General features: G+C 43.9%; 44 protein-coding genes and 1 long non-coding RNA gene across 74 annotated transcripts; 26 read left to right on the top strand and 19 right to left on the bottom strand.

Moving 5' to 3' along the window:
* Positions 1 to 21,571: 21,571 nt before the first annotated feature.
* On the bottom strand, positions 21,572 to 22,452 carry LOC117143654. The gene has a single exon (XM_033308433.1). The coding sequence runs from the start codon at positions 22,396 to 22,398 to the stop codon at positions 21,697 to 21,699; it is 702 nt and encodes a 233-aa protein (XP_033164324.1). The 5' UTR covers positions 22,399 to 22,452; the 3' UTR covers positions 21,572 to 21,696.
* A 22-nt stretch (positions 22,453 to 22,474) lies between these two features.
* LOC117143655 lies at positions 22,475 to 23,229 on the bottom strand. Its single transcript, XM_033308435.1, has one exon. It carries the CDS (start codon positions 23,146 to 23,148, stop codon positions 22,507 to 22,509), a length of 642 nt encoding a protein of 213 aa, XP_033164326.1. The 5' UTR covers positions 23,149 to 23,229; the 3' UTR covers positions 22,475 to 22,506.
* Positions 23,230 to 23,768: 539 nt separating this feature from the next.
* LOC117143758 (prolyl 4-hydroxylase subunit alpha-2) lies at positions 23,769 to 26,131 on the top strand. Its single transcript, XM_033308574.1, has 8 exons — positions 23,769 to 24,015; positions 24,097 to 24,399; positions 24,461 to 24,648; positions 24,722 to 24,855; positions 24,939 to 25,397; positions 25,456 to 25,509; positions 25,576 to 25,741; positions 25,804 to 26,131. The coding sequence occupies exons 1-8, from the start codon at positions 23,810 to 23,812 to the stop codon at positions 25,869 to 25,871; spliced, it is 1,578 nt and encodes a 525-aa protein (XP_033164465.1). The 5' UTR covers positions 23,769 to 23,809; the 3' UTR covers positions 25,872 to 26,131.
* Positions 26,132 to 26,371: 240 nt separating this feature from the next.
* On the top strand, positions 26,372 to 28,488 carry LOC117143627 (prolyl 4-hydroxylase subunit alpha-2). 2 transcript variants are annotated; one of them, XM_033308401.1, is made up of 7 exons: positions 26,372 to 26,629; positions 26,682 to 26,984; positions 27,046 to 27,239; positions 27,290 to 27,816; positions 27,875 to 28,009; positions 28,065 to 28,230; positions 28,289 to 28,488. In XM_033308401.1, the coding sequence occupies exons 1-7, from the start codon at positions 26,436 to 26,438 to the stop codon at positions 28,372 to 28,374; spliced, it is 1,605 nt and encodes a 534-aa protein (XP_033164292.1). In that variant the 5' UTR covers positions 26,372 to 26,435; the 3' UTR covers positions 28,375 to 28,488. The 2 variants fall into 2 exon arrangements, with proteins under 2 accessions (XP_033164292.1, XP_033164293.1); XM_033308402.1 differs by having other exon boundaries at positions 26,550 to 26,629; positions 26,693 to 26,984.
* A 31,540-nt stretch (positions 28,489 to 60,028) lies between these two features.
* Positions 60,029 to 61,735, top strand: LOC117145691. Its single transcript, XM_033311432.1, has 2 exons — positions 60,029 to 60,283; positions 60,340 to 61,735. The coding sequence occupies exons 1-2, from the start codon at positions 60,173 to 60,175 to the stop codon at positions 61,372 to 61,374; spliced, it is 1,146 nt and encodes a 381-aa protein (XP_033167323.1). The 5' UTR covers positions 60,029 to 60,172; the 3' UTR covers positions 61,375 to 61,735.
* A 5,359-nt stretch (positions 61,736 to 67,094) lies between these two features.
* On the top strand, positions 67,095 to 70,447 carry LOC117145685. The gene is given in 5 exon segments (XM_033311427.1): positions 67,095 to 69,551; positions 69,617 to 70,055; positions 70,057 to 70,070; positions 70,124 to 70,286; positions 70,430 to 70,447. Coding segments are annotated over 3 exon segments (255 nt in total). The 5' UTR covers positions 67,095 to 69,551; positions 69,617 to 69,942; the 3' UTR covers positions 70,252 to 70,286; positions 70,430 to 70,447.
* Positions 70,448 to 80,759: 10,312 nt separating this feature from the next.
* On the bottom strand, positions 80,760 to 82,760 carry LOC117143625 (prolyl 4-hydroxylase subunit alpha-2). 2 transcript variants are annotated; one of them, XM_033308397.1, is made up of 7 exons: positions 82,567 to 82,760; positions 82,367 to 82,518; positions 82,167 to 82,317; positions 81,913 to 82,106; positions 81,211 to 81,857; positions 80,983 to 81,151; positions 80,760 to 80,916 (listed from the first exon to the last, which is right to left on the bottom strand). In XM_033308397.1, exons 1-7 carry the CDS (start codon positions 82,758 to 82,760, stop codon positions 80,813 to 80,815), a joined length of 1,611 nt encoding a protein of 536 aa, XP_033164288.1. In that variant the 3' UTR covers positions 80,760 to 80,812. The 2 variants fall into 2 exon arrangements, with proteins under 2 accessions (XP_033164288.1, XP_033164289.1); XM_033308398.1 differs by having other exon boundaries at positions 82,367 to 82,513; positions 82,567 to 82,641.
* Positions 82,761 to 82,846: 86 nt separating this feature from the next.
* LOC117145740 (prolyl 4-hydroxylase subunit alpha-1) lies at positions 82,847 to 84,721 on the bottom strand. The gene is made up of 7 exons (XM_033311501.1): positions 84,525 to 84,721; positions 84,311 to 84,462; positions 84,102 to 84,252; positions 83,849 to 84,042; positions 83,242 to 83,792; positions 83,027 to 83,189; positions 82,847 to 82,972 (listed from the first exon to the last, which is right to left on the bottom strand). Exons 1-7 carry the CDS (start codon positions 84,719 to 84,721, stop codon positions 82,935 to 82,937), a joined length of 1,446 nt encoding a protein of 481 aa, XP_033167392.1. The 3' UTR covers positions 82,847 to 82,934.
* A 103-nt stretch (positions 84,722 to 84,824) lies between these two features.
* Positions 84,825 to 86,812, bottom strand: LOC117145314 (prolyl 4-hydroxylase subunit alpha-1). Its single transcript, XM_033310909.1, has 7 exons — positions 86,489 to 86,812; positions 86,137 to 86,430; positions 85,888 to 86,087; positions 85,284 to 85,831; positions 85,173 to 85,229; positions 84,971 to 85,115; positions 84,825 to 84,912 (listed from the first exon to the last, which is right to left on the bottom strand). The coding sequence occupies exons 1-7, from the start codon at positions 86,656 to 86,658 to the stop codon at positions 84,878 to 84,880; spliced, it is 1,449 nt and encodes a 482-aa protein (XP_033166800.1). The 5' UTR covers positions 86,659 to 86,812; the 3' UTR covers positions 84,825 to 84,877.
* Positions 86,813 to 87,697: 885 nt separating this feature from the next.
* LOC117143347 (phosphoribosyl pyrophosphate synthase-associated protein 2) lies at positions 87,698 to 96,144 on the top strand. Of its 5 annotated transcripts, none has more exons than XM_033308016.1 (7): positions 87,698 to 87,802; positions 93,484 to 93,720; positions 93,781 to 94,069; positions 94,125 to 94,291; positions 95,268 to 95,412; positions 95,482 to 95,628; positions 95,693 to 96,144. In XM_033308016.1, exons 2-7 carry the CDS (start codon positions 93,524 to 93,526, stop codon positions 95,849 to 95,851), a joined length of 1,104 nt encoding a protein of 367 aa, XP_033163907.1. In that variant the 5' UTR covers positions 87,698 to 87,802; positions 93,484 to 93,523; the 3' UTR covers positions 95,852 to 96,144. The 5 variants fall into 5 exon arrangements, with proteins under 5 accessions (XP_033163907.1, XP_033163909.1, XP_033163905.1 ...); XM_033308014.1 differs by lacking the exon at positions 87,698 to 87,802 and adding an exon at positions 87,833 to 88,017; XM_033308017.1 differs by lacking the exon at positions 87,698 to 87,802 and adding an exon at positions 88,818 to 88,986.
* Positions 89,809 to 92,106, bottom strand: LOC117143348 (cytosolic carboxypeptidase 6). Its single transcript, XM_033308019.1, has 5 exons — positions 92,011 to 92,106; positions 91,277 to 91,842; positions 90,849 to 91,223; positions 90,463 to 90,778; positions 89,809 to 90,401 (listed from the first exon to the last, which is right to left on the bottom strand). Exons 1-5 carry the CDS (start codon positions 92,069 to 92,071, stop codon positions 89,809 to 89,811), a joined length of 1,911 nt encoding a protein of 636 aa, XP_033163910.1. The 5' UTR covers positions 92,072 to 92,106.
* A 5,666-nt stretch (positions 96,145 to 101,810) lies between the features above and the next one.
* LOC117144455 (sodium-independent sulfate anion transporter) lies at positions 101,811 to 104,977 on the top strand. Its single transcript, XM_033309611.1, has 4 exons — positions 101,811 to 103,170; positions 103,534 to 103,836; positions 103,905 to 104,050; positions 104,242 to 104,977. The coding sequence occupies exons 1-4, from the start codon at positions 102,039 to 102,041 to the stop codon at positions 104,575 to 104,577; spliced, it is 1,917 nt and encodes a 638-aa protein (XP_033165502.1). The 5' UTR covers positions 101,811 to 102,038; the 3' UTR covers positions 104,578 to 104,977.
* A 499-nt stretch (positions 104,978 to 105,476) lies between these two features.
* Positions 105,477 to 107,089, top strand: LOC117144456 (26S proteasome regulatory subunit 8). The gene is made up of 2 exons (XM_033309612.1): positions 105,477 to 105,806; positions 105,862 to 107,089. The coding sequence occupies exons 1-2, from the start codon at positions 105,656 to 105,658 to the stop codon at positions 106,911 to 106,913; spliced, it is 1,203 nt and encodes a 400-aa protein (XP_033165503.1). The 5' UTR covers positions 105,477 to 105,655; the 3' UTR covers positions 106,914 to 107,089.
* Positions 106,984 to 109,753, bottom strand: LOC117144454 (sodium-independent sulfate anion transporter). Its single transcript, XM_033309610.1, has 3 exons — positions 109,154 to 109,753; positions 107,739 to 108,828; positions 106,984 to 107,680 (listed from the first exon to the last, which is right to left on the bottom strand). The coding sequence occupies exons 1-3, from the start codon at positions 109,517 to 109,519 to the stop codon at positions 107,106 to 107,108; spliced, it is 2,031 nt and encodes a 676-aa protein (XP_033165501.1). The 5' UTR covers positions 109,520 to 109,753; the 3' UTR covers positions 106,984 to 107,105.
* An 869-nt stretch (positions 109,754 to 110,622) lies between these two features.
* LOC117145798 (tropomodulin) lies at positions 110,623 to 155,852 on the bottom strand. 12 transcript variants are annotated; one of them, XM_033311585.1, is made up of 10 exons: positions 155,746 to 155,852; positions 155,222 to 155,609; positions 117,237 to 117,389; positions 116,666 to 117,178; positions 116,351 to 116,602; positions 116,129 to 116,276; positions 114,675 to 114,960; positions 112,380 to 112,600; positions 111,636 to 112,015; positions 110,623 to 111,070 (listed from the first exon to the last, which is right to left on the bottom strand). In XM_033311585.1, exons 2-8 carry the CDS (start codon positions 155,441 to 155,443, stop codon positions 112,594 to 112,596), a joined length of 1,581 nt encoding a protein of 526 aa, XP_033167476.1. In that variant the 5' UTR covers positions 155,444 to 155,609; positions 155,746 to 155,852; the 3' UTR covers positions 110,623 to 111,070; positions 111,636 to 112,015; positions 112,380 to 112,593. The 12 variants fall into 12 exon arrangements, with proteins under 12 accessions (XP_033167476.1, XP_033167482.1, XP_033167481.1 ...); XM_033311591.1 differs by lacking the exon at positions 114,675 to 114,960 and adding an exon at positions 113,268 to 113,782 and having other exon boundaries at positions 155,746 to 155,851; XM_033311590.1 differs by lacking the exons at positions 112,380 to 112,600; positions 114,675 to 114,960 and adding an exon at positions 113,268 to 113,782 and having other exon boundaries at positions 155,746 to 155,851.
* On the top strand, positions 119,528 to 132,886 carry LOC117145800. 2 transcript variants are annotated; one of them, XM_033311599.1, is made up of 2 exons: positions 119,528 to 119,579; positions 132,131 to 132,886. In XM_033311599.1, the coding sequence occupies exon 2, from the start codon at positions 132,319 to 132,321 to the stop codon at positions 132,460 to 132,462; it is 144 nt and encodes a 47-aa protein (XP_033167490.1). In that variant the 5' UTR covers positions 119,528 to 119,579; positions 132,131 to 132,318; the 3' UTR covers positions 132,463 to 132,886. The 2 variants fall into 2 exon arrangements, with proteins under 2 accessions (XP_033167490.1, XP_033167489.1); XM_033311598.1 differs by lacking the exon at positions 119,528 to 119,579 and adding an exon at positions 128,692 to 129,140.
* Positions 155,853 to 156,049: 197 nt separating the features above from the next.
* Positions 156,050 to 160,368, top strand: LOC117145801. 2 transcript variants are annotated; one of them, XR_004459732.1, is made up of 3 exons: positions 156,050 to 156,642; positions 156,771 to 157,058; positions 157,768 to 158,516. It is a non-coding gene; the product is annotated as an uncharacterized LOC117145801 (long non-coding RNA). The 2 variants fall into 2 exon arrangements; XR_004459733.1 differs by lacking the exon at positions 156,050 to 156,642 and adding an exon at positions 160,195 to 160,368 and having other exon boundaries at positions 156,740 to 157,058; positions 157,768 to 158,572.
* A 1,243-nt stretch (positions 160,369 to 161,611) lies between these two features.
* On the top strand, positions 161,612 to 171,752 carry LOC117144494 (J domain-containing protein). 2 transcript variants are annotated; one of them, XM_033309680.1, is made up of 5 exons: positions 161,612 to 161,708; positions 162,407 to 162,539; positions 165,462 to 165,563; positions 169,066 to 169,221; positions 170,263 to 171,752. In XM_033309680.1, the coding sequence occupies exons 2-5, from the start codon at positions 162,453 to 162,455 to the stop codon at positions 170,503 to 170,505; spliced, it is 588 nt and encodes a 195-aa protein (XP_033165571.1). In that variant the 5' UTR covers positions 161,612 to 161,708; positions 162,407 to 162,452; the 3' UTR covers positions 170,506 to 171,752. The 2 variants fall into 2 exon arrangements, with proteins under 2 accessions (XP_033165571.1, XP_033165572.1); XM_033309681.1 differs by having other exon boundaries at positions 161,613 to 161,708; positions 169,066 to 169,182.
* A 9-nt stretch (positions 171,753 to 171,761) lies between these two features.
* Positions 171,762 to 174,170, bottom strand: LOC117144493 (prolyl 4-hydroxylase subunit alpha-2). The gene is made up of 9 exons (XM_033309679.1): positions 173,819 to 174,170; positions 173,606 to 173,757; positions 173,395 to 173,551; positions 173,009 to 173,336; positions 172,474 to 172,950; positions 172,353 to 172,415; positions 172,225 to 172,300; positions 172,081 to 172,170; positions 171,762 to 172,027 (listed from the first exon to the last, which is right to left on the bottom strand). The coding sequence occupies exons 1-9, from the start codon at positions 174,001 to 174,003 to the stop codon at positions 171,894 to 171,896; spliced, it is 1,662 nt and encodes a 553-aa protein (XP_033165570.1). The 5' UTR covers positions 174,004 to 174,170; the 3' UTR covers positions 171,762 to 171,893.
* A 237-nt stretch (positions 174,171 to 174,407) lies between these two features.
* On the top strand, positions 174,408 to 176,412 carry LOC117144996 (prolyl 4-hydroxylase subunit alpha-2). 2 transcript variants are annotated; one of them, XM_033310475.1, is made up of 7 exons: positions 174,408 to 174,610; positions 174,664 to 174,806; positions 174,859 to 175,009; positions 175,072 to 175,271; positions 175,333 to 175,982; positions 176,044 to 176,209; positions 176,269 to 176,412. In XM_033310475.1, the coding sequence occupies exons 1-7, from the start codon at positions 174,417 to 174,419 to the stop codon at positions 176,373 to 176,375; spliced, it is 1,611 nt and encodes a 536-aa protein (XP_033166366.1). In that variant the 5' UTR covers positions 174,408 to 174,416; the 3' UTR covers positions 176,376 to 176,412. The 2 variants fall into 2 exon arrangements, with proteins under 2 accessions (XP_033166366.1, XP_033166367.1); XM_033310476.1 differs by having other exon boundaries at positions 174,521 to 174,610; positions 174,652 to 174,806.
* Positions 176,413 to 176,433: 21 nt separating this feature from the next.
* LOC117144995 (prolyl 4-hydroxylase subunit alpha-2) lies at positions 176,434 to 178,517 on the top strand. 3 transcript variants are annotated; one of them, XM_033310472.1, is made up of 7 exons: positions 176,434 to 176,713; positions 176,773 to 176,921; positions 176,978 to 177,125; positions 177,185 to 177,384; positions 177,447 to 178,102; positions 178,159 to 178,324; positions 178,383 to 178,517. In XM_033310472.1, exons 1-7 carry the CDS (start codon positions 176,514 to 176,516, stop codon positions 178,487 to 178,489), a joined length of 1,626 nt encoding a protein of 541 aa, XP_033166363.1. In that variant the 5' UTR covers positions 176,434 to 176,513; the 3' UTR covers positions 178,490 to 178,517. The 3 variants fall into 3 exon arrangements, with proteins under 3 accessions (XP_033166363.1, XP_033166362.1, XP_033166364.1); XM_033310471.1 differs by having other exon boundaries at positions 176,975 to 177,125; positions 178,383 to 178,516; XM_033310473.1 differs by having other exon boundaries at positions 176,633 to 176,713; positions 176,765 to 176,921; positions 176,975 to 177,125; positions 178,383 to 178,515.
* Positions 178,501 to 180,749, bottom strand: LOC117145739 (prolyl 4-hydroxylase subunit alpha-1). The gene is given in 11 exon segments (XM_033311500.1): positions 178,501 to 178,836; positions 178,887 to 179,086; positions 179,144 to 179,294; positions 179,345 to 179,496; positions 179,543 to 179,735; positions 179,738 to 179,815; positions 179,920 to 180,065; positions 180,119 to 180,239; positions 180,297 to 180,448; positions 180,499 to 180,701; positions 180,741 to 180,749. Coding segments are annotated over 11 exon segments (1,686 nt in total). The 3' UTR covers positions 178,501 to 178,555.
* On the bottom strand, positions 180,644 to 182,735 carry LOC117144997 (prolyl 4-hydroxylase subunit alpha-1). 2 transcript variants are annotated; one of them, XM_033310477.1, is made up of 9 exons: positions 182,536 to 182,735; positions 182,350 to 182,483; positions 182,149 to 182,299; positions 181,896 to 182,095; positions 181,715 to 181,842; positions 181,224 to 181,667; positions 181,131 to 181,172; positions 180,909 to 181,074; positions 180,644 to 180,854 (listed from the first exon to the last, which is right to left on the bottom strand). In XM_033310477.1, exons 1-9 carry the CDS (start codon positions 182,733 to 182,735, stop codon positions 180,790 to 180,792), a joined length of 1,530 nt encoding a protein of 509 aa, XP_033166368.1. In that variant the 3' UTR covers positions 180,644 to 180,789. The 2 variants fall into 2 exon arrangements, with proteins under 2 accessions (XP_033166368.1, XP_033166369.1); XM_033310478.1 differs by lacking the exon at positions 182,536 to 182,735 and having other exon boundaries at positions 182,149 to 182,249; positions 182,346 to 182,373.
* A 212-nt stretch (positions 182,736 to 182,947) lies between these two features.
* On the top strand, positions 182,948 to 184,988 carry LOC117145738 (prolyl 4-hydroxylase subunit alpha-1). The gene is made up of 6 exons (XM_033311499.1): positions 182,948 to 183,257; positions 183,315 to 183,984; positions 184,038 to 184,487; positions 184,547 to 184,606; positions 184,665 to 184,830; positions 184,891 to 184,988. Exons 1-6 carry the CDS (start codon positions 183,088 to 183,090, stop codon positions 184,986 to 184,988), a joined length of 1,614 nt encoding a protein of 537 aa, XP_033167390.1. The 5' UTR covers positions 182,948 to 183,087.
* Positions 184,989 to 185,333: 345 nt separating this feature from the next.
* LOC117145613 (prolyl 4-hydroxylase subunit alpha-1) lies at positions 185,334 to 187,565 on the top strand. 2 transcript variants are annotated; one of them, XM_033311330.1, is made up of 6 exons: positions 185,334 to 185,824; positions 185,891 to 186,081; positions 186,151 to 186,305; positions 186,443 to 186,868; positions 186,947 to 187,121; positions 187,476 to 187,565. In XM_033311330.1, the coding sequence occupies exons 1-6, from the start codon at positions 185,334 to 185,336 to the stop codon at positions 187,496 to 187,498; spliced, it is 1,461 nt and encodes a 486-aa protein (XP_033167221.1). In that variant the 3' UTR covers positions 187,499 to 187,565. The 2 variants fall into 2 exon arrangements, with proteins under 2 accessions (XP_033167221.1, XP_033167219.1); XM_033311328.1 differs by lacking the exon at positions 187,476 to 187,565 and having other exon boundaries at positions 185,340 to 185,824; positions 186,947 to 187,342.
* Positions 187,566 to 188,189: 624 nt separating this feature from the next.
* Positions 188,190 to 191,859, top strand: LOC117145612 (prolyl 4-hydroxylase subunit alpha-1). Its single transcript, XM_033311327.1, has 8 exons — positions 188,190 to 188,695; positions 189,571 to 189,725; positions 189,784 to 189,931; positions 190,312 to 190,523; positions 190,598 to 190,746; positions 190,806 to 191,309; positions 191,375 to 191,540; positions 191,738 to 191,859. The coding sequence occupies exons 1-8, from the start codon at positions 188,517 to 188,519 to the stop codon at positions 191,836 to 191,838; spliced, it is 1,614 nt and encodes a 537-aa protein (XP_033167218.1). The 5' UTR covers positions 188,190 to 188,516; the 3' UTR covers positions 191,839 to 191,859.
* A 206-nt stretch (positions 191,860 to 192,065) lies between these two features.
* LOC117144954 (prolyl 4-hydroxylase subunit alpha-2) lies at positions 192,066 to 196,813 on the top strand. The gene is made up of 6 exons (XM_033310409.1): positions 192,066 to 192,685; positions 194,619 to 194,773; positions 194,839 to 194,995; positions 195,372 to 196,227; positions 196,283 to 196,448; positions 196,508 to 196,813. The coding sequence occupies exons 1-6, from the start codon at positions 192,513 to 192,515 to the stop codon at positions 196,606 to 196,608; spliced, it is 1,608 nt and encodes a 535-aa protein (XP_033166300.1). The 5' UTR covers positions 192,066 to 192,512; the 3' UTR covers positions 196,609 to 196,813.
* Positions 196,668 to 198,490, bottom strand: LOC117144955 (prolyl 4-hydroxylase subunit alpha-1). Its single transcript, XM_033310410.1, has 5 exons — positions 198,306 to 198,490; positions 198,090 to 198,253; positions 197,061 to 198,034; positions 196,843 to 197,008; positions 196,668 to 196,762 (listed from the first exon to the last, which is right to left on the bottom strand). Exons 1-5 carry the CDS (start codon positions 198,488 to 198,490, stop codon positions 196,668 to 196,670), a joined length of 1,584 nt encoding a protein of 527 aa, XP_033166301.1.
* A 243-nt stretch (positions 198,491 to 198,733) lies between these two features.
* LOC117144956 (serine protease 1-like) lies at positions 198,734 to 199,668 on the bottom strand. Its single transcript, XM_033310411.1, has one exon. The coding sequence runs from the start codon at positions 199,645 to 199,647 to the stop codon at positions 198,844 to 198,846; it is 804 nt and encodes a 267-aa protein (XP_033166302.1). The 5' UTR covers positions 199,648 to 199,668; the 3' UTR covers positions 198,734 to 198,843.
* Positions 199,669 to 200,723: 1,055 nt separating this feature from the next.
* On the top strand, positions 200,724 to 201,597 carry LOC117143375 (serine protease 1-like). Its single transcript, XM_033308051.1, has one exon. It carries the CDS (start codon positions 200,730 to 200,732, stop codon positions 201,537 to 201,539), a length of 810 nt encoding a protein of 269 aa, XP_033163942.1. The 5' UTR covers positions 200,724 to 200,729; the 3' UTR covers positions 201,540 to 201,597.
* Positions 201,598 to 202,843: 1,246 nt separating this feature from the next.
* LOC117143640 (prolyl 4-hydroxylase subunit alpha-1) lies at positions 202,844 to 220,255 on the bottom strand. The gene is made up of 9 exons (XM_033308419.1): positions 219,928 to 220,255; positions 212,157 to 212,349; positions 206,773 to 207,081; positions 206,419 to 206,606; positions 204,545 to 204,714; positions 204,005 to 204,487; positions 203,863 to 203,928; positions 203,246 to 203,411; positions 202,844 to 203,184 (listed from the first exon to the last, which is right to left on the bottom strand). Exons 2-9 carry the CDS (start codon positions 212,339 to 212,341, stop codon positions 203,099 to 203,101), a joined length of 1,653 nt encoding a protein of 550 aa, XP_033164310.1. The 5' UTR covers positions 212,342 to 212,349; positions 219,928 to 220,255; the 3' UTR covers positions 202,844 to 203,098.
* LOC117143639 (putative uncharacterized protein DDB_G0271606) lies at positions 207,517 to 209,782 on the bottom strand. Its single transcript, XM_033308418.1, has 2 exons — positions 208,195 to 209,782; positions 207,517 to 208,115 (listed from the first exon to the last, which is right to left on the bottom strand). The coding sequence occupies exons 1-2, from the start codon at positions 209,554 to 209,556 to the stop codon at positions 207,780 to 207,782; spliced, it is 1,698 nt and encodes a 565-aa protein (XP_033164309.1). The 5' UTR covers positions 209,557 to 209,782; the 3' UTR covers positions 207,517 to 207,779.
* A 301-nt stretch (positions 220,256 to 220,556) lies between the features above and the next one.
* LOC117144636 (neutral ceramidase) lies at positions 220,557 to 225,819 on the bottom strand. Its single transcript, XM_033309931.1, has 6 exons — positions 225,498 to 225,819; positions 223,316 to 223,470; positions 222,934 to 223,257; positions 222,009 to 222,875; positions 220,979 to 221,589; positions 220,557 to 220,918 (listed from the first exon to the last, which is right to left on the bottom strand). The coding sequence occupies exons 2-6, from the start codon at positions 223,442 to 223,444 to the stop codon at positions 220,735 to 220,737; spliced, it is 2,115 nt and encodes a 704-aa protein (XP_033165822.1). The 5' UTR covers positions 223,445 to 223,470; positions 225,498 to 225,819; the 3' UTR covers positions 220,557 to 220,734.
* Positions 225,820 to 227,241: 1,422 nt separating this feature from the next.
* Positions 227,242 to 229,723, top strand: LOC117144706 (STAM-binding protein-like A). The gene is made up of 5 exons (XM_033310045.1): positions 227,242 to 227,357; positions 227,461 to 228,012; positions 228,461 to 228,776; positions 228,835 to 228,947; positions 229,015 to 229,723. Exons 1-5 carry the CDS (start codon positions 227,242 to 227,244, stop codon positions 229,178 to 229,180), a joined length of 1,263 nt encoding a protein of 420 aa, XP_033165936.1. The 3' UTR covers positions 229,181 to 229,723.
* Positions 229,724 to 230,491: 768 nt separating this feature from the next.
* LOC117144301 (calcium-binding mitochondrial carrier protein Aralar1) lies at positions 230,492 to 240,561 on the top strand. 3 transcript variants are annotated; one of them, XM_033309407.1, is made up of 10 exons: positions 230,492 to 230,572; positions 236,311 to 236,463; positions 237,038 to 237,200; positions 237,257 to 237,348; positions 237,413 to 237,607; positions 237,671 to 237,894; positions 238,633 to 238,799; positions 238,863 to 238,981; positions 239,038 to 239,647; positions 239,708 to 240,561. In XM_033309407.1, the coding sequence occupies exons 1-10, from the start codon at positions 230,507 to 230,509 to the stop codon at positions 240,004 to 240,006; spliced, it is 2,088 nt and encodes a 695-aa protein (XP_033165298.1). In that variant the 5' UTR covers positions 230,492 to 230,506; the 3' UTR covers positions 240,007 to 240,561. The 3 variants fall into 3 exon arrangements, with proteins under 3 accessions (XP_033165298.1, XP_033165301.1, XP_033165300.1); XM_033309410.1 differs by lacking the exon at positions 230,492 to 230,572 and adding an exon at positions 232,510 to 232,803 and having other exon boundaries at positions 239,708 to 240,560; XM_033309409.1 differs by lacking the exon at positions 230,492 to 230,572 and adding an exon at positions 235,878 to 236,049 and having other exon boundaries at positions 239,708 to 240,559.
* A 599-nt stretch (positions 240,562 to 241,160) lies between these two features.
* On the top strand, positions 241,161 to 242,073 carry LOC117145641. Its single transcript, XM_033311361.1, has 3 exons — positions 241,161 to 241,578; positions 241,641 to 241,843; positions 241,907 to 242,073. Exons 1-3 carry the CDS (start codon positions 241,161 to 241,163, stop codon positions 242,051 to 242,053), a joined length of 768 nt encoding a protein of 255 aa, XP_033167252.1. The 3' UTR covers positions 242,054 to 242,073.
* Positions 242,074 to 242,607: 534 nt separating this feature from the next.
* Positions 242,608 to 251,001, top strand: LOC117145282 (corticotropin-releasing factor-binding protein). 3 transcript variants are annotated; one of them, XM_033310872.1, is made up of 8 exons: positions 242,608 to 242,735; positions 242,939 to 243,011; positions 247,773 to 247,848; positions 249,627 to 249,928; positions 249,987 to 250,093; positions 250,145 to 250,263; positions 250,325 to 250,488; positions 250,546 to 251,001. In XM_033310872.1, the coding sequence occupies exons 2-8, from the start codon at positions 242,961 to 242,963 to the stop codon at positions 250,786 to 250,788; spliced, it is 1,062 nt and encodes a 353-aa protein (XP_033166763.1). In that variant the 5' UTR covers positions 242,608 to 242,735; positions 242,939 to 242,960; the 3' UTR covers positions 250,789 to 251,001. The 3 variants fall into 3 exon arrangements, with proteins under 3 accessions (XP_033166763.1, XP_033166762.1, XP_033166761.1); XM_033310871.1 differs by having other exon boundaries at positions 242,608 to 242,787; XM_033310870.1 differs by having other exon boundaries at positions 242,608 to 243,011.
* On the bottom strand, positions 250,994 to 254,154 carry LOC117145281 (sphingomyelin phosphodiesterase). The gene is made up of 4 exons (XM_033310869.1): positions 254,028 to 254,154; positions 252,907 to 253,798; positions 251,330 to 252,197; positions 250,994 to 251,271 (listed from the first exon to the last, which is right to left on the bottom strand). The coding sequence occupies exons 1-4, from the start codon at positions 254,152 to 254,154 to the stop codon at positions 251,158 to 251,160; spliced, it is 2,001 nt and encodes a 666-aa protein (XP_033166760.1). The 3' UTR covers positions 250,994 to 251,157.
* Positions 254,155 to 254,907: 753 nt separating this feature from the next.
* LOC117143457 (sphingomyelin phosphodiesterase) lies at positions 254,908 to 257,417 on the bottom strand. The gene is made up of 4 exons (XM_033308169.1): positions 256,372 to 257,417; positions 255,443 to 256,163; positions 255,230 to 255,379; positions 254,908 to 255,168 (listed from the first exon to the last, which is right to left on the bottom strand). The coding sequence occupies exons 1-4, from the start codon at positions 257,406 to 257,408 to the stop codon at positions 255,004 to 255,006; spliced, it is 2,073 nt and encodes a 690-aa protein (XP_033164060.1). The 5' UTR covers positions 257,409 to 257,417; the 3' UTR covers positions 254,908 to 255,003.
* A 659-nt stretch (positions 257,418 to 258,076) lies between these two features.
* On the top strand, positions 258,077 to 260,693 carry LOC117144309 (RING finger protein 37). The gene is made up of 2 exons (XM_033309421.1): positions 258,077 to 259,130; positions 259,538 to 260,693. Exons 1-2 carry the CDS (start codon positions 258,426 to 258,428, stop codon positions 260,291 to 260,293), a joined length of 1,461 nt encoding a protein of 486 aa, XP_033165312.1. The 5' UTR covers positions 258,077 to 258,425; the 3' UTR covers positions 260,294 to 260,693.
* A 414-nt stretch (positions 260,694 to 261,107) lies between these two features.
* On the top strand, positions 261,108 to 261,824 carry LOC117143823. Its single transcript, XM_033308669.1, has one exon. It carries the CDS (start codon positions 261,191 to 261,193, stop codon positions 261,746 to 261,748), a length of 558 nt encoding a protein of 185 aa, XP_033164560.1. The 5' UTR covers positions 261,108 to 261,190; the 3' UTR covers positions 261,749 to 261,824.
* Positions 261,767 to 262,381, bottom strand: LOC117143824 (28S ribosomal protein S18c, mitochondrial). Its single transcript, XM_033308670.1, has 2 exons — positions 262,274 to 262,381; positions 261,767 to 262,218 (listed from the first exon to the last, which is right to left on the bottom strand). Exons 1-2 carry the CDS (start codon positions 262,305 to 262,307, stop codon positions 261,830 to 261,832), a joined length of 423 nt encoding a protein of 140 aa, XP_033164561.1. The 5' UTR covers positions 262,308 to 262,381; the 3' UTR covers positions 261,767 to 261,829.
* Positions 262,382 to 262,437: 56 nt separating this feature from the next.
* On the top strand, positions 262,438 to 263,089 carry LOC117143825 (thyroid transcription factor 1-associated protein 26). The gene is made up of 2 exons (XM_033308671.1): positions 262,438 to 262,605; positions 262,676 to 263,089. Exons 1-2 carry the CDS (start codon positions 262,483 to 262,485, stop codon positions 262,907 to 262,909), a joined length of 357 nt encoding a protein of 118 aa, XP_033164562.1. The 5' UTR covers positions 262,438 to 262,482; the 3' UTR covers positions 262,910 to 263,089.
* A 305-nt stretch (positions 263,090 to 263,394) lies between these two features.
* Positions 263,395 to 265,071, top strand: LOC117143821. Its single transcript, XM_033308667.1, has 2 exons — positions 263,395 to 264,889; positions 264,996 to 265,071. The coding sequence occupies exon 1, from the start codon at positions 263,767 to 263,769 to the stop codon at positions 264,859 to 264,861; it is 1,095 nt and encodes a 364-aa protein (XP_033164558.1). The 5' UTR covers positions 263,395 to 263,766; the 3' UTR covers positions 264,862 to 264,889; positions 264,996 to 265,071.
* A 2,046-nt stretch (positions 265,072 to 267,117) lies between these two features.
* On the top strand, positions 267,118 to 267,569 carry LOC117143822. Its single transcript, XM_033308668.1, has 2 exons — positions 267,118 to 267,282; positions 267,349 to 267,569. The coding sequence occupies exons 1-2, from the start codon at positions 267,144 to 267,146 to the stop codon at positions 267,363 to 267,365; spliced, it is 156 nt and encodes a 51-aa protein (XP_033164559.1). The 5' UTR covers positions 267,118 to 267,143; the 3' UTR covers positions 267,366 to 267,569.
* The last annotated feature ends 950 nt before the right edge of the window (positions 267,570 to 268,519 follow it).

The raw sequence follows: 268,519 nt of genomic DNA, 5'->3' as shown, positions 1-268,519 counted from the left end.
TTTCCCAGTTTCGAGGTGTAAACATGCTGGCGAAGGAGCCGGCAAGTGGAGAATAAATAAAAAGGCTGAGACCGGACGAATAATTCACCGAGCATTTTAGCTGCAAAATCATAAATAACAACATGTAAATAGCTTTTATCTAACAGCTCTCGTCACAGCGGAAGCGGCCAAAAAACCTCACGGAAAAGCGCTCGAAAAAGTTGCACAAAAGCCAAAACATCATGGGCGGGGAGTCCCCGGGGGTCAAAAAGAGTTCGAGTTCGAGTCCGGCACTTCAACTTGCTGCTGCAGCTCGCATCAATTAAACCTAAATTGTTGCAGTTGTTAACACGCAACAAAATTGTCTGCTGCACTGCAGCTAAAAAACTCTGACGAAAAACGATCAGGACCAGCAACAAAAAACGAAAAGTGTCAGCAAAAAAAAATCGAACTGCAAGTAATGGTGATTATTACCAAAAAGATACCCTAGATTTGGTATTAAAAATAAAAATAGAGCTTGCATTATCTAAACTCAAATTTAATAAGTACTTCCTCCTAAAAAAATGCTTTTATTATTGTGGCACAGAAATTTCAGAGGGACTACTGAAAGTAGATATGAAAAGAAAAATCTATCACTTGAAAATTCATATTTTGGTTCGATCTATATCCCATTTTCCCCAACTACAGGGTGCTCACAATAAAAAGAACTTCGAAATTGGTAAAACGTCAAGTGTAAAATGGCATAGAACTGCATAAAGCCGCAGCTGGAAAAGTGGAATGGAAAAGCGTGGGGAAAGGCAGAAAATGTTCGAGTGTACTTCTGCAATGGGATTTATTCTATGCTGTCTCTTTTTTCGCTGCATCTCTCCGCAGGAGTGACCGAGTCCAGAGCAATTACACCGCTTGAAATATTGACAATTACTTAAATTTATCTTTTCTAAACGCGCCGGATGCACCTTTCGCAAGGCCGGGGGAAAATGGCGGGGAAAACGTTTGTCAATCAAGCGGCAGACAGGAGACTTCACGCGTGATATATTTGAAGTGGCCAGCACCACCAGACTGCACCACTCCACAGCAGCAGCACCATAGAGCGACCCACCCCACCACCTGATGCACTCGACTGTGTAATTTTTGCATATTCCAAGCGCCAAAATTCACGGCGTGGGGCATTCCACGTGGCTGCTCTCACCTGCGGATCGCCACGAATGAATGAACGAGCAAATGGATGAATGAATGTCTGAATGCTGCATGAGTATGCACGGAGAAAAATTATAGCAAAAAAAGTACTTAACACCACTTAATTTCATACAAAGTATGTCATATTAAAGTATTTGGCGCCCACCGTGGGATTCCTAATAAGCCCATCGCAAAAGTTTTAAGATACTTATTACTGCTTTGAGTGCAGTTGCATTTTTTTTCGGTGCAATTTGCTTGTTCCCGGTGGTTGGGCGCCATTTCATTGCGGTGGCAACGGCGGCTGTGAAATGGCCTGGAAATGATTTAATGCGGAAAGTGCGGTTGGGCCAGAATTTAAAATTTATTCCCGCCCGCCAGGTGAGAGCGGCCACTGAGAGGCGGAAAGTGCAGAAGTAAATCACGCATCTGGCGAATCGAAACTATTTGGAATACAAAGTGCGTTATTTCTGGACATGGCAACTAATTAACTTTAAAGTTGCTTCTGCTGAATTTTCGCCTGACTATTTTTGGCATTTTGTTGTGTAATTAATCACTGTCTGCCCCGAGTGCAGCGTGCTAACAAATTAACACCAGGGGCGAAAAAGGGGCCAGCAGGATGCAACAAGACACGGCAACAATGTACTTGCAGCAAGCAAGCGGTTCTAGACTTCAAAAACTCATTTGGCCAGGAAAATTGCAAAATGCTAACTTTTTTCGGTCGTGTGTTTTGTTCGGCGTTCATCGTTCGGCTTTGGACATTTTTTGGCATTTCGAAAATGCATTTCTCATTTCATTTTCATTCGAGCCGCGTGCGAGTTACAAAAAGTCATTTGCCCGGCCAGCTCATTAGGAGAATCGCACTAAAACGTACCCGTTTTGACAGTCTATCTCCAAAAACAGCCAGGGGAACTCCAATGGGAGCAGGCAGCCAGCCAAAAGTATCTTTGCCTTCCTTCAGCAGCTGCCGTTTTCGGGGACTACTTAAAATAGACATCAGGTTTCTTGGCCCTGGAATAGAGGTATACGTTGTGGAGGAGGGGACTTGCCCAGAAATAAGTGTGTGCTGGCCATTGTCCACTGAAGAGCCAAACCACAGGTTAGCCCCCGCCCTAATCGTAATCCCAGGACCATCAGCCGCATCATCGTTTTCATTGTGTGGGCATTTTTATGAGCGTTTTCAATGCCTCAATGCGAAAAAAGCACAATAAAATCAATGAGGTGTGTCTGCGTCTGACTGCTGCACCTCAGTGTTCCTCCTCCGGGGGCCACATCCACATCCATAGCCACATTCGAATCCTCGTGCATGGGGCTGGCAAACAATCGGGTATCTGATGGATACACAGACACAACAGCTAAACAATCAAGCGCAGGCTCAGGAGCCAAAGGGGCAGGAGTTGGACTGGGAATCCGGGATGGAGGTGGAAAAGAAGATGGAGCCACCTACAGTGCAATCAACGACGAGGGCCATGCCATGATGAACCGCCCCCTTCATAAGGGGCAGTCTCAAACAGGAATACCCTCTATTAAAGATGAGGATGTATGCACATATACCCATAAAAGTCTGAAGTTTATTTGAGCAGTCTTAAACCGTTTTTGTATATAAATTTCAAATGTATTGAAAGTTAATTATGCAATGGATACAGAGCCTCTGAGAAGAAAATCCTAAAATATCTTTAGAAACACTTTTTTTATATGTACATTAGAAAGTACTAGTTTTTGATTATCATTAAAGGGCATCAATGGCTCCAACTTTCGTCGTAGCTCTCCCACAGTTGTTACCTATTCATGGGTTATTATTATTATCCTTGCACACTCAGCCACACACGCTTATGCACACACACACACCCACACAGACGCGGTCTAAGCTTGCGTAACACGTTATCCTCCTGCCCGCTTTGTTGAGCACTTTGCGAGCCGAACAAAGAATGTGCTTTATTGGCACTTTTTGCACAATTGCCGTGCCGCCCCCTCCACTTTCATTTTCCCCCTCTCGACCCCCTCCCCAGGAGCAGTAAATGAGCGTGGAAAAGTCGGGGCGGGGCATACAGGATATAGGGGAGCCGCTGGTTAGGCCAACAAGGTAGTCGCAAGGAGAATTGGTACACAAAGAAACAAGTATTAGGATATCATGCTATCCTCTAAATCAGTTTATTATATTTTTCATATACTGTATCAATAACTTTTTAGTTTTGGTTATATATCTGGAAAGTTTTAGTTTTATCTGAATAACAAATATTTAGGTTAATTTATTAATAATATAAGAATGTAACTCTACCGAAATTTTTGTTCAGTACACCCAGAACTTGGCATCATCGTCTCCGCTTGTTGGCAACAGCCGGTTTTGATGTGTGCCACGCCCCCGCTCTAACTTCCCCCACCGCCCACAATTCCAGGACCTCAAAGGAGGCGGGGAGTTCGAACAGGAGAAGCGAGAGCTGAGCAAAGGATAAACACATTCATGGTGTGCAATCGATTGGCATAATGCGAGGCATTTTATTAAGGTTATCAATCGGCTATGAATATAGGTATACGAGTATATCCCGGAGGTGGCAGAGGTGTCTGCGCGCTGGCGGTGTTTGTATTTGTGAGGAGCAAACAGCGACAGGATCTGCGGCGACGACGACAAAAGGACGAGCTTATCGCAAGTGACGCATAAAACGTTCCACGTTCGCCGTTATGAATTATGCGGAAATTATTAGAGAGCATTTAAGCGGAATTATTAATGAGGGGAGTTGGATGTGGAAGGGATGTGCCCCGCACTAGAAGGTGTCATGTGCGTGACTTCTTGAAGGGATATTGATATGATATTCATACTAGCTTTGGCGACATAGACTTCATCACTTGGCCACACAATGGGAGAGGTTCTAAATTTAAGCCAACTAAAGCATTTGGTATACGTTTTCAACTCTACTCATCCTTTGAAAGGGTTAAGCTTCTGGTGATTATGTAGTTCACATTGCCGAAAATCGAGCAGAAAGTGTGTGCTGCTGTTTTACAGGGTATTTTATAGAGTTGGAGGGAGTATTAGGTCACTAAAATGATATATAAAGGGTTTAGCAGTTTTTATCTATAATTGTGCTGAGATAAATGAAGTCAAGTTCGTTATTCGAAACATGATACTTTTATATTTAATACCAAACACTGAGTATTCCTTGTTCGTCTGTCCTGTGCCACACTCATTTGTTTTACCTTTGAGCGGCCGGAAAACCGAAAAACAAATTGCAGTTGGCCAATGCAATGAACAGCGTCATGTAGTCACGGGGAGGGGGCGTGGCCTGAGGTGGGCGGAGCGGCGCAGTGAAAAATACAATCAAGTGCATTGGGCCGGAAAAGCTGCTAGGAAAAATAAATACATATGCACACGGGGCGAGTGTGTGTGTGTGTGTGCGAAAGCTTGGCAGCACACAATTGGATTAAAATTTACACGCTCCGACCAGGCGCAATTATCCCGGAAAATCGGTGGGAAAACAGGGTAACTTTGCGTGACTGCGTTAATGTGCTTAACAATAAAATGCAGTGCATTAATTGATAACGTGGAGCATTCGATTCCATTCGATGCGATGCGATTGGAAAACACAGTCGGTTCAATCAATTAAAAATGCCATCAGGGTGGCCACAACCTGAATTCGGTTAAGCATTCTGGCTAAGCAGGGGCGACCCATGGTGGGCGGGGATTCCCCCTAGACCGTTTCATGAGTTCCATAAATTGCAGTCAGCCAGCGACACTTGCCGCGAATTAAAAACACTTTTGCATATCATTTTGGAACCCGGCCAAATCGGCGGCGAGACGCAAAAAGCAGCGCAGAGAAATGCTCATTTAATTTGCCTTAATTTCGCTTTCGTTTTAGCCAAATGCACCAGCGTCATTATCAATCCCTCAGCCCTCGTTCTCGGTAGCCAACTCATTTCGCATTCGATCCATTAAAAAGTCATAAAGTTGCCCTCTTCATATTGGAAAATCTCATGTGAAAAGCTCAAGGGTCGCAGGTTCGCGGCAAACAACAATTTATGTTGCCCATAAACCAGGTTTTCTTGATTCCCTTATGCGTGCCTCAAGGTAAAATATCATGGAATTTATGCGCAGGATATTGGCATAACCAACAATTTAGCCTCAGGCTTGTTACAAATTTTTGATTGGATTGTAAAAAATGGGAGAAAAGCTTTCATTAAACAAAGGTGAATTGATGTGTGCAATATATGCAAAATATTTACGATAGAAACATGATGAAATCAGGAAGCATCTGTGTTTTTTGGCTAGCCGCAATATCCTTGAATTGCTAATAGATAGATAGATGAAACCTTGTTTAAATTTCTATAATCCCTTTTATATTAAACTTAAAAAATAACACCAAGCGTATCAATTTTATGCATATCTACTAAAATTATTCAAAAGTTGGTTTTTTGTCATCTTTCATCCAATTAATGTTCTATGTCTAAAATTTTTAGTTAACTTTCTTTTCTGCTTTAAAGGTTAAATTATGTAGTATATGGATATTTATAGCCATTTTTCCAAGCCGCAAAGTATGCAGCGGGATTAAGTGGAACCGCCGCTTAGCGGTCGATTTCGGGCAATTGAAAAGTGGCAAGGCAGCGATGGGAAAGCGGCTAATAGAGCACACTGGCAATAGATAATAATAAATTATAATCATGGCGACATAATGCGAACAAATCTGGCCACGAGCGAGAGTCGTAAAAACTGCTTAAACCGATCGAATTGGCCTCCGATGGCGATTTGTGCCAGCGCCTGGAATTTTATTTATTTATTCGCATGCAAACAAATTGATTCGCCCGCCGAAACTAAATCAAAGCCCGGGAAAACATAAAAGTCAGCACCCATTTTTCCACCCAAGACTCCGATTCGAAGGGAAATCCAACTTGCAGCACGCGATAAGTTGCAAAAAAAGAGTTTGTACATCGTAAACAACAACAACCCTTCTGGGAGTTTTCCCGAAGGACGGGGAAATTGCACGTAGTATTTCAGCATCAGGAAAGCGAGAGAAAAGCGGACGAACTGTGCGCTCAGAGCGGCTTATCCGGGGCAATGAAAATTTATACAAATTCGAAAAAAGTGACAACATTTTGCTTTTATTGGCCATTAAAACGACTTAGCGACTTGGCGGACTCCTCTGCTCCTTTCCGCATCGCAAGGAGATCGCGTGTGATTTGTACCTTGTCCTCCTTCGCCTTCTTCTCCTTCTCCATTGCACACGATTATCCTTTCCCACTTTGCATATGAGAATCCTGGCAGCGGGGAGTGCTGGGTGGTAGGTAGGTGATGACCAGACATAAGCGCAGTTTACGATGCCAGGAATTGAAGGCATCGCCCTGGCAAATTGAAAGCCCCACATGTGTTTGATTCTGATAAAGTTCGGAAATCAATTCAATTTCCTGCGTGCCAAATATATAATGAGACTATCAGTATGCACGAGAAAAAAGTATAAAATATATAGCCCTTTATGTCTTTAGGCTTTAAGATTTCAAATGAATCTCAGATTAAAATATAATTGAAACTCTTTCGCCTTCTCCGATAAACACTCTTAAATAGGGAAGTTTTAAATTTTGTGATTTTTTTCATTTTCCCTATTTATCTTCTGAAGACCCCATAACTAATATCGATGTCCTCCTCCATCTGCTGCCTCAGAACAATTTCTCCTGGCACATTAAGCAATTTTGAGCGTTTAAGACAATGCCGTCGAAGGTGTTTTCCGGCTGTGCCAAGCAGAAACAAATGAAGCAAGCTGCTGGGAAATTGCTTATCGGCAGGAAAATGTTGCCGCAGCCGCCGAGCGAATTTATTGAGTGGAAAATGCTGCAAGAGAAAAGCAGCAGGAGCAGCGGGCACAGTGAAAGTGAAACTCGAACTGCGGCGTCAAATCCATTAACCTGATATTTACTTTTCCACACGCACACACACACTGCCGCAGTGAAAGTGTTTTTCCCTTCGCCCCGCACTTTTCCAAAAGGCCCATTTCCTGTTGTTGTTTTTCTGGCTTGTTTTTGGGGCTGGTGTGGGCGAAACACGATATTTTTACGTTTAGTTTGCAAAATTGAATAACACGTAAATGTGTTTAGCACGGAGGGGGAAAATCGGGGGCGAAAAGGGCAGTAAATTAAGCCCACGCACAGGCACAGAATCAGAGATTGTAGTTGAGGTAAATTACTTACATAACATTAACACGGAGCCACTAAAAGGAGCGCAAGGACGCAGGACCTTAGGGAAAGGAGCCTATGAAACGCAGCTGTTGGGCATTTTGGAAGCTTTATTATGTGGGAAAAAGTTGGTTACTATATCCTACCCTTAGATATTTAAGAACTAACGATCGAGTATATTCTTAACGCGAAAGAAACATTTTATTTGTATTAACATTATTCTTGCCTCAAGTAATTAGTTTAAAATTACAGACATGACAGATTCTAAAGAATACCCTGTGAATAAAAAAATGTTTAATTTGTTTACCATTTCTGTAGGTCTGTTTTTGACCCTTTAAGTGAGTAAAGGTGCTCTTTTCCTCAATTTATTATTTATGTTCATAAAACTGACAATTTTTCCGGAAAAACGAAAAATGTTCCGTCAGCTGAGTTTGCAAAGTATCCTTAACCCTTTAAAGCTGCCCCCTGCAAATGCCTTCCCCAAACAAATCAAATTAGATACCCGTTCAAATTTCGAAAAATGTACAAAATAGGACAGCCCGCCAAATGGCAGGCCAAAAAAATTACCTTTGCCCAGAAATGTAACCCCGTTTTTTCGCCTTTTTCCGTGTTTTTTTTTTGTTGGAGCGGGAAAAGCAATTAGACGCACTTTTGATGGACACGCGTTCAATCATTCGGCCGGCTGTCAAGTCGATGGATGCAGCAACGTGCCGGGAATGGGAAAATCGGGTGACGAGCAGGGAAAAAGGAGTAAAACTCATTACGGGAAAAGAGCGAAAAGGTGCGCGAAATGTGGCTATTTTTCAAGTATTACCCAACGCAATGAGCACATAAATAATGGACAGGAAAAGCGAAAGACTCTCAGGCATCAAGAAGGCACTTGTCTCCACAGAAGAAGGGTGGCTAATTGTATCAAATGGCTCATCAATAGTTCAAAGACATCGCCATTAACGAAAGGCAGCAGCTGAGACACAGGTCGAGTTGTACTTTTTATGGCCGAGAAAGTTGCTCAAGTGTCTTCCGTTTGTCATAAAAACTTGCCAGCTCCCCTGGCAGCATATGAATCACAGCAATTGGCAGCATTTAATAGCGAAACTTTTCCCATCGAAGTGGCGACAAATGACAAGATACTTTGTGTCATTCCATTTTGGAATCGGGTGTGCACTCTATGTATATATCGAAACCTGTGGTTGCTCCGACGGCCGCCTGGCGACTAAAAGGCCAGAGAAAATTGGCATCATCCGGCGAGTCGGCCAAGAGAATTTGTAACAGAGCCCAGACAGAATCTGTTAGTGGAGCAGCATTTCCCCTTACGATATTGGGGAAAATCACAACGTAAGAAGGCATTTTCATGGGTTTATTTTACGCAGTCATCTCGCCATTTTGCACTATCTATTTACTTTTGCAAATATGTTCCAACTATAAGTCGGCTCCACTTTTTATAGTCAACTGCGCCATGAGTTATTGGCCCTAAATCACTTATTTATTTATGGCCAGCCCATTTAATGTTGTTAACCTTTGGCTCGCGCGGCTTCGGTTTTCCATTCGATATTAGATATTTATGCGGCCCAAAAACAACATTAACATTCGCTCGGTAATTGCATGAATCATTTTCGCTCGGCGTAAACATTTTCCACACATTTACGAGGCGCAATGTGCAAAATATAATAATAATAATAATATGTTTCGTTCGATATTAGCCGCAAATGATAAATAACCGCATAAATTGCCCCCACCCCCTGGAATATACCATATACCATATAGCATACGTTCTGGCTGGGCCATTGTATTAATTTGTCATAAAATTATACAACCCCTACAGCTGAAGATGGTGGCTCGTAAAAATGTTTTCGTTTTTTGCGCACCCAAAAAATATATAAAAGTGTTTATCAATATGGGTTCAAACAATTCTGCTCCCTGGATCCTTGGGTGGAGTGCCACCTGATTTGAAATTCGAAATCAATCGACTGGTTCAATGTGTTTCAATCAGATGCACAAGCAACGTCTATAATGAATTGATTGATTGGACCTTTTTAGTGTATGCGGAGTATATTGTAGATCTGCAGAGTTTTTTAAAGTTTTTGTGATCTCACTAGTGAGTGAGCATAATGGCTATATTTAGAGGCCAGGCGGATGCTGCCCCGAGCTACAAAGTTTCAGCTAACCTATATTCCAAGTGCGAAGTGCGCTTCTCGCATTTGTCAGCAGCTAATTAAAAGCGAATTTCCAATGCATAACTTCCACGGCAGCGGATCTGCATGTGAAGCCATAAACCAGGGCTAATTTGGTTGCGGTTGCCGCCGCTTTCCCCATTTCCACATCGTTTTTTATGGCCAGAACACAACAAAGTTGTCTTAGAGAAGGGGGTTGCATTAGGGACGGGGCCTCGTAAAGTCGGATGACATTAATCCGCGCATAAAACTGAGCAGCAATAGGATTCGTTCATTTGCCAACAATGTTGTGTCCTATTACCTTGATTCGCTCACTCACTCGCCTGTCGGCATGTCAAATTAGAATCAGACGATTTGTCAAGTATCAAATATTATTCAATTATTTTGGGAGGGCGGGAGCATAGTACACAATACCGGATGTAAACCAAGCACAATGGCATGCAAATAACTTTGTCAGGACAAACGCTCACTGGGGAGCCATTCGTTACTGTGCCCCCAAAAACTCGAAACACACCTATATTAAAAAAAAAAACCTCCCTGCGGCATGTTATAAAATTCAAAACCAGTCTGCAAAAGTAGTGGAAAAATGTATGAAATGGCAAACTCACTTGTTTATAACTCCAGCCGAGCAAATCTGACAAGTCCAAAGGGAGGTTGGTGGTTAAAAAAAAATTGAGAGCAGAAGGAAAGGAGCTCTACTTTCAAATTGGCGCAGCAGCGCAAATAAAGCAATTTGTATTCAAAATATGAAAGCAAAGGAAGCGACAAACTGACACAGTATACACTCCACCCCCGTTTTCCACCCCTCGCACAAATAATTTGTACTTTAAAGAAAATTCTTGACTGCGACTGGCGCCAGTGCAAAAATTGCGTTTGATACGATTTGGCGATTGGAGCGAGCAAAAGTCCGGAAAAATTGCACGCACTAAAACTTGATGGCCGCCAAATTACGCATACGCAGCGTTGTCGCAGTGCAAGCGATGAGAAGATCCATATGTAATTAATTTGCTTGGTTGACTATATATAACCAAAATTAAAGTTAGAAAACTTAGATCGGCACTCAGGAGTGGTACTTAAATCACTAGTTGGTAGAAATCCACCTATAAAGACTCTACTATGTGTACTTGATGTCAGCCGTACTGATTCCTCCACCAGTCTCAATTTCTTTCAGTGCTCCGCTGACAGCTCGGGGTAAATTAACATAATTAAGCCTGTTGGCTGCGCTTGTTTTTGCGGCTTATTAGCAGGCAAATTAACGCCGCCATTGTCGTCCTGGAGTCGATGTCTTGTGCAGGTGCTGGAAAGTATGCTACACTGTGCGCCATAAATTAGCGACTGGCTCCGCTCCCCACCCCCTTACATCACCCCCTCGGCGGGAACGTGTGTATGTGTGTGCGTGTAATTACCGCACAATTTGCGGTGCATAATATATTTTGGTTGATTTGTGACTCAATTAGAGGCGCACGGTTTGGAGCTCTCAACAGGACTTCCACTGCAAAGCCTGGTGGCTCTCAAGTGGCTTTGTTGGTCAGCCGGCGGACAGGACAATGCATCCTGCAGCCCGTGTGCAAGTGCAAGTGCCAGTGTGTGTGAGCCACTATCTGTGTGCGTGGCCCGGGCTAATTAAAGCGGTTAGCCCAAATGCCACATAATGAGGCGCACAAGTGCTGCCAAACACCGTTGAACATTGCCAGTCATTTGTCAACAGATGTGAGCACACAGACGCCCAGTCTGTGTGTCCGTGAGAGGCTGTTGAAAGCCTCTAATTTGCTGTGAAGTGGCTTAAAACTCGGCCTTGAATCGGCCAAGTGTGTGTGCTGCTCAGTCTTGGCTGTGTGCAGTTGATAGCAAGTACTTGAGATTAAAGCCAGTATCTTTAAGTTTGTGCCAATGTATGCGAAATTTACATAGAAGATTGATTACTAGGTCCTATAGCATAGCATAGCATAAGCCCTTATAATTATTTACTAGTATCTTTTAAATAATACCCTTGGCATTTACACCTCTTTTCTGCTATGGAAATCCCTTCAACAATAGTCTTCCCAGCCGCACATTTGCCGCACACGGGATGCCCAACCAATTGCAGCTTAACTCGATTGGTTTCGCCCCCGGATTCCTCCGCTCCTGCGGAAACTTTAAGCCAACTGACAAATGTGTCAAACGACATGTTCACATATGTTCCGCATCGATATTATCGACAGCAGCAGCAGGCGAAAAAACGGAGCCAAACTCAGGCAAAGTTTGGCAAAAGTTTTGCTCCTGCTGCAGCGGCAACGTCACCTTTTCAATAAACTGGCCAGGACCTGGGAAAAAAGGAGCGGGCGAGGCATTAATCCCAAAACCGATGCCGGGATGCGCTGGCAGACAAAACGATTGGGCAACAGCTGCCGTCCTCGACCTTTGTCTTTGTCCGGGGACTCCCACTCCGCCAGTTTTGCTCCTGGAACTCCTGTGCCCTGGCAAAAACGAAAGCTGCAAAATGCCAATGGTCAGCAGAAATGCGCATAACTTTGAAAAGTTCACATGCTGGGCAGACAGGCGCAAGGACACATACCTTCCCTCCACAAAAAGGATACGTGGAGGTGGTCGTCCTCCTGGTCATAGATAAACTTCGATGTGCCGTGCTAATGTTCGCACATTTGAGACCAGTAGGAAGCGAACTTGACCAAGTTCAGTTACTCTTCGCTGAATCAGGACAAATGGATTTTTGAAAGAGCTCTTTTCATTATCAGTGACCTGAGCGGGAAAAAATATTTACAAGTAATAGTTTTTAATAATAGTTTTTCAATGTCTCACTTTGTATCAAAGTAGCTTAAGTAAAGAGTATTGAGCTGAGCACTTCGCCAACCTCATGATGGGTTATCCCACCATCGGCTGGCCCATGAATTGGAGTTCAAATTGGAGCCAGTCCAGGGCCAGCTGCTTATCTCCCCGGTAACCGCAGAGGGGATGCGGAATTACCTGCTTACAACAATATTAAATGCCAGACAAGGTTCTTCCGTCACCTCATCGCCACCCCCGGCCCCAAAGCACTCCCTTTCAATTTTCCCTATCTGGGGGGAATTTTCTTGGCAAACTTTTTAATGTCGGCCACTAAAACGACGCATTAAATTATTATCTGCGAGATTATGAAATTTTTAACAGCAGGTAATAATCGTAGAGAATTTGTTAAGCAGACACCACCAGCCGAGGCAGCCCGGAGGATGAGCCAAATGAAAGACAAACATTTTCCTACCCCGGGAAAACTCTCGGATGCTTCGCTGAGCAACTTGAAACGGCATAAATGAAAACGGCGTCGAGGCTCGAGTGTTGTAACCGTAGCAATTCCCATTCCGACTCCCCATCCTTGGAGCCATTTCGAAACTCCTGGGTAACTGAGGTAATTCAAAAGTTTCTGCCAAGGCGGCCCACATTAAGTGCCACTCCCCCTCCGCTTTTCCGCCCCCTATGGTTGGCAAATGACAGCGAGAAGTATTCACTTCAGACGCCAGCAATTAACTCTCTTTCGGGTGAATTGGGTGGGGATTTTTCCAGCGAAGGGAGGAGAAATTCCGTAGCCTAAAAAAAGTGCAAGATACATTTGGCGACATTTCCTTTGCGGCAATTGGCAAATTGCTTTTGCCTACGTGTGCAATTGTTTTTTGCAACAGTTTTTTTAGCCCCTTGGCCCTCAATTACGGCGTACACCTCCCTGACAGTCCAACCGCCCGACATTTCTTATCACGTGTCATTGGGCAAGGACCCGATGGAGCACGAAAAGCCAAACATTAAACCCAAGAACCGACTTCAAAATACCCTGTATAATCTAATCGCAAGCAGCTTAAAATTATTTCTAAAACATTCAACATAGAATTTACCAACTTACTACTATTTCTTTATTTGATTTGTAGGGCATCTGATTAGACCTAGCCGACTTGTGCTATCCCTTAACCCCCCTTAATCCCCCACAGCAAAACGCTGACATGTTGCAGGGGCCACAGTTGAGTTTCGATCCTGAGTCCCGGCAATTTGCACCGAACGAGGCGGCCTGCAACGCCCCCAAGTGAAAAGCGCCTCCCCCTGGAAAATACCGCAAATGAACGCTTGTCCGGCAGGAATCGCAATCGGAATCGGGCTCGGAATCGAGGGGATATACTATATGGGGGCTGGGTGTTTGGTGTGCGTATGCAACATTGACATGAAGTTAATGGATGTTTTATGACCGACTAACTTCGCCAACGATAAATCGGTTTTCCATGAGCCAGTAAATTGCGATTTGATTGTTTCTGTAGGACATGCAAACAATTTATCCTTTTGCCTTAGCTTCGCCACTCTCACTGCCGGAAATGAATGTGAAAAGTGAGCGATTTTTGGGGAAACTTTGATTAAAGTTCTTTGGAAAAAAACTGAGCCAAAGATCAATGCTTAGGTCCACCACAGAAGACCGAAAAAATCCATATATGAAATAAATCAAAGCCTGAAATTTATGAAAATTTATGCGAGCATTGCTTTCTGCTCCTCGGTCAAGACTTGCATTGTCCAGCATTGGTCACCCCCAAGTTTTTTGGTCCACCCTCAGGGTCTCATCCCTCATTTTGGCTCACCTTTTGTTGTAATACACACATCAAGTGCCAGCCGAATTTATGCAACATTTGGCTTTTGTTGTTTATGTTTTTTGTGGGGGATGTGACCGAGGAAAGAAATTCATATGATAATGTCTGAATGGGAATTCGTTTTGTGCATATACTTTTTTCAGCTTTCCTGTCTTGCTGACATTTTCCCTTTCATAGGTAAATTTTGGTCGTGATTTATGGGGCAGTAGCGAAATGAAATGTTCATCCTTCGTCGTCCTTCTTCGGTAATCGCCATTTCAACATCAATTTATTTGCTATTAATCCTTCACCTCTTTATCGCTCCCAAGAATGGTCCTAAGTAGTCCCCAGAGCCTTGTTCTATTTGCTCTGTCCAGGCAATTAGATGTTTGCCCTCGTTTCCCAGCTTAGTTGGCCTTTCGGAGGTGAAATGAGCTCACGGCTATTGGCCATCGATTCGCCTCCTGAGTATCGAGTCCTTTATTTTCCCTCCTGTCCTTTTCGATACGCCCACAATCGAAACGTGTTCGCCATGGTTAGTTGCATGTTAGCAGAGGAAAATGGAAGGATGGCGGGGAAAATTGGGAGCCCGGGAATTCGACTTTCCTTTAATCTGGCTGCTTGTTTGACAAGCTCGTAACACTAATTGAAGACACAATCGAAGCACACTCCAGAATCAGCCAGTTCGCCCCTCAACTCTTTTGTCTTTCGGCGGCCAAAAATCCTCGCAGTCTTCTGGAGACTTCAAAAGGCTCAAAGGCGCGTGATTTATGCTGCATTGCTTTGAGCCAGATCACAAAAAAGAAATCCTCTTGCGTGCTTTTCGATAAATCAGTTCAATATGCTAGAATCGAGTTAAGTGCGCCTTTAAAAGCAGACTGTAAACATAAGGACATCATACTCTTTAATAGCTGGATAAAGATTGGAGAGAAAAACGAACTGAAAACTTTTCTTTACCTCGGTTGGCTTTTTTAAAGGTACAACTTTCGGCTGGCCCAAAGAACTTTTGGTGCCTGGCACATAAATTGCCTTGTGAACTTTATGAACTCACGCGGGATTAACTTGTACCTTTGATTGAATTTCCTGCGAAGTTTCACCGCAGTAGAAAGAACACCGCACGTCTCAATCCGATAAAAGGCATTTCCAAGTCACGGCAGCCCGCCGAATATTTTTGTGCTCCGTTCTGTGGAACAGATGCCAGACACCAGGACCAGTCCCAAGTCTCAAAGGATCTGGTCAGACTGGAGTGGGGCGCTCCACCTCAATCTGGGCAACGGGAATTAGTCGTTTCCGTTCAAGTGGCCCTGGCTAACAATTCCAAAATTTATGCCACCCAAAAGGAGGCTGATTCTTGATTGTGCAATTGGGAGTGCAGAAAGCAGTGCACTGAGAAGAAATAAGTTGAGTTGAGCTTGGACTTATTGTGATTGCCCAGGTGTCTAAGTATGCATTAAAGAAGTAAGCTTATGCATTTAAATGTTTAAAGGATGTTAGCTGTACTATATTTCTCTCTGTGCAAGTACCACCTTGTCTTCGACGAGCTTAAGTGGCTGCGCGTCTAACAATTGGTTGGGGACTTATTTCAATTAAGGCGCATTACGATCTTGGCTCTTTGGCTTTGGGCCTGGTCCACCGATTGGCCCTCCAGTTCCGCATGCCGGCGAATGGGGAGTGGAAAGTTTTTCTGGTCTTCTGGCCAGGAATTCCATTAAAAAGTTTACGTTTAGGTGAGTTCGGTTTGGCTCAGCTCGGCGGGGATATCAAATAGTTCTTGCCAGCGCGGCGAAAAGTAATTAAAATTCAAATAGCAGACAAACATTTACATTAGCGATTGTTGGCTGCTTTCGGAATGGGATCGAAGTTGGGGGTGGGACATATCCCGCTTTTGTTGATGGCTCTTTGTTTTGGCCTGGCGCCAGTCTGCGGCCCAAAGTCTAGAAGTATTTATTCCCCAGTAAGGTAAAAATCGCGTGTGTGTGTGGCTGAGTGGATGACTGATGGCTCTTGGCGGCTGCTGTCGACACACCCACCCGAAAAGCCACCCAAAGTCACCACCCACCCACACGCACATGTGAGATTATTAATATTGTGTTTAATATCTGAGCAGCGGGGACGGGCATTGTGTCCTTTGTCTACGAACCGAAATGAAGAGCGTCTGCATCTGTATGTGAGTTTGTATCTGCGACTCTGTATGTGGTTAAGTGTATCTGTGAGTGCGTGTGCTCAGGTTTAACGTCTACGTGGGCACGGAAAACAGATGGAATCTGAAAGGATTTGCACTCAAGTCGCGACTTTATCAAGTGTCAAACGTTGGAAACGTGTAAAGTATCTTCTGGAAAACGTGTCTGCTCTTTAAACCCGAGAAATTCCTTTAATTTACATCTGCTTACATATAATTCGGGTTTTAATATCAGTGTTTTGTTAAGATAAATTGTGAGGAACCGATTTCGAATGCAAACTAAGTTCCTCCTCCTTCGACCATTTGGTGTGTGTGCTATATGCCCCTGTTCTGTAAATCACACTGAATCGGCGATCCGCCCATTTCTGGACTATAACATCCGTACTGCCCGTGGTCAGTGTCCGTATTTCATTTCGCGGAAATTCAATATCACTGCCAACCGCCCACTAAGCTGCAAAGTTCACCCAAATGAATGGCAGCGAAAAGCATGCAATGTCCTCATCCTGGTCCTGGGCGCGGTGCCTTCCCTCGTCCTTTTCATCCATATCCACCTCGTATGCGGAGCACGCGCTGATAACGTAAAGTGGAAGCGGTCCGGTCGGGTCCGTTTCAAAAATCCGGATTGGAACCCGGGACAGGGAACCCCGGAGCACAGCACGGACATAATTAATTTGAATCCTTTTTTCCTGCTGCTTTTTGCGGTTCTGTCTCTGTTTTGCTTTGCATTTTTTCGCTTTACTTTTGCGTGCAACCAAAAATTAATCAAGTGCTAGTTACGCGAAGCGCGCAGTTTTTAATTAAAGCAGCATCAAAGCGAACTTTTTCCGCAGTAAATACCCATATAGGAAAATATTTTATGGATCCTTTTGGCATCTGGGAGTGTGGTTAAAGCTTTAAGAGCGCTGACACTCGCTGAGGTGTTTGTGCAGAAGCGCCCAGGGCGCGAGCGACTGCAAAATCATAATACAAACCAATTTCATGCTGAATTAAACAGGAGTCGGGCGTCCTGCAAACAATAGTTGAAGTATCCTGTCAACAGACGGCGGCTAGCAATTACAGCAACAACAGCAGGATTCGCACAAAGGCAGCACGTGCATTTTGCGCTTTTTAACAAGGGAAATGCCACACACTTGGCCTTGGGCGAAATGAGCCGCCACCGCAGCGGCTGCGCTTCCATTACACGGTATCAAAAGTGGTTCGAAAAAGGTATATGCCCTATATTTGAAAATTCTAGAGTAACACTGAAATCTATTCTCGGTCTGTCTAAAACTAAGCAACACAAAGAGTAAATTATTATAAGTGACTCGAATACTTTATCCAAAAGGGTATTTAAAAGTGGTATAAGCTGATTTCTTGAGTTGAGAAAACTTGAGCGGTGCTTGTATTATCACACGTAGACTGGCCATGCCAGTTGGCCTGGGGGATAAGTCCGACTTCCCTTCCTTATTCCTGGTCTCTGCTCCTCCTCCATCTTCTCCACGGAGAAATGCACCTCGGGCACACCTCCAGACCTTCGGAGTCCTGGCCTTTTTCGATCTGTTCAGCAGCGAGTAATGCGGCTGGGGCGACGTGTCTCGCATAATTTGCAGCAAAGTGCACAACAATGGCAGAGCCCTCTGTCAGGACATTAGCATTGCGGGGTGGCAAGGACTTCCCGTTTGTGGGAGTGTGACGCGTGAAATATTAGAAATTAAAAAACACATGACAAGCAATGTTGGCACTTTGATTTGTCTGCCAGCCGCAGACATTGTTTTCAGCCCCATCCCAGTTGTAATAATCATTTCGCAGGAGGTACAAGTAAATGCCGCAGTGGTGGAATGGCAACTACCAGGGGATGGGAAATGAATGTCTGCAGGCCAGGCCAATAAATTAGGAAACACCTGTTTTTAGCCGGCCAAAGGCAAACGTGGCGACAGATGTCTGCGAGGGGGAATCGAAACTGTTTTCCTGGCCGTAATGAAAATATTATTCCGACTACATAATTTGTGGGACCCCCGAACACGCACCGCCCCCTCCCCGCCTTCCTTAACCCCACTATGGGCTTTGGGGTTTGCGAGTAATTTATGTTACTTTTTTCTGCCGCTACTTGGCCGCATTTCGCGGTTTTTTATTGCTACGTGCGGAGAGAGCGACAGAGAACAAGATACAGTACAATGCACTGGAAAATCAGTTAGCAGGATTCCCTCCACAGAAATATACATCACTATATAGTGGGTCAGTTTGATTCGTTACAAAACACATAGTTCCCCTTGTTATCATACTTTGAAACTCATTAGCAGGTCGTGATTAATCTCATATTCAATTGAAGGTTCTATGTGATTTCTTTCACTGTAGGGGGTGATGGGATAAGCCAGAGGATGGGGACCAGGAGCAGACCACGCCATAATGTCGTCATGACAGACGCGGCCATAAAAGATAATTATGATTCCGGTAATAGGTTTTATTTTTCGCATGTACCTCTTTTGTTCATGGGCCCAGCTCCCAGTTGAAAAGGCCCCCATTGCCACTTTCCACCTCTTTCGGAAAACCAGTGCCAAAAGCCTTCGCTGTTGTTGTTGGCGTAGTTGTGTTAGTGGTGGGGTAGTCGGGGTGCTGGCACAAAGGTCGACCTCGGTGGCTGCCCATCTCCGAAGGACGTGGCTGTGTCTACATTTACTTTTCGGGTGACCAACGTGGCATAGAAATTATGCGCATTATACGCGTCGCGCTCCAGCGCCTCGCTAAAAAATTATATCCGCGGAATTATGCAAGCCACGGTGGAAATAGGCGGGTTTTAGTGGGCGGGATAAAGGGATACGGGATTATTTTTACTCACTCTTTATGCTTATGCTTAACAACATAAATAAAAGTCGTGACCGTAAGGGATAAGGTAACACTTTGTGCGATTGCAATTAAATCGTTATGCTCTCATTCCAAAAAAGAGCAAGGGCTACCTTAAAATGTGTAGATATTTCCCTAAATAGAACCATCCATTTTCTCGTTCATTATAAGCAACCTATTGAACTGGATGTGCCCAGCATGAGCTTAACTTACATTCTCAATTAGCGGCCCATCAAGGGGTAAAATTTCGCGGGGATGGGGCACAGTGAGTAGGAAATGAATGCCGTGTTTGCTATTCTAATGAACTTGTCACGCTTATGAAGATTAATGCCACCTTGGCGCAGTTTTCAGTCAGCCGATTCGCAGTTTGAAGTTTCGCAGCTTGAAGTTTCAGTTCCATTCTAACAAAGAGTAATTGTCCCAACATGATAATTGCTTTAATGACGAATGCAAAGCGAGGCGGGCTTCTGAATTTGATTAATGTGCTACCCGGCAATTGACCCAGTTTTCAATTAGCGGGAGCGGGAGTGACAGGTCTCAAGTCTCGAGCTTGTCCAAAATCCAGTCCCACGCCCTGCGACTTTCACCCATGCTGAGCCCGGGGGCTCAGACGTGGAAAACGCTGAGGAAAATAGGGAAATGACAGTCCTGTTGATGTCTAATGGAAAACGTGTGCGGGCATAAAAATGGCCGCTAAGAAAATGCATAAAAATGTGTGTGCTTCTCGCCAAGGAAGGACATGCAAGGACAAACGGAAGTCACACACATGCTCGCTTATCGGGCAAAGTAACTTTTCCCCAGCCAAATGCCAAAGTCCATAAAATATTTTTACACACCAGATCTGGATCTGGAGATATTCCTTCGGTCTTTCCTAACTGGAACTGGGGCAGGAGCAGGAGCAGCAGAAGCAGCAAAGTCCTGCGAATGGGGTCGGGCATACCTACACGTAAAAGGATATGCGAGGAGCAAGGACTGCGTGGCCAAATTGTTTACACAAGTCATAAGCATTTTTTAGCGAGCCATCGCTGTCTGTTTGCCAGTGTATAAAAGCCCTGCCGGCATTTGCATAAACCTTTCCTCTCTGTTTGCCCAGCCCATTATCATCGAGCAGCACCAATCCTCTGAAAACTTTTGACAACTGCAATAATCATAACTGCAACCGCCCGACATTGATTTCGAATTGGAAGAGATTGGAGAAGAAGATTGGCGGGCGGCATCCTCGACCATTGGGCGCCATTAATGGAGCATTGTTTCACAAGTCGTTCCGAGCACCAAGTGTTTGAGTTTCCGCCTGATTTGAGCTCAAACCCATAAAGCAAGGCTACAACTTTTCAAAGTTTGGCGGTTTACAGTTTTATAGCCGCGATGGATTTCAGTGGGTCACCAATTGAAATTGATATGCCTTTGAAGGTGCCACTGCAGACCTTCCCCCGAAAATGCATTAGCTCTGTGTGTTTAGGTGTTCGAAATGGTTAAGTACAATGAGGGATGGCGGATGGGGGATGAGGTTCTGATTTTCCGATTTTCCGAGACGGCAACTTCACATTACCGAAGTAAATAGGTTTTGTGGTGCTGGCATTCTAGGTTAAACGATATTTTGTACCGTGACATGTTTGCCCGTCGCCGTAGTCGCTGATTTTGATCCATTCGCCAATGATTGATGACACTTAATTGATGAACATCCTTCTGCCTTCGGGGGCCGCAATGCTTTGAGCAAATATTTGCCATGTCTGGCTTAAAGTGGCCCAAAAGCAGCTTAAAGGCCCGTCCAGCTGTTGACAGCGCACCCGTAGAGCCAGCCGAAGCCAGGAGTCTACGGTCACGGACATAAACTCGGTGCGGCCGGCAGGACATTTTCCAGGTCACAGGTGCTTTTGTTGTCCGCATTAGATTTGCCTTTCCGTTCTACTACACGCACACAAATCTCTGGGCCTCCGTGCATTGGACTTTTTGTTTGGCTGCCCTGTCCATTTGGCTGTAAAATTTATTTCATTTGTCCAGCAACCCGACCCCGCAAAAGGCAGGACGCTGACAGTTTTATGGCAAAGTTAAGCCGATATCAACGGCAGGACATATGACCCGACCCCGTCCGTATGCGGCCATAGCCATATCACCCGCTGGCCGCTCCATAAAAGTGTAAAATTTAAAGCCTTTTTTGTGCCATACCTTGGCACACACACACACTCACACAACAAGTGGGTCCTATACAAAGCGGCATTTAGGTTTCCACAAAAACCCTTTCAATGGATTCACTCATGGCGGAAGCAGATAGCAATTGTTCAGTAATGCGAGCATTAACCAGTAAGAATTGCACGGTCGAGTGACCCAACCGTGAGATATCCGATTTTGATTTACATTGTTGCCCACGGAAGATTTAAATTAATTACGAGTGCCAAGTAGTCGACACTTTCCTTATCCTTCATATGTGTAAATTAATCACTACGAAACGAATTCGAAAAGCTCTGCTGATTACAGATTGAAGTATTATATATATAAAAATACATTTCATATTCATTATGAATACATCAAGCTAAGTACATACATTAGCTAAGTATAAGTACTTACAAAATTTGGAAAGTGCGATATTACAAAATGTGAAACTGCAATTTGAATAAATTTGAATAATTGAATAAAAGTTTCGAGAGTCAGGCTACAAGTAAATGATCTCATTCTCGCAAAATTCCCGAAACCAATCGTAGGCGCTTAGTTTCCTGTGAATGAATCGCCCCAGGACGAAAAGTGGTATGGGCATGTAGGTACCCTTGCTCTCTCCTTGGTTCCGGTCATTGGTCAGCTTGACATCGATCATGATAGTGGCGTGGAGCAGGTAGAGTATTCCACAGGTCAGCGAGGAGATGGACATTCCACGAAGGTAGTAGAAGATCGGGTGCATCGGGCGGTCTTCCACAAATTCATGTGATTGCTTATCGCCAATCTCGCTCGCGAAGAAAAACACGTAAAACTGCCGCTCCGCGTCCCACATCGTGCTCAAGGATATCAGGATGAAGACGATGGCGGCCCCCGAGGACTTCCAGATCTCCGTGACCACGGCGGGTGTGTTACCTGTGCATATATTGACGCTCTGCAAGAGGGTCACCACCATAAAGAAGTAGAAGGTCACGAGGTAGAAGTAGTGAATAGCAACCGTATCCCATTCGATCAAATGCAATTCGATGGCCTGAAAGCCCGAGATGTGATAGCCCATGCAGAACATGTTGAAGATGGTTTCCAGGGTATAGAACAGAAAGAGCACGGGTCGCAGGGCCTCGGGCTGGTGATGCCCCACCACACTGCCCCCGCGCGTGACACCCGGTCCATACACCCAAGTAAAAAGGGACTCCGCTCCAGACATTATAAAACTAAACAAAATAATTTATAAAACTGACAGTATTTGACATTTGATGCATGTCTGTACATATATTTTAGCCGAAAAAAGGAGTCAGTTAAGGAAGCTTGACTACTAGACTTCAATGGTATTGTTCCCGCAAAACTCCTTGAACCATTCGTAGGCATACATCTTTCTATGAAAGGCGCGACCCAGGACAAAGAGGGGAATGGGCAAGTGCCGTGATCCACTGAGAATAAGCTTGGAGGTCAGCCTGACGTCGAACATTATTACGGCGTGGAGCATGTAGATCAGTCCACAAAACAGCGAGGAAATGGACTGACCCGTCTTGTAGCGGATGATCGGGTGAACGGGAGGCAGTTCTTTGTGCTCGCCCTGGACCTGCTCGCTAGATCTCACGAAGAACACAGAGAACTGCTGCTCCACGTCCCACATGGTGAGAAAGGATATCAGGATGAAGGCGAAGGCTGCCACAGAGGCTTTCCATATCTCCATCAAGACATTGGGAACGCGTCCCGTGCAAATCGCGATGCTCTGGAAGAAGTTCGTCACCATGAAGACGTTAAAGGTGAGCAGGCACAGGTAGTGGGCCTCCTGCCCTCTCCACTCGAGCGGCTGGAATCCGATGATGTGATATCCAATGCAGATCATGTTTAAAATCGTCTCCAAGGTGTAGAATAGGAAGAGCGCTGGGCGTACCGCTCCAGGTTGGATGAGCAGTAAATCGGCGGTGGAATACAAATATAGTTTATTCATGTTGATTGAGGACCTGAATTTTGTGTGAACTCCTTTCGAAAGAAAGTATTTTAGGGCAAAAGTTAAATTTAAGACCTTGAAGTATATGTCCCAAGGGTCTTTGGGAAAAGAAAAATCCTGTTTAGGTAAGTAAACTTCTTTAGAGTACGCAGATTTAAAATTTAAAAACAAAAGCTTCGATTTAATGTCATATCTTATCTTATAAGTGTGCGAACAACATCTATATAAATGTTATTTTTAATCGATGTAGATAAATATATGTCTATCTAAAAGATAGCGGTGTTAAACGATTCACCTGAGATAGCTTTTCAAACCATCGTCTTTGGGTGACTCTCCATACCCAGTTGCTCATTGCACACATAGTATTGGCGGTGGTCAGTGATCTGGGCGAGCACGTTCTTTGATGACGCAGCTCTTTTCCAAGTGGTGAGCACGTAGTGCCAACTCAATATTTTTGTTCCGGTGCTCTCGGGTTAATTAAATCGCTGCGTGCCGCTATCAATGCGCCGCTTATCAGCAGCCGAACAAAACGCTATAAACGGAATACGGTTATTATTTATCTCGGCCCGATGTTAACTTGCCAACTCCGACTATTTTGGCTCTGGCAGTTGGCTCCGGCACGTAGACCCCCATAGAACTACGACCAGAAAGGTAACCCACGATGCGCTCTTCGAAGTGGCTGCTCCCGGTGAGGGTGCTGCTCACCTACCAGGTGCTGCTCCTACTCCTCCGCCAGGCGAAAGGCGAGGAGAGCCACTGCACCTCGGTGGCAGGAATGGTCAAGCTGCTCGACTTGGAGGCGCAGCTGATCGACAATCTAGAGGATTACGCAGTCGAGCTGGAGAAGAAACTGCAGACCGTAAGAAGGTACTAGGCTACTAGCTTTTTTCACTACTGACTTAACAAAAATTGATTCCCAAACCAATTTTCTATTTAATTTTTCTTTAGGAGCATAACAAGTCTGCGTTTGGAAAATGACAAAGCCCGCGGTTCCACGGAGGACTACCTATCCAATCCCCTAAACTCCTTTTCCCTCATTAGGCGCATGAATCGCGACTGGATTATTTGGCAACTCTACCTGGACGATCCCGTGGGTCTTTCCCAGGTGGAGCGAATTCAGGAGTTGAGGGAACACATGCCCACCCACACGGATGTGGAGGAGGCTGTGACCGCCTTGGATCGCATTCAAAGCACCTATGGCCTTAAAGTGCCGGAAATCGCCCATGGACTCCTCAATGGCAAACAGTACAAGTAGGATTGAGTTAGTCAAACATTCATTTATTAATAACCCACTAACCCATAATGTTTGCAGTGTGAGTCTCACTGTATTGGATACATATGCCATGGGCCAAATCCTATTTGACCAGAAAAACTATATGGCTGCTGCTAGCTGGATCTATCAGTCCGTTGTATTGATGGAGGCGTTTTCCCTGGCTGCTCCGCTTGAGATTTCCAAAAATGAAGTGCGGATGGTCTATGCTGAAACCCTGTTAAAGCTGAGTAAGTAGTTACGGATTTCAAGATAAGGTGCCTTACTACCACTATTGTGTCACTACTATTAAAATCCAAACAGACCAGCTCGCCGATGCCCTGAAAGTTGTCAACATTGCTCTGACTGATAACCCACAAGATATTAAACTGTTGCTGAAGAAGTCGGAAATCGAAACGATGATAAGGACGGGCACCAACAATGCGCCTCCGGTGAAGGTACGTAGGTGTTGTGTTGGCTGGTTGATAAGGTCAACCAGATAGGGCTAAAATTAACCTAACTGGGAATAAAAACATTGCAGGCTCAGGCAACAGTCGGGCCAACTGCCTACCAGATGGGCTGTCGAGGTCAGTTCCCGCCGTCCGCGGATAGCAAGCTTTACTGTCTGTACAACAGAACCACTTCGCCCTTTTTGATCCTCGCTCCTCTTAAGATGGAACTGGTGGGCCTGGACCCTTACATGGTGCTCTACCACGATGTGCTCTCACCCAAGGAAATCACAGTGCTCCAAGGTATGGCCACTCCAGGTCTCAAAAGGGCCACCGTCTATCAGGCCTCCTCCGGTCGGAACGAGGTGGTGAAGACCAGGACCTCCAAAGTGGCCTGGTTCCCCGATGGCTATAACCCCCTCACTGTTCGACTTAATGCCCGCATCTCCGACATGACCGGGTTCAATCTCTATGGCTCCGAGATGCTGCAGCTGATGAACTACGGCTTGGGAGGCCACTACGACCAGCACTACGACTTCTTCAACAAGACTGTAAGTAACTGATCTCAACGAGAAGTGCTATCATCATCGACTTTAATTTTTCCTAAAGAACTCCAACTTGACTGCCATGAGTGGCGATCGCATTGCGACAGTACTCTTCTACGTAAGTAACTGAAATATTCCTGGTGGCAAATAAGATACATGTATTTCTACTTTCAATTATCTCCAGCTGACGGATGTAGAACAAGGCGGAGCCACCGTGTTTCCAAACATTAGAAAGGCCGTCTTCCCACAACGCGGATCTGTGGTAATGTGGTACAATCTCAGGGACAACGGTCAAATTGATACTCAAACTCTTCATGCCGCTTGCCCCGTTATAGTGGGTTCCAAGTGGGGTATGTTCACCATCTTACCAACTATCACCTGCGATCTGTATTTCTTATTCACTCCTTTGTAGTGTGCAACAAGTGGATTCGAGAGCGCGAACAGATATTCAGCAGACCTTGCCTCAAAAAGCGAATGTGATTCTCAAGTGATACTATACGACCACAATGAAACTCAATAAAGTCAAATTAAAATCGATAATGCTGTCAATTAAACTTTCACGGCGATAAGAACAATTGTAAATCGAGTCGCGACATTCCGAAGGGGAATAATTAGAGGTGTTTTCCCCAAAGTCGTTCATCAAAATCAATAAATGGAAATTCCTCCCAAATCTCGTTTGATGGTCGTAACGTTGATGGCCATTAATTGACAGTTGGCATTAAAATCACAAGATAAGAAAGTGGGTTTCTATTTTTAAAAACATGAAAATAAATACACATGTGCATGTGTACTTGGCATCTGAGTAGATCAAGATACAATAAAAATTGATATGATCTCAAACTTTCACACAATTTCTGCGTTTTTCACCTCTTCAAATGGAGAAAGTTGGATTAATAAAAATAATACAGCTTAATGACTGTATGATAAATACGAAATCATAAAGCTAATATGCTTTTTCAAAAATAAGATCTATTTAGTAGGCCTGAATAAACGTCAAAGTAAATACTCATAATTACGGCATTACATGGCATCAAAGAACAAACAATGGATTACTTTAGCAGGTGTCTTCTGGTGATGCTGTTTCACAGCACCCTGGTCCTGGGACACCGTCCGCTTGAAAGGAGTCACTCCTTGTCACTGGTGACAATGGTGCCACTCCTGGAACTGGAAAGGAAACTGATCGATAACCTCGAAAACTATACAAATGCCCTGGAGCAGAAGCTAGAGATAATTCACAGGTAAAATTGGCAAGTCACCAATCTAAACGTTTCGGGTAAAGTTTATCCTTAGTCAACTTCTAGTCATGCGTGCAGAAAACGAGAAAGGAAGGAGGAATGCTGTATCCTATCTGTCCAATCCCCTGAATAGCTTTTCACTCATCCGACGATTGCATCAGGATTGGATCCAGTGGCAAAAGTACATGGAGCAGCCAGTGGGGATCTCGCAATTGAAAGCATTTTACAGCTGGAAGGATGAGCTTCCCACTGAACGTGACTTATGGGATGCATGCGAGGGCATAGGAAGAATTCCAAGTACATATGATCTGAAAGTTGGCGATTTTATTAATGGGAACATTAAAGGAAAACATTACAAGTGGGTGCCATTTAAAGGGTTCAATAATAAATATTTTCTAGTTCCTTATCTCACTCTTAAGTGCCAGCATGAGTTCTGCAGACATTCTTTCGGTAGGTGCTATCCTTGCCAAGAAAAATAGGCCATCGGATGCTATTCAATGGCTGCAGGAAGTGCCTCAGCGCCTTCAAGAGGAAGTTCTCATTCAGCCAAGGCACCTGTCAATCAAAGAAGTGGATGCTCTAAGAACACTCGCCGAGGCCCAAATAAAAGAAAGTTGGTTGTCACACCTTTGCTGTACTAAACTTAACTGTAGTTATTTCTAGAAAACTATTCAGAAGCCTTGCCACTGCTGCACAATTGCTTGAAGCTACAGCCCCACGATGCGCGTCTTCTCCGACTGTGGAAAAAAACAACGGACCTCATTGAGAATCAACCAGACCAATCCCCTACAGAAGATAAAGAGCGGAAAGTTACAATCGCAAATGCGTTCAAATTAGGCTGCAACAAACCCCTCGAGAGTTTCACTAGGCTGCACTGTTTCTATAACTTTACCACGACTCCATTCCTTCGCTTAGCTCCTCTCAAAATTGAGCAAATCGGATTGGATCCATATGTGGTGCTTTATCACGAAGTGCTCTCTGCTCGAGAAATATCAATGTTGATAGGCAAGGCTGCTCAAAATATGAAAAACACCAGAGTTCATAAGGAACAAGGAGTTCCAAAAAAGAACAGGGGAAGAACTGCCAAGGGCTTTTGGTTCAAAAAAGAGAGTAACGAGCTAACGAAGGGAATTACTAGGCGCATTATGGACATGACTGGCTTTGACCTGGCCGATTCTGAAGGATTTCAGGTAGGTACCCAGGATACCCAGGTTTATATGTACATATTTAAGACTTATTAAATTGCAGGTGATTAACTACGGCATAGGTGGACACTATCTTTTGCACATGGATTACTTTGATTTTGCGTCTAGTAATCACACTGACACACGAAGTAGCTACTCCATGGATTTGGGCGATCGTATTGCTACAGTGCTTTTCTATGTGAGTAATTATAAGGATTAATAACAAGGTACTAAAATAATGACCCACCTTCCAGCTGACTGATGTCGAACAAGGTGGAGCCACCGTCTTTGCAGACGTGGGGTATTCTGTGTATCCCCAGGCTGGAACCGCCATCTTCTGGTACAATTTGGATACGAATGGAAAGGGTGATCCCCGCACAAGGCACGCCGCCTGTCCAGTGATTGTGGGTTCCAAATGGGGTGAGTTGATGATAGTTGACCCAACTTCAAACCCCTCTAAATCCAACTCCTCCGACAGTGATGACCGAGTGGATACGCGAAAAGCGGCAGATCTTCATCAGACCCTGCCTGCCCCCAGCGAAGGGAACCTCTACGAAATCATAGACAAACAAATTTCCGCCGTAATCACTCTGCACACTTAACAAAAACCCACGGAGCTCAGCTTAAATGCCTTTTTAAAATGCCAACACGGAAAAATAAAGTGCTGAGTGGTTGATAGTCCCTGAAAGTCGGGGGGATACGGAAGGGCATCTGCTCCAGCACCAAGGTAAAACCAAAGGCCACCGCAGCCGCATTTTAGCATACTCCTAGGTGACCCCCATTCCCTGGTTCCCTGACTCCCATCCCGATTCCCGGCTGTTGGTGGCGTCTAGTGTCTGACACCGCGTACGTGATGTGCAACTTAATGTTTCAATTAGAGGTGAAGTGGCGCCCGAGCAGGGGCTATCGTTATCGTTTCACTGCACTGCAAAAAATTAGAATTCCAATTATTATTATTGAATTACAATATATTAAATTTAGCATTTTCGGTAATTAGTTAAAACTGAGATAGGGAATACCTGAAACTGATAGTCTTAAATGGAACAAGGAAAATTTCGCGCAGTGCAACTTCTGTTTTGCGTGTGGATGCGGGAGTGTTTGCCAAGCTGGGATATTCGTATCTCTATCAGTCTGTGCACTTATCTGCTTTTAAAAACTTTTAATAATGAACTCTCGCCCACCGCCAAGCGACGTGTTGGTGTCAGACCTTTGGCCCCAACCCCTGACCCCTGTGAACCATCTGACTCGGCAGTTTCGTTAGTTGGAAGCCACTTCAAAATTACCTTTTGTTTGAGTTATTTGCATGTAGAAAAGATAGTGGGTATTAATATGGATTTTACCCCTGGGGTAAACATACTTTTCGCTATAAATATTTGTGAGTAAAACCTAAAGGAAATCAGTTGAAGTTGCCCATTCCACCCGTCCAACACCTTTTAATAAAACGCAATGTCGATAAATAAAAAATTGCCGACATATGCGTAAAAGTCCGGCTGACTATCAAGTGGCCAAATGCAGACCCATCCAGCCTGCTGGAACTGCCAGTGTCCTACGCAGGAAATCCAGGATGACAAGGGAATGAACCCCGAACCATGAAGCGAACCCAAGACAGTCGCATACACCCTCATGCATACAGCCTCAAAGGAGTTGTACCTAAAACGAATTTCGATCTGATTGTGTGCACTTTATGGTGTGTCCTCGGCCCAACAAACCTCTACTTTTCCACAGAGATGATTACATATGCGCAGACCAATAATTTTGCCCCCAGCCAAGGAGAAAAAACGTATCTAACAAGGTTAAGAAATGTTCCGAGGCGGAGAGCATTGATTGTATAAATCTAGTAAAATGTTTTATATGCGCACCGAAGATGAATGTGTGTGTGGGTCGCACGGGGGAAAATGGGAAAAGGGTTGGCCGCCCACATTTTGTGGTCAATGAAGGAAATATGATTTGGATTTTGCTACTTTGATTACACACATTACATGCGAAAAATGAAAAAGTAGCAGCGCAGCGCAGACCAGACAGACCAAAGGGGTCAAAACCGACTGAGTGTGTACAACGTGTGTTAAATTTCAAGTTGCGGTCTGCCGTCGTAAAGCATTTGATGGTTTTTGGTTGCCCAGTCCTCGCGCAGGAAATTGAGTTTTTCGAGCAGCTGGCCGGCCGAGAACACATATAAATCGTGAATGAAGAAAGGAATTCATGTCTCTGCCGCACTCAGGGTCAGCTCGGGAAAATCGATGGGCTGCGTCGGGCTAATTTAAATCTAAATCTAAATCTAAATCTAAATCTAAATCTAAATCTAAATCTAGATGTGCCAGCGATCGGCCGATCAATCGATGGACCTGCCTTTCAACACCTTCGTCCGCAAGGTGAGTTGGCTATTTATACCTGAGCAGATTTAAAGACATTGCACCCAGCTATTCACAGTGGGAAAAGGTTTACTTGGGATTGCATTATCGAATAAAAACATTAAACCATTCACTAAAGTAGTAATATAAACATAGAGATATTGGTTGTTGAATATTTTTTTGGCATACTTGTAAACATCTCTGCAAGGTGTGTCAAGATACCTGATATAAGGGCTCCAAGCCCATTGCATTTGTTCTTTTGTCAATCGGCATTTTTCGAGGTGGACAGCTTGATCGTTCGATGGGAGGTGGCGACAGGTGCCAAGGCGCAGCACCGGGTGCAGTGCACCGGCATCGATCGTCAAGTACTCTATGCTCGACGCACTCAGTCAGCACTCTCGACTGGCGAATGACAATTCGGGCACCGGGCATAAATTGATTAAATGCCAGTGGACGGGCGACGGCTCACAATCAATTACGGCAGGACGACGGGCATTTGAATTTGACATGGGGAGTGGACTGATTGCATAATCTGCCGGACAGTTGCATACAAATCGCAATCAGCCGGGGACATCCAGTCCGGCCGGCCAGTGGAAATCAATGCCAAAGTTGATTTACGTGTGCGGACGTTCGTCAATTGTCCTCCGCCGTAGTGAAGCGCCCAAATATGGCCATATCGAAATGATTTGGCCTGGCCAGGGCACGCAGCAAATGGCAAATAGCAGAGGGCTCACAGAGCTCGGCCAATGACAAATGCAGCTAAACGAATTATGTCTAATGGCATTTCAGGTTGAAATGCGATTAAAATGCAATTTGAAATGCAAAACATTTCCCTCTCCCAGCGGTTTGGTTACACTTTAAGAGTTTTCCTGTCTGCTGGCTGCTGGCCAAAAGTTCTGTTTCTGTTTTTGCACACACAAATTGTGTTTTCTGTGTTTTCTGTGCTTTGCGGTCTTGTCTGGGGGATGGCCCTTCTCTTGGCACCTGGCTGACCATTAAGAGGCTGCGATAGATTGACTTCAAATGTTTTAGAAAATCTTAAATCGCGCAGCTTAAATTTATGTGGCCCCGTTGGACAATTAAAACTCCATTGCGCCTCGGACAATGAAGCCAACCAGCCAGGCAGGCAGGCAGTCAGTTAGTCGGCGAAATCTATTTTCTGCCTGCCAAGAAATTTCCCGCAGCAACTCTTCCATTTCTTCAGTGCTCAGTACTTCAGTGTTCGGTACCTTTTGTCACCTCAGACGATCCGACTGCTACTTTTTCCCCAAACGACAACGAAGCATAATTTATGCGTTGGCATTGGCCGGAGACTGGTGGACTTTGCAGGGAGTAGTGCAGTGGGAATGGGTTTGGGCATGGGCATGGACATGGACATGGGATCGGGATGGTGAGATGCTTATGGAGTTGGTGTTGGATGCAAACCTGGCCAGCGGACACATTTCTAGACACGCGAACATGACGGCGGCTATGTCGTCTGGGTCTCCTCTTTGTTCTGCGGTGGAATTTCACGTGGAAAAGCGCAGCCAGCAAACGTAAAAATTATTTTAATTAAAGCAGCAGCAGTGGAAGGGTTAGTACCAGAAGAAAGTCGAATGATGAATGCTCTCTTAAAATTACAATCTTAATTTTAATTTAAATACGATTTTTCACCAGGCATTGAATGCAGGATACCCACTTTAAATAGGGTATCCAAATGGAAGAGTTTTGGCGGCGGACAATGGACGAGGTGTCTCTTCGGCGAAGAAGAAAAGGAGTTGTGATCGAGGGGCGGGAAAGCAAGAGTAGCTGCTCGATTTGCGCTCTGCATTTGTCATGATCTGTTTGTTTTGATGTATGGCCACGTGATTAATTTAGCCAGATCGCGAGTTTTGTGGCTCCGTGTCGCATGGGCCGTGATTTATTTCGCTCGATTTGCACTTTGTTAGCGAATCCCAGTCTGCCCGGGCTTATTTAAATTCATTTGCAGTGCTTTGCCCACTTCGGCGTAAATAGCGAACGTAATGGCACAGGTCCCCTGTTCTTCGCGTTCCGGCTGCGTATTGATTACGGTTTTTATGGAGCCATCACCTGCCATGCCGCCGACAAGTAATTTGCATATCTATGGACTGCGGAGTCCCCCAAATAGGTAAAATCAAATCAAGGCAAATGTTCGCCGGCAGATGCGACACCTCACAAGTATCTTTGTATCCGAAGCGGCGTCTGTATTCGGTCCTCGTATCTTTGTATCCGTATCTGTGGCGCAACAGCTGCACACACCTACACACAATTTGATTTTATGTTTGCACACGCAGCAACAATTTCATTGTTTGCAAAATAATTGCAAGCCTTCGCAGCAGCTGTGCCCGCAAATCCATCCACCTTCCGTCCCCCTGAAGCCAAAAAAAAGAAAGAAAATTGGGGCGGACTGGGAGTGGAAAAACGTGGATTTCCACTGGCAAATTGCTGGCAAAAGTAGTCCCAAACAATTAGCACGGAAACAATGGATGAGCCAATATTTCGGTTTGGTCGATGGCCCTAAAAATGGATTATTGGCCAGTGGGCATAAATTCGGCAGTTGATTCCATCCATCCCCCCGCCGGCTCGTCCTGCCAAAATATCCTCGCTGGAGGATTCCGCCACTTGATGCCGCAGCTTTCACCAACCGGAAGTCCACTCCATTTAATGCACGAATTTCGCGCCATTCCCGCTGGTCAACATTGTGAGCCAGTGTGTGTTTCTGGGCTGCATTTGGGAATACCCTGTGTTTGTGAAATGGTATATGCATCATATGTGGTTTCTGATTGTATCATGTCCTGACAAAAAGTGATCTTAATATGATTTCTTTGGCACAATTTCTTTGGGTATTTTTATTTCTCCTTGGTGCTACTATAACTAACATTCCCAGAATGTATTATTGGTAGAATGTAGGGTATCCTTTCGCCTAAGCACATTCCCAAAACAATCCTTTTTTGTGCGCTCATTTGAGAGTGGTCGCCGGAAGGGGGAGTGTCACAAAAAGGTACACCGCAAAATGCTGGAAGCAAGAGCAAAAAATATTTGGCACTGAAAACGTTTCCGCTCTCTGAGGCTTCCAACTGCAAACAGCAGCGAGTGGAGTTCAAACTTAGTTTCTGCGTCCATTCACCAACGAAAACTAAACCAAAGTGCTGCCCCAATAAGCCCGATACTTTTATGGCCCATCGGCCTGCACTGAAACCCGGGCCACCTTAACAATTAAGCTTAATTTGAATAATCAAAAGCCAGCAAACAAGTGGCAAACTCCGCGCGCGTGCAATAAAAACTTTGCCAGCCATCGAACCTGACAATAAATTTTCGGGGCGAAACAAAAACAAGCGCAACTAATGAAAGAAAGTCCTTGCGCAAGGTTTCCATGGGGCTTCTCCGGGGGAGTTTCAAGGGGAGGGAGTGGTTGGTTTGTAAGAAACTTAATTGAAATAATTTCAACAGGCGTTCCCCGGGAATCAAAGCCAAAGTGGGGTTGAAGTGGAAGAAGAGCCCAAAGTTTTACGACAAGCTGAGCAATCAAAGGGAATCGCCAAAGGGGTGAAGACTTTTGGTGTATGAGTACGACGGGCATTACCTTTGTAAAATCCCAAATAAGAAGACTTTACTCGTTGAGTTTTTGTAAGAAACTGCTTTTATTTGGAAATATCTTCGGTTTAAATAGGTGACATGAGAATCGCATCTTAAAGTAAATGGCCTACGCAGAGGCCTAAGTAAATAGTCCCCGCCTTATCGAGGTCCCACGCTCGGGCACATCTGCCTATCTTGAGCGGCGAGGACCTTATCTGTGGTTTCCCACTAAGGGACTATTTTAGGAGGCGGGGAACGATCTCAAGTGACTGACTCATGTGGTGTGCACATGTTTTTGAGCAATGCACCCATGTCGCCTTAGATAACAAAATCCTAAATATAATTTATCGCTCTCGATTCATTTACATAAGATATGAACGGAGCCCAAAATTGTAAGTCTTTAAATATATTCGTGTTCATGTGTGAACATTCTGCCAAAGGGCCAGCAAAGCTGAGATGTACATTAGTATATTAGTTGCATTTATAACAGTAGTGGACTGTATTTATTTGATATATGTTCATTTATTTTGCAACTAAGATTTCAATGGGCCTAGTTTTTCTGGCTTTTAATTTTATTGGATTACAATTATGGTTTATATTATTTTTAATTCAACAATTTGTACTCAATTAACTTATTTTAAACATTTTGCTTTTTCTATGTAGAAGTACATTTTCTATTAAACAACGATATAGTGGACTGTATATTTTTATTTGTTATATTATTTTATTGTTTATTTACTATTGATATTTATAGTACTGGCAACGGACCTGCAAAGGTTATTGCTTGCATTCTTTGTTGCACAGCACATTTCCGTATGAAATATATTATTAATACTATCATTAGTATTAAAGCAATAATTAAACCAGCATGTCCGGAAATATGATGGAAATGTAAATCTTTCAATTTTTGATGGTTCTCTTTCATAAATTTAATTTCATTATTCAATCGTTCAAATTCCTCAGTATGATTTAATATTGATAGTTTCAGCGGATCCCAAATAATCTTCGGCACTTCACTAACTTCTCCTATATAAGGTGTTGATAATAATTCTTCACTTTCGGACTGAATGTTATGGTGGGCAACTAGAATTTTATCGTCGGTTCTTGCCGTACAATATGGCGCAATGCTTAAAACTCCTTGCTGAGGCAAATCAAACAATTCAATTTGAGAGCCAGTACATTGCAGACGGACTTTTGAATTCGCAGGAACCTTACCTGAGAATATTTGTATTTAGCCTACCGTGATTAATATCAATCAACAGGCTTATAATGCCTGCTTGAATTTTTTCGCCTTCTTCAATCAATGGGTGTAGTTGTTTCGTAATCATAAAGAATTTTATTGATTCCTTATAAACATAATAATTTTCTTTAAGAACTTCTGTCATGTTCTCAATTCTTATTTGCATACTTCTAAAATTGGAGTTAACATCTTCTGTTGTTCTCTTTAATAGATTAGAAGTTGAATCAACCACAGATGTTTGTTTTTGAATTAGTTTATCAAGGTTGTTCTGGTTATCTAACAAATTCTTCATATTTTCTTCTAATTGCTCTCTATCATCTTCATCCATTATACCAAATAAAATATGATACAAGGAACCCATAAATTCGAAAGGAGCACGCTTGCTTCTAGATCTAGACTGCATCATAAACAATTTATTGTTTTCTTCAAGTTCCGATAACTGACTTTGCATATTATCTAAGACTAGACTACATTGCTCTTCAAAGCTATGAAGTCTTTCGCAAACTTTCCTCATACTTTGTATAAGCGCATTACCCTTTGTTAACATTTTAAAATATGGATCCATTTTATAATAGATAACCAAATTCCAAGAAGTACTCACAATCTCAACATCTCCTAGCGGGTCTAGATATATTGCTGAGGTTTTATTTATTTTGTCTATAGAATATCTTGGTGCTATATCTTTAGGTAATGCGCTAGAAACTTGACAACTTAACACAAACAACAACATTGCCATAATGATTCCGATCTTGGACATTCCCGATGTCGCTCTAGTTCGTCTTTTTGGCTCTTGGTCAGCCTCATTTTTGTCAACAGACTTTATTCCTTCCAAGGGACAAATTTTAGTAATGGGTCTAGTGATATATCCTTCCTGCATCTTTACTTTAGCCACTCGGACCTTATCATCATTCCCCTTATGCACCTTTTCCACCTTTCCTAAAGGCCATCTTGCAGGATGACAATTCTCATCCTTCAATAAAACTATTTGCCCTTCTTCTATATTAGGAATTTCCTTTTTCCATTTATTCCTTTGCTGGAGCGTATGCAAATATTCACTTTTCCACTTAACCCAGAAATCTTTCTTCATTTTTTGGATAAGTCTCCACCTATCCAAATTTCCGATTTTTTCATCTTCCATTGGTTCGACTATTTCTAAAGGTGGTCTTCCAATTAAAAAATGACCTGGTGTTAAAACTTCTTGTTGGTCCTTCTCACTAACTATAGTGTATAATGGCCTTGAATTTAAGCATGCTTCTATTTGACATAAAAGAGTTGACATTTCTTCGTAAGTCAAAATAGTGTCGCCGATTATACGCTTTAAATGGTATTTCATTGACTTAACTCCAGCTTCCCAAATACCTCCGAAGTGAGGTCCTGCCGGGGGAATAAAATGCCAATCAATCCTGTCCTTTTCAAGCTGCGCTGCAATCGTTATATTTTCTTGTATTGCATTAAATAACTCTTGATCTAATTTTCTTGCAGCTCCTACAAAATTTGTTCCGTTGTCTGAATAGATATTGGAACATTTTCCCCGTCTAGCAATAAATCTTCTGAGTGCTGCTAAAAATGCGTCTGAAGTTAGATCGCTTACCATTTCTAAGTGTATGGCTTTGGTGGCCATGCAAACGAATACAGCAACGTATCCTTTAAATGTTTTTTGGCCACGATTTTTTGAACATTTAACATAATAAGGACCTGCGTAATCTATTCCAGTATTAAGAAACGGGAATGTCATCGTCACTCTATATTTTGGCAAGTTACCCATTATTTGCTGAGCTGTATTTTGTTTATACCTTGCACACGTTACACATTCTCTTAAATACTTTTTCAACGAATTTTTCAACCCGAAAATCCAATACTTTCTTTGGATATAGTTTCGCATTAGGTTTATCCCTCCATGCAATGTTTCCTTATGAGCATTTTTTATTAATAAGCTTGTTAGGTGGCATTTTTCTAAAATGATTGGATGTTTAACATTAAATTCTGCATTGGAATTTTGCAATCTTCCTCCAACTCTTAGAACCCCATCCTTGTCCAAAAATGGATTCAATGACAATATTTTATTATTTGTCTTGATTTCCTTTTTGATTTTAAGGCACTTTATCTCTTGCCTAAACTGGTATTCTTGTTGTTTCTTAATAACAATTGTTTCCGCTATTCTTATCTCCTTTACTGAAATAATTGATGAATAGGCTTTATTTCTTGTTTTCATCTGCACGAATCTATTTATGTATGCTATTATACGTATAAGTTTTTCTATACTGGAATACCTTTCTATTAATTCGTAAATAGGATCATCTATTTTGTCATTTAATACCGTATTTATTAAGACAGGTTCTTCTACAGACTGCTGCCGAGGCCAAAGTTCTTTTGGGTCTGCTAGCCATTTCGGACCTTTCCACCAAAAATCACAGTTGATCAACTGGTTAGAATCCACTCCCCTGGATGCTAAATCTGCTGGATTATCCTCTGACTTAACATGATTCCATTCAGTATTTTTTAATTTCCGAATGTCATCCGTTCTTCTTTTTATAAATTTGATCTTACTTTGACCACTGTTAATCCATGCTAAGGTAATCGTGGAATCACTCCAAGCATAGATCTCCATTATATTGTCAATTGATCCTTTTAGTCTTTGGATTAATTCACTAAGCAGGTGAGCTGCACACAGCTCGAGTTTGGGAATTGTCTTCCTATTTTTTATAGGGTTGACTCTACTTTTGCTAGCTATTATATTAACATGAGGTCCTACTTTAGCATAGACTACTGCAGCATATGCTTTTTCGGAGGCGTCCGCAAATCCGTGAATCTGAATGACTGAAGAACTGTTTGAATTAATCCACCTTGGGATTCGAATATTCTCTAACAATAATAAATTTTCTTTATATTTTTCCCAATAATTTTTATCTTCTATGGATAATTCCTGATCCCATTCACTTTTATTTATCCAAAGTTTTTGAATAAAAAGTTTTCCTGAAACCGTGACTGGTGCCAACCATCCTAACGGATCAAATATTTTTGCTAGCGTTGATAACACAACGCGCTTATTTATATTTTTTGATTCATCATTACAATTTACGCTGAACTTAAATAAATCATTTTGAGGTTCCCATTTTAGTCCTAAAGTTTTAACACATTCATTTTCGATAATATTGAGAACCTTATTGTCCCCTGTGTCCTCCACAGTGGTTAATATTTTGGAATTGTTGGAAATCCATTTCCTTAAGTTGAATCCAACTTTCTGCAATTCATGGTGAATTAATGTTATTAATTTATTAGCTTCTTCTACCGAATCAGCTCCAGTCATTAGGTCATCCATATAGAAATCATTCCTAATTATTGCACTAATAACTTGGTTTTTACATTTATCTGCAATATCTACCAGAACCCTGGTAGCCAAATATGGTGCAGATGCAGTTCCGTAAGTGACTGTGGTTAATTTATATGTTTTAATTTTTTCTTTTGGAGAATTTCTCCATAAAATATATTGATATTTTTGATCATTATTATCTATTTTAATTTGTCGGTACATCTTTTCAATGTCTGCCGAAACAACAAATTCCCATTTTCTCCATTTAATAATAATGTCAAAAATATCTTTTTGAACTCGTGGCCCAACCCACATTATGTCGTTCAAACTTTTGTTATTCGTAGTTTTTGCTGAAGCATCAAAAACTACTCTCAATTTGGTCGTAAGGCTTGAATCTCTAATCACTGCCTGGTGCGGTAAAAAATATTTGCCTTCATCACTCACTTCAATCATGTGTCCTAAATCCATGTATTCATTCATGAATTTAGTGTAGTCAACCTTAAGTTTTTCATTTCTTTTTAGTTTTTTCTCCAGATTCATGTAACGAGCTATCGCTTGTTTCTTTGAATCTCCTAAGGTGACATCCTCCTTGAATGGAATTGACACAATGTATCGCCCATCTGAATCTTTTTTTGTCGTTTTGATAAATTTATTTTCACAGATTTCAGACTCGATATCATCTTTTTCTTCTTCTTCCACTTCCCAGTAGCGATCTAACTCTTTTATTTCTATTGTTGTGGCTACAATGGTTTCTTTTCCTTTGGATTTTTTACATCCAGAAACTATCCACCCGAAATCAGTTTTTTGCCCAAGGAGACCGTCTATTTTTATAACTCCATTTTGCAGAATGTGAGTATATACGTCTGCTCCAATGATTAGATCAATGCGACCCGGTTTATTAAAATCGGGGTCGGCTAATCTAAAGTTCTTCCATTTTTTCTGATCAACATTAATCGTGTTGACTGGAAGTGCCTTCATAAGTTTTGGGAGAATAATTGCTTCAATTTCTAAATTTTTCGGAGAATTTCTTATCGAAATAACCGCTTTGTGCTTGGAGATGCACGTTCCTGTGGAAGATACTCCACTTATTTCAGTATGAGACCGAAATTTTTTCAATTTTAGAATCTGTGCAGACTCTTCTGAAATAATTGTGCTTTGAGAGCCACTATCAATCAATGCTCTTAATTGTTCAAAGCCTCCATACCTCGACTTTACTTGAATCAAGGCCGTGGCCAACAAGGCTTGACCTGTTGTTCTACACGTATTCACTTTTTCTGGATTATGACCTGCAAAGTGAAGTAACGTGTGGTGAGGTTTACGACAAGTCGAACAAAGCTGCTCGCTTATACATTTTTTACCAAACGGATGCCTCAGACATCTTAGGCAAATCCCATTTTTTCTTACCCAGTCAGACCGTTCTGCTGGATTCATTATTTTAAATTTATGGCATTGAATTAAATAATGCCCTGGTAGTTTGCAATATGCACAATTGTCACTATAATTTTTATTCTTGTTATTATTAATCATTTTCTTTACAGGTTTTACTTCCTGTGAGAATGATGATATAGAATTGAGCCTTTGCTCTAAAAAGTCCATGACATCAGAAAGTGCCTGTATTTCTTTTGTCTTTTTAACATGGCTTTCATATAAATTGAGTGATTCTTTATTGAATTTCCGAAGAATTATGTGAGCGAAAATTGCATCCACATCTTCTGGTAATTGTGCCTTTAATTTTATAATATAAATTGACTCGTTAATCGTGTCAATAAATGTCTTTATTTGCTTATTGGATTCTAAATTTAAATTTGGCATATCCATCAGCCTATTCATATGATCTGAGAATATGTTTCTTTTATTCTCATATCGCTTGGTCAAAAACTCCCAAGTGGCTTCATAATTTTCTCCAGAGCCGAGCAGTAAATGAGTAACCACATTTCTGGCTTCTCCTTTTAATGCTGACTTTAGATAATTAAATTTGAGAGAAGGACTGAGATCCTCTCTCACATGTATGAGCTCTGTAAAGAGTTCATTAAAAAGATCCCATTCTTTGGAATCACCAAAGAAAGTGGGAATCTGTATTTTAGGCAGGGTTGGTAACTCCTCCGCCTTAACAACCGTCGACATTTCAGCTTTATTTATTGTGCCACTGAGTCGACTATTAATGGCTGTAATAATATTTTGTTTGTCAAATTCAAGTTCGCTAATTTCTTCTTCGAATAGCGAGCTCTCAAAATGACTATTCACCTGTTCAATCAGGTTATCTATTTTATGCCATAAAAATTCAATTTTATTTTTCCTTATTTTAAGGAAATCTGGACTACTGTCTATTAGTTTAGACGTATCTTCTAGATATACTCGAAATTGGCCAACATTATTTCGAAATGCCTGCTCTACTTTTAAAGCGTTGTTTTGTGTTATACCCTCTTTTTCAGGGTGACCACACATTTCAAGGTTTAATGTAGGGGGAGGGTTTGATTTAGGGACAGTGTTTGATTTAGGGAAAGTGTTTTCTACCGACTCGCCCTTAATTTTTTCATTTTTATTTTTAATTTTTTCTAACACCATCATTATTAAATCATACTGCTTCGCGTTAAAATATTCATGATCGACAACGCCGATCTTTAACAAATTGCTATGATTAGCAATGAAACATTTTTGAAGCTCATTTAATTTTAGAATTTCTACATCTGTTAATGTTGGTTTTACTTCCAACTTTCTAATTTCCAAAATAATTTCGGACTGCTTCTTAAGGAATTGAATAGTCTTTTCTGACATCATTTTGAAAATTTTTTGTAATTTCTTAATATATATAGTACGTGTATATGTATTTTATATGTATTTATATATATATGTGTGTTTGGATAAACAGAAAATTCTTGTTTTGACTTAGCTGATGTCGTTGTTGTTGCTGCTGCTGTTGCTGCTGTTGTTGCTGCTGTTGCTACTGCTGTTGCTGCTGTTGCTACTGCTGTTGCTGCTTCTGCTGCTGCTGTTGTTGCTGCTTCTGCTGCTGGTAGAGGCTCCTTTGAATTTGACTTCCTTCTCTTCTTTAAGGCTCCGTCGATGTTTAAAGATGATTTTTTTTTTTTTTTTTTTTTTGGCACGTTTTATTATTTTTGTAGTCCAGTCAAATTTTTTGTTTTTTAGCCATTTATTTCGGCATTTATGCTCTTTTGGCATATACACTGCACTCTATTTATGAGCTGATTTAATGCTATTAGAGCATTTATAAGGCACTGTTTTCAGGCACTTTTTATTTAATTTATGCTCTTATGGCATATACACTGCACTCTATTTATGAGCTGATTTAATGCTATTAGAGCATTTATAAGGCACTTTTGTTATGCACTTTTTAATTTCACAATTGCTGATGTATGGCCTCAAGCACGCCTTACCACAATTTATAATGGTACACAAAGCAACCTTTAGCTATAGACTATAAGGTGCTTGTTTTAAAACATAAAAGATTCTTTTGTATCTTTTTGCTTTTTATATTTATACTCTGTTCCTTACCTTTGGTAGGGGGAAACAAGAGTCACTTATTTTTGCTACCTTTAGCTGTAAGATGCTTAAAGGAGCTGGCCTTTCTCTGAGTTCCTTACCTTTGGTAGGGGGAAACTGCAGAGTCGATTAAAGGCTCGATTGACCAAATGTAAAATCCCAAATAAGAAGACTTTACTCGTTGAGTTTTTGTAAGAAACTGCTTTTATTTGGAAATATCTTCGGTTTAAATAGGTGACATGAGAATCGCATCTTAAAGTAAATGGCCTACGCAGAGGCCTAAGTAAATAGTCCCCGCCTTATCGAGGTCCCACGCTCGGGCACATCTGCCTATCTTGAGCGGCGAGGACCTTATCTGTGGTTTCCCACTAAGGGACTATTTTAGGAGGCGGGGAACGATCTCAAGTGACTGACTCATGTGGTGTGCACATGTTTTTGAGCAATGCACCCATGTCGCCTTAGATAACAAAATCCTAAATATAATTTATCGCTCTCGATTCATTTACATAAGATATGAACGGAGCCCAAAATTGTAAGTCTTTAAATATATTCGTGTTCATGTGTGAACAACCTTTAATATTCGATAAGCATCAATGAATGCCATACACATGTAAATTCCTCTTTTGGCTCTGTTTAAACCCTGTTCCAAACAGCAAACTTTGGCAGACAACTGCTTGGAGCCTCTGGCTATTTGTGAGCCAAACTTTGTCCGCTTTAAAGACCCATTCCCCCTTCAGTTACAATTACATACCTCCAATCCAGCCAAGAAGAACGCGTAGAAGCGCATCTCGTGAGCTAACGAATCGCCTCGAGGTTCCTGGTATAAAAGTGCGATACTCGTATCTTCTGCAGCTCATTAGAATTCATCAGGAAAGGATAACCCAACAAAGGGCGGAGTATGCAGACAGAAAAATAGCAAACACCTGCTCGCGAGTTGCATTTCTATAATTTCTATAATTTTATCGTTAATGCGAAAAAAAGCAAGTAAAAAATCGTATATTGAGGTAACAATGCACGAACAAATCAAACAAGTGAAGGAATCTTTGTCCCGAATCAGTTTAAATTCCGGCTTAAATTAGTCGAAGAGGAAAAAGGACTCGCATGGCTTATTTAACTTAAACGTAACTCAAACAGGAAAGACATATAGAACAGACGCCGTCAAAAGGGAGGAAGGGGGAGGCACTGCCGAAAAAGTCTGTGGCAAAGTAAACGATTAAAATATGCACAACACGAGTAAACATATTTTCAAGAAGTAAATATCCTCGAGCAGGAAGGCAGCAGCTTCGGCAGCAGAAGAAAACCGAGCTCAGGAGCGCATGAAATGTATTTAAAATATGCCAAGTGGCAGACAGCCCCGCCCACTAGCTCGTGCGCCCTCAAGGACTCAGGACACGTAGCTGCAAAGCGACGACAGCGAAATTGGGAAAGGAAGTCGAGGTCTCGGGCAATATAGATGAAGGAAAACGAAGACGGGACCCAGAAACTGCACGTGGGCACAAAAGGCGCAAGGTAAATAAATATTGTAGCCAAAGATGCCAGGGGCAGCAGGGGAATGGGAGGGGGGAGGGTGTCCTGAAAGGAGCTCTTCTTTGCCGCTGAGATACTTACAAGGATTAAAGAGTCACTCAAGTTAAATGCATTGAAAATGAACCAAAAGAAGCGTAAAAATGTGGCGCACTCTGTCGGAACTTGTTCAAAATGTTCGAGTGGGAGGATGTCCTGTAGGTGTACGAATTTGCTCCAGCTGGCTTCGTCCTTCGGATGAAGTTGCCCCGCCTCCTGCCGCTTCTTGTGGCACTTTTAATTTTACTCACAGTTTATTCAATCTTCGAGCTGGAGCTCGGAGAGGGTTTTCTCGGTGCTTTCCTCGCATTTTCCCCGACTTTCCTCCTGAGTGGCAGTTGTTGATTTAGCGGTGTTTAAATTGAGTCGTATTAGTTGGATTAAGGACGGGAGCTGCTTGAGGTTTGGGTTTTCCTTAGTTAAATCTTAAACATGAGAGTCGTAAAGCTTGCTAAGTGACGGAGCAATTTAAAGGGCATCTCCTGGAATCTTACATGAAATGAATTGGTGTTCGGAAATGTTAGTATGTCCATACTGAATGTGTTTAATATCACTTATAGTTTGTTTTCTGAACCCTTTCGTGTCCCATGGGGAAATCTGGTTCGCTCCTCTCTTCGCGCGCCACAATTAATGGATTTTTATTGCCGTACATCATTCAAAATTTGTCAATAGATGGCCAGACCGCAGCCCATTTAATATATATAAAGGGAGCCCCCGAGTTGGTGATCCCCAACTCCCAGGGGATACTCCCTATAGGTATTTTATTATTTATCAGCCGGGCACGATCGGGCGGAGTGCCTGGCCGCTGTTTTATATTATAAAGGCAATATTTCTGTGAGCGAAACAATAAAGTCGCGCTGTCATTGATTTATTTGTCTGCCTCCGCGTGGCAACAATAAACTGTGACTGTGCAACGCGAAATGCACTCGCACAATGCTGCACAATGGCACAATATAGCGCCACCTCAGCGGTGGTTCAAAAATGCAGAATCGGTGGAGAGGTGGAGGGGGGCTGGACCAAAAATTCGCAGGGAGAGGTGAGGTGTTGGGACTCAAACATAATTCATTTCCGCTCATTGTCAGCGCGCGATTTTTGCATTGCATTTAAAATAAACGAACGGGTAGCCATGAAAAAGATTCTCAAGTGCGAAAATCCGCCAATAAAATCGGGGAACAAAGCCAGTGCAGCCAGGACAATGCAGGTAAATTGAGTGTGGATTCTGGGCTTTGTCCTGCAGCCAGATCAAATTTGCTGGCAGTTAAAACACCGGACGACTCATTGGACAATTTGCCAGATTCTGGCCATCTTCGTGCATTTTTAATTCCATTCCCCGGACATGTGGCACTAAGCTCCGTTGGGGATGACATAATTAAATCCTTGCAGTAATTAAATTCCCCAAAAAATCATTCACCCATTGTAAAATCCCAAATAAGAAGACTTTACTCGTTGAGTTTTTGTAAGAAACTGCTTTTATTTGGAAATATCTTCGGTTTAAATAGGTGACATGAGAATCGCATCTTAAAGTAAATGGCCTACGCAGAGGCCTAAGTAAATAGTCCCCGCCTTATCGAGGTCCCACGCTCGGGCACATCTGCCTATCTTGAGCGGCGAGGACCTTATCTGTGGTTTCCCACTAAGGGACTATTTTAGGAGGCGGGGAACGATCTCAAGTGACTGACTCATGTGGTGTGCACATGTTTTTGAGCAATGCACCCATGTCGCCTTAGATAACAAAATCCTAAATATAATTTATCGCTCTCGATTCATTTACATAAGATATGAACGGAGCCCAAAATTGTAAGTCTTTAAATATATTCGTGTTCATGTGTGAACATTCTGCCAAAGGGCCAGCAAAGCTGAGATGTACATTAGTATATTAGTTGCATTTATAACAGTAGTGGACTGTATTTATTTGATATATGTTCATTTATTTTGCAACTAAGATTTCAATGGGCCTAGTTTTTCTGGCTTTTAATTTTATTGGATTACAATTATGGTTTATATTATTTTTAATTCAACAATTTGTACTCAATTAACTTATTTTAAACATTTTGCTTTTTCTATGTAGAAGTACATTTTCTATTAAACAACGATATAGTGGACTGTATATTTTTATTTGTTATATTATTTTATTGTTTATTTACTATTGATATTTATAGTACTGGCAACGGACCTGCAAAGGTTATTGCTTGCATTCTTTGTTGCACAGCACATTTCCGTATGAAATATATTATTAATACTATCATTAGTATTAAAGCAATAATTAAACCAGCATGTCCGGAAATATGATGGAAATGTAAATCTTTCAATTTTTGATGGTTCTCTTTCATAAATTTAATTTCATTATTCAATCGTTCAAATTCCTCAGTATGATTTAATATTGATAGTTTCAGCGGATCCCAAATAATCTTCGGCACTTCACTAACTTCTCCTATATAAGGTGTTGATAATAATTCTTCACTTTCGGACTGAATGTTATGGTGGGCAACTAGAATTTTATCGTCGGTTCTTGCCGTACAATATGGCGCAATGCTTAAAACTCCTTGCTGAGGCAAATCAAACAATTCAATTTGAGAGCCAGTACATTGCAGACGGACTTTTGAATTCGCAGGAACCTTACCTGAGAATATTTGTATTTAGCCTACCGTGATTAATATCAATCAACAGGCTTATAATGCCTGCTTGAATTTTTTCGCCTTCTTCAATCAATGGGTGTAGTTGTTTCGTAATCATAAAGAATTTTATTGATTCCTTATAAACATAATAATTTTCTTTAAGAACTTCTGTCATGTTCTCAATTCTTATTTGCATACTTCTAAAATTGGAGTTAACATCTTCTGTTGTTCTCTTTAATAGATTAGAAGTTGAATCAACCACAGATGTTTGTTTTTGAATTAGTTTATCAAGGTTGTTCTGGTTATCTAACAAATTCTTCATATTTTCTTCTAATTGCTCTCTATCATCTTCATCCATTATACCAAATAAAATATGATACAAGGAACCCATAAATTCGAAAGGAGCACGCTTGCTTCTAGATCTAGACTGCATCATAAACAATTTATTGTTTTCTTCAAGTTCCGATCTTGGACATTCCCGATGTCGCTCTAGTTCGTCTTTTTGGCTCTTGGTCAGCCTCATTTTTGTCAACAGACTTTATTCCTTCCAAGGGACAAATTTTAGTAATGGGTCTAGTGATATATCCTTCCTGCATCTTTACTTTAGCCACTCGGACCTTATCATCATTCCCCTTATGCACCTTTTCCACCTTTCCTAAAGGCCATCTTGCAGGATGACAATTCTCATCCTTCAATAAAACTATTTGCCCTTCTTCTATATTAGGAATTTCCTTTTTCCATTTATTCCTTTGCTGGAGCGTATGCAAATATTCACTTTTCCACTTAACCCAGAAATCTTTCTTCATTTTTTGGATAAGTCTCCACCTATCCAAATTTCCGATTTTTTCATCTTCCATTGGTTCGACTATTTCTAAAGGTGGTCTTCCAATTAAAAAATGACCTGGTGTTAAAACTTCTTGTTGGTCCTTCTCACTAACTATAGTGTATAATGGCCTTGAATTTAAGCATGCTTCTATTTGACATAAAAGAGTTGACATTTCTTCGTAAGTCAAAATAGTGTCGCCGATTATACGCTTTAAATGGTATTTCATTGACTTAACTCCAGCTTCCCAAATACCTCCGAAGTGAGGTCCTGCCGGGGGAATAAAATGCCAATCAATCCTGTCCTTTTCAAGCTGCGCTGCAATCGTTATATTTTCTTGTATTGCATTAAATAACTCTTGATCTAATTTTCTTGCAGCTCCTACAAAATTTGTTCCGTTGTCTGAATAGATATTGGAACATTTTCCCCGTCTAGCAATAAATCTTCTGAGTGCTGCTAAAAATGCGTCTGAAGTTAGATCGCTTACCATTTCTAAGTGTATGGCTTTGGTGGCCATGCAAACGAATACAGCAACGTATCCTTTAAATGTTTTTTGGCCACGATTTTTTGAACATTTAACATAATAAGGACCTGCGTAATCTATTCCAGTATTAAGAAACGGGAATGTCATCGTCACTCTATATTTTGGCAAGTTACCCATTATTTGCTGAGCTGTATTTTGTTTATACCTTGCACACGTTACACATTCTCTTAAATACTTTTTCAACGAATTTTTCAACCCGAAAATCCAATACTTTCTTTGGATATAGTTTCGCATTAGGTTTATCCCTCCATGCAATGTTTCCTTATGAGCATTTTTTATTAATAAGCTTGTTAGGTGGCATTTTTCTAAAATGATTGGATGTTTAACATTAAATTCTGCATTGGAATTTTGCAATCTTCCTCCAACTCTTAGAACCCCATCCTTGTCCAAAAATGGATTCAATGACAATATTTTATTATTTGTCTTGATTTCCTTTTTGATTTTAAGGCACTTTATCTCTTGCCTAAACTGGTATTCTTGTTGTTTCTTAATAACAACTGTTTCCGCTATTCTTATCTCCTTTACTGAAATAATTGATGAATAGGCTTTATTTCTTGTTTTCATCTGCACGAATCTATTTATGTATGCTATTATACGTATAAGTTTTTCTATACTGGAATACCTTTCTATTAATTCGTAAATAGGATCATCTATTTTGTCATTTAATACCGTATTTATTAAGACAGGTTCTTCTACAGACTGCTGCCGAGGCCAAAGTTCTTTTGGGTCTGCTAGCCATTTCGGACCTTTCCACCAAAAATCACAGTTGATCAACTGGTTAGAATCCACTCCCCTGGATGCTAAATCTGCTGGATTATCCTCTGACTTAACATGATTCCATTCAGTATTTTTTAATTTCCGAATGTCATCCGTTCTTCTTTTTATAAATTTGATCTTACTTTGACCACTGTTAATCCATGCTAAGGTAATCGTGGAATCACTCCAAGCATAGATCTCCATTATATTGTCAATTGATCCTTTTAGTCTTTGGATTAATTCACTAAGCAGGTGAGCTGCACACAGCTCGAGTTTGGGAATTGTCTTCCTATTTTTTATAGGGTTGACTCTACTTTTGCTAGCTATTATATTAACATGAGGTCCTACTTTAGCATAGACTACTGCAGCATATGCTTTTTCGGAGGCGTCCGCAAATCCGTGAATCTGAATGACTGAAGAACTGTTTGAATTAATCCACCTTGGGATTCGAATATTCTCTAACAATAATAAATTTTCTTTATATTTTTCCCAATAATTTTTATCTTCTATGGATAATTCCTGATCCCATTCACTTTTATTTATCCAAAGTTTTTGAATAAAAAGTTTTCCTGAAACCGTGACTGGTGCCAACCATCCTAACGGATCAAATATTTTTGCTAGCGTTGATAACACAACGCGCTTATTTATATTTTTTGATTCATCATTACAATTTACGCTGAACTTAAATAAATCATTTTGAGGTTCCCATTTTAGTCCTAAAGTTTTAACACATTCATTTTCGATAATATTGAGAACCTTATTGTCCCCTGTGTCCTCCACAGTGGTTAATATTTTGGAATTGTTGGAAATCCATTTCCTTAAGTTGAATCCAACTTTCTGCAATTCATGGAGAATTAATGTTATTAATTTATTAGCTTCCTCTACCGAATCAGCTCCAGTCATTAGGTCATCCATATAGAAATCATTCCTAATTATTGCACTAATAACTTGGTTTTTACATTTATCTGCAATATCTACCAGAACCCTGGTAGCCAAATATGGTGCAGATGCAGTTCCGTAAGTGACTGTGGTTAATTTATATGTTTTAATTTTTTCTTTTGGAGAATTTCTCCATAAAATATATTGATATTTTTGATCATTATTATCTATTTTAATTTGTCGGTACATCTTTTCAATGTCTGCCGAAACAACAAATTCCCATTTTCTCCATTTAATAATAATGTCAAAAATATCTTTTTGAACTCGTGGCCCAACCCACATTATGTCGTTCAAACTTTTGTTATTCGTAGTTTTTGCTGAAGCATCAAAAACTACTCTCAATTTGGTCGTAAGGCTTGAATCTCTAATCACTGCCTGGTGCGGTAAAAAATATTTGCCTTCATCACTCACTTCAATCATGTGTCCTAAATCCATGTATTCATTCATGAATTTAGTGTAGTCAACCTTAAGTTTTTCATTTCTTTTTAGTTTTTTCTCCAGATTCATGTAACGAGCTATCGCTTGTTTCTTTGAATCTCCTAAGGTGACATCCTCCTTGAATGGAATTGACACAATGTATCGCCCATCTGAATCTTTTTTTGTCGTTTTGATAAATTTATTTTCACAGATTTCAGACTCGATATCATCTTTTTCTTCTTCTTCCACTTCCCAGTAGCGATCTAACTCTTTTATTTCTATTGTTGTGGCTACAATGGTTTCTTTTCCTTTGGATTTTTTACATCCAGAAACTATCCACCCGAAATCAGTTTTTTGCCCAAGGAGACCGTCTATTTTTATAACTCCATTTTGCAGAATGTGAGTATATACGTCTGCTCCAATGATTAGATCAATGCGACCCGGTTTATTAAAATCGGGGTCGGCTAATCTAAAGTTCTTCCATTTTTTCTGATCAACATTAATCGTGTTGACTGGAAGTGCCTTCATAAGTTTTGGGAGAATAATTGCTTCAATTTCTAAATTTTTCGGAGAATTTCTTATCGAAATAACCGCTTTGTGCTTGGAGATGCACGTTCCTGTGGAAGATACTCCACTTATTTCAGTATGAGACCGAAATTTTTTCAATTTTAGAATCTGTGCAGACTCTTCTGAAATAATTGTGCTTTGAGAGCCACTATCAATCAATGCTCTTAATTGTTCAAAGCCTCCATACCTCGACTTTACTTGAATCAAGGCCGTGGCCAACAAGGCTTGACCTGTTGTTCTACGCGTATTCACTTTTTCTGGATTATGACCTGCAAAGTGAAGTAACGTGTGGTGAGGTTTACGACAAGTCGAACAAAGCTGCTCGCTTATACATTTTTTACCAAACGGATGCCTCAGACATCTTAGGCAAATCCCATTTTTTCTTACCCAGTCAGACCGTTCTGCTGGATTCATTATTTTAAATTTATGGCATTGAATTAAATAATGCCCTGGTAGTTTGCAATATGCACAATTGTCACTATAATTTTTATTCTTGTTATTATTAATCATTTTCTTTACAGGTTTTACTTCCTGTGAGAATGATGATATAGAATTGAGCCTTTGCTCTAAAAAGTCCATGACATCAGAAAGTGCCTGTATTTCTTTTGTCTTTTTAACATGGCTTTCATATAAATTGAGTGATTCTTTATTGAATTTCCGAAGAATTATGTGAGCGAAAATTGCATCCACATCTTCTGGTAATTGTGCCTTTAATTTTATAATATAAATTGACTCGTTAATCGTGTCAATAAATGTCTTTATTTGCTTATTGGATTCTAAATTTAAATTTGGCATATCCATAAGCCTATTCATATGATCTGAGAATATGTTTCTTTTATTCTCATATCGCTTGGTCAAAAACTCCCAAGTGGCTTCATAATTTTCTCCAGAGCCGAGCAGTAAATGAGTAACCACATTTCTGGCTTCTCCTTTTAATGCTGACTTTAGATAATTAAATTTGAGAGAAGGACTGAGATCCTCTCTCACATGTATGAGCTCTGTAAAGAGTTCATTAAAAAGATCCCATTCTTTGGAATCACCAAAGAAAGTGGGAATCTGTATTTTAGGCAGGGTTGGTAACTCCTCCGCCTTAACAACCGTCGACATTTCAGCTTTATTTATTGTGCCACTGAGTCGACTATTAATGGCTGTAATAATATTTTGTTTGTCAAATTCAAGTTCGCTAATTTCTTCTTCGAATAGCGAGCTCTCAAAATGACTATTCACCTGTTCAATCAGGTTATCTATTTTATGCCATAAAAATTCAATTTTATTTTTCCTTATTTTAAGGAAATCTGGACTACTGTCTATTAGTTTAGACGTATCTTCTAGATATACTCGAAATTGGCCAACATTATTTCGAAATGCCTGCTCTACTTTTAAAGCGTTGTTTTGTGCTATACCCTCTTTTTCAGGGTGACCACACATTTCAAGGTTTAATGTAGGGGGAGGGTTTGATTTAGGGACAGTGTTTGATTTAGGGAAAGTGTTTTCTACCGACTCGCCCTTAATTTTTTCATTTTTATTTTTAATTTTTTCTAACACCATCATTATTAAATCATACTGCTTCGCGTTAAAATATTCATGATCGACAACGCCGATCTTTAACAAATTGCTATGATTAGCAATGAAACATTTTTGAAGCTCATTTAATTTTAGAATTTCTACATCTGTTAATGTTGGTTTTACTTCCAACTTTCTAATTTCCAAAATAATTTCGGACTGCTTCTTAAGGAATTGAATAGTCTTTTCTGACATCATTTTGAAAATTTTTTGTAATTTCTTAATATATATAGTACGTGTATATGTATTTTATATGTATTTATATATATATGTGTGTTTGGATAAACAGAAAATTCTTGTTTTGACTTAGCTGATGTCGTTGTTGTTGCTGCTGCTGTTGCTGCTGTTGTTGCTGCTGTTGCTACTGCTGTTGCTGCTTCTGCTGCTGCTGTTGTTGCTGCTTCTGCTGCTGGTAGAGGCTCCTTTGAATTCGACTTCCTTCTCTTCTTTAAGGCTCCGTCGATGTTTAAAGATGATTTTTTTTTTTATTTGGCACGTTTTATTATTTTTGTAGTCCAGTCAGATTTTTTGTTTTTTAGCCATTTATTTCGGCATTTATGCTCTTTTGGCATATACACTGCACTCTATTTATGAGCTGATTTAATGCTATTAGAGCATTTATAAGGCACTGTTTTCAGGCACTTTTTATTTAATTTATGCTCTTATGGCATATACACTGCACTCTATTTATGAGCTGATTTAATGCTATTAGAGCATTTATAAGGCACTTTTGTTATGCACTTTTTAATTTCACAATTGCTGATGTATGGCCTCAAGCACGCCTTACCACAATTTATAATGGTACACAAAGCAACCTTTAGCTATAGACTATAAGGTGCTTGTTTTAAAACATAAAAGATTCTTTTGTATCTTTTTGCTTTTTATATTTATACTCTGTTCCTTACCTTTGGTAGGGGGAAACAAGAGTCACTTATTTTTGCTACCTTTAGCTGTAAGATGCTTAAAGGAGCTGGCCTTTCTCTGAGTTCCTTACCTTTGGTAGGGGGAAACTGCAGAGTCGATTAAAGGCTCGATTGACCAAATGTAAAATCCCAAATAAGAAGACTTTACTCGTTGAGTTTTTGTAAGAAACTGCTTTTATTTGGAAATATCTTCGGTTTAAATAGGTGACATGAGAATCGCATCTTAAAGTAAATGGCCTACGCAGAGGCCTAAGTAAATAGTCCCCGCCTTATCGAGGTCCCACGCTCGGGCACATCTGCCTATCTTGAGCGGCGAGGACCTTATCTGTGGTTTCCCACTAAGGGACTATTTTAGGAGGCGGGGAACGATCTCAAGTGACTGACTCATGTGGTGTGCACATGTTTTTGAGCAATGCACCCATGTCGCCTTAGATAACAAAATCCTAAATATAATTTATCGCTCTCGATTCATTTACATAAGATATGAACGGAGCCCAAAATTGTAAGTCTTTAAATATATTCGTGTTCATGTGTGAACACCCATCCTGCGGAGCAAACAGAACCCTTCCAGAAACTACCTTAATTGCAGAGGCGATAAGCCAGGGACGTAATGCAAATTATTTTCAACATTTTCACATTTAATTGCAAAGCGGAGAGGACAGGACAGGACAGCAAAATGTGGAAAGGACGACTCGGCACATTCATTAAGCCAAACCCGCCGAGGGGGTGGCAGTGGCCGAATGGTCAAGTGTCCCGTGTCCCGTGTTCTGTGCCCCGTATCCCATGTCCTTTATCCGGGGCAGTGGAATGCGGATGCCTCATACATGGCGTGCCAGATGGAAATTAAGTTTTCGCATTTCCCACCTTTCTCGCCATATGGGACGCGCTCTATTTCCACTCCGGACTTGAGTTGATAATCCAGCATAATGCGCTTTTATTTGGAATAATAATGTTGCTGTCGACATCGGTCCGGGCTCATTAAACCCAAAAAATAAAAAACATAAAAAAAGCAACTGAAAACCCCGAATGGGATTCGCATGGAAGTTGCAAAGTCCCAAAAAGGTTTGTCCACCGCAAAATTGCTGCACGAGGTGTCAAAGTTCATTCCGTGGCTGGGAATTAATTCCTATGCCGCCCCCGCTTTTCATTGTTTAAATTTTCCAGCAAATTAAATCGGACATGTGGTCGGGGGCTTTGGAGAATTTCCCAGCCATATGCATATTTTTCGGAGGTGTGAATCCTTCGAATTCCTTTCGCCGGCAAGATGACAAACGCAGTCACATAAATTCCAGCGAACCTCGGTTAACCGTACAGTCCCCAATAAATCTCATGGAAAACGATTCCCACATTTTATACATACACTTTTTGGCTTCTTAACTTTTCCTTGGCAAGCACAAAATTCCTGCGGCATTTGCTCAAAATAATTTATTATTTCCCGGGGCGACAACTACCTTTTTGTGGCATCAAGTTTTCGCCAAACTATGTTATGGTCATTTAAAGCAGTTCTGTTCCTTGTAGTTTCCTAGAAATGCCTGAAATTACAGGCGACCCTTACCCACTAGCCTTTAACCCTTACCTGGGTGTGGGGGTAGCACAGCACAGACCCATTGGAATACCTCAACATTAAAATGCCATTAATGCATTTGCCATTTTCCCGGGGCACACCTCATTGAAAGCCCATTAAAGTGACTTATGGACCGGTTCCTGGCCAGCGCCTCTTTTGCGCGGGCGAAATGTAAAAATTGCATTAAAAGCGAGTGCAATGGGGGCGTTGGACCGTTGGACCGCGTGGGCGTGGCAGGTGGATGCTGCATTTGTCTTATCAGTCGGGTTCGGGTTCCATATTCCCAGCCAGCTTCCCAGCCAACTGGCAAATGGCGATGGCCACATTTGCCTGACCATAATGAGCGGCAATTACCGCATCGGCCGCAAATTTGCATTGCCCATTGCGAAAAATGCTGCCATGCAGTGGGCGAAAGGGGGCGGGGCGCAGTGGGCGGTGGGCGGTGGTCTGTGGGTGGTGCGAGTAAACATTGTGCAATCTTTTATCAACAGCAATAATAACAGGCATTGCACATGCAAATGGAAATGCGAAAATGGAAAGTGCAGCAGGGAAAGGAGTTTTTTTAATTGCGCCTACTTGAGCGTAAAGTGAAACTGAAAATGTGAAAGGTGGCTGTATAAAGGTTAATACAGGAAAAGAAAGGGTGTATAATGTGGTGAACAAGGAATATCCAACTATTCCCCTTTATAAATTAAACAAAGTACAGTTCTTCAATACAAGCCCTTCTTCCTAATGTAATTTCAACCCATTCTAATGGCAACAGCATTTCGCTTAAGTTTCTCTAGCCACTCCACAGCTTTCTCTGGCCTTCCGGACACTTTCACTTTGTTGCCAGCCCGAAGCGGAAACGGAAACATCTGCCAGAGTCCACTTCCAGATGCAGACCAGCCGTAGCTCCATCCCCATCCGCAAAGTCCAAGTAGTGCGGCACAAGTTTAGCTCTAAACAAACTCGAAACCCCGAAACTGAAACTCAATTTTTCGCACAACAATGCGCTCATAATTACTACAGCCAGCCGGTCGATTGGAGAAGGGGTCTTAGGATTGCGAATTGAGGATTGAGGGTACACGATAGAGCTCGTCCTCAAATCAAATCAGAAACTTTAAATCTCCACCGGACTGGCTTCCATCTGCCATCTCCATCTCGGTCTGCATCTCCTCCTAATACACGGGCTCATTCAATCGTCAGTTCCAGCAATTACACGCATTTTGCGCAATTTAAACCAAATGCTAACGACAGCCAACAACCGACAACCAACAACCAGCAAACGACAGGCGGGCGACTTGTGACAACCTTTGCTGCACCTTGGACAGGACGAGTGCTCCGGATCGGGATAGGGATTCGGGGCTTGGGCGCGGGGACAGGAAGCTGCTCCAGGGTCAGAGGTCAGGCGGGGCAGCCAGGCGTTTGATGAACAAGTTAGAAATGTGCAGAACCCTTCGAGGCAATTTATATTCCCAGTACTTCACTACTCAGATTCGTGGCTAAATAATCCAAACGGTTTTCCACTAAATAAAACAATTAAACAAATTAAAAGAAAGTACTTTAAATATTGTTAAACGACTCTTTTAGTTTTAAAATTACCATATCATATTTATTCCTGATTCTCCCTTTAATCCATATACCCCGTTCCGTAAGGGGTATAGAAAGTAGCATACTGTAAATCAAAAAGTAACTTGCCTGCCATACGGATGTCATCCGTTGCAGATCGTTCGAGCGCAAAATTTAACAATGACACAAACGCACACAAAGTTTGCTGTGGGCGGTGGATGGTGCGCAGTGGGTGGGGCCACATGCCACATGCTCACCACCAGCAATACCCCTTCACACCCAGCACAAGATAATACCTAAACACACCTAAAAACCTACAGACTACGGGCCTTGGCTTTCGGCCTTTTGGCAGCAACATGTTTGCCATAGGGGCAGTTTTAGAGAGCGAGTTGCTCATGCAGAAGCTGTCATGTCCAGCACTCGGGGATCCCGGGATGGGGAAAATTTCCAGGGGCTTTGCGGGGGTGTGCGTGTGCCGTATAAGGCAACACTTAAAAGTCACACGGGCGTGGCAAGTTAAATGAAATGCACAATTGATGTGGCCATTGTGCGTCTCCGCTCGCATTGTGTAGGTGATGTGAATGGTCCTTTGGTCCTGGAAGGTCCTGCTGCTGACAGGATGTGCGTGTAAGCCAGAACCGAGCCATATGGACTCATAAGGGAAATGGTCTTGGCATACCTGCCCCAGATGATAACTGCTCCTTGGGCTTTTCACTCTTCTCCTATATCGAAACAAAAACCGAAACTGGAAACCAGAGCACCAGCTGTCGCTTTCTCTTAACCCTTGGCCGCCGTTGCCAAATGTCACCGTTCCTGGGGTGACAAAGGGTTAAGGGGAAGGAATCGTGGCACAGTGCAAAAAATGTCAATCAATAAGCGTAACGATAACATTGTCAGCAGGAGCAGAATTCCAAACTGAAGACCACGAATGTAGGATGCACTTTCATAAGAATGGTGCGTTTAAATGTGAACTTCATATCAATACAGTATTGAAATGGCAATTGGGTTCTAATATGTGGGACTTAAGGTAGCTTTCTTTGTATTTCATTTGTAGCCAACAATATACAAGGCCTTCGCTATAGGGAAACTACCCGTTTAGACACACCACAGTCGTCTCTGGCTTCGTGCAACTCTTTTGGCGTACATTTGCAATAAATTTTGCCGCCTGTTGACAAGCCGCAAAGTATGCTTTAAAACGGCTAACCCCATGTCTGCTGCAGCACAAGGACGAAAAGGACGCGGGCTGGGGCGGTTCAATGGGTGCTCGCTGGCAAACGCGATTTTTATCGCAATTCAATAGGGTTTCCGTTACATTACGCTGCTGTCCTTTGTCTCCGGCGAAAGTGCGGAACTAACAGCGCCACATTTTGTATCCGTGCGACGTGTCAACGTGTATTGCTTCCGCTAGGATCCTGTTTACCAACTCCTTCCGCCCAAAAAAGCGTATCCTTATTGCCTCTGGATGTGCGACTCTGTGGCTGCTCCATGTGCACCTTGTGCCAAAGGACAAGACACGCCGGGAATGTTATTGAAATTTTATATTGTCTGCGATTTCTTTTTTGCCGGTGGATTTACATTTTGTGACAGCTGATTTATGGTCTTGGCCTGACGTGGAATCCTGTGAAAGGATTCTTAAAGGAAGCACAGGGAATAATTAGCTAAGAATGTTTGTGAATTTAAGAATGCCTTTTAAAGATTTTGAAGGCACTTGTAACAGTTGAAAAAATATTTTTTATCCCATAGCGTGTTTCTTAGAAGCTCTTCAAAGGATGCGTATGGCACAATTAGCCAGCCGCAAATGGGGTTCGTTAGTGCCCCTTCCCCTGAATGTCCTTCGCCAGGAATCAAAAAAGGGGTTGCGTGGATAAACTTTGTGAACTCTTCTTTTATTTTTGTTTCAGCTTGCGGAAATTGAATTAACTGGCTCAGTCTTCGCTGAAATGTCAATCCAAAGTAGAAGAAGTCACCTTGAGCAGAGGCTCATTAGGATTCCGTTTCTGGCGGCGAAGTTATCTGCGCTTGTTTACCTTGAAATTAAAAATGCAAAGATTCCTTCCAAGGATATTTCCCTGCGGCATCTGCAGCAGCGGGCCAGCTGAATTATTTATGGCACTTGCCGGGAGTCGAACAGAAACAGATTACAAGATTAAATTATTGTAACAAGAGCATTACGCAACTACTTTGCATAATTTACCGCAGAAACGAAGGACGAACGGCGAAAGGCGCAGAAATAAAAACATTCATCTTGGCCCTAAGTCGGCACTTCTTGGCTGTGTTAAAATATGTATACAATAGGTGGAGCTCCCTCTACTCGCCCCTTTGAACCCGCTTCTCGTAGGTGACTGTCCCACGAGGTCCCACGAGGCGTATACGTAACTTGCAGTGTTTACAACAATTTGTCACTTTTGCCCAAGACGCCAGGACGAAAAGCGAGGACCGCAAAAGGGGATCGCAGACTGCAGGCCAGACTCCGCGGCAGGAATGCCTAATTTGCATTTTAATTTAATTTTTTCCATACCGCGAAATGTCAACAGACAGGAGACTCGACTTGAGTCACTCGCAGACATTTTCCACCCCTCCAAGGAGTTTTCCTCCGCCAGTGTTTGTCTTTCTCGCTTTTTCTTGGCGCACTTTTAATTGCGCCCTGCATATGCATGAACCCAGTGGCAACTCAATTAAAGCCAAGCCTTTGAACTTCAGCCAGCGACTCTTGAACTTTCCTTCCAAATCAGCGAAAATCAATGCTCAACTAACATCGATTGCTCGACCACAAAAGGGATTATAACGTAAGAAGCTTGCAATCCGATATCGCCTCCTTCCACTAGGGTTGTAAATCCAGCAGAAATTGTCAGGGCCAGCCAATCGTGCAACCGTTATTACCTGTTGACCTCCTTCCTCCAGGACTCACTGCGTCCTGGCCACTTCGCTGAATTGCATTCCGCTTCCGTCTGGGTCACGGCTCATAATTCTTTAAATTTATGAAGTGTAACCGGATCGGAGTCTGGCTCTCTTTCAACAAAGCGAGGAGTGGGATTGGGGCACAGGTTTCCAATGGGGTTAAGCTTTGCATAATAAACTTCGGACGGTCACCCCGATTTAGCGAAATAAAATAATCAGTATTTCTGCAAAAACAAAAAAAGTAGTACCCTCAATACGGAATGGCATACCTTGCTGAAATCGTTACAAAATTTCCAATCGAATGGCATTCCAGCCTAGAAAAGTCCGAATTTTGCCATTTTTCCAAATTTTGATGATGGTACCCCTTATAAAAAATGCGAAAAATTGGAAAATATGAATTTTCCTATACCGACTAAAAGTTGATATGGCTAATAAGTGGAGATAATTGGCTGCACAAAACAGTAGTCATTTTAGCTGTGCGACCAATTTAAGCCATATTTAGAGCAAGCATTTAACATTGGTATCCCTCTCCCAGCCCAGCCTTGAACCCCCTTCATCGAACCACCCATCCACCTTTCCTTTATTTCCAACCTCATCGCCATCTAGATCTCATCTTGTGTCACGTGACGACACTCACCTAATTTGAGAGCAGCTCTTAATCTACACAATGAGATAAATACCTTTTGTGGCGCAGGCGGTTAGCCGCAGAGTGCCCCGCCTTAACCCACTTGTGCCCACGCCGTGTTCTCGTAATCCGTGGGCTGTTACCGTTACCGAGGCACTTGGCACGCTCCCGAATTGCCACTTGAGGCAAATTGCCTTGGAGCAAAACTTTCGAGACTTTGGCACGAACGACTCGGCGTTTATTACCTGTCGGTGGGAGCCAAGCATTTACTTTCCTCCCCGAAGGTCGCTTATCCGGAGCTGTTAATGTATTAATTTGAATTCTTTAAGGGGAGAGGAGCTGCAGGCCGGTCCGAAATATGTTTGACATGGCAAATTTAGTGGAAAATTGACGCATGTCGCAAGTATGCAAGTGAAAATGCTACGTGACTCCGTTGCAAATAAAAAGTCAACCAGCCACCGGGGGAGACAAATTGGCAAGCTTCTGCAGCTCCGGTCTGAAATTTAAAAAACAAATCACACCTACAAGCGCCCAAGACAAATTTCCAGACGGTCCGCACACACGTATGTATGTACAGTGAGAGGACGAATGTCCTGCCGGTAATGGAGTGGACTTTATTTGGGCTCCTTGTTTGCCAGCTCCACGCTCGACTGCCCGTACCTTTTGTGGCACGCTCCGGCGACGAGCGGCGCATTTGTCAGACTCTCCGTCCGGATTTAGAGGCAAAAGTGCGGATGGCCAGTGCATGTGGTATGCACTAGGAAAAAAGCGCCCTAGCGGACTTAGAACATAAACCTATCGATTCTGTGTGCGTGTAGAGTATTTTTCCCAGTGTAGTCTAGTGGTGTGTATGCTAGTTCTCCTAGCAAACACACTCATTCTACAAATGTCAGCCGTTGTTGGTTCAACTCACATGCCTTTCCAATTCCATTCCATTCCTTTAACCTACACATCACACAACAAATAAATTCCTGAACATAAAGATATTTTTTGATACCTGCAATTTCCACACGAAATTTCTACGCGAAATTTTCAGAAAATGGCCGGAGAAACAGAGCAGCTGACGTTGCTTAGTGATCTGAATAATATTGGAGGTGGCGAGTTCGAGTCGGGATACTGCCTGAATGAAAAACCTATTCTGCCTCCAGTGGTTGGTGATTATCTTCTGAGATAGATAGCATATGAACTGTATTATATCCCTAATAGATGACTGACTGGAAGAGACTGGAAATGATGCGGCTGCGCTTGTGCGCCTTGACCAAGGAGGTGGTCCAGAAGAGAAACCAGTTTACAAGTCCTGAACGGAGGGATGCATCTACCAATACAAAATCGCAACCAGGATTTGGTCCTCCGGTCATAATGGGACGCTTCCGCCAAAGATTACAGCAATCGGAGACGATGATCTATGATCACACAGCCGACATGGCCATGCAGATGTCTGCTCCGCCATGCAAGCCAATTGGGATGACTACTCAGCTGGTACTGGAGGATGCTTCTCTGACTCCACCGCAAAGAGTGGTTGTCACGCTGAGACCCGTGAAGTTGGCCACAGCAAAGAGTGGTTGGGTGACCAAGTTGGATCCCCCGAAGGCGGAGAACACCAAGCCAACGGAGAATGTCCTGGAGCCACTTCATCGGAGCTCCACAAGTCCTGATCTTTCGAAGCTTCATCATCAACTGTGGCGAAGAGATCTGGTGCAAATTCCCAAGTCACAGTTTACTTTGCCTGTAAAATGTGAGCAGCAACCCAATAAGCCTACAACAAGCAGGAGTCCCAGTCGAATCCCGAAACTGATTACCAGCCAAGTGGCCAACAGTGGCAATGTCACCAAAACCCAGAGTGCCTACCAAGCCCGACGCTCCTATGACGCCAAAGTGGCTGCCAAACGAAAAATTCTGGTGAGCAGAGGCCAGATTTCCGCAGTCAAACAGAAACCTCCGCTTGATACCAGCCTCTTGAATGTGCCAAAAAGCATCAGGACTCCGGTGCCGGTCAATAAAAGACCTGGATATAAGCAGGACGAACTGCAAATTCAGAAGAACCTCTTCAAGTCCTTGGTTCTTCGCCAGGCTGAGGAAAACAGGCTGATCCAAGCCAAAATGCAACAGGAGCACCAGGGTCTCATCGCTACCATGATGAACGATCTCAACAACGCCGTCGAGATCTCGAACGATTATAAGTCAATGGAGAGGGCATTGCACCTGGACTCTAGCACCTCCAGTGATCCCAGCCAGAACTGATCAGACAATATGGAGATGCGCTTTCAAAATTCTTAAACGTTCACCCGGGAACGGAATAGGACGATAGCAGAGAACAAGAGGAACGGACGGGAAAACATATTACCCAATCCTCCGCCAGGAATTTTCCATTCGGTGGCCTCTTTAATTTGAATTGGAAATTCTTGATTGGAGCATTTTGAATTGAAGCAGCAATCGAATCGACTTTTCAGCTCACGCAAGAACTGTATTTTTCCGTGGGGGTTCTACAAATCAGTTTGTATTGCCGTGTATATTATTCAGAGGATTATTCGAAGTCCATGATGTTCTCCTCCTTTTCAATTTCACCATGGTGTTGCAATAATTATCTAGTCCATACATCTGTATAGTTTCGTGTGTTATTTAATGGTCATCATTTTATATAAGCTATTTAAATCGCATGTTCCAGTTTGGCATTGGCGAATTTTCCGAACATGAGACAACCCGACTTGTGGCATAATCCGCGAGTCGGTCGGGCACCAAAAATATATAGCGGGCATCGGGCGTCTCTAATTGCGCCCAACGTCTGCGGTTGATGCCACACAAGTTGCACCGCAGTTTGTCCCACTCCCGGAGGTTTGGCCACCTGCCCGCTCGTCTCACATTGATGTCTCTATAGGAAAGTTCCCCTGAGCCATATCCCATCCCCCCATTCTCACTTTGGCCGCTTTTCCTGGCGAATTCGCTTGGCCCGTTTCACTTGGCGCGCCCATAACTCGGCGTGTTATTAAGTGTAAAAATTAAAATTTCATAAATTGTTATGCTTTATTTAGAGTGCGCTGAGCAGTTCCTCCGGCTCCCCAACTACCAAGTAAGTTTCCTGTTCCACTGCGACGGCAATGTGTGTGGTTCTGTGTGATTTGCGCGCTTCGGAAGCTGGCGATATTGAGACTTAAGTGGACATAATTAAAAGCACTTAAGAGTCGCCACAGATACAGATCGCACCGACTGAGATTAGACGTGGTCCATAGGATGAGTGAGGGCAGAATGGCGCAAATCGCATTGGATGACGGCCAAATTTGTCAGATAGTGGAAAGATCCCAGACGGTGTCTAGATTAGTGGCCATATTAAAGAGCTTTGTCTTTGATTTCGTACCCTTCAAATCCCAAGCGAATCAATTAAAGATAATCGAAGTAGAGGTGGGTATAGGGTGTAGTACGTTCTACGTGTGCTAATAAGTCTAAGAAGTAAATTCAGTCCCACCTCATTAAACTCGAAAATGATGAATAAGTAATGAGGTACGATGTTTGCCATACCCCAGCGCATTATCCATAGGCAAATGAAGTTGGAAATAGTTGCCTAATCTCTTGTTTTTTCACTTGGCTAATCACACGAAGTGAGGAAAACTTGCACGAGCACACAAAAATGCCATGGAAATCATTTCGCGCTTTCACTTGGCGGCATGGGTTTATTAAATGAAGTGCACATGAAACGGGCATTTGGATTTCATGACTAGAATAAACATAATCAAAGTAATAACTCGAGCAGCTATTCTCCGCCTCTGGAAAAGCCCTCGCCACCCCTGGAAAACATGTGAAATTAATCTTGTTTATGTTTGTGGAAGAGGAGAGAACCAAGAAAGTTTTCTCTAAAAGTTTTCGGTTGCCTTTTTGCGCAAGTTTTCTTTTCAAAACGGGCGGGTTGGGGAGAAGCTGGGAAAAGTTTTCAGTTTCGAGTGAAAATAAATAAAATCGAATGATTTCACTTTTGTTCAAGGCACGTAAATAGTTTTGCCTGCCACAGAGATAGCCATTCAAGTGCAAATGCGAAATTTAATTAAAATATTTCCAAATCGTTTAAATCGCTATGATTCCTTTGGATGAATCACTAGTTGAAGGTGTTTAAATTTCACTTTCTTCAAAGAAAAGATGTAAAACCCTATATGTTTCAGTTACAACATCCATTTAAAGGACTTATTTACCCCGTGTGGGCTTGAGGTGTGCGATAGATCCAATAGACAACCCCTGTCGGCATAATCTGGTTATTCAGCAGCATAAGTGAAAAGTTCTGTCAACAAAATCGAAATCAGTAAAAATTTGTTTGCCATTTAAATTCGATTTTGATCCTATTTATCCAGTAAATTGCAGCAATTGAAAGGATTTGCGAGGGAGTCGCTGGCTGCTTGTTTGGAGGAGGCTGACTGATGTAAGGATGTAAGGATGTGATGATGTGACGAAGTGATGTGTGTGGTGCAAACACTTGTTAAAGCTGATCCACGGCTTTAAGCGATGCCCATGCCCCGCCTGGGGTTTCCCACCACCCTCCTCGGTGGGTAAGATATTGAATTTCAATTGCTGCAGCTGCAGGAAATCACTTCCTGGCGACAAAGTAGACGAAATGGAAATCAGCCAGGAAAAGGACGAGAACGCAAGTCAAAGAAATCCCCAAGTGCGGGTCAAAGAAAATAAAACTTTATGCAAATGCGCCACTTTGGCCGTAAAATGAAATAGTCCCAGGCCAAATTATACCTTGATGCCTGATGAGCTTCGGTTGTGCCCGTCCTGGTTTTCCTGTCTGGATCCCGGCCAATTGTCCTGGACGTGAATTGAAACAAAAGGGACTTTGTTTCGATTCCTCCCGCCCTTCCTTCGCTAGTTTGGGAACCCGAGCAGGTGACTCCGACTTGGGAAACTTTTGCACTTTACAATTCACAATTTACCTACATTCGGCATCGCTTTATTTTGCTGCCCCCGGGGGAACTTTTCCTGCGACAATAAAACGGCCAACTTCATTCCGGAAGTTGTTACGGACACGCTGGCCGCCGTCTGCTTTTTTGGCCACTCATTATTAATATTATTATTATAATGCCAGTGCGAGTGGCCGGCATTTTTCGCCCGGAAACGGATGCTGTTATTAATTCACATGTCCGGCGAGTGATGTGGGCTATCATCAGGTATTCCCCGACTCGAAGTGCGGATCCAGTGCTTTCTCTGCTGATTCCTAATTAAATTTGCCACTTTATTTGCTCGCCTTTCTTTCTTCGGCTCCCCCGTTCCCTGCTGTCTTAATTGTGTTTGTGCTACTCTATTTCATCCACTCGCTCTGAAAAGAGAACTCATTTATGCCGCACAGCTTCCTTCGTCTTGGTCCTGCAGGATTCTCGCATTCAAGGATTCTCGCTCCTAGTCTGAGGTGGCTGTTTGCGCTAAAATAATTGAATTAATAATTGCTGCGTGTGGTTTTCATGCTTTTCCAGCTAAGACAAGTGAGAATGCGAGGCATTTCTCAGAGGATTTATGGACTAGGGAATACCTAGTAAATAGTACCTCAAATATAGGAAATGACCTAATTTCGACAATACGAACTTTTAATTTAGAACTTATGTTTCTGTTTGAATATAAGCCATACATACATTTCTGAATGGCTTGAAATCTTTTCTTCTGTATCATTGAAATGTTAACTGTACTTTATTAATAGGTATATGATTAAATACATCCTTAAACTGATATCCTTTATCCTTTATATACTTAGAACCTAATATGCCTACCAACTCCTTAACTGCTGGGTATTGAAAAAACCCAAAGTGCTTAAGCCTGAGCTTCAGAACCAAGCTGAGTCGTGTGCAACTTTTATCTCTGGCAGCTCTTGGCGCTGTCTTTGCCCCATCCCAAGCTTGTTATTCTGCAGGAAAGTTGCTCGGATGCCTTTACTTGCTCACTGATTTAATAAATTAACGTTAATTAGCTGTTGTGGTCGACGGGGAAGGGAGAACGTGGGGAAGTGGGTTAGCTTAAAAGACAATAATGCCAAGGATCCGGCAACTTTCGCCTGGCTGTACGTGATTTCCGCGGCTGCTCCAAGATTTAGTCCGTAACCCCGAGTTCGATGTGTGAATTATGGGCTGTCAGATGGGGCGGTTTTCCCACCGTGGGGCATGACGGTGTGCTATATTCGAGCCGATAATTCATAAATGTTAATGGATGAGCTTCTGTTTGCTCATGCCATTTTAATTAGCCAAATGAGTGGCGAAAGATCAGCAATGGGATTATTTCCAGGAAGCCAAATTGAGTCAACACACAAAATGAATTCATTTCAACTTGGAGCAGTTGATTACTGTCTCTCCTCACAAAGAATCCAATTAAAGTTCACAAGCCAAGGCCGCAGGCCCTCCAACTTTTGGTCAATGCAATTGCAGGGAGGTCAGAAGTGGCAGTCAAAAGTGAGCCAAGGAAGTTGACCCAAGCTGGACAAAGTTGCTTGAGACGCTCGCCTGCGGCCCAAAGGACATTGTGAGCTCTCAAGGAGCTGGACGGCATTTAAATTGAAATTAACATCCTGTCGGAGGATCCTCACATGTGGACTCTCCTCCGAGATGTGTGCTCATTATACCAAAGCCAGGCGAAGTCAAAGTCAAAGGCCGACGAGGAAAGGAAAGGAAACGGCAGCCGACGACAAAAAAGGCCAAAAGAAAACTTGCCAACAAGTGCTGGCCATAACCAAATGCCGCCAAGCAAAGCCAGGCCAAAGGAAAGTGTCGAGCAAACATCTGACTAAACAAACACCAGCACATGGCTGCATTTTACACTGAAAGATGTGCGTAGTGCCAAATGACAGTCAGAGGCTTAGATCAATTGCATATACCCCTATCACTAATCACTTGATTAAGCTTAATATACCAAGAATGACATTAGGATGGTTTTAATTTGGGAAAAACAGCTGATTCTCCGCAGTGTTTAATATCATATACTCATACTCACGAAAAAATACACACACACATCCGAGGAGAGAGGCACACACACTGGTGTAATTAAGAGGCCATTGTTATTTCGCTGACAAAAGTGAAAGATCCCATGATGGATAACGTCTATGTTGTTGTTTTTGTCGCCTCCTTTTCGGCTTCGTCCTTTGCCTGTTGACACTTCAAAGTGCGGCTGTCTGGGTGAGTATCTATCTGTGTGTGGTGCTGCTCTTTGATGTAATCAGCCACCGCCTCACATCACACAACTTGGCACATTATTCCCAATCTTGCAATTATTCTTACCTCAGCCTTTGACGACAGCAATTAAAAGTCTCACAGACACACACACGCGAGCCGTAAAGGACTAATTTCACATACGCGTACATGTGTGAGTTTGCTGATGTCTGCATAAATATTTAATGTGTTTGCCTTGTTAGTGGCGGTATCACTTTATTCTGCGGAAGGATTAAATTAATGCCAAACGTGTGCGATACCCACCCATCGCGTTTAACCCCAGAAAGCCCACCAAAAACACAGGCAGCTTGTTGTTTTAGGTATCGCAAAACACACAGGATATGCGGCTAAGGGGTAAAATGAGAGGCGGTTCGGGCTTTAGTGGCTGGCGTAGGCAAACAGACAAGTGGAAACCGCTACTTACACTAGTTAGCTAATCAAATTAGTTTTATTAACACGTACGACAACAAGTGCGTATGCAAACTTACACAAACACATATGTGCGACCGTGTTAATTGCATGTTAAACCGTTTAATGCGTGAGCAAACCTAGAGCACTAAAAGCATTGCCTACTTTTCAGCGCAACACTGGGATTGAGATGAAGGATCTGTTGTGTCTCGTATTATAGAATTTATAATATGGTTATAGGGTCTAAAAACATTTAAGAGATCTATGCTATCTACAAGCTTACTCCATTTTGCGATGTGGTAACAGAAAATTATTCCAAATAAAAATGGACTCAGCAAGCTGAGATATAAATCAGGCTTAGCTACAATAAAATAATCAGAACATGCAGAAAATAAATCAAGACTCGTATTTTGCCATGTAGGAAGCATTCAAATGAAGTTTCAGTTATGCCAGGCATATCAAAAGGCCTACTCCCAATTTGAACTGGTAAATAGTACTCTCTAATCCTAGCCTTTCAAAATTTGCAGAGTGTGTAGCACACAAATGGTCAGTTAATTAGGCCGCTGACATCAGCACAAGAAACCCGATGACACGCTCAATGGCCGACTAGAGGAAAAAGGCTTCTTCAATTACTCGACTGACCACCATAATTAATGTTAATAAATAATAAATTTACATATAAAAACGTCCCCAAAAGCATGTGAGACGTAAGCTGAGACATGTACAGAAGTGAAAGTCCGCAGCCGCATACAAATCTCCGTAATTAAAGGACCCAGTGATGCCAGGACATTGATAACATGCAAAAAGCGAGAGCAAAACGGAAGCGTTTAATTAACTTGTTTTGTTCCGTCTGCCCCGTTGGCTCGGTTCATATGGTATGCCATGCGTATAGGGCAATTAGAGAGTGGCCAGAAAAATCGAAAGGGAAATTGAAAGTGTGCGTATCATAAATTGCTGACCCACCACCGACCGAAATCAGATACGTCCAAACCCAAAATTGCATTATACAAGGCCTACGAGCCACAAGAAACTTTGGCTCGTAAGAAAAGTTCAAGCTACAGATTGAACCGCATGCTCAAAAGTGGAAATGCAACAGAGACTTGCATTTATCGAATTGTTTCAAACCTTCTTGACAACTATTTCTGGGCTTCAAACTTTTTCAATTACACGACAAACTGTTCAGTTCAAGACTTTAAGTATTCATTGCAATAGATTTTGAAAGTCTCCTCAGCCGTGAAGAAAAGAAAGCCTGGCAGCCGATTAATTAGCTTTCATTGCCCGCCCAATTGAGCTTGTAAATATTTCATTAATCGCCGGAAAAGCCTGCAAAAGCGAGGCATTATTAAGAGTTCTTCTCTTGATGGATGGCTTGACCTTTTCGATGGAGAAGTGCCGAGAAAGGCTGGACAGCCACTCATAGTGCTCACCTACTCCCTAGTTGGCCAACTTTTAATTTGCTCACATTCTCATTTGCGAGAACAAAGTCACTACACAACAAAAGATGCCAATTTAATCTAGTCCCTGCTGGCCACATGGGACACTTGCTCGTAAAACCACTCTGGACAGGACTCGGGACGCAGGATGGGAACAAGGAGGGCGTCCTGTGCGCAGGAAATGACTTCAGTGCCGGACTTGCTGAGTGTGTGGGTAAGATGTTGGCACCAGCAGGTAACTTCCGGCATAGTCAAATTGAAAATGGCTGTGCCAGACCACAATCCCCATTTTCTCCCTCCCGGGGGACCCTGCCAGCTGCTCCACTTTGCTGTGGCCATAGTGTAAAGTTGTCTGCACTCGCAAAGTGTGACAAATTAAATTAAAGCCAAAAGTCCACTCGAGGTAGCTCGCAGTAATTGCTTAATGCCCTCTCCCAATTAAACTCCAGAAAGAGTTTGTGCTCTCAGCCGAGGAGAGGGAAGCATTGGAAACGCACTGGGATATGGGGTCACGGAGGTGGCTCTACTCCTTCGAACACGTGAGTTCTTGAACTGCGACCAGCACTTGACTTATGACATTAGAGCGCAGACACAAATCTTTATGAGCCGCGCTCTCCTGCCAGGACGTAAGTAAGAAAAACTACAGTTTCCACTTAGCGACGGTCCAAGTCCAGCCACACACTCTCACATATCCTGCGAGGATACACTGTGAATGGCAGTTGCGAGTGGACAGTGACAAAAACGGCAAACACTTTGCACTGAGAAAATGCGAAAGAAAGCCATACATCAGTATTTACAGATGTAGTTGCCTATATGTCTTACATTTATAATGACAAATATTAGGAAAATAACCCTTTGACTTGGGTGTCTTATAGAGGGATTACTGCAAAAAGAGCCCTTTCGTTTTTAGCAGTGCACACTTCAGGCCAGTTAAGCAGCCAGACTGACGCATTGTTGTGGTCATAAGTCAGAGTGTGGACAAAAAACCTGTGCACTGAGTTGAAAATCTTAAAGATAAATAAAGACCAGAGGACTTCTCAGAGTGGAAGCCTGAACTTTGACCCCAAAACCGGCAACCGCAAAAGGCGGCAAACAAACCAAAGACGACGAGAGAAAGTCGGCGAAAAGATGAGCAGAACAGAACGATTATGACGCTGCCGGCGCCCAGCGAAGCGCGACTGATGAAGCCCACTTAGAGGTGTCCCTGCTCCTTGTTCCTCCACCGCCCCGCCAGCTTCCCTTTGGCTTTTCCTGCTCATTTTCCATTTGCCTGCTCCTCTTCGCATGGACAGTGGTCAGCAGTCCTTGGCAACATTTGCCGTTGACAGAGTGCTGGAACACGAAGATGGAAAGCGGAGAGTGAAAAAAGGAAAAATATGATTGATGTATTCGACTACGGGAATACCTGGTACTAGCCTTCTACTAATTCCCTTGAACGTTTATCCATAGAACTTTCCACTTGCACACTTTTAGCTTTCCCTCAGAAACATTCAAGCCTTAAGAGGTCCCAATATACCCTCTTAGTTATCGGATACCACGTATAAAAATCAAGGAGCAGCAGCTGTGTGAGTCAGTGGCCGTGGAGACGTGTGTTGGGCTACTTGGGGTCGTCTGGACAAACATTACCCATCGTCGGACACCACCGGACATGACCAAATGAAAATGTGTAAGGCTGCCCCTGGCGAAGTCGTCGTCGTCGCCTCCGCCGCACAATTATTACTTCAACTTTTCATTTGGGTCTCTCCACTCTGCGGGTTTTTCTGGAGTCTGGAGGTGCTGCAGGAAACCAGGATGACCGGATGGAAGGATACTCCTGGCCACGGCTTGTAATTTCGCTTCCTGCGTCTCATTTTTCATATTTCAGCGCTTTGAGTGCCATTTGGCAAACTGCAAAACTGGAAACGGCAAAAGGCGACTGGCCAACAAGGTAAACAGACAATTTCTCAAGCGACTAATGCCCTGACTTATTGTTGAACCCAGGGAGAAGGACTGGAATGGGGGAGTGTGGGACATGTTCTTGTGCCAACAGACAAACCTCAAAGTGGAATCTGGAAGGGCGCTGCCATCCAAAGACTGGGACCACCATAACCAGGGTCACTTCTCTGTAGGAAGGTATTTGTCAATCGAATCACTTTTTGCTAAGGTATTTGATACTCCCATTCTTAATAGTTCGTTATTTTAGTTGAAATACTTAACATTCCGCTTTAAACATCAGTTTTAAATACTTGGGTATAGTTATACAAATGAAGCTTGACTTAATCCGCAAAAGCACTTTTCCATCTCCAGGTCGTTGTAATATTCCAGCTCAGATAGTGAGAGTATATAGTATCTATATACATTCGATAAAAGATGCAATCTGGAAAATGTGTTGGAAAATATTTGTGTTTTAAGAGATCTTAAAGAAATGCGAAATCCTTTATCCGTGATGCGACCCAATACATTGATAATAGCTTGAGATATCTGTTTATGATGGTCGCGTCGAATTCAGGCCACAAAGAAAGAGTTCAATAGCTGCCGAAGTTCAATGTCAATTCGCTGACCTCTGGCAAAGTGAGGCCGAGAAATGGGTGGCAACAGATTGCGCATACGACCTGTTGAAACAGTCGAAAGTCGCAGTTGCAAAAAGCCCCAGAGAACGCCGAATAAAAACGCAGCATTATAAACAAAAACAGCCTACAAGGATGGGGAGGCCATAAAGAGGCTAGCAAAAGTACGGAATTTATGTGTATAAGTAAGCCACGAAGGTCATATTAAATTGCCATAAAGAGCTATCGATTTTATCTGCAACAATGAGAGAAGGAAAATCGCTGCGCACAAGAAAATGCTCCAGCATCCTAACGAGGACACTGACACCGCCAAGAAAATGGGGGAAAATGTGAAAAGCTGTAGGGAGGAAGAGCAAAAAAGAAACAAGGGAAAATAAAGCAGCGGGCAGTCGAAAAATCCATAAAGAGGCGCGCCAGCGGAGGGCCGAAAAGAAAAGTTCCCCTCGCTCCTATATTATGATTTGCCTCCTAGTTTTCACCCGCCCCGCCCGCTATCCCTTGGCCACTAGCTAATTAGAAAAGTTTTCCCCATTCCAGTGGCCCGAGCAGCTGAACGCTCATAGGTGCGAGTAGCCGAGTCGCCATTTTTTAGCCCACGTGGCGTATGAGCGACGGAGACGGAGCGACACTGGTGTCACACCTACTTACCTACCACACGTAGCCAGGAGCTCAACCATTGGCTGGCATAAATCACAGTTGCCCCCGCTGTTCCGTCTTCCCCCATCATTTTCCTCCTGACGAAACGGAGCACCTAACGCACTCGGAGAGACACACCTTCATTTCTGGAGAGGAGCAGGAGCAGGAGAAGGGCAGGAGCAGGGGCTGGGTTTTAGTTAGCTCGAGTTTCCCGGCGCACCTGCTCCTCTCTCTCGTCTCGTCTCTCTTTCTCGCTCTCTCTCGCTTTCTCATTTGTATTTACCTAAGACAGCAGTGGAAAAGTGGAAATAAAAAAGGAAAAGCTGGCAAAAAACCGAGTACCTAACGAGCGAAAGCTGCGCACCTAAACCTGCGCTACACAAAAACTCCAGACGAGCTGAGAGCACCTCACAAACACTCACGCACACTGGGAAATGCGAAGGAGGGAAGGCGGTGGAAAAGCGGTCGGGGAAAGCGGCGGAGGAAAAGGTGAAAGCCGAACCAACAGATGAGAACAGACGACGTTGACGAGCACACGACGAGGGAAAATGACGATGACGTTGATGGGAAACATAAAGCTTGGGAGGGGGAGGGAGGTAACAGGAAAAATATTGGAAAATAACTACGTAATAGAGAAAAGTTAAAGGAAACATAAGAATAAATTCCGTAATAAATCATGAAAAACAATACAATTAGGCCAGCAAAAATCAAATAAAAAGCTTCTACCTTTGCGATAAAATCGAAATAAGAATATGCTTTCCACTAGCTTGCGATTTTGCTGTGGCCGTCGGAAAAACACATGGAGCCCCACCCCCTTTCGTGGAAAACCCCTCGAAGGTGCTCAACTTTGGTTGGCTGCCAACATTTTCGTGCTCACCTTAAAAAGCGTAGGTAGCACACCCATATGAGCCAATAAGAGCGAGTGCGACAGCAGCACAGGCAACAACCTGGCTGTGATTGTGTGCGTGTGTTGGCCATAGCATCTGGTTGTGTATGTGTGAATGGATCTGTGAGAGCAAAGCCAACGAACGAAAAACGCACGACGAATAACAACTGTTACTTGCGGTTGAGGTTGCAGCTGGGTAACTGAAAGGGGGTGGCGCCGGGTGGAAATCGTGGGCAGGGGGTTCCCACAGGTAAGAGAGAGAGGTGGCAGCGCAGCTGGCACCTATATCTCGACATGCCGCACTCTTCTAGCCAAACGACGACGAAACGAAGACGATGGGCCAACACCTAAAGCAGGTATACATATACAGATATGTACATATATAAGCACGGGGGAGGGGGGCTACTGACGCAGGTAGATTGGTGGATGCGTAAGGTATATTATATATCTCAGCCAGACTTCAAGCACGTGTCTAGGTATTTGCTCTGAGGTGTGAGCGAAGGACATGCGCAGTGCGGCAGGCTCTCTCCACTTTCGCTGTTAACTAACAGCAGGGGAAATTGAGGGGCAGCAGCCTAACATAACATGGAGCATATCGTGTGCGAAGCCGAGAAGAAAATTCATAAATAATGTTAATTTATTTTAGCCACTGCAGCTGTCTTCGCCTGACAGTTGGCCCAAGATATAGCCGTAAAATACAACCCGCACACAGATGCACATGCACACACACAGCGAGACATTGACCCACAAAGAAAATTAACATAATTGTTGATTCTTGCGCTTTATTGTCGAGTGCGTTCTGGCCTTGTCCTCGGGACCGAATCGATTTTGTGTAAAATACAAGGACCGAAACCCATGATGAAGCACATGTCCAGGGGTCGCAGTAAATTCGGGGGCGGAGCGACTGCAATTCCCACTTTCATGGAGCACTCATAAGTATGAAAATGTTCAGATAGATATCATATGCCTCCCCATTGCTGTGACTTGAATTTCCATTGGAATCACTTTTAAAGATTTAGTGGAATACAAAAACAAGTACTTTCTCTTGTATAGGAGACATCAAAAGTCTCGCGATTGCAGCATGTTTAGTTTAGAATGCTCTTAAGTAATTTTCCACATTTCCAATATTAACTACTCCTTGAAGCCCCTCTAATTGAATTTTAATTTCCATTGACTGCACTTGCTGACCTTTTCCCGCTCTGTAAACAGAAAGTTGCGCATACGCCATGTTGCCCTGCAACAAGCCAACAAAATTTGCATTGTTTGCCTTTTTGGAAGGAGACCAAATGAACAGTTCCGTTGTCGGAAAACTTTGCTCGCACTTTTCACGCTTCCATTTAGGACAACAGGAGATGGCACAGGGAGCAACAGGATGCGATGAGGACCATCCTTGTTGCGCTCTTGGCTGCTACAAATAACCGGCATCAACTTTAATCACCTGCTTAATTAAATCAGTTTCGCCAGCTCCCCTTCCCCCTCCTCCAACAGGATGGCCATTGTTTTGTTGTCCTGAGTCCTGGTTGCCTGCATAAATTATGTGCTGCATAATCACCTACAAGCGTTCTATTTAAGCTCCTGGCAAGTGTCCTTTGCACTCCATCCTCCGAGCGCCGTGTTTTTTGTTTTTTGACCACTTTTTTCCTGCTGGTCGCTGATGTCCGATAAAGTTCTTAAATCATTTACGTTTTCCTTGCCTTTTCCTTTGTTTTTCCCCCAATGCGGTTTTCATTTGCTTAATGCCCGCGCTGAGTTTTTATTTTATCGCGAGATACAGATGCGGATTTATGTTTTTCAATTCCATTAGACCGTATTTTTCAGGCGGAGGGCTAAGATATTCATCTGCGGACAAGAAGGTAAGCAAAATACATGATATATAAGAAAGCTTAACGATCTGTAAAAGGATTTAAACGAATGGCTTTAGTCAGCCTATTCTTTGTATGAAAAGAATTGAATATGGGGATCACTAGACCAGAAATCAAAACAGCGTGGTAAAACATCCTATACTTCTATTAGGTATAACTTTTCTCGATTCCTTGTTTTCCCATAAATAAAACATCGATGCTTGTTCAATTGTAAGCGAAACTACAAAAGCAATTAACAGAGACACGAGGTTAATTGGCAGCCCCAACCTTCGGTCCCCAATTCCAGAGTCCCTTCTTCTGGTTAATGTAATGGACCGCAATTTACGTCAACTTAATACTCATTTCTGAGCAGCCGTTGCTCGACTGCTGCAAGGATATGTGTGCGAATGGGTGGTCCTGTGCGGTTATTTCCCGCTCCATTTCTCGCACGCCTAGGTAAGATTTATGGGGGCGTGGGGAAGCAGTCGTTTCTGAACTCCAAGGACCTCAAGTGTGCAACGCAATTTGGCGAAAGTATCAAATTTCTCCCACAAAACACTTTCACTACAGCATCGCTCCTTTTGATTTTTTCCCTGCTGCGGCTACTGGACGTAGAAAAGTAAACAGAAGGTTAATGGATTTGACACACGGTTCCAAGGAAGCCACGGCACTTGGGCGTGAAATGGATATGCTTTCAGGCTAGGCACACACGACGAGTTCTGAGGGGGTGGAGCGAAATTGGGGGCAGGACATTGTTTTGTTTACTCCCTGCACAAGTGAACTATGGCAGGACCTTAAAGAAGTGGGCCTTGTAGAGAGATTTTAGTGTACAATCTTTGTAGGTACCTAACTCCTTTTTCATACTTTAATATCACAAAAACTGTTCTTATCAACTATATTTTCCTCAGCATCCTGTCGAGTTCAAGCAATCGCCTGTCATTTCGCGCAACTTTAATTTGTTTTCCCACTCCGTTTGGAAAATGCCCCCCGATTCGCACTGCTGGTCGTGTTTATTTAAACTTTCGCTGCACGTCCGCCCAGCCAGAAGCTGCAGGCTCAAAGTTCCAATCAGTCCTGCCTTTTGCCGTCTGGCTGACAATTGGCCAGGACAACCGGGACGCAGGAGGCAGGTCGCAGGACCTCGCCCACTCTGCGGAGGCACGTGCTCGCTGGGGGGATCGAAATAAGGCGAAGAAAACTGCAACTGTTTACGGGAAATTTGCGCATTTTTTTGCGCCATTTCACTTTCCAGCGCACACACCACACGCACACATTTTCCAAATCGAAATGCAGCTGCAAATAAATCATGTGCGAAGGTGTCCTTAGCCACCGCAGGCAATCTGCGCCACTGACAGTTTTAATGCCGAATGAAGTCCTTTTCCACCCAGCACTCCCCCTTTCTTCTCGCACTTGTGGCATATGTGTGACGTTTCAATATCCTGTTGCGTGATTTTTATTTTCATATTTTTTATGGAGATTTTCCCGGTGCGTGTGTGTGGGCCTGAGGTCGCTACGTGAAAAGTCGCAAGTCACAAATCAAAATGCTCGCCATTGTTTGGCCTCGCTTTTGGTGCCACTCTGTATGTTTTTGTTTTCGCATGTTCTTCTCGTTGGTCTCGCTTCGTTTAGGCCTTTGAGCTGTCTACTTAGGGGGTTTGGTAGGACTCCACTCTCTGCCCCACCTATTTGGCATGTGGATGTGGCATGGTTGTTCAGATAGAGAGTCACGCCAGCAGCCAATAAATCAAAATCTGTATTGCTGGCCCCCATAACTTGATTTTTATACCGTTTTGCGCTAGTTGTTGATTTCGTGATTTATGTCACGGTGCTTTTGGTCTGTGTTTTGGATTTCTGATAAGGCAAGTTAATCGAGGCAATGGGGGAGTTTGCTGTGCAAATGACACCCATTTTAAAACCGAAGGGAAGGAGTAGACAGAAAAGAGTATACAAAAAGTGGACCCAATAAACATGAACTCCATAATTACTAATTTATTTACTAAATTTCATAATTTACATCATAGATGAAACTTTCCTCCTTACAAGTACGTTGTTTATGCAATTTTCATACACATATTGCACTACCTTCGTCCACAGCTTCCGCCCTTTTCTTCCCTCAGTCGAACTGAATTGTAATATCCATTTACGACGAGAGCTGGCAAAGTTTTCCAATACCATTTGCCATAATTCCGCTTCGCACATTGACACCTAACCGAAAGGCGTTCAATAAGAGCCAGAAGACAAGGCATGGCCACAAAAGTGGAAGGAGCTCTAAAAAATTGTGAAAAGCACTCGAAATCTTGGACAACACTTTTTCGAATTGGACATGGACACTTAACTGACAATGTCTGACCTTTTCAGCAGCAGAAGTCGACGAAAAGTAAAAGCAAAATTTAAGCAAAATTCGTACAAAGACATAACAAAATTTTTGATGTATGTACAAATGGGGGGGACAGTCGTAAAGGGGAGGGAGAACTCCTTCTGGGGGGTTGAAAATGCTTACGTGCTGCTCAAGTTTTGTGTGAAGGTCGCCGAGAGGTTGGGTAGGAAAAAAGAGGAAACAGAGGAGTTGGACAAGTCAAGTCAGCGCATAGTTGCATACGTAAGGAAAAGCCAGGAAAAGAGGGAAAACTCAGGGGGTGAAAAGGCATTGAAGTTGAAGATGTAGATGGAGAAGGCGCCTTTGTGTCACAAGTTGCCAACACATATATTCCGGCTCCAGCAGAAGAGTTCCCCAGTCAAACTTAAAACTGTCAGAAGTTTCACTATCTCTTTCCCGCGTTCTACACCCATCTCTCTCTCCAATGCTCTGCCCGTCTCTGTCTCAACGTGGGGCATCCACATTTGGCCGCCTCTCAACAGCTGCTCCTCAAACGCAGGACGCGGTTAAATATTGATTCTACTTTCTGGCCAAACACTCGGCGATTAAAAGTGCATTTAAAGCTGGAATTGGGGGGTTAAGGACTGGGGTTAACCTATTTGTTTTTCGAGTTAAAAAATAATAAATACCCTGCAAATAATCCCTTAATTTTCACTGAAATTCATGTGATACACACTGTGTTTTGTAATCTTTTTCAAATATTTTTGGGCATGATGAGAACAGGACCAACAGGGTTAAGCTGGTCCTAATCACCTCCACCTGCCACCAACATTTCCATCGAAAAGCCCGAGGACAAGCAAACAACAGCTGCCTGCAAGTATGCTACAATAAAGTGCACTGCAGGGCGTACAGTAAAGCCTACTGCAGAGGAACGAACCAAGCGGTCTTCCCATAAAATGTCCTTGAGCCACGTTGCACTGTTTGCAGCAAGGATATTTCAAGGGAAGATGTGGGGGCCGTGTGTGCCGGTTGTTGCGTGTTTACGCAACGTAACCAAAGTCAAAACCTCGATTAGGATTCAATCTGCTGCTGCGGGCGGCACTGCCTACGTTGTATGTCCTTGTTGTTGTTACCCCCTGACCCCGTATCCAACCGTATACCCATGCACTCCTGCTGCCCCTTTCCCAGCTGACCCCACGCAGGTCAGGCAACAAAGTCAAACCGATTAAAACACACGCACGGGTTTAGACGCAGACCAGTCTGGTTACAAAAGGTGGGGTTCGGACCAAGGGATACCTTTTGTCAAATAACAAACAGAGCAAGGTGGTCCGGAGTAAACAGCAATCGCCAGTACGCATCATCATGCCCCAAAGTACTGGGTACAACCACAGCATGGACAGGACCCAGCCCAGCTGTCCGTCCGTGTCCTTCGGTGTCCGCATAGGTAGTCCTATTGTAGTCCACTCCGGCATGAAACAGTGGGGCTCCGAAGCTCCGGAGCGGTATTCTTCAAGGGGCAATTAACTGTTAAGCTGCCAAACAGCGCCAGCAAAAAAGTGCAAAATCAAGCGAAAAAATAGTTGTCTCGCTGGATGGAGAGCGGTATCCGAGGGATGCATGAGGGACTTGCATAGATTAGATTTCAGCTGGAACAAGCTGCCACCGTGCCACGCCCCTGCCCTCCAATCCGGGCATCCCCGCTCCGATGGCCGTGCAGTGGCAAAATATTTGCAGCTGCCACAGAAGCGGGCACCGCACAGTGGCGGCCATAAAAGAGCCATTAACGCCAGGAGTTTGGACCAGCCACCCAGCCACTCCCCCCGCCCACCGCGCACATCCTTGGGGATAATTTAAAGCGCTTAAATTTGGGGCGGTGGAAATGCTTGAGTGGAAACTGTCAGCAGCACCAGCGCATCCAATTGCCAATTAGCCAAGGTGCAAGAAATTAAATTAAGAACCGCGGAAAACATCAACATCATTAAACGCAAGGAGAGCCATTGGTAAAAAAAGTCTATTCTGAGGGCGTGTCTCAGCTTTTAGATAAAATATATCTGTGGAAAAGCACTTTCTTAAAAAAAAAGGATACGAAAGAAAAGGAAAAGACACCAGCGAACACGAGACCAATTTTAAGTACACATAACCAAAAAGGCATTTCAAATTAGACTTAGAGATTAAATACACTCAACTCAATAAAATATATAATTTATCTCGCATTTCTACTACATACATTCATGAATAATTTGAAATTCTGGTATACCAACTTTTAGAAACCGTTTCTTCATTAATATTTATACTTTTACTGCTCTCAAAAAGAGTATTCAATTGTTAGAGCGAGATCCTTAGCGAGGACGAAGGACACTCATCAAGGAGCAAGGACAGGACCACGCCCAACTGTCTCCGCAGTCTAGAGTAAATTAATTTGTCGAGCGTCCTTTGCAGCCAGAGATCCTTGAAGCGAAGGCCACGTTGAAGGTGCATCAATGAGTTGGCAATGTGGGAAACGTTTTCCCATTTCCCCCCCCCCTCCGCCAATCCACCTCCTCTTTTTGCACAAACAAATCTTTCAGCGGAAATCTCTATCCGCGCTCGACAAATTGTTGTTTAAATAAAAATTTAAAGCAAATTGCCACGCGGAAGTAAATCGTTTTGTGGTAATGGTGGATAAAAAATGTAAGCCACAGCATATCAAATTACCCCTCGGATGGAAGAGGAGATGTTCCCAGATGACAAAGTGCGCGGTTTCCCGAGCAGGGGTGTAACAAGGTGTAGCTGGAAGTAAGTCAGCTCCTTGATAAGTGGCACTTGGATTGGGATTCCGAGGACTCCCGGACTCCAAGGGGGTGGATTCATGCCGGGATGCGGTTGACAGTCGGGCGCGTTTTGATGCGATGCTGAAAAATTGTTGCTAATTTTTTAACAGTCAACGGAGACGAAGTTCCGGAGATTTGACTTCAGAGTATCGCATTTCAGGAAAGTTGCCGTTGAGTGCAAATGGCTGGCATTTTAATTTTATTAGAACAAGAGCAACAAGCGGAGGATGAAAGCAAATCCCTTTAAGGATTTTGGTTTGTAGATCTATCGCAGAGATAAGATACCAAAAATCCCTTAGAAGTTTTGGAGATGCCTATAAAATATACATATTATCGAACATTTGAACTACAATGAGTTACATAACTCGTGATACCCAAAATCATATGCACAAATTCCCCGGATGTAACAAATGCACCTTTCACCACAGAAACATTGTCTTTTGTAGAGCTCCCCAACCTATTTCCCAATGCAATTTAAGCAGCCGCAGAAAAATGTTGCCAACATATTTTGCACAATGTTTTCCTACGCGCACAGGACCAAAAAGGGCAGACGAACGACTTGAGGGATTTTGCTGAAATGACATTTGGCTCCGCATGTGACAGGATGTGCAGGAGCAGGACCTGGTGGAGCAGATGGGAGGTCCTTACAGGAGCAGCCGTCGGCATTGAAAAAAGCAATTTATGCCAAGTACAGATTGCGAGAGATTGCCGTACCACCACCATGGCTAGATAGGTAGGTACAAGTCAGTATACTACCTCACTAACTATACAAGTACAAGTACTAACCCATTTAATGTATAATTACTAGTTCTACCTTTGACTATTTAACAAAGGTACTTTTTAAGTGAGACACATCACCCGACTGGTACCTAAACTTAATAATGTTCCTTTGCCATCGCTCTTGGCGAGAAAACGAACAAATAAATGAAAGCAGGAAACTACGCATGCCAATTGTAGTCACTTTCCTGCCCCTCGAACACATCACTCATCCGCAGGGTGTGCGCAAATTTTGATAAATTGCCGATGTTACCTTTTGGGTGGGAGAAACCTGCATACATGTGTTGTCTGGCAGATGAAAGGACTCCATTCGGGAAGGTGAAATCAAGACAAATGCATTGCGCTCCGCAAGGAGAAAAGTGCACGCCATCAATCTTAATTGAAATCCAAGTCGGCAAGGCAATGGAATTGGAAAACTTTCCTTTTGAGTGCCAAGCAAACAGGATGCGAGCAAACAATAAATCTGGAAAATTATTAGCAGCGCCAATCGAAATCGAAGTGCAAACTTGCACAGAACTCTTGAGGGGAATGGTTGGGTGACTTACGTCCAAAAAGGAGGAGGACCTTCAGCCAGGCGTGATAAATGGCAGCCAGAACCACAGGGAAGTTTCACTGGAAGAGGTGGAGAGCTGCGGCTAATTGAATTTAATTGCCCACTTAATGGTGCAGTGAGCTGATGACCAATGCCGGCCAAGAAAGCGAATCGAGTGCGGATTGATGTTCAAGGTATGGGGGGAAAATTGAGTGGAAAACTACTCTGATATAGTGGGAAAATAACTAATAAATACGGCCTTGATACAAACTAAAATTGGTAATTAAGTTTATACTATGAAATGCTTTGGGGTACAACTATAAGTTAGAATGGATTAAGAAGTGATTTGCTAAAGTTTCGACGGCGAGGAGGAAGTACTGCGGGAATAAGGAACATTTGATCCAGTTCGTAAATCCAGCGTGTCATAACTGCAGAATTTAAATTTAAATTAATAAAGAATTGGTAGTTAGTAATCATATTGCTTCCAAACTTACCCAACTTTGTGCCAGATATCAGAGGACAGGCGCCATGAAAAGTGCGTGTATCGTAGTCGTAGGACTTTCTATCCAGATTGTGCCAGAACAATGCCGATCCTTTTTGAGTTGGCACAACCAGATTTAACTTGGGAAAAGCGGTGGCTCCGCCATGATCCACATTGTTAAGCTGGTAAATAGCGGATAAAAGGGCTTTTCAACTAACTATTAACTATCTTTTATACTTACATAAAAGAGCACCGTGGCAATTCGATCGCCTACCCTCTCTAAATAGGAAGTCTTTGAGTTGAAATAGTCGTAATGTGGCACAAAATGACCCCCGAAACCGTACTTTAGAAACTGCATTTGGCTTCCACTGCGAGTATTTAGACCCGTAAGGTCTTCGATTCTTCGTCCAATGCGGTTTAAAACCTCCAGATCACTAGGATCGGTGTCTTGGTGAGGAAGCCAAGCGCCATCTGCTGATCTACTGGGAGCTATTTCATCAGAGCCCTTTTCCACTCGAAATACTTTCGCACGCTCCAGGAATGGCTTGCTCATGGGCTTCAGCTTTTCGATCTCAGGATCACTTAGAACATTGTGATAAAAAACCACATACGGATCCAGAGAAAGTTCTTCCATTCGAAAGGGGGCAAGTCTCAAGAAGGGCGTAGTAGTGGTATTATAGCGACAGTGAAGCCTCGAGGGCTTGGATTCACCCATCTGCCTTTTGCTCGAGGATCGACAGAGTTGGTTGAAGGATTCATCGGATTCCCAGGACTCCAAGTTAATACTTGGCTTTGGTGTGTTCCTCAAAAAGTGTAGAGTAAGTGCACTACCAGCTTCACCAAACATGGAATCCCGCATTAGAATGTCGGTTGCATTGGATACATTGCCTGCAAAAGATTCATCTTTAGATTGGAGTTCATAAAGGATGCATCGTGTACCAACCACTGGCTATTAGGGAGCGAGCAAGTAGCAATGTAACATCCGCCTTGGTGACCCCCATCACCTCATGGTATTTACGTGGCTGATCCACCAACAAATCCTTGGCTACACTCAGCCACTTTGATGCTAATTGGTAGCTTCCCGCCTTGAAGGAGAATGTTCCCATGGTAAAGCAATCACTGGCAGACATCTTACCCCTATTATATATGGAAGATACTATGTTACTGGTCTTAAAGGGATTTACTAATCGGACTAACCTGTATTGAACTCCATCAATTAATCCTGCAGACACATCCTTCGGTTCCAAATCGTATGTATGTAGTATACGATACATGGCTTGATTGGCCTCCATCAGATCGTATTCCACTGGGAGATCCTCTCGCATTTTCTCGATTAATGCAATTTTCTCTGATATTATTTTCAGATATTGAATATACAACACGAACATAGATCTTACCTTGTCCCACTGGCTGCTTTAAGAGCTTCTCCACCGGTTCCCAATCCTCGTGCATCTGCCGCAGGAGGGATAAGCTATTTATGGGATTGGACAAGTACTCCTCATCCCTGTTTTTAGCCTTTTCCAAAGGCTGTTTAAACTCTTTAACTATTCTAAAAAAGAAAATGAATAAGCTGTAAAATAATTATATCTTAAATCACCTTTTCAACATGATGATTTTGTCATTCAGCTCAGTTGCATAACTATCGAGTACGAGAATGAGTTCTCTATCTTTGTCCAGCAGGTTCATCTTCTCCTCCACTGAGGTTACATAGTTTTTGCGATCTCTGTAGCCTTCAGCTATCCAGCTTAGACCGAGAATAAAAGAAACTACAAACAATACCACAGAGCTCATAATTACCAGCAAATATTTCATGAATATCTAAAGACTGTCTAGTCGGCATAAAAAAGGTATTGAGCGCAACACATTCAATTCGTTACGTTTATTGGTTAGTTAGTAATGGTGAGTTAGTTACTTCCCAATAAAATAAGAAGTCTGTGGGTTTTATCTTAAGTTTTAAATATAATATTATATATATTTCCCTCGCTGTATATGGGTTGCCATTACTGGAACCGAAGAATGTTATTACTGAACGAAGTGGTCAAAATGCACTATCTCACCATATTTGGAGCCATGAAAGACGGGACATGCGGCGTGCACAGTGGTCACATCCTTGGTGTCGCCACTCAGATTGTACCAGAACAGAACTTTTCCCCGTTCGGCAGGTACTTTTACATTTAAGTGCGGGAAGACAGTGGCACCTCCATAAGGAGCATCATTTAGCTGAAACAGAAAAGGATGAATTTCCAAGGACTTGTTCTATACAAAAACGCACATAAAACATAACGGAGGCCATACTATCACCATATCCTTCAGTTTCCGAGTGAGCTCCAGAGGCGTATTTGATAATATTAATGGGATTTCCCTGGCGGATTTGTAGGCCAGTGATATCCCGCATCCTCTCATTCAAGCGATCCAAAAGTAGTCCACCGAGGGCTGGGCGGTCACTGCTCTTTGCCTCATTCTTATTTTCATCAATCATTTCTGTGGGTTTCAGTAGTGGCTCCGCCAAGGTTATAAACTGCTGGATATCCTTATCCGGCAGGATGTCATGGTACATCACTATATATGGCTCCAGAGAGATCTCCTCCATTTTGAGGGGAGCCAAGATCAGGAAGCGGGAGGTGGTGCTGTTGTAGCGACAGTGGAGTTTTGAAGGGGTCGGAGAGAACGAGGAACGGCACAGTCTCTTGTAGTCTTCACCCAACTTGGGCGATCTATCTACTGCCTCGTAAGGATTGGCCTTGAATTGGTCTAGCAAGCTAATCGAATTCTCTGCGAGATCAGGCTGATCCAGAAGTACATCGTGGGCTTCATCCCTCAGGTCTGAAAAGGAATATGTAATCACGGTGTAATACATTCGATTAGAAATCTTATCCAACCCAATTCCACTAAACAGCGAGCCTGCAGCAGGGCCACATCCTGGCTAGTCATTCCCAGCACCTCATAAACCCCGGAGTACTCCTCTTTCATCCGAGCTTTGCTGATGCTCATCCACTGTAATGCTTGCTTAAAGTAGCCCCACTTGAAGTACAACTTTGCGACTTCATAACAATCCAGAGCTGACAGTGTGGAGCTAATAATTGATACGACAGATTATATAGTGGGATCCAAGTAAGATCTTTGGTAACTCACTTGAACCGAACATTGTCGATGAGACCGTTGGCCATTTCCCAGGGCATCATTCCATAGGTTTCGGCTATTCGGAAGATTGAGACGGTGGCTTCCTCGGTGTCCGCCAGCCAGGGCAATTCGGGTAACTTTCTTCTTAGAAATTTGATTTCCTCTGCCATTAAGGGAATAAAATGGAAGATTAATGCTCATATAGAGGTTTCATGCCCCACCTTCTCCCACTGGTTTCTTCATAAACTCTTCCAGGTACAGCCAATCCTGGTACATGTGTCGAATGAGTGGAAAACTGTGGAGAGGATTGCCCAAGTACTCCTCTTCTCTACCTTTCGCAGCCTGCAAAGGTTGTCTTAGTTCCTGAGCAAGTCTGTTATAGAAAATACAGTGTTATTAAAATTGTGGTAAGTAATATCTATATCCCTTACTAACCTCTTTAGTTGGGAAGCCTTCTCATCCATTTTGTCGGCGTAATTCATTAGACTATCAATTAATTCGCCGTCCAATTGCATTAAATTCATTTTTGCTGATACCGTATCTAGAAATTCTTTACGGCTCTCCAACAATGTGCTTTCAACTTTCCAAAAAATAAGCCATATTACAAGAATGTGCACCTTTTCCAACAGCATAGTTAAATACTGATCTGTTTGATTGGAAAAAGAGTGTATTATGCAGTTAGAAAAGATTCTACCAATTAACCATGGATAACTAAATTAAACCATAACAATTCTTATTAAAAAAGTAGTACACTTTATTTAACGTTCTTGTTTGTCCACCAGGTGGACTTAGTCCTCTGTTTTCATAATAAACTTGATCATGACTGAAAAGAGAGATAGGGAGTTTGAACTTATAATGGGATATGATGCTATCGCACACACCTAATCCAGTGCCCTCGATGATGGGGCAAATCGTAGTGGAGTGCTCCTCATTTTCAAAGGTTATCAACACATTGCCCCTCTTGGGTTGAACAAGAATATTTTCTTTTGGCATGGTAAAGGCACCGCCCAAGGTCACATCTTTTAGCTGGAATATTGGGAAAAGTGCAGGATTGGGAAAAACGTAGATTTGTATACCACTCACGAATACTATCACTTTGGCCTCAACATCCGCGAAATTCATAAGGTTCAGCTTTGGGAACTGAAATCAGAGAGGAATGTATTAAGTGAAGATTTATATTTTCCATATCCTCACCTTTGTGGAGTTTCTAAACAGCTTGAACGGCACAAAAGGGGTCACCCGAGCGTACTCGACTATGTAGAAGGTCTCCCAAGCCTTTTCCACTCCTGCCATATCCAAAATCCGCCCGTGGATGCGTTTCAGCACAGGACTATATCCGTCGGAGATGGAACACCCTGTAATTCCCTGCTCAAGCTCAAAGCGATCGTTGGGTGGACACCGCTCGTAGGCGTTCTCCACATGCCTAATTTCCTGTTTGTAAATGATTCCTGGATAGAGTATGATGAAAGGGTCCTGTTGCAGCTCCTCAAACTTGATGGGTGCGTAGGCAAGGAACGAATGCACCCAGTCATTAAGCTCGCACGTCAGTCGACCCTGATGTCGCGGAACATCGCCTCGACAATATTTTTCCAGAACGGTGGGTAACGGCTTAAGATCCATTATGGGTTCCATGGGATCCCTTAGGCTGAATAGCTCCAACTGGCCAGCCTCCTTCATGAGATGCACGTTTTGGGAATTCAATCGCAGTGCTGATTCGTAAGCATCATATGCAGATTGTCGATCTAGGAGATAAATTGATGTTAATACCCATTATTGTCCGGGAGTATGCGAACCGCACTCAGTTTAAATAGGGTCCTGCCCAGATCTCGATAGACCTGCCAGCGTGGTGCGCCCAGTGGATCGAACAAATCTCTGTGCCTCGAGAGGGTGTAGTTATGGGCAGCCACTTGTAGCCACTTGGCTGCACCCAGATAGTCCTGCTCCTCGTAGAGCTCCAGTCCCAAGTGATAGCAGTCCAAAGGAGAAAGATGCAAGGAACTAGTGGAATTAAGTTTTCAAAATTGTTAACACTTATGCAGACTCCCACCTGCTTCGTTCATCTTTGGCAACCAGATCAGCGGGCTCGTAGTCGTAGAACTGGGTCAAGCTGTGCACATTCCTGGCCGCTTTCCTGAAGGCTTCCTTCTGAGGAATCTGCGGCAGTAGGCGCTCCACCTTCTCCACCGCATCGGGTGCCACCAGATCCTCCATGTACACCTGCCAGCCGACCCAATCCTGGTGCATATGTCTGATCAATCGGAAGGAATTCAGCGGATTGGAGAGGTACTTCTCCGGATCCTCATTGGCATCTTCTATGTCGTCGTTATAATCTTCCAAATAACTATATTAAATAGGTGTTAACCTCAATTGGTACGAATAGGAAAGGATTTCAGACGCACTTGTTTATGAGATGGATCTTCTCCTCCAGCTTTTCGGCATAGTCACGGAAATTCTTGAGAAGATTGCGCTCTAGATTCAGCATTTCTCGCACTTGATTCTCACCTAGAGCCTTCAGACTGGAACTGCTAAGGATCAAAAGCAGAATCACAAACCAAAATGACGCAGTCATGTTTGGTTGGGTGTCGGAGTGAACTGATCTTCGGGAAGAGGAGCACCAAGTCCGAAATGTAATGCATTCGAATCAGCTAAACATCTGTGACTAAATAATTCGACAAGGAAAATTCATAAAGTTGGTTTAACAAAATTAATACAAATTAAATCAATAATTTTTGGACTCTTTTGCAAGCTTATACCGAAAACAAAACAGTACGAAAATTTTTGCCACTGTGTACTTAGCAAATACACCCACCCACCCAGAATTGGAGTAAGCGGACCAACCAACCAGTGCTGCCAAAAGGTTGGCTACTATCGGCACAGTATCAGACTCTACACATCTCTGACTTCCAGGAAGTAAACAAAATATCTGAAATTGTTTTTGTTTATCTATTGTAACATATTAGAAAGATTTAAGTTTTACATCAGCTCTATTACTCTTTTTCACGATGATGTCGTCTTTGTGTCGAGTCTGCATGACTCGTTTCGAAAATGAAAGCCTCAGAAACATTTTTGAAGTAGTGCCTGAACAGGGACTTTCCATTGCCTCCGTGATCGCCGAGTGCACAGGCTTCAAAGTTGAGAAAGCGGACAGGTTTTCCGAATACGTTTGCATGGTCTGTCTGGAAGATGCCAAAAATGCCTTCGAGATAAAGGAAACGTACGAGCAGAGCCATAACTTCTACAGTTGGTTGAAAAGCAATTCTCAAAAAAAGAATCAAAGAGGAACGAAGAAAAAACGCCTGAAAGTATGCGACGATATCGGGAATATCCGGAAGGTTGAAAACGAAATGGGAGATGGTGAAGACTTGTCAGTAGATACCGAGATTAAAGATAAAACCACGGAGAAGCAGTCCCTTACTCTGAGGTCAAATTTGAAGTCCTACTTGAATCAGCTCGAGGAGGCAAAGCCCTTGAAGTGCCCGAAAACATACGTTATAAAATAATATAATATTATTTAAGTTATTATTTAGACGCATATTGAATAAAATGAGTACTTACTATCGAAATGGTCATGATACCATCACTAATCTCAGTCGAGTATCGATATACGAAATCATCGATTCATCAGCTGTTCGAATAAGTGCGAGGATTTTGTGCAAGTTTTGTCTGAGTTTTCGGAAGTTCGAATTAAGTAAAGCAGTGTCGTGAAGAAAAGAGTAATTATTGATAAACGTTTATTAATACTTAAAATAATTGGCGAATGTGCGATTGTGCCTCTATATAAAACTTATTTTATTCGGCCTGTTAACACTTCTAAAAACAGGATCTAGATCTAGGAAAGATAGAAGAGATAACTTGAATATAAATCAATAAGCGTCGATATAAAACAGTTAATTCTTCGAAAAGTCAACATGCTGCTGCAGCGGAACAAGTAAAACTTTATAGCGGCTATTTTCTCGCTTTTTTCTATGATTTCTGTGTGTTTCATGTATAATTTAATTAGTGTCCCGCTGTTTGCGTGTGTTCCTCCCACCCTTCATCACATTTTCCCTGTATTAATCCGTTTTCCCTGTTCTATTCCAGTGCCCGCGAAGATTATAGCCAGGTTTTCAATTACACCTTCTGTTTGTCTAACCAAATTTTATCAATTGCGTGCTGGTGCTAACAAGAGCAAAACCCCACCTCCTTTTGCTTTTTACTTCTTTTGTACTGGAATTTGTGTTTGCATTTTATTTTTAGCCCGCTTTCGATGTTGTTATTGCCGTTCTCATTTTGTTACTTCATCGCCGTTTGCCTCTCCGTCTTTGTTTTGCTCTCCTCTTTCCGTGACAACGCTCTCTCTTGTGTACACTGAACAAAATACATTGGTTTGGCTTGAATAGTAATGATAGTTTATGTTCCTTTGTGATTCCCACTCTCAAAAAAGCTGAGAGAGTGAGATAAACTCTCATTTGCGCTTTGTTGTGCTCCACATGTTCCAATGACTACTGTTTAACGGCCCCGCTGAAACAAAACACAATGATTTGGGAAAAGATTCAACTATTAAAAAGATAAATGAATAAGTTATTTGAACAACATATGGTTAAAACTTAAATGTGGTTGCAATTTGTACAGTTCCTGGCTGGATTACACTCAAAACGGCAACAGCTGTTTGCCACCACCATTACCTCACTCCAGCGATCTGGCAACGCCGCACAGCCTTCGCTTTTGCGCTCCACTGTATCCACAGTCATTCGCTTTTATTTATACAAAAAAGAAGTGTAAGACAGCACCGTCTGGCTGCCTATTTTTTTTATTGATTTCATTCCTATTCCGGATCCGATTCCGTGTTAATTGAAAACGTTAATCAGTCGCCCGCTAGTTGTGCTCTTATCAACACTTTTCGCGCGTGTTTTCCTGCGTGAGTGAGAGTAGTCTGTACATATACTGCATTTCCATATCCCTAGGAGGTTATAGCAATATCGCGTTTGATAAAAGATAAGATAAAAGTGGCAGCTAATCCATCTAATTACTGATGAGCGATTGTCTAGGATCACTTTACACACACTCACGTGCGCTGCGAGTGAAATTGATGCCCACTCAGTTTACTTATGTTCTTTGTTCGCCGTGAATTACTGTAAATAACCGCATCTAAATGGTGTGATAAAAGCTCACATGTCGCCAATTGAGTGAAATGTGTTTTATTTTGTACTTTCTGGTTGCGAGCCAAATTAAGAGCACAAAACAACAACAATACATGCTGGGGAGATAAGCCAACCCACTCGAAATGCCACTCAATCGCGCGACTTGTTGCCCTTCGGTCTTCCGAGTGAAAAGTGGTCGCATAACTGTTTGTTTAGAAGAAGGACGAAGAGGAGGGGATTTACAATCTGATATGATACTACTGATATGAAGCTAATTCGTTATGTATATGGAAATTCTAGTGCCTACCCCCAACTATCTATTGATTAGATTCGGTAATAATTACTTGATTGTATCAGAAGCAATCTAATGACTTGTCTCATCATACAATTTCTATACAATCAATTTGCTGTTATTAAAACATAGACTACAATAAAAGTAAAAGTTCAATACTTTTGAATTAATAGTTTCAACCTTTTATTTAGAAAAACAAGCAAGAAGCGTAGAAAAGACTTTATCTTGGTTAAACCTAAAACAACTCATCACTCTCCTCGAATCCCTAACGTCCGAGGTCATCCTGTTCCACATCACATCACTGATCCTATCTCCTGTCTGCGGCGTCGAAGCTATTGGACTTCAGCTTAAGGCTTCCCCTGGTCAGTTGATTCAAGTCGATGATGGACAGATATGGTTTGGGAGGCACATTCACCGGCAGGGGAACTTCGATGGTGACCGCTGCTGATCGCTTGCCCTTGGAGCCACCAACTCCTCCGCCGTGGTCGCTGCCCGTTTTCAGGGCTCCCAGTGCGAAGGGGGAGTACTGATCGTGACCGGGATGAGCGGAGCAACTTGCTGTGGCAGCCCTCCGGTAGTTGCGGTACCCGCTGAAGCAACTGCTTCCAGGAGCCAAGGGACGGGCGGGCGAGAATCCTCCCTCGTCCGAGGATCCGCCTCCTCCACCAGAGTCGTAGCATATACTTAGGTTGGTGTAGGCAATGGGTGCGTGGCATCGGGGCGTCTTGGGACGGGGCTTCACCTCGTAGCGGGTTTTCGACCGGGATCGGGAGTGGTGGGCATGGCGGTTTCGCCCCCGCCTTTTGCTCCTGACCTCTGTCACAATCGGCATTGGCAGGATGTTGATGAAGCGGTAGTACTGGAGCAAAGTTCTGGCCAGATTCCTGCCAACGCGGTAATCTGAAGTAAAAAACCACCTTTTTAGAAACCCGATCAACTTAGTTTCCAGGCATATACTTACACCCATCTTCGTTGTACAGGGAGATGGTTTTGCCATCCTTGAGGTAGTGACCGGCCATGGAGACCTCCAATGTGTAGGCATTAACCGTGTCACTGAGTCTCTCGCAGCTGAATCTCCGCATGCTGCCCGCCTTCCGTTCGTCAGCATTGAACATCGTGTGATCCGCCACATAGTCCGGTGCGTTGCTGGCGAAGAGTCGCGGAAATACCAGGTGCCTCTCATACCTGTAGACATCCTCGTAGGTGTTCCCGTAGATAAAGCAGCCGTGCATGCTGCTATTCGCATGCAGATCGATCACAAAGTCAATCTGATAGGTCTGAAACGATATATTGTACGAACATTAATGTAATGATTAAAGCGATCAAACCAGTTTCAATCCAACTCACATCTGAATTATCCAACTCCTTCAGCATGCCCTTCACCGCGTGCAATTCTGGCTGCGTGAACTCGGATCCTATGTGCCAGTTGCGATTCATATCCTGTCCCATCAGATTGCAGCGATTGTTGCCCAGAAAGACCCCATCCGGATTCACCATGGGCACAATTTTGAATACAAAGTTATCCCTTAAAACTGCTGCAATGGGATGATTCCCAACGAGAAACTCGATGAGGCCCTGGCACACATGGGAAGCTGGAGCCTCGCTGGAATGCGTCCGGCAGAGGACTACAATCACCCGGATAAAACTACGATCCAAGCGATTTGTAGAGCGCTGTTTGGCAGTCACGTGGTCGATGGTCAGCAGGTCCACGTTGCGATTTTGCTATAAAAGAAAGTTTCAGACAAAGCTTTAATCAGGACATTGTGATGACTCACCAACGATTTGACAAGCACACATCGGGTGAATCGTTTGTCCGATCCTTGCCGGGCATCAATCACATTCAAATAGGACTGCAGACGCGAATAGCTATAAGGCCAGGCCAAGGCAAACTGGTAGACATCCTCCTCCTTGTCGAAGATAAATGCGAAGCTGAGGACATAGTGACCCTGGTGCATGGCCGATCGGTAGAAGAACACCTGCCGCTTGGACAGCCTCTGCCACTTGGGTCGACTGGAGCTCTTCACCAAGGGAGTCAGTCCCGAGGAGAAGAGATTCCTGCTTTTGCTGATGTTCACAATGTGGAAGAGCACTCGCTGATCCTGCTTCACGTTGTCCACGGTGAAATTAAACCAGAAGCGGAAGCGCGGATTACATGTATCCGGTCTAAGGAACAAATCGTACTCGAATTCGCCCACCAGCTCCGCTTTTCCTAGGTTTCCCGTTTCGAAGGCCGCATCAAAGCAGAGATGACCTCTCTTTGCCTTGCCACTTTGACCCGGCGGACGGATGATAACCCGGGAAACGTTGCCCAGACCGCCTTCTCCGTCACTGTCTTCGCTATCTGCAAAGGAATATCCATTAGAAGTCTACAAACTACGAATTGTGCCAACAAGATCTTGAGAGTCATGCCTTAATCCTAAATTTCGAATATTCTTTCTTGATCTGCTAGTATACTTATTACTTAGTTTCTAATCTCTTCAAAATTCGTGCGTCATATCAATTTCACTACCATCTGATCCGCGTTCGTACATGCTCGTATGCTGAAGTGGATCGCAGGCTATTCCCAACATGATGACTCTTTTCCGCTGATGCGTCTTTCTCTGGCGAAAATCTAGGTTCTTCTAATGCAACCAAGCCAATCCGAGTGTAGTGGCCCTAATCCTTCGAGGCTTTGGCCTCTGCCCGGCCTGTCATAACTTTCTTGGCCGGGGCGCCTAGTCCTCCTAATGCCACCCGGCTGCTATCTTAAATCAAGGCATCCCATCCCGCCGGTCCTTTCCTTGTGCCACATATGCGTGCCGCAAGTTTCCATTGCACTCACTGCACCTGCCAACGCCTTTTGGCTGAGCCTCGAGCAGCTCAAGTCGTCAAATGTCTAAAATTGAATAGTCGCCTCGCGGTTGCGTCGGCCCCCAAAACCCGAACCCATGCCAAACCAATCCAGAGTTGAAAGCCGTAGGTGAATGTCTCGAAGCTTGAAAGGTCTTTAAATAGCTTCATTTATACCCTAACCGTGGGTGTTGCGATTTTTGGTCGGATTGGGGAATGGATTTAGAAATTAAAAACACTATTACGTATGAAAAGTACTACAATAATGTGGACTACTTGCTATTGTTCATGGTTAACTATTTTTCAGTCACATCCTCATGAACTTTAGTGTATTTTTACATTGATTTGCTGATTTCCCCCTAAGTACATATCGCGGGCATTTATAACCATTTCGCTTACCTGAGTCGCCCATTCCGCCGCCTCAACCCATCAACACCTCTTTTCTTCGGGGCTCCGCTCCTTGGGCAGGATCAAAAATAGAAATTCAATTAGCTAACGCCTCCTGGCCTTTCACTTTTCTCGAGTGGGTCTCCCAAGACGGTGAAGTCGCGTGCGAAGTCTGGGCGCTGGAGGTAGATCTCTATCTGCTAATCCCGGGCAGCTCCTGGTCGCTCCTCGCCGCTTCCTCCGCACCGCACAGATGACTGCCTTGGAATCCGGAATTCGGGCTGCGGATTCCGGAACCGTGATTCGCATGTTGGCACTTTGACGTTGCCACGCCACTCACGTGTGTCGCCTTTCTGTTTGATCGATAATTCGCAGTAGTTTCCGGCTAGGGGCTTCGGTTCGCCTGTGGTTTTGGGTTCCTTCGCATCCAGAGAGCAGTTTCCACAACTGGGCAACCGAGAGGAGCGGCAGGACTAATTGCGTTCAAGCAAAAACCGAGGGCTATTCAGTTCACTGGGGCTAATCGATACGGTCGTACATCGCAACGTGGGAACCGTAACGACTGCGTGTGTGTTATTTTAACGATTATGCCACCGAGTGTACCCTGCAACACCCCATTAACATAACCAATAACCCCAAAAGCTAGAGCAAGGGCAGCATGTCCAAACGCAGGTAGCTTTACCCTAATCCAAGCTTATGTTTCTTTGTGGTTTTGATTTGCACTCTCTTGACCTTAACTCGTACTAATCCCTCGAATTCACCACAGATTAGGCAGCGTACGGCCACCAAAGCGTTGCAGGAGCGACATGGACAACACCTCCACCTCGGACATTGTCATCATCAATGGCAACTCGCATCCGGATCTGGCCAACATGGTGGCCGAGCGTATGGGCATCAAGAATGGGGGCTGCTCCGTGTTCCACAAGTCCAATAGGGAGACTATTGTGGAGATCAGTGATTCCGTTAGAGGCAAGGACATCTACATCATCCAAACGGGCACCAAGTAAGTAGTTCACTGGTGACCTTTTTCTGCATATTTATTATATCTATTTTACCCCCAAAGGGATGCCAACAACAATATCATGGAGCTTCTGATTATGGCCTACGCCTGCAAGACTTCCTCGGCTCGTTCGATCGTGGGAGTGATTCCATATTTGCCCTATTCCAAGCAGTGCAAGATGCGCAAGCGCGGCTGCATTGTCTCCAAGCTGCTGGCAAAGATGATGTGCACCTCTGGCCTGACGCACATCATCACTATGGATCTGCACCAGAAGGAAATCCAGGGCTTCTTTGACATACCCGTGGACAATCTGAGGGCGTCGCCCTTTCTGCTCCAATATATTCAGGAGAGCGTGGGTAGTCCGCAATCTAAGCGAAGATTGAAACTAAATGTGATATTGCTTCTAGATTCCCGACTATCGAAACTCGGTGATTGTAGCCCGCAACCCGGGTGTGGCCAAGAAGGCCAACTCCTACGCCGAGCGACTGCGTCTCGGCCTGGCCGTCATCCATGGCGAACAGAAGGAAACGGATGCCGATGAGGTCGACGGTCGGTACTCCCCTCCACCGACCAGGTGAGTTGCATTCCCTCAGCCTTGCCCGTAGCCTCGAACCTTTCTAGCTTAAGTTATTTCGTTGTGAGGTTCCTGTTTGATTTGTTAGCTTTATTTATAGATTTATTATAGTTTGTTGTTAGCTTTTCTTGTTAGTTTCTTGTTTCTGAAGCTTTATACTGCGACTGAAGCTCGACTCACCTCAAATCTAGATCATTTCACTCTGCACTCGTCTCTTTTCGTCGGGTGTTCAGCACTCGAATATCAATCATCCACTCTTTTTTTTTTAATTTTTTAAATGCAATGTAGTTTTTCAGCATTGTAGCTTTGCATTCTGTTTGAATAAAATTAATTTTTAACTCACGTACTCACAAAAGCACCATCGCAATGCTATACATTTTGAGCTTCTGTCAGTGGCTTCTGTACGTACTTCACAGCCAAGGCAGACACTTAATTAGTAGACTTTATAACTACAAGCTAGATCCTATTAAAACGCTTTGAATTGTTTTGTTCCCTTTTTTTGCGTTTTGGAATTGTTTTTGTTTAAATTTAATGCTCCTCTCTGCCACGAAATCCTCGACACTTATTGGCGGGTATACGGAGCAGTTCTCTTGTCCAAATTTAAAATCCAGAAAACAGAAAAACAATCGAAATTTCTCTTTATTTGTGTTATGCAGTGCGTATAGCAATTTATTAGGAAATTCAGTTGAAATGTGCTTACCAGCGACGCCTAGGTTCGTATTTTTACCTATTGTTTAATTTCAGTTATATTATATTCTTTAACCGACTGTCATTTGTATCTTTCCCCGCCCATGCCACTCCACCAACTCCCAACCCACCCTCACGATTCTTTTCTTTTTTGGTTTCGATTACGATTCGACCAAACAATGCAATGCACCACCACCTCGACAAAAACCAAACCACAATGTACCACAATGCACCACACTGCACCACACGAACTGCAAACCACGTGATACTGCCCCACACTAACCACTAGAAACTCTACTCCACAACACGCCCCAACCAGCAGCGCCCGCCAGCGAACCACCTCGGTTTCGGTGGGTGTTCCGGAGCACATTGTCAAGGTCAAGCCACCGCTGACCATTGTGGGAGATGTCAGTGGACGCATCGCCATCATGGTGGTGAGTACTCTGGGTCTGCGTGCCAAGGCTTTCTCCGAAGTTAACTTTGAATGTATTTCCTTTAATCAGGATGACCTGATCGACGATGTGCAGGCCTTCGTGGCCGCCGCTGAGATGCTGAAGGAGAACGGTGCCTGCAAGATATACGTGCTGGCCACGCATGGTCTGCTTAGCTCAGATGCACCACGTCAGCTGGATGAGTCGCCCATCGATGAGGTAGGTCTCGGAGTTACTCGCACTGACTATGCCTAATAATTTGGTTTACTATCTCCCTCGACAGATCGTTGTAACCAATACCATTCCACACGAGATCCAAAAGCTGCAGTGCCATAAGATCAAGACGATCGACATCTCCATTCTGATCGCTGAGGCCATCCGCCGCATCCACAACAAGGAGTCCATGTCCTATCTGTTCCGCAACGTAACGCTGGAGGACTAGGGGACCCACCCACTCATATAACCACTCACAAGTCACAAGAATAGTGTTGCAACCGACCCGTTTTGGGTCGTTTTTTGTTTGTTTACCGCTTTTAGACATCAATTCAACGCGCGCCCAGCGCTCGTTTGCTCAAATAAAATTGATTGATCCCATATAATGTAGCACACTTTTAGGCCTCACACATACTCCACACTGTCCTACATGTTGTGCGTTCATCTAAGGCTAGCCACTTCCTTCTAGTTCGTAAGTCAAAGCTCCCACAACTTTGTCCAAATAAAGCAGATTGTACTGAACTGTGGAAAGTTTAGGGCATCATAAAGGCACCTTTGGGCACTCAAGTGCTTGTTAATTTATGGCACTCATCGAATGGAAACCTCTTAATTGAGTAGCCCGTCCAAGCCGTAAATCATCGTAGACGCACCAGACAGATGTCTTGCAGCGCTGGTATTTAACAAATATTGTTACGGAAACGAGTGCAGCGCCGATAAGATAGTGCATCCCATCTCCGAGCAGTTCGTCGTGACAAAAACCGGAGAATCCCGCCTGGGCGCAGGTGGTTCATGCATAAATCATGGTCCATTAATCAGCCATCAGATATGTCAGACCCCATCCTACGGTCCCTCGATGTCGGTAAATTAGCATTGCTAAATGCCGGACGGATGACTGAAGAATGCGGTCCCAGTTCCAGCAGTGACGAGATCGGATGGAATTGGACTGGATTCACAAACCCAATATTTGGGCCAGCCCAATGGCGCATATTTGCGAGGTCTCTGCCTAGGCCAAGTGCGATAAACCCCGCGCTGTTTGCGCGCCAGAAAACCAAACAGAAGTTGTGCTCCGGTCTTCGGCGTGACACTTGCTGCCTTTTTATCGCTAGTGGAATAAAAACAAAAACAGCGTAAAGCCCGAGCTAATCCCACAAATCTCCGTACTCGGGCACCTGTTGGATTTGAATTGAATAGAGTGGCATAAAAATGCAAATCAAGCCCTAGCGAACATCGAAGGGTATCTCGTTCCCATTTGAATTACCAGACCCCAGCACCGCCGAGTCACGTGAAGCAGCCGCATTGCGCATACGCCATGTTAGCCCTGTTTGCTTTGCTTTGGCGTGCATTGAACCGACTTCCGTGAGGTGCTTACACCTATGCCACCTATTAATGGTCCATCACATCACTTCACATTTAACAGTGCCGTCGGCTAATTTGTTTTATCATTATTTCCATCACAGCATTCCAATTGCAATGCCAATTGTTTGGCCCGAGAACTGTTGACTCTGTCTGTTTGTTGTTTCCGCTTTTGTGTCTCTGCTTGACTTTTTGTTTATCACTTCGAAATTGATTTGTTAATTTGCCCGGCTTGTTGGCAAGACATTAGCACGACACTTTGGGCCCATAAATTGATTGGCCCGCCGGTTAGCACCTGTCAATTATCTAAAATATAATAATGGCCATAATGGCCATAATCTGCTTTTAACGCTCCCGTGCACCGGAGTGATTATTTGCCGCCCGCAGGGAAATGATATCTGCAAAATATTCCGATGATTTGCGTTTTGTCTGGCAGAACGAATTATTTTGAACAAAGCCGAAAACTAGTCACACGACCTGGCCAATCGAAATGACCGCTTTGATGATTTGAATATGCTTTACATTTAAACAGAAGGTGTTGGGGTAACTCTATCCATTAATTTCAAAATTTTGAAAACAGTTTTTATGGGAATTCGTGGGTAGTTATGAAATAAGCATATAGATTTTTTAGTACTTATATAAACGTTGCAGGTTTTATGACTTCAGTTCATAGGGCACAATGATTTTATGTACATATATTATATTAGTATATATTAGTTCTCCATGCCTTTTACTCGAATGCTGTGATGTGCAATAGCCCACAGTCAAATGGTAAATACTATTGGTTTACTGACATTGTTGGAATTTCGACCATTCCCAATTTGATTACTAATTTAGCAGCTTTCCCCAGGGCATTTGAGTACCCTGATGAGTGTGTGTTATGGATAAAAATATACGACTGCCAGATGCTTGCGTTTTTTGTAGGTATATGGTATATATCTACATTTGTTTTCTTCTGGCTCGGTCATGTGACCAAATTAATTCAGTTTCGATGCCGCTGCCAGTAATGCCGTGATAAAAAACAGGCTGCGTCTTTTCTCCCCACTCCCCCAGCTATCTCACCGCATCAAAGCGGTTCTGAGATCACGTGAGCAGATGGAGCAACTCGTTGTGGCGGGGATTCCTGGTGGCGAGGACTGTCCCCCGATCTTTGGCCGCCAATGAACCGGGTCCATGACACGCTTTTCGCCAGCTTCCGTCGGCTGAAACTCTTCAGAAGCTGCACATGCTGACCTCAGACTGCATCGTAAATCCGGGCTGGTCATGAATTTGGATACCCGATCGGCGGGTTTGAGTCACGTGAAGCCTTACATCGGGTACTTTACACGCCTCAGTGCAGTGCGCTGCACGGGGGGAGGGGCGGCGTTTCAAGGGGTTCAGGGGGCGGGGCAGGTGGTGGGCGGGCGGCCTGATCGCCTTGCGTAATGTTTGGGGATCTTATACAATTAACTGAATGCACAATTAACAGTTTTATTTGAGCGGCAATTGTCATTCATTGCAATTGTTTGAGCTTAACTTTAACTTTGTTTACCCGCCTGTCAATGCAGTTTCAGATACAAAGATAGCGATGCACACAGAAAAACACTCTATAAACATGTTTTATTTATCTAAGGCATTTCTATTTAAATGAAGTTTAATATAATGCTTATAGTTGTTATAGCGACTTGTTTTTCGAACCCGTCACCAAAGCCTTACATTGTAGCGTTGGTATTTTAATGCATTAAATGTTCATAGTTCGTTCTTTTTTTCGGTGTACGAATACACGTGTTGTCCATGTCTGATTGTGGGACACGGGCAGTGCATACAAATGGACAAGCCTTTCCGGCATGTGACCCCAAGGAGAGATGATTTCCCCTTATCAAAATACCCGCACACCTTGAGATTTCATTGGCCAGATAACTGTCGAAATCTGGCCATGCTCAAGGGCCGCCAAAACGCATATATATATATATATTTAAATAATCTCACCAAAGTAGGCCGCCCACGCGCACAGAAGATTTATGCGGTCCAAAGACTCAAGAAGAGGCCCCAAGCTTCCAAATCTAGTGGCTTTTCGAAATGATAGAAGAGAAAACAAGGGGTAGACAGCTCAACGATAAACACACAATTATCCGCACGCCAGCTGAATTAAAAGCAAATTAAATATACTCAAAATTATAATTGAATTGCTGGCGGGGTCCAGCTATGTACATTTAATTGCTGTCTAATGTGTGTGCCCACCATTCCCCCTTGGGGGTTCACGCTGCGTATGAGTAATGCAAATTACCCGCCCAAGTGTTACATATCCAACTGCGACACATAATCACCATCCAATCTCCTAAACAAGTCAGCGACCTATAAATATTCATACAAATGCCGCGAAAGTATCCCAGCAATGTCGATCGGCCAGAGATCAATTGTTACGCGGATCGATATTCAATTGTGGTCAACTAGCTGCGCCATCAAGTCTAGTCACTTTCTTTGTTGCTTTAACTAAACTAATATATTATCATTAAGTTCTCAACCTGACAGATAATGTAGACCTTTCAGTCATTTATTACAAATCATCTATCCTTAATAGCCCATTTTTGAATTAATTAATTAATAACTAAAGCCAAACAGCGTGTTAGCTCATTTTTAATGATATCCAAATCATCTTGGCAATGACGAAGCAAACTATTATGTAAAATATATCAAATATTGAATACTTTTGATCGGTTTTCTTCCCAAATAAAGAAAGCATATATATGCGGTACTATTATTTTTCCCTGCATCGTATAAAGGGTATTAAAAGGAGAACGGAATTTGACAGATGTCGCAGTGAAAAAAGAGAAGGTAAAGAAGGTTTTCCCCGTGGAAATCCCAGGAGAAGGGCATTCAATCTTCGACCTTCACCTCCAAGATATTGGATTTTCATCAATCCGCTTGGATCGTAACCCATTCGTATTTGATTCTGCGCCATCGATCACTCGCTAGACGCGTGTTTGCCATTTGTGCTTGGAAGTGACTGAGGTGAGGTGATTAATAGCCAGCCAGGCCTAAAGTCTCAATTTTGGAGGGCTTCCAGACTGACCCAGACCCAGAGCCACACAAAGAGCAGGTGACATGCAGTCAGTGCGTGTCGTCAAGGAAAAGCCCGAGAAAAAATCCCCACCTTTGGAATCCCCAAGTTTCGGATTCTGCAGAAAAACTCTATGCATGCAAATGAATGGGTCCAAACCAGAAGAGCCAGGCTGATGAAACCAGTCCGGACACAAGGTTCTTTTAACTATCCGCATTAAAATTGCATATGTAATTACCAGATGATTTACTCGATCACAGCTGATGGACTGATTGACGGGCTAACCGGTTCGATGCGATGCCAAAAAAGCCAACATCTCAACTACTCGGGGCGGAGTGGAGTGCTTGAGTCCCGGCGGATCCGGGCCATTATCTCGGCCGTATACTTGATTTACGGAGCGCACTCTTCCAACTGATTTATATGCGCAGTGTTTCGACGGCTGATTGATTTCCCGTGTCGACAAACGATGGACGTCAGTAGCACGCGATTGTGGGGGCCATAAAGATTTAGGGGCTTATAATTTGGGCCACCTTTGGGGAAATTATAAAGTAGCGTAGAAATTTCAACCGCTATTGTCGCCTCGACTATAACTCATTCACGTCGAATCGAATGTAGCATTACCATTTTGCATTAATATTCATTTGATTTATTTACTTAACTTGCAAATCCCATGGGAAGATGTGAGCAGAGCAAAAACCTTTTAATCGTGGCCTCCATCGGTTAACCAGAAATCCACGGTGTGAAAATCCGATCAATTAGCATGCAATAAAGCACAACTCTTGATTCCTAATGTTGCATTCGATTGCGTTTCCCATGTTCGGTGTCAGCACGTGCGGAAAATTCACAGCAAAAATAGTTGATTTTCCAAACTTGAAGGTAAGGGGACTGACTGAGTAATACCCTCCACTTGTGAATTATGTACTACAACGCAAATTAAAAATATATATATTTCGATTATTAGGAAATAGCATAACGATTTCATTGATGCTGTGATTTATTATCAAAATATTAATTTCAATATCTCCATCCAAGGATTACCTCTAACTATATATACAGCCACTAAAAATATTGACAAGCTGCCCGATTTAACAAGCCTTAGAAATTCACAAAATCCATGATGCTATCCTAAAGTTACATATTATAAATGGTTAATTGCCTAAGTGATATTGTAGATAATAAGATAACGGAGCAAATTGGGTGTAGATAACTGCAATACTACTGTGTGAAATTTTCCAATTAAATTACGTTTCTTTACGAAAATAATGATTGAAATTAAAAGGTAAGAACGATGCAGATAAAATATAAACATGGATAGATCCCCATAATTGAATGTGTCCCCTCAAAATTGAGAAACACATTATACATTATGAACACCTGAACTCCCAATGGTTGGAGCAACAGTGGTATCTGCCCACTACGTACTGTCTTGCCAGTAAAAACTGGGCCTGTCCCATGGAACATGGAACAGCGCCCACTCGGTGGCCAACCGATGGGCTGCGTCATTTCCATTTCTTCGGGCTGCCACACGACGTGCCCGCGAAGATGAAAAGCCCAGATCCGAGGTGGTGATCACTGGAGACGGAGAGCCGGTTTCGATCGAGAGCGGGAGATGGAGATTGAGATGGAGAATTGGCCGCGAAGATTAGTGGGGTCTCGCGAAGATTTCTCGGGTCTCGAGGGAGAGAGGTGCAGATAGCATATCGAAAGCCGGCGGATAGTCTCGAATGCGCTGCCAGCGATTCGCGAGCGATGCCTATTTACTATATAATCGGGTCCCAGCAGGCGGGCGGTTGTTAGTGCTGCTCTTTCCGCGGCTCCAAATCATTCCCGCAGTGGATGGCCCCGCGATCGGTTCGTTTCGCTTCGGTCTTTGGTATCAGATCAGATCAGGGTATCGGTTTCCCGGAGAGTGTTCGCTGCTCGAGTGAGAGTGCCATGAAGCCCTAGAAAATAAGGAAGCTAAGTCCCACGAGAAAGCACAAATCCCACAAGTTCAGTATACAGTGTAAATAATCCACGCAAAATGAGCCAGAGAGCTGACAGCGGCCACACGAACAGTGGCTTCAATGGCGGATCCGAGGTGTCCTTGGACATACCCACCAACACGCTGTACCACACCTCGCGCGACTGCATTGTGCAGGAGGAGCAGGGTCCCGATGAGAGCTGCCTGGAGGGAACTCAGAGCTGTTGCTCAAACCTCTGGTCCAACATCTTCAGGAAGAAAACGCTGTACAAGCGATTCCCGATCCTGGTGTGGCTGCCCCAGTACAAAAAGGACTATATCTTCGGTGACATAGTGGCGGGCATTTCGGTGGCCCTGACGGTGATTCCCCAGGCCCTGGCCTATGCCGGAATAGCAGGACTGGATCTGCAGTACGGCCTGTACGCCTGCTTCCTGGGCTGCTTCATATACATATTTATTGGGTCCAGTAAGGATGTGCCCATTGGACCTACAGCCATATCAGCGCTGCTGTCCTTTCAAATCGCTGGTGGCAGTTGGCAGATGGCCACCTTGCTGACCTTCCTCACAGGTCTCATTGAGATCCTGATGGGTGTTTTCCGGCTAGGATTTCTCATCGACTTCGTTTCTGGTCCCGTTGGAGCGGGATTCACAAGTGCCGTGTCCTTGATCATATTCAGCTCACAGATGAAGGACTTCTTGGGCATCAAAACCAGCGGCAACACCTTCCTGCAAGTGTGGATTAGCATTGTGAACGATATATACAACATCAGCTGGCCGGACTTCATCTTGGGAATCGTCTGCATTACTCTGCTCCTGAGCCTGAGAGCCCTGGCCAGTTGTACCTTGGGTCCCAAGGAGGGAAAGACCACCGCCCAAAAGCTGCTGACCGGCATTTTCTGGACCATCGGAACTGCCCGCAATGCCCTGCTGGTCTGTGGAACTGCTGGCCTGGGTTACTGGTTGTTTGTCAACGGCAAGGAGAATCTCGTGAAGACAGTTGGCTTTGTGCCCAAGGGGTTGCCCTCCTTCCAGCCACCACCCTTCCACATGGATGCCGTTGTCAACGAAACCACAGGAGATGTCCTTCAGGAGGCCCAGAGCTTCTGGGACATGGTCAGCACCCTGGGATCTGGGCTCATTGTGGTTCCATTGATTGCTCTTCTGGAAACTATGGCCGTTGTTCAGGCTTTCGGTGAGTTATCCGCTTATTTGATATGCTCATTTTCATGAGTTTGATCTCGTTCTTCCCCAACAAGTTCACGAATATTCAAAATTCGAGTAGGAAATGAATCATCAGTAATTGGTTTTTATTTAGCGCTAATTTTAAATCGGATTGACGAAAGCAACGAGTTTGTGTTTATAACCCTTAGAGCCTGTTGTCCAAAATTAGTGTCAACTTTTGAATGGCATGTGCAAATGTGATTTAAACGATTTCCTAATTGATTTTAAAATGGGTCATTCCGTTAGTAGCTTTATTCCTTATTCCATATTGTTTTGCTTTCGTATTTCATTCGACTGGATTGTAATATTAGCCCGCTTGGTTCTTTCCTTTTAGCTGATGGCAAACCCACAGACGCCACGCAGGAGCTGATAGCCTCTGGAGTGTGCAACGTGGCCAACTCCTTTGTCCAGGGTCTACGGAGCAATGGTGGCATCGCCAGGGGAGCCATCCTGAATGCCAGTGGAGTGAGGACCCAGCTGTCTAATCTCTATACCAGCGTGATAGTGATAATCGCCCTGTTGTACCTCACGCCCTGCTTTTACTACATTCCTAAGGCGGCTCTGGCCTCCATTATCATTGCGGCGGTTATTTTCATGGTCCAGTACCGAGTGATCAAGCCCATGTGGCACAGTAAAAGTGAGTTGAAAATAAATTAACCACACACACAAGTTTGTTACCAAACATGTGTATTCTTCCTGCCACAGAAACCGATCTCATTCCCGGCCTGGGCGCCTTTTTCGCCTGTCTGGTTCTGCCCCTGCAACTGGGCATCCTCGTGGGCATCGGCATCAATGTGGTCTTCATCCTCTACCAGGCAGCCCGACCAAAGCTGAGCATCGAAACGCTGGCGGTGAGTCATTCCATCCGAAGTATCTCAATCTATACCTAGAATAGCTTCAGTGGCTAAAAGTATGCTACAGAATCTTACGATTCTGACGGCATTTTCTTCTTATGTTCATCATACTGCAAGAATTAATATACTGCTAGTTCATGTGGCATAGATGTTTCCTATGATATTAATATGCCTCCCGATCTTTATAGACAACTACTGGTCTGAAATACCTGATGCTCACCCCCGATCGCTGCCTGATCTTCCCCTCGATGGAGTTTGTGCGCAAGGTGATCAACAAGCAGGGTCAGAAGTCCACACTGCCGGTGGTCATCGATTGCACCCACATCTATGGAGCGGACTTCACGGCCGCCAAGGTGATATCCACCATGGTGATGGACTTCAAGCTGCGGGAGCAGCCCCTGTTCTTCTACAACCTGCAGCCGCGAGTGGCGCAGGTCTTCGAGGGGCTGAACAAGGATCTGGTGGTCATATACGATATCAGCACCCTGCACGCCAAGCTGGCGGAGAAGTCGCCCCCGATCTGAGGGATCCAAAGAAGTCCGGGGGGAAACAACGCTGCAACCTCGTCATGCGATAGTCTTAGCCTAAGTCTAGTTCGTAGTTTAGTCTCTGTCCTAGACCTAGTACTAGCTTAGTCTTGCCGCCGAGGCCAGCGACTAAATCTAGATGTGGGCTGCCCACGCTCATCGCCTTAGTTGAAGGTACCATTACCATTCCACGGCTAGCCCAGCTCACCTTAATTAGCATTTAAGATGTGGCAATCTTCGCAGATTTCTGCACAATATTATTTATTTGGCCTCTAGCAAAACGCTGTGAATTCCAGAGTCAGGTCTCCTCCCACCCGCGATTTTGCCGCTGAACATAGTATTATTTTGGGGAGCGAACGAAGAGTTTTAGCATAAGTACTTAAATAAATCAAGTAAATATAAAATGGTTAAGTGGCGTTAAGAGTTTTACTTGATTGGCCAAGAAAGTGGTAATAAAACACTCTCATGATGTATTCGTTGTTACCAACTTTTATAGTTTATAGCTTTATTTATAGTGAACGATTATTAAAGATTTATTGATAGAAATTGAGGTACGGGCTATTTTTTAAGTCGTTCATTGATAGGTACTGATGGATTTGATATCTAAAAAACATCATAATTTCTGTGTGTTTTATAATCTTAAAATATGCTGTGATTTTGTTTGGTGCTTCGTGTGGGCAGTACAATTTTTGGTTCGAAAGTGTCAGTAGCAAAGAAATCGCGTTCAATATAAGATTGACTGAATATGACACTTTTGGCACCTATAATAAAATAATATTTTAAATTAGTTGCGATAATAGCGCTTATCTTACAACTTTTAGTCTGTTCAAGAACCCTTAACTTTAAGTGTGAAAACGAGTTTCCATCCCTAACTTGTCAAATATTTCCCAGCACTGTGTAAAAACTGTTGTCTCATCAGCCGCTTCAGTTCGTTCAAAAAATAAGCAAAATTATATCAAAGTCTCGGGTATTTGTTGAGCGCGAAGGAAAGGAATAACAATTGGCAGTTCAACAGGATAAATTACTGGCTAGCCTTTATTGATGTGATTCTTCCTGAAGAAATATAATTTTACACATGAACAAAGACTTAGGAGCGCCCTCAGAGGGCTCAGATGGCTTTCATTCTTATTTTACTCAGAAAATATCAGAGCTGCAGTTCACTGTGAACGAGCGCCAAAAGAACTTGCTCCGTTTGCAGGCTCAGAGAAATGAACTCAACCTCAAGGGTAAGGTCCTCAAAAAAAATATATCCTTTTTAATATGCTCCTGCCTTATCCACAGTTCGCTTGCTGCGCGAGGAGCTGCAGTTGCTCCAGGAGCAGGGGAGCTATATTGCGGAGGTTGTGAAGCCCATGGACAAGAATAAGGTCCTGGTGAAGGTTCATCCCGAGGGCAAGTACGTGGTGGATGTGGACAAGACCATCAATATCAAGGATGTGACTCCCAGCAGCAGAGTGGCCCTGCGAAACGAGAGCTACACGCTGCACAAAATCCTGCCCAATAAGGTGGACCCATTAGTATCCCTTATGTTGGTGGAAAAGGTGCCAGACTCCACCTACGAAATGGTGGGTGGCTTGGACAAGCAGATCCAGGAGATCAAGGAGGTGATTGAGCTGCCTGTAAAGCATCCGGAATTATTTGACGCCTTGGGCATTGCCCAGCCAAAGGGAGTGCTCCTCTATGGACCGCCTGGAACTGGGAAAACCCTCTTAGCCCGAGCTGTAGCCCATCACACGGAGTGCACTTTCATACGGGTTTCGGGGTCGGAACTGGTGCAGAAATTCATCGGCGAGGGCTCGAGAATGGTGAGGGAGCTTTTTGTGATGGCCAGAGAACACGCTCCATCCATAATCTTCATGGACGAGATCGACTCGATTGGTTCCGCTCGACTGGAAACCGGAACAGGGGATTCGGAGGTCCAGCGAACCATGCTGGAGCTTCTGAACCAACTGGACGGCTTCGAGGCAACTAAAAACATCAAGGTGATCATGGCCACCAATCGCATCGATGTCTTGGATCAGGCACTACTGCGTCCTGGTCGCATTGACCGCAAGATCGAGTTTCCGCCACCAAATGAGGAGGCCAGATTGGATATCCTGAAGATACATTCTCGCAAGATGAACCTTACCAGAGGCATCGATCTTCGCAAGATTGCGGAACAAATGCCAGGGGCTTCCGGTGCTGAAGTCAAGGGTGTTTGTACCGAGGCGGGAATGTATGCCTTAAGGGAAAGACGGGTCCATGTCACCCAGGAGGACTTTGAAATGGCCGTGTCCAAGGTAATGATGAAGGACTCCGAGAAGAACATGTCCATCAGAAAGTTCTGGAAATAGCTTCTGGATTATGTAACTAATTTTAAAACATATGAAAGCTCCATTATCAGACTGAATATAATAGTTGATATAAATAATACAAATTTTATTGTATATTCTTGATAGAAAAGTACAGGAGTGTAAGAACAAATCCTTTAGTCAAGAGAAATGGTATAAATATAACTTAGCTAATATTATTTGGGCGTTGTAAGACTAACTTCTAGCCAGTGAAAGAGTGCTGGCCATGCTCACGCATTCACTTGTTCCGTTTCCGGACTCGGCGTGGTCGAGGGAGTCCACGGACCTCGAAAGATCCGGCTCGTCGGGCCGAAGTTCCTGGTTGAGGGCATGGGTGTTGTAGCATAGTACCAGCCTCGTGTTCAATCCCTCGAAGACACTCACTACACTGGGCTTCAAGTTGAAGAATATGATCTTTTGCTGACGCCGGCGGAAGTCGTCCACAATGGAGGATATTACTTTGGCGGCTGTGAAATCCGCAGCATAGATATAGGTGCAATCGATGACCACTGGCAAAGTGGATTTGCTGCCCAGCTTAAGTACCATATTCCGAACAAACTCCACTGAAGGAAAGATCAGACATCTGTCGGGGGTGATCTTCACGAATCTGATACCTTGTTGGGTTTCCAGTTGCTCCAGCGTGACCTTTGGCCTGGCTGCGTAGTACAGGATAAAGAGAAGATTCACACCAATGGCCACCATAATGCCAATTTCCAGGGGCAGTACCAAACAGGTGACGAAGGCTAGGATGCCGGGCACTAGATCGGAACCTGCAACGTTGAGGGTTACTTAGGAATATAAATACTAACTAAGGAAGTCTCAACTCACGTTTGCTGCGCCACATGGGCGTTACGACCTGGTACTGAACCTGGAAGATCACTGCCGATATAATAATCGCTGCCAGCACCGCCTTGGGAATGAAAGCGAAGTATTCGGTGAGGAAGTTTAGAGCGAGCACTACGATAATACCGATGTACAGGTTGGACATATTCGTGCGACAGCCACTGGCATTATTCACCGCCGATCGGGCCAATCCTCCATTGCATCGGTATCCTGAGAACAAGGAGGTAGCAATGTTGCCGACTCCACAGGCGATCATTTCCTGGGTGATGTCTATCTGTTTTCCCTTGGCGAAGGCCTTGGAAACCGACATGGTTTCCAGTAGAGCCATTAGGGGAACGATTACTAGTCCATATCCCAAGCTCTGTACCATTTCAGGAAAAGTCTGTCCCTCAACAGCAGGGATTCCAGCTGTTTCGTTGCCGGGCTGCGGTTCGATGGAAAACGGAGGAAGTGAGGGAGTGGGCATTCCCTTAGGAATATTTCCAGTTAGTCTGAAAGGATTCGTCCCATTTGCATCCAGGTACATGGTAACAGCGGTAAAAAGAATAACCACTGAGGCATTCCTCGAGGTGGACAAGAACTTGATCACCGTGTTCACAACTCGCTGGAATCCGTTTCTTCTCGATTCGTCCTTTGGACCGATGGTGAACTTTCCGAGACTCCTCATGGCCAGAAGCAGGAAAACACATCCAAAGCCCAAGCAAGTGTCGGCTACGCGCACGTTTTCTATGTCCCGGAACATGCTAATCCACGTGGCCAAAAAGGATCCACCATCACTCTTGACACCCAGCATCGATCGCATCTGGGACGTCGACACAATCAAGGCAACGGCACTTGTAAATCCCGCGCTCACCGGTCCAGAAACGAACTCCACCAAACATCCAAGCTTGAAGACGGCCATCAGGAGCTCTATAATGCCGGTCAGAAAGGTCAGGAGTACGGATCTCTGCCAGGATCCTTGGGCGAACTGGAAGGTCATGAGTGAGGCCACCGCCGTGCTGCCAATCGTGCTGTCCTTGCAAGTTCCCAAAAGGACATATACGAAACAGCCCATGAAGGATCCATACAGGCCATACTGTTGAAGAGAAGCAGAGTTACTACTGAATGGTCTAATGATCTACAGGATCAGGGGAATCTGAAGTGCGATTTGAACCGCTGAAACTTGCTTCTACTGAGACGCCCTAACGATCAATGATGAAGCCGTCAGCTGCACCTTAACTCGGTGCTTTTCCGTTGGCGTTAAGTTGCTAACAAGCTCGGAAAACATAATGATAACTTGATTAACCAATCAAGAGGGGAACGAAAAAGAAAATGTAAAAATAAAATTCAGCAAGAAGCAAGGCAACTTTTGGACATATACTCCATTTTGAATACCACTTATTGGGTGCATGGATACTAACCTCCGGTGGGAGACCGACCACCCCAGAATAGGCCAATCCCTGGGGGATTACGGTTAGACCCACTGTGAAGCCGGCTATCAAATCGCCGATACAGTCTTGTCGGTTATAGTGAGGCAACCAGGTGAGAAAGGGCAAACGCTTCAGGAGAGTCTTCTTCCGGAAGATATTCCGGGCATATCGGGAGCAGCAGGACTCGGGGTTTTCCGACTCCTTGGATGCCTCCAACTGCTCCAAACTCTTACTCTTCGAGGTGCGATGGTCGGTGATTAGAATGAAGTCCGTGGAGGAGCTGTCGAACTGCGCCTCCAGGTTCTGATTAACCTCCGCCTGCTTGCGGAAGGTCACCTCGTTCTCCAGCGTGGACATTCTGGGCGAGATCTGTGCGTGCACTGATGGGTTGGACGACACGCCGCCGGAACCTGATGATCCAAGGGGCTGCGTCACGCGCTCTTATCTCCGGAGGCTGTTTGCCCAGATCTCGACGCGTGTCGTGTGTGGAAGCGGGATACAGGTTGTATCTTTCAGTTGGATCCACAGCGGTTCCATAAAGACGACAAATCGGTCTTGACAATGCTCGAAGGCCCCTGCATCCGCCCCTTCTCAGTGTTTATCTTGGAATTGTCGGTCAGCCAACTGGCACAAGTGTCCCCTATTGATAATCGGAATTTTTCCATTAATCTAGCGCGATCTGTGGCGGATCGATAATCAAGTGTGCACTACTTATTCACAGCTTAAATATTGATCTTCACAGTTACCCATCTACACCCAGCTGGTTTGGGATTTTGGGAAGCTCTTCGGGTTGAAAGATCGCCTAATAATCGAAAGTGTTGAGATACAGTGCAGCAAGGTGAGTTTTTGATGGCTGATATAGTCTATTATCTAGTCGCTACTGTATAATCCCTTCCTATCTTATAAAGCTAATAAAGATTGTACGGAGGAAAGGAAGTCTGACTATTTTTAGCCAATATAGCGTATTGCGTATAAACAATTCACCATTCCAGTATTTCAACAGCAGCTCTATACTGTAGTTTAAGCAATAAAAAGGAATAATTATTAAAACTAGTCTTTATTGTCTATGTTAATAAAGGCCCACCCCAATCAATCACACAAATCGATCGTAAAATATTTTTTGTAGTTTTTTTATTTAATTTTAAAGTTTTTACATGATTTTTAAAAATTGTATTTTAAAAGCATTGCATTATGTCATATAAAGTAAGATATCATTACATTATACAATTGTATGTTTTTCATTTGTTTTGTGTGTTTAACCATAAGTTAAATTTATGTTTAAGCATTTCATAATTCAATAGCAGTAAATTGTTTTCAGAGACCATGGCTATATATGTATCATATATATATAGTGTGTAAGTATTATGTATGTTATGTGTATGTGTTTGTATCATGTGTGCATGTGTGGATATAAACACGACTAAAACTAAAAATTGTGAAATATCGCCCCGTCTAGGGGCTACAAATAATCAAGGGACAGAATGGTAGGTAAATAAAATAAAATAAAATAAACGTGTGTATAGCTGCAGCGTAAATGTGAAGATTTGCTTAAGGAAATAACTACTTAGAGCTGCCAGATAGAAAGTTAATCCTGGATCTGCGTGTGTGACAATGAACATTCGCCTAACTCGTAACAAACAAATGATTATGCTTAGGTGGTGATCCAAACACAAACACAACTCGAACCGAAATCATCAATCTGAAGAACGCAACAAACACTGAACAAAACAATATAGAACAATTCTCTGCGTGAGAGCAACAACAAGCATGTGACAACACTATTGATAGGCTATTGATTTCTTTCGGTGTAAAATGTGTAGACTCCAAAGTCCCAGTCGGATGAATCCTACTGCCAGACGCCAACGGTGTAGTTCCTGGTCAGGTGTCCCATGCGACGCTGACGTCCAACTGGAAAATATTCGAAATATCGGATTAGTAATTTTCCTTTACACAGACTATTTTCTCAAAACGAAGCATGACGCACAACAGTTGCATAGTTATAATACAGTGGCCACAGAAAAAAGTTGCCCTTGTTGGCTTAAAGCTAAGCTAATCACATACATAGTTGCTAATCAGATTTCCTCTTCCGTAAATATTGACCAGTCTATTTAGGGTATATTTTCGTTCCAATCTCGGCTTGGAGCGTTAAAATTTACGCTATTTTGCTGACGGGGTCACCAGGCGTTCCAAGGTGCTAACTTATGATGCTTCTCTTGATGTGGTGAAATCATATGTATATGTCAATTTAACAGTAGTATATCTGCTGATACTATACTATAGTTTTCTTAAAATAATATCGAATTAATACTTTCCAAGGCGTAGGGAATAGTTTACAATGATCTCCAATACCAAAATGATTTAAGATCGTTCACAACTTTATATATCAAAATCAAATTTAACAAAAGTAAACATATTACATAACATACTACCCCATCTACAGTTACGTCTATTACCCATAAGATACTTTACGTACTTCATGTCGCACATCATTCTTCGGTGTTAGTTCACAGCTGGTTGGTTGGATTGGTTTTCGGGGAGTAGAGTACAGAGGTCGGTTGGTGGGGGAGTTTTGGACATAGACATAGATCTGTTGTTCTGGTTGCCGTGGTTGCTCATGTTGCTGTTGTTCTGGTTTGCTGGTGGTGTTGTTGGATTGGTTTGATTTTCTTGCTGGGTGTTGCTTGTTAATTGGTAATTATCAAATCAAGAGTCGGACAAAGAAACACGCACACATATAGATGGCTTTCTGCTTGATTGTTGTTCTTGGGTGGTGGCATGTTGTTGTAGGTTGGTTGCTGCTATATATTTCGTATTTGTCTTTTTATTTACGCTGGTTCAGGCGTTTCACACGTACTGGAAACACAGATACAGGATAACGAGAGTGTGTGTGTGCGTGGGCGGGGCGAAAGAGAAGAAACAAATAAATTGGCATTAGTCAAGTGGTGGCAACAAAGAGTGATAAAATATAGAGAAGGATTCAACAACGATTTAGTTTTGGGTTAGTTTCGAACTTCAATCAATGTCAAACAGTCAATCAAGTTGCAGGTACAACATTCAAGTTGGCCCAAGTTTTCTGGGCTTTATTTGGGCAGAGGTCCTTAAGACTAACTTTTAACTTTCAATTAGCTGGAAGCTTTCGGGGTTATTAATCGGGATTAGTTGGTATTTCATTTGGCTGCAGATCAAACAACAATTACTTAGACAGAGGGGTACCAACTTTTCGTCTGTTCGAGATATTCTGCATCGTGTTTTTTATATTTGTAGTTTTTCATGGCTCTTCTTGTCGGTGGTGCTGCTTTATTTTCTGCTGTTAGTTGGCGTTTCTTACTGAATCATAAAAGTGTCTCAAATCTAGGTTTGTTATGGGTTTCTGCTACTATCGCTTTACTTTGACTCGGATCTGGGGACTCACTTAGATCATACATCGCAGTTTAATTCCTATACGAAGAGAACTTCATTAGAGCCGCCGATTTAGCCCACTACAAAAGTTGTTTGAAGTGTGGAAAGTGTGCTGATTCGATTACACATAACATGCAAATGGATTGGCTAGGGGATGACATGCAAGACATGCAGAGGATGGTTAAACTTATACAATTAACAAATAATTTACACAATGAGGCAATAACATAAACGGATGCTGGATGCTAGTGTTTATGACTGATCGATTAGGGGTATTTCGCAATCAAAAGAAAAAGTTTAGCTTCGAAGAAACGAAGCTATAAATACCCTTGCAGATACAATGTAACTCATACTTTTTTTTTTAATTTAGAAATCATAAGTGTGTTTCAAGATCTTACAAGAAATAACAGTGTTTTGAGATAATTTCCTAAGATTTATAAACTTTTCAGATACACGGACATGACTTAATTAGTACCTACTTCTGGAGCTCTCTGATAATTTTCTGCAAGAGTATAAAAAGATCTTCGTTTAGCCAAGTGCACTGTGGTGTCCCACTCTAATTGAAAAACTGCGAAAGCTAGTTATAGACCATATATATCGAGGCAATATATATAGCAGAATGCTGGTTGCTAGTTGGGGCTTGGTTATTTGGCAATTCTTGCGAGTTAGCAGAAGTCGTGGGAGGACAATCCGTGTTCATAGATACCTGTGTTAAGCGTTAGAGAAAATTATACACGTGACGCCTAAACGGTTTCTGCTGGGTTTTAGAAGAGGCCTCGACCTAAAACATGACTCGTGGCACATGGGTATTAGGCTATATCCATGGATCACGAGTCTGCTCGATCTGCGATCTTTATCGATATATGTGGTATATGTTTTTAGTTTGATATTTCACTTCGTTTCTTTGGTTTCAGTTTGCTTTGCTTAGTTAAAGTCTCTAGAGTATATAGATATAGATTTTTTGGCAAGCTCGTGGGCTGCTTTATCTTTAGCTTAAACTTGTGCTCCTGCTTCCTTCTTCTTGTTATATATATATTATATTATACACGTTCTTTCGTTGTTATGTGCTTGTTTTTCTTCGGTTCTTTGGGTTTAGATTACAAAACGCTTTAAAAATGGTTTAGCTGCTTGATTTCTGGTCTGCTTATTGAATTCTTGTCGACTTTCTATGCAGATTATTGAAAAATCTGAACTGCAGTCGCAACTCAAGATCTTTTCTTACTGAAAACGAGAAACAGAAAAAGGGAGAGAGAACAGAACACATAAGCAAAAGGTGATAAAGACGAGTCACAAAAGGGAAGAGAAGTAATAATAATGTTTCTGGACTGTCTCGAGAACTGAATTCTGAATCGTCTTTGGCTGATATCTCTGGGTTCGTCTGTTTTTGGGATATAGAAAGATACATAGATACAAAACAGAGTGTTGCGATGAGAGTGTGTATGTGGGTGTTCGCGGGTGTGGGTTAATAGCACGCATCTGATCTGAATGAGGGAAGATCGTGACGGGATTATTTACACGGATCGACTGCAAATGGATAAAGCGACAACGACGACATGGAAACAGATATAAACAAGTGGGCTGTGCTGGAATCAGTTTCCGGTTTCTGCACAGTACAAAAGTATCACCAAAATGTACCATCGATGGGGTATTTTTCTAAACAAAATAGCTCACATTGTGCTTTACGTTTACATAATTTTACATGTAAGCTGAAGCTAAGACTGATAATAAAGAAAATAAATTTAAGAATACTTTCGATATAGTTCATAAGCTATTTTGTTAAGGAATGATACCGATGGCTATTCGCTGGGCTTTTTATAGCGTGGTTTTCAGTTTGGGGTATGTACAAATTCTTGGTCAGCAAGATCGATGGACTGCATCCAGAGTCCAGGGTGTTTGAGTGCACTTTTCGGGCAACGACAACGACAACATCGAGGATTACATAACCAATGAGTCAGAAAAGGGAAAGGCGCAAGTGGATCGAATGACTGTCTGTACATGGCTCGAACTTGTGGTAGCTGTGGATTCAGTGGATTTCTGTGGTTTTCAGTCGTGTTCTGTGGCATTCAGTGGCTCCGACGGTGCGGCTGCAGTGGCTGCTCGACTTCTCACTCACGTGTGCGCTTGATAGACACCCTCATCGTCGTAGTTCGGTGTCACGGAGCGACTGCCCGGCACCACCATGTTGTCGGGATCGACCTCCGGATCGAAGGCATCGCCGCCACCCCGGATAACCATGTTATCCGGGTCCTCTTCCACTTCATAATCCGCTGGAGGCTGCGGTGATGGCGACGGAGAAGGCGTGGCCGATCGGTTATAGGCGACCAGATCCCGCTCAATCTCCATGTTGCCCGGCAGGATCAACTTGGGTAGATTGGGCTTTAGTTTCTGAACGCGGAAGACTGTCAAAGTGTCGATTTTGGGTGTTTCGAGTTTAAGAGGAGCGTTGCAAATTTACAACAGACAAATGGATAATTGGTTAATGTTCTTCTTGGCGGAAGTCAGTTTTACAATCTATGGTAATTACAAGAGTTTGGAGACGAGAGAGAGAAACAAGGGTTGGCTCGGAATATTACATAGGTGGATCGATCTCAACCTTTCGAGATCCCGGCTCTATTCTATAGGGGTAACACATGGGTTAGCATCGGGTGGATATGGAAGAATGATATACGTACTGAGCCCTCTTACAATAAAATATGTATGTATTTCAAAATAATAGCACTAAATGGAAGAGGTTTTATAGTATGGTAAGCTTTTAAATGAGAAACACATATTCTTCAGTGCTATTACTTTACCTATGACAACCATCTTCATCAGATTTTAAAATATCTTACGAGGTGCCCCTAACCCAGAACGATAACGACAGGTGAAACGAACGATAACTTGATAACGAAACGTGAACGATAACGCAACGAAGGCTGGTGATACGATGTGAGAATGTGAGACGATGGGGTTAAGGCTGGAGAACTGGAATGACGATGAGGCTAATGAAGGCCAAGAACGGATTACCTGGTTACCAGACACAATAGAAAAATAGATAAAAAGATAGACTGAAGTGGGGCTGGGAAGACGCAACAACAGAACGTAGAGCTCGGTTACCAAGTGGGGTCGCTCATCAAATCTTCTTCTCGGCTCCACTTCCGGATGTGGATGCAGATGCCTCCGCCTGTAGATTGCGCACTAGACGCCCTGGAGGTGGCAAGTTATGGGTTACAGTATCTGAAGGATCGGTCCAGGTGCGCGCCTTGATGAACTGCTCGAAGGCAGCCAGGCTCTTCAACCTAGTGGGTGAAATATCCTTGGCCGCCTTTGAGTCTGAATGGTCGTGATGGAGTGACGATTGATTGCTGGATGATGGCAAAGCGATGTTGGTGATTCCGCTGGCTAACATACCTTGTTGCAATTCACCTAAACACGCGAGTGAGGCAACTCAGTCAATAAGAAATATACCTAATCCTATCGAAGGGAGCAATAGTGGAACTATACGCGAAACCAACGCTGATCGCCTGCAGATCGCCGGGAGTGAAAGTAACCGCCCGGGTCATCTGTCAATCCCTTGGGTCAACTTACTTCTGTCGATGTTGCGCTGCAGGTGAGCGGCCACTCGGTGGCGGGCGTCGTTGAACTCCAGGTGCAAACCGAGGCGCAGCAGCGACGAATTCTTCTCTACCAGGTCGGTGATTTCCATCTCGATCTTGTTGCCCAACACCGCAGACCGCTGGAAAAGATAGGTCAAAAAGTAAGATCATGTTGCAACTACTTTACTTTAGATGAATTGAAGGACCCACTCACCTGATTGGAGGCCCTGAACTCCTCGATGGTGTGGCACTTGAGCAGGGCTTGCACCAACTTAACAATCACGGGCGGACTGATGAAGTTGGTCTCGACATTTAATACTCTCAGGGTTTTGCTCTTCTCTATGGCCGCGGCTAACAGGAGGGCTGTCTTGTCGGTGAGGCCCACATTTGTCAGCGAGAGGACTTCCAGATGTTCGTTCTGAGGCAGTGCGGCAAACAGTTGCTCGAGCTTCTCGTCCGAGATGTTCTACAGGCAAGGGAAAATAGGTTAATAAGGATTAAGAAAAATATTAAACATTTAGGGCAAAACCTTAATGTTGTTCAAGTTGAGGTCAATCAGCTTGGAGTCATCGTCCTTGACCCGCTTGATGGACTCCTCCACATCTGTGTTGTTGGGCGGATCCATAGGGAAGAGCTTCTGCTGAGTGGATTTGGTGATGCCATCCCAGCCCAGGCCCACGGGCTGACCCTTGTTGAGCAAAGAGGCGTGGTACTGGTCCTGATTCATCATCGAGTGGAAGCCGAGGATGGCGGCCAGATCGATGATCTCCTCCTGCGTGGCATCGTTAAGGGCATGTTCGTACTCCTCGCCCATGTCGATGGCGATTTGTTCTTCGGCCTCGATGTCGCGGGCATCCCTTGGCGGTGGGACCCACTTCTTTCCACGAACCTTGCCCTGAACGAACGGCTCGAACTCCGGCTGATCCGGGGTCTCGATGGCCTGCTTGTTGATGTGCTCGATCAGCTGCTTGCGATTGAGAGGCCCGGTGGCTTCCTTGGTGCACTCATAGCTGTTGCGCTGGTCTGGCGGCAGGAAGTTGTCCTGCAGGTATAGGCATGTTAAAATTATCAGGATACAACGCCTCCAAAAGGGTACTTACATCGGGATCCACTTCTTTGGCCAGTATGGTTATCTCCTCGGGGGAGAGCTGGGCCAGCAGGCTCTCCACGTCCACATCATCGTACTCACTCAGATCCTTGCCATACAATTTGGCGGGGGTGGTGAGCGTGGTTGTCTTTGTGGTGGCAGAAGTCTGAAATGACAGAAGAGGAAAATATAAATATTTTAAGGGGAAAGCAGGAAAGAAGAATTTCTAGGAAGTTTCTTAATGAAATACTAACAATGGAAAGACAATTTAAAATGGGAACACATAATCTTATAAAATATATACTTAAAATGTAAATAAATGCTTCAGAAGCCCACAGAGTTTCTTTTCCCCACCGAACATCTCAAGTGCGGATCAGATTAGTTTGCTTCCTAATCGCAGGGAAATCTTCCCACGTTTCTGCTCTTCTTTTGCTTCGACTAAAAGCCATTGTTTTCACTTTTGCACAGTTCACTTTTCAGTTTCCCGCTTTTCCGATGAGAGCGAAAGTTCACTAATGCTTTGCAGGTCTGGTAAAATGGGGTTTTGCGACACTTAAAACTACTTTTCGCACATTTTTATGCTTCAGGCGGAGGCTCACTGGCGGCTGAGGGGCTCGGCGTTTGACCTTTGGCACCGGACGCAGCTTTATCTGCTGGAACTCGGCCACCGGCAGGGCACTCTCCATTCTGGACTAATATCTTTGCAGCTCGGAGGAGGTGTCGTCCGATCGATACGGAATACGAAACACGGAATATGAAGCGCGCAATATGGCAAATCCAATTATGAATGCACTGAGGCGACTTGCAGCTTTCGGCCGGAGACTTTGCGACTTGGGACTGGGTCTGCGTTCCACCACCGACTGACTGGCAAGAGAGACCCGCCGAAACACCAGACCACCGCACCACCAGACCACCGAATTAAGGCGAGACAACGGCAACCACATCGAAAGCCAAGCGAGAGTCGTGCAACATTTGCTTCGAACCAACATAAAGACAGGCTGCAATCGCTCAGCCAGTCAGCCATTCAGCCACTCAGTCATTCAGTCAGTTAGTCAGTGAGTCAGGCGCTCAGTTCGGTTCAGGCCAACTTAAGTCGAGTAACTCAGCCAGTTGGCCCAAAGAGTTGCCAATGTAAATTAGGCACACCGCCAGAAATTAAGACCATGAATTGCATTCGCTCTATAAATCTCAATTTAAATGATTATTTTATTCATAATCATATTGATTTGTGGATCAGCAAATGCTTTCTGATATTGAAATATTTTAACATAAGCTCTTGTTTTCCCCGGAACTGTAGTTTAACGTTATTTGTTTCAGTGTAGTGGGCAGGGGAACGGGGGCAGTCAACTGTGGCAAGACTTCTCCGCGGTGGTGTCTGCACTTAAACGACTTCTCGGTGGGAAATTGTTGTGCAACTCCGCCAGATTTCAAATAAATAAGTCAACAAATTGTGGCCCATAAACAAGCCGAGCGGAAGTCGTCGAAAAGCCACGAAATCGACATTAGACATGGAGGAAAAGCAGCCAAACCGAGTGATTTGCATACGACAATTGTAAGATTACTGGAAACATGGGGGGCGGAGTGGATGTTCTGGCTAAGCGTGACCGAGAAGTGGGGGAATATAGTAGTTAGTATTTAGTGCGGGCAAATCAAGAGCCAAGAAAACAAACCGATTGAAAACTGGTTTTCCCTCGAGGGCAAAAGAGTGCCAAGGAACCGCGACGGACAATACAATGGCCATAAAACCGGGGCTTAAACTCCTCTTTGGCCGCCGTTTACTTAGCGCTTTTAACTGGCAACCGGTTTCGACCACAATAGGTACAGCTAAGCTGGTCTCGCGACCAGCAAGTACTAGCAAAACAAACCCACAATTGGCCAAGATGACGCTCCCCGATATTGTGCGACCATCTGATGGCTACGGCTAAATGCTAAATGCCAGCCACTGACCCACTTCCGAGTGGTGCTCCTCGTTTTGGTCTCTTCAGCGGGGGCGATTATGTCAGCTTCTAACGCCTCAACTTGCAGCCAATTGTTGACATTTCAATTGGGGACAGAGAACAAACTCCCCCAGTGACACAGCGGCATAGCAACTCCACTCGTCTCCACTCGATGCCAATCCAATCGAGAAGTGAGGCCTCTGGAGGTGGAGCAACTGTAAACTGTGGAATCATAAAAAGTAATTGCGAAAATAATTGAGTTCACGGCACTCCGGAGACACTCCGAAACGCTAGAGATCCAAGCAAATAAATTCGAGCCAAAACAAGAAACTAAGCACATATTTTAGCTAGTCGAAGTGTGGAGTACTCTTAACTCAAGTGGAAGTTATGATCCAGGCGAGCAATATTCATAGCTCTTGGTGAGTTTATGACTGGGTGGTTATACTTTCAATATTTCAGGGTTACTGTTCAGGCAAGCCTTGAAGTCCCAAATAATGCCTTTCTAAATGACTAAGTATAAACTAACTAAGAGAGGTGACTAAACATATCAAACAGCTGGTATAATGTTCCCCGTTAAAATAGAGTACCTCAAACGCTACCTGTTCTCGATACCGAAATCCAGCCCACCATGCAGATCCGCACGGTAAACTAGACGGGAACCGAATTGTATCTGTCAGATACTCGTCGTCGACACATTAAGCATTAAAAACTGTTAACTGGCGTGCGTCTGTCAGGGTTTTGGGTTCCGAGAGCCAATTAGAAGTTGCGATGCGCATAAACTATGAGTCTCGAGATCCCGGCTAAATGGAGTGGCAGGCTCATTAATTGCAACGGGCCTGTGGAACGTTAGTTCCAAATAAACCAACTTACGTGGAGAGCTGCTCTCCAGGTTCTCCGCCCATCGCCTCAAGCCCTCTGTCATCTCATTTTATGCAATTTCAAAGCTAGTACTTGTCAAGAGATATGGTTGCATGAAAGGCTTAATTTAATGGAAAGCAGCTGCTTAGCCCGTAAAATGGTATTAAGGTTCCGTCAAAAACAGCCTCAATACACTTGAGCTCTGGTAAAGCATAATAACTTGTATATTGTGGAATTTTATGTTTAATTGCTGACCAGTACCTACTTCTAGCTTATTTAAAAATAGATACATCTTCTGCATTGCCAATAAAATACAGCTAGAACCCGAAACCGAATCGAAACAGGAATAAATCCGGCTTAAGGCCACAACAAATCCTCCTGGCCATGTGTGACCCACAAAACTGAGCCCATGAACAGCGGGGCAAAATGGGAAATATGTTTTTCGGTGATTTGCACAAATGTATCTGGTATCTGACGGATGGGCGGTCGTGGTCACCGAATGCGAAATCGGTCAAGGTGCTTAGGCGATTTAATTAAGCGGCAAACAACAGCGAAATACAGTTTTCCAGAAGCGACAAACGGCAGTGGTCACGTTTACATCGAAAATTACACATTGCCCGCGGAGCGGAAAAACTGTGGAAATTCAAACAGAAGTGCATGAAAAGTTGGTCGCGCACACGTCCCACGAAAGCAGGTACAGAAATGAAAATGGACCGGCTAATGACCAACTCGAAATGGTGGAAATTCGCGTAGGAAGCGAGGGAAACGGCCAGGGAAATTGCAGTTCGCGGGGTGGAGGAGCTCGTAGCCGGAAATTTCGAGCAAGAAACGTTAATTACATTTGCGACCAGGCTCGCCTTTATGGCCATCCGAATCCGACAATTAGGCGCGTGGAAAACCAGAAACCGAAGGTGAAAAGATGCGTCCAAACGAAAATGAGCGTCGAGTGTCGAGTGAAAATGCGTATCTGGGGAAAATGCCACTTGCCACTTGCAGCGGAGGAAAACAGTGAAGTCAGATGCATTTTTGTATCTCAAGTCATTTTTTAAGCTATGTACACTTCGATATCATTGGGTATTATTGTGTCTTTGACGGGGACACGATTTCTTGTAAGTAATCCCAGCACAAATACTCCAAACTAAAGGTTGGATTTTTCCACCTTTTTCCCCTGCGCCATCGAACTTCATTGCATTTCCTTAGCCATTGATATATTGTCCGCTTTGTGAACACATAAATGTATTCCCAAACCTTTTTTCTGCGGGGTGAAAATGCTTTATTGCATTTTCCTGCTGCTCCCCAAAGTGCCTGCGCAAAGCTGAAATATGCCCGGGAACTTTGGCAGCTTGGTAAGATGGAAAAGAAGTTTTTGCGTCTAAGCCAATCCCCAGAGTCAGTCAATTGCATATTCAGTGAACACGAATATGCTTTTTATATGGCAATATTTTATGCAATTTGCATGCCAACAGCAGCCAGCTTGTGAGGAGGAAAGAGGTTTGGCCGACACCAGGAGGTCGACCTCCTGAAAGTTGAGACCCAGTTGGTCAGTGCGAAAGGGAATCCGCTTCTGGTCGGGCTATATCTACATACTGATTCTGGTTCTGGCTGCAGTCGGGCGTTTCAACTGCTGAAAACTGAGACGTCGATAGTTCCGTCTCAATGCATTTAAAACAAGTGAACTCAAGACAGTCGAATAGATTCGAATGGGGGTTACTCTACAAGTGCGATTCTATAAAAAGGTTTGAGCTTGTAGTGTCAATTCCATTCTCAAGCCATATAGAAACCTTCTTTTAAGTTGAGTTTTTACTTATATTTCGGGCAGCAGCATCACCGAGCATACCCTTCTTCTGTCTAAGTACAGGGTATAGGTCTCGGTGTCTGCCGCATCGTTGCAACCAGAATCTCCGATATCAAAGCGGTTAAGAGGGGCGTAAAGCAGGGAATCACCGGGGTGCTGGCAGAAACTGACAGTTGGCGCGGCCATGGAAAACATGGAAAACTCGGAAACTTGGCTGCAGTGCAGCCAACTTTCCCGATCCGAATTGAATTGAATCCGCACATAATGCACAGATGTCGCTAAAAGTTGCAGGGGGGGAAAGTGAAATTTGAGCAGCAGACGCATTTGGACAAAATGAGAAACGTGCGTCGCATTCTCAGTTGGAGACTGAGCCCAGTCATCAATAAGATGCCCAAGTAAGCCAGCCAGTCAGCCGAGCCAGCAGAAAATCATAATAAATTATGGTCCTCACTCTTGAGACTTCACAATCCCCCCGAACAGTACGCAAATTTATGTAGTTTACATTTGACTTTGAATTTAAAAGTGCCGTTGCTCTGGGTCACGTTCCGGCAAATGTTTTTGCCCGGGAATGTTGTAAGTAATAGGACCCCCTCCCTCATTATTTCTGGGCAGTTTCTGGGCTGGGTAATGCGACAAACTGTCACGGGTGTCAGCCAGTGAAAGTTAAGTGGCAGTCAAATTAAGATCTATGTAAATTAATTCAAAATTCATGTACATTTTCCCTTTCTCGATCCTTCTGCTCTTCCATGGCCCGTCGGGGTCTTTGACTTTGGGTGTACGAGTATGTGCATCTAAGCACAATCATCTTTTGTTTACACACTCCCTGGGAATTGTTTAAACAATCAGTTGCAAGTGCAGCGGGTTCGCTGACCCCTGAATCAGAATTTCCACCGTGAGGCAATTTTCCGGATCAGAAAAAAAAACGGAAAGCCACAAAGTGTGGAAACAATCGCATGCAACCATCTTTGTCGCCAGAAAGCACGCGATTTCTGTGCGATTAAAACCGCCACCGCTGCAAATCCCGCATTTAAGTGGGCGTGGAATGCAGGCTTTTGTATGCATAGAAATAACCCAGTCAGTTAGTCAGCATGTAATGAAAACTGCCAAATTAAAATTGCTGATGAAATTTATGGCCTTATGTAAGACACGGAGTTCCCACACATGCCAGAGATTAACTATTCATAAATCAGCAGTGAAATTAATCATGGTAAGTAGTGCATGCATCTTAATACAATTTGATTTATTTGTTATGTTGGGACCATCACGCTCCTACTTGTTGTGGATGCAGATAGAACTACGATATCGATATGATATCCCAGATATGATTCAGATACTTCGGTCCATATGCAAATTGTACAATAGATCCTTATTCCCACATACGTTACCACACTTTATATAACATCGAACTCACCTGCAATTAAAAAGCGAGAGAACAAAATGCATTATTAAGTGAAAGGGGAAACTTTGGCCGTAAACAAAAAGGCAGTGTCAGATTTATGTATATTGTGAGCAGATAAAATGGCAGCTGAAAACTTTCCCAGAAGACAAGTAACAATACAGGACAAAATCGAGGAGACAGGCCGGGGTAATTACATGAAAGCCACGCAGACAAAATTATGTGAAGAGATTAAATTTGTAAGATAAATTGGAGTGGTGGGCAGGTCGTTGCCTTGTCAGTCACTTCCCAGGGAATCATAATGTACATATACTTTGATGGCAGATTGGAGAGCTGCTCGCACACAAGGGCGCATAAAATATAAAAAAGCGGTTGCGGTAATAAATGAAAATTATGCAAACTTCCAGCCCGAATGATGAAGTAATGCCCATCCAAGCCAGAAACGGTTAACGGACCGTGTTATAAGGTTGCAGATCCGAGGGACTCCGTACTCCGGACTACAGCCCTTAGACTCTACAAACATCCTGTCTCAGATGAGTAAGTGGAAATTTATGAAAATGCGACTGGTGAATGCGCGGGTAATAAAAGTGGGCCGGCGGTCTCTTGGCGGCCTGGTCCTCTGCCAGCTGCACTTCCACTCCCACTTCCACGGAACTCGCAGAACTTTTAAGCCAGCGGAAAACCCACAAGCTTGTTTTTCCCCTTGTTAACAACCGAAATCTAAGTGGGCAACAACTTTTCCGAAAACTTTGTCTGACACTTCAGGGGCTGGATATTTTTAATAGCTTTAATCGTGTCACGGCATTAGCCGACGATATTATCAACTTTCGCCGAGCACTCAAATAACTCATAAGTATATATATATACATTTATTTATATTGAAACAGTGAGGTGCTAAATGAACAGAGCAGGTCGATTGCGCTTGGTTTGATTCACAGGGTAGCAAATCTGAATATTAGCAAAGCACTTAACTTTTATGCTGTCATGTGCTCAATGTGTCATATTTCAGTTGGCTATTTATAAGCATACAGTAAGTTTCTTGATTGCCAAACCCATTGTAAATATAAATTATTATTTGATAAGAGCCTCATCATAACAACGGATGCATGTAAACAGAGGGGAAACTGATATGTTTTCTTTTATAATGAGTTTGCCACAATTATAGTCAATGAATAAAATAAAAACATCCATTTGGTTTCCCAACTAAAGTGGCCCTTTTTAAAGTACCGAAACGCACTGTAGATAGGCACTTTGTTGTGGATTTCTCGGCGAACAAACGAGTTTAATCTTTTTTGCTCAGCGGCTACTGATGGTTTTGTCTTTCGTCAATTTTCATGTGTTTGGCGTCAATTAAACGACGGAAATGAGCAATTTTATGTTGGCCGACTTTGCTGTTTTGGTTTTTCTGTTTTTTTTTGTACTTGTGCCCCTATTCCGCGGATGGGAAAATAGCTTTTCATGTCTGCTTTGATGGCTGTCCATCCGTCCACGCAGAGGAAAGGCGATTAATTACTCAGCTCAGCGATGTTAAATGTGACTTTGACGCCCCCTCGGATTTTCTTCCGGTTTATATAGTTCCTAAGTGCAGGAAGGGTTCCAAGCGGTTTGCTCGGTTTAATTGGGGGCAGAAAAGAGCAGGGATTATCCCACGCATTTCGAGAGAAAACCAGAATTAGGGAAATCACAAATTCATAAGGCGGCCACAGAAAATTAGCGCTGTGTCCATTACATCCTGTATTATATCGCATTATTATAATAATCATAATATTAGTTAAGATTTGGCAGAATGACAATCTGTCACAGGTTTCGTGAGGGATTTACAATCTCGAATGGTGGATGGTCGATATCTATAGCGTCATTGCTGGGAAGTGAGTAACTCGATACCGGAGAGATAAGGGTCGACATAGCGGTAAACGAATCGAAAACAGCTGTTTCAGCGCGATAAGGGAATTTAGCTCGAAATTATATAAAAATGCTAAATATGCCGAAATCGAGACACAAAACAAAGGTTACAAAAAAGAAAGCGATGACATAATAAGAGCTATTAAATGTATGAATTTATTAATGGTACGGGGAATCAATAAACAGGCGGAGGGCCGAAAGAGCGCGAGAAGAGAGCGCAAACTCCAGAACGAACTCGAAAGAGAGCCAAAACTGACGTAATCGGCAGAAGAGAGAGGCAAACAAAAACTAAATTAATGAAATGAAATCATTCAAGGCAAACGGCCCACAAAAAAAAACACATCAATGAAAAACAATTTAGACACTTGAGCGGCAGCAACAATTGCAACACTACTAACCTCCATGTTGTTGTTGTTGTGCCTTTTTGTTTGAGCGTTTGCTTCACCGTTAGCTGCCCTTTGTTGTTGTTATTGCACTGTATTTGGTTTTTTGACACGCACTAGAATTTTTCGCCGTGGATTTTTGGGCGTGACACACGAAGAACCGTATTAAACCACTTTTGTTGACAGAAACCCGCGTGGTTTTTTGGAACACTCTAATCGCTCGGATAGCACAAACAAATTACAGCCAGCGCAATTGTTTAATCGTAACTAGTATATTAAAATACAAAATTGGAATGGCACTAAGGTGAGAACATCGGAGTGTGACCGCTGGGCTAACACCGAAAATAACTGGTAAATGGGGGAGGTTGGGATTTTACTGTTACTGCTGCACGGTCCTACTCCGCGCACAGTTCGAATTCGAGCTCAGCAGTATGACCGTATTTATTGATAGTCCACTTAACTTCTATTTTATAAAATAAAATAATTAAACTGTGAGTTTTCAACTTCTAGGTAAATTATTTACTCTATCAATTTAGGAACAAATGCTGAACTATGCTGTTTGAAAAGTTGCTTTCTCATATAGTTTTAAAGTAAAAGAGAGAGATGCAGAAGAACAGAGAAATAACCGATCTGGAGTTTACAGTTTGAGAGCAACTCCAACGGAGGAGCCGCAAAGGTGTAGAGCCATTGGAAACTCAAAACTTTAATGGGTATCATTCGAAAAAACGAAAATCATTTAAATAATAAATTTAATATTTCAATAAATGTTACATAATTTACTTTGTCTATTATGTGTAATCATAAAAACGTATATATTTTTAAAGATGAAAAAATTTGATAAGATATTTATATACGCTCATTTTCTTGGCTATTATAATTACAAATTATAAACTGGAAAAGTATCCTTCCCAGCAACAACTTGTTACCTGCGCTCTACGAAAACCCAATTTCGGTTAAATCTAAAATGACAAATTTCCATACGGGTAATTTTTATGGGCAGAACATAAAATTAAAATTAACCAGATGCACGCCATAAATCAAGCGGCTGGTCCCAGGAATCCAGATGCGCCATTTTTCGCCCTGCATATCATTTTCATTCTCGTTTCGTTTTATCAACTTTTCTTGTGTAATTTTTGAGCGAATTGCGTTAAATTAATTAGGGTGATGGGCGAGGGGTGATGGGCGAGGGGTCAAAGGGCGCGGGAAAACTTTCGCGGCATTTCCATGAACAACAATAACAGAAGATGCTGCATATTTGTGAAGGGGGCTTTAGTGGGTTAACTGCACAGTAAAGAATTGTCTACATATTTCACACAAAAAAATGTTGTAAAAATCTTTGGTTTTTAATTATTAAATATAAGAAATAAATATCTATATCTTCTTTAATTTGTATAAATGTGCCAAGCAACTGAATCCCTTGCCCTGAGATACTTATTCAAAACGATTGGGGTATCATTTTTTCGCGCAGTGCAGGGGTCAGGGGGCGTGGCTGTGGGGCAGAACGTGATGCGCAGGCAAATAGAAGACGTCATAAAAATGCCATTGTAAGTAGTTGAGCATTCTTTTTTTGGCTTTCGCTGGCATTGTGACAGGAGGCTTCAGCCGCTAGTTGTTGTTGCTGGTATCCTTGCAGGCTGTTATCCTTATTGCTGCCTTGCTTGTTGTTGTTGCTGCTGGTGTGGCAAATCGACAAAAGGCACGCAAAGGAGGCAGAAACTCATTTCACTTGTGTCGAAAAGATAAATGCGAAGCGCTTAAAAAAGCAATTACCGCATAAATTGCGCTACAACGCGGTGTGGCATATACAGGCGGCCCTCCCTCGGTACAGTGGAACCCCCCTATACTACACCCCTTCCCCCGGCCCCCTTATGTTTGTGCACAGGATGCGGCGCATAAAACTTGCCACAAAAGACAGTCCTTCCTCGGCGGCTTTCTCACAAAACAAACGTTGGCAACACGCGAAAAACATGCAAAATGCATTGGGGAGTTCGGCGGGTTGGGGGGCTTTTTATCGAGGGGGGTCCGGCTTAATTGAAAAATCAATAGTGGAGGGCCCCCTCGCCAGCCGCTCACTAAACTCGCGTAAATCAAGTTAAAAATCGCAGCAATCAAAGCACCTGAAGCGCAATAAAAACTCATTAAAACGGTCCTCAACATGCACTGCACAAAATATACTCATTCAAATTATATGCAAAAATATATAGTTGAAAATATATAGTTTTATATAGATGCTGCATTCTATAAGGACTGACAAAGATTTGTTCAAGCTTATTGTTTTTTTTCAGTGTTCTCGCAGGATGCTGTGACGATTGGGGGCCAGGTGCTTTGTCCGGACTCTGGACTCCGGACTACGGTTACCGCCACGGCCGTACGCCGAAATTGGATTTGAACAAATTACAACACATCGATTTCTCATTAGAGGAGGGGAAATGGAAGGGAAGCCGTGGAGAAATCTGGAAAAACGAGATTGGGGAAGCCGAAGCTGCGACATTTGATGGCGACAGAAATCACTTAAAGGGAAAATTTAATTGACTCGACTGCGGAAGTCAGCTGCCAATTTGTTGGCCATGCCCCACTGGCACAGGAAATTTCGTCGACTTCCTGATTTAAATAATAACAAACTGTGCCGATGTCTGCCCAGGCCCCTCCCCCTCCTCCCTGCGCCCCTCATTCCACGGCATCCTGTAAGTCTAAAGTCTTGCTTGTCACGCCAACTGACGGCAGGGAAGCCCCCTTCCGCCCACGCCCCTCGCCTTCCCTGTGCCGAGAACATGATTGGCGTCATCAGCGAAGGATCTGCAAAAAGATATAGATATAGATATAGGGGTGCCAACGTTGGTTTTGGTCAGCGTTTGCCTGCCGGCTTAGTTGAGTGTCAATATTTGTGCTCCCCTGCGTGGGCGGTGTTTGTTTGCGGGGCGTGGCACTACAGGCCACGGCAAATTAAAATGTTTGCCTTATGATGCGGCTGGAAATATAAACATGACAGGGCGGAAGGCGCTGCAAACGAGATGGAATTTTGGGGTAGTCCTTCTCGTAACTTACGGATCGATTTGAAAAGGGGCTTCATAAATGGTATTTGCTTTTTTATAATCCATCTGAAATTTATGTTGCAAGAAAGGCTTTGTGTTGGGCAGTGCAATTTCGATGGGATCACCACTCGGTGAGTTGCAGCGACAGTCCACAAGGATGTGCCAGGATGTGCAATGCCATCGCCCACTTGTTCCTTGTTTTTCTGCCTGTTGACTGAGAACTCTTTGCATTTGTTGAACAACAATTTCCGGCCGACAGGACGAGATCCGAGCCGAGTGGCCAGCCGAAGCGAGGCTCAACTGGTGAGGTTTTCCGAGGCAGTCCGAAGGATAAAGGACGAAGCCGGAGCCACGAACTGCTATAAGAAGCGGCTTCCATCGCCTGAAAGCCGCAGTCGCGTCAGCAACGTCGAACTGAAAACACCGCGACTTTTGGACGGGAAAAGCGAATGCAAAGCGCAAACGACGAAATATCACGCATACGCCGCGTTGGACCCAAAAGAATTGCAAGTGAAGTGATATAAAAAGAAACTGAGGGAAAAGAGTTTACGCCTTGGCTCGTTAGTGGATTTTTTGCCTTTTTGGGCAGTTTACGAGCGGCTCAGCATAAATTGGTAACGTGTACATCCTTTTTTCGGCGGTTGGAGGGACATAATGTTGCTCATAAAAGTGCGTGAGCTGGGAGTATTTGTCCATGAATGGAATCCCGGCCAGAAGACTCATGAATGAAGCAGCAGAGGCAACTGCTCTAGTGATTTATGCCGCGGGCTTGTCTGGCATTGTTGCTTTAATTATATGACAGCGGGAACTTTTTACTAGGCTGTGGACATTTTTGGACGCCAAGCACGCAGAAATGCAAATGGAACCGCAGAAATTGGACACGTGTGTGTGTGGCAACATAAGGATAACCCCGAAACACCGCAGGACATTTAACACTTCATTGACTTTTGTGGCCCCTTCTTGACTCACCGACCGACCGACCGACCGACTGACTGACTGACTGCCAACATTCGACATTCCTGTGCAAAGTTTCATTTGCATTTCGTGTGCGCCGCCAGTGAAAATTAATGGCCGCAATGGCTCGGCAAGTTTTCCCTTTTTCGCCTTGCCAATTTGTTTGGCTTCGAACTCTTTAATAAGTTTGCCAGGCGCCGCAAAACTTTCGCCAGCGGCGCAAATTCTTGCCTGCGCCCAGCTCCTTTGACAACCTTTGACCCTTTTCACACACACACAGAAGCATAAACTAACACACTCACAGAGACACACGTGTGCGTGCTGCCATGTTGCCATGGGTGTTTGATCCTTCGGCTTTGACATCTAATTTATGAAGCGCTCGAAAATCCAGGAGGAGACACACATTTCCGCTCCACGCAACAGGCTGCAAGTTTCTCCTTCCCCGGGGACTCGTTTATTAGGGGGTATCACGTAGTCGTTTGGTTTTATTTACTACTTTTTTACTGCACAACTGCGACTGAAATAATAGTGCTGTTAAGCAGGCTTAATGGCTTGTGACCAAAGGGCAATAAATAAAGTTTGGCGATGATTCCGTTTGAGAGAGAAATTAAAACGAATTGAAATTAAAATAAGATAGATTGTTTAATCTTAAATAATCTCATTAGTTGTATTTCTGAGGTGGCGAACTAAGTGTGTGCTATTTACTTGGATATTACTCTCATTTCTCGTAGACTGGAGGCTAAAAATAAACAGCTTAAGGAAAGAACAAATCCCAATGGCCATTTGCCGAGATGGTGGCCTCCACTTACTTCCACCGCCCAGGCCCTTTTCTTTTCACTTTTCTCCTGACCTTAAGTTATGCTGGAAAAGGGGGCCGTGGCAGCTGCGTCACATTCCTCAGCTTGTTAGATTTGTTGCCCCGCCGAAACTTTTTTAATGAGTTTCATAATCTTTGATGCGCTTCGCTTTGTTCCAAGTGCCCGCCCCTTCGTCCTTTCGCAAGTCGGCCTAATGATGTGCGAGCCATGGAATGTGGCAGCGTCCTTTTCAAAATTGTTTTTCTTCTTTCGGAGGAACGCAGGACATAGGACATAGAGTTCCAGGGGTCGAGGACCAAAACTTATTCAGCGACTGCCTCGAATGCGATAAGCGTTTAATTGAAAGAGACCCCAGGACTTTTGGGGCGGCAAAAGGGTCCGGATTCCAGCAGCGATGTCCGTTCCAGGTCGCCGGATGCCCGATGATTGCAGTTGGCAGCTTGCAGTCTGCATTTCAATCCACGAATGCAGCTCAAAAACTCATGACCGCATACCCTTTTTTGAATGAATAGGGAGTAAGTGCACTTGGCAAAATGGATCGTGCTTTAAAACTGGTGGATTCATGTTTGCAGTGAGTTGTACTCAGCAATATTTTATAATATTTTATACTAGTTTAGGAGATACGTCTCTCTCAATTAACGAACATTTTTAAAAAAGGCCAATCGGATTAAATTCGTCCCGAATACTTCTATTATTTCAGGTGCAACTTTTAGTTTCACTCGTAGATTTTGATCCTTTTTCGCAACTGAAATGCAATTTGGCTTAAATTATTTCCCCACTAATTGAGAGCGTTTCGAGTGGATTCGAGTGGAAGTTGAGAATGCAGCGGGAAGAGGCTTTCAAAGAGGGGCAGGTCAAAGGGTCGGGTCGAGTGGCATGCATTCCGAGCACATGTTGCTCATGTGGAAACCTCGCCTTTTCCATTTCCCACTTGCCATTTAAATCTGTAAATCTAATTCCCTTTGTGGCGGCTCGGTTTAAATTTAATTTGTTTAATTTCCATGCCACGTACTGCGAGCTACGAGTCCTTCCTCCTTTTTTTGCCAACATATTGGGCAACATGGCGAGTACAAATGTGCAACAAAGGGGGAAAAACATCAGTGGCATCTGGCAACAAGAAATGCAATTGTGCAACGCATCCTTGAATCCATCTTCCATTCTCTCTCGGCCCACGCGGCGTATACGTAATTTGTGTGCTGTTCCTGTGTCGCAAAGTCGCGGGAGGGAATGTGAAGAAAGTGGGGACAGAACTTTTCGTGTTGCCAGCAGGCAGCTGGGGAAAAAGAAAGATTGAGACCAGCATGCAATTCTCCAGGGAGCAGGACGAACGGGACGAACAGGACGGAAACCAGGCAACGGACTGCTCCTTGTCCAGAGATAATCCTTTGTTCGCCGCACTTCTTTATCTTTTCTCAGATTTTTCCGTAACCTTGTGGCCATAATTTTGATAAATCACTCTGCTGAATACGCTACATTAAAACTATATTTCCTGGACAGCCAATCATTAATATAGGGAAGTGCCGCAGAAATCTTTTAGGGGTTTCAAATCTTTCAGTGCGATGTCTTGGAGTATATATTATTTCACAGCACGGATTTGAAAAGGATATAAGTCCATTGATATATCATAAGCAATGAACTTGGGCAAGAGTATCTGTAGCCATCTCATTTGAATCTGTCACTCATTCAAGATATGTTTCTATCTACTGGGGTTTCCTTTGCTGGTTCTATATTTATTTTTTTGCCAGGCGTGCGTGATGGAGGTATATGAATAATCTGGCCGTTATTTCCATCTGCTTTTCGCTCACGATTTCCCCTTCCGCTTTTCATTGCAGCTGGTTCCACATAATCCACCTCCGCCTCCGTTGCCCATTTCCCATTCGCACGAGCGTAATGAGGCAATGAGACGGGGGGCAGCCGGAAAAGCAACAGCGGGAAACTCAGCCGAGGAGCCATGACATCTGGAGTCTGCCGGAGTCTGGAGCTGTGGCCTCTGCCCGAGTGAAGAGCCCCAACCCCAGCGATGCTGCGCGATATCTTTCTGTATTTAGTTCTAATCGTTTTATTTTGCTTCATTTTCATGGCGCAGTTAATCGTCAACGTTTACGCCTTCCAGCGCCAGCCGTCGCCCCACAAAGCGGAGCGCAATGAAATTATATTTGTCTAGAAAGGAGACAAGCTCCCCCAACCCGCAGAGCCCCCAAGAGGCACAGAGAACAATGCTTGCAAAAAATCATTCCAATGAAACATAACTAAGCAAAATATATCCATAAAACATACTTGTCTGGAGACTGTATAAGCCATTAGCTCAATATTCGTTTTTACAACGAAATAATGCGTTCATAATAACTAGGAGTTAACTTGATTAATAGGCATATAGATCACATAACAGGTGCAAGATATCATCTTTTCTTGCGGTGCAGCTTTGAGGAGGAAAAGAAGGCAGGAAAATGAAGACGCTACAAAAGCAAAGGCTACAAGTCAAGTCGCGGTGGTTTCCATTTAATAAGAAAGGGAACTCAACTAGGTTCATCTCTCAGTTGAGTGAGAAAAGTGGGAAAAAGCGCAGGGAATAGGCGGGGAAATCCAGGGAAATGGGAAATGGGTGGCGGAGGGATCAGGGGGATCACCGCGGGCGGAAGATAAACCCTCGAAGAACTGTTAAACTAGGTTGCGCGCTAATTAGTAACGGTAGTCTTGGGAGTGCACAATGCGCGCCACACACCACTACACACGACCGCCACTGAGACACATGGATACACAGAGAGAAAAGTCATTCAAGTGGGTTTCACACAATGTGCTATTTAAGTGTTATCACAACACAAACTTTTAGTTTATCATATTGCAGTTTATTTCGAAAAATAATTATTGAAATCCAGTTTTTGGATTTTGTTTGCCTCTTTTGGAAAGCTTTGAAAATATTTCTGGCGCATTGTTGTATTACTGCGAGTTTTCAATTTAGCCTAGCAACTGATATTGTCGTCATTTTTTTTGCTCTGCATACATAAAGAAAGTTTTCCGCAGCGGCAAGTCGCCACGGGAAAAGGCGAAGAAAAACCACTGAAAAATCCGCAGCAGCAGGAGCTAAAGAATTCAGTAGAGTTGCCACCGCTAGAGGAAGCGAATGAAGAGCAGAAATTAATTTCATAATTTTTTGCATTTTTCATTGAACACTTTGCTGCCACCTCGTTGTTTGTCTTTCATTATAGTCTTTTTTTGCGATTTTCCATCAGCTACAAAATTAATTCACATTCTGTTGTTAAAGTAATGCATTGAAGTGACACCGAGAAATTTTCATTCAGCATTTTCCCTGCGCGCTTTAAATGGGGCGTTTTAATTTTCCGACAATTGAAAAGTGTCGGGCGGACTTTTCTTTCTTTTTTTTCTATCGATTTCTAGCCGCACTCGAGGCGGCTGTGTTTCAGCCTTTTTGGGTTTTTGCTTTTTGTTCAATGGCTGTTTTTCTTTCTATATTTCTCCGCTGGCTTCTGTAGCTTTCATATTTTTCGGTTGTTTTTCCTTTTGCCACGCCGCAGCGCGTTTTATTGTTTTCTTTCGAGCCTGAGCACTTGAGTCCTCGAGGGGCATACACACACTTGACCCCGTTTGAAAGCGGGCATTGAAACTTCACAATGGGCCCGGAAAAGGGGGCGGGTGCCGAGAGGGGGCGTGGTTGGGCATTTAACTCTTGCCGGGGCAGTTTAACTTGATTGCTGTCAGTGTGTCCAAATGGAAATTAAAGTTTCATCAAACGCTCTGAGCTCGCTAAGCGGATGTGGGCCAAGTTTGCCGGGACTTTTTCGAGGGGTTTCGCTGAAAATTTAATTTTAAATTGAAATTTAATCTGAACGCGCCACAGAGAGTCACGCACACACACGCACACCAGCACACACATTCATATCGAAGGAGAATCAAAATGTATTAATCGAAAATTATAGAGTTTTACATCTAAACGAAAATCCAATATAGAGGAACATTTTACGAGTACGGTTATATACTCCACTATACATACTTAGATATATGATATATACATTCGAACAATAATAGTCTTAGTTGTCGATCAATAAGTGCTCAGCAGCCCAAAAACATATTAAGCCCCTTAATTGTATCGAACTTGTAGTTAGATCTGAACAATTAAAACGAAAGTCGAATAAATAAACTAATGCAGATAAATGTTCTTTGGCGAAAAGAAAAGAGCCGTACATTTTATTGGGGCAGAAATATGATATGATTTGATTTGCATGCAAATTCATACTTTTTTCCTTATTTCATCAAGTGAAATTATTCAGAGTGATGACGTGCGGCTACCAAATTTAATTCATTTGGTATTCCCTTGAAATGTTCAAGTAACCACGAGGAGTCTTCCGTCAACAAACCGAGGAATAGCTGCACCTCAGTTGCAATGCAGTCATCCCACAGGATCATCGGGGATTCCTTTTCAGCATCTGTAATCGAGGTTAACCCCACTGTGCCTGCCCAGGCTTGTTTAGCCCCCTAGGCTCGTCCATTTTGGCGAATTGAGTGACCAGTCCATTAACGTTCCCATTTTCATTTTGCAGCCCCTTGAGGAAGTGTTAAATGGCATCGGGCAATTGGCATGAGGAGAAATGAATACATTATTTCAGCCATTTAGCTCTAAGGAGCGGGAAAGGCGGCAGAAACCGCTTGTCATGTCACTGGGTCCTCGGACAAAACTTTTGGCTCTCGTCCAGAATGCAAAAAGCAGAGCCCTGCCTGTTTTCCCATCTGCTTTATTTTCCTTGTATGCAACAAGCTTGGGCCTCCCCCTTTCCCTCCCACAGAATTTTCCGGGGCCACTGCATTTTTGCTGCTTTTCCCTTTTCCTTCTGGGGTTTGTTTTTATTGCATGCCAAGATGTCTGAGCTTTCAAAAGACCAGCGGACATGATGGCCAACAAGAACAAAGAGCAGTGGCTCAGGGGGCGGGTTGGCGGGGGGATGCAGCTGAAATGCCAGGGAAATGGATTTTTGCTATTGTTATTGTCGCTGGTCTCGTTTGCGAATTTTATTGCATTACAATGAACTGCGCCTTGACCAAATTTGGTCAACAAATGGAACGAAACGAATGGGAAATTGATGCGAAAACATGTACACAGAAAGAAACATTTCTAATTGCTGGTGATTTTAGCATATATGTATGCTGTTCGTCATAGGTGTATATTTTGAAAAATAGGGTAAGTAAAAAATAATGCTTTATTCGAGATGCGAGTTGGATTTAGCCGAGATCTGCCATCGAAAATCGCTTAAGACAGCCGACAGTCAATTTTTCACTTGGCATTGGCCGACAGCTGTCGAAGGTCGGGAAAGCACTCGAAAGAGAGGGAAATGCGGGAAAACCAGAACGGCTATATGGGCAAAGCGGACAACTCGCGCCATTTATTTCATATTTATTTAATATTTATTTTGTGTCATTCGCCTGCCCACTTTGATCTGTGCAGCGACAAGTTCTTTGCCAAAGTCAAGTCAGCTGAGGAAAATGATGCGCGGAAGTTGAGGGGGGGCTGGGGGGATCGAGGGCGGAGGAAAATGAGTCCTTGTTCCACCCAATTGACAAACGAAAATCAAAACTAATTAGACGCAAATTAATGAGCCATGCCACAACAGAATCACCAAGAAAATCAGCAGCCACAGTTGAGAGAAAAAACAAATGTGCTGAAAATGCGATGTGAAAATGTGAGAAGCTGACAAACAATTTGGCAGCGTGGACAGCTGCGGGGGAGGGGTCCATCCCACCCCTCTGGCCCACCCACTTCCCTGACCTATCAGCTCTGTGAGGGAAAACTGGTGGACTATCACAATAAGCCACCAAACAAAAGAGAAGTCTTCATTGTGGCTCCCTTAAAATCAAAAATCCAAAGAGACTTTTTTGATTCTCCATAGAAAATATTGGCAGAGACGAACCAACCACACACACATATTATCTAATACACGCATGCCTACACCAACACCAACACGCACACTCTAATGGGAAAATAGGAATGGACCACACGGCGTATGCGCAATTCGCTTTGGCAGCGAGCCAACGCTCTATACTTGGAGATCAACGGAAAAAGTTGCTGATTTTTTGCCAGAAATTATTTATAACTGCTTGTTCATGCACAATCACAAATATATACGCTATATTCAGTGGTATCTGTGTCTTATTTTCGAATCGAATCGCTCTTCTGCTCTTCTCCCAGCTGTGTTAACTTGGCCAGCCGAAATGTGTATAGCTAATTCGAAATATTTCCATCTGATCGCTCCGCGGAATCGAGTTGAAGTAGCAAACAATGGAGCGGGTGTATGAATGGATAGGTCCATTTGGTTAGATGAATGAATACTAAACTTACTCGGAAGTACTAGAATTTGGGCGTGGATATGTTGCTTACCTGCAAAGAGAATGCAAACAAAAGAGGCAAATTAGTTTATTATTCATGTGGCACATATATATAAATATTTCATAGATGAACGATTTCACTAATAAACAAATAATTAAACAGACAAATAGCTATTCGAGTATTTTTAGCCATAATTAAAATGCCTAATCGATCCAATTTGGCCAAATTAACAGAAAAATATGCAAAAAATCAATGGAGACAGAATTAACGTATAATTTAAACTTAGAATTAAATGTTGGTAAAAATATATTTGGTAGAATACATTCAGGTTCGTTTAATTTGTCTAGACAAATTTATGGGGTACGAGATGAATATGTAAAACAAATTAGCGTATTTAATGAATTTACATGGGACCTCAAGACAATAAGTACCTACAATTTTAATATCTGTGATATTTTACCAAAGCTTAATATAATATAATTTGGCCAATGAGTTGGCACATTATAGATACAGATTGTGTGTATGGCACACAAGAATTCCAAGAATCTATATCCACGTTGAACAAAATGCTTTATTATCTGATTACTGCGCCCATTCGAAATTTGCAGCCCGAAAGGCCAAAAGCAGCTCGCAGCCAATTAGCCTCTTGACTGAACCCTAATGGTCCCCAGAAGCCCCTTTGTTCCCTCTTCTGACCAAGTTAATTGCACAAAATGAGTGGAAAGCAGCTGCCGCCATGCGCCGAGCCACTTGAAGAACATATAATTTATTTTATTACATATATAAACATTTATATATTAGGAGTCGGCCAATAAAACAAAATTGCTGATGAGGCTCCACATTATGTCCCTGGCTTGGATTTTCCTTCCCCAGCCCCCTCTTTCTTCCCCTTGCACATGCTTAATTAATGCCCACCTACATACATGCGGAGGTGCAAAAGTGGGCCAAGTCCTGCTCGGGAGTAGGGTTTCCCGGAAAAATGCGGCGTCGCATCACTTTTAATTAAAAGATAAAAATTCCCTGTCCAACGGTTTACGAGATGGTTGGAGTTCGGGTTGGGGGAAATGCGCCTTTGGAGGTGACGCGTCAAAACGCATAAAACGAAGAACGAGAAACTGTTAAAGAAATTAACACACAGGAGACAAGGGAGGAGACTCCAGCTAAAGTGGCAACTGAGTCGCAGGACGAAGGGCGGAAAGTGAAGGGCCAGTGGGGGGCTGAGACGAGGAAAGTGTGGGAAATGTGAGCTTAAAGAGCACTCTTAAATCAATTAAAACGTAACCCAATAAAATATGTAAATCATCATCACATTCAAACTTAAGTGCAGTTAGCTTGATGGATCAAATTCAAACTTTTGGAGTGAAACAAAAATGGCAAGCTTAAATAGCTTTTGTGAGGATAATTATAAATTTATCTCGTCCCCAAACTATTATGATTATGGAACGAAGCAGTTAAATGAATTTAAGAGGCTATTAAAGTCCACTTTCGGACCACAACCCACAATTTAAAAAACCTATAAAAAGCTGTGATACGACTTCCTTAAAGGATATTTGTATCACCACCGTGCTCATCCAGGATTTCACTTCTACAGCTATTTTTTTGTGATTTCCTGTTTACTGCACTTTTTAATGGCTTAAGCTCCAGAATCGATCCGCAGACTGCATTGACTGCTTCACTTCCACTTGCCTGATAAACTCTGCCCGGTGTTTTCCCAAGGAAAGCCCAGAGCTGAAAGTCAGTGAACGGAGTGGGTGGCACGGGGCAAGGAGAAAAGGAAAAGCCTGGAAAAGCGACAGAGCGGAAGTGTGTGTGTGGATTGCTGTAGCTGTTGTTATTGTTGCGCCTTGATTGCTGCCTGCCATGAAAACCTGCGGATAAAAAGTCAACTATTCGGGCGATACACAGAGAACAATTCAAAGGACTTGCACGTTATTTGAAAAAATAACATTTAGACTATTTTGTGCATCTTTTTGTTGTGAGAAAGGATACCCACTATATCTTTTCAGTTGCGGGTCAGGGGATGGAATTTCTTTAGGTGTACTTATAAATGCTAGTCGGAAGGAATGCTCATATATAGGACTGCTCTGCGCCAGCTGGAGTCAGTTGGAGAATGTTATTTTCCTTTCATCCTGCCCTTTTATTTTCCCCAGCTTTTCCTGAACCTTTCCCTATTTTTTGCTGATTTGAGAAAGGCAGTGCCAAAATGCCGTTGGGCCAAGGAAAAACAAGCAAGCCGGCAAACAAAATGCGAGGTGAGTGGGTGGTGGTTATAAAGACGGAGGTGTGCTGGCTGGAACACCCGAGTGTTTGCGAGTGTGTTGGTACATTAAGTGAAATGAAATCCTGTTAAGCGAAACAATGAAGCTATTAAAAAAAATATGTAAGCTGCTCCGTTTTCCACATGCACGTGTGAAGTGGAAAGGTGATTTTCCTCCCTCAATTTCTGCATTTTACCAGCGGCAGGTAAGCCCCATAATATCGTTTAATAAATACTTTACAGCTTGATTGATTGCTCCTTCAACGTTTTGAATTCCGGTAGCGACAGGTGGGCCAGAATCTCTTACACCTAAGTAGCTCTCAAATTACCACCCCCAATACTCGGATTGTACCCCCAAGTAATTTATGCGACCAGGGTTTTCCTCGAAAGCAAAGCAAGCGAAACCACCAGATTGAATCCCATGTGGCTGGCTACAATCAAAACGGCAATTGTGGGCTGGCCATTCTCGGCCCCAAAAAGATTATCCCCCACATCTCCCAGTCCCCCAGAAACGCTCCTCAAACGCAGCGACCTGGAAATGCTTCATCTTCCTGCCTTTTCAAACTGGGAACCCTTTTAGTGGTCGAGCCGTTCCTTCCCAGAATTTCCTGCTCGCCGGGAAAGTATGTGCATACATTAGTCGAGACCTGGGGGAAATTCTCTGGCTCGATGGTGATTAATGTGTCTTGCTTTTTGTTTATTTTCGGGTACTCAGCCAGGCGCAAAAGCGTCACTAAATGCCTTAGTTAATTAGCCATCGATGAATAAGCCAGGGAGAAGAATCGCAACCTTGCTTTAAATAATTATCCTTCTTGCGGTAAAGGATTGTGTGTAAAGGGAAGGATAATATTTTAGCATACCTCGTTGCTTAAAGAGTAATATCTTTCTCTACAACTCAAGTTGATAAAGAAAATGCGCTATGGATTTTTCTAAAATCTCGTGACTATTTCCCCAGTAAATTCACAAACGTCCCAATAACATAGCATTTTCGCCTATGTTTTTCCCAGACAGTTTCCCTTTCCCACGACTAAGAAAATATAAAGAATTTCTTAAAGACACAATGACGCTCTCTCGGAAATATCAACGACGAGTGGAACTTTCAATCCGTCGGGCATTTGTCAGCTTGACAGGCAGCGGGGGCGAATTTCCCACCCATTTTCCGACTTTCCCACTTGCCCACTCTTCCAGTTCGTACCTTGGTGGTGCGGGTCTTGTGCCACTGGGAGGTCTTCTTGGTCGTCGTGGTGGTGGTGGTGGTCTCCTCCTCCTCCACCTCCACGTCCTCCTGGTCGATGACGTCCTTGTCTTTGGCAGTGTCTGCCATGGTGATGCGTGTGTTCTCGAGTGCTGTAATCCTTTCTAGCCCCGAATTCTTTGCATAAATGCTCTTTTCTCACTCTGCTCTGCACAAATATTATCGTATAATTTTTCTTGAATTTTTTCCTACGGCCTGAGTGTGAGTCACTAACATCTTCTCTCGCTCATTTTCACTGGAAACACATTCGAATTTTGTTTTTATATCTGCGCATGCATATGAATAAAATATTATTTATTATTTATTTATCTGCTTCGGGCGCTGATTTTTGTTATTTCTTCGCAGATCTCTCTTTCTCCCGGAGAATTTATCGCTGCAGCTGGCCCGAAAAGTGAAATTCTTGGCTATAATTAATTAAACGCGTTCACCAACAACATCAGCAACACTTTCGAGTGCAAATCGTGCGCCAAACTTGGGCGGCAATTAAATTCTGTAATTATTTGTAAATAAACGGCAATGGACGCAGATTTATGAACTTATAAATCCGCCAGAGGCGTGGGGATTCATCCATAAATTAAATACGGATTTGACATTCATGAATTATGGAATGGCAACCTCTTCCCGCAGTGTACACTTCTATCCTTTTTCTGGGTATAGGCGAAAACTTTTTCTATAATTAAGTAAATTGCTTCTTCAATTTAAGAAAGAAATATTCATAAACCACATCCCAATTAATGGAATTTCGTGTAAAGGATTCATATTCATCCAGAAATTAAAAGCTTTTGAAAAAGGATTTGAGACCGCAGTTACACAATTGAAAAAAATAGGAAATTATTTTTATACCCATGTATATGGATGCGTGTTTTTCATTTTGAATTTAGAACGATAATGTAAACCCATAAAAATAGTTCTGCAGTTGGCTAGGAATTTCTCTACAAATCACGAAGACAAGTTTTTGCATATATATTTGACAAATATTTCATTTTATTAAGTTTAAATATTAGATGAGTTTATTTTATTTCCAAGGAAACAAACTTGTGGTTAAATTTGGACTGTTTTTGTGTGGCCAAATGTCCTTTTTGGGTGTTACAAAATTCTGTGAATCAAATTGTGGCATAAAATGGAGTGACTTAAAATTCACACTTCATGAATGCAAAAAAAAAAAAAAAAATAATGAAAAACTTGTTTGCAAAAATATTTTTGGTTGAGTGAAAAAGTTCATGGTTTAAAGAGTGGCCTTTGTTTATTCGCCCACTGCAGTTTTTCGGTGTTTTAATTGTTTGAATTGTGTTCAGCGGGTCTTAAATTCGTGTCAGTTTTTGTGGGAAAAGTGTTTTGTATCAAAAGCATTTTCATTTAATGCACTTTTATGGACAGCAGGCGAAAACGCCGCTGAAAATCATTTGTTTTCATTGAATTGTTTCTACTATCACTGATGTCGATGTTGTTGTTTTTTGTGGCGTGTGTTGAATTATTATTTGTTTGATTTGGGTTGCATGTTCTGTGGCGTGTTGCACTTTTTTGTTCTGTTTGTATTTGTGTGGTGTTTTGTTGTGCCTGTTTTTGTTTCGGCTTCGATTTGCATTGATAGCGCGTGGGTTCTGCGAGTTTTCAGAGGGGTATTATGGCATTATTGGCTGGATCTTCGCTGGCATGCAAATTTTTAAGTGGAACAACATTTGTCGGGCACAGTTTTTCAGCCTCGCGCGTCGAACGAACTGAGTTGCCCGAATTTTCTTTGCCACTCGCTGCCAGTCGAAATGTGCGGAAAGCCCGGGGAAAAGTGGGGTGCTGCTTTTCACGAAAGGAAAGAGAGCTGGCCAATAGAGCGGCGCACACAATCAACACTTAATGTGGCCGCGGGGAGCTGAAAAATTCCGCAATTCGCTCATCATCTTCAAAATGAAAAGCTCTCTTATGCTATACACTTTATTTTTTATTTTATTGTTTTATGTGCTGCGTGTGTGTGCAAAAATGCTGCCTACTGCCGCATTTTGCCTTCACTTTTTATCATATTCTTCGTATTATTCGCCACCCTTTGCGGCTCTTGTCAACGGGTCGTATGCGTAATGTGACAGTTTGTATGCCGCTTTTCTCTCGCTCGACTTTTCCGCTCAGAAGCGCCGCTGTTCGCGAACTTGCCAAAACAGGTGAACACGATTTTTCGGAACACGAAAAGCAAATTAAGCAAATTGCTGATATATAGACTTTCGAATTTCAATTCTGATTTTGGCTGCCTCGATCTCGATGTGTAGATGCGACTGCCTTTGGTGGCCAACTGAATGGGGCAATCACACTTCCCGATCGAATGTTACTTTGGCTTCTTTGTTGGCCTTTGTCTCACCTTTTGTTTTGATATTTTCCCGGGTGTTAATCAGTCAGCCCCCTTGGCTTTCCCCCTGCTCTGCTCCGATTATTTTCCATCATCCTTGTCGCGTGCTTATTGCGTTTTGCTTATGGGTATTTATAGCTTCTAGTGGACAAATGGCGTTGTGGTGCACCAGGAAAATCTTGTAGTTTTCCCAAGACTTATCTGGCAATCGGTCGGAAAATGAAGGCCTCAATGGCGGAAATCTCGGCTAATGAGTTGTTTGCTTTTAATTAAACCAAAATTTTCATTTAATTTGAATAGCATTGATTGGGTTTTCGCTGCTAAAGGGTGGCTTTATCCCAAATCCCCAGCTGTCCTTTTGGCCGTGTAATTAATTGCTGCGCCTTTACTTTTTTCCCGCTTCAGGGCAAAAGTTTTTCTTTCTTTTCGACCAACAAAGTTGTACTGAAAACCCCCTCCAGCTGGTTCGTATAAATAAACAACAACAAACGATTTGTAGGCACAGCGCCTGCTAAAAATAAAACGCTCGGATATTTCCACCCAAAAAAGCAAGAAAATAAAATATTATTTATAGCCCAAGGCGTCTGTGTGCGTTCGAATGTGTGTGTCCGTGTATATCAATATGCAGTGAAATGATTTTTGAATTTCCAATTCGCAGCTGGATTTGCAGCATGTTGATGTAAAAATCACAGATGCAAATGCAGCGCAAAAAAGGGGGAAAATGGAAAAGTGCGCAGAACTGCGAGGTAAAAATCAGGCTAGAAAAATGGAAAGCATTAATGGGGGAATACGGCTGCATTTTCCTATCGATGTTTACAAACAAAGGTGGAAAATAAATCACCGGAAGTGGAAAGGGCGTGACAGGCGTTAAGGGCTTTAACCCCGCCATGCGGAAAATAGGGAAAAGTGCATTGACAGAAAGAAAAACTCACTATCAGTTTGGGAGGCACTGGCGAGGTGAGTCAAGGTGAGTTTCCCCCAATTTTCCGCCCACTGCCCCGTGTCAAAAGTGATCATTGACATTGTCGCGCTGAAGGTGTTCTATGCACACACACACACAGCCGCAAAGGAAACTCTCACACACACAGCCGCAAAACCCACACACAAACTGTCAAAGAGTTGCAGGTGTGCTAAGAGCACCTTTCTCTTCGATAATTAGCTCTCTCGGCACGCACACACCTGCTGCTCCTGCCGAAAAATGAAAATAAATGCCAAATTGGAGAGCTTGAGGTGAGCAAACTGTAGCTTCTTCTTCTCCGGCGGCCTTTTCCTTTATTTTTCTTATTTTTATTTATTTTTATTCGGCTCTGATGTGTGTGTGTGAGTGTGTTTGTGAGTGTTTGGGTGTGCCGCCTCACTCCCACCTGATTCATAGTTTTAGCCGAGTGACCACACTGCTTTCAAGGTAAATCATTTCCGATTTCGGAGTGGGGAAGGTGAGTTCGCCGCTCGCAAGGTGGGTTTTGAAGTTTGAATGGAAAAGAGACTTCCCAACACCTTACCCTATCCACTTGCAATGATTTTGATAATCTAATTTCTAGGAATTCGCCTTAAGTAATTCAGGTAGATATACATATACTTTCCAAGCCAGAGGAGTCAGGCATTCGAGCAATTCACAAAGGAAATCCAAGTCAGAAAGTTCGTCTGTAATAAAGCCCAAATAATGGTTGCAAGGGATATAAGAGCGAATCCCAGGACTCTCCCCTACCACCGAAATACCCTCGTTATTCGCTTCTGCGGAGGAATGTTTGGCTCGCCTGACCATGTGCCTGTCTACGCCCCATAAATAATGTTTAATTTTATATATGTTTCTTTCCGAGCCATTAAAATTATGTAGGTTATAATTTAAATAATCAAACACAAAGAACGCCACAGAGAGAAACATCAAATGGAAGGCAGAAATGTTGCTAAAGAATTTCACCTCGTCTGGGGTCGCCCTCCCGAAAAACACTGCTACATATAGTTGAGAAAAGCGGAGAGCACCGAGTGTTCTGCGGATTATTTATAGATTTTGTTATTGTCAAAGTGTGTTGGTGGGTCTTTCAACGAGGGGGAGGGCGACCGAAAAACAAGTTCAGGGATTATGGGATGGACCTACGAAGTCCATAAATGAATCAATTTCTGCTGGGGAACACATTTAATGATATTATGGGAAATTATTTTTGGATAAATTGTTTAGTTTACATCTATAGTTCACCATTATAACCTATATATAGCCTACATTTTCAACAATTTCGAGAAAGGTCTCTAAATACAAATATAAAATCAGTTTTTGGCCAAAAAATTGGAAATAATGGACCAAAAATTGAACGGCATATCTCATTTTACTCCTCATTTCATTCCCAATCGATAAGTGTTCAAATTTAGAAATTTTAATTTTTTGCCATTTTTTGCAAAATTTGATGATGTAACCCCTTATAAAAAATGGAAAAATTGACAAAAAAAAATTTTTTTTTAATTTCTCAAAACCTTTTAGGGCTTGAAAGCATTGGTAATTAGCTGCACAAAAAAGTTATCCATTTAGCTTTATGACCATTTTTAGTCAAGGAATGGTAAAAAAACAGCTGTATGCATCCATTTTTTGTTCAAAGTCGTTTACCTTATTTTCACATAAAAATATTCAGTTTTATGTACAATTTTATAAATAAAACCCTTTGTTTAGGCTCCCCCTTACAAATGTATGCATTTGAAAACGCCGCTTCTCTAGAGTCCATTAGAGACATGTCCATAAAATGAGCATCAGGCGTTGACAACCATAAAAATGACAGAAATATATAACCGGAGGCCGAAAGATTCAGCTTTGCCTTTTGATTTTCAATTTGCATTTAACGAGCTGTTCGAGTGGTTTCTCCTGCAGGCTTTTTTCTTGCATGTTGGACTCGTGTAAATTAATAATTTTTCCCAATTTATTTGGTCCCTGCTAATGGCCAGTTGATTTATGGCCTGGGACCCGAAGCCATCTGACGTTTTTATGGATGTTTGTCCCCTGGCTATATGCATTTCTGATTGCGGCTAATAGTTTTCAGACAGTGGGTAGTATTTTAAACAAACGCACTTTTAAATTATCACAAGATTAGAAAAGAACGCAAGCCATATTTGCTTAAATTGACTAAGCCAAAGGAGAAACTGAAACTACACATTATTTGAGTGAATAACAATTTGATTAATTGTTACAAATGTTCCAAGTAGTGAACGCGCTCTTTCAAAGAACGTTTCGAAAGCTGTCGTGTGTCGAATATCAATCATACGCCCCGTTGAGCGCTCCCGGAATCGGAGCTGTGTGTTTTCGAGAAGTGTGGCCCAGAATAGCTGAGGCGAGCCGATTTAGCAATCAAATTGCAGTTGTTCACATGTCGCAGCATTTAAATGTCGTCGCCCACTTCCGGGATCAGTTTTTCCTTCTCTCTGCTGGGCTTTCCACCTCCCCAAGCCGTTTTTTTGGGGGCAGACAACTAATTAGAGAGGCACATGTGGCGATCAACTTCGCTCGGACTTGCAGTTGGTCGCGCATTTCAATTTTATTTCTATTCATCGATTTTCTGTTCACTGGCTCTTTGTGTTTTCTCGGTTCCTATTGCAAAACCATCGACAATATCGCCGAATGCATTCGACCAGCGGCGGGGAAAACGAGCCAGCGGGGAAAATCGTTTTAGTGAAAATAAATTGAAAATCTTTTGGAACATATTTTGTATGTTGTGATAGATTGCGAGCATTTTCAGCTGTCAGCCATCTCTGTTTGTAGAACATGCACATATGTGGGTGTTTGTTTGCCTTCTGCTTTGCTTGCTCGCCATTTCCCTCGATTCCTTTGCATATCCGCAGTATTCGCTGACTTTGCTTTGTTTGTTCTGCTGGTTCTGCTTGGAGTCGCAATCTGGAGAAGATTGGGGTGTCAGGCTGGGTTGGATGGAAAGGGGAACCAAGGAGACGGACAAGAAAATTCCCTGGCATTCATAAAAGTTGCACTCCCTTTGCGTATTAATAACTGAAGAGCCTTTTCATTGCATACTTTCAGGATCGGCGGTGTGATAAGTGACCAGAATAACCGAAACTATCACGGCATCATAAATAATAGAGTTAACAATAAGTTAATTATTCATTGGAAGGAAATTAATTTGCTTCGCGTTGTGAAGAGAAAATTAAATAAAATAAATCAGCGCTCTTGAACCAAAAGTAGCAAGTTATTAACATGCGTAATTAAATCCATTACTGAAACATGGGAATTCAGATTGTGTGTAATATGGAACCAAGCAAAAAGCACACATAAACAAAATGAAAAATTAAATATATAACCACAATTCAGCCAGTACTATTTCAATATTAAATTGTAAAATTATACTACTACTCGTTTTTGTTGGCAACCAGTTTTCGTTTAATGAAAAGCTTTCTTCTGCACTAAACAAGAGCATAAAATCTTCGTATTATTGCTTATAAACAGGTTCATGTGTCTGTTTCCTATTCTTTTCCCCATTTGCATGGCGCGTTTTGATTGATTGCGCGAACGCTGCAAGCTGAACAAGACAATGGGGAAATGGCGCTGGGAAATGATTTTCCGAAATGTTCAAACCATCCAACGGGTGGGACTGGGGATTGCGGGTCGGAAAATATTCATGACAGCTGCAGCTGGGGTGGCCGTGGGCGGGAAGTTGGTCGTTGTGTGTGAAAATCTGGCCAGTGCGTGGGAACTGCAGTGACCGTAGTCTGAATTTAATCAATCTAATGCATTCAGCCCCAAACACCACACTAAACCCCCTAAGTCATTGGGGAGCACTCATCAAATTAACACCTCAAAATCTCAATCGCTCATGGGGCGCTCTGATTAAATAAGAATAAAGCCGGAGCTGAAACTGCAGGTAAAAATATTGATTAAGACAATGTGCATTAGCTCAAGAGTAAATATATATAAATTTCTCGATTAGAGCCGAGAAGCAGGGATAAACAATAAAACAAAAGCTATTCGAAGAAAAGTCGGAAAAGTCGCAGGAACTGCAAGGCTAGATATAAATATTTGCCAGCCACTTCATCAACAAGTACAAAGAAAAAACATTCAAATTAAAATCTGCTCAAATGGAAACAATAAAATAAAAATTTTACTCGAAATAGCAATGAATTTTTTATAATTTTTAATATTAATTCAAAAAGGGATTTTTTCCACCGTTTTTATTTATTTTTGAATATTTTTTCCAGCGTTTTTCCGAGCTGCCTAAGCGATCCACTGCGAAGGAGACCGCAAACTGCTTAGCAAAATTGCTAATAAGCCAACACAAAGCACAAACAACAAGATGAGGGCCAAAGGGCATGGTCAGGGGGCGGGAGAGGCAACAAAGGCCGACGGCAGATAAAGAAGTGTGTCGATAGCAGCTCAGCGTACAAGTAATAAAGGAAAACTCCGAGCGGGTGAGAGATTAAGCGGGAAAGGGGGCGGCAGTCGTCGTTTATTTTTAAACATATTGAAAAGGCAAGAAGAAGCGGTTAAGTTAAGGCATCGGTCGAACCGAATGAAAACAATTTTATTAAGTGAAAAATACGATGGCAGAAAATAACCCGCAGCCAAAATAAACAGACCAAAGCCAAGGCAAGCAAAAGAGGAAAAAGGCAGCCAGAAAAGCGGGCGACCGAAGCGGAGTCCTTGGCAGTGGGAAACCCAACGGGTTGCCCCCCGGGGGCGGGCGGAGCGGAAAAGGGGGCGGGCCAAATCGGAGGATATCTGATTGAAAGATGCGTCGAAGCGTCGTTGTCGATGTCGAATCACCTTGAACCACAACAACGCCACGAACAACACGATACAGCGCCGCACGCACAACGCCTGCCAAACTTACACTGAACAAAAAGTTTGGTAATTGGCTAGAGTAGCATGCTTAAAAGTTAGTACTTGTGCACTTATGAGGTATATCTCTAGCTCTCTCTGGTCCTCTACCTTCCTAGTTTATGAACTGCATTGTAGTAAGACACACACTTTTTCCCATTCAAAAGTGTTTCTTGCAGTGCAGATCAGACACAATTAAGTGCGAAGAAAACGGAAGCAGACGACAAAATTTTACGAGCCAAGCAGCCGAAACGAGAGGCGGCGATGAGCGGCAGGGCGTGGCAGGTGGCGCAGGGCGGTGCAGGTGACAAAAGCACCGACGACGGCGACTTCTTTACATAAAAGATTGACAAGTGATTTTCACACCTAAGTGGCAAGCGCAGGAAAACACACTGCAGCAAGAACAGCAAGGCCAGGGAAAAGTTTTCAGCCGGTCGCTGGGTTGTTTTTGGAAAATGGAAAATTTGTTGGAGGAAATTGTTTGGGGCATTGTTCGTGCGGCACAGTTAGCTAAGTCGATGGATTTTCTCACCCCGGAGCGGTTTTAATTTGTTGAGTGGCAGCGACTGGCCAACTGACCATTGAAAGTGTGTCACAATTTGATCGAATGATTGAGTGGGAAAACTTTAAGGATACGAGCGCAAAACAGGGAAGCTGAGTAACTGAAAAGGTAATTTATGGGATTAACTCATCCTCTAACCAAATCTGGTGGGAGTGATTGAAGAGGTGGCCTTTTAAAAAGTGATTCATAACAGAAACAGCAGTTATAAAGAGAGAGTCTGTTGAGGCTTCATTATAATAGGTTTTCCTAGGAGTTAAGTCTTTAAAACCAACATATCTACATTCATCATTCAAGCTATAATTCTATAGTGTATGTTGTGTCCTTGGTTTTGGTCCTTAATTTCAATTGAACACCGAACGGACATCACAAACAATAGCTTCACCTTTAGAGCCTCAAATTTCTAATGAAAACTGTATGGACGAGCACATTCAAATAAATCCCTGGCAACAATGGACCTCTCGAGTTCCGTTTTTGTGCCCCCCGTGGGGAGCGACTTACCGCATCGTCTGTGATGGCCATGATGACCGCTTGGCTTGCTGGTGGCTTCTATTGGCTGCTTTTCTATTGATGCCCGGTGGGGGAACCGAAGGGGGAGTAACTGGGGGTCTAATCCGCTTTTGCCAAAACAGAAATTATCTTGTGTGGGGCAATCTTGGCTATTGCGCAGAAATTCAATTGAAATATCTCGGTGCTGGGCTGAATGGCAAGCTATATATGGTATATAGATAGATTTTGGATCTCACTGGCACACGCACACACACACACACACGAGGGTATCCAGAAGATCGCACGTCACGAAAATCGGGGGAGGGATCCGAAACTAATCTATTTATTTGGCTGATTGACTGCTGGACTGGTCAATCTAAACCATTCCAATCCATTCCATTCTGGCTGGGCTAGATCTATATAAATCAATAGTTTCGGTCGGTTCGATTGGCTCGCGATGCGCGCTGCTTTGTTTCGTGGCTTTTGCGATGCAACTAACCGAATGCAAGCGCAAATTCAAGTCGGAAACTGCATCGAAATGCAATCAAAGTGCCAATTGACGTCGAGTATCTGCTGTTTCTCTATAGTATAATGCTGCTCTATATATACATATATACAGACCAGAGTGGGGTTTACTTTCGATTTCTCGCCGTTGACAAATTCCTGGCATTCTCGCTAATATTCCTCGCGCGCCTTTCACATTCACGTAAAATCCTCATCATTTTTCCGACGAGCGGAAACGGAAATGGCATCCATTGTCAGGGCCAAGTGGGCGATTCTGCAGGAGGCCTCTTAGCTCGGACTTATGGCCACTTGGCCGCAATTAAAGCCGGTGCCGCTTTCGTTTGAATATTAATTGGCGCATTAACCGCAAATTGCAGCCGGACTGCAGTAATTACATTCGTTAATTTGCAGCACGAAAAATATGGCTCATGATGGAAAAACAAAATAAATAATAAAGTATGCAAACAGGTCGAGCCAAATGTTTAATTAATAGTTAAACTTAATGCCGATAGGTGGGTGAGTTCTAAGAAAATCCTTTGAAGAATTAACAATATGTCTGATGACATAATGCATTTTCCCCATTCGATTCAAGCGCATCGAACAATGCAAATATGTATTAAAATTAGGCAAGTACACCTGATAATCGTGAATTCTAAAACTGTTTCATATTTGTATAAACCACCTGAAATGTGGAAATGGAGCCTTAGGGCGTAATAGTCAAATGGAGAGACCGAATGAATAGATTTTCAGCACTGCACCATCGAAAAACAAGTCAATTGAGAACATGGCCAAATGTCAATTTTCGGCATATGGAATTATGGAGCGGATTTAGGGGTCAGTGGCTCGTTTGGTCATCATCAAATGGAAATAGTAATTTATGGGGATTATTTATCTGCGTGCTTTGAAGGGGGAAAGTGGAAAATGGAAAATGGAAAATAGAAAACGCAAGATGATTCTGTGTAAACAAGCAAATGTCAGTTTGCAGTCGTCGGGCTGTTGGTAATTTATTGTTGAATTGGGTTAGACAAACGTTTGTTCAGCTGAACTAATTTGCAAATTGCGTTCGTAGGTTCTGTGTTACTGTATTAATTTTAGCGAAATGCTAATAACCTGAGGCCGTTGCTTCTGTTTAATCAAACTGATCCCTTAAGTTTGGCCAATTTCCAGCTAATTGCCTTATTTTCATTTGCATTTCGGGCTTTGGAAACTCTAGAAGAGCTCAGGAAAATCTGCACAATTTCCTCATCCAATTGCAAATAGACAGCAATGTTCTAGAACCCCCTTTCGACCCCTTTTCCCTTCTGTCTGGGAGTTCAGAGCCGAGAAAACTACGCAAAACATTTTGTAAATTGAATTTCATTTGTCGAGATTTTTGCGGCGCGCTCCAATGTAATTGAAATAAATTCTCAATAGAATATCCGGCCAAAGTTGGCGGAAGCCTATGGCAGGCAATGAAATTATTTGTTTGTTGTTCTGGCGGCGATGTAACGCTCTGCAAAATCCAAATCCGAAATCCAGGGGATTTCAAGACGCTGAGCAATGGGCGAATTTCCGTTGCGGCAGGTCAAAGAATTGGATTCGAAGGAGCGGTTTTCGATTTGATCTGGATAAATAAATGGAAGGGCAAAGTGTTTGAAAATTGAATGAAATATGTGCCAGTCATAAAGCGGATTTTCACCAGAGGGAGACAGCGCGAGCGGAGCGACAGAGAAGGCAAACCGCTCGGCGAAATAAATGGCACGTTCATCATACGCCCCGTGTACACAATTTGGCAGCTTTATTTATATACCGCAGCATGAATGCTGTAGCATATACGCCGCACATATTCGCCTTATGTTTTCACGCAAAACGTTTGCTTTTCAATTATATAAACATATTCGATTGTATTCAGTGTTCAGTGCTCAGTGGCGGGGCCAGTGTGTGCATTAAAATTATAAATTGTTTGAACAGCCAAGGCACAAATAAATAAAACACAGAACCGCGAACGAGGCGAAGCGAACCGAAAAATGAAAGCGAAGCGCATAAATAACTGACCAAATGTACTCGAAATTTGGAAGGTGTGGGCTTTTCCTCTCTTTTCCGAGCGGTGGAGGTGGTGCCTGGGAAAATCTCCTTGGGAACTGCAACAAGTGAATGGAAGCTAAGCGAGCGTCAAAGGCCAAGAGACGCCTGACATTGAAATGTCGTCTTGTTGTGTCACGCCTTTCAACCAAACCAACACACACTTCGCCATGCACTGCAAGAAATACTAGGCGAGTGGCCCTTTTTAATAAAAGGGGATATTCCCTTCCCTATTCCAAACCTATATCTTGTTTCCACAATTTGGGTAAATAACCTATCCGGTATATGGCTAGTTTAGTTACGAGTATATATATATAATATATTCTGCCAAAATGTTTCCAGTGTACTCACACACACACGCTACTCACACAACACACGTTTCAGTGGCTGCCAGTGAAATATTTGTTTGGACTTCAAGAGGCGCCACCGCGTTGACAGCTGTCAATGAAAAGGGGGTGAAGGGCGCAGGGACCTGCGGGAGTGGCTGGTGGTGCGGTCGGTGGTGCAGGCGGCGGGATAGTGGGTGGTGCAGAGACAGCTGTCCCTGCGCTGATTAGCGCTGTGGCTGGCCGCATTTGCGGACTGCGCTGGCGAAATTCAAAACAATTTAATATGCCAGCAAGCACAATAAAATCATCGGGAAAATCGCTGCGGTCCACGACAGCCAGCGGAATATCTGTGGCCAGGCTAATCGGGCGGAAAACTCTGAATGCTTTTCCCCGAAAATCCGTTCGGAGCTGAGCTGGGCCCTCACGGATTCCAATTAATCTCCGTTCAATATTATGATGTCTAATCAAGAGAATCCTGGACGGGACAGCAGGACAATGGGCTTTGGAGGCCACAGGAAATTCCATTATCCCAGCTTGTCCACCAATCTCCGCATGGGGCTCATGTGTTATGCCCGGTTATGTGAGTTTACGGCTTGTTGCACAAATTAGCATGCCCCATTTGATTGGAACGGCGGAGCTGAGCAAAGATTTGCTTAACTACATTCCAGGCGGCAGGAATAATATGGCCGAGCTTTCCGACCGCAAAGTTGCTCCTTTGGGTGTTTATTAAATAGTGCATTTCCATAATGTTTGCATTTAATGGGGCATAATCAGATAATTTAATAATGGCAAATTTGGCGTATTTGATATTGAATTTTCAGTGACAATAGATTGCGAGTTAGATTTTGTTGAAACTAATCAATCAGAGTTCAATCGCTGGCAGGCTTCTATGAATATTTTATTCAATTTATTCATTCTGTTAATATTTACTGTTTAGTTTATAAGCAAATACCCACGGTTTGAACCATACCCTGCTCCGCACAAATTACCATCGTTTAATGAGCGAATCAAATCAGGAAACAACGGTGAAATCAACTGTGAAATTTATGAAAGTTTTCCGCTTCGGCTCGAATTAAGGATAACGAAAAGCAGTGGGGGAGTGGGGGTGGGGAAAGTGCCGGCGTATCTCCGACTTTATTTAACTAATTTTGCATTTTCAACTCAAACTCGACTTCGGTCACGTACCCCTGCGGCTGGAACTTTGACCTGTTAAGCGCATAAAAATGACAAAAACGGTACGTGACTCATTAGCCGCTTTCGCCCAGTAAAAGCCGTCGGGAGGAAGTGGGCGGGGAAAGCGGGCTTGGGCAGTTCAGCAGTTCATGAGCTTCGGCAAGGAAACCGGACTTTGGCAGCGCAATTAGTTCGGTAAGCTGCTCGGGGCGAGGCACATACGATCCTGGTTGTTGTGTACATGGCAACATATGCCCTGGCAGCGGCACATCCTTATCCCTGCCCCATCCACAGGACTCCGGCTGGCTGAGCTCATGCGTTTTCATTTCCATTTCGGGCCCATAAAAACGGGAAAACGAGAAAAGGCCGAGAGGCCGACCCAAAAAGAAGCAAATTGCAATGCAAATTTAATTTGGCTGCCATAAAACTCGGCGAAAGAAAAACGGGCGGTGTTTTGCTTTTCGCCCGTCGAGAGGGGGGAGGGGGCCAGACAGTCGTAAAACAGCAGCGGGAAAATCGAAGATTTTCCGCCGGGGGGGAGCGGAGTGGAGAAGACGAGTGGAAATGCGTGGCCGCCGCGCCAAGCCGGAAATGCAATTTGTAATTTTGTGCAACGATTTGTGGCAATTAATTGCTGCCCCACCACTTGCACCACCCGCTCCACGTTGCACCACCCAACTTTCGCCCAGTGCGCGCCAGACCGCAAGACACGGAAACCTCAATATTTATTTTTTGTTTCGCGTTTTCCTCGCTGTTTTTTTGTCTGATACTTGTTTTTTTGCCTCTGCATTTGTTGGCGGCACAGAATTTATTGCATTTAATTTTTTTGCCATTTCTCTTCGAGTGTGGGGTTTTTTTGGCATCGCTCGGCATCGAGTATTTAAGTGATTCCTGCTTAATAATAATATAATTCCCAGCTTTTTTATACGCCTTGCTGTTTGAAATCTTTTGTGATAATTTGCGCCGAAATCAAACAGCTGCAAAATTTGTATTTTTTGTCGGCTTTCCCCCGACAACGTCGCCTATAGAAAGTGTGGCCGAACATATATATGTGTATATAATCGCCTATATGTCCGCCTATATCTGTGCCGCGGTGTGTGTGATGTATAATGTAGGGGAAGATTTATAATATTCGTGGGACCGTATAAACAATTTGCTAAGACGCACATAGAGAAATGGCACTTGGTATAAATAATATAGCCAGAGTTCGCCATGTTTTGGCCAATTTCACAAGCGAGGAGACCAGTATGGCCGAAGATCCCTTCAGAAAATGTGAATAATGATTTATTGTCTTTCATAAGTCAAATGATCGGGGGTGGTGGCCAACTATTGAGGAAATCATTCAGTACTGGGAGGATTCTTTGGTTTATACTTTTAGTTCCGTAAGAAATATTTCAGAAATATGCAAAATCAAATGTCATGCAGTATTTTTTACTTTGGCAAAAATATGCGATGTTTTTATATTTTTCAATGCAAAAACAAGATGTTGTTTTGCGGAATATTCCCCCACCAAAAGCTTGGTAAACAATACTTGAATCGAAAATATTTTTATAAAAATTTCCATGCTTAATAAATTTTAACGAACTGTTCTTCAAGATGATTGCGAATATGCACTTAACATTAAAACTTTTGGAAATAGTTTCCATTAAGAATTTCCCAAGTTCCCGAATTTTTATAGCTTCTTGAACGGTTTTCAAATTCAGAATAAATACATATTCATATTCATGGCTATTCGAATTATGTTTGTACTCAGCATTCGCACAATAAGTTAGTTAATGGATAATGGCGCCTATTCAATGGATCCATTGGTCATAGTTCACTCACCTCAGTGATCTTCATGGTGCGCTTCACCGTTTTGCGGGTAACTTCGGTGGTTTCCTCCACGACATCGCCATCCTCATCGATGGTCTCCGTGACCATTTTCTCGGTCTCGCCGGGAATCACCTCCTCGGTGTGCTCGGTGACCACGCTGGTTTTGCTCTGGCCATCGGGTTCGGGCTTGGTCTCCTCGGCGGAGCCACCGAAAACATCCTCAATGTCCGACATTGTCTCTGATTTATATCCTTTTCGATTGGCGTCGAGCTGATTCACTTGGCTTTCTCTCTCGTTCTTGTGTTCACTTTCACTTGATCACTGATCACTGATCACAACGATAACACATAACACGCAGAATTGCTTGGGTTTTCTTCTTTCTTATTTTCTTTCTTTTAGCCTGAAAAATACAAACGACCAGAGCTAGAAAAATGAATATTTTTTGTATATTCCGCTGGGCTCTTGGCAGCCGCTGGTTATTATATAAACAAGAGGAATTTCACGGCGCGCTGGTTTTTTAGTAACTTGTTTTCGACCTAAAGGCTGTATATTTAGGGGTACTGTAGATCCTTCGTGGTTTACGCAGGTCTGGAGCCTTCGATCCTCTCGGGAAGTGCTCGATTATCGAACTGTAAAAACGTAACGTCGACCAGCGGCCACGAAAGGCGCGACAACAACGGAGAACGGAGAATTACGGAACAATGGGACTACGGAAGAACGGAACAATGGGACAACGGAACAACGTAGAGCCGTGATGACAAAAGGCGGAGAAAGCGAAACAAGTTGAAAGATGGAGCTATCGAAATCCCATCACATCACTTCAGCCTGTTTCGAAAACAAATCCGGAATAATTACGGAACAACGGAACGCACACGAGGCGAATTACACGATCACGGGTCTTCTACTTGCTGCCTCCGTCCTAGCTTCTTCTAATTCTTCTAGTTAGAATCTTCTGCCGTCTGCCACCGGAACCGACGCCGGAGAGCAGAGCGAGACGGCCTGAGTTCCGGAGGGTCTAGTGGGGCAGAGTCCCCCAATGGGTAGGCCGCAGGTGCGAGCGGGACGGCCCGAGACCCCCAGCTCTCGGGAGAGCGAGAGCAATTCTCCACGCTCTCTCCTCCACTCTCACTCTCCGTTCTCTGCCGATCTGCTGCCGCTGCTGACGTCTGCTCAATTTTGAACGTTGATCTTCGTCGCGTTTCAAAACTTTTGTTGCTTTCGTTCCGATCTTTTCTACACTGTGTGCCTCTACACTGAGAGAAAATCCTACGAAATTGGAAAGCTTTGTGTGTAATGAGTAAAAACTACCAAGAATGTTTAACTTTGACTATATTTCTTATGTTATAAATAAGTACATGGCTGTGATCCTACATGTATCCTATTCCTTCCGAAATGGAACTCCAGTGTTCTATAACAGATCAACTTGCAATAAAGTAAGTAGTGACGGAATAATTTTTTTCAGTGCAGTGTTTCTGTTCTTTCTTTGAGCAAATGTGAAATGTGAATGCGAATGAGTTCGCTCGCTAATTGTCCGCCTGTTGCAATTTCTTCGTTTGACCAGGCGAATGCAATTAGTGCGGCTGCCGGACGTCTGAGGCCCGTCAAAATGTGAAACTCCGCCGTGAAGTGCCAACACTCCTCGTTCGCCATCTCATATGGTCGGTACTCCCCTTACTCCGCATACCCCCTACTTTCCATACTCCCCGTCAAAGACCCACGCACTCTTCTCGTCAATGTGCGTGGAGCTATTTTGGGTGGATTTAACAATAGCCCGAAAAAAGAGGCAGCCAAGGATGAAGATAGTGATATCTCCAGACTTGGAAATACTTAAAAAGAAAAAATTTTAATGGTAAGGATAAAGTTTTACAATAAAAAGTATGCGGCCTTCTAAAATGTTTATAAATAGTATTACCTAATCTATTGTTTCTTAAATTAAATGGACCCATAACCCCTTGTTTTTCCCCCTTATTCCACTGGGTTTTCCCATAGGCCCAGACATCCCATCGATACCCTCTGTGGGCAAACAACTCTGAATCGGGTGGAATACATTGGGCTGATCCGGCTGGCCATTTGGCCGGGCGGCATTTGACGCCGTCTTTTCCTTTTTCATGCGCTTTTCTTTTTCCTTTATTTTCCGTTCGCTTTTTCCTTTTTCCTTTGGCGTGGTCAGCGTTCGACGTTTGAGTGGAGGCAGTGCATCACAGCCAGCGGGGCCTGTACATGGTGCCTTGCGGCAGGGGCATCTGTCGGAAGATGCCCATCTCAAGTGATTTCACCTTCTGTCTTCTGTCTTCCGTCCGATTTCTGATTTCTGATTTTGTGCTGATTCCGATTTAGATTTTTGATTAGCGAACGTTTTCAATTGCTGGCATTTGGGGGCTTTAGTTTTGACAGCGATGTGCGGACTTCCTGTATCGCATCGCGGACTGCACAAGATATATGAAAGACAAGTGTTTCGAACGGACCCCCGGTTTTTCCCCGCAGCGCTGTGTAAACAAAGCGCCAAGCACACGCAAGACGGAATATTCTAAAATTAATTCTCGAAAATGTCTTTTCAGCTCGGCAAACGCAGCGACATGATGCGGACAAATGCCTGAATATAGATACATCCAATGGATGTGTCTCTGATGAGCAAATGCAATTATGTGGCATGGGATCAGGGGCAGGGTGGAGTTGAGGGCGCTGGGAAATGAATAGAGCCACGAAATAGAGCAGCAACTCCTTCGTATTCCCCTCTCGACGGTCCTGTTCTGCATCTGTGTGTTTGCATGTGGAAAGCCCCACTGATGACAGACAAGCCACGGCAGAGAAAGCCAAAGGATAACATGAGATAACACACATCAAAAGCCACTCAGACCCCACACACGTACAGCGGGGGTTAGGCAAATAGGATGGGTTTTGAATAGTATTATTTACAAGGGAAATAAGGATAATGATAAATATGTCAAATGAAACGATCGTGGTTTATTCAACATTCTCATTTTAGGAACTTGTTCTTGTGATTCCATTTTGAGATACTTATTAAGACACACTTCTAATGAATTTTATTCGAGTATGTTTTAGGACCTATCTTTTTGGAGCACTCTGTGGATGCACGCACATGTGCTCCCCATCACAGCTGCTCGTGATCCTTTGGCGACGAGAAATCAGCGCTCAAATATGATTAATAAGTAATTTCTTTGTCAACAAGTGACTGGGGATGGCCTGCTATGACGACAGCGGCGATAACGACAACGAGAATGAGAACGGAACGACGCCATGGAAATCTTTAATAAAATACATGCATAAATAAATTATAGGGCAAACAGAGGCGAGGAAAAACAAACTGGATGGAGATGAACTGCTCCGAATGGAGGCAAACTGGTAATAAAACAAAGCGGTGACGGCAAAGATACACATTACAAGATACAAAGGGGTGACATGTGCAGCCGAGGCGTGACCGCACTTCCATTTTTTCCGGGCATATATACAGGAACCTCTCCACGTTGCCTTTTCCCAGCCACTTTTCAGAGCTCCTTGGCCTTGGTGTTTCCCTGTTTATTTCACAGTTGTAAATTGCACAAAGTAAATGAAGTGCTTTTTATTATAATCCAACAAGCTAACGTTGCCTGTCTTTAGCACAGTGAGAAAGGAATATCTCAAATGTTATTAGATTATAGAATATATAGGTTATCTGGATAATATAAAGTTCAAATAGCACAGCGCAAAATCCAATTCAACTCAGCAGTTTGCTGTGTTGAATTGATTGCCTATTTTGAATATATTTTTCTTTGTGTACTCCTCCTATCCCGCGCTTTTCCCTCCTTTATCTTGAGTTTTCTTTGAATGCGGCCCGTTTGCCAAGTGTCGTTGACTCTCGCTGACCTAGAGGGAAAATAAAACCAAGGGAAATGCCTTGCCACGATTCATGTGTAGATGATTCTGGGAAATGAAGAAAGTTTCAGTCTCGACATGCAGAAGCGGAAGGCCCGAAAACGATTTCTGTCAACTTCTGGAGAATTTCCATTGCCTGCCGTCCATTAATTGAGCTGTTGGAGGGCTGGCTGGGAAATTGCGGGAAATCGGGGAACAGCAGCTGGCAATCGACCGATGTAAGGTTCAGATCCGCCCGCACTCGACTTGTTTGACTTGCGATTTTCCTTTTAACTGAAGCGAAATGCAGTTAGCAGCAGCAGCCGGAAAGTGTAGAAAAAGACAAACACCCGGATGGCTGGATGTGGATGGGTAATGGGTGGGTTGGGAATGCAATTCGGGGGAAACTAAAACGGAAACTGCAAACAGTAGGGATTCGCACAGCATACTTTTAGGTGCAGCTTGGCTGGAAGCAGTGGAATGTCTCTAATCTGGTAGCCAACTACTGCAACTACTACTACTGGCATGCATAAATCTGCAGTGGCGAAGAATCTCTGGCCGGATTGTCTGCCCCGCACACCCGGCGAATGAGCAATTTCCCAGCAATTCTTTGGCCATTGCCAATGTTTGCCCTCGCAAGCATGCTGCGGAAAATGTTCGCTTATCGGAATCCAAGTGGGTCTCAACACTCCCCGCAAAGGAACACTGCAAAAAACAAGGCATTAGATGGCTTAAGCAATATATCTTGACAGCTCAGTTCAAGTTCTATAACATTTGCTTTGGTTTTAAGCATATAGATCTTACAACTTGTATTTAGTTGGATATAGCCTTAGATGTCCATTTCATTTCTTCCAGTTGAAAAAAAGCTTAGAGTGGCTTCTCCCAAAAGAGGGTAGTGGAGCGTGCTGCAACTGTTCTGGCCAAGAAGGTTTATCATCAACTGCACGCCGCAAGCTAAAAGAGTGGGTTGCACTGCGATATTTGCTATGTATTCCGCATTTGTATCTGTGCCAGTAGTCGTATCTGTATCTGCAGCTTGCTGCGGGCTGTGGACAGTGAACAGTCGAAGCAGAAATGGAAATAAATAGTTGCCTTGCTCTTTTGTCTAATTAAAACGTTTCATTTCGTTCCAGCTCCATTTGTTGACGTCACACGCACAGAACACGTGTGTGTGTGTGTGTGTGAGCACACGTTGGAACTGAAATAGTGGGGTATTCACTGGCAGGAACGAAAGGCATCCATAAACTCAAACTTGTATACTCTTTCTGAAGTAAAGTCGGATCAGAATATTTATTATAGGAATTAGGTGTGTGCTCCAATATTTTTGAAAGGAATAAGCACTTAATATTAAAAAACCTTTAACAATATACTTTAAAGGTAAATGTTCAATATTGCAGTTACTGAATATCTTTCAGTCGGCAACTTTGCCCCAATCGATTTGCTGCTTCCGTTGCCTCTTCTTCTCTGTGTGCGTGACGGACCAACGCACGGGCGCACTTTTCCGCAGTCCAGTCCCCACTCGACCTCCGGGAAAACCCACCGTTGTGGGCTGGTCAAATGGTTTCATCTTCATTTGGTTCTGGACCTGTTTTTCTGGCCAGAAATACATGTGCCGGGTCCTGCTTCGCCATTATGATGATTTATGAACGGAAATCATTTTTCGCCCAGTGCGGCTTTTCTGGGTGCTCCAGGGGGTGGTGCTTGGTCTAGGCCTCCTTTTTGAGGTCCTGCTACGCCCCGAAGTATGCAACAGTTTTCAATTTCGTTTCCGTTTGCTGCAAACTTTCGCTTCACACTCGGCTGGCTCTTTTAATTTGAAAACCAATGCTGCTCTGGTTCGGTTATTTTCAGTTCGGATTCGCATTCGTCCGCAGTTCGATTTGACTTCATTTGGGGAAAAGTTTTGTCGAGCAGCTGGCCGCAGATTGATGAGTTTTCTTTTTTGGGTGGAACATTAATTTCCCTTTAACAAAATCAGCCAACTTTTTTCTGCAGTGGGAAGATGGTCATGTTTTGCTCAGCCCGTTGGAGCAACAAGTGGTCATGGATTGCTGAGTTATGGTACGAATGTTTTTTATAGCAGAAGCTCTATTTTGAAAGCTTTTCAATGGGCTTTTAGCCGGGGTGCATTTGTGAAGACAGCAACCAACAGCCAACACAGCATTAGTGCTTAAAGTGCAATTTTTAATTTTAAGAGAATGTTAACCGAACGAAAGAAAACTATTTATAAATATCACAGCCTAAAAACCATATTTTTAATTTTCATACATTATTCCTATATTCAGTTTAAATAGTTTAGATGCAACATTCTGGATTCTTGATTTTCTCTTACTTGAGGGGATTCCGCAGTACCCAAGACTCGTGAGTCATCGCTGCCAACAGGTAAACCCGAAAGCACCTTGTGGGATTCCCCCGCCGTTCTACGAAACACGTATTTTCAAAACCCCGCTTACAAAGCTCGAAAAGCTCGGCTCGTTCTGGGATTGGGAGGCTGTGGCGCTTTCGAGAGAGAACTTTCTCCCGTCTCCAAGCTCCACCAATCCAATCCGAAGTGGAAAACGAGCGAAGCGGGTTTCGTGATGTGGCGAACCATCAGTTCGACTTTCGACGCGCTGCCAGAAACATCGTGAGCACCGCTTAACCCGAAGTATATATCCAAGAAGTATATATTATACAGAGGTGGTCAAAAGTATTTACACAACGAGCTTTTTTTTCAATTGTCAACTAATTGAAAAAAAAGCTCGTTGTGTAAATACTTTTGACCACCTCTGTATATGCTGATTCCCAGAGAGTGGGAGTCCGAGTAACTTAAAAAAACAACACGAAAACTGAGAGTGTTCTAGTGCCAGTCAAGTTGGTGTTTAGTGCATTTGATTTTGAGCGGGCTGCAATAAATAAACAACGTTTTTCCCACCGCTTACTAAAAGTTGAAGCTCTAGAAAAACAACAAGTGAAAGTGCTTCCACCAACCGAGGCTAAACAAACGAAAAACCCAAACCAAAAACCAAAACAAAACCAGATCTTTCGGCTGATTACTTGGCGATTTCGTTTTTGTGCATTTGTGATTAACTTATTTTTAGCTGCTAATTGTTCCAAATCGAAGGTCACGCAATCGCCTTCGTTTGTTTGATTCAGACTGAATATCTCAGTTACCAGTATTTCTTAGCCTTCCGGAAAATATAACCAATGATATGTGTAAATAGTCTAACCAAAAGTGAATTAATAATCCCGAAACTCTTTGTGAACTGTTAAAGCTAAAGTTTAAGTAACAAATTTTATATCTTCTTTAAAAAATCATTTCATTAATTGCCGTCCCTGAACTTGGGCTACTTCCTTCCGATACAGAAAAACATATATAAATTCCCGACCGATCCCAGGAATAACTGAGGCAATGAGCGCCGTTGATGCTATAATCAATTACAAGCGCAGTCCCAACGAGGATTTCTACGGTCTGCTCCATTGCGATGAGAACTCATCGGTAAGTTGCCACTATCCTATCGTGCCACCACTTTCTATCTATGTATCTGACCACCCAACTTCGGTGAACTGCTATCCTCAAAATGTTTCCACCAACTTTTGCTATTCAGGGCTGCCAAGCTCGCTCGGCTCATCAAACTTTTCCTTCGAATTTAATTAGGGACTAATCGAATTGTGGCTTTCAAAAGTGCGACTAATCGAATTGGGGCCCGTAGTTCGGACCAGTTTTGAGATGCGGTGGCTTAATTTAATAGCTTTTATAAGCCTTAAAGTCAAATTCCCTATTAAATGCTCGTGCAGGCAATAGAAACCTTCGCATGAAATCATCTATGAAATCAAATACAATTCGTGCGGCGACTGAGCACTGAGAGAAAAAGTACATTTGGCAATGAAAACAATACACCATTAAGTATTACCGCATGCCAATGTGAGCTCTGCGAGTATCAAAAGATCGGAAAGTTATCGCAGCATTTTGCCGTCAATTTTCTTGCAGTGTACCCCGAAGGCGAGAGGTTTGCTTTGAGAATTAGTTTCAATTACTCAGTCAGCCATCGTAGATTGGCAGAATTGGCGTTGATCCGCCGCCGCAGCAGATGCAGTTCGAGCATCGAGTGCAGCTTGAGTCACAGGTCCCGAGAACCCAGGGCTCACCATCCTCACCAGACTTAAGAGCCCATCTAAGCCACCCGATTGTGGGCTGTGCCAACTCCTGTCTGAACAGAATTAACGAGCTCGGTTTTGGCAGGCAATCTCGGGCGGCTTAATGGCATTTACCCATCGGCTGACTCGACTCCAGAGCCCTGACATTCATCCTGAGCTGTCACATTTTCTGGATCAGTTGATGTGAAAGGTGCGAAAGGTGCAAGAACGCCAGCTCTAATCAAATTTATTGGCCAAGAAAATACTGAGGCCAGGGAAGCACACACTTTTTGCTAGCTGTCGATTGCATCAAGCTGAGTGGGAATGGAATCTCTTGAATTATGCATGAGCTTCGGGAGCCGAGTTCTGGAATCGATTTGGCTGAGCATGTAAACAAAATCAAATATTTGTAGAGAGCTTGGAGAAAATCCAGGGACCTGGGGCACTAAGCATTATGGCCCGGCCCTTATCACGTAGCCCTAGATTTTGCCACTGACCCCTGACCCTCTGTCATTGTTTGCCAAACCATCTCTATCGGCTACTATCTGTACTGCCCGACAATTATCTCGACTTGGCGCCCATTTCCCACTTAAGAATGCAGCCATTCCATTCTCATGCAGATTAGTCTGTGGGAATTTGCATACGCAAGCCAAACAATCCTCTAACCAGAGCTACACAAACTTGAAATGTTTTCTGGGCTAATTTGCAGAAGAGATCTGCAAGCGATTCTGGCCATTTTAATTGGCCGGGTGCAATCTGATGGGGGAATTAATCAAGTGGAAATTGAAATTGGTTGGGTTGATTGCGGTGACAATTTATTGGCTTGTAAGGCATTAATTGGGGCCATTCGATTGTGTAATACGAGGTGAAGTACGAAGTGTCTGAACCTTCCCCTGGGAATCGCATTCCATTGGAGCAGTCTACAAAGCAGCAGCTCGAGATTCAACGAAAGTCTTTAGACAGACTGCATTTGTCTAATTATAGAAAGCCCAAGGCTGCGGCTGACTCGGCCACGTACTCGCTGGCGTATGAGCAATATTAATTGCGCTGAAATTAATCATACGCACCGTTGCAGAGCATTGGTTGTCACAGCAAATGAGGCTGAGCGCAATGCACGCAAGTAATCCACCTGCTGCTGCTGGAGGAGAAAACATCTATGGCGAATGCAAACCATCAATTCTGTCAACATCATAGGAACACATATATATTCCGAATACCATGGTGACCTAAATATGTTTGCTCTATGGCAGCTGCTTTTTGACGTTTCCCCCGCGAACAATAGACTCGAAACCGAATGGAATAAAAAGGGACCCATGCTGGTCATTCTCATCTCTTTTCTGTGCTGATGCCTTCGTCCTTTGTGCTCCGTCCGATGGTGCGCGAAAAGCCATTTCCATTTACAAGACAATAAACAAGCAGCTTTGTACAGTGAACACTGGGCGAAAGTGTGTATTTTTTGGCCACATCTGCTACGGCTACTATAAATGAAGTGGCAGCACTTGAATTACAGTTTAAGAAAACTCTGTCAGCGTTTGGATGAATGAGTTAGTACACATTTTCAGCACCAGGAATCCCTAGTTTTGCGCACAGTGCACTGTGAGCATCATAATCGTCATCATTTTTACTTCAGGTCCCGAGGAAATTGAGTATCAGATCATCGTTGGTAGCTGTCAACTTGTTGCTTTTGGCCGAAAGACACTTGGGCTTAATTAATAACAATTGTTCGCCAAGTGTCAAAAGCTTTTGCCAAAGTATTTATTTGGCAGCAGCATTTCAAACCCTCAAAGTTTTTCGCCGCCGCCCGCAATCCTTCCGCTTTTCTTGCTGCCAGTACATAGTTTTCCCAACCCGCCGCAGTAATGGCAAAGAGCGACAGCTTTTCTATTACTTTAAGTGGTGCTTAACTGTGCACGAACGTTTTTGCTCGTCAAGTTTTAATGTTTGCTTATTGTTATTTCGCTATTCGGTGGTTGGATGGCTGCGGGTCTGGAAAGGGGCTCTGATCCCCCCTTTTTGCGGGGGATTTGTGTGCCAGTGACAGCTTACCTGAGCTGCGGTCTCCTTGGAAATCTAAATGCCGCAGGAGACGTTCGCATATCACTTGTGTCCTTGTTTGCCCTGCCATTATGTAACGTGTAATATGTACAATTTGTTTGCCGGAAAGGGCATTTTAAAAATGTATGCCGCAAAATACTTAGTTAATTTGGATGGCAGGGAATACATCGTCGCAATTCACTTAGCTTGCCCCACTAATTTTCCCTTTCCTCTCCGTTTTCCTTTGCAGCCCGAGCAGATCCAGGCCGAGTACAAAGTCCTGGCCCTCCAGTACCATCCCGACAAGAACTCCGGCGACAAGGAGGCGGAGGCCAAGTTCCAGCAGTTAAAGGTAAGCGAGAGGCGAAAGAAAACACGGGAAGAGATCCAAGGGAAAGCGGCTGAAATAAAGAAAATGGCAAGCGTTTCGTAATTTTACATATTTAATGAAGTTTCCAGGCGTGTGGCTGCTTTCGGGGGGCGGCGACTGGGGTGGATTGTGAATTTGACAGCCTGTGGGGCAATATGTTCATGTTGAGATGAAAGCTACCGGAGCGAGCTTAAAATTAAAAGATGTTTAAACCTGATACTTACTCTGCTTAAGCATCCTGGCAGCAGGCGAAGTACTTCGAATGTGTTTGGATACCCCGGGCGGAATTTATCCAAAATATATCTCTGATATGAGAGAGAGAGCTCAGGGGACAATTATCGAAATCGAACCAAACGAATTGCTTTTGGTTTTTGAGAATTATGAGGGATTTACATTTTAAATTGAACCATATTTGAAAGGGAAGGTACTTTTCTCACCTCGGAAGTCCGTTGTCTTCCTAAAAGTTTTGGAGTTTAATTTGTCTGAAAATATTTTAACGCATTTTAAAACAATGTTTAAGACAACACCGCTTTAGTGTTTAAAGCATTGGTAGTATTTAATAGACAGGACTAAAAATACGACAGCCACGTTCTTTTTATGTTCGGATTTAAATGGAAATGCACAGCGGAGTGAAAGTTGAACTCCGCGAAAGTTGGCGAACCTTTAGTTGAGTTTAGTTGAGAACTTTCTGTTTCTGATCTTGATAAATTGTTGGGGTCTGTGGGAGGCATTTTCCTGGAAAGCCACTGGTAGTTTTCGCTTGATAGTTTCCTTAATTAGCTTCCAACCGAACGCATCTATTCAAAATCGTGTCTGTCAGTTGGTGAAAGTTTTAAGCTGCATTAAACAATGGCTGCCCTTTGCACTCGCACACTCGCAAACTCACACACATGCACTTAACCCACTTACACACAGGCACACTATTCAGTGGCACAAACACTCGCACACACACGCAGCCCTCACGTCCTCAAATTGAATTTTCCAGGCTACAAAAGAAAAACAAGGCGGCAACGATGAGATAAAATAAATTACCCATAGGAAATATATTTTTTGAAAATGTTTATTGATTTTCCTCATCAAAGGATCAAAAGGGACGGTGGGGGGAGGAAAAGGGCGTGTCGGAACCTGACAACTCATTAACGTGTGGCTAAAAACGAAATTAAATTGATGTCAAGGGGAAAAGAGCGGGATGCCTAAGGTAAAAACAAGGCTTTCTGATGGGGGATGATGAGCTTTTCATAGAGTGGAAAATATGAAAATAAAATTAGATTTTGTCAGATTATGTAACTGAATTTATAATAATTGGGAGTAAGTAAAAAGGTTGCACTTTTTTAAAAGCGGAAAATATTACATTTTTCAAAGTAAATGTTCTTAGGTGTAACGTGAGTTTAATCAGCTTTCTGGCATTAAAGTCAAATAAGCAACTAATTTGACATTTAAATTAGCTATTCGTGGAATTGCATTTCAATGTGCATAGGGTGCTTTCGGTTAACTTTGGAGGTGGGTTGAGTTCCTAATTGAGTTTATTGTAGCTCCCTACAGGTTGCTGATGTATTTTATTTTCCCATTCCCCGGCGAACACGAAGTTTTAACACACAGAAATAACAAAGGACCAAATTAAGGCGAAGCCCGAGCCCCTCGCCCTTCAATATTCATGAGGGTCCTTGGTCCGTTCGCCCTGGACTGGGCAATTTCCCTGCCGAGTCGTAATAACACTTATGGCTGTTCGGAAGCTCCTCTGCCGCTGTCCGGCGGAAAAGGAATGCGCCGTACAATTTACGGCTCGTAATATGGGACGTGCATGTGTGCGGAGCTCGTAAATATGTCAGGATATGCAGGAGGACTTACCTTTATGGCTGGCCATAAAACAGAAACCGTATATGGTGGGCCCATGGAGCGTTTAAAATGAAATGTTGAGATTTTCAGGGACGTGGGTTCCTAGGCGAATTCCACAGCTTTTCGCCGAGCAGTATGCAAATAAGCCGGGACTTCATCAGCTTGTGGCATTCGCCTAACAACTTATCATACAACACAATTTTCACTTGTCAAGCTGTCCCGATAAATGCCTTGGAACGTCAAGCAATACGGTTAGATGCCACAGTAAAAAAAGGATAAACAAGACAGCAAGGATGAAGGCGCAGGATCAGAACTGCGTTCTGATTCTTGTCATGTGCAGATGAGCCGCTTCCGAACTGTTAATTGCCGTTCTCAAAGGGCCCGAATGATTACCATGAAAAACAGCTAAACGATTGCCCTAATTGAAGACAAACAAACCAGTCGCCTCCAGGTTATCCAGCTCCTTTGGATCAGTGGGAGGGGCAGGGGGTAGGATTTAAACCTTGTTTGCTGACCCACATAATCAGTGGGTAGTGAAATAATTGATTATCATGTAAACAGGGCCCTAAAGCCGCCGGAACAATAAAACAGCAGGCCAGCGATGAAATCTCAGAGCCTCAATTGAGCATGTGTGTAAGTGGATGTCTGTCTATCTGGGTATCTGCACAGGATAAAAATATACACGGGTGTTCAAGTCATCTTGAAAACATTGCCTTTCATTGTAAACGTGTCCAAAACTATGCAACAATACCATGAATACCTCAATGCCCGTACAAATTATGAAAATTGATATGTATTGGCATACTTTTCGAGATATTTTTACGTGATTTCATTACGTAAATTCATACAATAACTTTCTCCGTGTACCCTTTTGTGTGTATTCAACACCCTTGGAGCGTGTCGGTGTCTACCGTTGTGGCCATAGGTGTATGTTGGGTCTGGTCGTAAAAGTAGTCAAGATACATATCGAGGCCCAGCCGAGGCTATCAAAATCACTTGAGCGTGCAAATATGTGAAAGCCTCTCTGCAGATGAGAGTGTGTGTGTGTGTGTGAGTGCGGGTATTCCCCACTTTCATGGGTGTGTCCTCTGTGTGTGAGGCGCCAATAAGTGTGCTATAGTGGGGCATATGAAATTGATTAACATGCAGGAGGCCCAATCAAGGCGGAAAATAAGACTTGGGAACTTGGGGGTTGGCACCCGAAACCTGGGCAGCTGTTGATTTTGCACTTGAGCAAATCCGAATCCTGACTTTCAGGGGGCGATCAGATTCGTAGGGGGCGTGGATGTTGTGTGTTGTGCTGGTGCCCCTTTCATGTTCATTTTTGAGGAAAATACGTTAAAGCTGGGCTTTCCGCACACAGTGTCTGCTGCAAAATGAGAAATTTTTGTAAATCTGTGCGGCAGATTATTCATGTAAGGAAATTTCAAACTTTGTGAACAACAAATTCCAATGAAATACCAAAGACAAGGTCATTTGGATTTTGCTTTACAAGATATTGAGAATAATAGTGGTCTTGATGAATTCCTGCGTTGCTGGATTGTTTTACCAATCAAACAAAAAATGTACCCCATTTATGGATTTGATTGCTCAGGGACGTGACTCTGCAATAAAAGTCCGATTAAAATGACTTCTTTTTGTTTCGCAGGAAGCCAAGGAAACCTTGTGCGATCCCGAAAAGAGGGCCATCTACGACAAGTGGCGCAACAGCGGCATCTCGATGAGCTACAAACAGTGGCTGGGCATGAAGGAGCATGTCGGTCAGGTGAGAAGATACACGATTGCCGAGAAAGTGGATAAAGAGGTATGCGATATGGGCCAGGAACTCAGCGATCCAGAGAAGTAGTCGCCCCGTCTCCCCCACTCTGTCTGCCCTCTCACTTCCTCTCTTTGGCACGGCGGCAGCCCCGATCCCTTAGAGCCGTCCTTGTGTCCCGCTGCACTGCGTCAACGCTTGGCCTTGTTTTTAAATTTCTTTTCATTGGTTTGTTTGCCGCGCTCGTAATGAAATTTGTAAGCCAAGCCGGAGTTCATTTTTGCTGTAGCACAATTAACGCGATTATTCATTACCCGCCCGAAAGCCACCCACTTTCCCGCCCACAAGGCTCTATGGTAATTTCCGCTGCCGAGCGAAGCGGAAATTGTCGTCATCCATCAGCGGCTGACATTGTCCGGCTCTGGAAAGGCGGTGGGGCTTTTGGGCCCCAAATCCGCATTTGCAATTCTAATTTTCAGCTCGGACACCTAGCAAAAACGGGAACAGAACAGTCCCTTGGATTCTATAAAATCCAAGGGGGAAAAATAAACAATACAAATTTCATTCAAGGTAGTTCATTACGAAGAAGGAAGGTGTTCCTTTGTTTCGACTTTTGTCTTATAATTAAAATTTGTCATTGTGTCTTCTAATATCCTTAAGGACTTTCATGCCTTGGAACTTTTTTCTTGGGAAACACCATTATTATTATTGTTGTATTTTTCGTTTGGTATTACCAATTCCCAAGCTGCCAGTAGCTCTCCAACTCCGGAACTTTATTCCTCACTTGTCGGTGTTCCATGTGATAAATGTGTACAATAGCCAAATAGAACCCCCTCTTCCATCCCTTTTTCTCTGTGTCCCGCTCTTGAGTGCCCAATGAAATCCACCGAATGCAAACCTATCTTGAATGTGCCTCTTCATCCAACTCTGTGTGTACCCGTGTGTGTGCTTGCATGCGAAGCAACGGAGGACCAATGCACCGAACCAAAGTGCCTTGGTCCTCGACCGGAACCGCGGGAATTTTATCTAATTAAATGCTTTTCCCACCCTCCCACGCTCCGCCAACCAAAACAAACATCCAAACAAAAGTCCATGCACTGGGTCACCCCCAAGACCAAGGATCGCATGCTGCCCGAGACCGGCGGAGCAGCTGCCCAGGGACCTGGATCCGGGGCAGGATGCAGCAGCGGTGGCCTGACCGCAGCCTCCCCCAACCCCGCCCACCGGCGGGCCTCGGAGGGCGGGGCGGCCTTGTACTACGGTAGTCGGAAGGGCGAGTGGGGCGGCGAGAACACCGATGTGGCCAACAAGTTCCGCAACTACGAGATCTAAGAGGAGCGTCGGCCACAGATAGAAGTTTCAATTTAAAAAATATTTCAAGTCAAACCGAAGAGCGAGCAGGAGGAGTTGGGTGTCTAGCCCGAAAGTTATGCAATTATATCAAAATATTCTGAAAGGGAAACAAAGTTTATTATCGATGTGTAACTTAAGCGTTGCGAACCACAGAGCACAGATACTCTTATATAGATGTTTATAGGTGTACAAAAAATATATAGAAAAATGGTAATTAACTAACATATATTTAAGTGAAAGAAACTGTAATTTCAATAAACTCCCCCGATGAAAAATCCCAGGCGGAGCGGCAAGAATTTTAAGTTGAAGTAATTAGTCAAATTTTATCGCAGTCATGCATATGAATATACACACCATATACTATATATATTTATGTAATCAGTGTATTTGTATATCGATGTTTCAAGTACCATGAATGTACCCCCAAGACAATCCCTTGGCAGCAAACAAAACTAAACTAAAGCTAATGCTAACGCTGTAACTGAAACTAAACTATTACTAAACTAGTGACAGTCTAGCGACTCACCCACCACGAGCCAGAAAATGAGAACATATTGAAAGACATGGTAAAGCGAATTTAAACCTTTATACACATGACACATTTGCATAGTCAAAAAAAGTAAATCTCACTCGGTGTCCTTTTTAAATGCAACATTGCGAAAAGCTCCACTGAACTGTTTTCCCTACCTGAAAAATCATTTTCGCAGAAAATCAACAAAAAAATGTGACAAAATATCAAAGAAAAATCAAACAAAAAAAGTGCAGAGAATTTATATAAATGTTTTGATGGATAGAGCGGTGAACTTTTCAACTTATACATATAGCAGAGATTATTGTCATTATTATTGTACTATTATGCGCAGCGCAGAGAAATAATTACTACATAAATGTTGTTGCTGGATTTAAATGCATTACTTATACAACTACATATGAAGATTGTTTTAAGACATACTCTATTGAATTTATTCAAATACACACATATTGCGGATAGAGCAGACCAGACCCAGATCAGATCGGAACAGAAAGGAAGGAACAGCTGCAAGCCAAAGGCGTGACCCCGCGACCCCCGACCCCTTAGAAGGGGCGGTGGGCGGGGCTCCAGCTAGTACTAGCAATTACACATTAATTAGTGTTGGTTCTAACTTAGCTGGCGAATGTTACACGCAGCGAGCGAACAGATCACAAATAAATCCAATTTTTGAAAGGGGTTCCCACTCCTGGCGGAACCTCAGGTATTCAATCTCGTGTCTTTATTGGGCTGACTAAGGAAATGATGGGCGGGAGTGTAAGTATATTAATACTCTTATTTTTATTCTAGAACTCTGTTCCCTTAAAGCTTGACTGGACTTCTTTAGTTAGTGGCTATGTTATCTAGAAGCTGCCTTCGCCTCATTTTGTTTGTTTAACTCCAAAATCTGCGCGTATGTGGCCAACGAATCATCCCAAAGCTCGCACGGTCGACGATCAGATTGATCAATTTCACGGATCCACCGATTTTGAACTTTAAAGATAATTGGTTATAAAATTATGAATTTTATATATCTAAAAACTCACCCCACTTAGAACCAGCTATTATGGGACACGCACCATGCTGAGTTCTCACATCACCCACTCCAGAGGCGTGGAGATTATGCCAAAATGCAGCTGAAATGTTGGGCTTTTATAAAAGTTTAATAATTAAATATTTCAGAAGTACACCTGCATATTTCTTTGGCTTCAGTAGAGTTCTTAGCTGTGGAAACGCAGTGCCTCCACCTTGGGCAACATCCGAGAGCTGTAAATGGTGGAATGTTAATCGAACTTATTTTAAAGTTCAGACTACTTGCATAAAATAGAACTGTGGCAATGCGGTTGCCCATTTCGGGAGAGGAGACCAATCCGGCATCAAACTGTTAGTGGGAAAATAGATAAACCAAATATCTATCTGAAATATATATCCCAACTCACGGTCGTCTGGTAGAACCAGTCCATGTGCTGGCCGTAGTGTCCTCCGATTCCGTAGTTGGCGAACTGGTGATCCTCCGCGTACTTCATGTTTAGGTTCGTCATGTCCGCTACTCTTTGATCGATGGTTGATAGCACCTTGTGAGCCGTGACTGGGATGAAGGTGAACTGGCTGGTCCTCACATTGGACACGACTGACTCATTGTGGCTCGTTATTGTGGCCCTCATCAGCCTGTTCTTGGTCAGCTTCCTTATAACATCGATCTCGCTCTGGTATATGACATCGTGGTAGAGTACGAGCAGGGGATCCTGGAAGAGTTCCTCTGCCTTGAGAGGAGCTATCCACAGGAACGGGTGTGTCTCGGTCACATAGCCACAGCGCAGATGACGTTGTTCCTTGGGAGTGAGTCGCCAGTGGCCACTGCAGGTTAGGCTGTAGGCCTGAAACTCACCCACCTGTTCTCCCTCCTCCGGAATGGGCTAGAATGAAAATAAATAATAAGTACAAACCTGAATCCCTTTAGGACAAACCACTTACAGCATGTTCTAGAATGGGTTTGGATTCGTTCAATAAAGCCTTCTCACCCAGAGCATTCAAAAAGGTTTCGTAATTCTTGGCGTGCTCCTCACTGGCTGATTGAATCCCAATTAGCTCCTGGTAGGTATCTTTCAGGCCACGGAAGTCCTCCAATTCCTTCTTGGCCTGCACAAGAAGAGCCAGAATCTGAGGCTTGAGTTGGTCCACCTTTTCCCCACCCGTCAAACGATCGTTAGCTTCAATTAGCCAGGAATGAGCCAAACGCGGATGCTGATCCCGTAGAGCCAGTCTGGCTATATCCACACAGTGCTCCGAGCTTAATTGGGTGCTAAGTAAAATACAAATCTGTAGTATGTTCAATACATTAAGTTGCTATTTCAGTTTACCTATAATCCACACCATCCAAGATACCTCTTGCCAGGTCCTTGGCCTTCAATCTATAAACATACTGTAACCTTAAAATCCCGTCAATGGCTCCTTCGAGCTCTTTTCTATCGGGCATTGTCTCACGATTTCGGAATTTTCTAAGGCGAGTCAGCGGTTCTAAAAATTATTATTAATTAATATTAATTTTAAATCAAAGTGTTTCAATCTTACTCTCGCCTGTTGAAGCCGCCATGAGATTCTCCACTCGCTGCCAGTCTACTGTCAGTCTCTTGTTCAGCAAATATTTGTTTATAGGACTCTCAAAATAGGATGGACCCCATTCACGAGCCTCGTTCCTTTCATTTTCGAACTCTCGCAGCCGGCTATTAAATAAATCATTATGAATAATCAGAGATTTATACCTTTAATTCAAATTTTTCTTACGCTTTCAGAAAATCCAACTTTCCCTGATTATCGGATAGGAATTTTTGCATATGCAGCAGCATTTTCTGCTCATAGCCAAACACTTTGGTCATCTCATTTATGGAGGAAAAGAACTCGACTCCAGAAACGGAGGAGATGGCTTGGTGAAATATCAGGAAAAGTACTGAAAACACCGGGAATATCATTCTGTCTGAGATCCACTCTCGAGAGCTCTTCGCTTCCAACTGATGGCGGCATTTGACCCCTCGGAATATTACAATAGCAGCGAGAAGTCAAGAATCAGAGGGTCTATCGGAAACCAGTTCTCACACGCACCCAAAGAAAGTGCCGGGTTCGTTGAGCCGGCAACTGGTTTTGGTTAGATAATAACTAATGTGGGTCTAATGTGGTAATGGCATAACACGCAGATGTTAGTGGCTTGATGGTCAGTTAAGACTTATCTATACTTACCTTATATGATAAGGTAGGTAACTACTTCAGATAAAAGCTATTATGCATGGCAAATTGACGATAAAGGCGTACCTAATGGCCGAATAATTGAAGTTTCTGTGAAGTTGTACTATATTTTGTCAGATATAAGATTGTTGTGAGATGCAGAATGCCGGTTCTCAAACATTTATTTGTGGTTATATTTTTCTTAAGTCGAAGCATGAGTCAAATTGAGGATACCCATCCGCGCTTTGCAAGATCTGTGGTGAATATGGATGACCTTCTGAACATGGAAGACCATTTGGTCTCTAAATTGGAAGGCTACACCGAAAAATTGTCCCAGAAAGCAAAAACCATCAGATGGTGAGTCAAATTGGACAGCATTTCTTAAAATGACTTATAAGGTTTACTTAAAGGGGAATTCAACAGATGAGGGAACAGCTCGAAAAGAGAAAAATGGAGGAGTCCTTCGATTTATTTAACAGGTACTCCTTCATTCGTCACATGCAGGCGAATTGGTTGATGTGGAAACGATATTTAGATAAACCCGTGATTCTCGGTTCGTCATTATGTTATAATATGTTCAAGCTGTAATGCTGTCTTTTCTGTAGATGAGTTGAATTATAGAAAGGTGGAAAATTTGAGGATGCCACAGGAACTTGACTTGTTTGACGCATCTGAAGCTATAAGAAGAATGCAAGCTACTTACGGGATGTTATCCAATGACATAGCCAAGGGTTTCCTAGATGGAGTTCAGTACAAGTATGTAGGGGAACATTTTCCTTTCCTTCCTGGAGTTATTATTTAATCTATGTCAATCCAAGTTCAACACTGGCACCCATTGATTGCCTTGCAATGGGCCGACACCTAATGAATCAATCGCGATGGACGATTGCCGAACAATGGATTCTGGCAGGTATTAAAGCACATGATCGGAAAGATCCTCAAACAGAGATGATGTTACTGAGGGGACCGACAAAAGCTGAACTCTTTAGAACACTCGGTAAAGTGCGGTTCGAAATGAGTAAGTTCAAAAAAAGTTCAAAACTATGCTTTAATTAGGAACACCTTTTTGTTGATTGTAGGAAATATAGGAGAAGCCTTGAAAGCTTATCAAGCTGCTCTCAAACATTCGCCCCGTGATCTGGAAATATTCCAAGAGTATCAAAACTTGAAGAGGAGAGTTCTTACATTATCACCAAGTGAACCGATCCGAGAGGAACCCAATGATGACATCGAAGAAATGGAGCTGCCGCCCTGCTGCAGTGGTCGTTGTGAAAGGCCCCAAAAACTCAAGAGACTATATTGTGTGTATAATTGTGTAACTGCTCCTTTTCTGCGACTGGCCCCCATCAAAACGGAGATTCTCTCGGTTGACCCCTTCGTGATTCTTCTACACGACATGGTCTCCCCCACGGAGGGTGCTCTTATAAGATCTTCCAGTAAAAATCAGATCCTTCCTTCCGAAACAGTCAACGCCGCAAACGAGTTTGAAGTCGCCAAGTTCCGCACTTCAAAGTCAGTTTGGTTTGACAGTGATGCCAATGAGGCGACTTTAAAGCTTACTCAACGTTTGGGTGAAGCAACTGGCTTGGATATGAAACATTCCGAGCCTTTTCAGGTCATCAACTATGGAATTGGAGGCGTCTTTGAAAGCCATTTTGACACATCGCTCGCGGACGAGGATCGATTCGTTAACGGATATATTGACAGACTCGCTACAACACTTTTTTATGTCAGTCCTTCGTTTGACGCTAACGGTTTTCTCATAATCCTAGCGATTCTTTCAATTCCAGCTAAATGATGTGCCACAAGGCGGTGCCACACATTTCCCGGGTCTAAATATCACTGTCTTTCCAAAGTTTGGAACTGTTCTCATGTGGTACAATCTGCACACGGAGGGTTTGCTGCATGTCCGAACCATGCACACCGGCTGCCCAGTTATTGTGGGCTCCAAATGGGGTTAGTAGAGTCTCCATTTCTGATCTTCTTGTATTCTATAAGCTTCATTATCCCCACAGTTGTCAGCAAGTGGATAGACGACAAAGGTCAAGAGTTCAGAAGGCCCTGCCTTAGATCGCACTTAGACTCAAAATATTTGTCATCAATAGAGAAGATTATTATCTAGCCTTTGCTATTAAAGTTTCTACACTTTGTTTAACGAACTATAGAATAAGGCGAAACTAATAGGTGCATCAATATGATTATGACATGATTCGGTACAGAACGTTTTAGTTCTCCGGCTTGATGCACAGTGGGTTTCAAAATGCTGTTCTCGAGATTGGTGCTCCTGGGAATGCTCTTTCTGTCCCTAAGTTTTGGCCAGTTGCGGGAGAACGATGCTCAACAGCGCTTTTCACGATCTGTGGTGAATATGGATGATATGTTGAACTTAGAGGACGATCTTGTCACAAATCTGGAAAAGCTGGCGGAAGCGCTCTCCCGAAAAGCCAAAATCATCAAATGGTGAGTAATGCGTAGGTCCAAACAATCAAGGATTTCTTAATGCAATGCAAGCTCTGAAGGGGAGTCTTCAAGATGATGAAAAGGCGACAGGAGTATAAGTCGTTTAGGGAACTTTTTGCCAATCCGATTGACACCTTTTCCCTCATTCGTCACATGCAGTCGGACTGGTTGATGTGGCTAGTGTACTTGAAAATGCCTGTTGGCCAAGGTTAGATAAATAGTTTGAGATATTCCCAACTACTTAAGAGTCTCTTTGCACAGAAGAATTGGCCGTTCTGGACTCAAGGATGCCTTTATTGCCAAAGTACTTTGACTTTATAGATGCCGCTGAAGGAATTCGAAAAATGCAGGCCACATACCAGATGTTTTCCGCAGATATAGCCAATGGCTTACTAGATGGAGTGCAATACAAGTAGGTTATAAAGTCACCCTAATCAAGAGGGAGTTCTTACTTAATTTAATTACTTAAAGCTCTTCCCTAAAACCGATCGATTGCCTCGCAATTGGCCTTCATCTGATGAATAACTCGCGTTGGTTTGCTGCCGAGCAATGGATAGGTGCTAGCATTGAAGCCTATGATCAGAAAAGTTCTCAGACCGAGATGGAGTTATTGAGGGGACCAAAAATGGCTGACCTGTGCAGAATACTGGGTCAAGTTCAAATGAAGCAGAGTGAGTAGGAAGTGTATACCAGAGGTTATTCGTGTTGGGCATGAGACTTATGTTGATTGTAGGAAATCATGAGGGTGCTCTTCAAGCCTATCAGGTTGCCCTTAAGTTCTCGCCTCATGACCCAGAAATATATGAGGAGTATCGGATCCTGGAAAAAAGGGATCTTACGTTGTCAGATATCGAACCTATGGAGCAGGATGAGGACAACTCCCACGAAAGATTGGTTCTTCCGCCCTGTTGCAGTGGACGCTGTGCAGTTCCCCGAAATCTGAGTAGTCTATATTGTGTATATAACCATGTAACCTCCCCATTTCTGCAACTGGCCCCTATCAAAACGGAGATTCTCTCGGTTGATCCCTTCGTAGTGCTCCTCCATGATATGATCTCCCAAAAGGAGAGTACTCTCATCAGAAATTCGAGCAAGGAACACATGTTGCCGTCCGCCACAACTGACCCAGATGCATCCGATACCGAAACTCAAGTCGACACATACCGCACCTCAAAGTCTGTTTGGTATAGCAGTGACTTCAGCGATACGACCAAGAAGATAACCGAGCGCTTGGGAGATGCGACTGGGCTGGACATGAACTTTACGGAGTTCTATCAGGTCATCAACTATGGGCTAGGGGGTTTCTTTGAGACGCATTTGGACATGTTGCTGTCGGAGAAAAACAGGTTCAATGGAACCGGAGATCGTATTGCCACCACTCTGTTCTATGTTGGTATCCTGAGTTTTAAAAAGTGTCTTGTTAAGATACATTTTTTCTCCTCCAGCTTAATGAAGTTCGCCAGGGCGGCGGCACGTACTTCGCTCGACTAAATCTCACGGTATTCCCACAGCCAGGATCGGCCCTCTTCTGGTATAACTTGGACACGAAGGGTAACGATCACATGGGCTCCCTGCACACCGGCTGCCCAGTCATCGTGGGTTCCAAATGGGGTTCGTAGATTTGGAGCTCAGATTGGTTGTGTAACCATGAACATTTTTCCCTCGACAGTTATGAGCAAGTGGATAAATGATATGGGACAGGAGTTTACAAGGCCATGTGTCGATTCAAGTTCAAGCTCAAAAGAGGTTTTATCAGCTGAGCGGCTTATAATTTGATTTATTTCTTCATTTTTATTCCATAATATAATAAAAGGTTGGTAAAACAGAAAGTATATACTATTGTTATTCGTGGTAGAGTGTCACCAATGGATCAATAAAGAGCACTTCTGCTTTGATTGGTGCGAGCAGAGAATAGAAAGTTCTTATTTTGGTATCATAGAAGCAGTAGAGACTTGCGATTTTTTGAAGCCTGTATTCATTACTTTCCATATTTAATTCCGTGCTTCTGGGCGGATCGAGCAGAATATGATAGCTCAAGCGCTTTTGCATCCTGACCAACTGTGCATTGCGTGGATTTGACTTTAGAGCAAACTCAACAGTTTCGAGCGCTAGAGGCCAATTTTCTAGGAAGTGATTGAAAATTAAATTACTCATTGCAAATGAACCCACTTACGCTGTTTCACATAGATTTCAGCTAGTTTCAAGTATAAATCAGCAGCATTAAAGTTCAGAGACAAATCAGTTGGATCCCGATAAGTTGAACTATCTAACATGGTTATAGCCACTTTCAGCCACTCCTTGGACTCGTTATAGTCTTTTATTTCCCTACTGTAATCCGACAACGCAACGCAATCGCGGAGAGACATTAAGTTCCTGTTGCAAATAATTTATATGTATAAATATTCTAATTTTAAAGCATTCGCATTATACTCAGTCTGAATGCCTAAGATTACACCGTTTGCGATATCTTGCGGTGGCATTTGATAGGCGTTTATTATTTTGGAAATGCCTTGGCATACTTCTGAGATATCATTTTTGGTAGGCAAGTACTCCTTGATAGACATTAGAGATGCCAGTTCATCTGCAATAGTGTTCAACTTAAAGGCGTTTAACAGTCGACACTCTTACTACCATTTCCTGGATCTTCCTGTAGGAAGAGCTGCCAGTGTGTCCAGTCCGATTGCATATGATGGATTAATGAGTAACTCGCCACTGGACTAGACGCAATGGCCAACTTGTCTCGTTCAAACTGAATATGATATGTGGCCAAGTCGAAAAGGACTCTGAAGAATATTGATTAGACCTTAACTACCAAACTACTTAACTTACTCGTCGATTATTTTTAACTTCGTTTCCAGCGCGTGTATATAGTTTTCTAAATATTTCACTACATTTTCCTGAATCTTTAAGATATTTATCAATTTGAATTTTGATAAAGAATGCCGATTTTCAGCGTTTGAATAAGACAAGTCCACCATGGTTAGTCCAACTAAAAGTATACAGGCGGACTTCATGACCACAATTTCATCTGATGATTGCTGAAATACATGAAATGTGTTTTTGCAATCATTGCTGCTGCATTCGTTTCCTTATAACCCAAAGCTAAAACATTTAAGCAAGGCGAATCGATTTTATTTGTACACATATTTACGCTCCATTTCTTCTTTTCCTGACTTTGGCAGAAAGATCCTCCACCTGACTCTCACTAACAGGGCTTAGAACTTCATAGAGATCCTTTTCTTGGAGACTCAGGTTTTTATAACCATTTAAGGTGACATTTAGCCAGTTCTCAGCATCCGTATAGTTTTTCTTGTCGTATGCATGCAGAGCGATTTGCAGGGACTCCAAAGGACTATTAAACAAAAGGAAGTAAAGACAACAAATTTGATAAAGATTTGTACCAACCTAAGTTCATAATTTCCCTGAGTTTCGTTCTTATATAAATCCATTGCAGCTTTAATGGAATTCGTATATTCATCTTTCGTTGGCATCTCGCTCCTCATCTCTTGAATCTCGGATATATACTCTAGTGAGCAGGTTATTGTCTTTCTGTTGATTGTAGGATATTCATTAGGATATTTACCTGTGGCTAAGGGCTTTTCCATTAGCTTTCTCCAAGCTGACCAATCAAAGTGCAAGTGGTGTAGTAAAGAGAAGCTATTAAGGGGATTGCCTAGATACACTTCAGGATCTTTTCCCACATTAGCTAGCTCAGATTTTCGATCATCTATATAACTGCACAACGAAAAGTGTTGAAGAATTTTACATATTTTTCAACTATTTACCGATTTAAGGTACTAATGTGATCCTGAAGGTCTTCAGAGTAGCCTTGCAATTGAGTCTTGAATCGGGTATCGATATCTAAATAGGCTTTCATCTTTGTAGCGCAGGCCCATTTGGGTAAAATCAAAACAACCAAAAGAGCAGAAAATCCAAGAGCGCTCCACATGACTGAAGTAGGAAAATAATAAAATACTTCGATCCGAAACTGAAATCAACCGTAGCGTGACAAACTAAATAGTGAAACCTCTCTCATAATATTTCCACCCTTTTTATAGTTTTTATTATTCAATATTCTAAATGCTTGTCAAACATGGCCTCCTAAAAATTTGTTCCCTTTCATTTATCCACTTGGTCATGACTGCAAAAATAGATTTTTTAACTTAAGCATATCGATTTGTCGATACTATATTACCCCATCTAGAACCCACAACTGTGGGACAAGCTGAGTGGGCTGTTCTATTATCACCTTCACCCTTGTGATGAAGATTGTACCACAGAAGTGCTGAGCCCTTCTTGGGAAACACGGAGAGTCCGAGTTTCGGGAATATGGTGGCCCCACCTTGGGGCACGTCACTCAACTTCGGATGATTGGGGAGGATTACAAAACATTCACCCTAAAACATGTATTACTTACATAAAACACGGCTGTGGCGATGCGATCCGAAAAGTTGTCCAACTGGGGAAGATTCAAATTTATCAGGGAAACCAACTGTGGAACATGTCTTACTTCTGCTTCTCCTAAAAAGTCTAAGTGGATGCCGTAGAACCCGCCTATTCCGTAGTTCAAAACCTGAAAAGGGTCCGCGTCGTGGATCTCGAAATTGGTCATGTCCTGTGTCAGTTGCGACAGTCTCTGGATCAGTTTGCTATTCTCAACTAGCCATGTGCCCTTGGTGGTCCGATCGGGGTCCTCTGTATAGTTTCCGTCCTTACTCACGGTAACGGCTCGTGCAAGTCTACCCTTAGCCATATTCCTAATGCTGACAATGTCCTTGTCAGGAACTACATCATGAAAGAGCACCATGTAGGGATCGAGGCACATTAGTTCCATCTTCAGAGGGGCCAATCGAAGGAAATACGAAGCTGTGGTGTTGTACAAGCAATAAAGTTTCGTGGTAGGTCGGCATTCCGAACTGCAGCATTTCTTATAGACTCCTTTGGACTTCTCCTTCTAAATCAGAAAGAGTTGAGTAATAGTTGTGTAATACAATTTCATACCTTTTTCGCTGACTCCTTGCCAATGCGAATATTAATCTTTAGCCGAGAAAGGGCTCTTTGCAGACTGACCTTTTCCGGCCAATTCCTAATAGCGAGTTGCAGCTCACTCATGGCCAAAAATCGAAGGCCTGTAGAACTTTATGGTCACAGCAAAAACTATAGCTAATGCTTAAAATCCTACCTAGGCTATCTTGGATCTCCACGAAAAGCTCGTAGAAATCGACCAAGGGCATTCCGAGTTGGGAATAGATATATTCGATTTCTTCATCTGCCTCGTACATCTTCAAACCCACCATCAACCACTCCTTGGCACGAATGAAGTCCTTATGTTTGACCATGTGCCTGGCAATCGTAATACACTGCATTCCATCCAGCGATGTACTTAGGAATTAATATCACGATTATATGGAAAGCTAAACCTATTTAAGTCATACTTGTGATGGATGTCCTGAAGAACTCCCTTGGCCATTTCGGCAGTTGAGAGTGAATAGGTCCACTGAATGAGACTCAATCCTCTGATGGCCTCCTCAATGTCCTTTAATGTTGGCATTTGCGGTGCAATGGCAATTATATCATTAACAAGAGCTAGAAAATCGGAATAAGTTAAATCACTCCTCTGCACTAATATTACCTACTCTCCCATGGCTGCTCCTCCATAAACCACATCCAGTTTAGGTAATCGGAGTACAAGCGGCGAGTGATCCGAAAATGTTTAATAGGATCTTCGGGAAGTTTCTTCTCTCGATCGTTATCAGTCATTTCCAAGTAGCTTTAGTGATAAGGAATCATAAATAATCTCTTAAGTTACAGTTTCCACTTACTATTCTATTGTGTCCACTCTTTGCTGCAGTGCATTTGCAAACTTCTGTAAGATATTCAGCAGGTAGTGCTCATAGTCGATGAGTTTACCCATGTCGTATATCGATATGGCATAATTATTTTCCAATATTGTCGTTTTGCTATGACTCTTGGCCAAAACTAGTAAGTATAAAATGGCTATTGAAATGAGTAGCTTCGGCATCTCGTGGTCAACTGAGCGAGAAAACCTGGAATATAGTATATTTATCGCTTTTGGTGGGGAAATCCATTTTTGATGCTCTGATTTTACTTAATTTTCCAAGCCACATGAAAGATGAAAACTTTAACAATAATATGTTTTAGTTCATTGTATATTGATAGAGAGGTCGCAAGCGTGTTACTCTCTGTTTTCTTAGCGGATCCTCATCGGGAACCTCTACTTTTTGTATTAGAAATGCCGAAAAATGCCCAACTGTGTCAATGTTTGTTTAGCTGCACTAATGGCAGACAGACAGTCACCGAAATTGTCTATCTGGAATCCAGAACAGTCTTAAATGGGACACTGAACAGTCAACATGTTCCGGCTAAGTATTATTTTACCATTAATCTGCGTATTCTCAGTCAACGGAGATTACTACTCGGCTATAAGTGAGCTGGAAAGACTACTCGACGTGGAGGCTTTTATAGTAGAAAAGTTCGATGAATATCTTGAAAGGGCTCAGCAAGAACAGGAGAACTTGAAAAGGTGCTTCTAATTAGAATATCTTTCAATCAATATAAAAATGTTTATTTTGCATCAAAGATTTTTAGATCAGATAGACGAGCAGCAAAATGATCGTGGCGATCTCGAGGAATACTTCGGCAATCCCATCAATGCCTTCATCACCATTAAACGCCTCGTTCATGACTGGAAGTTTAATGTATTTGATCCTTTGTTCGACTCCAGTAATTTTGAGACCTACAAGAGCAACCTAAGTGATTCGCTCGAGAAGATCAACTTCAAAGGACCCACTCAAGAGGATCTACACGGAGCCACCCGCGCTCTTCTTCGGCTGCAGAATATCTACCAACTAAACACGGACCACCTAGCTTCTGGCGTTCTGCTTCCCGGCGAGAAGAATCCACTGGGCACCTCGTTGAGTGCAAGTGACTGTTTTGAGCTGGGCAAGAATCTCTGCCAGATTAAGGAGTACTCTTACGGATCCGAGTGGCTATTGGAGGCCAGAAAACGATTGCACGGTAAACCATTAAGTTTTATATCACCGAATGTGAGCGATGTCGAGATACTGCAGCACCTTTCAACCGCCTTCAATGGTTTGGGAAATCTAAAATTAGCCCATAAATTAAATAATGAAATATTGGATAAGAAGCCTGATCATGAGGATGCTCTCAAGAACAAGATACTGTACGAAGGCCAATTGGCTAGGGAGCGAAGTTTTGTTCCTAGAGAGCAAGCGGAACTGCCTAAAAAAGTAAGTACATTCCTTACTAAAATTGTATCTTTCACTCTGACCCATTTCATTAGGAGCAAAAGGAGAGCTACAAGCTATATACACAAGTTTGTCGAGGAGAACTCCATCAATCTCCTCGGGAGCAGAGGAATCTGAGGTGCTGGCTCTCCCATCAGGGAGTTCCCTACTATCATCTTTCACCTTTCAAAATCGAACAATTGAATTTCGACCCTTATGTCGCCTACGTTCACGAAGTTCTGTGGGACAGCGAGATAGATACGATCATTGAGCACGGCAAAGGTAATATGGAGCGTTCAAAGGTGGGTCAAATCGAGAACTCCACCACAACTGAGGTCCGGATAAGTCGAAACACCTGGCTATGGTACGATGCGAATCCTTGGCTTTCCAAGATTAAACAGCGCCTGGAGGATGTCACCGGACTAAGCACGGAAAGTGCGGAGCCCCTGCAGCTGGTCAACTACGGAATTGGGGGACAGTATGAGCCGCACTTTGACTTCGTGGAGGTGAGCTCATCCAGTATGTGAGACGACAGAGCTTCCACAATTTTCTGTACATCTTTCAGGACGATGGTCAAAATGTTTTCACCTGGAAGGGCAACCGCCTGCTGACTGCTCTTTTCTACGTAAGCCTTCTGACATCAAATTCAAACACAACTGAAACCCCATCTTCTATTTCTTCAGCTAAATGATGTTGCTCTGGGAGGAGCCACAGCTTTTCCCTTCCTCCGATTGGCTGTTCCGCCGGTGAAGGGAAGTCTTTTAATCTGGTACAATCTGCACAGTTCTACCCACAAGGACTTTCGCACGAAGCATGCTGGTTGTCCAGTCCTCCAAGGATCAAAGTGGAGTAAGTAAAGCATAAACACTTTTAGCTATTGTTTCCGATGTGAGATATTTTATCTTTTAGTTTGCAATGAGTGGTTCCATGTGGCTGCTCAGGAATTCAGGCGACCTTGTGGCTTGAGCAGCGATGAGGGAAAATTCTTGCATTTGAAGGACAAATAATAACCACAGTAAAATTATAATGTAATTCGTTTAAATAAATACTTGTAATAATCCAAAAGAAAGCCATTTTATACTCACCACAAAGGTTAAATATCATTGGGTAGATAAACAAAGTTCAATCGAATGACTAAAAAACTAATCTCACCACTTTCCTAAGATATATGGGAAATGGGGGCCATGGCCTCAGTTTAGCCCCACAATTCAAGCCGGTCAGTCGAGCGTTCTCCAGTCGGTTCGAAATTCGATCTAATACATAATATAGAAAATATCTCTAGTCATTGACCCGAGGGCCAAGAGCAAAGTGAAGAACGAAAAGACTGAAAAAAGGCCCGAAGACATCTAATTATGCAAATGCCGGTGGTTTTTAGTGTTTTGTGGCTGCTTCAGCTGTTTCTGCTCGTGGAATCTGTTGCTGGAGCTAATTTCGCCAGGGGAGAGGAGCAACTGGAGGCTCTGCTGGACACCGAAACGCAGCTCATCGATGGGTTGCGTGATTATATCGAGCGATTGGAGCTTCAGCTGGAGGAGATCCGAAGGGAGACCTCTGCCATCGAGGAGATCCACAGTCAAGTGGATAGTGTGGAGGAGTACATGGGTAATCCACTAAATGTCTTTGGAATTCTCAAGAGGTTCGAGAGTGTGTGGCCCGGATTGGAGCAGAAGGCGAATGCCACTCTGGAGATAGGGTTCGGAGAACGGTTGTCCAACAGGGAGTTAACCCTTCCCAGCGAGGAGGACTACGAGGAGTCCCTGAATCATCTGCTACATCTGCAATCCGTCTACGAATTGGACTCGAACAGCCTCTCCTTGGGCGTGGTGAATGGATTCAAATTGGGGTGAGCAAGCTGAAGCCCAGAAAATGGAAAAACCAAAGCAATCAAAAATTGTTTGCATAATTTCAGCTCCTCCATGTCCTGGGGCGACTGCTTGGAAGTGGCTCGCAAGTCGGACTTTCCTGTGGCCAAGTTCTGGCTAGAATCTGCTTTAGAGAAGCTGCCCTCCGCCTCCGAAAACTCCACGGAATCGCAGAGGGAACGTGAAAGCGGACGTGTGCACATCCTGGAGGCAACTCTCAACATTGAATACCGCGCTGGTAGGTTGGCCTAGGATTAAGTGCAATATCCCGGCCAGAATTCCAAATTTCGTTTCTTTTATTTTCCAGGTGAGCTTTCCCGAGCCCTGGCAACTGCCGAGGAGCTCCTACTGCTGCTACCAATGAACCAAGGCATTCAAAAGGCCAAAAGAAAGATTGAAAAAGCCATGGCCAAGAACGAATTGCCCAAGGGAAGGGGCCAAAAGTCGAAGCCAAAGAAGCAAGTAAGTGGGTGAATCAGAGATGCAAAATCATTTTTAGCCGTAGGTAGTGTCAATTCAAGGAGCCAGGGATTAAGATTTATTATTAAAAAATGATTAATATTAGACTAACAACAAAAATTAATTATTATTTTGCATAGAAATCCAAATCCACGGAGCAGCTGCTCATTGAGGAGATTTGTCGCGGAGCAACACAGGAAGTCTCAACAGGAAGTCGCTTCAACCAATGCCAGTTGGATGGAAGTTCGCCCTGGTTGCTCCTCCAGCCCTCCAGGTTGGAGCCCATCAGTTCAGATCCATATATAGTTTTGCATCACGATGTATTGACGCCGAAGGAATCCGGTGAATTGCTGGAGCTTATAGATGAGGAGGATGCAAAAGGAGTTAGCTATCAATCGCTGAAGCTATCCAAACTGGCACAAAAGAAGCTTGGAAGGATTAGTCGTCTCCTGAGACTTGAGAGTGGGGACCTAGATCCCTGGACCGGACGTCGCCATGGTCACGAGCACATTACCAAGTTGGAGGATAGCTCGGAGTTGCAGCATGTGGCACGTCTCATGTTGAACGTACGTGTTATCCAGCGCGGCCTAATTAAATGACTAATGTGCCACTAATTAATTTCCGATCCATTCCCCGCGGCTTAGTTGCAGGCACCCGGAATGGGAGGAGCCGTGGTGTTTCCGCAGCTAGAACTCGGCGTGAATGTCCCACGTGGCTCGCTGCTCCACTGGCGCACACGATCCGCCGGAGGCTCGTCATCCAAGTGGGACTACCGCAGTGGCCAGGCCATCTGTCCCGTGCTCCTGGGCGTCCAGTTGTGTAAGTTGCGGCGTGGATGGATTTCGCTTGCGTGCCGGGATTCAGTTTGCGGCCCAGTCGCACTTACCACATCCCAAAACAAGCTGTCATCGCTTGTCAGTCGAACGTGCTGCGAGATACCCTGTGGGGGGTATATTAGTTCTCCATAAAATATTCGTACAAAAATATTTTAATCGTCGTTGAAAGTAATATGAATCTTTTCATTGCTCACTCTTTCCAAGAACTACATAATTTGGCTTTATCATACAAAACAGTCATTTCTTTGGAGACAAACTCTGTACAGGGTATCGCGTGGTCGACTCTCACTTTCTCTTTGCTAATTTCCATTTTTATTCATCTCAATTTCGCATGCAGCCGCGTGGACAGGACTCAATTGACGTGGGCAGCGAGGCCTGATGGGTTTCCATGGTTTCCCGATCCGTGCGACATGTGCATTAATTGCCAGCTGGGGAATCAAATAAAGTTGACCTTGGCACTTGATTAAAAATCAGCCTTTTATTGCGTTATTTCCCGTTGGGAGTGCCCATCCGGCGGTGTGAATGGGCTGGGCAAACAAAGGCTGCCATCCATAATTGTTTGTTTGTTTGTTTGTCGTTAAGAGGAAGCCCGCTGCTCAAACACTGGTCCATAAAACAAGTGTGCTGGCCGCCGCCTCTGAAGTCCGTAAATCAGCAAAGATTGCGGATCCCAACAGTGTGAGTTATGATGGTCGACTCATTAACAAATCATTGCTCCAAATTGGCAGCCTGCGGGGGAATCATCCATAACAATCCATAAACAATAGACCGCAAGCCAATATGAACTGTCGCAACAGTCGGATGCGAAATGTTAATCGGCCCTAGCTGCCGGAGCTGCTAAATAGTCGAACTGCAGTCTTAAATATCAAACAGTTAACTGCCAATTAGCCCGTATTAATATGCCTGGCTGGTCTAATCTCTAGCTAAAGACAATGGCCGATTCGAATCCGATCCGAATGCGAATCGAATTCAGAATTAAGAATTCGAAACGAGCTCGCCGGGCCGATAAGCATCAGTAAATCAGCGCAAAACAAGCCATAAAACACGCCGGGCCGAAAAGAAACCCGTACGCTCCTCTTGCCAACTTCTCCGCATCGGAACATGCACAGAACTGGCTAATAAAACAGTTTTCTTCAAATCATAGGCCACCGCAACTAGTTTCGCCATCGCACATGCGAAATTTATTCTCGCCGCCGGTTTGCTCTCCGCATCTCTGGGGATGTCTCAAATTGGATATCTCTCGAAGATGATCTTGGATCAGTTCGCCACGAGCCGCGAACATCGGCGGACTTGCAGATCTTCAAGAACGTACTAATTTTCCGTAGCAAGGATATTTACTAGAACACTAAAGGATATATACGAGGAGTACAACCATACAATGCGTGGACTCACGTTACTGGTGGGACTGTTCTCCTTACTGGCTCAGGGATCACTCGCCTCGGATTACTTTTCATCCATTACGGGTCTGGAGGATCTCTTGCATACGGAGCAGTATCTTACAAGGGAACTGAGGTCAAAGGTTAATGCAATCAAAACTGCACTACAACACCTGGAGAGGTGAGTAGAACCATGAAATTGATCGATATAGTTCATTAAGGGGCCCATTTGAGGAGAGTTCAGGATAGACATATCCATTTGACTATTGATACAACAAATCGTATTCGCTTATGGATTATACAATAGCGTAACCTGATAGCAAAGTTAACCCGTATAAATGTTGTCAAGTCACGTCTTTGGCTGAATAGGATTAACCAGTTAGCAACAACTTTTGAAACTGGATAACACTTGTGTTATTGAAGCCTTTGAATTGACATCAGAATATTTAGGGATACACTCTGAGTGCCAATACGAAGTGGACTTAGTTTTAGCGGGAACTCAATGGTCGATCCGTGGCCCATTAAAGGCCCACAATAGTTTTTGTTAGAACACGATATTTGAAACAATGCTAATTTAATTACAGCCTTTGGTCGTAAGAAAATCCATTAAAATTTTACTACCCTTTGAAAACTAGTTTACGTAGCCGCCAAATCACAAGGTGCCAGACTTAATGTCTGCTATACATTTGCAAAGATTGTCATGCCAGTGATTTTGGCTAAGAGTTATCACAGATGTCCACCTGTCACCAATCTGGAGTAGTTAGCCTAATCTGCTAAGTATAGCCCCAGATATTTGATCATTTCTGACAGTTGGCCGGATCAGCGAATATTGGTTATCAGGTTTTGGCTTTGTGTTTGGCATTTCGCTTTCGTTTTATTTGATTTCGCGCCGTTGTTTCTTATCGCGGCGGTCATTAAAACTATTATGAATATAGAATCACACATAAATTAGAATTAATTAAGCCGAAATACGTGTATGGGCTACTATGACGACACGAGACTCATAAATCGACCAAACTGGTAGGCAACTCTAGTCCGAACTCGTTCAATCCGCAGCGAGCTGTCCTCCATCGAAAAGGAGCACACCATGGCCGCATCGGACACGGAGAACTACCTGACCAACCCGGTGAATGTGTACCGCCTGATGAAGCGCCTCCACACGGACTGGTCTCTGATGGAGGGACGAGTGCAGCTGATGGCTGAGGAGATGAGTGAGTGCACCCACCCCATGCAAGGATTACTGCTATTAAGATTTACCTTCTCACCCAGATTTCAATGCTACCAGAGAGTACGGCCTGAGCTACCCCAGTCAGGAGGACGTGGAGGGTGCTGCTCTGGCCCTCGTCCGCCTGCAGAGCACCTACAAGCTGGACGTGGCCCAAGTGGCCCAGGGCATCCTGAATGGCGTCAAATACGGGTGAGACCTCAAAGTGGGTTGGGTGGCGGAAGCGGATAAGCAATAACCAGCCAGGCTTAAAATACGGACTATCCCATCTAATCCCAGTTCAATCGAGTGGCTCCCCTTATTACTTAACCCCAATCGAAATCACTCTAGCAGGTGTTTTGGGAAGTCTACCGACTATTAGATCGTGGAAAACTTAAATTTCAAGCACGTTTGAAACCGCAACTCTAAAGTTTCAATATTGCATTAAACATATAACATATTTGAAGGCTTGATTTTATTGATACAAATCATAGCTATTTAATTGAAATTAATTGTTTTAAATCCCAAATTGATTTTAAGGGTATATTGTAGTTGAAAGAACCTATCAAAACTCTTCCAGCCTTTATTTTTAGCTCCGATATGAGTTGGCAGGATTGCTTCGAGCTGGGTCAACAACTCTTTGAAATGGAGGACTACAACAACACCAAGGTCTGGCTGCGGGAATCGATGGAACGCTTGCGACGTCAGACCAGCCACGCCTCCAGCCACCTAGCGCCCACCAGCGGACCGGATACGGTTACCCTCAACAAAATGGAGGCGACGGCCAAGAGTTTGTTCCAATTGGGTGAGCAAAAAAATAAAACCAGTGGGGATGGGTGAATAGGCCAGCATTCAGGATACTCATTCGGTTGATTTTAGGCGATTTCGACACGGCTTTCGAGCTGAGCCAGCGAGTCCTTCAGTTCGATCCCAAACGCATAAGGAACTGGCATCTCGGCGACAAGGGAACGGCGCCTCCGGAGGACATCGATGATGTGTATCTACCAAAGCACTCGGACTCCTACAGCGTAAGTCTAAGGTTACTTTGAAATAATGAGGAGCTAAAAGTTTAATTCCATTCCCACAGCTATCGCAGGAGTTCGCCAAATACGAAAAGGTGTGCCGCGGTGAGGTGCATCCAATTTCCCGCCAGGAGTTGCGGTGCCGCTATAGTCGGGGAAACCATCCGTATCGCTTTCTGGCGCCACTGAAGCTGGAGGAGCACAGCCTGGATCCCTATGTGGCAACCTTCCACGACATGCTGAGTCCCCTAAAGATCTCGCAGCTCCGGGAAATGGCTGTTCCCCGCATGCATCGCTCCACAGTGAATCCCCTGCCCGGCGGACAGCTCAAAAAGTCCGCTTTCCGGGTGAGCAAAAATGCGTGGCTGGCGTACGAGTCCCATCCCACTATGGTGGGCATGCTCCGGGACCTGAAGGACGCCACCGGGCTTGATACCACCTTTTGCGAGCAGCTCCAGGTGGCCAACTACGGCGTGGGTGGGCACTACGAGCCGCACTGGGATTTCTTCCGGGACCCCAATCATTATCCGGCGGAGGAGGGCAACCGCATTGCCACTGCCATATTTTATGTGAGTTCTTACATGGCCGTAATCCCCTACATGATTTAGTAAGAGCAATAATCTTATCCGTACAGCTATCCGAGGTGGAGCAGGGCGGGGCCACCGCCTTTCCCTTCCTGGACATCGCCGTGAAGCCGCAGCTGGGCAACGTTCTCTTCTGGTACAACCTGCACCGCTCCCTGGACAAGGACTACCGCACCAAGCACGCCGGTTGTCCAGTGCTCAAGGGCAGCAAGTGGAGTAAGTAACCTGGAGGGAGTTGCTCCATGTCTTAAACTTTAACTATCTAACTAATTAGAACTTCAGTTTTCCGAGCACATACTAAAGCACACTAAATGTTAATCACATCTAATGCACTCATAAGTGAAGTGAGACCACCAGCTACCTCGAGTTGACATACACAATTAATGTGATTCATTTCCGCCCGATCTTTGCAGTTGGCAACGTGTGGATACACGAGGTGACCCAGACCTTCGCCCGACCCTGCGACGTTTTCCGGGATCACGAGGTGTCACTGGAGTACGAGATAATCAAATAAAGCTCGTGATAGTCAGGTTAACCTCAGCGTGTCTCTTTTTTGGCCTGAACAGACTCAGTGGGTTAAGGGGCTTGAGTGCTCGGCAGAATCACTCAAAGCACTGAAAACACTCAAAACAAACGAAGCGAACTGGCTTTGAGATGAGCCAAAAGCCAGTTGCGTATTCATTTGCCGGCTTCATTTGCATAAACAAGTTCACGGACAAAGTTTCATTGGGGGATTTGAATATTTTCGGGCCTGTGAAGTGACAACTGCTGCGAGCAGACAAGTGAAAGTAATTAGCGGGGAAATTCAGACTGGCTGGAAAAGTATGAGATTGAGATGTGATTCCTGGAACAACTGCCATAACTTTTGCCTATGTACACGCACTTACACAATTCAGTTTATTGAACCCACTTCACTTATGGGCCCCATTCAAGCAGAACCTGGCCCCCGCGGGCAGTTCTTTGACCAGAAACGCCGTTCCATTCGATTTGAGCGCTGGAACTGCTCGAACGACACCCGCAGCTCGAAAACGCTTGATCACAAACGCCGCGAGCTTTTTCTCATCAGATCTTTCAAAGATCGTCGCTTTTGCCGCCAACTGAAAACAGTTCCTAACGAATCGCGGCTGGAACAACAAGCAAGCGCGATCCGCGTTCTGAAAGCCGGTGGCGTTTTATCGGTTAAGTGCGATGCTTTTGGCCAAGTGCGTTCTTCTCTTGGTCCTGCAGGTATTATCCTGCCGCGGCGAGTTCTTCAGTTCCACCTCGGGCCTGGAAAAGCTGTTCGAAACGGAGGTCGTCCTCCTGGCAGAGCTGCAAAATTATGTGAATGAAATTAACCAGCACGCTGAGGCGCTACAGAGGTAAAAGGGATAGAATTTTAAGGCATCTTTCAAGGATAATTTTTGAATGAAAAATAATGTTAGAAATGCAAAATACCTAGTTAGTTACCAATGCGACAATATTTTTTTGAGCTAATAAAAATATATGAATTTATCTGCACATCTTACAGAAACTTGTGTTGATGTTCCAATCAAATAATTATGCTAATTTTATGAGAGTGGAATGAACTGAATTAAAATAATTTCGCAGACTAACGACCATTGCTCCTCCAGCGAGAAGCTTTTAAAAGGCCAGATTAAAATGGAAAGTTTTTCAGGTTCTAGCCGAGCCTACCTACCACACTTTGATTCCAGATGGTCAGTTTTAATCAGATGCAAATGAGATACGCATTTCGCACACATGCCACTTTTAATTGGCAGAGCCCATCAATTTTCCAGGCATATATTTTCCAGATGAAAAACTAGAATGAAAAACAATTGGCAGTACATGTCAGTCGGAATGCGATTGTGAATTTTTCATTTCAGCTGTCATCTACACAACCGCCCACGTAAATCAAAAATTCACATCGAACTCGGGTGGGCAGATTTCTAGCTGCTGGTTCGATTTTGGCTAATTAAAGGCGGGTGTGGGAGAGATGGCTCACCGAGATATTAAATTCTAGTTAGCTTCGGTTAGTTTTATTACAATTATGCTGATGTGTGCCTCAACGACCGACCGGTTGTCATAAAAGTGAATGGCAACCCAGCGATTTGTCGCCGATTGCAGATTTTAAACTCCCCAACCGATGGATGCTATTTGTTCGGATGCGCCGGGTGATATTTATTTTATGGACTGCTAATTTCTCCTATTTCTTGGCTTGATTTATTCGCGCCGGTTATTATACTAATTAATGGCTCATATAAAGCACCAATCGACGGCAAACCACTTTCAGTATCTTGTTGAATTTTGCATTTAATTATCGTTCGAATCGATTGCTACCATCCCAGATCGATATCTAAGAAACAATTGCCGCTAGTTTATTTTGTTGTTCAGAAATACTCATAAGTGTCATCGACTTGGCAGATTTCGGATCTTAAAATATGGTGCACTCATCGCCTCGGATATGCATAACATACAGTGTTATTTGTTTATCGTGCGCATTTGCAAACCGGATTCCTGGCCATCTAATAAGAAACCGTTAACAAATTGTAAAGTATAATATTTATACCGACCTGAGTCAGCCGCCGTAAAAAAGTAAAAAACTGGTCTTTCAATGTGGGGCCCTGTAAGAAATTTAATTTATCTGACTTACTCATTGCTTGGCGTCTCCTTTTCAAAGCCCAAATAAAATAGATTTATTGGGAACAAGTGCTGCCACTTAATCATCAGCACAATGAAGTTTCCAACAAAAGAAGTGAGCTCAAATTAGTTTGTGTCTTGCTTTAGATTCACATTATGGTTACGCTCCCAACTTAATGACTTCTAAATTAGCCACAATGCAGGCGACAGGCGTGAAAATAAATGCGTTAATTATTCAAAACAGGTAACCCACCGATAAAACTAAACTTGAATACATTTCGGGGCAGTACTGCTTATTCTTAAGAGATTTATTTATACCTTAATTCTGAAAAATGGTCCCAATCAGAAGGTGCTTAAATTCATTAACACCAGGGAAAGAGTTTTTAAAAGGTTACTAAGCGAGAAGTTTAAAACGATTGAATATTTCTAAAATATGGAAAAAGGCGAAGATAAATCTAGAAATGTATAACAATTTATTTAATCTCGAGGTATCTGTTATCATGTATCTTTGTGTCTTTAAAAAGCCTTATTAATTATACTTAAACTCAGGTTCCGTTTTGCCAGTGTATAAGCCAGGGAACTTTAAGTTTTAGTTTGACCATCCCAAATAAGTTAATTTATGCAAATTCCTTTAGTTATGAGTCTGATTAATGATTACTTTGTTTATGATCTCAGTGAGATTGATGCCATCCGCGTGGAGCACCTGAATGCCGCCGATGGAATCGATGACTACCTCAACAATCCGGTGAACGCGTTCCGGCTGATAAAACGCCTTCACAGCGATTGGGAAACCTTCGAGGGCAGTGTTACGGCGGATTCGAGTCGCTCAAGTGGGTTTCTTTCTATATCCATATTTAAATTGTGTGAGATGTGATATGAACTTATGTTCCTGCAGACTATCTAGATACCATGGCAAGACTTAAGGAGAATCTGAGCTTTCCTTCGCAGGACGATTTTGTGGGATCGGCGATAGCTCTTACGCGACTTCAGCAGACTTATCAATTGGATGTGGCTGAGCTGGCCAGTGGAATCCTGAATGGCGTTAAATATGGGTGAGCAATGGCCATGATATAAAAGCTCTAATACCATAGCTTGGTATTGTGATGAACACACGATGGGAAGTTTAAAAAAGTGTTTGTTGAAATGATGGCCCAACACAATCTGGAAGTTTTTGCGCTTTTAATTTGTTGTCATAAGATGACAAAGCAGCAATTATAAGTTTTTTTATTCCGGAGCCATTTTATGTTGTGAATTTAAGACTGGGATATTTGAGCGAAACCAGTAAGGTGGGAAAGTAAGCTATAAAGTTAACGACTTGGCTTGCTTTTGTCTATCTAACATAATTGCTAATAATTTATGTTTAACATACTACAAGGTTTTGTCAAAATAAACAATTAACACGGTAACTACTATATATTAACCCTTTAGTACGGCCATGTCGTGGCAGGATTGCTTTGTCCTTGGCCAGCACCTGTACGCCTTGCGAGATTACAACCACACGGTGCCATGGCTGCAACAGTCGATGCAGTTACTCGGAGAACAGTCATACGGGTCGGAGTCCGCGTCCCTAGACTTTATGGAGGCAGTGGTGGAATATCATCGTGAGATGGGCGCCCACGAAAGTGCCCTGAGTCTGGTGAACCATGTGCTTTCCATAGAACCGGACCAAAGGAGTCACCTTCTAGAGGCTCGTCAGCAACTGGAGGAGCTAATCACTGATGGGGACAAGAACGGGTTGCTTCACTTGACAGCACGAAGACCTGGAGACTACCATGGATCCCGGGAGTTTCGTATGTACGAGCAGGTGTGTCGAGGCGAGCTGGCACCACTTCCATCCAAGCAAAGAAGTCTTAGGTGTCGCTTAAGGAAGAGTCGCTTGGGCTACGCTCCTTTTAAGTTGGAGGAGCTCCACCTGGACCCTCTAGTGGTGCAACTGCATCAGGTTATTGGCTCCAAAGACTCGGAATCCCTTCAGAAAACAGCTAGGCCTAGGATAAAAAGATCCACTGTGTACTCCTTGGGGGGAAATGGAGGTTCCACGGCAGCCGCCTTCCGCACCAGTCAAGGTGCCTCCTTTAATTACTCCAGGAACGCAGCAACGAAACTTCTTAGCCATCATGTAGGTGACTTCTCCGGCTTGAATATGGATTATGCAGAGGATCTGCAGGTGGCAAACTATGGGATCGGTGGACACTATGAGCCGCATTGGGACAGCTTTCCCGAAAACCACATTTACCAGGAAGGAGATCTTCATGGCAACCGAATTGCAACGGGCATTTACTACGTGAGTTTATTGCAGTTTTCCAATCTTTTAGAATAATTAACTGAATATTTTCCAGCTATCTGACGTAGAAGCCGGTGGAGGAACCGCATTTCCATTTTTGCCACTGCTGGTGACCCCAGAAAAAGGAAGCCTTCTCTTTTGGTACAATCTACATCCCTCTGGGGACCAGGATTTTCGAACCAAGCACGCCGCTTGTCCTGTTCTTCAGGGCAGCAAATGGAGTAAGTGCATCTTTTAGACCTTGCAGCTAATTCAGTTTATAATGAATTCATTCAACTAGTTGCCAATGTATGGATTCGGGAACGCAATCAGGATAATGTAAGGCCCTGCGATCTCGAAAGGGGCCAGGAAATCTCACTGAATTACAGGGACTTCGACTAGAAAATTTACTCAACGCCAATTAAAATAAGATATTAATTTATTAAATGTGTAAATTACACCTAATCTCGATATGCTAGCGACTTGTAGCTATCTGAGGTGAGGTTGCAGGGACGACGGAACTCCTGGTAACCCGAGTGCATCCAGACATTGCCAACTGTAATATGAACATGAAGTGATAAATACAATTTTTAGATACTTATGAAAAGAGGAACTTCTCTTTGAAAGTGTACTTACTCCGCTTGGAACCCACGATTACTGGACAGCCAGCATGCAAAGTGCGAGCATCCACATCCAGGGATCGATGAAGATTGTGCCACATGACCAGAGCTCCTTTGACAGGAGGCAGGAATACATTAAGCTTGGTGAAGACGGTATAACCTCCTTGTTCCACATCAGAGAGCTACAATATAAGAAGCTTGTAAAAGATTCAGAACTAAAGAACTATAACCCACATAAAACATGCTGGTGGAGATGCGATCTCCTTCGAAGTTCTTCGGCAGATTGACCTCAAAGTAATCCGGATGCGGCTCGTACTGCCCTCCAACTCCGTAGTTGGCCACCTGCATATACTCCGCTCCGGCCATATCGAATCCAGATACAAACTGGATGATCCGACTTACGGAATTCATCACCGGGGACTTGTAGTCGAGCCAGGTTTGCTGACTGACCCGCAAGTCCCTCACGGTGCGTTTTCCACCATCTCCGGCCACAGCGGACCGAACCATCTCCTCCTTGTCCGCTTCCTCGAAGATGGATAAAATCTGTTTGGAGCTCAGCATTCCGTGATAAACATTTATGTCCGGATCCAAGTGTACCGGTTCCACTTGCAGTGGAGCCAAGGTGAAGTAAGCATGGCGTTTTCCATCCAGGTAGCAACTTAAGGGATCACCACTTCGCTCTTCGGGCAATCTTCTGCCCTGGCATAACCTAGTATAGTTGGAAAACCAAGAGGGGTTCGTCTCCTTGACATTCTTTCCTGGCACCCTGCTCTCCAGATACTTTTGAGTTTGCTGGGCGGAATGTGTTGGTTGCGATTCAAGGATCTGACTCAGTAGTCTTCCGGCTTTCTTTGGATTGCCCAACTCAAAATTAGCCATGGATGCATACTCACGGATATCCGAATAGTAGTGATCCTCATCTTTTTCCTCTCTTGGACTATTTTGGAGAAGGATAAATGCCACTTGAAGCCATTCCAGAGATCTCTGATATTCTCCGAGATCGAAGAGCTGTACACCTATTTCGTAGCATTCACGCCATTGTAAGTCCGAACCGTAGGTAAAACCACCGATGATGCCATCGGCCAAATCCGAGGTCGCGAGATTATAGACCTTCTGTAGCCTGGCCAAGCCCTTGATGGCTCCCTGGAGCTCAGATTGATCTGGGTAGCCCAAGTCCCTGCTCAGAACCTCCACGAATGCACGGAACTCTTTTGGGTGTTCAGAACTTATTGTATTTGTTAATTATGGGATTACAATACCTACCTTCTCTAGCGTTGTTGGCGAGTATGGGTTCAAAGATCAGTGCATCCCAATCCTGAACCAATCGCTTGATCAATCTGAAGGCATGCAATGGGTGTCCGAGATAGTCATCCAGCTTTAATTGGGATGTCGCCCACTCATGTTCCTGTTTTATTTGCTCAACATACCTGTTAAATACTCAAGTAATTTTCCAGACTACTTTCGATTATGTCGTAGTACCTGCGGTAGAAGTCAAGCTGCTTTTGCTGGGACTCCACATACGAACGCGTGGCATTTAGGAGTTCTTCTTCCACTTGTGCTAAATCCTGCATGCTGTCAACCGATGAGTAAAACTCACCATTCGCTACTCCAGCCAAAATTATAAGCTGGAAAATCCCAACATAGAGACAGTGCCGATCCAACATTATGAACAGAGCACTGTGAACCACGAGTTACTGATGTAGACTGGTTCTTATTCAGGTACGAACTGAGCCAAATAGAACGATATTCCATTTGAAAACTGTCACGTATCCAGACAGAAACGCTGTGCAAACAAAGATGTCAGATACAAACACCCTCACAAGTGATGCTAAGTAAACAACTCGTTCGATTTGACTCTCTAAATCTCTCCATCTCCTGCCCTCAAATTTCATAGCTGAACAGGTGGATATATTCTCAATGCAAGTATTTATTTGGAGTCTACCTTTTCATCCGTAATCTAAATGGCTGCAGACAAAGTGTTCTATAAATTTTGCTAAATTCGTTACTGCTCAATCACTTAGTACGAGATGCCGGTGTTGTCGCGGATCCAGTCCAAGTAGCCGGTGACACGGCTGAAGACAGCGGGAGCACCAGACTGGCAGCCGGCGGCGGAGACGAAAGAGGTCACTCCGACCAGGCGGTTGCCCTCGTGTGTGACCAGGGGACCACCGGAGTCACCTCCGCAAGTGGACTTTCCGCCGTTGGTGTTGATGCAAATCATGTTGTCGTGGAGAGACCAAGTGCGGCTGCAATCACCCTGGGACATGATCTGGACATCGACGGCCTGGAGCCAGTCGGGCAGTGGGCTGCCATCGTAGGTGCCGCCCCATCCGGAGGCCACGGCCCACCATCCAGCGTAGTCCTGGTAGCGGTCGTTGAAGCTGGGCAGCTCCACCTTGTTGACCAGGTGCCAGAAGTCGACGTGCGGGGTGCGGATCAGGGAGATGTCGTTGTGCAGGTTGCCGCTGTTGTAGTGGTGGTGCTGGACGAAGTTTCCGCTTCCAACCCAGTGGGTGTATTGGGGCTGGTTGCGCAGGCTGGCTCCGTAGTTGATGGTCACTCCATTGGCTCCGTTGGTGCAGTGAGCGGCGGTCAGAACCCAGGTGTTGCCGATGATCGAGCCACCGCACCACCAGTTTCCATTGCCGCTGAAAAGGAGACCCACGATGTAGGGCACCTTGCCCTCGTAGGCTGGGTAGCCGTTGGTAATGCGACCCTGGATCTTGACATCCTTCACCGGGGTGGGGACCAACTTTTGCTCCGGGGTAGGAATGGCTGTGGCGGCGGCCACGGCCAGAGCCAGGAATACGAAGAGTTTCATCTTGGCAGGTCTAACAACTTGTGCCGTTTTCAGAAACGGACCGAGCATTTATACCATCGCCTTATCAATATCATGGTTTCTTGTCGCTTTTTAGTAATATTTGGTGTCAATATATTTTGCCCGATTTCTGTCGTGGCAAGTTAAGCTGGCTGATAAGACTTAAATTATTGCCTTTATGGTACTTGGCAATTGATGAGTGGCATTATTAGAGTAAGTCCATAGCCTGTAATAATATGCTCGGTAATCCTCTGATCTTAGATTTATATATAGATATATATTATATAAATTAAAGATTGCCCAGACGATTATCACATTGGCAAATCGAATCAACATACAGAAATCAAATAAAATGGCATTTTCATGATCATATGACGAAATTAATCTTTAGATTTTGTCCTTTAAGGATACAATTAAATTTTTAAGCCAAACAGGAAACTATATATGTGAATAATTAAATCTAAAAGTCGTAGATTGCTAACATCTTCGACGATTTGAAAGGTTTATGTTTAATATTTACTATGTACGCATATCTTCCTCAACAATGACACTTATGTCTCTAATCTAGTTTAGGCCACACGTACGATGAATGAGAATTACTTGAGTAGCGACCATAAATAAATGTCTTTCTCTACTAATAAAAATGTACTTCTAGGAGTTCGCTAAATCAGCTGAAAATTTTGAACTGATTGCGGCTTTCATTCAATATTTTTGCACTCATTCAGCATTGCACTGGAAAGTCCATACTACGACTACTCTAGCATTATATCAAAACCTTAAAGACTAACATAAAAATAAAAACAAAATGTCTTGGGAAATATGGTAAGACAACTACACCTTGCACATTATAGCCTAAGCTCAACTGAGTTTTCACATATTACAGAATAGACGAAACTTATAAATCTTAAGTACACGTCATATATTCACAATAGACTCGTGCCTCCCACTTATCATACGGCAAACTTATCATGCTAAATTCTGGACAAAATATACAGCCGTCGTTTCCTGAGGATGATAAGCCATTGATTCAGTATAAAAGTGCGTTCAGTTTTTGGAAAAACCATGAGTTGTAAGACCTGTCCAAGATGAAACTGTTCGTATTCCTGGCTCTGGCCGTGGCCGCAGCCACTGCCCTGCCTGCCCTTCCTGCCCAGGAGGACCAGAAGTTGACCCCCGTGCCCATCAAGGACATCCAGGGTCGCATTACCAACGGCTACCCAGCCTACGAGGGCAAGGTGCCCTACATCGTGGGTCTCCTTTTCAGCGGCAATGGAAACTGGTGGTGCGGTGGCTCGATCATCGGCAACACCTGGGTGCTGACCGCCGCTCACTGCACCAACGGAGCCAATGGAGTGACCATCAACTACGGAGCCAGTCTGCGCAACCAGCCCCAGTTCTCCCACTGGGTGGGCAGTGGTAACATCGTCCAGCACCACCACTACAACAGCGGCAACCTGCACAACGACATCTCCCTGATCCGCACCCCGCACGTCGACTTCTGGCACCTGGTCAACAAGGTGGAGCTGCCCAGCTTCAACGACCGCTACCAGGACTACGCCGGATGGTGGGCCGTGGCCTCCGGATGGGGCGGCACCTACGATGGCAGCCCACTGCCCGACTGGCTCCAGGCCGTCGATGTCCAGATCATGTCCCAGGGTGATTGCAGCCGCACTTGGTCTCTCCACGACAACATGATTTGCATCAACACCAACGGCGGAAAGTCCACCTGCGGAGGTGACTCCGGTGGTCCCCTGGTCACACACGAGGGCAACCGCCTGGTCGGAGTGACTTCCTTCGGCTCCGCCGCTGGCTGCATGTCTGGTGCTCCCGCTGTCTTCAGCCGTGTCACCGGATACTTGGACTGGATCCGCGACAACACCGGCATTTCCTACTAAGAGCTTAGTGTTTTTCCCGATTTTTTGGGAATTTTTAATAAAATTTATAGAACATATATTTGCGGACTTTTATAGTTTTGTACTATTTTGGATGGCCAAGTTTTGTTTGTTTGTCGTTTGTCAATATGTTAATTTTGTTCGAAATCCATCTCAAAACTAAAGTTAATTTCGGAAATAATTAAGAGCATTTTATTCTATAGACTGAGCAGGCTTGGTAGATGGAATCGTAACTACTAAGGAGGTCAGTCTTTTGCATGTGAAATTTCTTGTTTGCTAGGAACAATTCTTTTAGTATTTCCCCCAAAAATTTATGATATTTATTTAAAATACCTTAAAGAACAACAAAACGCAATATCACATTATATTATCACATGATAAGTGCAGAGGAAGTGTGTCTGTTAAAAATTTATGACGTGTACTCACGAATTGTCAAGTTTGTAACGCTTAGGCACATAAAATACGCTTAAGGAATATTTTTAATACTTGAGTCATTGCCAAAGTGTAAATTTATCAATTTAATCTTTAATCAAGTTATGCGATACAAAAAAATCATATGCGGTATGCCAATGTACCGAAGAAACCTGTTAAGAACTATTATAAATTAAACTGAATTTGTGCCGATAGCCACCAGTTACGGCTTCAAACAATGTTGGTATTTGCCCATGTTGAACTGATAACAGCTTTCACTATATTATATATTTCTATTATAATAGGCTTCCGTTGAAACCATCCCGTGCACTTTTGTGTAATAAAAGATAGCTTAGCCAGTATATTTTACTATCCTAGTTAAAATTCAGTCTAATATATTTTTTTGCCAATGCCAAATGCAAAATGGCGGGCCATTTTTTCGCCACCCAGGGGCTTTTCACATTTCAGGCCAAATTCGATAGTTTCCCGGAGCAAAGTTTGCAACGCAATGCGGCAGATGCCACAGGATAAGCCGATTTGTATTTACTCACCCGCACAATAACCCCTTGTATCGGCTAACAGCTGATGCAGCCGGAGCTCCACTTGGCGCACTTGATGGATGAGTCCTCCGGCTGATAAATCGCCACCCACTAATCGAACATCAGAGCCGGATCGGAGTGCCCCTCTGCCGTTGATGTCCTTTCAATTTCGAAAGGAAATTCCTGCCACTGGTGAGTAGATACTTACAGTATACAGATTTTAACAGCAATTTCATTAGTTTAAGAAGCTAGTGTACGATAATCGCTCGCTCGAAAATGCTATATTTTAGATTACTAAGATTTATAGAATGTTATTCCACTTTAAGTCTGCCAATATATATATGTATAACCACATGCTTGATTTCCAATTCGATTTTATTGCAATTTTTTGTACTACTTAAACTAGGCAAATATACAAAAGTAGATAAATTCCATACGAGTCTAGGATACAGCTAGGTTGAAGTTGGTTCCCATGTACGATGAACCGATAAGTAGAACAGATGCGACCTTCTTCGGCCTGAGTGCTTTATTTACAATAGAAAGTCGATGGCCGATGACGAAGGATGAGATTCCGCACTAGGGATTCGTTGCATGCGCAAACTAGACTCCGGATTAGATGGCGAACTCGCCGTGATCCTCCTCCAAGGCGCAGGGTCTGCGGAACTCCTGGCCCCGCTCGTGGATCCACTTGTTGGACACTGCATCAGTGAATATGGTAAAGGTTAATCTTTGGCGACTACTAAATTGCGCTGAACTCACCCCACTTGGTGCCTGTGAGTACGGGACAGGCGGCATGGCGGGTCCTCACGTCGCCCTGTCCATCTCTATGGAGATTCATCCAAAAAGCAGCCGTTCCCTTCTTGGGAAACAGAGCGGTGTGCAGGGATGTGAAGACAGTGGCTCCTCCCTGCTCCACATCACTCATCTGAGATTAAAGAGGATAAAAGGAAAAGTTAATATCATGCTATAAGATTATATTAAACTCTACACAGCACACATATTTTCGTAAAACCAATTAGTTGTGTTTACCAATTCAAACAGCACAAACCTACAATAGCTTGGTGATCAAAATAAAAGTATCTCTTAGAAATGAAAAGCCACGTTTGTAAGGTTGCCTTGGATTTTGTATATGTTTCTCAGCCACTGTGCGTTCTTTTGCATTCCCGGCTTTGGAATTCCATTCACTGGCACTGCAACCTACGCATATCTCTATATAAATAAGCCTCACTAATGATTCTGTTGGCTTGGGGGCAAATAAAGTGAAAATTCACAGAGTTTTATCATTTGTGTGGGATGTGCGCGTGCATAAAAATACGGAAAAATAACACGCGTACACATCGGATTATTATACTTAAAACGGAGTGAATGCAACTTACATAGAATAGAACGGTGGCAATGCGGTTGCCCAGATTGAGACCCTCAAAGGCGCGCTCCTCCTCTTTCTAGAAAGGATTGAAACATATTTTAATTAGCTTTTTCTACTTTATTTAAGGTGTGTAACTAATGGAGGAAACTCACCCTGGCAAAGTCAAAGTGCGGCTCGTAATGACCTCCAATGCCGTAGTTGACCACCTGCAGCTCCTCGGCGGAGTCCATATCCAAGCCAGTCATGTCCGCAGTGCGCTGCACCACCGTCTCAATCACCCGATCCTCCTGGGTCTTCAGCCAGGCGGACTTGCTGATCCTGTAGTTCGCCGTCTCCAAGGCTCCGGTCACGGAGTTCTGGACCGTCGCCCTGCGGAATCGCGGGCGGGCCATCCGCTTGATCAGATCGATCTCGCTGTCGTACATGGCATCGTGATAGATAACAATGTAGGGATCCGCGTGGACCTCCTCCAATTTCAGGGGACCCAGACGCAGGAAGGGCACTCGATTGGTGACATAGCGGCATCGCAGGGATCGCAGATCCGATGGGGATGGCTTCAGTTCGCCCCTGCACAGCATTTCGTAAGCCCTTCGTTCTGTCATATCGAAGATGGCTGGGTCACTTTTGGCCACGGGCTGCAATTGGGTTATCTAAGTCGTAGGGATGTTTGTGTACGGTTAACTTTTACTTACCAAGTCGGACTTGGGCATTTCATCGGTGCCATCGTCGCCCTTCATCTTCCGCAATTGCAGCTGCTGGGCAATCTCCTTCTCGTAGAACCGCTTGTTTCCATTGGCTCTCTCGTGGTGGGGCAGCAGTTGGAGCAGCTCGTTGGTCATGGTCAGAGCGCTCTCTATGTTGCCTGAAAGAAATAAAGGAGAAATACCGGGCTTTATAACAACTCCCCATTTGAACAGAAAAACTCCTATACAAACTCTTCAACCTTTAACTAAAGAACATCAAAGCGACTGAACCATTAAACGGACCATAACTACTTGAATAAACAAACAGCACATTAGTGAGTCACTTATTTAAAGTCAAGAGTTTTGCACTTGACCGTCCGCACAATTAATTCATCAGGGTCTAAATGGGCCTTAACTGCGATACGATACCCCAGCCCAACGAGCCATCGAGACTCGGCCCCAAAGTATGCCACAGTTTCTTTGAAAGTTTACCGCCTGACCTCGAACTTCCTGAGTTACTGGGACTGCTGGGCCATCAAGTCGATTGGATTGTTTCCAAAGTTTGCAAGCTGCTCACTTATTTATTCATTTGCGTCCAGGTCCAGGCCATCATTTAACCCGGCTACCCACTAATAAGTTCTGCCCGTCAGTTGCCGTAGAATCCGGCTTTAACCTCCGCCTCCACTGCGACCTCAACTTTTGAGGTCCTGTCGGCGACAGGAATTTAAATTTGCATCTCACGACACATGTGTGCCACCGGGAGCAGGAGCAACTGGCAGGGGGAGTGCGAGATGAGTGGTTGGGTGACAGAAAGCCTGTCACTTGCCTCGAGGGCGGACCCATTTGTGTTGTTTTTTCGTGTCGTTCCTCAACACAATATGGCCGCACTTCCGCCACGCCCCCGGGCCCGCCCATCGTTTGTTTGTTGAGCTAACCCAGTGCATAGGAAAAAAAAGCGAACCGATATTCACAATTCAAACTACATTGCTCACATCGTTTTAATGGCATAGAAAGCGCTAGTAATTAAAAAAAAAGTTATCTAAAAGCATGCAACGATGGACCGAAAAGTCTGAACCAAACTTCCTAAAATCTCTGCATACCTTTAAGACACCCTACTTAACAGGCTACGTGTCTTCTGTGAATTTCTTCCTGTGTGGAGCCTCCTAGAGCCAAGGAGCACCCACTGGGTATACAGATGCGTGTGCCAGCCCGTTGATGAACGGATAGGGGACACTAACCGGTGTAATAAGACGTTAATAAAGCATACAACTCCCTAGCCAAAGGACGTGCCGATCCTGTCCTGCTCTACGTGATGACTTCCCTGCTTCCCACAACAAAGTAGCACTGGCGGCAGATGGCCAACACTTTTTCGCACTTAATGGAGAACCCTGAGAGCGGCTCCAGGTGGAAAGTATGGAAAGTGGCAGGACAACAGGAGGCAAGTGGCCGGGGACTGAGTGCAATTTCCTGCAACCAAATGGACCTCGAAAGTGCCATGCAAACGAGCCAGGACAACAACGAGGTGGAGTGGCGAGCACACTCTGAGAATTTAATTACCGAAATTTAAGGACATTTTCAGGTTTAGGGGGCTGTGAGAATTCCTAGATTTTATAAGTTACTGAAGCAGCACTGCCTTGAGCGTATGCTAACATAGTTATGGTTGTATATAAAGTTAACGCATAGCTTTTTGCGAAAATTTTAAATAATTTCACGGGCTGGAGCATGCAACGCTTGAATATTTCTTGTCAAAGGGGCCAGTGAAGTATTTAAATAAATTTCATTAGAAAACGACATTTCAATTTAAGCAGCCGTTTTTGCAAGTGCAACCGGGCACTTTGCGGACGGATGCCGGGGAGTCGCACTGGACTCGGACTTGCACTCACCCTCCTTGTAGGTGGAGAAGGCCAGGTACTCGAGGATGTCGGCCTTGGTGAAGCTCTGGGTGTGGTTGGTCGGCTCCTCCAGCATGCGGGCCATCGCCTCGTTCATCCAGAGCACCGTGTGGTAGTAGTCGTGGTTCACGTACGATTGTCTCCCCAACTCGAAGCAGTCATCCGAGGACATTTCCGTGCTGCGGGATAATAAATTTGGTCAGTGAGTTTCCCAAGGACTTGGCCGCTTCATTTCGAGATGTTTATTTTTTTGGTAACCAGAAAATCCATGATTCTGCTCAGTTTTGTTTTCCTTTTCCTACTTTATAGCTCAAGCTTTATGCATTTAGTTGGACTAAAGCTTACCTGTACTGAATGCCATTCAGCTTGCCCCTCGCCACACTCGAAGTGTCCAGTTGGTAGGTGTCCTGCAGGCGGAGCAAGGCCACCGCCGCGCCATTGAGGTCCTCGTCGGAGGGGAACTTCAGGAGGCTGCGATACTGGGTGATGTTCTGCAGGAAATCCGTGCCCACGTCGTGCTCCATGAGGTTCTCCACCTGGCGCCAATCGGTGGTTAGCCGCTTGGTCAGCAGGTACGCATTAATTGGATTGGATACGTAGGCGGTTATATCATTGGAGGCATCCGAGTGCTCCCTCTGGTACTCGTCCATTTTGCTGCAATTTAAAGAGAGGGCAAAACTTAGTAGACAGTTCACTAAGTGCTTTTCGCGAGCAGGCAAATTGCATTTCAACTGGCGGAAAGCAACGCTGAAGTTTTAACTTGGCCGGGAAAAAATGGCAAGTCCTGCGGCAAAAATAAGGTGCAGCTTAAGGAAAATGTCGTAACTTTCTTGTTTGTCAATAAGTAAATGCACAAACAATCGGTTTAAGCACATTGCTTTAAAATATGCACCGTATTTCAATAGTTAAAAGGTGCTGAAAGCTGAAAAATAATTGTTTACTCAATCAAGTTAATTATCACGACGCTGAATCTATAATTTTAGCACCCGACCTATATTTGAAAGTGTTTATTCACCATATATATATGTTTTTTGTTAAAGAAGTAACCTAATTGAACGCTTTTACCATTTCCTTATTGATAGAAAATGCTGTACTGGTAACTACGTGCCTTTATTTTATTCTTATTCCGTAACATGCTTACATTAAGGTGAACAATAAGTTAAACAAATTAAGAGTTAGCAATAGGTACAACCCACTTGTTATATACAGTCGTTTGGGGGATGATGATCTTCCGCTGATTATAAATCTAGTTCTTGTTTTTGGTCTTTTAGCCGTTCGGTGTGTCAAGTTCTTGAAGTCGAAGTGGATGGTGTACAACTAATTAAAGTCTAGGATTAACTATTTCCAGAGTATTAGACCACGTTGACGCGGTTGTCTGGCGGAGGTCGGTGGCACCACAAGCTGCCCAGCACTCCCAATCCGATGAAGAACATGGTGAAGGTCGACAGTCCCAGGATGACGCCAGTGGTCACATCGTGGACAGGAAATCCGGGGAAGGGGTCCACCACGAGTATCACCAGCAATCCGCAGGACTTGAAGAGGCAAAATACGGTGACCAGGATATAGCCAGAGCTATAGCTTCTGTTCGGCAGCCACTCGCAGTGGCGCGACTTGAATCCCAGGAAGCCGAGTCCCATTCCGGAGAAGGAGGCCACCAGGCTAAACTGCAGGTAAAAGGACTTTCCGAGCTGCAGGGGAAGAAATAGTGTTATTCAAATGTTTCCATGGACAAAATGAGTATCTTTAACAGTATTTTAGACTACTTACGTGTGCTATCATGTAGATGATGAGCCCCGCATTCATGGTGCTCCCCAAGACGAGCATCAGGGAGACCACGGCCAAGGTAATGGTGGCATTGGCCATCTTCTGCGGATAGGAGCTGTTTTTCTTGCCCTTTCCCTGGATGCTGCTCATGTCCTGTTCCCGTTCCTGCTCCTGCCCCTGCTCCTGGACCCGTGGACTGATGACGGCCATGGATCGATCTGCGATCTGCATGGGCAGCGGCTTCACGGTCTCGTAGTGGAGTCTCTGTGGGGAGAGTCGGTTCTGGCGAATGGGCAATGTTGGAGGGACTCCTACTACTGCTCCAACCTGTTGGCTTTGGTAGATCTGTTGGCTTTTGTAGATCTCCAACCGCCTTTCCAGCTGCAGCTGCTCGTGGTGCGCGGCGTTCCGGGGCGTGGAGTGCGCCAATCGCGGAGGCGGCTGCATCTTCCTGGGCGTGGTCAGGAGCTCATGCAAGGCCCTCGTGGCGGCAGCTGCATTCTTTTGCTGCGGCGTTGAGGTCCTCGCAGCGTACTGCCTGCTCAATTCCATGTTGCTCAGGCAGGTTTCCTGCTGCTCCTGCTCCTCCGCCAGATCATCGTCGTCCGCATCCGTGGGCACCACTGCATATCGATGGGCGCGGCCATTGTGCATCTGTATGATCTCCTGGTTCTCGTCCACCAGCTCCTCGTCCTCGGCGGTGGGCACCATCTGGTACCTCTGGTTGCTATTCTTATCCACTATCAAGAAGGTCTTGCTGCCGAAGTCGCTACTAAAAGCGTGCTTAATCTGGGTTTGATTGGGATTGGTGTTGTTGTTAATATTCCTGGGCTTGGGCGGCAGATTAAGTATCGGTGGCAAGCTGGCAAACTGGGTCTCCTGATGGGGTTCCTCGTGGAAGGAGTGCGGCTCCTCCTCTTCGTGCAATCCATGTCTGGAGCCATAGCGATCCAGATTATCCTGTGATCTGGCCAACCTCTGGGCCGCCTGTCCTGGAACTATGGCGTATCTACTGGCCCTACTGCTGTTCAGTTCCTCTAGGGGAACCAAGGCATAGCGACCACTAGAGGATTGCGGCTGGTGTTGCTGCTGCTGAGCCAGGTGTTGCTGATGTATCTGCTGTTGCTGCTGCTGCTGCTGCTGCTGCTGGTGTTGTTTCCGCGTCACCGATCGCGTGGACATGCTACGCTGCATTCGAAGTGGACCCTCGCGGGGATCTCGAGTGGCGCGCGGAGGAGCCGCTCCAAAGTTCATCTGGAGGCTTCTGTTGTAGATGGACTCCACTCGCGACGAGTTGCCGCTGGGCACCGGGTAAAACTCGCTGTTCTGGCAGAAGGCCGGGTTCGTATAGTTGTGCTGCGACATGTTGGCACTGTACTGGTGGCAATTCCACAACCTCTTAGGGGTGTTCTTTCACTACTTTGGGTTTTCTTTGGGTTCGTAGCACTGTTCACGATCCGCTCGCCTCGGCAACTGCGACTCGACTGATCTGGAGAGCCGTTCCAGCCGGCGGCTCCTCAACTTCCTCCACTTCCTGCGCCGGCGCGCAGTCGAGTGGATCGTGCTCCGATACGAGGCCCCACCCCATAAAACACCATTTACTTGTACATAAGACACCCGTACACCCGTACAATGACCGACTGTGTTTGGCGCGTTCCATTAGGCCAGAGGAACCGAATGTGAAAACCCAGAAACATCTGCTCCTGCTGCTCGACGAACGAACGGGGGTTGAAACGCATTTCACTTCCAACTGAGACGTTTCAGCGCGGTCCTAACCAAAACCTAAAAACCCCTGGCGAATTGCAGGAGCAGCCGGCGTTCCATTCGGTTCGCTTTATCGGCGTTTTTAATTCTTATTTACCAACTCATATGCGCTCCCTCGCGACTTTAATTCTGTTTTGGTACCACTTAGTTGGCCAGTTGAGGGGTATGATGAATGTGTTTTAAATCCGCATAGGATTACACTCGAACATAACCAGTGTAGAGCAGATCATATCAGCACACTGTCACCACCGAGAATTCGACATAATTTAACTATCATAAAAGTTTTTTTTCTTTATCATAACCATATAAGAACTAGTTGTTCTTGTTCCTTTTGTTCGTCGCTGCTTTGTTTCTCTCCCGAAATATTTAAAATAGTTTATTGTTTGTTGAAAACATATCGTGCTTTTATTATATATGGTTAGCATCCGTATATCGGCACCATTAAAACAAACTTTTAATGCTGCTTTCACAAAACAGTTTAGTTTAATATGCACATATTTCTGACGTAAAAGCGTCAAGTCATAAAGTAGAGCTTAGCTTCATTCAGAAAAAAAATTAAACAAAAGAATTTAAGAATTTAAAATATTTCACTTAGAATTGTGACCTTTAAAATCGCTTATATATTTTAAGGGGTACCTTTTAGTCGAGACTGCTTCTTAAAAATAATACTTGCTCGGCTCTGATGTTTGTGCAGACCAAAAACCTTCCCTAAAGGCAGCCCTCCCCGGATTTTTGTTGCCCAAGCGACCGTTACATTTGGTTGCCAGAGGAAAACGGAGAAAAACGCAGAGTTCGTTGGACAACTTTGTCCGGATCTCGCCTCCCACGTGCATACATACATGCCTTTGGGCCCGCAGATTGGATGCACGCGTGTTGTCCTTTTGTGGTGGCCAACTTAATTGCCTTTTGGCCAGAAGCAAATCAGCGCAGTCGGGGGCATTTGTCAAGCGGATTAGCCAGAAATTGGAGGCACCAACAGCTGGCCGGTGGGAAAATTTAAGAGCCATATAAACTTAAACGCCGGCAGACGGCACGCGACAAGAGTGCGGGGTTTCTGCACAGCATCCGAAGGATACTCGGATGCAGATACTCAAAGGCAGGGGCAATGACAGCGCACAAGGATAACAGACAGAGACGGCAGGCACACAGCTGTCAGCTGTTTGCGAGGATCCTGTCTCGTCCTTTGTTGTGACACAGCCAAAGTACAAATGCAGGAACAGAAACTCAACTAAACTCAACTGAACTGAACAGCACAGAAACAGCCGCAAAGATAGATCCTGAGTCCTGAGTCCTGAGTCCTGTGTGCGACTGGCATTATTTGATTAGGGGAGTTGTCTCACCGCATCCTGCACCCTGCTCTCTCCCCCATATTATTTCCGCTGCCAGTTGTCATATATATACGCCACATAGATCCCCTTCGCATATAAGCAAGAGATATGTATCTGCAGTCATGTGTGTGAGGGGCGCCTCCTCAGATACAGATACAGACACACTCAGAAGTAGTAAAACAGCATAGGTGCGTGCAACAGCTGCCCTCGCACGTGGCAAAAGTAATTACCAGAATGCAGGCGACTACCTGAACGTCTATTCAAGTTCCCCATTTACGGACTAGCAACATCTTGAACCATTTGCATAAGAATTATTTATGCTAAGTGTCATGGGGGTCCGACTGGAGCTGGTTTTTGAGGTCTAGGGTTCGTGTAATTATCCGAAGTTTTTAAGCTTAACATACAAATAACTCTCCGCATTTACTGATTGGAACATGCCATGAAACAAGATAAAGTTAACTAGCAAAGTATTATTTATCTGACGGAAACTATTTCCGAATTCAATTAAAATTCAAGTTCCTCCTGAACTACTGAAATATATTGCAAGGTTATTAAATATATAACAAATATGAAAAGTGCAGCAAAAAGTTTCGAATCAGAAGGCCATATTCATGACAGATAATTAAATGGAAAGCAAACAAAGCCACTAATTACTAATTGTATTTGCACGTTAGCTATTGGCAAATAAAAACAATTTTACCTCTCAGCGGGTCAATTAAGTTATTGCACATTTAATTATGGCCTAGAATGCGGGATTTCATAAATAACGGGCAGTTTGTTGGCTCAGATAAGCAACATTAAAAGGCTTCCCAATTAATGTCTGTGTTATTTAAGTCCAATTAAACAAGTGGATGCAAGAAAAGGGATACTCACTTCTTGAGGAAGTTCAGCTTGTCCTCCTGGACGCGAATGTAGCCCTCCAAGTTGGTAATCAGTACGGATTCAGTCTCCAGAAGTTCCTCCATCTCGGCCAAGGCCGTGTACACCTCCCCGTTAGCAGGACCGCCCACAAGGAGCAGGATTCCCAGCAGGAGCATCAATCGCCAGTCCGCTGCCATTTTGAAGTCTGCAAAAAGATGGAATGCTGTGAGCTTAGGCGCCTTAAAGTCTTTTGCCAAAGGTGGTAGATATAGCCTGCGATTTGGCCTTAAATCTCCGGCCATGTGTAAAGTGGAAGCTCTAAGCTCAGTGAACCCAAAATCGACTTTTATATTGATTAATATCGCCGCCGAGCTAGCAGAAACACAGAATTTGGGTTTCGAGGGGCAGCTGCTGCTTGAGTTTGGGCACTTGGCAATTTATTTTAATGAGCGTTTTTTAATTTGACCTGCCATCGAGCGGACTGTTTTATGGCGTTTACTTTACTGCGCTGACGACAATAAAACGGGTCCGAAACATTCGATGACACTCCACGGAGTGGAGGGAAAAATGCTCTTTAAGTGGCCGTATTTCCTTCGCCAGAAACAATTTGCAATTTATATGTACTTCCCTTATTGCCGCAGCAAATATCTATTGGAAAATGTGCAATTTGTCACAGTCGAAAGTGGAACGAGGAAAATATTCAGTTTTACATATCTTTGCATCACAAGCTGCTCGTCGAGCTTTGACTTTTCTGCATGCCATTTGATTTTAGCAGAGGGACGTCTTAAAATTCCTCCCTATAATTGGATGGTTTTTATATTCGTTTTGCTGCTTTGAAGGTTTTATGTGTAGCTTTTAATTCCATGGACGAGCAACCCGTTTAATCACTCACTCACATGTAAACCCACATTGCAGTCCCCTGTGGCCTTTGTATCTTGTGATGTATCAAGTTTCATATATATCGGTGTATCTACAAGTTCGCTTTAGCCAATATACCCCCATCAGTCTCAGTTGACAGGAACAGCGAATTCAAGTTTGTTTCCAGTTCCGTTTTGAGGCGGGACCACATAGATTGCGGCTTAGTTAACGTGCCAATAAATTTTAATTGATATTAATTAGCTGCGCGCTGTTAATTCGCATCTTTAAGATAAATGCGGCACTCAATTTGCATACAGAAGATGTTTGTCTGCGGTGGTTCGCTGGATTCGGCGGATTTGGTTGTTTCGGTGGGCGGTGGCCCAAAAAGTCCTTCGACGAACCACAAGGACGAATTAAGGCTGATGCATGCTCTTGAAGGCGGGGGGCGTTGAATAATTAATCAGCAGTAATTATTTCTGCCAAGGCGAGACAGAGAGGCTGTCTCGCACTTGAGCAGGTATTTGCTCACATTAATCAGTCAGCAGAAGATAAGATCTTTCATTAATACGCGGCATTTTGGCCAACACTTCTGGCCACTTTGGTCCAGAATTATGGATGTCCCAAAGCGAGTCGATTTATGTCAGCTAACATGTGTTAAAAGCGAACCCGGCTGTCAGCAAATATTAAATAATCTCGCCCAGACCGGTTTGTCCCCTTTACCAAATTCTAAATCTATCTATTCGAATTTCCATTTCTAGTCGTGGAGTTTCGACACTCTGATCAGAACGAGGGCAACAGCTATTAAGTTTTACGACACGCCGTTCAATTCCATTTAACTTTCCAGTTTCCAGTTTGGAGCGATGTTCCTGATGCCAGATACAGTTTTTCTGGCTAAGTTGGCCCTGCATCTCACGGGAAATTAATTGGGGTTCAAGGAACTCCGTTATTTATGCAAATGTATCTGAAAGATACGCGTCGCTGCAGCGGAGAACCGAACCTAACCGAACAGAAATCGCTCATTGTGAGTGATGATGACCAGGCCTTTAACGGTTCACCCAAACCCATCCCGCACAGCGTTACACAATCAAACTTATTGAAATGCAAATATTATTTCACCCAGAGAATATCTGCAGTTCGTGGGTAAATGAGGAATTTCTGCTTTCGACCAGTTCATCGAACTCACGTTATAGAGTGTGGACCAAATTACTCGCTTTAATTTGCGCAAATTCCAATGCAACACAGGGGAATGTTTGTTGCCATGAGTTGCACATTTGCAGGCACATAAAACAAAACAGCAGGAAAAAGCATCCACCCACGCAGAAGTATGCAGAACTAAGGTGCGTTTCATGACTGTGAGGAGGAGTTCTTGGCCGTTCATACAGAACATTCCTAAGCAATTTGTGCCTCTGCCTAAAGATAAAGATATAAATGCTATAAAGGCGTACTGCCAACTGCAAAAGTCTATGAGCATGTGATATTAGCATAATTAACCAGATATATTTGAAACTATGCTAACAAAGCTCACGTCTAGCAAATATATACAGATAATCAGGATTAATACGGCTGTCGGCTCTCAAAGTAATCTCAACTATAAATGTCAGCGTATTAGCGATAATTTGGCCGTTTTAAATATAACATCTTTATGGTAATGCTTATAAAATTGAATGAATGCGGGGCCATTAAATTCAATTCATTAAGCCACAAAATTTACGAGTTGCGATCGGGCTTGTGCATGTACAGTTAGCACATTACCCTTGTTTTTGTGCAAAAATATTAAAGGTAATAAAGCAATGAGAATATTGATATGTTTTTTATGCAGAAGCACCTGCCAAGTTGTCTGGTCATTTAACGCGGAATTTCTCACATTTCTGGTCGATCAAACTGACGGAGCGGCATACAAATGAAGCGCATATTGAAAATATGCAAAATGCAGAATTATTAATATTAAGAGGGAGCTGGAATAAATGACTGCGAAATGTCAGCCAGCTCTGATTACCATAGACTGCGGTCGCCAGAAATTGTGAACTGACCAGAAATTCGACAGAAGATTCATTCCCGGGACAAAGCTGAAATTGGATTTCACGTTCAACTAATTGGCAGCAAATTACAAACTTCAGCCGAGTGGAAGAGAGCAGAAAGTTGATATGGTTACGGAAATTAATGCATGGCTGCGGAAAATTCGATTTCAGGACCGGCCAAGGCGGCGATTTTCCAGCACTTTCATCACATCTTCACTTCAGTCGGTTAGTTGGGCAAACTAATCTGCCAATCAATTTCAATTCACGCCTCATCATCACCGCTTTTTGCACTTCTTGCGGTGCGAATCGTGGTGCAACGAAATGGACTTTCGTCATCGGATTGCATTTTCCTCGCCGGCCACGCCTCTATTTCACAGTCCGCCCATCTGAGCATAAGGCCCAACTGAAATGCTGGCTCGGCAATCTTATAGTTTTGGCTTGCGTGTATTCTGTGCTTTATGCAATCCGGCAACAATTTTCATTTTCGTTGGCTCTTCTTTTCCATGATTTTACTGCACTTTTTCGAAGAAAGGAGCGCGGCGAAATGAAAATGAATTTTCTGCCGGCTTTTGTTCGGCAAAATTTGTTATCTTGCGCCCTGGCGCAATTAAGTTATGAAATACTTTGTGTGCAAAACGCTGACTAAGCTCCGCATTCGACCCACTGACTGACTGCGAAAAGTGACGAAACGGGAATCGAAATGGAAATGAAATGAAAATGAAAATGGAGATGCTTGACTGCTCCACGGATACAGATACGCAGATACTTCTGTGCCGGGTGACAGCGAACTAGCATTACTCGCATTGCATCTGGCCAGTCAGCAAATGCTTCCTACCTGGCAAAGAGTGTCCTTGTTGGCGTAGGAAAAAGTTTCGAACGGTGACCCGGTTGGCCATATTGCATTGGCTCAAGACAGTGAAGCCTCTGGCTGGACTTCCCTAGTACCACATGACTACATTTGAGTAACCAAAGTTACAACTGCAACTGGGGAACATCACACATGCCAACCTGTTGTGCTACATTCGTCCACTTTGTGCGTGTTTCACTGTGCCACTATGCCACCTGTCCCACACAATGGGACCTCGCTTATCGAGAGCGGCATATGCACCTGTTTCCTGGGAGACCGCCTTCCTTTTAGCCGCCAAACTGCGACACTTTCGCTCAAATGAAACTGTCAGCAAACGGCACCAATTCTATAAAATGCAACGGGACAATTTGAGCAGGCACGACATCATTATTCAGGTGCAAATGCAGTGGGAGGTACCCCCCACTCCCCATCGAGTGGGTGGCTGCTTGGCTGTGATAAGCTGGCCACGCTGCCAAGGTCGACTTGCAGATGCATAGTTAGTTTGTTGGGTTAGGTATCACCCATAACGTGGCCGCCACAATGTTGTCCATCAATTTTATGAGCGGTGAAGTCGACGAAGCTGCTGAAGCGACTCCGAGATGGACGAGACCAGAGCCCAGAGCCATAACTCAAGCACCGGCAGCCCAGTAGCCCTAGTGACATTTATGAGCCACCGAAAGCAGACTCATAACTGTGCATCCGCAGCCAATTTGGAGCTGAAACGATGCCTTTGACTCTACACTGAGGAAAACAAGTGGTGGCTAAAGAGATGAATAATCTTAGAATAACTAAATCAACAAATATCCATAATGACGTTCGACTTAATCTTGGTGGAAGCACTTTGAAGTCCATAAATATTTATATTCTTGTGGGGGAAGAAGTGACCAAATATTATGAATATTATATGTTTCATTGGAACACTTCTTTTGTTTCGGGGTCAATAATTTATCATTTCTGAAAGCTGCATGAAACTAACGTTTACCAAGTATAAATTTGTCTAATCTGAGAATACCTAATCATAACATTTATCAGAAACTGACATTGTCTTAGGACTTTTCTACCTCTTCTTTGAATGTCTTTTCGAAACTAGTTTTCTTGATTTAATATAGCCAGAATTAAACTTGAATCGATTTTGGGTGGAGCTAACTCGCTTATAAATTAATTGTGTCTTATAAATTGATGCTGTATTATTAAGAGGTTAATTAAAAGCGACTTAATTGCATGATTTGTAGAACTGGCAAATAATAAAGAGATATGGCTAAATAATTAAGAGTTTTGCAAGGATTGTTATTCAAATTGCATCGCATTTAATGGAGATATTTTCATAGTTTTGAGGTACATGGAACTACGAGTATAATTCTATATCCATATAGGGATTTTTTCCGTGCATCTGCTCTTTGAGCCCTGGCATTTGTGAGCTGCCAGCAAAAGCAAGCTCGTGAACAGTTTTGGCCACATTGTCTCTTTGGGCCAGTGGCTGTTAATGTGGCACGAAGTCGCCAAACTGCTGCCACCGAAGTCTCCCATCTGCTAAATGTCAGGCCCCCGGACCCGCGGACTGACCTTCCCCAGGCGGAGCTCCTCTTATTTCCCATGTCTGCTGTGACATTTGCCCATTCGTAATGGAATTCGCCGAGGGTACGGCTTCCTAGCCAAAAACCTTCCCCTTTCCATTCAATTTGGCCAATTTGAGTGGCTCTGCCCGTCAATCGAATGCATAATTAAAATCGCATCGAATCGAACCGTCGATTTCGTCGTTGGCACTGTAATTTGACTCCGAGTTTTTCCTTAATTCAGCGACTTAATGGACTCGTTAGACGCGCCTCGCCATAACCACTTCATCATCATTATCGCCTTAAGTATCATCATCATGGGCACAAACTTTGCCCTAACCACCGAATGAGGTCTCTCCACTTTGTTGATACGATGCAAAAAAAAGACAGACAAAGAGAAGAGTTCTTTGTGGAAAAATCACGGTCTCGGGCTGCCTAGTTTGTGCAAATTATGCAAACAATTTGGTTAAGTGTAATTGAGTTGGCCAGGCCAAGAGCGTGTGGCAGTTTCTGTTTCAGTTTCCAGGCCACATGCTGCAGTTGCTCCAAGAACTTGGATTCAAAGTCGTAGATAATGTGATTTGTCTGCCAGCAAAAGTTCCACTCGCAGGGCGTGAACTTTTCAATTCCATAAGCGTTAATTTGATTGTCACAAAGAAGTACCAGCACTGGAGAAAAATGATGATGAATTATGAAAGTAATGTAAAAAAAAGTGTGATGTAACCATTGGTACACACGCTGATTATCAACTTTGCATTCTATCACAAATATTCTGGAAATTCTAGAAAGCACCTTTGATAACGTATTTCGAGAAGTTCTAAATAAAATGTTGATAATTCTAACGAAAAATAGGGTGTCATCTTTCGGATCGAATCCATTCTATTTAATTTCTCGCTGTGTTGGAAAACTGGCATTCGCATTAAATATTCAGTAGGCAGGAAGGAAGGACTCGGCGGGAGTAATTCAAGTGCATTCAGCGAGTTTGCTAATTAGTAATGAATGACAAATGTTCGCAGCTCATCCCCAGCCCCCTTAACACCCGGCTGGCCCCCATGATTAACCCATGGCGAAGTGTTTTAATGCCAGTCAGATGCCGTCATGGAGCGTGTGCACACATAAATTTTACAATTCACCTTGAAATGTAAGCATAAAAGGCGTCCCCGATGGAAATCGCAATACCAAACCGGTTCAAAGACTTTGCTGAACATTATAAAAGCGAAAGATGAGCTGGGAAAAAGGCTGGAGAAAAATGGGGGGAAAAACCAGACAAGGAAGTGGGCCAAATAGCAGCTCCTTGTCGACATTGTCCTCACTTTCATTGCATTCCGCACCTGGAAATGGACCTGGTGATCCACTCGGCAGCCACTTTCGTTTTCGCATCCAACTCTATTATTGCCAACCGGTCGTCATTGCCGAACTAATTAGCAAACAAATACTGATCAAATGGACGTAAAGGCGAAAGGCCGAAAAAGCTGGCGGGGAGCAACGAACCAGATTGCGGCTAAATTATAAATTTCATAAATTAACACACCTTGCTCGTAAGTTAATTGAAGCTATTGAATCCGATTGTGTTTTGAAAAAATACGCATAGCCATTAATCATCCAAACCAGACTCTAATTGGTGAAGTGTTTCCAATTAGACAAGAAATATCCAGCTAATAAGAGCGGCTAAGCGAGGTTCGTGTCCGGGCTAAACAGGAGTCAACTCAACTGGGTTTTAATCATAGACATTTACCAGGTACTTTATGTTATTTATGTTATACATTTAAAAAAGGATTCTGTTATATAAAGAGTAACTGGATACCCTTTAAAGTAATTGTATCCTCTTTACAAACAGGTTTGGAAACAGTTTCAGAAACTGGTTATTTTTAATTCCCTGATATTACTTATTCAAGTAATTAGCTACTGATATGTATAGCAAAAGGAAGAAAATCTATTGATTCCTTGCTGAACTAGGCCATCCTTTTTCGCACAGTTGGCAACGCAGTGTATATACCCTTTGCATTTGAAGATGAAGTGCACGGGAAACGAGACCAAAACAAATGCCGACAATTGACTACGTGACTGCGGCACTTCCTCCTTTTCGCCCCCTAGTCCACATTATATAAACACACCCAGACGGACGTAAAAAGTATATGTATTTACGTCTATGCCGCACAGACTTTTTCGAGTCCAGATATTTAGAGGCTTATCGCCAGCGGAGATGGGGAAGGGAGGAGCATCAGCAGAAGGAAATGGGGAATATGTGGGGGCAAAAAGCGGTCAATTCAATCGCCATGTGGTGACAACAAGTGCATATAGTATGTGAGCACTCAAATCAGTTTAGTTTTTGTCACAGCGGAGCAGAGCATTTCTCTCTAATCAAAATCGAATACTCAATTTAGCTGGCCCACTTTCCCGTCTTTCAAATAAAGACTCGATTATTGTTATCAGTGCAGGACGGATGCCGGCAGCAGGAACACGTCAGAAGTTCTAGAAAATGTATCTGAGGAATTTCTTTAATTTACCGTGTGTGTCTTATGCGAACTTGTTGCTGGATCTCGATGGATGTCAATGAAACTGGCCGCCTTCTTTGTTTACAATTCCACGAGAAAACCTCGATTGCATTGCCACCCGCACTTTGTATCTTACAGATACATTTTATGCACTCTAACTGGAAGCACAAAATTCACGTTTGTTTTAGGTATTTTCGAGTAGAATCGAATTTAAGGATTGTTTTCTCTGGTCTCGAGGAGCAAATCTCCCTTTTCACAGTTTTGTCTACAAAAATATAATTTGTGTTTCTGTTTAATTCGCGTGCGCGCGCTGAGAAATACCGACTGGAACTGATTTTGTTTTGTTGCCGCATCGAATATAGATAAATACCGACTTCCAGTTTCAGAAAGAGAGAATTTCTTGTTTCTGTTTCGAATTTAAGAGGAGAGCACCAACTTCGAATTTCGAAATTCAATTAAATTCCACAAAAGAGAAAAAGTGTAGAAAGAGAGAAAATTGTAAAGCATTGTGGATTTCATTCGAACAGCTGTTTGCGGATCGTGTATGGTGGCGGGCAATTTGAATTGTAATTGTTAAAAGATGAAGCATTGTCAAAAGACTAAAAAACAGCCATTTCGATACAAATTAAAAACACGTTTGCTTAGTTTCAACATAATTTGGCATCTTTTTTATTCGCGTTCGCAAAAATAAAGCTTTTCCTTCGTCACTTACAAATGGTAAATAAATACATGGATTCAGTGTTGGTTTTTGTTTTTGATGGGCCCGACAACTGTCTGGCCAGGAATATTTATAAAATCACGCCACGCGGATATCGAATCCTAGTCCTCCTTAACGGTGAAGGAGTGCGTGAGTCCCTCGTAGGGATACTTTCCGCCCAGGATGTACTTGTACTCCCCGGAATGCCGGATGCGATATTCCCCGGGAAGAGTCTGCGGACTGATGTCCCAGTAGATGTCCATTTCGCTGAAGCCCAGGATCGTATTGGTGCGGTGCCAGACCATTCTGAAAAGCAACAATTTAATTAAGTACCAACATTTATAATCTTGAGCTGGCGGTTCCTACTTGGTCTCCCAACTGGCATCCGTATAGGCCACCTTCCAGCGATCCTCGTTGATCTTTCTCTCGATGGTAAAGTAGGTTTTCTCGGTGAAAAGGTTGTTGCGGGGATTTCCGGATATGTAGGTGACCTTCACCGTCTCGTTGATGCCGTACTCCTTGTTGGGCTGCGACTTCACGTACCCAAAGTCAGTGTTTATGGGGTGTCCGTCGAAGAGAACCCCGGTGTTCAGCGATAGCATCACATCATTCATGTACGGCGGACTTGGACCCGCATCCACAGTCTCATTCCGCATCATGGCCTTGGTCAGGCGCTCGAAGACGTCCATGTAAATGGAGTGGGTGTGGGGACCGAAGATCGTGGAGGCGGCCTCGTAACGCTGCGCCTGGTACTCCTCCGGGGTCACAGTGTAGCTGGTGTATATGTTGGTCAGTCCGGCGATGATCACCTCGGTGTCGATGCCTCCGACGGCGGAGGCAGCTGCTCGAATCTGGTTTCGCAGACGGCGTCCTGCCATTGTGGTGAACTCGCAGGGCACGGCGGCTATGATCACATCGCCGATCTTTAGTAGCTGATCCGAGACAATCTTTGGCTGCCACTCATAGGGAAAGGTGGCCTAAAAAGTGGATAATGTACTTGTTATATATGCTTAAAATGCACTTAGATTTTTTAATAACGGTTGGGCTTTAAAAGATGACCTGATTATAACTACCTTACCTTGGTTTTTATGAGCAGACAACTAATTTGCGTTTCGTTTCAGTTTAATTACCCCTCTTAAATGTGCATCATGAAAACAAAATCCACTACATAAATGTATGTATTCTGTTTCAAAATTGGTAAATTGTTCCTTTGCACTATTAAACACATTTAAATGCTGTGTCTAATGCACACATCTTTCTACAAAGTTCCAAACAAATAGTAAGAGTTTTTGTACTGCATACCTTTAGGCAATTTAGGAAATTCTTTTCAAATCGCTATTGTTTTTTTTCAGAGTAGCTATTTAGTTAATAATAAATGATCAATGGAAAAACTCACCCTGCCGGTGGCCAGTAGAATAGGCTTGGGTTCGTGGCACTTGATGTCCTCCTGCGTGGGAGCAGCGATGAAGTCGCGCACAAAGTTCCACATGGGGTTGTCCGTGGTGGTTCCCTGCTCGAAGCTGAAGGCTCCAGGTCCATCGGTGGTACCAGCAGCAAAGCTGTAGCCCATGGCCGGCTGACAACCCCTGACCTTGTCGACCTTCCTGCTCAGCGGATTGTATGTGCTGCCATTGTAGTTGGGCATGTCCACAAACTGGTGGATGAACCTCACATCTCCAGTGACCTCCCGAGCCGTGGACTCCTGGCTCTGTTCGTTGAGCAGTCCCAGAGCAGCATCCGCCAAACGTTGACCCAAGATCTGGGTGCTCTCGAACATATCCTTGCCGGGTCCGGAGGCAAAGCAATCTCCCTCGCCAGAGGGACAACGAGAGGTCAATAGATCACACTCATTGCCGGAGATCGAGCACTTGGGACCCATTATATTGGGGGACACATCGCCAAGGTTGGATGAGCAGAAGGCACCTACGAACTTGCCCTTTCCGGGCATCTTGTTCGGATTGTACTCCTTTTCCAGGAGCAGGGCGGCGTAACCCACATTGTCGCTGGTCACCAGTCTGTTGGTATTGTTCATGGAGGTGGCATGCACGGCATACCAGTTAAAGGCGCCCAGGAGGTTGTTTTCCAGGTCCACAAATCGCAGCTGGGTCAGGGTCTTATCCGTGTCGTGCTCGTATTGGGCACGCTCCTCGGCGGGATTCCTCAAGTAGGATGAGGGCGAACGATTGATGTTAACATTTAGCACGGTAGTTTTGGACAGCAAGATGCGACCATCCACCAGGTTGTCCGTTGCCCTTTTGATGCACTATAATATAAATTAATTATTTATTTCCTCTACAAATTCAGTTGAAAGTTAAACCCACCAGATACAGTCCCTGAGCCATCACCTCAAAGGTCTGAGGCACAAAGCCCAGAATGGAGATGTCGTAGAGCAGATGCATCAGGAATCCTCCAGGAGCACCGTGCGTGTGGGTGCCACTGATGGCCACATTATCATTGTGGTACAGGTTGCCATAACGTGCCTGGAGCCGCTTTATCACCTCCCTCTTCAATCCGTAGCCCATCATTCCGGCATCTGCGCTCACGAAGGCCACTCGGTTGCCCTTTTCGTCCTCCACCACAAAGGCACGGGCAAAGACGCGGGTGTGGATGCCACGACCCACTTGCTTGATGTTGGCATAGCCCATCTATCAGAGGAAATCCCAGATATAGATCACTCAGATCAGATCATCACATTATGCTTACGAAATTGATCTCCACTGGCGGTCCTGTGATATCCGCGCGGCCCACACCCACTTTGTAGGTGGCATTGGCCAATCCACATAGGAAACTCACGGCCAGAAAGGCTAAGAAGGCCATCTTGCTATTGGCCATCGTTGATTTGAGCACTTAACTTAAATCTGGAAATATAACAAATACCATTAGTCTTAAATGTTTATCAATTGATCAACGAATCGTATGGTAACACCCCTATCTAAAATAAAAACGGGTTTTTCGTGTTTAACGTAATTTTCGAAGAGCAATTAAAAAAGTTTATCTGAGGCAAAAGTACTAACCAACTAACCAACTAACCATAATAAAACTAGTCACAATTTTTGAGCGATCATGTCAAGTAGCAGTTAGCATTTAGCTACCACGATATAATTAATAAATATACAATGTGTAACCGCATTTTGGACAATTAAGTTCAAATCCTAGTCGAAAAGTATGCGTATCTGTGAGTTTTCAGTATGTTTGCTTAATTACTTATACCCTAATAATCAGATTAATGAATCAGTGAAGCAGTAAATTAATTGGTGGCTAAACTAATTTGAAACATTAAAATAAATCCAAGTATTTACGTTTGAAATTAGCTGTAAGCCCTTCAATTCACTTCAATCTTTTGATCAGTTATTTTTCCGGGTGATAGTCTTATATGTATCTGCAATCTTCCCCAGCCAACTTAAATGCGCAGAAATGAAGATACCCCGCTCGTATTTGGCAACTCAAATCATGTGTTGCAAGTATCTGCAACAAAACGCGAAGGTGATGAAAGCAGCCATCGATTGACAGTTGGACAGCTGGATCCAATCCGATCCACTTGGCCGTCATCCGTCAATCGGTTATAGATAAAGCGGACAAATGCAAATGCCCCGCGACCGTTCGCAATCGCACTTCGAATGGGGTTGAGATTGAGGCGGGCGTGACCTCCGGCAGACCCACTGACAATAACAATAACGCGCCGAGTGGCAATAACAATAACAATAATAATAATAATAACAATGCAAGCAGCCGAATCGCAGTTGAATAAAACAGACGGGACATCTCTTATCAGCAGCTGAAGAGCGTCTCCGGAACCGGTTTTTATCAGTTGCGAAACCAGGCGGCTTCTTCAGCGGCTCAATGGTTAGCGTACAGCTGCGGTCAATGGAATAGAACCACTAGCTCTGATCTCGAAAATCATAGAATTCCAATACACAAGTTTTCCATAGTATATCTCACTTGTACATATATTTCAATCTATATATATAATATAATCTCCGTCTTTAGTTGTTTCTTCCTCATTCTGAGTAAGCTGATGACCATATGGCGCCCATGTCATACAATAGATACTTCTCAGCTGACCGGCATGCTACGTCTTAAAACCAAAAGTGGTTGGTGTTTTCCACTCCCGCATTAGCACCACCTCCTCCGTTGCCCCTATCCCAACCATTTCCCTATTTTATCCGCCTGCTTTTGTTTCGAACTTAATGATGAATCGACTTCTTTTGTATGCGCACTGGGTTCCACATAGAATTTGTCTGTTCTCAGTGCGGATTGCCGCAAAAGGCGTTAAGTAGGAAATCGAGTGGGTAATTGCCGCGCATGTAAAGCAGTGCCAGTGGCTCATCCACCTGACCACCACCCGATCCGATTCCCATAATCCGCCGTACACTTTGCATAATTTACACACCGCGCGGCTGACATTGAAAACGAAAATTAAATAAATATGCTCGGCCATAAAGAGCCGAAGTGACTATCAGCTGCAGGGCCATCGCACAAGATACAAAGATACAGATACAGATACAAATGGCCCGGCACACGTATCTCGTGTGCGGATTTCGATTTCAGATTCCAGATACTTTTGCAATCGCCTGGAGGCTCGAAAATGTAACGCTCGCTACAGCAAGAGAGCAATCCAAAGATAAAGATACGGAGGTGGAAAAGTATCTCTTGGATACGGGCCGCCAAACGCTGATCGCCGGACAAACGCGCCAATTGAGCAAATTACAGAAGATTTCGTTTGATGAGCCTTTTATAAGATGAGTAGTAGGCTATGTACTATACACACATATCTGAGGTTACTTGCACTGATTTCGGGAAGCTTGGACTTGTTTTTGAGGGTTATGCAATGTGAACTCCTTTTTTTCGGGCAGCCCGACCCTGGATTATTAGCTCCAGCACTCACATTCACTGTTCAATCGCAGTGGTGGCTCAATAGCCGTAGTTATATGTGCTCTGCGCTTATCACACGCTTCTTATCTGCCCAATTAATGGATAATGTGCAGCATTTGCAGTTGCAGTTTGGCGCTTGTCGATGCCAAAGGCCGATTTCAAAACACGCTGGCCCCCACTTTTTTCGATTTATTTATCTTTCCACGAACGCGACAGTTTGCTTTTTGATTTTTTTCGAACCGCTCCCCTCCAAAACGAAACTATCTCGAAACGAAACCGAGCCGTGGGATTGGGTCGTCGCCTGTTTTGCGCCCAAGTTGGCACTCGACTGATCGGATCGAGCCAACCATTTCGGCTGAAAACCAAGCCGCACTCGATTCCCCAAGCCGAACCTGAATCGGGGACTTCGGCTCTCGGCGTTTTGATCTGTGAATGGTTTTTCGGCTCTTTGGCTTGGCTTCTCAGTTTTTTTTGGGCGCTTGTGGGGGCGCAGCTGCCATCAATCCATCAGTCAGTCGCTCAAGCGCTCAACCATTTCGCTCATACAAATCCATGTTCGATGGGAATTTCAAACGCTATCACATACATATGTATGTGATAAATGAATGTTAAGAAAACTTATAACTTCTTCTGAGCTATGAAGGTACATCTATCGAATTGACTGCCTAATTATATTAGATATTTTAAAAGGCCCCTTTTCCCCTTTTTTCTAGGTGTATTCTTGGTTTTGCCCGTTATGCATGCTTTAAATAATCCGCCGATAGCTTATCATATCGTTAGTTTCCGCAGATCGGGAGTACGAGATTGGGCCCCATAGTGCTAATACCTGCAGGTAAACAAGTGCGCACTTTGACCCCTGCAAACAAGAGAATTTCGCACTCCAAGTCCTCGATATTTAAACGTATAATTGCATGGAATTTGCTATATGGCTTACTCTGAAAGTTAACTTACCCCTGAAAAAGGTGCCTGCCGACTTCTTTCGGGATCAAGACACGCGCTACTACTGAATGGGCTCCCAGTTGATTTTTTACGATCGATCGAACTGAGGGGTCTTTAAAACAACCAATTGATAAGGTTAAACTATCGCTTTACTTTGAGTATATTAGCCAAGATTAGCCGTGTTTTATTTTCAGCGATACGGATTAAGTACGTGCAATTGGAAGGGGAATATACAGCTCGCTTTCTAGAACCCAAATTTGCAACGTACTCTTAGATGGCGATAATCTGATATTAACTTTAAATTTTTTTTATGATTATGTAACCTTCAAGACGAACTAAACACTGCATGTTTAACTTCGAGTATTAATTCAATGCATTTGGTAATTTTGTTTCCTTTACATGAAATAAGGTTCAAGTATATAAGTTTTTCAAAAATTTAACTCACACTAATAATCTGTAGCGAAAAAACAATCTAGATGTATTAAATTCAAGAAGTAACGTTCGTTTCGAAAACCGATATTCCTTTTGCTACTGTTACCATCGATTAGTATCGATAGGACGTCGATGACTCTTCGCAGTCAATCGCACACAGCTGACTGCGTGGGAGAACAGCTGTTTCCAGCTTTTTCAGAGGACGCCCTGCGTAATTATGAGTAATTCTGTACGGAAGAAGATTGCGGAATAGCGTTTGATTGACAACCAAGAGTGCGTCCAGTCCGCGCGAGCAGTAACCCAAGACAATACGCAAAGGAGTCCAGGAAACACGGCAGTGGAAAGCGCGAGGAAGAGCTGGAACTTCGGGAGGAGCAAGTGAAACCATGTCGAAGGCTGTGAATAACATGAGCATGGGCGACGTGGAGCCGCAGGAGAGGATGAAGCACCTGTCGCACTGCGGCAACCTGATCGAGGTGGACAAGAACATGCCAGTCACGCGGTGAGTCCTTCGCTTCCATGGCCGTTTCCCGCAAGGCTGTGACCTTGATTGGCCAAGGACTTGTGGGCTCTCAGTTCCTCACACTCACCCAATGTCCTTGCAGGTACTACCGCTCTGGCACCGAGATGCTGCGCATGGCCAATGTTTACCTGCGGGAGGGCAACCACGAAAACGCATTCATCCTGTACTTGCGCTACATGACCCTGTTCATCGAGAAGATCCGCCAGCACCCGGATTACGGCAGCGTCAAGGCCGAGGTGCGGGATATTAACAGGAAGATTAAGGACGAGATTATGCCCACGACGGAGAAGCTGAGAGCCAAGCTACTAACGCACTACCAAAGAGAGTACGAGCAGTTCCTGGCCAGCAAGGAGGCGGAACGGGTCAAAGAACTGGAGCGCGAACGGGAGCGGGAAAGGGAACGTCAGCGGCAGAAGGAAAGGGAGAAGGCAGGTTCAAGTGCTATCCCATCCCTCATCCCGGCCAATTTGCACGTGCTCATCGACGAAGGCACCCAGCCAACAGCTCCGGACCTGGGCCTGCTTGACCAGGTGGTCTACCCCAATGACTTTCCCACGGGCGCCAATCGCAGCCTGCCGGGATCGGGACTCCTGCTGCCCGCTGCCAGCGAAGCAGCCGCCGATAAGACAACCAAGTAAGAAAAAAAGCGAACTCTAAACAAAATTCCCAATGTTAATTCTTTGTTTAAAGCTTTGTTTAAATGATGAAACCTCAAGAATATCTGTGAACACGTAACCACAGCAGGTCTCCAATTCATGTTAGCCTTATAAAGTGCGTTCGCCTCATTCGAGGTTTGAAATTGAAAAACCAAACAAACATAGACTTGCTTATCGAGCAATCGTTAGCTATAAACCGATCCCCAGTTTGAATATACTTGATAAGAAAACTGATAGTTCCCTTAGCTTGATTGTTTCCTCAAGCAGTTTATCTGTGTTATCTGAACTACTTTATGAGATTATAGGATTGGTGTTTGACGTTGATTGAACAGCTATTCAAACCAAAAACTTCAGTTAGGACTACGGTTCGCTTATATATCATTAAGCAAATCATGATTTCTCTTTTAAACATATCCATATTTTTAGCTCCAAGCCAAGCTTCGATCGCAATCAGAAGCCATCATACAACCGCACAGATTCTCTGCTGGCTGGCTCTTTGCGCCTTGTTTACGTGCCCGGGGACACCATGGAGGTGTTTCTGAAGCTGGCCCTGGCCAACACCTCGAAAAACATCGAGACATGCGGCGTACTGGCTGGTCATCTGTCCCAGAACCAGCTGTACATCACTCACATAATCACGCCGCAACAGCAAGGAACTCCGGACAGCTGCAACACGATGCACGAGGAGCAGATATTCGATGTGCAGGACCAGATGCAGCTCATTACGCTGGGATGGATTCATGTGGGTTTCAAATTCTTAGTTTTATAACGTTGAATTAAGAAATAGCCTTCTTCCCCAGACTCATCCAACCCAGACTGCGTTTTTGTCCTCCGTTGACCTGCATACGCATTGCTCCTATCAGATTATGATGCCCGAAGCCTTGGCCATTGTGTGCGCGCCTAAGTACAACACGTGAGTCATCAAATGAGTCAATGTAGACAACACCTTACTATCTGGTATCCATATCTTTCGCTTCCAGCACTGGTTTCTTTATACTCACGCCACATTACGGCCTGGACTACATAGCCCAATGTCGCCAGTCGGGCTTTCATCCGCATCCTAATGACCCGCCGCTCTTCATGGAGGCGCAACACATCCGAATGGATAACCAGGCCAAGATCAAGGTCATCGATCTGCGGAGATAGTCACTCAAAAGCACCGATCCATCAGATCTAGCAATAGCTCCAGTTTCGGTTGTCAAACAGTGATGTACCATGGAAATTACAGAGATTTAGGCAGATAGAGAATAACTATTTTCGGCAAACAGAGAGAAATGTATTTTTGCAAGCTGTTGATCCTGAGGATCGTCCATACACCACTTATAGCACTCGGCGGCATTTGTTGTTGTTTATTGCGTTCCGGCCTCTTAGTTCGTTGCATTCTTTCACTTAAGAACCTCTAATGTGATTTTCAATTGTGGCTTACCCTTGCGTTCGTTACTATCTTACTATAATTAATATGTTAGGCTGTTGTCGGGGAATCCCCGGCATTCTCACTGGCACACACACACACACACACCCCCACAGCTTACAGTGCAAACTATTTGGGGCGCTCCAAAAAGGAGTCGTGTCCTTCTACGGCTTACTACTTGCAATAACCTGTTGTTCAAAGACGAATCATCATAAAATGCTATTATTAAACTGTGCATGCTTACCTATTGTACTAAACTGAATAAATATTTATGACTACTGGTTTATGGTTGCCCATATTTTTCAGTCTTAATGGTTATTGCTAGCATACCAAGATTTGTAGGGAGGTAAATTGGGGAAAGTCGGCAATCAATGTTATGTTTTTGTTATCTTCATTTTAAATGGTATATATTATCCTGAACGCCATTTTTAAATATTGAAAATCTAGCCGAAAGGTGGCGCTTTAATTTACCGACCAGCAGCTCAGCTGGTGAATTCCCTTTAGTAACGTTTTGCATTTTGCGCTGCAAATGAAAAGCTGACCTTCCTTAAAAGAGTATTAACAAAAGAACACGTTTATTATAAAATATATATTTTAAAGCGATTAATTAAACTGTTTGCCATACCACATTCTATTATTTTCACAGAACGTAAGGGGTGGGCAATTTACATTTCCCTCGGCCGCTAACATTTCCCACCGCAACCACCTTTTGGACCACTGTTAACCAATGTTTTCCATGTTGTCATCCAGTTTAGCGCGTTTTCTCGTCTGGTCCTGTTTTCCGAGGTGTTCCCAGTGCAGCAGCTGTCGCCTCCAACCACCTGGGTGCATTTGAGGAACAGGAACCAATATTGCGCTACATCCAAGTGCTTAACTGAGTGGCAGTGAATCGAATTGGCCGCTAAGTAAGCGGCATTAAGTGCGTAAAAATCGATAATAGAACAGTTCCTTGTGCTCCGCCCACCTGGGGTCACCTGGTGGAATCTCCTCCTTCTAGTCCCTGCTGCGTTCGTCGAAGCCAAAAGTCGGAGCACTTTCACACACCCGCTGAGCCGCTGATAATGCCAATGCACATCCCGTTTCCGTTTAATTGGATACCCACTCTGCCAGTCGCCCGATGCCAAGAAGTAAGTGCACTCGACGGGCTCAGCCTTTGTCTTCCGCAGAGGCCCCATGTTCTTCCCCCTTCCCGCCCATCAAGTGGGCGCCAGTTTGCGCTTTAATTACCAGAGCCACCGCCCAACCCCACTTGGTCGCCCAGTGGTGGCGGATTAGGTGCTCGGATCTAAAAATAAGTGCGGCTGGAAGAGGAATGAAAAGAGCAAAAGTGCCGACGAACGGAAATAAAAACAAGCTGAACCGGGGGATTATAACCTGCCCTTCCACAAAACACACGTTCAATTAACATAATCAATTGTATATTAAATCAAAGGATAATTTGAAAGGCAGTGTACAAAGTCTTCGGCATGATAACATTTGCATTTTCTGCATGCCAGCAGTATCTTATTCCTGCTAAGTTAAGTCTTCATTCGTAATACATGTTGTATCTTAATTGGTTTGTAAGTGCTTTCCTCTAAACAAAAACAGATTACCCTACTCGGGGATTTGAAAGCACAGCAACAGTGAAATGAAAAGGATACTCGTACAGTAAAGGGTTCTTCCGCAAGGATAACAGACAGTTACAAATGAACACAGCGCACCTATCATCCATCACTCTTAAACCGAAAACTATAAATTAGTGCCACTCAATGCGTTGTTAAGGTTCAGGACCCTTTGTGAGTGACAATGCGGAAGTGGAGGTCCTTCGACTACGCTGCTAGCTGGTGCCTGTCGTGCCACAAAAAGGACACCCTAGTTGAACTGACATTTGGCTAACCTTCATAGCAAAAATGTCTACCGGATTCGTGCAGCTGGCTGCTCATAACTGGTGCTCGTAATTGTTCATTTTATTTAACAAACTCCACCCCCAACTAAATTGTGGGCTGGTTCGGCCTTGCTGAAATTCTTGAGTGGGGCTGATGTTCCGCAGAATGACGTTAATATAAAAACACAATTTTCTCGCCCGCCTGGCTATTTTTATACCCGCCCAAAACACGCTTCATTCACGTGCCCTCCGCAGCTGGCCAACGATGCGTATACGCAATGTCTCTGCGCTATCTTCTCTCCTTTGCCCTCCCCGAATTGACCTCTCTTTCGCTCTTTTCGGTGTGTTATTTCGCACAGCACGTGTTTACATTGTAAACAGAGAAACTCGAGCAGCTGTGAATGAATGCAACCAAATTTAAGAACATTTGCACAACGTGAAATCGTCAACCACTTGGCACGCTCGAAAATTGCGACCTTGCCAGCCATGCATGTGAATGAATGAACAGCGGGGGTCACACGAATAGAACTATCTAATTGTGACTCGAAAATGCAGATTAGGAACATGAATTTGATTAATGAAAGGACTTGTACTCATTCTCTTTACATACAATGTATGACTTACAGTTAAATCGATCTTGTGAAGCTACTGCTGTTAAGTAAAACCTTTATTTAGATATTTCAAAGCATGCTATTTTATTAATCTTAAATCCCTGACAACTTGGCCCTGATTGTAAGAGGTGAGATAAAGAGACACAGAGCCAATGGTCGCACCTTAAGGCCACTTAGAACGAAATTACTTCCGTGAACACATTGCACCTCTGTGATTCGCACTGCAGTTCTCAATTATCAAATGTGTTTTATGTTTGGCCTCAGGGAACGCCCACTTTCGCCCACATCATACCACCACCCTGATTAGACCCCTTCTTATGAATAGTAGTTGCACGGATGCCATTGTTTATTGGGAAACTGCAGTGGCAAGAGGCAGAGCACAGCCCGGGCAAAAAACAATAACAAACTGAAATGAGAATCAAAATTAATATGAATCTGAAATGCAATCGCCGAGGGGTTCTCTTTTATTTATTATTTTTTGCGGCGCTCTCTCGGTCGCAAAAGTTACTGAATGCGGGAAAAGCTCTCGCTTCTATAATTCCGACAGTTCAGAATGGAAAAGCAGCGCGACGCCAGCGGATGACAGCCGAGAAAATCGCGCGCGTCCCTCAGATATAAAAATCACAAGTTGGCAATAAATATATCCGGTTCGGGCAGTGAAAGTATATTATGTATACTAACCAGCATTATTTATACTAAAAGCCACAAAGACTCGCGAGTGACTATTAAAAGCATACTTAACCAATACTTAAATCAAGTTAAGCCGAAGTTTCCGATAAACGAACATTTCAAACAGATAGTGCCAACGTGCCTGAAATTCGCAAAGATTCGCAGACTTGGATTGTGTTCATACGTATAAGTGAATATGCACGATAAGGATGAGGTAACGTTCCGTCAGGAAACTAATTAACTATTGATCTGATAACTGACCGATTGCGGAAGTGCCTCCGGACCCGACTAATTAATATCAATAAGGAGCGACAGAGGGCATTACGAAATAGTCGAAAGATAAATACTGGATATCGCGGAAAGCTCGCGGGCCAAACAATTATATAAAGAAATAAAACAATATCATTTGAGAGCTTTCCGAGCATCCAGCGAATCACCTTCAGTCCCGCGGATTTGTGGCCAGGTTTCTCTGCTCACGACTTTGGAAAAGTCACCGCCATCTCAGGCCGAGATTCTCCGATTCTCACCGATCGCTCCAGCCCCCGGTTCTACATCGTCTCTTCCCATATGCACTCCTCTCTCGCCTTTGGAATCTCTCTTGTTTGCCTGCTGTCGTCAATTAGCCAGCTGACTGCGGTCCCATGGCTCACCCTGCGTATACGTAATGGGCCAGCGGTGCAGCTGTTGCTGAATCCCCAATATAGCACCCTCCAACCGAAAATTGGTGAACTTGGGTAGTTAGAGAAGGCGTAAACCAGTGGGAAAGTCAACGGAATCCACTATTACAGAAGTCTGGATATTTTCGGTGGAATTTCTCGAGCTTCGAGTTGCTCATTTCACTGTATATGACTTCAGTTTGGTGGGGGTGGCTGGAGTAACCCCAGCCGGGCACAGAAACAACCACAACCACAGCGATAATGAACAGCCGGTTTGACCTTGACGGAAATTGCAAACAAAAACAAAAGTTTGCCGCTCGCGCAACAAATTTCCATGGCAATGACAGAGAAAAAAATTAACGAGCAATTAATTGGGCATTTTTCATTATTAAAGTTAAATAGTTTTCTTTTTTAAAAGGGTACAATGCAAAAGTAAAATTATGTAATGATATTTTCGCCTATGAAATGTAGTAAAGTTATATATTTTCCCTTTGTATTTTCTCTGTGCCCATCGACACAGATACAAAGATATAGTAACAGTGACATGCACGTGCCACTCGCTGCAGGCAGCTGAAGGTGAAAAAGGCGGGGAAAATCTGGAAAAACCGGCGGAAAAGCGATCTGTGCCCGCAACCTTTGACTTGGTCGGACGACCGTGGCCAAGAAGAACTCATTATGCAAATGCAACAAAGCAGCAGTCACGGAGAGGGGTAGGCGAGCACGGGTGAGGGGCCAGAAAACCCGAGCAAACAAACAAACAAATCGTTCTGTCTGCCGTCACACGGGGCGTATGTGTAACATTTTCCGCTTGTTTGCGCTGGCCGAATGAAAAGGGGGATAAAAAACAGCTTCTGCTGGGCATGAATATATAAAACAGCATACAAGTACAGCTGGGGATTCACAAGTTCAGTCTGCAGTGGCAACAAATTGAATTGGGGTTTAGGCGGAACTTCCTTTGATTTGGATTATTTCACGCCCAGTGAATATGTCAAAAGTCAATGTCTTCATGTGAATATTTATTTTTAAAGAGGGATTCTGGAAAAGGAATATTAAAAATTTAATATATAGCTGCTTACTGACCAGCATTTTCAATCATATCAAAGTAAATGAACAAACGACGCGCATTAATAAACAGTCGCATTGCAAACATTTAATTACTTTCAGTTCGACTGAAAGTTAATATACACATCCATGATTTAATATGAATTATATATCCTCATCAAGTGAACAATTCAATTTTCGTGTTTCGCTACTTCCCATGAATTCTTGATGGCATCGCAAATTGTGCAGCAAATTGCCGGCGAACGAATTCATTTATTGCTTCTGCCAATCGATTCGCAAAGGTCAATACGACACTTTGACGGATCCGACAGACTACTACAACCAAAGGGGGGTGGGGGGATAAAACCCCATCCAATAAATCCAATTTCCACCATGACGAAACCTCAAAAACAGTGGAGCAATCAATATAAGGGCACTACAGTGAAAGTATCTACATATTTATGGATATATGTGCATGTTGTAGTGAATTATAGCTAACTTATCATTTATCATTTTATGATTTTATCCCATATTTGAAAAGGTGTTAGTTACCCATTTTTTCCAGTATTCAAATGTATCCAGACCGGGTCATTAGGGAACCCTTCCCGTTATAATCAATTTTAATCAGAAGCTATCTGAAATTGATAACACATCAATCAATGTTGCTGTTTTCCCCAGGGTATTTAACTTCAATCAAACAGCCAGCTCTGAATTTGGCTTAACATTTCCATATCTTCGAGTTGGGGGTCTCCATAAATGCTGTCGTGTTTTCGCTGATTGTATTATGAAATCTGCTTTTGTTTTTCGCAATTCTCTGGCACAAACAAGCGCATCCGAGAATGTGAGGGACCCCCAGGAAAAAAGAAAGAAAAGAAAATTACAATTTCATCGCGTGCTAATCGTATTACGTCAATAAGGCAATTGATAAATGCTAGGGAATCGAATTCGAATCGGACGTATTGTCATCGAAGTTGAACTTGTTGTTGACGGAGCTGCTGACCTCTGGGTGATTACTCAGGCGGAATTGTAGCGAGAGCGAGTAAACAAGTGGCAGAGATATGAGACAGGGTATTGGATATTCGACTATCGGCTACCCGGTACTCAATACTTGTAGGGAAAGTGTTTGTCCATGGTTGGGATTGCTTCGTTGTGCACCACAGTCTTATCAACTCAGACAAGCTGAATAATACTATTTAAAATAGTTACCCTAAAATCTATTTAGTACTACTTCGCATGGAAAAATATGCAACGGATTGAAAGATAAGCAAATATTCTAAGGAATTTAATAAAACATTTTCTTAACAAAAATTTATATTTTTCAAACATATTAGAGTTATATGATTCATTTTGTTTACAAGAGAATAATATTATAGAAGTAAAGAACACATAACCACTCCACCCTCTCCCAGCATAACGATCATAAGAGAGTCGTTATAAGAGAGCTTATTGACATTGAAACGAGCTGAGCAAATAAGAGTTCGTTAGGCAGACAATTTCACTCCCAGCGCTCCCAGACTCTCTCCCAGCGGTTCTGCTCATGGTGGGGGCTCTGATTCTGGCGGTACTTCGCTCGCCAGTGCGCTCCACTCGCAGTTAGTTAATCGCGGAACGGGGACGAGGTGGTTTCGACTCGGGCGGTTTGGATTAGATCGGCTTGCATTGATGAGCTAATTAGACGCGGCAATTGCTCGCGGAAACAACATTGAACCAGAAGCAGTCACAGCTAAAAAACAGGAATGCCGCTGACCAAGAGTTTGCCAAATGTAAGTTTCAGCTGCGACTGCCGAGCGGCTGACACGTGTTGCTTTTGCAATTGAGTTTCAGGCGGGAGAGCGCAGAAATGAGAGTGCGACTGAGACAGTGGCGGGTAGCGAAGGGTTGTTTGAGAACTGCCCATAAAGATAAAAGTATAAATAAATACGTATATACAGCAAAAAGATCTTCAAGCTAATCAAGTAGTGGAGAAGAAACAATGAAGCAACTCTTACCACAACTAATTATTTTCTTTGCAATTCTTCTTGCAGTCTCCGTCGCTTTTGAAGCGCGCCGGCACCGAAAAGTTGCGAGAGGTGTTCCAGAAGTACGCCTCCATCCAGAAGAATGGCGAGCACTATATGACCAGCGAGGACTTCGTGCGAAAGTTCCTAGGACTCTTTTCCGAATCTGCATTTAATGACGTGAGTACTTTGCCTGCAGTCGGGTCATTGCAAGGTTATTTAGCATAGCCGCCCGATAAGACTGGCCATATCTTATCGCCAGATAGCGCCCCCGTTGGCGGCGGCACATACATAGTTGCCTATAAACATAAATCAGAGCCCTATAACTAGCCACTGTGATTCACGGGTTGACCTTGACCCACCCGCAAACATGTAGTAAACCCATAAACCAAATAACCCGGCAATCACTTGGCTGCCTCGTGTCTAACCGCCAACGTCACAGATTCTATTTTAATGGGTCCGCTTATCAGCTTTATGGTCTGAGAACCCAACTGAACCTGATCGCGGATCGTAGGTGCCCCGCAAATTGGAACTGATTCAATCAGGTGCCGAAGTCTGCGGGGGCAGTTTCTTTTACGGCCCCCGTTTATCTGCCCATTAGAGAGTAACTACCGGTCTAATGTCCACTCGAAAGAGATTAACCTGTCACTGAAAGAAATACTATGGATGAAACGATAGCTTAGTGACTTTTTAGTTCCCCATTCAAAACAGCACCAACAGTACATTTAATCAACCAACATTATAATCCAAATAGGAATCGGTGCGCCTGCTGGCCAACATTGCGGACACGAGCAAGGATGGACTCATCTCCTTCTCTGAGTTCCAGGCCTTCGAGGGTCTGCTCTGCACCCCAGATGCCCTCTACAGGACCGCTTTCCAGCTGTTCGACCGCAAGGGCAACGGCACTGTTTCCTATGGTGAGAAAATCCCGTCCTATACCAATGAACTAGTACAAATTCTATCCACTTTACAGCTGACTTCGCTGATGTCGTACAAAAAACTGAACTGCACTCAAAGATACCTTTTAGCTTAGATGGCCCCTTTATCAAGCGCTACTTTGGTGATGTAAGTGCACTGCAATCAGACGATTATTCAATGATTATAATGTATACACCTTCCCGAACCGTAGAAGAAGCAACGCCTTATCAACTATGCTGAGTTCACGCAGCTGCTGCACGACTTTCACGAGGAGCACGCGATGGAGGCCTTCCGCAGCAAGGATCCAGCTGGCACTGGGTTCATCTCGCCCTTGGACTTCCAGGACATCATAGTTAATGTTAAGCGGCATTTACTGACCCCCGGCGTCAGGGACAATCTAGTTTCGGTAGCTATTGCATCTCTGATCAGTGTGATCATCCTTCTAAGGATAATTTTTCAACCTGACTAGGTAACTGAGGGTCACAAAGTGAGCTTCCCGTATTTCATCGCATTTACCTCGCTGCTGAACAACATGGAACTGATCAAACAAGTCTACCTGCACGCCACCGAGGGCAGTCGCACGGATATGATCACCAAGGATCAGATCCTCCTCGCCGCCCAGACGATGAGCCAAATCACGCCGCTGGAGATCGACATCCTTTTCCACCTGGCGGGCGCCGTCCATCAAGCAGGGTGAGTCATATGGTCATAACCTTGGGTTCAGTGTTGCCAACTTTGGATTCGGATTAGGAAAAACTAGCATTTTATTTGTGTTAGAAATTAAAGTGACATATTCATTTGCTAATTTAAATTTTTCTTACTGTTCATTGTAGGAGTTATATTTTATTTAGTTTAGCTAATCGTTTGTATTGCAATACTTAGCAACATTTACTTTTCGAAGACTTCCTATATGAAAGCTCTCACAGGTAATTGCCTGTTTTAAGTGAAATTTTCACATAATAGAAAATTAGTTGACTGAATGATATATGCTTAGGTGTCATTATAAGTATACAGACTTTAAGTTATGACTTTAGTTGGCAATGAGCGTGTCTTAGTCCGATTGTATTAGCGTGTTATGTGGGCAATCATCCCAGGGCAATCCCCAAAAACGAGTGTCAAGTGTCATGTGCTAATTGTTGCTTGTTTGTATCATTTTTCTCTCCGTGTGTTTCTCTTTATTTCTCTCTTCTCTGCGCTGCACTCGCAATTCTCACTCTCAAAGATGGTGGAAGCGCAGGAGAAAGATACCTCCGAGTAGGCAAGTGATCTCGTCCTTCCTTGGCCTGATTTCTGCTTTTTGTTTGTTTATGAATCCACTCCTAGAATCCCGCCCCCTCAAACCTAACTCAGTTGGTATCTCTTAGTTTCCCTTACCCATGCATGCTATATGCTAATCAAAACTAATCCGGATCTAATGTTTCCATTCTCCAGCCGCATCGACTATAGTGACCTGAGCAACATCGCACCCGAGCACTACACCAAGCATATGACACATCGTCTGGCGGAGATCAAGGCGGTGGAGAGTCCTGCGGACCGATCTGCCTTTATTCAGGTCCTGGAAAGCTCTTACCGTTTCACCCTCGGTTCCTTTGCCGGCGGTAAGTTAGGATGCACTATGTCCTCTTAGGAAGCACACCTATCTATATATTATGTTCCATTAGCTGTGGGCGCCACTGTGGTCTACCCCATCGATCTAGTCAAGACTCGAATGCAGAACCAGCGAGCGGGTTCCTATATTGGTGAAGTTGCATATCGAAACTCATGGGACTGCTTCAAAAAGGTAAGTCTGATCAAAATATCACTAAAGTGATCTAATCCTAATGATTTAATCCACAGGTGGTTCGCCACGAGGGATTCATGGGTCTCTACAGAGGTCTCCTGCCCCAGCTAATGGGCGTGGCTCCCGAGAAAGCCATCAAGCTGACGGTGAATGATTTGGTGAGGGACAAACTCACCGACAAGAAGGGTAACATTCCCACATGGGCGGAGGTTCTGGCTGGTGGATGTGCCGGTGCCTCGCAGGTCGTGTTCACGAATCCCCTGGAAATTGTGAAGATCCGTCTCCAGGTGGCGGGAGAAATCGCCACTGGGAGCAAGATCCGCGCGTGGTCGGTGGTCCGGGAACTGGGACTTTTTGGGCTCTACAAGGGAGCCAGGGCCTGTCTCCTCCGCGATGTGCCGTTCTCGGCCATCTATTTCCCGACCTACGCCCACACCAAGGCCATGATGGCCGACAAGGATGGCTACAATCACCCACTCACCCTGCTGGCCGCTGGTGCCATTGCCGGTGTTCCGGCCGCCTCCCTTGTCACGCCCGCCGACGTCATTAAGACCCGCCTCCAGGTGGTTGCCCGATCCGGGCAGACCACCTACACCGGCGTATGGGATGCCACCAAGAAGATCATGGCCGAAGAGGGACCTAGAGCCTTCTGGAAGGGCACAGCCGGTAAGTCGAGGCAATCTTCTTTAGGGGATCTCTATTAATGTCTTATAACCCATCCCACAGCTCGAGTGTTCCGCTCCTCACCACAGTTCGGTGTGACCCTGGTGACCTACGAACTGCTGCAGCGCCTCTTCTACGTGGACTTCGGAGGCACCCAGCCCAAGGGATCCGAAGCGCACAAGATCACCACTCCGCTGGAACAGGCGGCGGCGTCGGTGACCACCGAGAACTTGGACCACATCGGTGGCTACCGGGCGGCAGTTCCTCTTCTGGCGGGAGTGGAGTCCAAGTTCGGGTTGTACCTGCCGCGATTTGGACGCGGAGTAGCCGCTGCCACGCCCTCGACGGCCACAGGATCCTGATTATACTGGCGCCACCGCCTGCCAAGCGCCACGTAGTCTACGGAATGCAGAAGGGATTGGCGGGATTGGGCTCCGGTGGACAGATATATGGGATATATTTTTTGCTAGGACGCGTTTACACAAAATACACACACACAGAAGCACTGAGGATATTTCTAACGAGGATCCGGGAGGAGCAGCGCCGTATCTATAGTACTATTGTATCTGAACAGCCGGGTTCGCACCCTGGGCGCCCAACTTTGAGCAACTGTTTTTACCACACCCAGGAAAAACCAAAAGAAAAGTAATGAAAAGCCCATTCGAGAGTATAGAATATCGATTTTGGCCATGGTGCGTATATATTTAGGCAAGTGTAGAATTGTTTTTGTAAACTTTGTTAACTAGTTTAAAGTCTAGAGCATCAACCAATCACTGAACGTCAACTTTTGCACTCAATGTAACTATTAAAGCGATAAAACCTTTTAATCTTAGTACGAATTTGTTCAAAACAATTATCAAGCAAAGGAAATGCAATGAATGACCTCTTAGCTAATAATGAATAATTAAATAAAACTCAATGTTAAAAACAATCGCATTTTCGGAAAGAGAGTTGTCTATCCTGAAGGTTTTTTGGGTTGCGGTCCTAGTTGCTAAGCAAAAGAACTACATTTTAATATTTTATTCCATTACCAACAAGGTAATGCCTTCGTAAATCTTTTGAAATCAATTTAGAAAACAACGTCAAGCCCACTTTCCTACTCCCATTGAAACTAGCCCACAGATAAAAGAACCCGCCCCTTGAAAGCTGCGTGCCAACTCAATCGAGCGTCTAATTCATGGCCAATTGCCACTAAACAGGGTCGAAACGCATCTGATTAGAATTGTGCGATGGTGGGTATTTGCAAATCGATGTTGACAAGTTTATTTTAGCACTGCCCATTTGCTTTTCTGGGTTGCCCAGACTCGGTTTCGAAGTCATCAACAATGCTGTCCGCCGACCATGACCGCCAAAAGAAACCGTTAGGGATCCCAGAAGAGGGTTTCCACGTCTGCCCCAATGACCGGGTGCACTGGACGAGATCCGTCGCCGATCACTGGTCAGCGATGGGTTATAAAAAGCGCATCGATGGTGACTTATTGGATGCAGTTTCATTTTGGCTTTCGAAGGGCGAACAATGCGTGTTCCGTCGGTTCTGGTTATATTCCTACTGGGAGTGATCCTAGTTGATCGTTACGCGGCTGGAGAAGATCTGCCGGACAAATCGTGGATATCCCAGCTGAAGAAGCTACGCAGTGATCTTCGAGACTGCTATCAATCTGGAATACACCAAAGCCTGTGGTCCTGCTTCCGCTCAAGAAGCTTGCAGATCTTCGAGGGCATCATGTCGTCCCCAGAGATTTCCATTTACGATGGAGTGCGCCTGGTGGCTGCTCCGAACAGTACCGAAAACGCCAAACGACCTGACGATGAGCGAAAGGATTTGAAGCACTTAACCTGGTTCGATCAATTGGCAGTGAGCTTGGCAAAGGGCTTAACCACACACACCTTGCAAGTGAACTTGGGAAAACTGACGGAGAGATATCTAAGTAGTGGTGGGTTTTGGTTAACTCATACTTCATTCATTCATTCATTGATGGTCCATTGATGGTTTCAGATACTTCTAGCCCCGATCCTGTGGGAAGTGCCCGGTTGAGAAGACATCGTTACAACATGATCATAACCATGATGTTTGGAGTGACTGCTTTGGGGGCCATCTTAGTGCCCATGGGCTTCCAAATGCTTTCCATAGTCAGTGGAAAAGCTCTATTACTGGCCAAGATGGCTCTGCTCTTGGCCTCTATTAATGGCTTAAAAAGGGTAAGTGGGTATCAGAGTATTTGTAGACCTTTATTCTAACTCTTTTTTCCTCTTCCATTACAGGTGGCCAATAATGGATTGCACTATGGACTGTACCACGTACCGGGAGAACATCTGGGAGGCTATTACGATCGAGGGGATGTGAGTCACCCCAGAAATGTGCCTATTCCTGTAGCTGTTGCCCCCACTTTGGATATGGGATTGAAGTAGGAATTTTTAACATACATAAAACTGCCTTGATGATGTATACATTTAAAAGGTAATATAGGAAAAATCCAAAAACTAGATAAAAACGTTTAAGAAATATATATTTAAAGTCTAGACGCAAATAGAGCACATTCTAAGTTCCGTTTTGATTTAAGATTAGATTTATTTTACAAGATTAATTTTCGAATAAAGTCGGATTTCCATTTGAAAGAGCTTTCCACCTAAGCTTTTCCTCAGCCATTTCTGTTGGCAATGCTCGTCGGAAAATTCACCAGAACAGACGATGGTGGTGAGTAACCAAACAGCGGCAAGTATTTCAAAAAATCCAGTGGAAATCGAAGGAAATAATAATAATACAGGAGCAGAGAATATAATAAAGACGAAATGTTTTACGGAAAATGCAAAGACATACTTCATAAACGCAAAAACATAAAGTGTGTATCATCATCAAAGGAAACCACAAAAGAAAAGTGTAAAAAAAACTGGGAGCTCGGCAAGGACGACTGGCTATAAAAGGAAATGCGGCGCTGATAAGGACCAACACTCGGTCGTCGAGCGGCAGCGTTGACGCATCGTCCTTGTTTTCGTCCTGCAACGGTTTCTTGGTTTCTTTTTCCCTGTGAAACAAAAACGCTTTCCCCGGCGCAATTTCAAACCCGCATCAAGTATACGCATCGTGTGCCCAGTAAGCATCGCGTGCCTCCGTCGCTAATTCCACGCTCTAATGAAGTTATTGGGTGCGTGATTCCTGGTCTAATCTCTAAGCTCCGGTCTGGCCACAGGATCAAAGAAAGGCGCACCGGAACTCGAGGGTTAATTGAAAAGTCGCCTCAAACTTTGTCAACTGATTTTCAATCTCCCCGCGGGGATTGGCCATTTTCTCCTTAGGTTTCGCCAATCGAAAATCGCGATGAAGTTGGTTGTCTATCTCTATTTCTCCATGATTGTGCTGGGCGTCCAGGTGAGTGTCGATACCGAAAAATATTAATCACCACATAAATATATTTCTAAACAAATTTATATTCATTTTGTGAGTGGAACAAAAAGTGCTAGTTCGTTCAAAGCGAGGAAGCATTCTGTAAACCAGATGAAAGCCTCATAAATATACATTTTTATTCTCTGTGCATCAATAGAAGACGAAGTCACGCGTGTAACTCCTTGTAATTCGATCAACAAGTTGGGCCAACTTTTGTTTCCTCGTTGTTCTAATGACTTGATCTAATTTCTCTCGGCCCAGATTTTTTGGCCAGATTGATTGATTCTAGCTGTCGGCGTTATTGCCAAACTTTTTGGCAGCCTTTCAGTCCTGGCTTATGCTAGAACTGATTACCTTCATTAGGCTCACGTTGCAAACTCTAGTTGGTAATCAATTTATGGAAGTCCAAGCGGGTCAGCGGGTCAAAGTAGCAAAGTAGCCCGTCGCAAATGAATATTTAATTCGGTTTGGTAATGGCCCAATCAGTGGAAAAGTTCCCGTGACATTTGTTGCAGCCGAAACAAAAATAGAACCTGCTGGCCAACAGGCTAATTATGATTGAGACTGCTCCAAGACAGATAAGATAGCAGCGCCTGAAATAGCCAATCGAATCCATCTTTTCAGGAGCGTGGTTGAGATAAACTGAAAAGGGTGAAAAATTATTGAGGAATTTCATTGAACAGCACTGAAATATGATATGATTCATCTCTGAGTAATGTAAGTTATTGGACAGTAATTCATTTTCATGCGATCAGAAATGAAAACAATATAACACATGCAAAAAGGATATTCAAATATTGGAATAACCACGTTTGTCATGTTAGCCTGCCAAAGACGGAAGGCATTTGGATATGAAAATGTTCGAAAGTGTTGGACGATTAGGGTTCTATTTCTCACTCCTGGCTCCTGCCATCCATCAACTGAAGAACCTGCGATATGTTTGCTTAATGGCAACTTTGTGGGCACAGTCGTGAAGCCAGGACGTTGGCAATCCACTTCACTGGCCAAGGATAAATGTAAATTTCGCACCTGCCATTGCGCCGTGGGCGGTGGCAAAAACCAAACAGTCATGGGCGGAAGGCCCAGCGAATCGAAGGCAATGAAACTGCAACTGACTCATTCCTTCCGTGGTCACTCACTTTGGACATGGACGAGATTTTCAACACTCGGTTCCAACCCTCCGCCCCTTCCGCCCCCTCTGTCACTTGCGCAAATCCACATCCTGCTCGATTGCCTGGGAGTCCTGCACTTGATGTGCGCTTAATGTTGACACCGACGCTTTGGCACTTTACAGCCATTTAAGCCAGGACATGACAGCCACACCCCTGTCCCATTTCCGCCCGCATTTTCCTGTTTTTCCTCCATTTCCTCCCGTGCAGCTTCGTTTTTCACTCTGGCAACATGTGAGAACGACAACAATTAAAACATGAATGTCATCGGGTGCAACAGAGGGAAAGCGAGTTGTGGAGCGGACCGACATGGTAAGATAAGCTTAAGCGTTCGGAGGTGACCCCTAATTGCACCAGCCACAAATTGGGTGCTTAGGGGAATGGCCTGAATGGGATATACCGCTTTGTTCTACTCAGTTTCCGAACATGAATACTTACGCTTACAAGGGAGTTCACTTATGAATGTGTCGAGAAGTATGCCACAATATGATTGGACTTCGAGATCGAGTTCTATCTACCCCTATATTGTTCTCGGGCCTTTGTGGGCTTTAATCGAGTCTGGTTTAGAAGGCCTCATATCTTATGCCCCAATATCTTCATGGGATCCCTCTAATTTCCATAAATTTCCTTCATCATGTGGCAGCAGTTGCGCGAAATTTATGCCATCTATTCAATTCCGTTCGGGCAGAACTCGTGCATAAATCTCGAATGCAATATGTTCGACATAAATCGGGGAGCAGGGGGAAGCCAAGGCATTTAAGGCAGAACTAATTTCCGCCGAGGCAACACTCGAATTTCCCGCTTTATATTCCCTTGCAGCTTATGTGTGAACCCAAAAGCAAAGGCATGACGTCAGAATGGCAGGATCAGAATAACTTTTTTGCCAAACTGCGTTTTACAGTTCATTTGCGGTGGCGCGAAATTAATTAAGTAATTAAAGCCAATAACAACGCTCCGTGTCGCTCAACAGTGCGTATGCGTAATCGAATTCATTTGCGGCTTCCAATGCTAATCCCTGGATTTTCACATGATGACTACGAGCTCTGACAAACGCCGAGCTTAACTTTGAATCGCGAAGTTGAATTAATTGCTGACGCAAATTAGGCAATTCTTTGGATGGGTCATAATTAAACCATTCTTTTTTACCCGGCTGCTCTTCTGTTCCTTGGCCTCCAGAGACTCGTTTCTCTTTCAGTTCGTGGCCATTCATTTGACTTAGTTCCGACTTGAGCTATGCTTAGTTGGCCATATTGTTAAGCATCCGGCATTATGCGCATACTTGAGCCATCATCACTCAGTTAGACGAATCCTTTCAATACGACTCCTTGAGTGAAATTTACGCCCGCCGTAAAGGAGTCTAAATATTTTATGGTCGAGTGGCAGCCTGTTGCTTCGCCGGACACCGGCGAGTGCATCACTTATTCATGGCCAGGAATACGGCAAGTAGCTCGTCCTTAAAGCCGTCTCCTTTGAAGCCGTCTCATAACTTAGTCATTCCGCCACCGAAGAATCCAATCCCCCACCGACTGCAAGTGTTTGCTTTAGCTGAAGGATTACCACCGGATCTCCTGCCGCGATGTCGAAAGTCAATATTTACCTGACCCCCGAAAAGGATTCCAATTTTGCCAGGTGCTTCCTTCCGACACCGAAATTTCGCCTTGGTGTCGCTAAGCGAACTTTTAATCAACTCACAAATATTTCTGGCATCTTAATTCCCGGCAGTGGCATGTGAGGACCTGATTCGCATATCCTTTGCTAATTAGCGGCTTTTCCCCAGCTGGAGTGACGGGAACAAAGGAATCTGACGCCTAAGGCGACCTTGAGGGCTAATTCCCTCCCCTTCCCCGTGTCCTGGGAATAATGCCAAAAAGTACTGGATTCAGCAAAGGAACAATAGGCTCATTAATCAAATCACGCGACCTAGCTGCCAAAATTCTAAAATAGAATAGCAGCCAAAGTAAAAACTAATTGAATATTCCTGTTTTTTTAATGAAGACATTCTTATAAGCGGTTGTATTAGGAATTCAAGGAATGACTTCCGAATCATTTTAATTTAAATTGTTTATTTAAATGAGCTATCATTACAAGTAAGGAAATCTAAAGTACAGGAACAAGTCAATTATGAAAGAGAACGTTATTTTTGCAATGCCATATAATTTCGAGAGTGGTGCTAATAAAAGCCCATAAATGCAGGAATGCAAGTTCAATGGAGGTGAAGGGGAAAGGACCTTAACTTACCGGGCTTCTGCGAGGGATTGTCACAATGCCCATAGAACTTTTCTATTTTTGCCGATGTCCCCTCGCCGCCCACCAACTTCCAGCTACTTTGAATGAGTCCTCCAATCTCCGTGGCAACTTTTGGATAGCGGCCCAGGTCCCAATGGGTCCTTTTGATGGAGCAGCTGGCGCATCCTGCGATTCGCTTAGTTTGACAAAAGGCGTCCAGTGTGATTTTCGCCCACACTGGCACAGTTCACCCCTCGAATCCGAAATTCCGATGGCAGCATTGTGATTATGCAAATCAGGCCGCTGCCAAGTGTGTTTTCAAAGGGATCATGTTTATTATTTATTTACAGCCTGTTGACAGTTTATCCAGACTCTCTCGACTCAAATCCTGCTGAAAGATTTGTGACGTCAGGGTGGCAATCCTGGGCTCTTTGATGGCCAATCTTCCCGGGTCCGGGGATTAAAGTTGCTGTGGCACAAACCGCCACTAATTGACAGTTCCATAACGCCCCGACGACTCGTTAAAGCCAAAGCTCGAGTGTTGTGCAAACAAATGTCCCAAAAGCCGAATAACGAAAGCCAAAACTTTTCGGCTTTTTGCCCTTAACGCAATTATTTCTGAGCGCGGCCAATGCGTCACCATTTATCAATTTCCCAGCGGGCTGGGTGCGATTTCAATTAACGGGAAAATCTGAAAAAAGTTACCACTAATCAATCATAAAGCGAGAAAAGCGGTGCACAAAAAATCTGGGTCGTAGGCAGGGCTGAGTGGGTTTTCTTAATAAAAAGTTTTAACTTTTGCGCCCGATTTGTCATGCTTAAAATTTCCTCAACTCCCTCGAAAGCCTTATATACGAGTATATCCTTCTTGGCCGAGCACGTCCTGGGCGTCATCTGCTCGATTTCTGTTTATTGGAGAATCGTGTGTGGTAGTTTAATTAAAACCGGCTATTGTCCTCTGCCCGGATGACCTCTTGTCCCCCACACCCAGTCCTCTGCAGTTGCATTGTGCGAAGAGCCCTAAGTGCCGCATTAGCTGCCCCCCGCGAGGATTCCTTTCTTTCGATACAACTAGAGAAGTCGGCGGACATTAGCCGCCAAGGACATCCCGCTGATCCTTTGGCCCCGTCTCGGTGCTCCCCCTCTGCTGGTCTGGATGTATCTCCTTTGTGCGGATAGCACGGAGCAGGAGGCACAAGCTCCGGATCTTACTCCAAGCATTGAGACAACTTTGAATTTGTTTTTATATTTCCCATGTACTTCAGTTTATCATAGATACATATATCCGATATGTCTTTTGCCTGTTTTGCAGCGAATGTCCTTAATTTCTTTGCCATTTTTCCCCTTTCAGGCCTGGCCCAGTGTGAAGCGGTCCTTTGAGCTTTTCCCCAACCCTGCGGTGCCGCACAATGTGCACACGGTCTCAGGTAAGTTACGATTCGCATGTGCAGCGCGCGGCGGAGGAAAACTTTTTAGTCAAGTGCCCTCGGCGGAAAATGGAAAATGCACTTTGGCGGCAGCGACAAGTTTAGGGCGCTTTCTAAACCTTGTTTACTTGTCTCTCAAATTGATTTCTGCATAAGTTGCGAGCACCTCTTGTAATATTCCAGGCCATCCGTCGGCACCCGGGGCGTATGCGCAATTTGTATAGCCAAGCAGCCAAGCAAACCGAATATATTGCCCATTAAAATTCAAATCAAAGTGCACTCCACTTCTGGTTCACCCCCTCTCCGTGGCCAAACTGACCCAAACTGGCCAAATGGAAATGAAAGATTACAAACTTGTGGCCACTCGATGGCCAGAGAGCAGAGATATTGTGATTCCTGCGAACGAAAACTTAATAAATATCAATGTATTGCCAGCAACTCGTGCCAACTTCAATTGGCCTAATCCCTCTGCCGCCCAACCGCCCAGATTCTCCATCCACTTCCCTTCTCCCGGGGGAAAACCATCGTCAGAGCAACCGCATGTCGCAGGTTCCAATAAATGGAAAGTTGCATCAGTCTCGCAATCAGGTGAAACATCAACAAATCTGTGGCAGTGCCGATTTATAATTGCTTTTATTTATAGTCAGGACAACGTTCACTTTGGGAAGGTGGTGGTTCCTGGGTGGGGAGGGGCGGTTCAGCTTAGTGACGTCACCTCCAGAAATACAATTTCGAAGGACAAATGAAAAACCACTCTAATCCGGGGGATAAACAAAGAGGACCTCAGGTCGCCCAGATATTTTGCAGTTATGGAAAAAGTTACAATTATGAAAAAAAGTTCTGAAAAGCGAGTTCAACATGCTATTCAAAATAATTGAAAGGCTTCCGGGGAAACTTTTTTATTCAAACTCAAAGCTCAGTACAAAAAAGGACTTAACTAATATTCCGCAGAAAGCAATAGGCACTGTAATTCCCCTCTCACTTTTTGCCGGCCAAATAAGCAGCTTAATAGTTTATGATTATTTATTAACTAGCAGCCACTTTGCGTACGATTATTTAATCATAATGCCTAATTACTTATGAACAGAGCTGTTTTATTGTGTGTTGGAATGGTGTATTCATATAGATATGTTAAGAGGCCGAAAGCCGCCACTCGAAAACAATTAGCGAGTGCCATAAACAAATTGGCGCCAAGTGCCAGGACCCACCTACCCCATCCTTCCAGGACCTTATTCCCCATCAAGGGATTCACGTACGAGTACATCCCACAAAGCCCACACGAGTACACTCGAAGTATGTGACATGCATGTCAAGAGCGGGACAAAAAAGAAGTCAAATAGCAGTTTAATTGTTTTCGGCCCGGTTTGGGGGATGCCAGAGAGCAGGAGGTCATAAAAATCGTGTGAGTGGGTGACCCGGCTAATAATGCCGGCCATAAATCAGCCAACTATGGCCGGCATTAAGTGGATGCGCATGATAAATTAATTGTTGCCCAGGAGCCAAGTTGGAAACAATCAAAGGGGATTTCAATAGCCCACCCCTAATCGCCCGTCTTCTCCAGGGTAGCTTGGAAATTCGCCAAGACAAATTGGTTTCGGATTCGGCTCGAAGGCATCCAGTGCATTGGGTGCACTGCAAGGAATTCTAACTGGAATTCTATACATGTTCGTTCTTCGAACATGTTAGTCCTGTACTTTTCCTAGAAACTACTCCTAGCAACTAATTTCCCCCAGTGCTGAGCCATTAAATCCCACCCTTTGCTTTCACCCCTTCCTCAGATTGCATGCATGTGGCCTCCGAGGCAGGTGACTACATCTTCAAGAAGCTCAACCCACTCAACTCGGCCCTCAACCGGGAGGCCGCCCTGCTCGAACTGGAGGCGGCAGGAGCAGTGGGAGTGGGAGTTGTTCCGGGGGAGGGCGCAGCGGCAGGAGCAGGAGCAGGAGTTGGAACGGCAGCAGATGTCCAGGAACTGCAGCCGGAGGTCTGTGGGCTTTATGTGATTGGGGAGCCAGACACGATTGTGGAGATTACAATGAAGCACTACGATGCGAACTGCGAGACAGGAGCCCTAATGGCGGTAAGTGCTCCGGGGAGCCACTAAATTGTGCCCAAGTGTGACGCACTTTCCTCGATAGTTTGTCGACGGCTGGGAGCTGAATGGCGAGTACTTTCCGGGCATTAAGGATCACCATCGACCGCTGGAGGAGCGCGTTTACGAGTTCTGCAACAACTACAGACAATGGTGGGTGGAAGTTGAGCTCCGTATTTGTGTGCTAATCCTATCTTTGTCCAGGCCCCGAGTTAGTAACAAGAAGTTCTTCCGTTCGAGCCAGAACGCTGCCTTGCTCCAATACCGAATTCCCGTTCGAGGCTCCTTTGTGGCCAATGTGCGGTTCCACAAGATCACGCAACGTGAGTACAGCAGTTCTAGATAATACAATGTTCAAAGAAAACGTATTTATCCTTGTTTTAGCCTGCAACGTTTTGGTCCAGGACACGGCCGCCATGTACAAGATGACCAACTTTGGCCAGGCTCGCAACTGCACCATCTCGGCGCTCTTTCCGGCCGTGGTTTCGCTGGCCAGTTTGCGGATTGGCGGCAAGAGTGTGCGGGCCCAGCCGAAGGTCAACTACGATGTGGGTACAGAACTTGAGTAACCGCGCCACCCAGCTAACCTCCTTTCTCCCAACTAGTGTCAATTGCCCAGTGATCGTTTAGAGATCGGTGGATCCGCTGGTCTGGACGCCATTGGAATGGAGCAGGCCAGTGCCGTGTGCGGTGCCTCCAGTGACTTGGGTCCCGAGCAGGCCATCTTCTGCGGCGTGAGCACCGTGCGCCTGGTGTCCTCCGGTCGGTACCAGAACCAGGCGGCCATTGTCCTGCGCAAGGCGGATGTGCCGGACATGGAGATCGCCACGCTCATCTGTGCGCTCTAAGTTGGCTAGGCGAGGTGGGACGCTGTCCAAAAATGTACATGTTTGTAAAAAAATGAAAAGAAGCCCAGAGCATTGGACGACTCCTTCCCGGACTCCATCGCAGTGCTTAAACTTAACTCTTAACTTAATCCAGCTAATTCGCAAAGTATTCGCTACCCGAGAGGCATCTTAGGTAATATATATATATATACATGTATATCGAACATTCTGAGTGTTGACTACAAGAAACGTGTGTGTTTATTTCTCTCGGTATTCCATAATCTCTAAAGGCTTCGGGCCTTTTTATACTGTTTTATAACCCATTTTATGGGCTGCGATTATCGCTGTTGATACCAGGGGTTAAGAATAGACGGGGGGTATTGATAAGGCTTATCCAAGGAGCTTAGATGCAGCCAAAAGCGCCAGAAGGGAGGCCAAGCTGACGGCAGTTAGTCCAGCTGCACCACCGCCATTATTATCATCCGTATCCGGCTCCTTTTCCAACTGAAAGTGGCATTTGTGTTTAATGGTAAGTTAAAGGTTAATCCCATGAAGTACTCACGCTCTCAGCCAGGATGGCCTGAAGTTCCTTGCAGCGAGTGCGCTCCTGGTAATTACTGGTGGCTATCCTGCAAATCGTCTTGCTCAAACAGGCGTTATCACAGCCCTCTGCCAGCTTGGGATCGGAGTTGGTGAACTTGTTCCTCCAGAACTTCCTAAGCAAGTCGGGCTTCTCTGCCATTTCCAGCAGCAAGCGATCGATTCCCGCGGGACTCGTGTCCTCGGTGTACTCCTTGGTGAACTGGTACTCCAGCTCCCACTTGGGCTGCTCTTCGGGCGTCAGGTTGGCCTCCGTCAGGTTGAAGGTGTAGGTGTGGTGGTCCAGGACCTGCCAGTTCTCCGGGTGGAGTTCGTACAGCCGGTAGTTGGGGTTCTTGTTCGAGTAGGAGGTCAGACTACCGCCATTCCAGTTGACCACCGTGGCATAGCCGTCCTCGGAGTAATGCAGGTTCATCTCGTCCTTGTGGGTGTGACCACTGAAGACTCCAGTGATGATGCCATTGAATCGGGTGAGAACCCTGTTGTATTCTTGAGACCAGTTACACCAGCAGTCTCCATCTCCAGCGGGAATATGGGTCAGGATGTGAACCGATTCTCCCGCCTCCTCGGCCGACAATAGGGTGTCGTGGAACCACTGCAGCTGCTCCTGAATCAACGTTGCATTATAGAACAACCACCAGTTGTACAGGTAGCAGTCCATGCTGTTCAGGGCCACAATCCTGTGTCCTTTGCTCGGGGATGCGGTGTAATATCCTCCTCGAAGAACAGTCTTCTCCGCCTCGGCGGGCAACCACTTGGACCACAAACTCCACACGTGCTCATATAGCCAGTCAACTCTGAGGGAGCTGGGAATCTCGTCGTTTCCGAAACTAGAAAATATGGTGTGATAAGATAGGATTATGATATAAACGTTCAATTTCAAAACGCTTCAGCTGTATAACTAGTAACTTATTACACCCCTACAATCGCTTAAAAACCGATTACTTGAAAATTGAGTGGATTATTTTTAGACTAATACCACCTACCTTTCAAATTGTCCCAATTAGTAATTGTAAATATTTACTATGGGCACCAAATGGCATTTTATGGGTTTCCCGAGGGGAGCAATTGTGGCAAATTTTTGCAATAAACTTTATCTGAGCGGAAAATACAGAAGTTCGAAAACCATGATTGTTTCGCATCTAAGAGACCTTCGTATTTTGCGATCTTTGTAGTATAGTATCGATAAACAGAAGTACCCTTAATTGAAGTTTATCTAAATAACAGTGGTATAATTTTATACCCAACTGTTTTAAAACACTATCATACCCATAAAATGGTCTTCTTAGTACCTTTAAATGTTGCATACATTTAAGGAATCATAAATAAGTTCTTTAAAAAGTGTTGAGATATAACCAAATTTTGTTTTTTGGGTCAGCATTGGTAATAACCACATTGTATTAAGGCCAAATAACCAAGTATTGTCGAGAGGTAGTTTTTTGCCTAATTCAAGGCACTTGCGGACTCGTTGCTTTGAAGTTTTCCCTTCTGGGTCATTAGATTAATAATGTTGATGGACTGCAAATTACGGGTACTCACACATTTGCTGGATGGGGCTCGTGGTTCCCAAGACAGGGGTAGATGGGCGTGTCCGGGAAGTACTTGGCCAGCAGTTCGTCGATTTCGGACAACATGTCCAGGTTGCCCTGTCTGGTGGTGGACCACACGTTGTGGGGCGGCACGTCTCCAGTGTGGTATATCCATTCGATCTTGTGGTTTTCCTTGATGTGCTCGAAAGCACTCAGGATGAGGCGTTTGGGGCAGTCACAATCGCGGTAATCAGACCAAAAGCCAGCAGCTGCCGAGGAGTCAGATCCTTCGGGCAGGGAATTTCGGCAGCACATGGGCTCATCGCAAGCTGCATTGCTGCCCTCGGCGTACTCAGGATCGTAGTGGATGTCGGTCAGGTGCAGGACTAGAATATCCTCGGAGCTCTTGGCGGGCAAGTTGGAGTTCGATTCCTTGGGCGAGTCTCCCTGGATGGACAAAGTAAGATTGTACTCATCCTGTTTCACCTGGCAAATTGGGATGGGCAGCATGCTGCAAAAGGTGTTCGACTGTGCCACTGTTTCGTTCAGAATGAAGTCCAGAATGGGCCAGTTGAGATCGAATAATCCGGAGCACACCTCCTGGGTGCTGATAGCAAAGTAGTCACACATGCCCAGCATCAGTTTCTTTGCCTCATCATCCCTTTCCGGACCACTCAGCTCTCCCTCGGTGAAAGTTCGAGCAAACACGTTGATGGTAGATCTGCACAGGGTGCAGACGAAGAACTGGTCCGTGGAGGTGAGATCGGCCATGGATTCCGTGAAAATGGCCTTCTTGCTGTGGCTACTCCGGATGTCCTTTCCCAGCTGCTGAAGCCTCTCCGTCTCGATGCCAGTTCGGTGGTACTTCAGGTACTCACGGCTTATCTCCTCCGCTACGCTGGCTGCAAAAAGCAATCACGGATGTCAATGGGAGCACTTCAAACTGTCAGCTGGGATTATCTTTTCAAAAACACCAAACATTTAACTATCTGATCCACTCCTTTCATATATTGATAAACGCTTCAACGTATTAGAATACGGTTTTTACACACATCAAAAAGTTAATTCATACTGATACCGCTTTTTCACTCAAAGGCTTTTACATGATTAGTTCCAAAAGCATTAACCAACCTGATACGAAGGATGTGGCCCGCTGATCCTTAGACAGGACATCGTAAACGGAGGGCAGGCTGAACGCCCCGCAGCCGACGAGTAATATGCCGATGCCCAAAAGAGTTGTGCTCCGGATCAACTTCATGGCGAGACTGCTTAAGGGATTGAAGTCGAGCCCCTTACTTATAGCTTCATATCACCGCTATCAGCTCCTCCACTTATCAGATGCGATGATATCGCACAACGAAATTTCCGCGATCAACTGCCCATTACTAACTGAAGTTCGGAAACACCCTTCTTTAACTGCTATTGGCTTGAACACTTTTCAAATGGGATGATATCTGACAGCTAAACTACTAATTATAATTCGGGAACAGCTTCTTAAGCTGGCAATAGAGGTAAGAAACGATTATGAACTCTTAGCTATTAGTTAGTTAGTTAGAAGATGGAAAGATGCTTTCCAATCCAATCGGTAGTACTTACACAGCTGACCTCGAGTTAGCCCAAAATTCCATTAAGTAGTATTCTTACATATCTCATTCATAACACAACTTAAGATTTTAACAATGCAAGTTGTTATTAGGCTTGTAAGATCACACATTTAACAGAGTTTTTTTTAAGGTGTAACCAATAGTGAGTCAGATCATGGCATGAACCTCGATATTTGATCACGATTCTGACCACAATCGGTGTGTCGTAAATTATTACCTAAAATAATCGTGTGCACGTGTTTATACTTATCCATAGTTCAATATTCAGCAAAAAAAATGTTGCCAGCTGCTGTTTTATGGCCAGCACGGTTTAATAAGCTAATTTTCGCTAATCGCCATTAGGCGATAAGGCAGCCGGCTGAAAAACAAAGTCCCTCCACAAAAATCACCAGATTAGCTTTTGATAGGGATAAGCGCATACTTCTATTTGCCACTTGAGAGTGGCCACTTTTAGAATGGAATCCATTCGGTTTATATAACTTAGGGGGTACAAATGAGGATTACTACAAGGCTAGGCGGATGGAGAGGACTATGGCCAGCAGGGAGCTAACGCTGAGCAGTCCCAAAGTGGAGGATCCTCCACCGTCGTTGTCGTCGTCACTTGGGGTGCTGGGACCTGGAGTGGTGGCTTCAGTGCTACCCGACGATGTGCTCTCCTCATTGTCCAGCTGATGGAAGAGAATCATCAGTTATTTGGGGATCGGGGCATTTATGCTGAAAGTAACTTACCGAGGCAAACAACTTCTCACGCAGCTCCTCGCAGCGTCCGCGCTGGGAATTGATGGTCACAGCAGCTCGGCAAAGAGATCCTGCCAAGCAGTTGCGATCACAACCTCCATTCACCTGGGGATCTGCTGAGGTCACTCGGTAGCGCCAGTACTAGAGATGAAACGGGTATTAATGATATGATGATATGATCGTAAGGCGATGATATTAACTCACCTTTCTCATCAATTCGGGATTCTCCGCGAACTCATCGAGCAGCTTGCTGATTCCGGCCGGACTCAAGTCCTCGGTAAACTCCTTGATGAACTCGTACTCCAGGAACCACTCGGGCTGCTCATCCGGCTTCAGATTGGCAGCAGTCAGGTTGTAAATCCACGTCCAGTGGTTAGTCACAGTGTAGGTTTCGGGATTGACGGCGTACTCTCGGTAGTTGGGGTTCTTGTTGGAGTAGGTGGTAACAGCACCTCCGTTCCACGCCACTGCGGTGGGGTGTCCTTCGTCCTCCGAGTAGTAAACGAATAGCTCGTCCTTGTGCGAGTGTCCTGTGAACATGCCACTGATTGTGGACTTGAAGCGGGTTACGCAGCGGTTGAATTCCCGAGCCCAAACGGACCAGCAGGTTCCATCGCCCGAAGGAATGTGGGTCAGCACGTGGACGTACTCCCCGTTCTTCTCGGCCTCCAACAGGGTATCGTGGAACCACTGGAGTTGGGGAATCTTGTCCGTGCCGCTGTGATACAACCAGAAGTTGTCCGTATAGCAATCGTTGCTGTTCAGAGCGATGATACGGAAGCCCTTCCTGGGCACCACCGTGTAGTAGCCTCCTTTTAGGATGGTTTCCTTGGTATCAGCCGGCAGCCACTTGGACCAATCGTTGTACAGGTGCTCGTAGAGCCACTTGGTGCTGATCTCATCTGGAACGCCCTCGGGACTGAAGCTGGAATAGTCCAATAGTCGAAATAGATAAGCGAATGAATTGAAAATAATTGAAAACATAATAAATTATCGGGTGGTATGCAACGGGAAAATAAAGATAAGGCTTATTAGTCCACTTATACGTCCGGGATAATCTGAGATTAGGAATCCCAATTCATGCAATTTATAAATATAAAAACAACTTTAGATTTTAAGGATTCCATACTTACAGGTTGAGTGGATGAGGCTCGTGGTTTCCGATGCAGGGATAGACGGGAACATCTCCGAAGGCCGCGTTGAGCCGCTCACTGACCTTGGTCAGCACCATGGTGTTCTTCTCCACGGAAGTGGCCCACACCATGTGGTCCACTATGTCGCCAGTCTGGTAAATGAAGTCGCACTTGGAGTTGGCCACCGCGTTGTCCAAGGCTGACTCGAAGGCGTGCCAGGGCAGATCGCAGTCCCGGTAGTCGCCCCAGTATCCAGCTGCATCCGAAGTACCCTCGGCGGTCTCCTTGTTCCTCTGACAGCACATGGGTTCCGCACAAGTGGCCAGGCTGCCGGGGGTGTAGTAGGGATCATGGTGAATGTCGGAGAACTGGCAGATCCTGATGTCAGAGTCCTGAAAGGTGGGAGTGTCCGACTTGGGGCCAGGCGAAACCTCTCCAGTATTGTCTATAGTCAAGGTCCAGTTGTAATCTTGATTGCTACCGGTGTTACAGAAGTTAAACTCCATGAACAATGAGCAGAAGCTCTGGGAATCACTCTCTGAGTTCCTCATGATGTACTCCACGGAGGGCAGGTTGGAATCGATCAATCCCTCGCAGACCTCCTCCGTTTGCAGGTTCAAGCGGCGGCACACGTCCATGGCGAATTCCTTCATCAGAACGGAGCTATTCTCGTCGTGAAGCTCGCCCTCCTCATCGCGAATGGTGCGGATCAAAACCCTCGTCACCGAGCGGCAGGCCACGCACACAAAGAAGCTGTCCCTGGGCTCCAGATCGGGCATGTTTCTGGTGAATATATCCTTCTCACTGTGCGACTTGGCCAGCTGATTGGTGAGCTTCAAGAACTCGGGCGTCTCCACTCCGGTCTTCAGGAAGTTGATGTACTCCCTAGCCAGACGCTCGGCTATATCGTCCGCAATGGCGGAAAGGATGTGGTCGTCCAGGTCGAAGTCCACGGGCACTCCCGGCAGATTTACGGCGGAAACCACCAGGAACCCGGAGGTCAAGGCGATCGCCAGCAGGATTCCGATTGCTTTCATGGTTAGCAGAGCAACTGGATCATAGTTTCCACATGTGGGGCCATTTATAGCCTTCGGTTATCTCTCAGCCAATGGCCAACCCATTAACCAGGCCGGAAAACGCATTCATGGCAGAGATTAGCCTAATCTCGAATGGTATAACTTTTATATGAATATATTTTTGGCCTAAGAAGTGGCCACAATCTGCCTCCGGTGGGGCAGATTTCTAAACAATCATATCGTAAAAGTGCTGTTCACCATAGATTGGCAATTAATAAGTCCTATTACATATTTCGATTTAACTTTCCCTTGACTACAATTTTAACTAGAAACTTTATTATGCGAAGAAGTCAGAGCCTATAGCGCAAACTGATGAACCATATCATATCTGCTTTGCTTATTTAAGCATGAAAGATAAACGTTCGTTCTTGGTATCGTTTTTGTTTATTGAACAAGAAATCGTTACAAATAATATTGAGTATAAGTATAAACTTTAAAAGAATGTCTATGAATATAACTCAAACATAGCAACCATAGTGTTTTCATTGTTTCATGCGAAACGAAATAGATTTCGAAAAGGCTTGCATTATACGTTCAAACAAATATTTGAATTTATTTAATTTAGCCGCTGAAGCGAATAGGTGTTACCGTGCGCGAGTACTGAGCGCAGTCCATCTGACTGGTCGCACCACCACTGCCGCGCGGGCATGGTCACACTGCACAAGCGAGTGATTTATAAATATTCGAAGAGGCAGGGCGATAATTGCAATTAAAGCAAGGTTGTGAGATGCCAGCCGAAGTCCAGGCCAGGCTGTGAGTGTTCAGGATCGGCTGAGAGCAGGAGCGCACCCATTGCGGGATTAGCAGGGGATTACCAGGCAGGACTAGCAGCCTCCGCAGGCAAGCGCAACAACAAAAGATTCCCGAGAAGTGACGCCATTTTCATTGCGAATAAAGAGCAGGTGGGGCACAGAGTAGATATACGCCGTGAAGAGCCACATAACAGCCGCCGAGAGCACAGCACAGTGGGCAGCCAGGATGAGCAGCCTGATAAACTTCCTCAACCCGAAGCTGAAGCCCTCCGTGGAGACCGATGCCGTCTGCGAGGATGGCTACACTGCGGCCAATCTGGTGGCCGACGACGTCGAGCAGCTGGAGCGGGGATTCATGTGCTTCGCCGTCTGCAAGCCGCCCATAGAGATCGTCTTTGACTTCCCCAAGGCGGTGGACATGAAGGTCATCAAGCTGTGGCCCTCCTGCGGAGCCCTACGATCCACTGCCTTCGAGCTGCACGGACGACACGATGGCATTTGGGAACGGGTGGCCTTTGTGCGCGATCTGGGGCGTGGCGTGGACTCGGTGACCTTCTGCTACCAGAGCGACTACAACTCACGAAGCAGCTCCAACTCGGAGCAGAGCGAGAAGGTGTTCTTCTTCAAGTCCGCCCACAAGATCTTGGCCAGCACGAACAGCGTCAAGGTTGTGATCCGGGCCACGGAGAGGTGTCCTCCGGTGCTGAGGAAAGTTCAGATGTGGGGACTGCCCGCCCGTTCCCTGGACAAAGCCGATAGGGAGCTGGTCAAGACCATCTGGAACGAGATAAGCGATCCCTACGGCCAGAGGGACGCGACCCAGACGCCCACCGGGCAGAGATCACCACCGCGGAATGTTCCAGAGCTCAGGGAGCAGTCGACCCTCTCTATACCTGAGGATTTCCTCGACTCCATCACCTGGGAGCTAATGGTAAATATCGTTATAGCTCAGAAAATCCTAGCTTTTTATGTTTAAGTAGTAGTACAACTGAATGCCTACCCATAATTCCGAGCAAGCCACGAGGTCACTTCCATTTAAAATATTGCATGTGCTTCAGAAAATATTAATTCAAGAAATCAATCGTTTTGCACGGTTTTATTATAAAGACATACCATTCATTCTTTCTGAATCATTCTTCCAAATGTTAAGTCATCATGTCTTTATCAAAGCCTAACAAGGTAAATATCGGAAGTCATGTGAAGAAATCATTTTCTTCATAATGAGAATTGCATTATAATGTCCGAAACACAACAACACTTAAATATAAAGATAATAGGATGCTCTGTGAGCTGTTTACTTTGTAGCTCTCCTTATCAATTCTCCTATTGCCTCTTCAGATCTTCCCCACCGTGCTGCCATCTGGAAAAGTGGTGGACCAGTCCACCATCGACAAGCACGCCGAGGAGGAGGCCAAGTGGGGTCGCCAGCCCTCGGATCCGTTCACAGGCCTGGAGTTCAATGCGCAACGCAAGGCGATTCTCCACCTGGCGCTAAAAGCGCGCATCGAGAAGTTCCTCATGGAGAATTCGGAGCACTTCAAGGCGGTGCCCCGTTCGCTGGGCACCTCTCGCCAGCGTCGTCGTCACGCCTCGCAGTTCGCCAGCAGCACCTGCCAGCCTGGACAGATTAGTCCAGCTGCCGGAACCTATTCGGCACTGAGCAACGCCTACAAGCAGCAGCAGCGTAAGAGCAGGGCCACAGCCACGGCCACATCCTCATCGGCGGCATCCTTCGGCGGATCTCCGCACTCGCCGCCGGCGGCCAAAAGAGCAAGGCACAGCCAACACGGTAGCGCCTGTGCCACGGTGACCTCGGCCACAACCTCCATCGACCAGGCCATTCAGCAGGCGCTGCAGAAGGTGACGCGCTTCAGCCAGTTGCCATCGAACTCCAGCGCAGGTTCGGGATCCTCAAGTGCTCCACCCGCCAGCTGCATCAACTGCCGAAGCGCGCAGTTCGGCTACGAGATCCGCACCTGTCGACATCTGGTCTGCCGGGAGTGCCTGGTGCTCCTCTCGCAGGACCAGCAGTGCGTGTGCAAAGTATTCTTCCGCTGCGCCGACGTCGAGCGCTACCACAAGCTGGATCCTTAAGAGCTTCCCTGTACATCTCCCAATCGACCGCCTTCCGTCGATTGCCGCAATGAGTTTGGTTCTCCCCATCCGGTTCAGTTTGTAAGCCAGTCAATCGCTTTAGCCCCTAGGCCTCGTCTACGTTAGTTTATAGTCATATCAGAGTCGGTCTGGTCGCAGAATCGCAAATCGCAGTTAAGCCAAATGTGTACACGCGCGAGTCCCTCCCGATTCGGCAGTATGTATCAGTATCAGGTCACGTTTAGTCATAGAGCAGATTACGGATTACCGATTAGCAATAGAGAGTGCGCGCCTAGTTTTTGTAGACACTTTATATACAGTCCCCGAAAGACAGGATCGTTCAGCGCGAGTTTATATATTCATACCAATTCTACCTAGAATAAAGTACAATAAAACCTAAGTCCAATGTGTAATCAATGGAGAGTAGTAGCGATATATTCCACGGTTTGTCATTCATTGCGTTTTTGAAAATCGTTCAAACAAAATGTGTTTCTGTTGTAATTGTCGAAAAGCGTAACATTTTAAATTGGTTTTAGTTGTAATTGCTTTATTTGTACCGTTTATTGTTAATTTTGAATCGGAAATAATTGTGCATAATTTTATGCAATGTGTATTTTTTTTATCACTACTCTCAATAAATTTAAATAAAACAAAATAATGGTTTTAAATATTTACTGTTCTCTCAAAAAAATAGCAACAATCATCTTAAATTTTTTACATAATAATTTACATTCTCTTTATAATAACCTACATTCCTTTGTGGCGCCCTCTACTGCCACACTCCTAGTACTAACTTCTTTATTTTGTGTGTTATCGATATCGAAGAGAACAGCTGAGTTTAATTCTGTTCTGCGACATTTCAAAATCATTTTGGTTAGTAATTTTTCCTGATTTTTAATGCCTGGGGAGGCAAATAACACGCCTCAATCCGGCCGGAGACCCCGACTCGGATTGAGTCGGCGTGGTTGCCACTCCACGCCTTTAATAAGACTCCAGAGAGAGGGTTCCGCTGCAAATACACCAAAATGTGGTGAACAGGAGACTCCGCGGGCTCCAACTTTATCGCTGAGCTCTCGCAGGATAGGATTGTCCAAGAACAGGACGGGATTGTCCAAGAAGAAGCTAGAGTTCGCTGCGGCCCAAGGAATTAAGGACGAGGACCAGGACATAGTGAAGAAACCATCAAAAAAGGAAAGGAATGATGCTCTAGAGGCTCTTGATGCGCCAGAGGAGAAACAGGAGCATGGCAACCAGAAGAACAACCTTGAAAACAGTCCAAAGAGCAGTAAAATCATTGAGCTACAGGGCGATATAGAAATCTGGCGGCAGGGATTCAAAGCTTCTGTGGGCGACCTACTGACTTTGGTCGAGCCAGGACTCTCAAAGAACGATATCCTTACTCGGCTGGGCATTCCCCACGAGATGCTGCGCTATCTGGAGGAGGAGTGTCCATAGTTAAACATAGCTTTAAGATTTAACATTAAGAAACTCTATATTCCCATTGCAACAAAGAGGAAACTAAAAGTTATCAGAAAACTAGTACTTGTGTGGGCGGACGGGCCGCTCGGGATCAAACAGCTTGGGGTCCTGCAGGAAGTCGAGGTCCTTGTGGTATCCCGGCATCAGCAGGCACTGCTGGGCACGCAGAATAGCCTGCTCTACCTGTTCCTGCCGGCGCTTGCATAATCCGGTGATGTGACGCCCGTAAATGCGACCCGTGTATGGCGATTGGAATTGGGAGAGCAGCTTCACGTTCTTATAGTGCGGCTCGATACTGTGCTTGCACAGGATGCACTGCTGCGGGTCCTTTTCATAGGGATTCGTTATGTCGATCGGCAAATCCGAGTCGGATGATTCTGGGGCAGCTGAATAGAGGCGGCTGATGGTTCCCGTCTGCTGTCTGCCCACCAGATTGACCAACGTGGCTATGCAACAAATAATTATTAAGATTTTCATACGTTTATCAACTATTTCACTCACCATTCTGCGCCAGAAACTTGCCTAATTTCAACATGCTAAATATTTTTATTCCCAATATTTACCTCGTGTTATCGTAGACCGATATCGATTACTACTCTCTGTAGCTGTGAACAGCTGTTCGGCAGTGCTGGTAAATTCCAGATTGTAACATGCGTGCAACCATCGATAAATCGATTAGTTCACAGCTTACTATTTAATAAAACACAAAAATGAAGCCGAGATCGCAGAAAAGCCAAGGAAAACCCAATGGAAAACCAAACAGAGGACCTGGTAAAGTGGGCCATAACCAGAAACCCTACTTTAAGAACAAAAACAACCAAAAGGCCAAAGGGGTAAGCGAGAAAATCAAGCATTTACACTAAAATGGTTTACACCACACATGTTCTTGCATTATCTTCCCAGGAAAAGCCAAATAAACCGCAGATTCGGAACATGAAACGCAAGGAAAAGGCTGCCCAGGAGGCTGCGGAGCGGGAGAAAGTTAGGGCGGACCGGGATGCCCAGGTGAAGGCCTATAAAAAGAAGCGTTTGGAGAAAACTAAGGCCATCAGCAAAAGGACCCAAAAGGGACAGCCCTTGATGAAGGATCGTATGCAGCTCCTTCTGAAGCAGATCGAGGAGATGAAACGCAACTAAGTGAGTCGCAGGACCTCTATGCTACACTAGGAACACTTCCCCAGCCTCACAATCAGTTGTTCATCTACACATACATGTATATATGTAGTGTACATAGAAACGTTTACTTTTAGTGTAGGTTTACTTAAATTTTAATTTAACAAATTGTTATTCACAATTATATTCTTTTAAAAAATGTTATCTAACCATGTTTTTCTATGGTCTTCCAATGGATTTCTTATTTATGTATTACAAGTACTTAAAATTACGTTTTTTGTAAAGATGTTTTCTCTATAATTGATTTTTGTGCACATAATCATGTTTTAAATTCTTAAACCGCATTGACTGTATATCGTTTTAACTGTAAGAACCCAATTATACACTAAGTAACTTTATTTGAAACAAATACTCTCATTTCACTTAGGAAGAATCCGTAAGGTTTCCTGAAATTAAAATAATGATTTAAGTAATGATAGTTACAACCACTAAATGGCCGTCAGCCGGGTGATGGACAGGGGGAACTACGCGTACCATCCGGAGCTTTAGTGCCCGATGGACGTGCCGTAACTGTCTGTACATCCGGAAGTGCGACTACACTCTCCCCGTGAGGGCGGCCGGAAACAGGTCCTTCGGCAAGGTCATGTCTCTGCCGAAGGCTCCTGGCGAATGGTAGTCGGGCGAAGAGAAGACAACTCTGGAAGATCACCCCAATCCAAGACGGAACAGCCAGCGTCGAGGGATGTGTGGCCGAGGGGGAACTCGGTCTCTAGCTGGCGGACTCTGCGCACCTGTCCACCCGCAGTTTCAACTCGGACTTCCTGTGGCACCTCGGGCTCTGCCGTGGGTGACCTCCTTTCCCGTGCACTCGTGGGAACCAAATGAATAGTCTAAAAGTAAATGAGTTTGATGCTGCTCCAGAAGCATCACCCAACCGAAATCCTTCAGTGGATTCGGGTCCTGGCTTTGTCAGGCTGAAAACCAGGCAAAAAAAGCTGCTGCGAAAGGCTCTTCATGGAGGGCTGACCAGAGAAAAGGCTCTGGAGGTGGTGCAAGCTCTTCCCATAGTTAAGGGACTCCTACCCGATCCTTATGGAATCCAAGCCGCCAATCTGTGCCCCTCGGGTTTAGTTGAGTGCGTGAGAATCGGCTTAGCTGCGGAGTCTGCTGGGACTTCCCTGACCAGCGAGCAAATGACCATGATCAAGGAGGCCATTATCGACGTGACCGTGGAGCAATCTGGCAGTCAGAAGCCCCAGTTCGAGGGATGTGTGGCTCGAAGAGGATGGCTTCTTGTGACTTGTTCCAACTCCTCCACCTCAGAATGGTTCAAACAAAATTTTTGCCATATCCAGTCGAAAGTAACCACTAAACTGAAGCTAATGGATGAGTCTGAACTGCCAAGAAGGAATGTCGTCCTCGGATATTTTCCAGATAGTCTAACCACCAGCAGCCAGAAGGTCCTGGAAATCATTCAGGCCCAGAACCCAGTCTCAACGGCGGAATGGAGGGTCATGAACAGGTTGACCCACGGTGAGCTACTGCACCTTTCCATGGCAGTTGACAATGAATCGCACAAGAAACTGATCGAACTGAATGGAACCATATCCTTTCGATTCGGGCGTGTAAAACTTTGTTTGAAAAACTCCCTCGATAAGAAATCAGTACTAAATGGTAGAAAAGAAACATCGCCAAATAGAAAATTCCTGGAGAAAGCTGCTATAAGTCGGGAAATTGTGCCTACTCCTCAGGAACCTGTGATCACAAATGTTAGTCCATGGAACCAATCCAATAATCCTTGGCTTAGCCACAGCAATCCAAGGATGCAGTGGAATCAACAACAGATGCTCAGGTATGATCCTTACAGTCCAAGGGAACTTCCGCCGAATTTTTTGTGTGCCAGCTATTCAGGATCTGGCTATGGGAATGAAGGAGACAGGAGGCTGAGACCTCGAACTTGGCCAGGAAACCACTAATGAGCTAAGGGTTCCAATACCAAAGGAAGTAAGTTGCTACTGTAGGTGTAGCCTAACAAACTAGATTTAAAATGATAACATGGTTTTCTTGCAAAAGATAGCATGATTTTCAGACTAACAAGAAATATTTTCAGGATATTTAAATCGACGAAACATCTATCTTAAGGAAGTACAGCGACTTGTCCTTCATTTTCAGCATCTTATCTTGAGGTATTTAGAGTTTTTGATAAGTAGACATTTATACAGGACTCGCCCAACTGCAAAGATAACTCTTTTTAACCCATAACACCAGATCACAACGATTTTGCTTACAGCATTCGAAACAATATGATACAGTAACACTGGTTACACTTAAAGAACCTGGCTTAAATGATACCAAAAACACAATGATACCGTAACACTGGTTACACTCAAAGGATTTCGATGTGTTCCAAAAATGCGTACTTCACCAAAGGGATCTCAAAACTCAGATCTGAATTCCTTTATTCTTTGGCAAAACATGTGGTTTTGAAACCAATGCTCTGTGGCTTATGTGATTATAAGTCACCATCATATTCCATTAGGGTTTCCATTGAAGAAACAACATTCTTTACAATCATATCTCTCTTCAGAGTTCCGCATATCATTACATTTTATCAGTAGAAGGTGCTTTTAGCTTCCAAAAGAAGTCCTTTGCGAACCATAACTTCATCTCGAGCGTTGAAGTATTAGCTTTTCCGCGCACGCTCCTCTCGCTAATTAAATCTAATGCAACCTGTAATAAATTCGCTTGTCGCGCTTTTCCGGTCGTGCGAATCAACCCTTTTTCGCGCGTTTTGTGTATGCAAATTCTGGCGGCAAATTGCCCTGGCGCCATTGAGCCTTATCATCTATGACATCCTGAGTCCTGTAGCCTGAGTGCCGTACCTGCCGGAGTCACCCTCGTAGATCCTCGGATTCCCTCGCGATTTGGCGTACAAAGTAATTTTCTGGCAGCCACGCGATTCAATTTTCGGCAAAATATTCGGCATAATAGTTAAGTTTTATGAGAATTCCGCTGGCAGAACATCCGTTTCCGGCTGAAAAAAGAGAAGGAAGAAGGAGAAAGGGGTTCGGTCACATTGAACTCCACCCCTCACTTCAGATTGACAATCAGCATGCGGTCTCATATCCGCTGGATGGCAAACAAAACCGGGGAAAACTTTCACTTAGGCGAATATTGCGAAACTATTGGGCTGCACAACCCGTTGACACAAATCGCACTAAATCAAAAATTATGCTTTGCACAAATAAAGCGAAAGGACGCGGACGAGGACGAGGATGCCTCGCAGGAAGTCGCTACACCCTGTGGCCATAAATCTCATCTAGTCAAATATTGAATTACGCCGGATGAAGAGGCAGGGATGCGAAGGGCAGGGAAAGGGTTCTCCGGCGATTCGCAGATTCACTTTAGTGGGTCAGAAGGATGTGGCACATCCCTGCAGATTCGCTATATTCTCTATTCCTATATATGGTGTGTGACATTTTTCCGGCACATCGCTTTGTCCTGTTTATTTAATAAAAATTGAAGTTATGAGTGCTCAAGGGTCGTTTATGCGTCGATAATGAATAGTTATGGCTGTTTGAAGGGTTCAGATTCATAATGCTTTGTTTGGGTCGCTTATGATGCAATTTATTCATGTTTGTGTAGTTATTGGGTGTTGGGGTGACAATGGGTTAAGGGATTTTCCCTCTTTATATTCCGATTTATTGATAAAAACCAATAAAAACACGCCCGTTGCCAACAAAAAACAACACAGACATAGGTGAGTGAAACGTACATTTTCAAAACTACATGTTTAATCAATTTCAGGTGGTTTCGAAAATACAAACACCTACAAAAATACTGCAATACTGCGATACATTTTCAGTTTGCCTGCTTACCATAAAACCTCTAAAATAAACATGAATATACAACCAACCAAACAAATGTTTTAATTGCTTATTGTTTTCGCTAGTAAACTCAGCTAAATTGTATATTTTCTTCGACATCAATACAGATAAAATACGACTCAAAGTAAATAATAACTATGAATGATCATAGCGACGCCGATTCAGCTGTTTTGGGTTTTTTAGAGCTCCCGGGGGTTCACCTTTCGACTCATCGACGAGCTCTTCTTTGGTAAAAACCAAGCTGATAAGGGAAATTATGATGTCAGCGGTAGAATCGGAAATATTTAATCAAGAGGCATCCCGGCTACAGCTTCAGTGTTAACTCAACGCTCAGCTCAGAAACAAAAGCTTCGGATTATATTACTATCAAAATGATATACTTTAAATTCTGCTGGCTTCTGGTCGTCGTTCTACTCTTCATTTCCTCGCAAAATGTCTGCGCAGCTCCAAAAAGAAAAGGAAAACGGGTATTTCACCTTCCTAAAATAAACATAAATATCCATCATAACAGTGAGTTTTAAATTTAAATTTTATTGTGAAGAAACAACTAACAATATAATTGTTTTATGTTTCCAGATATTCACATCGGCTAAAGGTGGATTTGTTTAATAACATCTTAGAGTAGTTGCTGTTGAATAAAATTACATTGCCGTAGTTATATGTTCCGCCATTGTATGGTTGCTTTAAAAAATAACCTATTAAACGTACTTAAAACATATTTATACATACCATCACACACATTTTGGTTGAGATAAGAACGATTTGAGACCTATTTCGTTATACTATGTTAAAAATAAAAACAATTTAAAAGATGTCTCGCTTCGAAATTTACCTTGTGATTGCGTCTTAATTTGCAGCAGACCCAACTTGTGTCTAAATTACCGAATTTTCCCATTTCAAAGGATTAACCCTTCGCACCCCACAAGGTTTAAATGCAAAACTTGTGCATAACTCACTGGCTTTCCAATCTTGTTAACGATTCGGTATGCTAATTAAATTCTTGCCAATGCAGGCGGGAAAAGCAAGTGGCCTCGAAAAGGATGGCCGGGAAATTTTCACTTTCGCTCGCTGAGATAAGGAAAAATCTGCCTGGAAATTAACACCCGAACCAAAAAATGTTGCCCAACAATTTGGATGTGATCCTGCGCGAAGGACCAACTTCTGGCCGTGAATTTATGGGCACTTGGGTGCGGAGTTGGGGATGCAGTTGCTCTTATCTGGCTGAAATATTAACGGTTTAGGCTTAATTACAAATGGCGACGATGCCCGAGGACTCCAAATTAACTTCCAGGATCCCGAATTTTTCGAGGGGTAAGAAAGTGGGGCGGCAGCCATTAGGGTAATTATTTACAACAATTTCAAATTTTACACATGAACAAGTCGAAAAGCACAATAAAATGGCGCCACAGAATGTTTTGCATGCACTTTCCATGCTTCTGGTTTCGTTTCAGTTCCGTTCGGTTTTTGGCTTTGTTTTTCAAGTGCTGCGGCTCATAAATTACGAAAGTGCGGGCTGTAAATCACAGGATCACCCCTTTTTGTGCGCCCGGTGAATTGTCCATGTAAATTTCGAAATTTCCAACAATTTGCAACACTCTTTCTCTTTTTGGCGAATGAGCACGTGACCGAAAATAAATGGCAGGAGGTAGTGTGAACAGAATCCTTTGAGGGCCGGCGCATAAATTTCAATTAAAATTGAAAAGCCATGAAAAATAAAATCCCCCACAGGGAGCAAAGTGATAACCAT

This window comes from Drosophila mauritiana, chromosome 3R (genome assembly GCF_004382145.1).
Source record: "Drosophila mauritiana strain mau12 chromosome 3R, ASM438214v1, whole genome shotgun sequence".
Classification (NCBI taxonomy): Eukaryota; Metazoa; Arthropoda; class Insecta; order Diptera; family Drosophilidae; genus Drosophila; species Drosophila mauritiana.
Note: the sequence above shows the minus strand (reverse complement) of the source record. Positions and strands in the feature narration are given on the sequence as shown.

Excerpts from the sequence above, each read along its gene's own strand:
- LOC117144997 (XM_033310477.1), bottom strand. The coding sequence starts at position 182,735 with ATGCCGAAGCTACTCATTTCAATAGCCATTTTATACTTACTAGTTTTG. Across the intron at positions 181,843-181,895 it reads GGAGATCCAAGATAGCCTAG|GCCTTCGATTTTTGGCCATG; the intron begins GTAGGATTTTAA and ends AAAGTTCTACAG. Across the intron at positions 181,668-181,714 it reads GCAAGGAGTCAGCGAAAAAG|AAGGAGAAGTCCAAAGGAGT; the intron begins GTATGAAATTGT and ends TTTCTGATTTAG.
- LOC117143625 (XM_033308397.1), bottom strand. The coding sequence starts at position 82,760 with ATGAGCTCTGTGGTATTGTTTGTAGTTTCTTTTATTCTCGGTCTAAGC. Across the intron at positions 81,858-81,912 it reads TCGCTCCCTAATAGCCAGTG|GCAATGTATCCAATGCAACC; the intron begins GTTGGTACACGA and ends AATCTTTTGCAG. Across the intron at positions 80,917-80,982 it reads GATATCTGGCACAAAGTTGG|TTATGACACGCTGGATTTAC; the intron begins GTAAGTTTGGAA and ends TAAATTCTGCAG.
- LOC117145740 (XM_033311501.1), bottom strand. The coding sequence starts at position 84,721 with ATGCTGTTGGAAAAGGTGCACATTCTTGTAATATGGCTTATTTTTTGG. Across the intron at positions 84,253-84,310 it reads GAAGAAACCAGTGGGAGAAG|AGGAAATCAAATTTCTAAGA; the intron begins GTGGGGCATGAA and ends CCTTAATGGCAG. Across the intron at positions 83,190-83,241 it reads TGGCCTCCGTTATGTTTTAT|CTAAATGATGCTCCTTATGG; the intron begins GTGCGTTTTTGT and ends TTTCTGTTTCAG.
- LOC117145613 (XM_033311328.1), top strand. The coding sequence starts at position 185,340 with ATGCCGGTGGTTTTTAGTGTTTTGTGGCTGCTTCAGCTGTTTCTGCTC. Across the intron at positions 186,306-186,442 it reads AGTCGAAGCCAAAGAAGCAA|AAATCCAAATCCACGGAGCA; the intron begins GTAAGTGGGTGA and ends TATTTTGCATAG. Across the intron at positions 186,869-186,946 it reads TGGCACGTCTCATGTTGAAC|TTGCAGGCACCCGGAATGGG; the intron begins GTACGTGTTATC and ends CCCGCGGCTTAG.
- LOC117144455 (XM_033309611.1), top strand. The coding sequence starts at position 102,039 with ATGAGCCAGAGAGCTGACAGCGGCCACACGAACAGTGGCTTCAATGGC. Across the intron at positions 103,171-103,533 it reads GGCCGTTGTTCAGGCTTTCG|CTGATGGCAAACCCACAGAC; the intron begins GTGAGTTATCCG and ends CTTTCCTTTTAG. Across the intron at positions 103,837-103,904 it reads GCCCATGTGGCACAGTAAAA|AAACCGATCTCATTCCCGGC; the intron begins GTGAGTTGAAAA and ends TTCCTGCCACAG.
- LOC117144954 (XM_033310409.1), top strand. The coding sequence starts at position 192,513 with ATGCTTTTGGCCAAGTGCGTTCTTCTCTTGGTCCTGCAGGTATTATCC. Across the intron at positions 194,996-195,371 it reads CTGAATGGCGTTAAATATGG|TACGGCCATGTCGTGGCAGG; the intron begins GTGAGCAATGGC and ends TTAACCCTTTAG. Across the intron at positions 196,449-196,507 it reads TCTTCAGGGCAGCAAATGGA|TTGCCAATGTATGGATTCGG; the intron begins GTAAGTGCATCT and ends TCATTCAACTAG.
- LOC117145282 (XM_033310872.1), top strand. The coding sequence starts at position 242,961 with ATGAAGTTGGTTGTCTATCTCTATTTCTCCATGATTGTGCTGGGCGTC. Across the intron at positions 249,929-249,986 it reads AGACAGGAGCCCTAATGGCG|TTTGTCGACGGCTGGGAGCT; the intron begins GTAAGTGCTCCG and ends TTTCCTCGATAG. Across the intron at positions 250,489-250,545 it reads AGCCGAAGGTCAACTACGAT|TGTCAATTGCCCAGTGATCG; the intron begins GTGGGTACAGAA and ends TCTCCCAACTAG.
- LOC117144636 (XM_033309931.1), bottom strand. The coding sequence starts at position 223,444 with ATGGCCAATAGCAAGATGGCCTTCTTAGCCTTTCTGGCCGTGAGTTTC. Across the intron at positions 223,258-223,315 it reads CGCCAGTGGAGATCAATTTC|ATGGGCTATGCCAACATCAA; the intron begins GTAAGCATAATG and ends TTCCTCTGATAG. Across the intron at positions 221,590-222,008 it reads TTCTACTGGCCACCGGCAGG|GCCACCTTTCCCTATGAGTG; the intron begins GTGAGTTTTTCC and ends TCCACTTTTTAG.
- LOC117145281 (XM_033310869.1), bottom strand. The coding sequence starts at position 254,154 with ATGAAGTTGATCCGGAGCACAACTCTTTTGGGCATCGGCATATTACTC. Across the intron at positions 253,799-254,027 it reads GGCCACATCCTTCGTATCAG|CCAGCGTAGCGGAGGAGATA; the intron begins GTTGGTTAATGC and ends TGCTTTTTGCAG. Across the intron at positions 251,272-251,329 it reads AGGCCATCCTGGCTGAGAGC|TTGGAAAAGGAGCCGGATAC; the intron begins GTGAGTACTTCA and ends TGCCACTTTCAG.
- LOC117143627 (XM_033308401.1), top strand. The coding sequence starts at position 26,436 with ATGGATTACTTTAGCAGGTGTCTTCTGGTGATGCTGTTTCACAGCACC. Across the intron at positions 27,240-27,289 it reads CGAGGCCCAAATAAAAGAAA|AAAACTATTCAGAAGCCTTG; the intron begins GTTGGTTGTCAC and ends AGTTATTTCTAG. Across the intron at positions 28,010-28,064 it reads TTGCTACAGTGCTTTTCTAT|CTGACTGATGTCGAACAAGG; the intron begins GTGAGTAATTAT and ends CCCACCTTCCAG.
- LOC117145691 (XM_033311432.1), top strand. The coding sequence starts at position 60,173 with ATGGCCGGAGAAACAGAGCAGCTGACGTTGCTTAGTGATCTGAATAAT. Across the intron at positions 60,284-60,339 it reads AACCTATTCTGCCTCCAGTG|ATGACTGACTGGAAGAGACT; the intron begins GTTGGTGATTAT and ends TATCCCTAATAG.
- LOC117143821 (XM_033308667.1), top strand. The coding sequence starts at position 263,767 with ATGAATAGTCTAAAAGTAAATGAGTTTGATGCTGCTCCAGAAGCATCA.
- LOC117144955 (XM_033310410.1), bottom strand. The coding sequence starts at position 198,490 with ATGTTGGATCGGCACTGTCTCTATGTTGGGATTTTCCAGCTTATAATT. Across the intron at positions 197,009-197,060 it reads TCTCCACCAGCATGTTTTAT|CTCTCTGATGTGGAACAAGG; the intron begins GTGGGTTATAGT and ends CTTATATTGTAG. Across the intron at positions 196,763-196,842 it reads AATCGTGGGTTCCAAGCGGA|TTGGCAATGTCTGGATGCAC; the intron begins GTAAGTACACTT and ends TTCATATTACAG.
- LOC117145612 (XM_033311327.1), top strand. The coding sequence starts at position 188,517 with ATGCGTGGACTCACGTTACTGGTGGGACTGTTCTCCTTACTGGCTCAG. Across the intron at positions 188,696-189,570 it reads GCACTACAACACCTGGAGAG|CGAGCTGTCCTCCATCGAAA; the intron begins GTGAGTAGAACC and ends TTCAATCCGCAG. Across the intron at positions 191,310-191,374 it reads TTGCCACTGCCATATTTTAT|CTATCCGAGGTGGAGCAGGG; the intron begins GTGAGTTCTTAC and ends TTATCCGTACAG.
- LOC117143654 (XM_033308433.1), bottom strand. The coding sequence starts at position 22,398 with ATGTCTGGAGCGGAGTCCCTTTTTACTTGGGTGTATGGACCGGGTGTC.
- LOC117144706 (XM_033310045.1), top strand. The coding sequence starts at position 227,242 with ATGTCGAAGGCTGTGAATAACATGAGCATGGGCGACGTGGAGCCGCAG. Across the intron at positions 227,358-227,460 it reads AAGAACATGCCAGTCACGCG|GTACTACCGCTCTGGCACCG; the intron begins GTGAGTCCTTCG and ends ATGTCCTTGCAG. Across the intron at positions 228,013-228,460 it reads GCCGCCGATAAGACAACCAA|CTCCAAGCCAAGCTTCGATC; the intron begins GTAAGAAAAAAA and ends CCATATTTTTAG.
- LOC117143824 (XM_033308670.1), bottom strand. The coding sequence starts at position 262,307 with ATGTTGAAATTAGGCAAGTTTCTGGCGCAGAATG. Across the intron at positions 262,219-262,273 it reads CAAGTTTCTGGCGCAGAATG|CCACGTTGGTCAATCTGGTG; the intron begins GTGAGTGAAATA and ends TTTGTTGCATAG.
- LOC117144301 (XM_033309407.1), top strand. The coding sequence starts at position 230,507 with ATGCCAATGCACATCCCGTTTCCGTTTAATTGGATACCCACTCTGCCA. Across the intron at positions 236,464-237,037 it reads CCGAATCTGCATTTAATGAC|GAATCGGTGCGCCTGCTGGC; the intron begins GTGAGTACTTTG and ends TAATCCAAATAG. Across the intron at positions 237,201-237,256 it reads CAACGGCACTGTTTCCTATG|CTGACTTCGCTGATGTCGTA; the intron begins GTGAGAAAATCC and ends TCCACTTTACAG.
- LOC117143640 (XM_033308419.1), bottom strand. The coding sequence starts at position 212,341 with ATGGCAGCGGACTGGCGATTGATGCTCCTGCTGGGAATCCTGCTCCTT. Across the intron at positions 204,488-204,544 it reads AAATGCCCAAGTCCGACTTG|CCCGTGGCCAAAAGTGACCC; the intron begins GTAAGTAAAAGT and ends ACCCAATTGCAG. Across the intron at positions 203,185-203,245 it reads ACTCACAGGCACCAAGTGGG|TGTCCAACAAGTGGATCCAC; the intron begins GTGAGTTCAGCG and ends TCACTGATGCAG.
- LOC117145800 (XM_033311599.1), top strand. The coding sequence starts at position 132,319 with ATGCTGCGCGATATCTTTCTGTATTTAGTTCTAATCGTTTTATTTTGC.
- LOC117143758 (XM_033308574.1), top strand. The coding sequence starts at position 23,810 with ATGCGCTCTTCGAAGTGGCTGCTCCCGGTGAGGGTGCTGCTCACCTAC. Across the intron at positions 24,016-24,096 it reads AAACTGCAGACCGTAAGAAG|GAGCATAACAAGTCTGCGTT; the intron begins GTACTAGGCTAC and ends ATTTTTCTTTAG. Across the intron at positions 25,742-25,803 it reads TATAGTGGGTTCCAAGTGGG|TGTGCAACAAGTGGATTCGA; the intron begins GTATGTTCACCA and ends ACTCCTTTGTAG.
- LOC117144309 (XM_033309421.1), top strand. The coding sequence starts at position 258,426 with ATGAGCAGCCTGATAAACTTCCTCAACCCGAAGCTGAAGCCCTCCGTG. Across the intron at positions 259,131-259,537 it reads CCATCACCTGGGAGCTAATG|ATCTTCCCCACCGTGCTGCC; the intron begins GTAAATATCGTT and ends TTGCCTCTTCAG.
- LOC117144493 (XM_033309679.1), bottom strand. The coding sequence starts at position 174,003 with ATGATATTCCCGGTGTTTTCAGTACTTTTCCTGATATTTCACCAAGCC. Across the intron at positions 173,758-173,818 it reads AAGTTGGATTTTCTGAAAGC|CCGGCTGCGAGAGTTCGAAA; the intron begins GTAAGAAAAATT and ends TTTATTTAATAG. Across the intron at positions 173,337-173,394 it reads TTGGATGGTGTGGATTATAG|CACCCAATTAAGCTCGGAGC; the intron begins GTAAACTGAAAT and ends TATTTTACTTAG.
- LOC117145738 (XM_033311499.1), top strand. The coding sequence starts at position 183,088 with ATGTTCCGGCTAAGTATTATTTTACCATTAATCTGCGTATTCTCAGTC. Across the intron at positions 183,258-183,314 it reads GAACAGGAGAACTTGAAAAG|ATTTTTAGATCAGATAGACG; the intron begins GTGCTTCTAATT and ends TTTGCATCAAAG. Across the intron at positions 183,985-184,037 it reads AAGCGGAACTGCCTAAAAAA|GAGCAAAAGGAGAGCTACAA; the intron begins GTAAGTACATTC and ends CCATTTCATTAG.
- LOC117143825 (XM_033308671.1), top strand. The coding sequence starts at position 262,483 with ATGAAGCCGAGATCGCAGAAAAGCCAAGGAAAACCCAATGGAAAACCA. Across the intron at positions 262,606-262,675 it reads ACAACCAAAAGGCCAAAGGG|GAAAAGCCAAATAAACCGCA; the intron begins GTAAGCGAGAAA and ends TTATCTTCCCAG.
- LOC117143655 (XM_033308435.1), bottom strand. The coding sequence starts at position 23,148 with ATGAATAAACTATATTTGTATTCCACCGCCGATTTACTGCTCATCCAA.
- LOC117144454 (XM_033309610.1), bottom strand. The coding sequence starts at position 109,519 with ATGTCCACGCTGGAGAACGAGGTGACCTTCCGCAAGCAGGCGGAGGTT. Across the intron at positions 108,829-109,153 it reads TGGTCGGTCTCCCACCGGAG|TATGGCCTGTATGGATCCTT; the intron begins GTTAGTATCCAT and ends TCTCTTCAACAG. Across the intron at positions 107,681-107,738 it reads GCCCATGTGGCGCAGCAAAC|GTTCCGATCTAGTGCCCGGC; the intron begins GTGAGTTGAGAC and ends TCAACGTTGCAG.
- LOC117143347 (XM_033308014.1), top strand. The coding sequence starts at position 87,998 with ATGCTGCTGCAGCGGAACAA. Across the intron at positions 88,018-93,483 it reads ATGCTGCTGCAGCGGAACAA|ATTAGGCAGCGTACGGCCAC; the intron begins GTAAAACTTTAT and ends AATTCACCACAG. Across the intron at positions 93,721-93,780 it reads ATCATCCAAACGGGCACCAA|GGATGCCAACAACAATATCA; the intron begins GTAAGTAGTTCA and ends TTACCCCCAAAG.
- LOC117143822 (XM_033308668.1), top strand. The coding sequence starts at position 267,144 with ATGATATACTTTAAATTCTGCTGGCTTCTGGTCGTCGTTCTACTCTTC.
- LOC117143457 (XM_033308169.1), bottom strand. The coding sequence starts at position 257,408 with ATGAAAGCAATCGGAATCCTGCTGGCGATCGCCTTGACCTCCGGGTTC. Across the intron at positions 256,164-256,371 it reads GAGCCTCATCCACTCAACCT|CTTCAGTCCCGAGGGCGTTC; the intron begins GTAAGTATGGAA and ends GGACTATTCCAG. Across the intron at positions 255,169-255,229 it reads GTGAGAAGTTGTTTGCCTCG|CTGGACAATGAGGAGAGCAC; the intron begins GTAAGTTACTTT and ends CTCTTCCATCAG.
- LOC117144494 (XM_033309680.1), top strand. The coding sequence starts at position 162,453 with ATGAGCGCCGTTGATGCTATAATCAATTACAAGCGCAGTCCCAACGAG. Across the intron at positions 165,564-169,065 it reads CCAAGTTCCAGCAGTTAAAG|GAAGCCAAGGAAACCTTGTG; the intron begins GTAAGCGAGAGG and ends TTTGTTTCGCAG. Across the intron at positions 169,222-170,262 it reads CCGAGAAAGTGGATAAAGAG|TCCATGCACTGGGTCACCCC; the intron begins GTATGCGATATG and ends TCCAAACAAAAG.
- LOC117145798 (XM_033311585.1), bottom strand. The coding sequence starts at position 155,443 with ATGTCGGACATTGAGGATGTTTTCGGTGGCTCCGCCGAGGAGACCAAG. Across the intron at positions 117,179-117,236 it reads CCAAAGAAGTGGATCCCGAT|GACAACTTCCTGCCGCCAGA; the intron begins GTAAGTACCCTT and ends CTATACCTGCAG. Across the intron at positions 116,277-116,350 it reads AGTTCAGGGCCTCCAATCAG|CGGTCTGCGGTGTTGGGCAA; the intron begins GTGAGTGGGTCC and ends TATCTTTTCCAG.
- LOC117145641 (XM_033311361.1), top strand. The coding sequence starts at position 241,161 with ATGCGTGTTCCGTCGGTTCTGGTTATATTCCTACTGGGAGTGATCCTA. Across the intron at positions 241,579-241,640 it reads GGAGAGATATCTAAGTAGTG|ATACTTCTAGCCCCGATCCT; the intron begins GTGGGTTTTGGT and ends TGATGGTTTCAG. Across the intron at positions 241,844-241,906 it reads CTATTAATGGCTTAAAAAGG|GTGGCCAATAATGGATTGCA; the intron begins GTAAGTGGGTAT and ends CTTCCATTACAG.
- LOC117143639 (XM_033308418.1), bottom strand. The coding sequence starts at position 209,556 with ATGTCGCAGCACAACTATACGAACCCGGCCTTCTGCCAGAACAGCGAG. Across the intron at positions 208,116-208,194 it reads TCATCTACATGATAGCACAC|CTCGGAAAGTCCTTTTACCT; the intron begins GTAAGTAGTCTA and ends CTTCCCCTGCAG.
- LOC117145314 (XM_033310909.1), bottom strand. The coding sequence starts at position 86,658 with ATGACTGCGTCATTTTGGTTTGTGATTCTGCTTTTGATCCTTAGCAGT. Across the intron at positions 85,832-85,887 it reads CAGGACCCTATTTAAACTGA|ATCGACAATCTGCATATGAT; the intron begins GTGCGGTTCGCA and ends TTTATCTCCTAG. Across the intron at positions 84,913-84,970 it reads CATCGAGGGCACTGGATTAG|TCATGATCAAGTTTATTATG; the intron begins GTGTGTGCGATA and ends CTCTCTTTTCAG.
- LOC117144995 (XM_033310471.1), top strand. The coding sequence starts at position 176,514 with ATGCTGTTCTCGAGATTGGTGCTCCTGGGAATGCTCTTTCTGTCCCTA. Across the intron at positions 177,126-177,184 it reads CTAGATGGAGTGCAATACAA|CTCTTCCCTAAAACCGATCG; the intron begins GTAGGTTATAAA and ends AATTACTTAAAG. Across the intron at positions 177,385-177,446 it reads TCAAGTTCAAATGAAGCAGA|GAAATCATGAGGGTGCTCTT; the intron begins GTGAGTAGGAAG and ends TGTTGATTGTAG.
- LOC117144996 (XM_033310475.1), top strand. The coding sequence starts at position 174,417 with ATGCCGGTTCTCAAACATTTATTTGTGGTTATATTTTTCTTAAGTCGA. Across the intron at positions 175,010-175,071 it reads CTAGATGGAGTTCAGTACAA|TTCAACACTGGCACCCATTG; the intron begins GTATGTAGGGGA and ends TGTCAATCCAAG. Across the intron at positions 176,210-176,268 it reads TATTGTGGGCTCCAAATGGG|TTGTCAGCAAGTGGATAGAC; the intron begins GTTAGTAGAGTC and ends TTATCCCCACAG.
- LOC117143823 (XM_033308669.1), top strand. The coding sequence starts at position 261,191 with ATGCCTGGGGAGGCAAATAACACGCCTCAATCCGGCCGGAGACCCCGA.
- LOC117144456 (XM_033309612.1), top strand. The coding sequence starts at position 105,656 with ATGAACAAAGACTTAGGAGCGCCCTCAGAGGGCTCAGATGGCTTTCAT. Across the intron at positions 105,807-105,861 it reads AAATGAACTCAACCTCAAGG|TTCGCTTGCTGCGCGAGGAG; the intron begins GTAAGGTCCTCA and ends CCTTATCCACAG.
- LOC117143375 (XM_033308051.1), top strand. The coding sequence starts at position 200,730 with ATGAAACTGTTCGTATTCCTGGCTCTGGCCGTGGCCGCAGCCACTGCC.
- LOC117144956 (XM_033310411.1), bottom strand. The coding sequence starts at position 199,647 with ATGAAACTCTTCGTATTCCTGGCTCTGGCCGTGGCCGCCGCCACAGCC.
- LOC117143348 (XM_033308019.1), bottom strand. The coding sequence starts at position 92,071 with ATGTTGGGAATAGCCTGCGATCCACTTCAGCATACGAGCATGTACGAA. Across the intron at positions 91,843-92,010 it reads GTACGAACGCGGATCAGATG|ATAGCGAAGACAGTGACGGA; the intron begins GTAGTGAAATTG and ends ATTCCTTTGCAG. Across the intron at positions 91,224-91,276 it reads GTGTGCTTGTCAAATCGTTG|CAAAATCGCAACGTGGACCT; the intron begins GTGAGTCATCAC and ends TTTCTTTTATAG.